Genomic DNA, 233,853 nt, shown 5'->3' with positions numbered 1-233,853 from the left:
AAATTCTCATGCATGTGTGTCATATACTGGCAGAAAAAAGAAATCAGGCAGATGAAATGAAATTACAGTGGCATATAACCAACAGAAAAGGAGGCTGATTAGAAGAGCCATTGCAGGGCATAATTTGTAGCCCTGAATTCTATATTGTTGCATGAACCATAATCAAACACTGGCTCTTTGTGATAGACCAGATAGGACTGTAGGCAGGTGGTTGACAATTTACTGTGTGGTTTTTAATTAATGTAGAAAGATTCAACCACAGCATTTCCACATCAGTGGTTGCACAATTTCTCATGAACTTGTTGAACCCGTCTTTATAATGTCTCAGGCAAACAAGCAATAAGATATGTTTTCACACGTACCACTTATGAAACTTCACCATTCTGGTCGACATGCACTGGCTGGGGGTGGGGTGATTATAGTCTAGTGCTGTGAGGAGGATCCTCAGGTAAAGAGCCTGGGTGTCATCCTAGACGGGACCTTATCCTTCGAGGCCCACATCAATAATGTTACCCGGTCTGCATACTTCCATCTACACAACATCAATTGTCTCCGATTGGCCTTACACCAACCTGCACTGCTATCATTGTAAACACCCTGATTAAAATCCTGTCTCGACTAATTCTCTCCTCCATGGTCTTCCTCGGAAATCTCTTCATAAACTCCAAGTGGTCCAGAATGCAGCCGCTCGTATCATCACCAGAACTCCCTCTATTGAACACATCACTCCGGCCCTGCAGCAACTTCTTTGGCTCCCTATCAAATCCCGCATTGATTTTAAGATTCTACTCCTCACTTTCAAGGTCCTTCACAACCTGGCACCATCATATCTCTCTGAACTTATTCATATCCACACACCTTCCCACACTCTCCGATCCTCTTCTACCATCCAGCTCTTTGCCCCATCTGCCAACCTAACTACCATGGGGTCAAGAGCTTTCAGCCGATCTGCCCCCACCCTTTGGAACTCTCTCCCACCAGACATTCGCTAGGGGTGGGTGGATCGATCCAAATATCGATAGTATTGATACCAAGGTGAGTATTGGTATCGGATCGATACTAGCGTGATGAGATTGATATTTTTGTTGTAGTTTCTTTTCTATAAGTTCAGCAAATCACTCGTATTTCTTCACAGAGTTTGTGTGAGCACAACATCTAGTCCTTATGTGCAGCGCTCCTCCACCTCTCTCACTCCGCTCACTCAGGTTCACTAGGCGTGACGTGAAGCTCAGCTGACTAAGACAGCTGCACACTTGGCTGAAGGGCTACTGCTGCGACAGGGGCATCCCCTATGTGGACAACTTCACCACCTTCCACAACAGAACCGATCCTTTCAGACACAATCATCGCCATCCAAATCACACAAGATCTCGTCCAGACCACTTGCCATAATACATGAGAACATGACTTGAAAGGACTCCAGAGCTGATGTTGACCTGTAGTGCAAAGACAAAAAAAAATGTACTTGCATGTTCTCAACATCCTTCAGGCACCGTCTGCTAAGAAAAATCTGAGTGCCTCCTGTGCTGCAGAACCAGATATCATGTAGTCTTTCTCGTGACTCGCCACAACCAGAGGTGGATGTTTACATCTGCCAAGGGCCCATCCACGGATGCCTGTGACATGGTGAAGCACTTATCATACCTACACATACCCACAAATAAATTGGCATTTTCAGTAGAACTAATAATGCTGTGTGATGAACATGCTCATCCACCATCCATAGCAGTAGCTAGCTTGGCTATCAATTCCTGTAGTAGAAGATATTTAAGTGGTAACATAGCTATGCTGAATTGATCTGGCATTGATTGCTTAGTAACATAAGCTGACGTTCTCACACAAGCTAGCCAATTTTCCAGACATATCACGAATGCTTCTTTAAATTGGTGTGAAACAACAAAAATTCATGATTCAATGAAAAAAATAATTTTGCAGACCAGATTGCATTCTATTTTTGGCTTCAGGTCCCCGGCCGGATGGAGGGTGAGGGGGGGCCGGAAGTGGTCGCAAGGGACGGCAGTTTGAGACCCCTGATTTCCAAGCATTTCAAGCACCACAGCTTTTGCATATTATATTTAGACAAAATGATTATTTGACCTCCATCACATTCAATTAGATGTTACTGTGCTGTTAACAATCTACATTATGTTCAAAATAGTAGTACTACAGAAAGGGGACAAATCCAATGAAAACAAAAAAATGTTCATGCTTCTATTTGTATGAATTGTCTGTCAGTAGACTTGGCATCCTATCCCAAATAAGAGTAGTAAAAAGCAAGTAGTAAAAACATCTCTTGGCTCAGCAGAAAGAGTGGCCCTTACGTGCAATGGTTGGACATCAAGAGCCACTGAGTCTTATGTTACAATCACATCGCACCACATCCATGAGGACTGGAAACTGATTTCTCATGTTTTGCAGACGAGGGCAATGCATGAGAGCCATACTGGCAGTAACAACACAAGCTGTTGAAATGTGCATTGGAGGAATGGGACATGAAAACCAATAGTCACTAACAACGCGTCAGACATGACCATCGCAGCGCAGCTAGCTGGTATGCTACATCTTAAATGTATAAAAAGCATAAATACTAGTGAATGATAGTCAAACATTTATATTACAAGTTTCATACATTTAATTCAATTGTCACTTATTGTATTGCTCTTAATATTTACTGATTCTCTAAAGCTAATGTTGATGCATTGCTGTTTTTCAGCAGAATGAGACTGGAGTGGAGACAGGAGAGACAGTTCCTTCGCGTTTAAAGGAGCCAGTTGAGTTAGGTCGGGCATCTGATCAGGATCCTCCTGGGCACCTCCCTTTGTAGGTTTTCCAGGCCCATCCAACTGGAAGGAGACCCCAGGGCAGACCCAGAACTCTCATCTTGTCATATTTACAATGTTCTGCTAGCAAGCCGTTTGTGACTGAGGGGATAGATGGACCATTACCACGAAACAGTTCTCATAACGTTAGGTCTCACGCTGAGAAGCCAGTTTGTGATTTCATCTAGAACTGACAAAGGCCTGTGGGGAGAGAGAAAACTATGATAACAACAAGAGAAGACGTGCTCTGTTGTAGTTAGCGCAGATAGTTAAGTTTGTCATTTTCTGTCTAGCCGCCTAACTGTAGCTCAAGGTGTGTTTTAGTTTCAGCCTATTCTCCCTTCACTTATTTGTACTGCTTGGAGATCCCTTCACGTTGATGAGTGGATCCGTGACTTTATCAACACTGTTTTTTCTTGTTGGGAGGCACATGCCCAGCCACATGCCTCCAGACACACCCGGTGATCTACACTCTGAGTATGCTCATTGTGCGCTAATTTGAATTTTTTGTGTGTTTTGTGAGCCATTCCTGTGAGCAAGGCCCAAAATAAAGGCATCCTGAGACATGTTTCAACATACTGTCCTATTTTTCTTACATCAGATTTCGTTGGGAATCCCGCCCACCCCATGCACCTGGGAATTCCAGAGGCGTAAGGGTGATCCCCTGGTTTACGGAATCAAAAACTTGATGAAACTTGAATAAGTGAGTGGGAGGAAAAAGGGCAAGAACGAACAAACTTGATATCTGATTAAATATGATATGCTATAACAGTGCAAGCTAGTGCATGTGGATTTGTGTGGAATACCCAGAAATTGTGCGACCATATCATATGTCTTGTGAAGTTGCACAGTAAATGTAAGCAGCACCCACGTGGAACATTTGTCTAGGGGGCAGTTTTGCCCCAGGTTGGCTCAGGTGGGAACTTCCACCCACGCATCGCGGGTGTTTTGGATTATTTTTGGAGAGATGGCCTCCAAACGGCAATATGAATCGGGAGCAACCAAAAGAAAGAAAAAGTCTAAACAAGAGGAGGCTTGTGCTTCACTTGAAGGTGGGTATGTTGTTGAAATAAAAAAGAAAACTTTGTGGCATAAACAGCCCAGCTGCTAGCATGCTAATCATTAGACAGAAGAGAAGATCATTCTGTCTAGATGTGGACTGGAGATGAAATTTTCCAGCGGCCCTGATTATCATTTATTGAATGTCTTGTTAACTGCATCTACATTCACCTCTGTTGAAAAAGGAGTGGTTAATTGACCAGTTGGTGGTCATGTTGGCTCAGGTTTATAGCCTATCAATCTATGCTATCAGTAGAAGTTTTGGGCTATTTTTATGGAGGTAAAATGTCGCCATCTCTAGGTGAATTTAATTCATAACAGTATAAGATTAGATAAAATAAGATAAATTAAGATAATCCTTTATTTGACCCACAATGGAGAAATTTAAAGCATTGCAGCAGCAAACAGCAGTGTGAATATAGAACCTAAGTACAAAATGTAAAAATCAAATCAAATCATAATGAATATTCTTATTAGTTGTAGTCGTATTTGCATTAATTGTATTTTAATCTTTGTGAGGCTAGTATTTACATTAATTCAAAATAAAATTCTGCTTAGGGCCCCAATTTGGCCAGGGGCGGCCCTGGTGGTTAATTGTTATGAATGGTTGTTTTAGGTAAGAACACTGTAAACATTACACCACAAAAGGTGAAATAGCTAAATCTGTGAATATATTATGTACATAGGATGTGGTGGACTTCGTGGATATTTATTGCACTTAAATTGCACTTATAAGGACTGAAACAGAGACTACCACGAAGAAATGTCTTGTATTGAATGTTTTATTGTGAAGATTGAATACAGTTGCAATCTGGATGATGAACTGAGCGCTGTGTGTCTTCATTGCTGCTGAACTTTTTCTGTATTTTACAACACATGGGTTTGTATTTTGTTGCTGTGGTACCAATCTTAGGACCTGTAACATTTGGTATCATTCACCATAGGGCAAGAGCAATGGCAATGCCTTTTGGTTTTGCTCTGATTCCAAATCTGAGGAAACACTTCCAGCTAATGTAAAAAAAAAAAATAAATGCATGTGCTAGCTCCCACACTGGTGAAGCAAACGAGTTACAGACCATTTCATTTAGCTGTTGATTCTTCATAACTTTATCATGGGTGGCTGATATGGTTTTGTGCTGTTAAATGCTGTCTGTCTGCCAGTTCATTAAAAGTATACGAGTACAAGCAGTGTCAGTAGGACTTTACTGTCTGAGACTGCTTGAATATTGGAATTTACACCTGTACAGTCAAAGATATCAGCTTAATTCAGAAGTGGGAGGGAGGGAAGTGAAAAAAACCCTAAATAAACTGTATATACAATAGCCAGTATATACCCTACACTAAATCTTCTTGCTGGAGATGATACACGAGCGTGGGTGGAGTAGGGCTGTCAGCTAGATTCAGTACACCTGTTCCGGCTGCCAGAGAATATAAGCTGGTGGCTGACAGCCCTTCACTCTCTCCCTTCCTTACAGCTGGCATCCACCTGTCTTTGTGTTTTAGTTGTCTCATTATTTGTTTTAACCTGTGTTTAATAAATCCCATGTTTTAGGTTAAAGGTCTTGTGTGTTCTCCCTGAGCCAGGTTGTAACAAATGGGGGCTCCTCTGAGATACGAACCTGTTTTGTAAAGGTTAAGTGTAGCATTAGTGTGGCAATGGTTAATTGTAGATTGGTAGGTTTGTAACCCCTGTAAACGCGTACAGAGTAAAGGGACACTGGTGTTTAGCATTGTGAATAAGATTTTGGGGAGTGTCCTGCAATGTTTTCTTATTATTATTATTGGTGTTCTGGTGGATGCTGTAAGGGAGCAACATGTCCTTAATTTAGTTTGCAAACCCACTTGTAAATTTAAGGTAAATACTGGTGCATGTCCTCCTTGAACCGACACCTTACCGTGGTGGAGGGGTTTGAGCACCTGAATGATCCTAGGAGCTATGTTGTCCGGGGCTTAATGCCCCTGGTAGGGTCTCCCAAGGCAAACAGGTCCTAGGTGACAGGTCAGACTAAGAGCGGTTCCAAAGCCCCCTATGACAGAAATAACATCAAGGACGTTTACGTCACCCAGAATGGCTCCAGGGTGGGGCCCCGGTTTCCTCGCAGGCGAGCGCCTGGTGGCCGGGTCACAGCCTGAAGGAGCGCCGTGGGTCCGCCCTCCAGTAGGCTCATCACCCAGAGGGGGGTCCAGAAGGGGCAGGTGCGGTGTGATTTGGGTGGCTGTCCTGGGCGGGTGCCCCGGCGACCCAATCCCCAGATGGTGACTCTAGCCATGGGGACATGGAATGTCACCTCGCTGGGGGGGAGAGAGCCTGAGCAAGTGCGGGAGGTTGAGCGCTACCAGCTAGAGATAGTTGGGCTCGCCTCCACGCACAGTCTGGGCTCTAGAACCAAACTCCTTGAGAGAGGCTGGACTCTCTTCTACTCTGGAGTTGCCTGCAGTGAGAGGTGGTGAGCTGGTGTGGGCTTGCTCATAGCTCCCTAGCTCAGCCGCCATGTGTTGGAGTTTTTCCTACTTGCCAAATGGCAGTGCAGAGTACCCGGCCTTCTTGGGGTCCTTCGGAGGGGTACTGGAGAGTGCTCCAACTGGGGACTCCGTCGCTCTACTGGGGGACTTCAGCGCTCACGTGGGCAGCGACAGTGTTACCTGGAGGGGTGTGATTGGGAGGAACGGCCTCCCCGATCTGAACCCGAGTGGTGTTCTGTTGTTGGACTTCTGTGCTAGTCACAGTTTGTCCATAACGAACACCATGTTCAAGCATAAGGTGGCACCAGGACACCCTAGGCCGGAGGTCAATGATCGACTTTGTGGTCGTGTCATCTTACCTCCGGCCGTATGTTTTGGACACTCGGGTGAAGAGAGGGGCTGAGCTGTCAACTGATCACCACCTGGTGGTGAGTTGGATCCGCTGGCAGGGGAGGAAGCTGGACAGACTTGGCAGACCCAAACGTATTGTGAGGGTCTGCTGGGAACGTCTGGTGGAACCCTCTGTCGGGGAGGTCTTCAACTCCCACCTCCGGGAGAGCTTTGACCAGATCCCGAGGGAGACTGGGACAATTGAGTCCGAATGGACCTTGTTCTCTGCTTCCATTGTTGTCGTGGCATTCTGTGGGAGGTGCTTTGGGAGTACGGGGTCGGGGGCCCTCTGCTAAGGGCTGTATGGTCCCTGTACGACCGGAGCAGGAGCCTGGTTCGCATTGCCGGCAGTAAGTCAGACCTGTTACCGGTGCATGTTGGATTCCGGCAGGGCTGCCCTTTGTCACCGGTTCTGTTCATTATTTTTATGGACAGAATTTCTAGGCGCAGTCATGGGCCGGAGGGGATCTGGTTCGGGAGCCACCGGATTTCATCCCTGCTTTTCGCAGACGATGTTGTCTTGTTGGTTCCTTCGAGCCAGGACCTCCAGCATGTCCTGGGGCGGTTTGCAGCTGAGTGTGAAGCAGCTGGGATGAGAATCAGCACCTCCAAGTCTGAGGCCATGGTTCTCGACCGGAAAAAGGTGGCTTGCTCTCCCTCCAGGTTGGGGGAGAGTTCCTGCCTCAAGTGGAGGAGTTCAAGTATCTTGGGGTCTTGGTCATGAGTGAGGGAAGGATGGAGCGTGAGATTGACAGGTGGATCGGTGCAGTGGCCGCAGCAATGCGGCGGTTGTATCGGTCTGTCGTGGTGAAGAGAGAGCTGAGCCGAAAGGCGAAGCTCTCGATTTACCGATCAGTCTACGTTCCTACCCTCACCTATGGTCATGAACTTTGGGTCGTGACCGTAAGAATAATATCCCGGATACAAGCGGCCAAAATGAGTTTCCTTCGCAGGGTGGCGGGGCGCTCCCTTAGAGATAGGGTGAGGAGCTCTGTCACACGGGAGGAGCTCGGAGTAGAGCCACTGCTCCTCCACATCGAGAGGAGCCAGCTGAGACCCCGAGGAAGACCCAGGACACGCTGGAGTGACTATGTCGCCCGGCTGGCCTGGGAAATGCCTTGGGATCCACCCGGAGGAGCTGGAGGAAGTGTCCGGGGAGAGGGAAGTCTGGGTGTCCCTGCTCAGACAGCTGCCCCCGCGACCTGGCCCCGGATAAGCAGAAGAAATTGGATGGATGGATGGTTGCCTTTTGGTGCTGGTGGAATCGGGCCTTAAGTACCCACCACGAGTATCTGTCCGAAAAACTAGGACTGAGAAAAGTCAGATAGTGAATGGAAATAGTTAGGAGCTGGTGAGCTTGGGCTGTTGTGGCAATTTTCTATTTCGCCATTGTACATGTCCAGTACATGCATTTGTGGTTAGTCTTGTGGGTTTGTGATAGGAAGAAAGTGGGCAGGGTAAGGAGCCAATTTTATAAGCCCAGCCCACCACATCACACAGGTGCCCTCCATCAAGTCAAGTCAAGTCAAGTCACAATTTATTTATAAAGCACATTTAAAACAACCTCAGTCGACCAAAGTGCTGTACAATTGCAAAAGCACAACAAAGTTTATCACAAACACTACAACAAACAATTAAAACAACACAAGGGATAGTAGTCAATTTAAAACAAATTTAGAATAAAAAGAGAGAATAAAAAGAAAGTAAAAAAGAGAGAGAGAGGGGAAAGAAAGAGAGAGAGCCAAGATTGCTTGCTTAGCTGGGAGTGAACGCCAAGGAGAAAAGATAAGTTTTTAGGAGTGTTTTAAAATGTTCAACAGACTGTGCAGCTCTAACATGGAGAGGTAGGCTGTTCCACAGCTTAGGAGCCGCGAGTGAGAAGGCTCTCTCTCCACGAGTTGAGAGTCTGGACCTGGGTACTGCCAGGAGCAGCTGGTTAGATGACCTAAGTGCCCTAGCAGTGGTGTGCAACTGTAAAAGCTCAGATAAATAAGGTGGTGCTAGACCATTTATACATTTAAAAGCAATTATTAAAATTTTAAACTGAATCCTAAAATTAATAGGCAGCCAGTGCAAAGATGCAAGGACAGGAGTAATGTGCTCGCGTTTTTTCTTTCCAGTCAGCAGGCGGGCAGCCGCATTTTGAACAACCTGCAAGCGGCGCAGTGCTTTCTGGTCAAGGCCAACAAACAAGGAATTACAATAATCTAAACGTGATGTAATAAAGGTGTGATTTAATCTCTCAAATGCATTTCTTGGGAGATAAACTTTTGCTTTTGCCAACAGCCTTAGTTGGAAGAAGCTTGTCTTGACTATGGAGGATATCTGCTTGTCAAACCTAAAGTCACTCTCTAAAATAACACCAAGGTTCCTTGAAAAAAGGATGACAGTAAAACTTAAGGGAGCCAATGGTGCTGTCACATCCATCAAGCAGATTTTGTTGACCAAATAAAATGATTTCAGTTTTGTTTTTGTGTAGAGACAGAAAATTAACTTCCATCCAAGTTTGGATATCTTTAAGGCAGTCTAGTAGAGCCTGAACAGAGGCTCGCCCAATTATCTTTAGGGGTAAATAGATTTGTACATCATCGGCAAAACAATGAAAAGAGATGTTGTACTTTCTAAATATGGATCCCAGAGGCAACATATATATCGAGAAAAGGAGGGGGCCCAAAACAGAACCTTGGGGCACTCCACAACTTAGAGGGGAAGTGGTCGAAAAATGCTGGCCAAGCTGGACAGAGAAGCTCCGGTCTGAGAGGTGGGACTGAAACCACTTCAAAACAGTGCCCCTAATGCCCACACAGGTGTTCAAACGTGACAGAGGAATTTTATGATCCACTGTATCAAAGGCAGCTGTCAGATCTAAAAGGACCAGGACAGCAGAGTTACCAGCTGTCAAAAGAAGGTCATTAAAATTTTTTAAAAGCGCTGTTTCTGTGCTGTGGCGTGACTTAAACCCAGACTGGAACTTCTCTGAGATATCATTTTGATCAATAAAAGACTGAAGCTGTTCATATACCACCTTCTCCAAGACCTTAGAAAGAAAAGGAAGCTTAGAGATGGGCCTAAAGTTTGATAAAACTCTGTGTTATGCATTTTGATGAGAGGGCTGGACCACAGCATGTTTTAAAGCAGCTGGAACACAGCCGGTCATCAAAGATAAATTCATCAGGTCCATAACACGGGGGCCAATGATATGGGAAAACCTCCTTAAAAAGGCGGGGTGGGATGCTGTCAAGAGGACAATAGGAAGGCCTGAGGTGCTGTACAATATCAGTTAAAGATGGGAGGGAGACTTGCTCAAAATTCTCAAAGACAGCAGGGCATATACAGTAGGAGGGACAGCAGGATCTGATGCAGACGGCAAAAGAGTAATATCAGAAATTTTATCAATAAAGAAATTCAAGAAATCTTCACACAGTTTGGATGAAGGAATAATAGAACTGTGATCACAGGGGTTCAAAAGATTATTCAAAGTACTAAAGAGAAACTGAGGCTTATGGTTGTTAGCTGACACAAGATTGGATAGAAACTGACTTTTAGCAAATTTGACAGCATTTTGATATTTGATCAGACACTCATTTAAGATTTCTAAGGAAACTTGTAGATGATCTTTCTTCCACTTTCTCTCGGCACGTCTGCATGTGCGCCTTAACGTGCGAGTGGTGTCATTAAGCCAAGGCTCTCCTACTCGCTTAGAGCGTTTGCACCTAAAGGGAGCCACTGACTCTAATATGTCAATACAGGGTTAATTGTGCGCACACGGAGCTCCTAACAACATTAGGCTGTTGTTGTTATCGGTAACGTTGTTGTTATCGGTAACGTTAGCATGCTACTTAGCTACTGTTGTCGTACCAAGTTGGTTGTAGTTATTACACCAAACACAACGTCAGCTTGAACGTTTTCATGTAGTGACTGTAAACGATGACTAACTTAATAAATCACTATGAACGTCTTGTCTTCTAAAGTTGCGGATTCCTTAGTTCATGCAGATAATCAACGTAATTGTTGAACAGTGTGATCGGGAGGTAACGTTAGCATGCTACTTAGCTACTGTTGTTGTACCAAGTTGGTTTTAGTTACTACGCCAAACACAACGTCAGCTTGCACGTTTTCATGTAGTGACTGTAAACGATGACTAACTTACTAAAACACTATGAACTTCTTGTCTTGAAAAGTTGCAGATTCCTTAGTTCATGCAGATAATCAACGTAATTGTTGAACAGTGTGATCGGGAGGTAACGTTAGCATGCTACTTAGCTACTGTTGTTGTACCGAGTTGGTTGTAGTTACTACGCCAAACACAACGTCAGCTTGCACGTTTTCATGTAGTGACTGTAAACGATGACTAACTTACTAAAACACTATGAACTTCTTGTCTTGAAAAGTTGCAGATTCCTTAGTTCATGCAGATAATCAACATAATTGTTGAACAGTGTGATCGGGAGGTAACGTTAGCATGCTACTTAGCTACTGTTGTTGTACCGAGTTGGTTGTAGTTACTACGCCAAACACAACATCAGCTTGCACGTTTTCATGTAGTGACTGTAAACAATGACTAACTTACTAAAACACTATGAACTTCTTGTCTTGAAAAGTTGCAGATTCCTTAGTTCATGCAGATAATCAACATAATTGTTGAACAGTGTGATCGGGAGGTAACGTTAGCATGCTACTTACTGTCGTCATACCAAGTTGGTTGTAGTTATTACGCCGAACACAACGTCAACTTGCGATTGTATTCAGTAACTCCCGAAAACATAGTTATATTGTCAGACGTTACTAAAAACATTCACGGCCAATCGTCGTGTTTTGGAAGTAACTTAGTCGGTGCAGTCACTATAACCAACTCGGTATGAGAATAATTCTAGCATGCTAATGTGCTGTGCAGCCTGTATGCTAACAAACTACCAACTGCTATCTCTGAATCTAGCTTGTTGTTGGCACTCGATTGAGGTTTCATGTTTTTGATGTTTCCAAACAAGGCTTCGTGATTCGCTGGCTCCGTTAACAAATTCACGTGTATTCATTTTCCCCAGGGATGCTCATACAGCGACAGTATTTACGACACTAGTAACAGATAATTGCGCTTCTCAACCAGCCGGGGGTAGTAATGAGTCCAAACTACCTAGTGCAGCACAAACTATTACTACAACAGCAGCCGCGGTAGCAGTAGTAACACTTTTCCCACTAAAGTAATAATCTCTAAGATCTCTTGTAAATAAATATCTGTTAAGTCACCATCTATCACCAAATGAGGTAACACAATGAAGATTGAGCCTATGGACCACTGATGAAAGCTGTAATACCAAAGATGTACACTGGGTGTCTGTGGCAACTTTCCCGGAAAATATTACAAGCTGCGCACAGTTGGTGACGCGTTTACCCAGCAGTGGTTGGTCGCCCAGAGAGAGTAGGTGGTTCGCATCATAATGACCGAAATAAGTTAGCCTAATGTTAGACAATGAATAAGTACTGGGGTTGGGCCGATGGGTGACAGCCACGGACTACTAATCCCTGACCATCGTAACATTGTGATTTAAAAGGCTGCCCACCAGAGAGCACAATCAAGAGGTGTAACCCTAACCCTCACAGTTACCATGCAGTATGTGTTGTTTGTGATGTGTGGGGAGAGGAAATGAAAAGAAGCATGTTGTATTCCAAATATATAAAAATCCACAGAGGGAGAGAATGTGCATACCGGTACAGATCTTTAACACCATGCGTACCATGTTTGCAGTCTTTTCAGTGTGATTAGTGTGATGTTGCAAGATGGCAAAAAAAGGAGTGTGATTTAGGGTGACATTTTATTTAGAGGTGTTTTTTTCACTAAATTGTGTGAGGATTACATCTATAGTTTAAAAAACCTTCACTATGATTAAACAGTGATGTGCGAGTTGTAAAAATAGTTTTTAATGTCTTCTGTAAATATGTTTGTCAGTGTGCATGATGATATATGATAATGATCCTTATTTAAATAAACAAATGAATACTTGATCTTTATGTACGTAAATAAAGAATATTTTCCTGTATTATTGGGGAGTAAGAAAACATTCAGGTGTAATCGGCACTTTAAAAGGGCGGTAGCTGTGCGTAATGGCTGTGCCACATGATACAATAGCTGCTTTGGTGTTGCTAGAGGACATTGCCAATGTACAATTTAGGTTAAAATGAGTTTTCAGGGACCACACTGATGTTCTGGCCCACGATGATGACCGCTCATCAAGCAGAGAGAGCATGGGGATCCCCTCTCTTGCACACTATCACTGTGAGCAGAGTTGCTTCTCTTGGCCTCTCACTTGAAATCAAATCACTTTTTTTTAACTCCTCCAAAGTCTGTGGCTCTGAACTCGCGGCGTTCACCGCTTCTGTCACTTTCTGACATTTCACTTGCTTCACTTTGTTGCTAAAGCCAGAACTGAGATACTCGTTTTCGTCTGTCAGTTTGATCAATCATTACTTCAACTTCACGGTCCGTAAAATTACACTTCCTGTTCTTCAGCTGCTTCTTTGCTCCTGACATTTCTCCTCAAAACCAAACTAAATTCTGGCCCTTTATATGCAAACCAGGTAATTGGGGGCATGTTTAGAGCCATTTATAGTGAATGGTGAATGGTTAGTCAGCTTGTGCTCGTGTGTAAAATTTCAGGACGATTGAGATGTGTGAGGAAAAGATGTGGGAACAGATGTACATGGGGTTTTATAAATCTCATGAAAAGACAGCATATGTTTCCTGTTTTGTGTGTACACAGATTTCTACACCTGAATATACATAGAGTTTTTTGACCCCTGGTTTTCTGTCGGAACGGTTAAAGATGAACTGGAGTCGGAGCGTATTGCTGCTCTTAAAGGTCTCACATCTTCAACCCACTGTAATGCTATCAATACTGCCATCATCTCCCCAGTATACACCGATAACCCATCACTGATTCTTTTGTAACATTTAATTTTGAATTCTGGAAATATAAATAACACGTTGAAATCTTTGAAGCGTCAAGCATACCATAGTAGTTATTTTCCATGTAATCCTTTATTAACTGTGGGTGTAATATAAATCCCCTGTAAGATCAACACTAGGTTCAGGAAGTATCCATGGCTGTATTATTGAGAGTGGTACCATTGGACTGATGTTTATTTCAGTTATTTCTAATTCTTTCGCTCTCTGCTCAATTGTCCGTCCAAAACTTTGAGTTTCTCTCCACTCCTTTTCCCATCAGGGCTTCATTGTATCTTGGGTTGCATGATCTTCATTATGTCCTCTCCAGTAACTTAAAGCTAGCTGTACTCTCCTTAGTTCCAGCGGCATTTCTCCCATTTCTACTTGTAAAGCTGATGTTGGAGTTCTAATGACACCTGCACATAATCTTAAAGCATTGAATATTGTCTGACTTTTTCAAAGTTGTGTTTGCTGCAGATGCAAAAGCTATACACCCATAATCTAATACCGATCTTATTAATCCTATGTAAATGGTTTTCAGTGCTATTCAGTCGGCCCTCCATTCACTTCCAACCAGGCATCTCATTACATTTAACACCTTCTTACATTTGTCAATTACTTTTTGAATATGCACTGCCCATGTTATACTCTCATCGAGCCACAAAATGTATATTGTTTTTCTCTCTCCAACTCTTGATTATATAATTTCAGTTTTAAGATACTGCCAATTCTTTTTTCCTTGTAAAGAACATTGGCTGTGTTTTGTCTAATGAAAATGTAAATCCCAACTTAAATGACCTATAGCCTCTTTCTTTACAATAAAGTCCAAATTCCCACCTCTTTTCCAGATTGCCCCATCGTCAGCAAAAAGAGAAAATCCCATCCCACTCTCCAAACTCTGAGAAACATCATTCATCATAATAGAAAATAACAAAGGACTCACTATACTGCCCAGAGGTGTTCCATTTTCGACAATATCATTTTCGGAATAAAACTTCCCTAATCTTACATTAATTGATCTTCCATGTAGAAAGTCCTCGATCTATCTATACATCGGGCCTTAGACCCCTAGTTTACTCAGTTGAATTAATAAACCCTCCTTCCACATCATATCATAGGCCTTCTCTATGTCAAAAAAGATGGCTACAACACTTTCCCTATTCATTTTTCATTTGTGTTTCTATTCCTCTCCTTGTTTCACGCCCTAGACACAGTGCAGGATCCGTAGTGTTTCTACCTCTTCTAAAGCCACTCAGCTTTGCTTTGTACATAGTATGTTAATTTTTTTATCAATTTAATATAGTATGAATCTAATTTATTATTCTCCCCATTATTTTACATAATTTATATTAGATGTTAGGGCAATAGGCCAAATTCCCTGGGTTTCTACAATCTTTTCCATGTGTTGGTACAACCACTGCCTCTTTCCATATCTGTGGTAATTTCCCCTTCTCCGAAACTTTCATCATATAACTCTAGTGAAAGTTTTTGATGATTCACTTAGCTGATTTATCACCATATAACAAATCTGATCTTTTCCTGGTAAAAACATCTTAGTTTTCCTGAGAGCACGACTCAGTTCTGCCTTATTGAACTGACCATTTCTTAGATCATCTGTGTCTTCATTTTGCTGTACTAGTTCCTCATTCTCAGTTATTTTAACTTACAGAAAGCGAAACATCTTTACTGACATTTTTAGAGCACTTTAAAAAAGTTACGTGTCAACATGTCTGCTTTTTCCTTATCTGTCACAGCCGTAGTTTCATTGCCAACTAAGACAAGATACCCATACTCTTTTAATCCCATTCATTCTTTTTATCATTCCCCATACTTTAGCATCTTCTTTCTCCCTTCCTATTGAACTACAACATCTCCTCCACTTGACCTTCTTTGAACTTTTAATTGTTCTCCTTACATTAGCTTGCAACCTTTTGTATTCAAAACGATTCTGGAAATGAGAAGTTCTTTCAATCCCTGTAAATGCTTTATTTCTAGACTTTATTGCATTCTCACATTCACATTCATCCACGATGGTACAATTTTCTTTTCATGCTTACCTCCTTTCCTTTGAATTGCTTTGCTGCCTGAAGGACAGTTTGACAAACAGAAAGATTTAATCCATCGACATCTTGATTGACATTGATGTTTTGCATTTCCTTATCACTTATCTGCCTAAATTTTTCCCCAGTCAGCACTTCAGAAAACTGTCTAATACACTTCTAAATTCACTCCTACTTCAGTTACTATTGGATAGTGGTCACTTCCTATTGTTGTTTCTCTTAGGACTACTAGACAGCGTGCGAATCACACTAGTTCAGAGAATGATGTGTAACACTACCTTACAGCTGGCATCCTCCTGTCTTTGTCTTTCGGTTGTCTTATTATTTGTGTGCACCTTGTCAAATAAATCACTGTTTCACTTTAAATCTCTTGCGTGTGCTCCCTCCTTGTCACAACCCTGAGCCAGTTTGTGACAAACAGGACAGTAAGATGACAAGCTCCGGAGACATTTTAGAAATAAAGTTAGTGAGCCAACTCAGAGCGAGTGCTTGTTTGGAGTGTGGTTGGTCCAAGAAATGGGCTTTGCTGAGCAGCTGCTGACTGTCTCACCACCTCTGATCTCATCATGGTGATCGACTCTTGGCAAACTCCACTTGTTTTCTTGCTGCGAACATGTCGAGTGTCTGACTGACAAAGAAAAAATGCACAGATGTGCCCATATGGGGAAAAGTGACTCTTAGCAACTGCATTTTATTATAGTTGGTGTGGCAACTCTATTTTGAATTTTTAATAAAATTCAAGAGCCATATACATAAAGGTATCATCAGCATACCGTCTACGGGCCATAAATGTTTCCAGAGGACACAAAGAAGTGCTAAACACAGCCTGGACACACTTGTTGCCATGTTTTGAGGATCATGAAGACAATCTTCCCCTTTTCAATGGGTGGTACCCCGATCTGAATTTAATGCAAGTCAAAGTCTGTAAATATAAATACATCTTTTTTCTTTTATAGCCAGACGTGAGAGTAAATCCACTTCCTCTTTGCAAAAAAAGTCACTTGCTATAATGTTTTAATGCCCTTGCAGCCGTTCCATCCTGAAATAAATAATAGGCTGATAGTAAAGCACGTAAAGTAAGTGTGTGTGTTTATTTGCGCATAACAATTTCCAATATTTGTGTCTAGTAAACACAATGCTGTCTACTCTTGCTGTGGCCATCAATGGGTGAGGGCACACATATACATCTTGCACACTTTTCATTGTACTTGTCGTCATCAGTCATGACCCACGACGAGTGTGTAGTGGTGTGTGTCTCTGCAGAGACCCTACACTTTGCCTGTATTTTCTTATATTCTTAGTATTTTGCTGTGTTCAAGATGTTAGTAGATGTTGGGTAGTGGGTGTGTAGCCCCAAGCCATGACAGCGGGCAGGCAGTGAGGTCAGGTTTTTGAAAGGTTCTCTCTTTGACCATATGAGATTGTTCTGTATGGTGTCCCTGAGGGTCGAAACACAACATTTAACAAAACACTAGAAAAAATCAGATTAAGGAAAAGGTGACGCAACACTTGTTTGTGATCGGACACAACCAAAGTCCCTGGCTCCAGAACAATTTAATTTCCTGCTTTTGTTATGTACTTCTTTCAGTCCTAATTCTATTAAGTGTGCTTTCAGTGTTTTACAGGATATTTTTTAAGAGACAGTTTCTGGTTTTTGAAGTGGGCTTGAATGTGAAATATATCCATAGTCAGGGTATTTTAACAGTTGCGGACAGTCGGCATACCCCAGTTTGAAAGGGCAGCAGACAATAACCCAGTGAGCAAAGAGTGGTCTAGATCACATCTTTTAGACGTCATTTAAGGACATCCAAGACGTCTAAAAGACGTTCTCTGGGGAGCCAGAATGAAAGTTTTTTATATGTCTTTTCTGGACGTTGTATAGACGTTTATATGATGTTTATCAACTAATTCTGGCTGTCAGTGGACATCCAGATCATAGCCAGTATGAACGTCTATTCTCAACTAATTCTGGTTGTCAGTGGATGTCTAGATTATGGCCTGACTATTGACATGGCCAAGCCATGATCTGGATGTCCACTGACAGCCAGAATTAGTCGATAAATGACATTGAGAAAAGACGTCCAGTCAGGCCATAATCTAGACATCCACTGACAGCCAGAATTAGTCGATAAACGATATATAAACGTCTATACAACGTCCAGAAAAGACGTATAAAAAACTTTCATTCTGGCTCCCCAGAGGACGTCTTTTAGACATCTTGGATGTCCATAAATGATGTCTAAAAGACGTGATCTAGACCACTCTTTGCTCACAGGGAAGTGTTGTCCCACCTTTTCCATGAAATTAGATGTTTTGTTTTGTGAAACGTTGAACTTTTTCAAATTTTGTATTTCCAAAAGAAATGTTGTTTTGGCCGATGAACGATGTTTATTTAGTTCAAAGTTTATCAACAATTTTCCTGAATCACTAAAGTAGCTGACTTTCAGTCTCCACTCTAACTCTCGTGTTTTAGATGGAGTATTGTATTAACACACGTTTCGAATGGACATAAACACCTTCTTCTATATCATACTGCGTTACATTAACTATGTTAACAGATGATCAGCCGATCCCAGAGCTGTTGAGAGAACTTATTTATAGAACTGCTCAGATATTTGATAAAATGCAGCGGCAAGGACACGTGACTGAACTATCTCCACGAGTTGACAGGAACTTACAAGAACAAACAATGATGTCAGAATACTTTGTGGTTGTTGAAACAGATAACACCAGTGTGCTAAAGGTGAAGAAAAAACAATGTTTTGATTCATTTCAGTTCATCTGTAACCATTTGACTCTCACCTTTGTTTGGGAGCATGTATGAGTGATGATGAAAAGTTCAAGGTCCACTTTACATTTACAAACAGAAATGTTGCGTGACATCGAAACTCATTTTTCTGGCATCCTCTCCTCTGTGCGTCATGCAAGATGTGAAAAGGCAAACTACGTCATGCCGGGTCCAAGATGTCTTCAACCATATCTCTGTGCCAAGTCACAGCAAGAATTTATGACTATGACAGTTTTTCCCGATTGTTTATACTGTAATTGAAAACCAGGCTTTTTAACTAAACACCCCAAACTATGACTCCATCTACACAAAGCAGGCACAATTCCCAGAACTATAAAATACCATTTCCCCAATTTTACATATGGTTGAAGTTCACACACGTTTTAGTTTTGTTGGAAAACTAGCCTACATTATCATCGTCTACATTAGGGCTGGGACTTACAGTAACTCATATGATACAATTCACAAATCGTTGCCCACGGTAATGACAGTATCGTGATACAGCATTTCTGATAATCGATACACTGCCAGACAATGAACAACCCACCAACTCTGTATGGTGTGAAGGTCTATGACCGAGACCCCCACATCTGTTCACCTCCTCCAGGCCATGGAGAAGGCTTGTTTAGGTTTCACGGTTGAGGTGATTTCATATCGTTTGTGATGTTGATGAGAATCTCAATGAACTCAGTGACCAGAGATGGGATGCTGAGGCTGAATAACTACACTACCAGTCAAAAGTTTGGACACACCTTCTTATTCAATGTTTTTTTTTTATTTGTATTATTTTCTACATTGTAGATCAATACTGAAGACATCCAAACTATGAAGGAACACATATGGAATTATGTAGTAAACAAAACAAAACCAAACAAACCAGAATATGTTTTATATTTTATATTGACCAGCATCTTTAGCTCTGCTTAGGAGGGCTGTGAGGTTCCTGTGAAGTTCTTGGTAGTACTAGAAATAGTTCAGCTGACAATGAGTTTCACTGATATATTTGTTGTAGTCCATGATCATTGCAGTGTGCTATGAAATTACCCGGATCTTCAGTGTTGTGTGGCACATAAAGCATGCACGGGAAAAAATGATTTAATCGTGCGGCTCTTCTAGACTTTCCAAATGTATCGAATTACGACAGTGAAACGAATCATTTTGCAGGGGCTGTGATGCTCAAAAATATGTATCCACTGTTTTACAGACGCTTCTTTCACAATTTTAGCTTAAAGGAAAGTCTTTATGAATCAAGTGATGATGTAATTACAGAGTGGCTGAGACAGAGACACTATTCACTCGATTACAAGTCACTGTAACATTTAAATGATTTTGAAGCTGTTATTTTTAGGTAAATACGTAATGTTGCTTCAAAAGAAAATTAAAAAGGGTAAGGGTTAGTCAGTGCTGTGTTTGTAGATATTCAAATGCCAGACAATCAAATTACTGTAACACACATGCATGTTTATTGCACATCAAACCAGTGGAGGATGTTAGAGGATGACAGGAAGATAACGACAGTAAGATGTCTGGTAATTTTAAAATTCCTCCCATCAGGCATGAAATAACACACTAAATTAAAAACATTGTAGCAACGGGAAACAGGTCATAATAAAAAAAAACTGCGATTAGCAATCCTGAATTCATTTACACACATGCACGCACACACACAGTAAATGAGTGTTTTATCTAATCAGAGCACACTAGTTTTTACAATCAGCACACTACAATAAGTGGGTCCTTCAGTCTATCAAAGGTTTCTGATTACATGAAGAGGATATTCAATAGTCTGACAATTTAGCCTTTAATCAAGTTCCAATAACGAGCTCCTTCAGGAGCTTACAATGGCCATCTCATGATCTAAATCAGTGAATGGAGTTAACAATTCATCAGTTGATGATAACTGTGAAATGTGTGGAAAGCTCCAGAAAAAGACAAACATTGTGCCTTGGGGTAAGATGATTCTGTTAAACTCTATAACCAAGGTACAGAAAGACTTAAACGCTGAAAAATCAAATAAGTTATAAACAAAACCAAGTGTCTAAAGCATTTCTAGCGGCCCTTACAGGCTGAAATGGTCATTACAGTGAAAATACAAATAGAGCAGAAACATTGGTGATTTTGCTGTTGTCACTGACTTATCTGCAACAAAGATAACATATAAATCAGCCCTGAGGCTGGTGGTGGAGGAAAGCATGAATGTGCTCTATAAATGTATTGATTTTCTGACTGATTTCACATTTTCTCATGTACCAAGGGATATTCTGGCATATTCTGCCTCTAAAGCAAAGAGCCACCATCTTGGAACAGTTGTGATCTCTGGCTAAATGACTGTATACTCTGTGTTCTATTATTAGCATGTTGGGAAGTGAAATCACACTGGGGGTTCCCTTTAAAAGCCTTTCGACATTACACACAGCTATGACACACACTTATTGCAATCCAGACAAGCACGTTACATCATCTGTTGTGAGCAACACATAATCAGAGTCACAAAAGACTCTCGGTTGTTGAGTAATGACTTTGACTGTGATGATGATTCTCCTGCCAGTCATCATCTGTCATCACAACAAGCTGTATCACTCTTTCCAACTAATTTAAACTCTCTATTGCCACACGTATTGCAAGAACATCACACACATGATGTGTCAAAAATTCCACCCTCTGTGGAAACAAATCATTCTAGCAACTTTAGGACGATAACACAGTTTGCCTGACTTCCCCCTACATAATGTAAGAGTTGGGAGGCTGTGTGTGGGAGTCCTTAATCGTTATGCAAACTGGACAGATCTGCAGAACTTTTCCCACAGAAAGTGTCATGTTGGAAGATCAGATTAAGTGATACACACTGACCATAATCTCCTCCACAAAGTTTCCACAGACTGCTCCTCACAGGTTCAAATCATTTCAAACTCTTTTGCCACATTTATTGCAAGGAAGTTACAGAGCGTAGCATGGTGGGGTTTAGGCTCCCGTCTGCACTGCATCCTCTTACGCAACACAAAGTCAGTTATCATTTTTCTGTGATTTTTTTCAGTGACTTTTTTCAGTGACCTGTTTTAGCATTGTTGCAACAGTTTTTAGGCCAACATCAGTTTGTAATCATCCTTATAAACAAGTTTGAGGTTAGAAATGTCTATTGTGTTTCTCCACACATAAATTACATGTTTGCCAAGTTCTAAATGGAAACATGATGACCAAGCATGGGTCACGCCAAAATGAAATCAGATGGCATCTACAGGGACACATTCTGTATACTGTAGTTATTTTATAATCTAACCGCTAACAGCAAACTGGTCAAATGCTGAGGTTACTAATGAATTTCCACATTCGAGAAAAAAAACAGAAACTTCCTGGTTTTCAGTCCAAGAGTGTAGAACATAAAAATCGAGATGTTTTATTCCATTTTAGTTTAAAGTCCTTCTCAGTATATAATATATGTATAGCGGAGTTTTAAGAACAAAGAATGAAATTGAAAACACAGTTTTTGCTGTCACAGCTGCAGACTGTGGAGTGTGGGGAGAGGAGGCAGAAAGCAGATAACGCATCACTGCGAGTCCTACATGATCCTACAAAGGATCATTCTGGTTTATTACATGTTGGGTCTTTTTTGTCGTTTTAGCAGTAATTGAACCACTTGAATGAGATCTGGAAACTTGGTGCTTTCACTAAAAAGAAGTCCAACACGTCAAGAAATATGAGCGGTCAAACAATCAGACGGGTTGTAATGAAAGTACAGCTCCCACCTCAGCAGCAAACACACTCACAGTAGTCTTTGTAATCTGTTTTCTTTTGTATAAGTGTTTTGTTCACCTCAGTCTGCTGTGCAGTGTTGCAGCCACAGGGCGTACTAGTTGCCACCATGATGTCACCCATAGGTTTGTGGACTACTGTTTTGAAGCCTTGGTTTTGGCATTATGGATGTCGCCATCTTATTTTTTGTATTTAGTGCTTTACTAGCTCTCTAGAAAGTGGTTTTGATAATCTGGCTGAATTGCTGGCCTCTTTACAACTGTCTAATTGTGTGACAGCTCCTGTTTCTTGCCTCATTGAACAATATCATAACTGATACAAACGGTGGCTAAAAACACAAAAACAACACCCAAGTCATAATACATTGGAGTCATCCTTTAATGGATATACACAAGGTCTTGGTCTTTGAATGCCTCGGGAACACTTTGTGCTAAAAACACCTGTAAGGTCGACAAGAAATCAGTTTTCATGCAAAAACACACAAACCGCACTGGTAACAAAAATGAGGGAGTGTAGCTTTAACTGTGGACTCATCACATTCTGAACACACATTACTGGAATGCAGCAAGAGGAAGTCAGTAAATAAACACAAAGGTTTACGACAACTTCCTCCCACAAATCATCTGTGTTATGGAAACTTTCCCAACAGGTTTGCATAAGTGTTTAAGATAGTCACAGATCAAACACACTAAGTGTACTAAATGCACACATGTGACAGTAGATGGACGTTTTTGCAAGTGTGTGTGTGTGTGTGTGTGTGTGTGTGTGTGTGTGTGTGTGTCCTATTGTTTAGTCCATTAGCTCAGCAGTTCAAGGTAGGTGACAGGGACTTTGCCTTTTTCGTTCCCCCGTTCTCCGACCAACCAATCAGGGTCCATTCCTGGTACGGTGTATACGGTAATGAGCTGGAGAAACAAAACAGTAAAGAAGGCCATTTACAGACAGTTTTTTTACAAATAATGTTTGTACCAAAATTAAGTTATAAAGGGGCACTATGTAGTGCTAACATAGTGCTATGTAATTTTAACATGTACAATATTAATGAGGTAATTACGGAGCCCCTAAAGGGACATGGGGAAAGAAAAAAAAGTTGACTTTTCTTGTGAGCATGAGAAACTTTCTCGTGTGTACAAGATCAGACTGACTGCTTCACGTGCCCAAATTATGCGCGACAATCAGTGGTATCCCTCAGCCTGGGATGTATTTTAAAAATGGAAGTTTGATAGGTGAACACTATTTATTTATTCATTGAAGTGTAGTTACAGTGAACTCCGCCTGCATCATGATTAGGACTCACAATGAGGATATGGAGTGTAACGATTCTGTGAGAGCTGTCACTGACTATATATACAGGCTTTCACAAATCATACAATCCATATTCGCAGGTGGTCAGGATGATCTAGATGAGCTGACTGGAGAGAGCAGAGTGTGTGTGCAGAGACTGCGCTGTCTCCAGTGCGTGGTGTGCACCTGACAGCACAGTCGTGTCCACTGCAGAGATGAAAAAAAACATTCAGTCATGAAAACAAAGATTGTTTGATTATTTAGTTTGTTTAGGCAGAAAAAAAATCAGCCAATGAAGATCTTTCTCCTCTCATTAACATTTCTTAATGAACTACAGAGTGCTCCTTTAAAATTAAAATAAAAAAATAAAAAATACTCCATACCAGAAAGTACACAATGCTTCTAAATGAAATCGAAACAGAAAGCATACATCCTGCTGTGACATTGTGTCATCTCCCTTCTGCTTTGTGTGTGTTTTGGAATTTTCCTGACCTCATGGTTTGATCTGCCTCCTTCCCCTCTCCCTCCTTATCTCCCTACACTTCCTATGAGCACCATCTGTACAGTCATCGCTAAGGTGAGATCCCATCAGGCCAACACGTAGAGTGGGATGCTTCCTGACCAACACGTGCAGTACTACTCCATGACAGGTTGAAACAGACTTTGTTCCCCTTTAAAGACCCTTCGCAGCCACAGCCCTATACAGGTGTTTCACATGACTTAAGCTCCTCTTAATAATTTAGAGTTTTATTCACTTTCTGTTCGCCAACTTCCTCCCTCACTCTCTGGCTTTCTCCTGGAAGTTAAAGCAACAGGTGGCCAACTGAAACTCATTGTTACCTTGAGGAAACCGTATTTATCTGGTTTGAACATGGTTGTAAAACATTTGGGACGATGTAAGTACACAACTCAACATAAAGAACAAAGGTGGAGTTGTTTTTAGCTATTTTAATGCAGGAAACTTGCTTATACCTTTAGAATGCTTCTTTTCTCCCATCTCTGACACTGAAGTTGCTGTAAGGGGGGGGGGGATTACTTCAGGGCCGCAATGGACAATATAAAGTGATTACAACTACCAAGTATCCTTCAACATACACATAGGCATTGGAGTATTGTTTGAAGACAGATTGGGATAATGTGAATCTATCCTTTAGTGAGTGCATGCTGGGAAACACTCCCTTCATACTGTAGAGAAAGCTGATGTAGGAAATGGGTGAAGGGTCGGCTGATCATATCCACATGGAAATGAAAGTTGAATTTTGTGGTTTGTTTTTATTTTAAGCCTCAAGGCAATGACTAGCAGAAGTGTTCACAGTGTATCCTGTATACCAAAGGTTTTTTTTATATCCAACTTACATGTTCCAGTCACACAGCTAAAAGTCTTATTGATTCCCGTTTAGGATTAAAAGGTCAAATGATGTTCCTTGTTTAACAGATATGAGTGTGTGGGATGACTCAGAATCTCCTATTGTACCTCATCGGCCAACAGGGAGAGCTCGCTGGCATCATGGCCGTCATAGTCATACAGGACCTTGGCCTTTCTAGTGCCTGTGACAGGGAGCTGAGTCTGCTCCATAGCCAGGGTGCTGGGCCTTTGGCTGGACGAGGAAACTGGGGCTCCAGGAGAAGGAGGTCCAGACAGGAAAGCGGAGGAAACGGGGTTGGGGCAGACAGCAGCAGAGGCGATGGGGGCGCTGACAGTATTAGCACATCTGTGTGAACATTGGGAGACAAATGAAGGATATGAGTGGTCAAAGAGGACCTCCGGCTTGTAATTCCTGAGGCTTTTAGAGATTTCCTGAAGGGAAGAAGAAAGAGTGATCACATCAAGACGTGTACTGATGCTTTGGTGCGGATGCTCCATGTCAAGATTTTCTGTCCTGATTTGGACACAGTCTTTGAGTCAGAACAGTTCCATGCGTGGGTACAGATTTGGAAGCTTGACTACAGTATGTTGTGTCTTAACACACAGTCGTCGTCCCCCCGAGGCCAATTTCTTTATTTTGGCTGTACACTGAAAACATTTGGGTTTGACATCGAAAGATGAATATGAGACAAGAGATCAGTATGTCAGCTTTCACTTCCAGGTATTTACATCTAGATCTGTTACACAACTTAGAAGAAAGCATCATTTGTTACGGACCACCACATTTTTAGGTGAGCAAAAGTATATAAGGATCATGAGCAGAACTGCTGATGTTCATTCCAAATGGTTGTACTGGCTATGAATGTCTACTCTCAGTTTCAGCTTTGAGTTTTGCCTTTGCAGACTGCATTTATAGTTAAAAAGGTGTAACCAACATGAAGACCAGAGAGGTGTCTATGGGAGAAAAGCAAGCAATTTTGAAGCTGAGAGAAGATGGAAAATCAATCAGAGCCATTGCCCAAACATTGGCCATAGCCAGTACAACCATTTAGAAAGGTCCTGAAGAAGAAATAAACCACTGGTGTACTCGGCAACAGATGTCGAACTGGTAGACGAAGGAAAACATCAGTGGTTCTGCTCATGATCCCAAACACACAATCTGTGAAACAAGGTGGAGGTAATGTCATGGCTTGGGCTTGCATGGCTTCTTCTGGGACGGGCTCATTAATCTTCATTGATGCTGTAACACATGATGGCAGCAGCAAAATAAACTCAGAAGTCTACAGAAACATTTTGTCTGCCGATTTAAAGAGAGATGGAACCAAACTGATCAGGAGATCCTTCATCATGCAGCAAGACAACAACCCAAAACACACTGCCAAAGTTCATCAGGGGAAAGAAGTGGAAGGTTTTAGACTGGACAAGCTGATCTCCAGACTTAAACCCTACTGAGCGTGTATTTTACCTGCTAAAGAGGAGACTGAAGGGAGAAACCCCCCGAAACAAACAACAACTGAAAGAGGCTGCAGTGAAAGCCTGGAGAAGCATCACAAAAGAAGAATGCAAAGGTTTGGTGACGTCAGTGGGTCGCAGGCTTGATGCAACCTTCTAAGTTGTGTAACAGATCTAGATGTAAATACCTGGAAGTGAAAGCTGACATACTGATCTCTTGTCTCATATTCATGTTTTGATGTCAAACCCAAATGTTTTCAGTGTACAGCAAAAATAAAGGAACTGGCCTCGCTGTTCCAATAGTTTTGGAGGGGACTGTATTTATAATTGTCTGGACTTGAATTGCTGTCTTTGTATTTTACCACTTTTATGTATGGAGTTACTTTTGTATTTTTTTGTCGTCTCTTTCAATAAAATCAGATGACTTTATTCTATTATTTTTTTCATATGGAAAACATAAGCTATGTCAATTTTTTCTTTAGCAACTCTGAATTATATATACCTCTGGATCATCATGAGGAGAACTTGAGATGGAAGGAACACACATATATACTGTACACACACACACACACACACACACACACACACAATGATACGAACCTTTTCCAAACATTTACTTATATACTTAGATACAATTCAGAGAGGGAAATCTTCAGATTCACTCCTGCTTTGTGTAGGCGTAAGTCCTGTGCAGGTGGACTGTGTGTGAATGTGTCAGCATCAGTGACCTGCTCTCCAGGTAACAGCAATAATGTCTTGAAATTACAAGCATGCAGAGCTTTTTTATTTCACTCCATTCTGGCCTCAGAAAGCACCTAGGGTTGTACATAAGTGGCCTGAACCTCATTTCCCAACAACCATCAAACTGAAGGAGTGCTTTCTATGAAGTGCTCTTCATGTTTTACCCACAGTAAATATTTACACCTGCACAGCTGCTCAAAGCCACTGGTGATAAAAAAGGCTAGTAGATTGATTGAATATTTAAATAATGTATGAGGTTTAAATAACTAACTATTGGTTCAATATTAAAGGGGAATTCTTGTATTTCTTGTTTTACATTTACATCTTACATTTACATTCTTGTTTTATAATACATATTTTAGTGTGTAAATGACTAAATGGTACATTTTTGGAATAGGTCCAGTAGATCGCCTCAGCTGGCAGCTGTGACACAGGCTTTTTAGATGACCAAATTAAACATGAAATAGCTTGTCTTTTATCGGTTTGTGCTGTCACAATGTCAGATTAAAAACTTCCTCGAGAAACCGGAAATGGTCCAAGGAAGAAAACAAAAGGCTGTTTAAACTCAGTTTAAGTTTAAACTCAGTGAAACCAGTGTTATGTAACACTGATGCTGGATCAAACACCACTTTAACTCACAGGGAGGAGCAGTGGTCAAACTACCATAAGTAATATTGGTTATGATCATCTTGAATTTAAGGCTTTTGTTTTTTGGGAAATGGCGCCCTTGCATTTTTCCTCAGCAGTCTGTGGATTCATCAGACACAGCAAGGAACCCTTTGGTTTATCTCAGAATACATTTGTGTTTGTGTAAGCATGGAATGGCGTAAGCTCATTGCGCACTTCCAGCTGTGTGAGTAGGAGAAAGTGTGTGCCAAAACAAACACTTGCAAGTCTGAACTCACAGTTCACTACATGCTGTGATCAACTCTGAGCTCATCATGTGAGGAAACCCTACCCCACATGGCGCCACGCTGACAAATACCATCTTAAAATGTAAACAAACAGATTAAGTTTCAAACGTTACTGATCCTTACACAAAGTCCCATTATACTTTGATCTGAGTGAATGATCCAACTGCCAGCAGCAGTCAGCCCTCACCTGTTGAGCTCCCTCTGAAGGTCCTGCATGTAGTGATGACACTGGGCATAGTATGTGGCCTGAGCCTCCGCAAAATCATGCAAACAACGGAGGTGGTTGAGCTGAGGGGAGAAAGGAAAGGAATAACTGAGTATGAAAGGAATCTTTAGCAGTACACAGCGTGTTTGTATTATAGTTGTCATTGTTTATTTTTGAATTACCCATGTGTTTAATGGTGGTCTGTGAGTACCAGGGAAGTTACTGCACAGGGCAGCCACCAAATTATTGTTTGATCATTTTATCCAAAGTTTTGATTTTTTTCAAAAGTTTTATTGTCTGAATACACACATTAACATGAATCCAACATATAATTAGTAAAGATAAATTCATAAAAAAAGGAACAGAAGGTCAATATCCAGACTCTAGTATTTTGGCATAAATGTAAATGTGTGTTTTATTATAAACAGGGACACGGTAGAAAGAAACTACACTATCACCAGGATCCAATCTAGATAATATACGATTGATAGGAACTACTTCTACTTCCGCCTGTCATAGTCATGTGAGAACTACGGCTCTGTAAATCTGTAAGGTGCCACTGATGGAGAGTTTTGATTGATGACGGCTCGTGTGTGGAGCTTTTAGATCTCTGAACAGTGACAACACTGCATGTAATGTATGTGAGGACTATAACACCATAAACCTTGTTAATCATCTGAGATTTAATCGCAGTGGAGAATATGAGGAGGCGGTCTGAAGTTGAGGGGAATGTTTTTTGACACTGGCAGGCATTATTCAGGTACAGAGAGAGAGAGAGTAGCTGTCACTGATTGTGGGAACTTGATTCCCATCTGTCTAGGCTTCAGTTGGTTTATGTTCAAATAGGAAATCTTCACAAAATTCAGTTTTATCAGGTTTTGTCAGAAGTGTCGGTATCTTAATTGTAATGATGATTCCATCCTGACTTTACTTGGATCAACATGAAAGGACGAGTATTCGTCAGCCGTGAATAATAAGTTCCCTGCAGAGTGGCTCCACTGGTTTACTGGAAACTGCACGGAGTAATGAAATGGTCTGGAAGGATTTTGTTGAGGTCATGAGGGCAGTGTTCCACCAATATTGACCAGACATGTTGTAATCAACTGGATTTGTAAAATTGTATTACCATATTGTAACACTATATATCTCTCCATATACATTAATAGAGAAATATATTTTCTTATAGCAGTTTCTTTAGTTAGATTTAGACCTGCTGGTTGGTTACAATTTCAAGAATTCTGAATACCGACTCCTTTATTTGCTTGTATTAGGTGGTTAATATCTAGTACAGAAACTAATACAGAAACTGGAATTTTTCAGAAGCTGAGAACAGCAGATATTTTGAGATAACAAAAGCTTGTTTTTTTGCGAAGACGTCTCAAAACACAAAATGGCCAATTTCTCATGATTACAAGATAAATGATCACAAATAAATGACTTCATATGGTTCATAGGAGTGAACCTTTACATACCCACCCTGCTCTGCGGGGTGGGTTGGGGAGTTCCAAAGAAAACTTCTGAATTTCATATGAGGGTGTTTGCATAAGTGAATGACTACACAGAACAGGTGTGACAGTAGTATTGTTACGTGGTCCTTGCTTCCACACAGACTTCTCGAGTGAGGATAAGAGTGTTCATTATGCCGTGCACGTAAAGCTGTGACCGATTTAATGATAGTGTAAGCAGTTGGAAATGTTTTAATCATCTACAGTCAGGTCAGAGTGATCAGAGTGGCCAACTTAAAGCAAAATGGGACCTTTGCCTGCCGGCATGGCACTGCTGATCTAATCAACATTATATGTAATGAGGGGAAACAACCCTTTGTTTGCCTTTAATAATGGATTAATGATCTCTTTATCACGAGAAGCTTGTTTTCTCAACACAACAAGATAAGCAGCCTGCTATCTAGAGATGACGCGAGTATTAAACTGTGATATCCACCAGAATTTTAAAAAGTAACTGCACCTTTTCTTGGCCTCCACACGTTGGAACTGGAATGTTTTGGTTTTTATATTTTTGTAGCATGTAATTCTCCGTGGGTGCTAAAAGCCCCATCAAAATGTAATCATGTTTCTGCACAAAACCTGTGGTTCTTCTGCCTTGCCTGATGACTAACAGGGTAAGCTAATGAACTACTGTTGCTGACTCTAGCAAGCCTGGAACATTGCTGGAGTTGCAATAGCTCTCCACACTTGGTTCTGTTTCCTCTGTCCTGTATTCTCCACCTGGTATTTTGTTCTAAGGATGGTACACTGTATCATTCAACAGAGCCTGACAGACAGTTAATGCTAGTTGAGTCCTGTCATGAGACTGTTTGCAAACTATTCATCTTGTGGTCAGGTTATACTCAGGGCAAAAGGAGGTTCTGTTCCCTCAAAATGACTCATGTTGCCCATTTCCTCTAGATCTCTACACTAGACAGGATGCTTTGGTGACTCTGACTAACAGTTTTACGCACAGCTGGCTCAGACCAGACACACGATTTACACTCACATGTGTGCTGCTGATGCCTTCCAGCAGCAGTCTGGTGACCTCCGCTTGTCGGTCAAACTCGGTCTGCGCGACACGAAGCTCATGCTCTGCCTGCAGGCGGAAATGAAAGGATAAGAAGGAAGTTTAGAGAGGGCTTTTACAAACAACGGTAATGCTTTTCATTAAGTATCGATACAAACACAGGTAAGCACACACACACTGTCCGGTAGTGAGGTACTTACTTTGTCCACTTCCTCACTCAGCAGCTGAGAGAAGCAGCATGAGAACAGAAAGAAGCAGTCATGAACCATTCTGAGCATGTTGACAGTATAAAGAGTTATAAATTCTGTCTGAGCTTTAATTCATCCAACCCAAAAATTATGAGGGGAACTATAAAGAAATTTAATTCAAGAAAATTCTGGATTTTCTTTAATTTTTTATGTTTTTATGACATTTTCTGCCATGAAACAAAACAGCTTCTTGACAAGGTCAGGGTCAGCCTGAGCTTAACACCTGATCAGAGGCCACTTGATGGCACAACTTAAAGTACTGGCTTAGCTGCAACACAGTGCATAGATGTCTTTGACATAACGTCAAAATCCTTGAATGTTTTAAGCTTAAATTCTTACATATTGTGACTGTAAGTTAATATAAAGCTGAAAAGCAATATTAAGTTTGAAACACCTGTAAACACACCCAACAGTGATGTCACGGTGCACTTAAACACCCTAGAGTACACCTCTACATCACTGCACAAAGTTAAACCTCTGATGGAGCCACTCATGTGTTACATGTGTTCCTCATGTGTTTCTCATGTGTTCCTCATGTGTTACTCATGTGTTCCTCGGGTGTTCCTCAGATGTTACTCGTGTGTTTCTTGGGTGTTACTCATGCGTTCCTCATGTGTTCATCACGTGTTCCTCATGTGTTCCTCGTGTGCTACTACTTAGCTGAATACTTGTTCCAATTCTGATTTAGATATGCTGTCCCACATCATACATCAACACACATTCATTTACGGTTTCTTTGTAGTTGGGCTGTTACTGAGACACTTCTGTTCATCATAACTGCATAATTATTATTTGTTGATGTGGCTTCGTCTGTCTTGTTTATTTTGAATTAATGTGTGCTTGACACCCGAGGTAAGCGATGCATTGAATGTTTAAACAGTGGTGAATATTTTAGCCGAGTTATTTCGTTGAAACTGTGTTATTGTGACTTCGAAGAGTGAAGAGTATTTTCCTGTAAACAGAACCTGATATGATTGATTTTGAGTTTACCAGAAACACTTCAGTGACATGCAGACTGCGTCTCACAGATGCTGCTGTTGATAACCAGCCTGAACTGAAGCTGACCTTTACTCTCCAGTCTGCAGATGCTGAAGCCTGATGAATCCTTATTATATTGCGCCCCCCTGTGTTCGTCATGTGTTATTATGAGAAAGCAACTTTCCTGTTAGACTTAACATACTTTAGAAGAATATTAGAGTATGCTTTAATTATATATGGAAAATAAAATAAACTCTTAACTTATTCACTTTATCTTAACAATTTTGAGTCACAGCGGCCTGAATAACAAAGAGCTAATGATACAGTCTGTCCTCATCACCCATTTCTCTTCATGCATCACTTGAAAATCTACATTCACCCGTCCTTTTCAAGTCCATTAATATTAAGTATGTCCACCAACTAACAACAACAAAACACCAATGAGGCCCTATCAGATAGGATAAGGGATGTATAAAAAGTCTCTACCACAAAACACACGCTGAATCACTGGACACGGACAGTTCCTACAGGTCTACCACCATACATAAACAGCCCAAAATGAGGAGGTTCTAATCCTATTTTACTGTTGCTGACAGATGTTCACATGCACAACCTTCCTCTGCTGTGACAAACTGGGATCATCCTCCACATCCCAGCTCTCCCAGCCACTCTGCAGCTGGTTCAGTTACAGAGCCAACACAAAGAAACACATAACAATGTTTTAACTCCACCGAGCTGTCCAGAGGGCTGATGTCATTGTTTAAAAAAAATCAGCAACACAGAAAACATATTTCATTGCAGTTCTATTCCTGATTCTGACTGGACATCTACATTTATTTTGGTATCACTTCATTTTACAGTTTCACAATTTCCGTGGTAAGAAATAAACACATTCATCATTACCCTAGAATACATTTTAAAATTACATAATCATCAAAAATATTCTGCTATTTTACAATAAGCAGATAAAAAATAGCTGCTGATTTCCAGGAAACTTCCAACTGGCTTTTGTTTAACCTTTGCTGATCATGTCGTTACATTTCCATCTAGTTTCTGTCTAACTTCCCCTCAGTGGGCCACACAACTTTTTTTACACAATTGTTCGACATAATTAATAAGTACTGACCTACTCAATAAGAAACTTTAAGTACATGTTAATAGTACAGGTTAATACTTCTGAAGTTTTACCCAAGCTAGATTTTTGACTTTGAGTTTTCTCTATTTCTGCTGAGGCTACAAGTCACAGAAAAAGAAAATCACATTTGTATGACTAATCCTTTCTGTGTTTTTAATGTTTAATTAAAGCTAATACAGTTAAATTAAGTTTAATTAAGCTTATACAGTATATTTAACAGGTTATCGATACCGCAGTAGGGACAGTGTAGGGACAGAATGCTCTACAATATGTTTCTACAGTATCTGTAATAAAAGTAGAGACTGATAAAAAAAATAAAAACAATTTTGACCATCAAAAGTGCCTAATATGACTAATAAAACACACACTGTACATTGTTCTGGTGGTTTTTCTGAATGCTGTCCTCAGATGAACTGTACGATTAGCATGAATCAGCATTATTCTACAGTGTTCCCCTGAGTCACATGTGTGGACAGAGCTTATGTGGTAACTGACTAAGTTTCTGTTTGACACAGCCATCATGTCCGACTTCATGTCCACTGTTGTGTTTCAAACCTCAGCAGATCCGACCCACAGCTAGCAACAGGTGCCTTTTCTGGTGTTGGCTCTGATGAAATGGTGTTGCTAACTATTAAATGCTTTGCTTTTGCTACACGTCTATGGACAGTTTGGTACATTAGGGCCACCATACCTCTCACATACTATATATCTAACGTATCATGATTTGTTCCAATGACCACTGCAACTAGAAAACTCAATTTAGTCTTTTCAGAGACTTGTCATAATTTTAGATGGTACAGGTTTGGAGCTATTGTGTTCCATTCATAATAGACAACATTTCTTATTGTTTGTTTGTTAAATGTTAAGTGTGAACATTCAGTGGATTCAAACGACAGGAACAAAATTCAGACATGCACAAGCTTGTGTATCATCTGCAAGCACCATGCTGTTATCACAGTCTGACAAGCTTATAAGAGGATAAGTTAAAGGCTTTCTCTCTCTTCTCTTATAGCCTAACTTTTATCAGACTGGAAAAAATAACTGAGCCTATGGCCATTCTGTATGGAAGCCCAGAAGGGTTAATTAATCACAAGTTAATTATTACAATATGTCAAGATTTATCGCCATTATGTGTTAATCCATCTTGTTTTCTTGAGAAAACGAGCTTTGTTAATTCAAGATAACGGGATAAAAGCGTTATCACGAGAAAACAAAAGGTTCATCCCTATTTTTATTTATATCTTATGTTTATTAGGTCAGCAGTGCCATACAAGCATATCTAAGAAACATTCGCCACCATGAGCAGGTGGTGAGCATCTTTCTGCTGATGATGTGTCATTTCTTTTTTCAAACGTTTCATGGTCTAGCTAGCACTGTATGTTGATTAGCATGTTAGCCTAGCTCTTGCTCAGTGACATATGTGCCCTGCATGTGTGCCATTTGTCGGACTTGGGACTCTTACCGCTGATGCACTGGCAGAAAGAACATAATTTCGAGGCCTTGTCTCCTGAAAATCAGGTGCAGCCTACAAACAAGAGCAGGGAGGAGGAAACACATGTTGGCACAGTCATGCAGTTACAATCATTAAGCAGAACAACACAAAACGTCAGCCAAAAGCAGAACAGCATAAAGAAAACAGATCAAAAGCAACAAAAATGCAGGTCGCTTAGAACAAAGCAGAAGGTACTGTAGGTAGTTGTTAGAGGTGGAATCCAAAGTAATCCATTACAACCTTTACTGACCTCAGAGGGGTGCTGACACTCTGTAAGACACATGCACCCATCACTGTGCATTATTTATTGACTGCTTTTAAAGCATTAGACAGATGGAGTCAAATTACATTCTGATGCTGATGGATTCAGTCCTTCTGTTGCCTCGGTATGTTACCATTAAACTGAGCTTTCATGAGCTTGTTTATGGTTTTCCTCAGCTCCACTGGATAGTACAGGTTCAATTATCAGGGTTACTCTAATATCTGTACTCCCATAAACAATGAGCACCTCTGTAGTTCAAGTTACTTATTAAAACATTGACTTATAAACAGTTGATGCTACATGAAGAGGCCCAGTGTACACGGCCTTGACGTTCATTCTTTAAAGGGGCACTACGGAGTTTTGGAGACATTTTAATATTTACAATATTAATGAGGTAATAATGCAAACTTTTTCCATAAGTGAATAAACAAGCTGTTCTCAGAGGAAAGTAAGGTCCCAGAACACTGTTTAAAGCTAGAAAGGTGGCAGGGTCCGCCACATATAAACAAAGTAAAACAGTATTAATTGTGTTGTCCTTTAAGGTCAGTTTGATTATTCAGTCATGAAAACAAAGAGAGTTTGCTTATTTAGTTTGTTTAGACAGAAAAAAAATCAGCCAATGAAGATCTTTCTCTGCTCATTAACATTTCTTCACCTAAACTACAGAGTGCTCCTTTAACAACACTGCTCCAGGTTCAGTTGTGTCACCAGACTGACAATTGGCCATTTAGCTTAATGGAAAAATTGCGTGATCATTCTGAGATACATTTTGCATGTGTCCAGTTTGGATTTAAAAATGGTTTCTGTACAGGGAGAAAGTGAACCACACTGACCGACTGATAAATGGCGGTTATGAGATCACGTTAACTGAGACGCTTCTACACTCTTATTCCATCACCGCAGCTCGTGCTATCATGGAGGTGTCTTTGCCCAGTTCACACATGCACTGCTGCCCTGACATTTTCTGGATGTCAACCTTTGAAGTTGTGTGTGTGTCCTAGAGATGTACAATATGATTTTTTTCCAGCTGATACCGATCACCATTAATTACTTGCTTCTTGTGTCTAATACTGAAAAGATAACAGAACATTTCAATTGTTTTTGCATTTTAAAAAGAAGTTCCTCACCTGTCGTTTATGCACAGCTGAGGGCAGAGATGGATGATTTAATACTCCATAGCTCTAATAAGATCTCTTGGGTTAATTAATCTCAGACCTTTTCCATCCTCTTGTCGAACATGAATTGCAAATGAATACCGTGTTGTCAACTGTCAGAAACATCCACACTGACCACATGTTTGGCTCTCTAGTCTACACTAGGTGGCTCCAAATAAACGCTAAAAAACATTTCCAATTCCTGATATATACTCTATGGTGAATCCATGTCTGTGTCATTTGTTCCTGACTTCACCCTCCCAGGTCGCTGATATCCGTCTGTGTAATGTCTGACTGAGCCCATGTGTGAACAGAGTTGCTCATTGTCAAGGGGATTCACAGTGAGTGAGTGGGCATGATGACACTGCAGAGTGGAGCTGCTTCATACTCTTCTCCTCGCCTGTGTAAAGCTTCTCACTCTCTCCTGGATAACGTGAATAAGTCCAAATATATGTAGTATTGATATCAACACTCATCATTACTGACGAGTCTCCTCCTCCTCCTGCATGCTATGCTTCTAGTAGGTGAGAACACATATGACAGATAATCTCATGTTGTTTGCTGCATGTGTTAAAAGGTAACTCCAGACAACGTCTACAGCTCATTTGTGAAAACAGTTCATATTAAAACATTTTTAACTCAACAACTCGGTATCTGCAGACAGCCTTAAAACCTCTGACAACTAATTCCATCATGTTCCTCTGAGTGATAAATGATTTCCACTGACAGATTGTTTTCTTTGAACTACTCTGACTGGTTTAAAGTGCTCCGTTGGAATAAGATTAATCATTATCTTGATTAAGGAACACTTAAATCAGAAACTGATGACAGCTGGTGGGTTGTTGACCCCCGGTCGGTTCGTCATCTCAGATCACACCCACACGTCCTGATGAGTGTCCAGCTCTGTCTCTGATGTTTGTTTAACCCCGCTGCTTCTTATTTCTGCCACCAATATTTAATGTCATAAAGAATTTCTAAAGATTTGATCCAAGTTTTCAGGAGCTTTGAGCCGCCTGTCGACTTCAGTAGGAAAAAAAACACTGGTAATGAGCTCATTACAGTCAGACAGACTGCTCTTTGACAGTCTGTACTTTTCCTCTCTGCTTTGGCAGTAGATCGGACTGACGTTTCTTCTTCTGTGGATAATCCATACCGATTCTTGACTACTGAAATATAAAAAATGCTCTATAGTCTTAGCCTTTTGATGTGATTATGCTTTGACATCTCTCTATCCTGGCTGTGTGAATACTTTGTATCAACTTATTGTTGTTGATCATTACATCATGTAGCTGCAGTGACCTAATCTCCCCGCAGACATTACTGTTTCATCTCATATCATATTAGGCGCTCCGCTCATGCTTCTCATCATGATGCTTATAATTAACAACTCTGGCTCTTTGACCAAACCATGCAAATCTGGAAAATCCAGAGACAACAAAGCCAGTTAATGAACAGGTTGATGACAGCGGTTATCCAGGACCACCAGTGTTCACTCAGAGACAGCCAGACTACGCTGACCTTGCCTCATGATAAAGGCCCCTGGTCTCAATCATGTTAAACATTTGTGACTTACTGATAATGTCATCATGAGCATCATAATACTTTAGACAGTGCATCACTAAGGCATTAAGAAGCTTATCTTACTGAGGTGGAGATACATGCAACAGGCACTGCAGGCAGAATCACTGATAATATGGCAGCCAGTGGCGCATCTGAAAAGCTTTTTGGAAATTTGAAGGGGTCATTTGTTCAGTGCAGACAAGCCATCTGAAGAAGCAACCAGCCTGATGCAAAACACGGACAAAATGACTGCTGAAGGTATTCTGAGGAAAGCCAGCCCTCATGAGCTGACATGAACATGTGTATGTTAGCTGCTTAGTCAAAGCTGTGCGCTACTTGCTATTCCACCCAACATGTGATATTGCTTTACTCTAGATTTACAGTTTTATAATGTATGGATGAGGCAGGGGACAGCTGGCACACAATGCAACACGCACTAACTGCATTGATACTTAACACAAAATGCCAAAGTGCCTCTCACTACATCTTTAAAGGTGTATTCATCCATTTTTGGCCACTATGGGGCAGAAAAACACACAGCCAACCTCACATACCTGGCTTTTAAAGGTGGGATGACTAACCTGTAAGCAAACAACTGTCTGTGTCCACATCCAGCAGATACAGAGCAATATTATCATTCCATCATCTTTGTGTTTCAGGCCTCTGGATGGGGGGATTATTGCAGGTTTAATAACGAGAACACAGAATAATTGGATGTTCCAAAATCAAAATGGCCTTAATTTTTACATGCATGTTGAAGAAACTGGCATCAACTTCAGAAACTGATTCAACTTGTACCAGAGAATCTTGGGAAACATGAACGTTGTCTGTACGACTGCTGTTAAAGCTGAAGTAAACATGTTATATTAAACATTGATTGAATGGACACATGTAATGTGAAAGCAGTCATGTGTTTTAGTATCTTTCAGCTTGTTGCTTTGGGTTTACTGCCCACAACTTTTTTCCATCCTCATTTCTAGCAGCAGCTGTCATTAGCTAAAATGCTCTGACACACCCACTGTCCTCTGCCAGCTCAGCACCACACAGCAGACAGACACAGTTAGTGACTGGTGGGTGAACATGGTGAAGCTTTTAGCAGCTAAAGAGTCAGACATTTTTCTCGGGAGTTGGTGGAGACCAAAATAGAGCTAAAAGAGGAGTGACTTACATCTTACATTACATCTATGAAATGTTGCTCCGTATCTGCTGGATATGATATGTAACTGTTTGCAGCAACTTTTAAAGTTCTGTTGTGTTCACAGATTTTGCCTCTGCCTCATAGTGACCAATAGAAACATTAAAAGCAAGTCTTATAGCGCCACTATAGCTAGCTATTCAGTGTTATCACCGTTGCCTGAAAAGTGGAGGAGATTCCCAACCTCTCTGCACAGTTCAGCCTCTGTCTGATAGTTACTGTGATTCAAATACTGTAACAGGAAGAAGACAGGAGGAAGAAGAAAAAGTACAACAGCACCAGCGAGAACAACAGTGACATTTCATCTCACCGCTGCTTTGGCCTCTGCCTGCTTGGCTTTCTTCAGGCGAGCTTTGCAGATGTCAAGATCCAGCCGCCGATTTTCCAGCAGTCGCCTCTCTTTCTGCAGAGGACAGGAGGGATCCAATCAGAAAACTGGAATCAGCTGCAGGGAACAAACCTTGCAGCACAGCTAACACAACGAGGCAACTAGCTCTATAGGAAGATATTTTAATAGAAAAACAGCACATAACCGGTTTTAGTGTCAATGAGTGTCCTGGCAACATACGTATACTCACTTGGGTGGTTTAAATACAAACACAATGGTTTAAAGCACCCAGGGCTGATAGTAGTGAGTAGTCAGTCTTACTGATATAGTCCTCCAGTCTCCTTCCAAGAAGTTACGCAGAGGAGTGAGGAAAGTGGTGGCTGAGGTGTGGAGGAGCTCACGCTCAGCTGATCCCAGTCTCTTCTGATACTCTCCCACTGTAATCAGGGTACTCCCTAGAAGTGGTAAGACACATGCACACTTTAATTACACACTATGTCAAGACTGATGATAATGTTATCTATCCGTTTAAGTTATTCTGCACAAGACATTGGAAAAAAAACAACACAAAGGGTGCTGTGATTGAAGAGAGAAGCGAGGTTCACTCCTGACTGCTAATGCTACCAGCACAGTGCACACTGGACAACTGGAAGCAGGCTATAGAAGCATTTAAACTTCATGCTGTGAATATATTTCATAGTGATGTTATTCTGAAAGCTGTGCAGAGCAGAGGACACAGCTGATGGCATATCACTGAAATGAGACTGAAAACAAGTGACAGAAAACAGGCAAAGACTGTGTGTGAGTCTAAGTACAGCTGAACATTTGGTGACAAAGCAGACAACATGCTCAACAGCTGCAACAATATCAGTTTGAGTCAGCACTCCACTGACCGTACGGCGTCCCTGGACCAAACTCATTGGCAGCTTCCAGCATGTACTGGCCCAGCAGCTCTGCGTTGGTCCCCCTGGAGGGAAGCTTCTTATCCAGCTTGTCATAGATGAACTCCTCTATTCGCGCACCTGGATGACAGGTGATACAGAGACTGTCGTGAAACTGAACACAAATGGTGAAAAACTTTGTTTGAGTCAGAGCTTCAGAAGCCTTCATCAAAAATGTTGTTTAAAAATGTCAGCTGTAAGAACTTTTGTATGTGCATGGACATGAAACAGGGATTGACTTAACTGTGATGTTTTGGAAAATAATGTAAAGCTTATGCTGACAATATACAATATACACAGACAAATTAAAAGCTCATAAAATCAGTTTGGTTAACACCAGCTAGGAGTATGAAATATGAGCTCTGAGCCCTGTTCATGTAAAAACAACCACACTGGCTCTGATGAAGCTTTGTAACATTAATGACCTGAGGAGAGTCTCCTCCACATGTCCTGACACATGTCGCTCCAGGCTGCAGAAATGTTAACGACTTTGTATTTCTGTGCACTGCCGTGTGTTTGCCTCGAAATTAAATCTCACTTTGACTGCCATACGTCTGAAATAGACTGACTTCTTAACTGTGATCTACAAAACGAGTGGGGAGACACGGTCAACACAGGTTTTCTACTCTTCAGGAAGAACTGAAGGTGAGGTGTTAAGTTTCTGTCAGCAGTATGCTGGCTAACGTTAGCCTCAAGGCCTACAATGTTAACTGTTGCGTGGCAGCAACAATAGCTGCTCCGCGACGCATTTCTCATTGGTTGTTAACCGATTTAGTCATCCAGATTATAAATCATAAATACACAATGTCAGAATATTATCAGGGCAGTCAGCGTAGGGGAGGGTGAGGCGAGGGGGAATGCATTGGTTACAATCTGTAACCTCATTGCTATATGCTGCTAAATCCTACACACTGCACCTTTAATGAGTATAAACAGTATTTTTGTATATGTATATAAAAAAAGAAGATGACTTTGTTGTGACGGAATTACAGCTATGGAAAAAAACATTATCTTGAATTGACCTTGTGAGTCATAACAGTACAGGTCATTAGCCCTCCGTGTTTCTAGTCACCTGATAGTTTGTGCTGCTGGTGCTCATCATACAATTGGAACACCAGCTTCCATTTGAGAATTTACCCATGAATGCAGCATCGGTCCCCTACAATCAAACAAGGGCCTACAGGTGTCGTCCTGCATGAAGCTCATTAGTAATTCAACACCTGTTTGTGTGTCCAGTTAGTGTGCAGCAGACTCTCTGCTCTCAGTACATATTCACTCTTGTTCTAGTTTAACTTGTGCTACAACACAATCATCTATTCACACTGTACAGTCAACAAAAAAGGTTGAGCCATACTATAGATCTGTATATGGTACACTGGATATCATCTGTACACATTAATGCTGACGAGGCTCAGCACAGTGACTTCACACAGACTTTATGAACATAGCACTCGGGGGAAATTACTCACCAGTGTGGTCAACTGGAGCATGGAGGGTTAAAAAATACACAGGTCAAGGGTTAGACATTACTGCCGAGAGTCTGCTGTTCTATCCATTCTAGGTCTATTATAGATTACAGCTGAGTCTCTGAATATTATACTCAAAGTTGTTCGGTGATAAATTGAGTGGCTTAGCTAAAAAAAAAAGCACAGTTTAAAAGTGAGATGTTAAAGGCAGCACAAGCTCATTTAAGCTGCTGTACAAGTGTCAAGAGTCAAAGAGAAAATTGATTTTCTTTCTTTTACAGCCAATTTAAATTAAATAAACTATTTTTACAATTCTATGTTCAGTAACACCTTACAGTGAGGGTACATTCATTAACATTAGTTAATGCGGTAACTGACTTACAGTTATGTAACGGTTAAAAAATGTGTCTTTTTACTAAAGTTGTTTGTGGATCAACCATATACTAATATTGTTAGAACCTTAATTAACACTTTCATGAATGTGAACAAGTGACATGTGTTAACAGTTTCTTGATGCTTTTTATTGCATCAATTAACTGGTAATTAACGCTAATCACTAAATCAACTTATTTTAATAGCATCTTTATAAACTTTTCAATAATGTATAAATGAATACCCTAGTTAACATGAACACTACAGTATTATAAATCATCACTATCCATCCATCCATCATCTGTAACCACTTATCCTGATACAGGGTCGTGGGGGGGCTGGAGCCGAGCCCAGCTGACACTGGGCGAGTGGAGTGGACAAGTCGCCAGTTCATCACAGGGCTGACATATACGAACAAATAACCAATCACGCTCACATTCACACCTTAGAGCAATTTAGAGTGACCGATTAACCTCACTCGCATGTCTTCGTACTGTGGGAGGAAGCCGGAGAACCCGGACAGAACCCACGCAGACACAGGAGAACATGCAGTCTCTGCACAGACAGGCCCTGCTACAGCCAGGTCTGGAACCCAGGACTTTCTTGCTTTGAGGCAACAGCGCTAAACATTATTATTAGTTATATTAATTAACATTAGTTCATGCTAATGAAATTACTGCACTAATGTTAATTAATGTACACTTATTGTACGGTGTTTTTTCCTCTTCTCTTACTTGGGTTGGGCTGCAGGAGCACCTCTGTTTGTCTTAAGATCTTTTCAGTCCAGTTCTTGGTTCCGTCAGCCCGAGTGATCAGGTTCTCCAAGTGAGCATCCAGCTCCGTCTTCTCAGCCTGGCCCAGCTTCTCCTCTGTGAACTGGGAGACACAGTGTGCATCACACTACAGTCACGGCTAAAAGAATAAAGAGATTGTAACTGTGGTGGAATGTATATGAGTTTGGTGGCGGGTATACGTCTGTGGTATTGATGTTGTTCTTGTTAAGTTGTTTGTGTAATTCTTGTGGCTGTATGGAATGTGAAAATAATTATCCTGGAAAGACAATAAAATCTATCTATCTAGTTATGCATAGTCCTGTGCTGATGTGTTGGGAACATTTTCAATGGGTGCCACATTCATCTATTGAAATATAGATTATATGGACTTTTGAACACAATACTAGAGTTACCCTTTAAGCATAATTCAGTTTAGAAGCTCTGTTTAGAAGTGCCTTAAATGGACTCGTCAAATATTAGCAGTTTAATCATCACATACCATTACCAATAACTACAGCACATTTAATACCTAATGTGTAAATACATGATGGTAAAAATAATGGACCACGTATGTTGATGCAATAAATATTAAAACAGGCCTGTTTTCAGGCTCGTCCCAATAAAGACCTGTTTATTCTGACTGACTGTGAGGTCCAATCTGAACTGTGCAATTCACTCTTGCTGCAAACTTTGTGTTTTATAACTGAGGCCAAAAACAGCATCTGTGGTTTGAGGCAGGGCTGTCTGTTCTATTTTCTTCACTTGTTGCCAGGTCTGACTGACAGAAAGCAGCAGCCAGCTGGACTTTGAACACACAGATGGATGAGGAATACATAATCACTGTCATTTAACAGCAGGCGAAAAAAAGAAAAAACATGGCTTACAACAGCTTTGTGGGTAAGATCAAGTCACATGTCACATCTCCTCAGTTCTTAAAAAAAAGCTTCACTGTGGGGTAATTACTTTGTGGGACTACCCTTTCAATACCTACGGCACTGTCCATGGGATGCTAGCACTCTGTAGGGCTTTAGGGACCGTCAGTACCATAGAATTTTATATCAATATGAATATGTAATGTGTGTTGAATTGTCTTTTCTATCAATGTGGTCATCTTCAAAACACTTTTGAGAGAATAATACAGAAACAATGGATGGCAGAGTCACAGCTGAAAGCTTAAAGGGGAACTATATATTTTTGGAGAAGATATTCAAGCTGAGAATTTTAATATTTACAATATTAATGAGGTAATTATACAAACTTATAAATGTATAAATTGCGTTGTCCTTTAAGGTCAGTTTGTTTATTCAGTCATGAAAACGAAGAGAGTTTGTTTATTTAAAAACTACAGAGTGCTCCTTTAAAACATGTTGTTGCTGCCTTCAAACCAGCCTCAAAGTCCAGAAATGTGACAAACTCTTAAAAGGTCCTCTATGTAAGAACTGGCCACCTCTCAAAATCATTCTCCAAACAAATATATCACCAGAGTAACCCCTAACTGTAGCTGCTGTGAGCTAGTTAGCTCAGTTAGCCATGTAGCAAGTGGTCCGGACTTGAAGTGTTACTATAAGACAGGATGGACCAGGGCTAGCTGGTTAGCATGCTAACTTCAGTGATATCTGAACGTCAACATCAAAACTCTTATTTCTTCACATTCTGTTGATAATTTAGTGAACTTCTGGATGTTTTAAACCAAAATTATCACACATTGTGCCTTTAAATACGCCATGTTCAGATTCATTGGAAAAGTATAACCATCAAAACTTTGATTACATTCAGGCAGGTAATCATACAGTTGTTTGGATAAGCACAACATCATGTGAAGTGATGGGTGTGCTACAGGTTACAGGTGCGACTGAGCACACCCAACAGTGATGTTTGGGTGTACGGACACCCTGGAGTACACTTCTGCATCACTGCAGCATGGTGAGAAATTAAAGAGAGATTTTCTGCTGCCTTTTTAAAGGCAACAGCGTAACAAATACAAAAGATGGTGGGAGGGGGTCAATAGAGGCCCACAGGTCTATGTCACCCCCAAGCCCCCAACAGGTTTATCTGACTCTTTTCAATCTACAATTGTACAGAGCAGGGCCGGCTCTCGGCATAGGCCATATAGGTGCAAGAGCGCCACATGCCTAAAACGCCACATGCTGGAGGGGAGGGGAGCTGCTAAGGATGTTTATGAATCATGTGAATGTCAAGCCTGTTAACTTATTTGGCTAACTGTTGCTGCTGCTGTTCAGTGTTCCTCCTCCTACATACAGTGTTTGACATTGTGCTGAAATCTGCTGACCGATATGGACAAATAATTACCCATATTGTTGGGTATGTGTAACTATTCAATTGTAGTGCAACCTCTTTAATTTCACTAATGCATAATCACAATTAGGTAATAATGTGTAACATTGAACCAGTGGGGCCAGTAGTAGTGTCCTAATCTCCCCTAGGGCACCAAAATGTCTAGAGCCGGCCCTGGTGCAGAGGAATATAAAATGTTTAATATGGTAAATATCAGTGGTTGCCCGTGTGTTATTGAGTGTATCCCATGAGCTCTCAGCTGTTGTTTTTGTCCCTCCGTTATGTCTCGTCTTCTTCCTCTCCAGTCAGTGGGTTCAACCTCCAGAAAAGCAATGATAACTTGTTGCATTCATGCATCCGTTCAATGAAACATTGCAGAATGTGGCCAGAACTGAAGCTACAGTAGCTAATACAGCTGTTAGTGAACACAACTCAATGAGTCGTTAGTTGTATTGTACATAAACTAACAATGAAAAGGTTTTTGCTTCTCATACCAATGAAACAGCAGTGGCTTCCCTGCCTGTCAGCGGTTGGCCCCGCCCCCTTTACAGATTTATTTCAGTTCCGACATAAAGGTGTGTTTCAGACCGGACCACTGCAGTGACACCTCAGGTATATAACACATTGCAGTATAATATAGTATAGTAGGCGTACTGCACCTATTTAATAGAGGCTGTCAGATATGTACCGTCTGTCAGTGGTAATGGCAATGTGTCTGTTAGCCCTTGCAAGACTCCCTTGTAAAATTGTATACTTCAAAGCTTTCTTGACAATCAGCACAAAACCCTGACGGATACAATATGGCTTAGGATCGTTAACTAGTCGATAGGACGTTTAGATCAATTCGGCATAAAAATAATCCACCAAGAGAATTTAATGTAAGAGGAAACATTCGGATTTCTACCCGACCGCCCTCACGTATTTTGAAAGGAAATGCCGGGCACTGAACCAAAGGAGTGCCAATGCAAGAAAAAAATGATAATTCATTCAAATGATCATGCAGCCGAGTTTCTTAATGAATCCTACTGATTCGCAAATCGACGTAGATTTAGCTCTTGTCGTCATGTACATTTCGGAATAGAAGAGGAATCGTAAAATTGTTACTTTTTTGAAGGGGGACTGGTAACGAGTTTTTTCCCCCCCCGATAGTACTGGAAGCTACTAGTGCACGTAGTGATGAGAAAGAGCCTCTGCCGCCTGTTCGCCCTGTTGATGACTTGATGGCAGCAGGAGGGAGTCTGCTGCTGTCACATGGGTGATACACTCGATCACAGCCATCAATAATGGATCGAGGCTTGATAGACCTTTATCGGCTTACACTCGGCTACGTTCATCAAAAAACACGACAAAATACACCCGCTTTCCTCTTTACAGTAACTTTAACCCCCATAATGTGCTGCACGAGTGTTGTATAGATCCAGCTCCATGGCCCACAGCCATCCTCCAGCCCTGCAGGACGCAGTTACAGTGTGACGGTAAATCAATCCACGTATTTCTGAATGCTGCTCGCCCTACTGCACGATGTCCAGCAAATGATGAGCGGCTCACCTGCACCGCCCGGGTGAAGAAGACCCCAGCATCAGAAGCCAGTTTTTTCACGTTGAAATCCATGGTGCCGCTGTGAGCTGAGCATACAGGCAGGGCTTGTTTGTTTCCCTGCAGAGGGAATCCTCCGATCAGCTGAGATGATGTAGCAGCAGCGCTGAGGCGTTAATCCGCTTCATGGACAATCGGAAATCTGCTCCCCGCCCTGCGTTTAAAGAGACCACAGCACCGGGCTGCAAGTCACGACTCCCCCCCTACACCCTGCAGCGTGTGCTGTTCCTTCACCCCGGAGTCTGGTCACACATTCAAGTTTACAATGATGAAAAGTGTGCACAGAGAGAGCTGTGGAGTATCCACAGTGGGCTAGGATATTAAAATACACCGTGTTTATTTAATCCATTCACCTCCACTGTCAGGCAATCTCAGTCCAAACCTGAACTAATGAAACCAGCTGTCTGCATTGCTAAAGGAAGGAGAGGCAATGGCACCGATGTATTCTGCTAATAGATAACCCAACACATGCATGGTGAGCGTTAAATATACAGGGAGCCTTTTAAAGGCAAATTGTTTAGATTAATGAATGTGCATATGATAAATATATAAATAAACATTTATTCAGATGTAACTAAGTACACTTACTCAAGTACTGTTAATAGTTAAGGTACTTACACATCCCTCGAGTATTTCCATTTTATGCAATTTTTCTTCTCCACATACCAGAGGCAGATATTACAGAAGCACAGAGGGACAAGTGAGACCTTTTTTTTTTCTGGTGCTCCATTTTATAAGTTCTAAATAAATAAATAAATAAATAAAACCTTTACAGAAGAGCAATAGAAAGCATCCTGACTGGAAACATCACAAACTGTCATGGTTCATCACGGCCCAGGACAGGAAGGCTCTACAGCGGCTGATTAAAACCACCAGAACATCACTGGTACCATCTACAGAGCATCAGTGACATCAGTGGAGTGAGCCGTCTGCACAGAGCCCAAAGATACTAAAAGACAAGACCCACCCAGCCACAGTCTGTTCACCCTGCTGCCATCTGACAACAGATACAGAAGTATCTGTTGCCAGACCACCAGACTACAGAGCATGTGTTCTATAACCCTGCTGTTGTAAAATGTAAATGTAAATGTAAATGTAAATGTACTTTATTTATACAGCCCTTTACGACAATCCTTACGGTGTACCAAAGTGCTTTACAACAAGTAATAAATAAAAATAAAAACAAATAAAAATGACTGTTACATTTAACTTTGAAGCTTGAACCTTCAATCCATTCCTCTACAGTGATAACCACGAATCTTCAAATGTGTTTATGATTAACTGATGGATGATGTGTTGAGAAAATTATCCTCCTTAAGCCAAATAAACTCTTTCAAAACCCTCTTGGATTAGCTGGAGAATGCATCATCACATGAACAGTTGACTCTGTCACAGGACAGCCACGCTGCAAATGATGAATGTAGAAGGAGTATTTGTGTGGTATGAGTACTTCTGAATACTTTTTCCACCCATGCATTTACTAAAGTTGTGGAATTGTTTGAAATTTGAGCATGGAAGTTCATTCTCGGCCTACAGTAACACGTATCTGAGCTTCAGTCACATTTCAGTCTTCATTCAGCCAAAAAATGTTGTTCTTAAAATAAAGGTTAAAAAATCTACTTCGTCCTCGAATTTTGATACCGAAAGAAGACAGAATGTAATCGTGAATCATATTCATGAAACCAGTTGAATTAATTTCATCATATTTCAAGGTACAAATGAAATGAACGTTTGTAAACTCCTTCATGTTACACAAATTCCAGAACATATATACAAATATATGGTGATGATAACATGGTGGACATCTTCATGTAGAGTTTAACACTTCAACACTAGTTAAACACTGTCCACTGTCAATTTTGGATGTGTGTGAGCACCAAGCATCAATGATGTAAACAGGTTCCACCTCTCCTCGTCCGGCTGTGGTCCTCCGCTCTGTCGGCTCAGAACACGATCATATTCATGAAACCAGTTGAATTAATTTCATCATATTTCAAGGTACAAATGAAATGAACGTTTGTAAACTCCTTCATGAGTGCGACAGCTTGATCTGGGAGGTTGTGGTGAAGCAGGTCTCTGTGGCCACAACAGTCTCTGATTTCATGTTGTTTTGCAGCCTTAGTCCCATTCTCATCATCCTGGAAGATTCTTTCATTTGTTTAAAGAAAATCAAAAAAGCTGAAAGTTACTTGAAAGATACAGATTTACAGTGTGTGCAGCAAGTTAAACCTTAAGTAGCATAGCTGGAAAATACACCGATCAGGCATAACATTATGACCACCTACCTAATAATGGTCATTGGCAGCTCCATAGTACGAAACGTGAAGTTAGCGGCACCAGCGACCATAGTGAAATGCATCCCAGGGGCCAGAGCGGGCGACATCGAATCAAATTTGAAACTGCTGGCTAAAGCTAAACGTAAATATAGTAAGATCATAATACATGTCGGCGGTAATGACTGCCGGCGACGCCAGTCGGAAGTCACTAAGATTAATGTTGAGTCGGTGTGTAACTACGCCAAAACAATGTCGGACTCCGTAGTTTTCTCTGGGCCCCTGCCAAACCTAACCAGTGATGACATGTTCAGCCGCATGTCATCATTCAACCGCTGGCTGTCGAGGTGGTGTCCAGCAAACGATGTGGGCTTTGTTGATAATTGGCGGACTTTCTGGGGAAAACCTGGTCTCATTAGGAGAGACGGCATCCATCCCACCTTGGACGGAGCGGCTCTCATCTCTAGAAATTTAACCCATTTCATTAGCCAACAACCAGCCTGACAACCCAGAGTTGAGACCAGGAGGCAGAGCTGCAGTCTTACACGCTTCTCTGAGCTTCCATTAGATCAATTGCACACCCAAAACTTCATTGAGACTGTGTCTGCCCCCCGACCACCTAAATTAATTAAATTAATCAAATCAAAAGTCCACAGAAGAGGAGTTGTGCATGAAAATCTAATAAAAATTAACAGCAACTCTGCAATCTCAAAACAAGACAAGAGAATTAAATGCGGACTCCTAAATATCAGATCCCTGTCATCGAAAGCTGTACTAGTAAATGACTTAATTTCAGATTGTAATATTGATTTATTCTGTCTTACTGAAACTTGGCTGCATCCTGAAGAATATGTCAGCCTGAATGAATCCACTCCACCCAGTCACATTAATACTCACATTCCTCGAGGCTCCGGCCGAGGAGGTGGTGTTGCAGCTATTTATGACTTAAGTCTGTCAATCATTCCTAAACCTAAATTAAATTATAACTCATTTGAAAGCCTTGTTCTGAGTCTTTCACATCCAACGTGGAAAACTTTACAGCCAGTTCTATTTGTTGTAGTGTATCGAGCACCTGGTCCTTACTCAGAATTTTTATCTGAATTCTCTGAGTTTTTATCAAGTCTAGTCCTCAAATCAGATAAAGTAATTATTGTAGGTGATTTTAATATTCATGTGGATGTCGTTAATGATAGCCTTAGTACTGCATTTATCTCATTATTAGAATCTATTGGCTTCTCTCAGTGTGTACATAAACCAACTCACTGTTTTGACCACACCCTTGACCTTGTTCTAGCTTATGGTATCGAGATTGAAAATCTAACAGTTTCTCCACAGAATCCTCTTTTATCAGACCATCACTTAATAACTTTTGAAGTTCTATTACTGGACTACACACCATTAGGCAAAAACTCCTTCACTAGATGTCTATCTGATAGTGCTGTAGCTAAATTTAAGGAAATTATACCGCTGGCACTAAACTCAATGCCATGTCTCAATATAATAGAGGACTCCTTCACTAACCTCAGTTCCTCACAAATCGATCATCTTGTTGATAGCACTGCAGGCTCATTGCGAACAACACTGGACTCTATTGCCCCCCTGAAAAGGAAACCTATAAAGCACAGGAGGTTAGCACCCTGGTATAACTCGGATACCCGCAAATTGAAGCAAACATCACGGAAATTTGAAAGGAAATGGCGTTCCACCAACTTGGAAGAATCCCGCTTAGCCTGGAAAGATAGCCTTAAAATATATAGGAAGGCCCTCCGCAATGCCAGAGCAAGCTATTACTCGTCATTAATAGAGGAGAACAAAAACAACACCAGGTTTCTTTTCAGCACTGTAGCCAGGCTGACAGAAAGTCACAGCTCTACTGAACCATGTATTCCTACAACGCTCAGTAGTAATGACTTCATGAGCTTCTTCAATGATAAAATTTTAACTATTAGAGACAAAATCCATCATCGCTTGCCCTCAACTGGCACTATTGTATCTTTAAACACAGGAACCTCAGAAACAGTTGTAAATTCTGACTTATATTTAGACTGCTTCTCTCCCATTGACCTCCACCAACTAACTTCGATGGTTTCTTCATCTAGACCAACAACTTGTCTCCTAGACCCCATCCCAACTAGGTTGTTGAAAGAAACTTTACCTTTAATTAGCACATCTTTACTAGAAATGATCAACCTGTCTCTATTAACAGGATACGTACCACAATCCTTTAAACTAGCTGTAATTAGACCGCTCCTTAAAAAGCCTAATCTTGATCCAGAAACTTTAGCCAACTATAGACCTATATCCAACCTCCCTTTCCTCTCCAAGATCCTTGAGAAAGCAGTCGCCAACCAGCTATGTGACTTTCTTCATAAAAATAGTTTATATGAGGATTTTCAATCAGGTTTTAGAGCACATCATAGCACAGAGACGGCACTGGTGAAAGTTACAAATGACCTCCTAATCGCCTCTGACAAAGGACTTGTCTCTGTCCTGGTCTTACTAGATCTTAGTGCTGCATTTGATACCATTGATCATCACATTCTACTACAGAGACTGGAACACTTAATTGGCATTAAAGGACCCGCATTAAACTGGTTTAAGTCCTATTTATCGGATCGATTTCAGTTTGTACATGTTAATGATGAGTCATCCCTGTATACCAAGGTTAGTCATGGTGTTCCTCAAGGCTCCGTGCTTGGACCCATACTATTCACCTTATATATGCTCCCTCTAGGAAATATAATTCGGAAACACTCCATAAACTTTCATTGTTATGCAGATGATACACAGTTATACCTATCAATAAAGCCAAATGAAACTAATCAGCTTACTAAACTCCATGCATGTCTCAAGGACATCAAGACCTGGATGACCTGCAATTTTCTGCTGTTAAACTCAGATAAAACCGAAGTTATAGTACTTGGTCCTAAACACCTTAGAGATGCATTATCTAATGATATAGCGAGTTTGGATGGCATTAACTTGGCCTCCAGCACCACCGTCAGGAATCTGGGAGTTATCTTTGATCAAGATATGTCCTTCAACTCCCACATAAAACAAATTTCAAGGTCTGCATTTTTTCATCTACGTAACATTGCAAAAATCAGGCCCATCCTGTCTCAAAAAGACGCAGAAAAGCTAGTCCATGCATTTGTTACTTCCAGACTGGACTATTGTAATTCTCTATTATCAGGCTGCCCTAACAAGTCTCTAAAGAGTCTCCAGCTGGTCCAGAATGCTGCAGCACGTGTACTGACAGGAACTAAGAAAAGAGATCATATTACTCCTGTACTGGCCTCTCTGCACTGGCTCCCTGTAAAATCAAGAATAGAGTTTAAAATCCTTCTCCTCACTTACAAAGCTGTTAATGGTCAGGCACCATCATATCTCCAGGAGCTCATATTACCCTATCACCCAACTAGAGCATTACGCTCCCAGAACGCAGGATTACTTGTAGTTCCTAAAGTCTCCAAAAGTAGAATGGGAGCCAGAGCCTTCAGTTATCAAGCTCCTCTTCTGTGGAACCATCTTCCTGTTTTGGTCCGGGAGGCGGACACCCTCTCTACCTTTAAGAGTAGACTTAAGACCTTCCTCTTCGATAGAGCTTATAGTTAGGGCTGGTCCAGGACAGGCCCAGGCCTGTCCTGGACCAGCTCTTAGTTATGCTGCTATAGGCCTAGTCCGGGGGACAATGACACACTGAGCTTCTCTCTCCTCCCCTCTCCTCTCCTCTCCATCTGTATACATTATGCCTGTATACATGCCCCATCTCTGCATGTCACTGACTTGCTTCTTCCCCGGAGTCCTTGTGCTTTCTAGTCCTACAGGCTCCCTTGGATCCTGGCCGCGCCCGGGTCGTGGATCGTGGATGCGCCCACTGCTATGGCCCTGCCTGATCGTGGATGCGCCCACTGCTATGGCCCTGCCTGATCGTGGATGCGCCTACTGCTATGGCCCTGCCTGATCGTGGATGCACCTACTGCCATGACCCTGCCTGACACCCACCACTACTGTCGCTAATATTAGTCACATCTCTGTTACATACGTTCCACTACTATTATCGTACTGCATTGCTACATACCATCCTTGCCATTGATCATTACTACTGTTATCACTAGTAATCACATTTCCATGTGCATTTCATCATTATTGCTGTAATACATCTTTGTGTACTTTCACTCCTGTCAACCATCGCTTATAATTGAATACATTGTGATCTCGTTGATCTGCTCTGTACATGCGACATCTATTGCACGTCTGTCCGTCCTGGGAGAGGGATCCCTCCTCTGTGGCTCTCCCTGAGGTTTCTTCCGCATTTTTTCCCTGTTAAAAGGGCCTTTTTTGGGGCAAGTTTTTCCCTCACTCGAATCGAGGGTCGAAGGACAGAGGGTGTCGTCTCTGTACAGATTGTAAAGCCCTCTGAGGCAAACTGTGATTTGTGAATTTGGGCTATACAAATAAAATTTGATTTGATTTGATTTGATTAATATTGTGAAGGTTCCCCTTGTGCAGCCAAAACAGCTCTGACCTGTCAAAACATGGACTTAAGACCTCTGAGGGTGTCCTGTGGTGTCTGGCACCAGGGCGTTTTATAGTGGATCCTCTGGGTCCTGTATGTTGGGGGGTGGGGCCTCCATGGATCAGACCTGCTCCAGCACGTCTTACAGATGCTCGATCAGATTGGGATCTGGGAAATTTGGAGGCCCGGTCAACACCTTGGGCCCTTTATTGTGTCCCTCGAGCTGTTCCTGTGCAGTGTGTCAGGGCACATTGTCCTGCTGGGGGGCCACTGCCATCGGGTAGTGTTGTTGTGATGAGGGGGTGTACTTGGTCCACAACAGTGTTTGGATGGGTGGTGCGTGTCAAGTGGCATTCACATAATTGCCAGCACCCAAGGTTTGCCAGCAGAACATCGCATCGTGATGAGATGATCAATGTTATTCACATCACCTGTCAGTGGTTTTAATGTTGTGGCTGATCGGTGTATATGTAGTGTAGTAAAAAGTACATCTCCCACTGAAATGAAAGTACATGTATTAAGGTACTTTTCACCACTGATTGTGGCCCATATTAACTTTAAGTTTGAGAGTTATAACACATAAAATACAGGCCAAAGTTAACTTCAACTGTATCAGATCTCAATTGTTATCCTGCTCTCACAAGGAAAATGGGCACAGAGGAGACGCTACTACAGGTGGTTTTCTGTGGGTGTGACTCACGCTCCGATACAGATGCTGGTCTTCTGCGTTTGTTGTGCACGAGTGTTGGTGTAGAGTTGGACAGTCTGAGGCAGCACCCAGGGGAAACATGATTTATCAAAGTTCATCACTAACAGTGCATGTAAACGTGAGAGGGACGTGTCCTGCCCTGTGCTTAGTAAAAATGTCCCCCTTGTGAGTTCCAGGCTCACCACTGGTTCATTATTCCGATAATTAACTACTTCATTAATCACATTTTAATTACCTTAAGTAAAGAGAAAAAACAACACAAGATTCAATTTTTAAACCACTCCATCTTTATTGCTTATTCATATCTTTACACTAATGGCCTGGTACTATTTAAGTCAGGAAAAACTCCATAATGTTTGGATCAAATATTCTTCACTCCATTTTGGATTACACTTATCATCAGCAGTTACAAAAGAAATCAATGACAGAGTGTCGACAGACTTTAGAAACATTGTGAAATTAGTAGATGAAATCTGAAACAGTTTGTGACACAGCAGTTCTCCTGAAGCAGTATTTAACTTTAAAATTTTTTTTTTTAGTTTTCAGCACATACAACTTTATAAATAACAATCAAACCCTGACAGTAGCTACTTGCCGTCACTGACACCCAGCTGTAGACATTATTTCTTCCGGGAAAGCATAAATGGAAACATTCAGTGACTTCTAATGAGATGATGGAGATGTAAGATGTCCAACTGATCACCTGTCTTCTCCAGAGAGAAGCTCACACCTCTGCTAGGATCTTTAATCAAACACTGTAATTCTTAACTCAAAAGTCACAAGTGATTTTGTTCTGATCACGTGTGAAAGCACATCCTCTTCAGATGCACACGCTGGAATTCCAGACAGAAACATCAAGTCAGTCTCTAATAAAGCTTTGCATCTCACACCACTGCCTACTTGAACATTAACTTGCACCATGACTGTGAAGTAGCGATAGAGACAGAGCTGGACCAATCAGATTCCCATAAATCACACAAAGAAAAACTGTACATGAGAACCAGAAAATCAAGTCAGTGGGTGAACCCAACACAACTGATATGGAATAGCTTAAAACACTCGTGAGCATAGTCCTTAACTGGGTAGGAGTCTGTGTACAGAGGCTGATACTGGGAACCAGCTGGAGCTACACACTGTGGTGCCAGTGTGCTACTTATTACTAACCAGTGTGCAACATGTCTGACCTGGTTCAACCAGCATGTTTTACACCTGGAGGAGAAAACATTTTGAATGTTGTTGTGCAATATGACTGGCGATGTATTGTTCCTTCACTGGCATCAAAACTAAGGTCCTGGTAGTCCATGGTTTAAAAATTTCATGAATAACATTCATGTAAATTACATCTTTTTCACTCACATCCCCCATCCTAATCCTGTTCTGAGCATCAGCACTGCAGGCAAAGTGAGTCTTTAAACCTGCTCAAACTGCTCATCCAAACACATTCAGATCATCTGGTAAAAAGAAACTCAATTAAAATGGCAACAATCCAATGTTGTAAGAATTAAGCAAAGCTGGAAACTCACTCCAGAGCACTGACCTAAATGTGCTCAAGTGCTGATTGACAGAAAAATAACTAGCAACTAGGGCTTAGCAATATCAAAAAAAATAAAAATCATGTTGTCAGATATTGTAACATGAGTCAAGATTTTAGCGCTAAGTTTTGCATTTCATTTTCACTGAAAAACAATATAAAAATGAGGTGCTTTTTGCTGGAATATAAGATATGATTTGTAGGCCAGGGCATCTGAGTAGCACATCAATGCTTCATTTATAATTGTATGTTGTGACACATTTTATCTTTATCAAAAACTTGCACTTCGGTCACTGCACTCGGTCATATTGCGATAATATTTTGATTATTTTACTATTTTACACATTAAAGTGTGTTTACAGGTGTTGGGGAGTACTACTGCATAAGTGAAAAAGTAGTATAAAGTATTTTGTCTGATGAATCTGAATCTGGATAACTGCCTCCAGTGATGTCACTCAGTTGCTAAGTTGCATTTTGGGTAGTGTAGGCACCCGGTTTTGAAAAGGAAGAAGAATGTGTGGAATAAGACAGGTGATATCTCTGTTCTGCTGTATCAATGTTAATAATTTGTTTTTAAACTGTCCATGATGAGTCCAACAGTGTTAGAGGAGTGTAATGTTAGACCAGTGGACTGCTTTTAAAAACCTAAAAGTTTAAAGCTGTAAACACACTTTAATGTTTAAAATTGGTGGCGTTGCCCTTTAATCTTTTCTGAGTTTAATTTGTAAATTGAAAATCTTTGGGATTTGGAAAAACAAACAAAAGAGTTTAATTAATGACCACTGTTAATCTATTCACTGGTGCATAAACTGTCCTCTGAGTGTCAAAGAAAGGCAACGCTAATCTCAACATACAGTCACTGTCCCAGACCTAGAAACATGTCACCCATGTCTGTATTAATCAAACTAAAATACAGTTTATAATTAAAGTGTTAAAACAAGGTAAGAAAAGCAGTAAAATGTGGTGAATTTGCCACGCCTCGCTGGTATGGAACTCAATATACACGACAGGAAATCTACTCTGTAAACTAAAAGGAGTGGCTCGCAATTCAGACAGCTACTGATGACGTGGATTTTTTTAGTTCTGAATGTAAGACAGTGCCTTCAATAGCTCAGCAGACACTCTCAAGTGATTTACTGTGACTGCTGTTTGAAGAACATCCAATACTGATCCCAGTGCCACGTTGTGAGAAATGCCAGTGAGGAAACCAGTTAGTGAGAGTCATCATAAAGGCACCCTGTAGAGTTTTTAGCCACTAGTAGCACTGTGGAGCACTGTCTTGATTAGCCCAATGTGTGTGTTGTATCTTGAGCTCACTTAAAAGAACCCACATGCAAGAAAACATGGGCAGAGCTGTATACATTAGTGGCTTTATGCCATTCCACTTCTCCACAATTGGTGGCAAGAAAGCAATATGTCAGCAATGGCAGAGAAGAAGACCGTGAGCTAGCAAACATTTGTAGCTTGCAAAGTCTAAAAGAAAAAATAATAAATAAAAAACTGTTTTTAAAATAATTGTGGGTTCGTAATTTCAACAAGTTTGTTAGGCCTCTTGCATACACACGTTTTTTTGTGACAAACATCATGCTAACATCAATCTGTTTGCTCACAAGAAAACTTCACAGGGCACCTTTACGGTCACAACAGCAAATTGAGGGAATAAAGTCAGGCTTTGATTTGGGTTGTGAAAAAGAAGCATCCTGCTTCCTTCCTGAACAGATCACCCCAGTTTCAACTTTAGACAAAAAACATCAATCCACTATTTTCCTTTCTCCCATCAGTTATTGCTTCATCTGCTGTTTAATGTTAGTATAGTACCGTGGGACAACTCATACTAGAAGAGGAGTTTAAGTGAAGCAGTTACTTAGCAGCATGTTGACCAACCAGTAAAAGTAATGGCCCATCAGGTGTTGTTGAAGGATAATCGTTTCCTTTGGCCTCGTCTTGCTGATCATCTGGCATCATACCTGACCACTGGAAGCACCGTTGAGCTTGAGGGCAAAACACTGGAGACAGCTTTAGAATTGCAGATGCTGCCTGAACTGTTAAATGTCCATAGTATTTATAAATGTCCAACTACTTTCTCACAACAACAGTGTGACATCCTGTCCTCAAGTGATGACACTTGAGCCAGCCATGGGTTGGGTCTGAAGACTCTAAGTTAGAAAATTTAAATATCTGTAGGCGTGGAGTTAATTGAGAGTCCAGCTATGTTACAGGACTGAATCGGTCGAGTCATTTATTTAACATTGTGCCCATGTGTGATCGGTGAACAAGTCATTCCCAAACCAACCTGACGTGCCAGACAGCTTGTTACACAGAACTGTTGGGGAAGTCGCTTTTAGACTGTATGGAAAAGGACAGGCACTTCCAGAAATTCTTAGCGGGTGACTGGGCGAATCATCCGTCTATCACCGGCTATCACTGGCTAACTTCAGTCAATCAGATCTACGGCAGGAGAGCGCTGCCACCAGGGGAGACCGCTGGTGAATCAAACTCTTGCTAAAGTCACTGGAGAGAAGATGAAAACACATTTTCCATCGAGAAAAGCCTTCAGTGTTGTTCTTTACTTTTTTCTTTCAGTGAAATAAACTCTTCAGTTCTGATGTAACTGATGCTATAGCAGCTATGCTAACCTCTGGAGGAGCCACAATTATTGTTTTCAAACGACCAGTCGCCTATCTCAATGGTCATCACACCTAAACCCTGTAGCTGCCAGTAGTTCCTCATTGGATGCTAATTGGTTGAACCACTGTGATTTGGCCACTAAAAGCCTGGCAAGATTGATTTCTGAGATTAAATGATCATGTGATCTCACAACTCCATCTGCCTTGCATGGGAATCCAAAACCACATGCACTACACTGCTGCTTTAACAGCCTCCACTGTTCTGGTTTCAGACTTTCCACCAGATGTTGGAACCTGTCTGCAGGGATTTGCTCCCATCAGCCTCTAGAGCATCAGTGAGGTCCAACAGTGATGATGGGCCAGAAGGTCTGGCTCAGAGTCAACAAACCACTTGATCCCAAAAGTGTTGGATGTGTTTGAGGTCAAGGCTCTATGCAGGTTCTCTGCACCAACTGGGAAAACAATTTCTTGTTGCAGTTGCTTTTGTGCCTGCAGTTTCCACATACTTTTGGCCATATGGTGTATTTGCTTCGAGTGATTTGACCTCCCTCATTGTTGAAAGTCACGACTACTTCCAGTAAGATAAAACTACAGAATCAGGATAACATGCCAGATAATATTAGAGCGAGGCGAGGATGAACTACATCTAAAAGAGTCCAGGATTGCCAGACTACATTTGAATGATTGGGTATTCAGTATATAGTTTCTTAGCACTGACCACCTGTCAGTCCAACCTAAACAAATTTAAATACAGAGTAAAGTCATGAGTGTTTACAGTTATATTATAAAACATACACACAGTAAAAGGATGAGACAAACAGAGAATATTTACATATATAACAAAGAAGTCCATCATTGTGCCACAAGATCTGGGAAGACTTCCCTCCTGTCAACATCAGTGTGACGCTTCTCTGCAGCCTACAAACATAATGGCTAATATTCACTGTACATGTCAACAGCTCAGTGGCCTCCACAAGCATGAGCGACTGTGAGAGAGCAGTGTGAGCGCTGCGACCTCTGATGGCGCTGCACATCAGCCTTTTGTTCAATGCTACACAGTTAACGGTAGTGAGCTGGGGAGGACCCGTTTCCTTCCACTGAGAATCACTCCGACTGCTTTGTTCTGCCCGTAAGTCTTTGACACACACACACACACACACACACACACGCACGCACACACTCACACACACACACACACACACACACGTGCGCGCACACTGAGAGATAACAGTCACCCACCCCCACCAACCCCTCCCAACAGAAGAGATGCTTATGTGCAGCAAAGGTAAGCACCCTCACAACAAAACACCATGCACCACATCTTAAGTCCTATGTGTCATATATTAAGGTTTTGTCCAAACTGCTGTGAAGAGGGTCAGAGACACATTTCTGATCTACAAAATAAGAAGAATGAGAAGAAGAAGAAAAATGCACACGATTGACCCTTGTGGTGATGACAGTAGGAGGGGCCTTAGGTTGGTTTGATTGATGTTTGCTGAGAATCATGGCTCCTGTGGTGTCAACCTCTTTGTCCATAATTTACCTCCTGTCCATGATTTGTTTCCATCGGGTCTTCTTTGAAGTTTTCACACTGCTCCATTACTTTGCTGAAAAGGAAAAGATGGTACAAGTTAGCTAAAGGTTAAAACTGTCTAAGAGCTTTTTAGATGGTAAATTCTATTCCCTTACTGACATAAGCTGTCAAATAATGCAATGTTGGGGTACAAATGCCATTCTTGGGCTGCTGGGAGCTCCTGAGAAGATGGATCTTGGTCCACATGTTGTAAGAAACAAATGAGCATCACTCATTAGCTTACATAAAGTTTGTTTTTTAATAAGCTATTTCAAAGTGAATACATCCAATTCATCTAAAATGCACCTAACATTGGATGCACATCCCACAACAAAATTAATCGCAGCCTCTGTAATTTGATAATCACGTTGTTTCAAATTTGCAATTTAGATTTAAAATCAATAAATCACTCACCCTAACAGACATTCATCATCAACAGTGTTTTATAGTGAAGGTAGCCTGCCTCACATTGAATAAAGAGGAAATGATTACATTTCATGAATTTAGGCTTTAAAGACAAATGGATTCAAGGAAAGCAAGCAGTGGTGCTACATCACAGAGCAAAGGTATGTATGTGAGGAGTGAGGAGATTTTTGAAACCGTCATTGATCATTGATAATTACAGGGCATTCAGAAAGTATTCAGACCCCTTCACTTTTTCACATTTTGTTATGTTGCAGCCTTATGCTGAAATCGTTTAAATGTTTTTTTTCCTGATCATTCTACACTCAATACACCATAATGACAAAGAGGAAACTTTTGCAAATGTATTAAAAAGGATAAACTGAAATATCACATTCATCAGTATTCAGACACTTTACTCAGTACTTAGTTGAAGCACCTTTGGCAGCAATTACAGCATTGAGTCTTCTTGGCTATAATGCGACAAGCTTCGCACACCTGGATTTGGGGATTTGCTGCCGTTTTTCCTCTACAGATCCTCTCCAGCTCTGTCAGGTTGGATGGGGACTGTCGGTGAACGGCCATTTTCAGGTCTCTCCAGAGATGTTCGATTAGTTTCAAGTCAGGGTTCTGTCTGGGTCACTCAAGGACATTCACAGAGTTGTCCCTAAGGCACTCCAGCGTTGTCTTGGCTGTGTGCTTAGGGTCACTGTCCTGTTGGAAGGTGAACCTTCGGCGGAGTCTGAGGTACTGAGTGCTCTGGAGCAGGTTTTCATTAAGGATATCTCTGTACTTTGCTCTGTTCAGCTTTCCTTCAATCCTGACCAGTCGCCAAGTCCCTGCCACTGAAAAACACCCCAAAGCATGATGCTGCCACCACCATGCTTAAGCGTTGGGATGGTATTGGGCAGGTGATGAACAGTGCCTGGTTTCCTCCAGACATGACACTTAGAATGGAGGCCAAACAGTTCAATCTTGGTTTCATCAGATCAGAGAATCTAGTTTCTAGTCCTTTAGGTGCTTTTTTGCAAACTCAAAGCTTCTATTGTAGCCTTCCTCAGTTCTGTGCCTCGACATAATCCTGTCTCTGAGCTCTGCAGGCAGTTCCTTCGACCTCATGGCTTGGTTTTTGCTCTGATATACATTTTCAGCTCTGAGACCTTCTACAGACAGGTGTGTGCCTTTCCAAATCATGTCCAATCAATTGAATTTGGTGGAGGTGGACACCTGAGTTAAATTTCAAGTGTCATAGCAAAGGGTCTGAATGCTTATGTCACTGTAATATTTTAGTTTTTCCTTTTGAATACATTTGCAAAAATGTCTAAAGTTTTGTTTTTCCCTTTTTTCATTATGGTGTATTGAGTGTAGACTGATGAGGGGAAGAAATTATTTTAAACGATTTCAGCATAAGGCTGCAACATAAAAAAATGTGAAAAGAGTGAAGGAGTCTGCACTGCATCTTAGATATGTGAGGATAGCAGCAGGTGATTCATTGATCCGTCACAATGCACGTTCACGTCGCAGTAATTAATCACAGCAGCATGCTGCAGTGTCTCAATAAAGTAGGGGTGCAAAGATTTAGCTTTGGGTATGGGAACACCCCCACCTGTCTGCCGGCTCACTTTTTTCTCCAGTCATATACCTGCATGAATCTATCACAGCATTCTAACACTCAGCACCTCCATGTTTAACACTGCTGGGTATAATTACTTTGAATTTTGTCTTCAAAACCAGCAGCTGTATTGTGAATCTGACAGTGTCACCAAAAACATTGTTGCTGATGTAAAAAGGTAGTGGGATGTTGTTGTTGAGAGGACCAGTCAGCACAAGTAACACTAGTGTTAGCAGCTAATGCTACTTCTAATTGCCCCTCCAATTGCACCAAATTCAGAGAGCTGACACTGACCCTGGATCTGAGGTAAACAATCATCAGTTCATCCTCCTCAGGGACTGGACAAAATGTAATCCAGAGTATCCAGTCCTACTATCTCCTCTGTAATATTACAGTACAAGATGGCTCTTATTCATCCCGTTTATAAACATGCGTCATCATTGATGACATACAAGCTCCAGATAGAGTTTCGACAGTAATCGGTTACTCCTTGGTGACGCCACAGAAAATAAAGAAAGACAGCAGGCTCAGTAGTGCAGCATGACCTCCTGTCAGAATGGGATTTCCTTCCCTGGGTCCATGTAGTGCTGATTATGTAGGATGATCAAACCACCAAAACCAACAATCAATGAGTCACCTGTCAGCCCATGTAACTTCATGATTAAGGGCCCTATCTTACGCCCTGCGCACAACAGACCAAACTCAAAGACAAGAATGCCTCGTTTTCTTCCTCTGCATGGACTCAAGAACTGAAGTAAAGGTATGCCTTTCTATTTATTTAGACTACTGCACTAAAAAGTGATGACTGCAACAGAATGATTTGAACCAAATACTTTCATTAGTTCTCTTTACTCAGTGCAACAGAAAGTAAAGCTAGCCTCTCTGGCTGCTGCTCAGCCTGTGACTGAATCATCAGCTGTAGAATGTATTTGGCAAACAGAACCTTCTGACAGGCTACAGAGCAACAATGAGTACAACATGTACATTAAGTACACACAGCTCATATACAGAACTTTCAGTCTCACCTGGCCATGTCCTTGGTCTCTGGGTGTGAGCTGTCCAGCTTCAGGACCTTCTCTAGAAGACTGATTCCTCCTTCCTTTATCAGCAGGGGGCAATACTTGCTTGCTGCAGAGCCAGAATGAATAGAAAGAGAGTAGCTGAGAATTATCCCTGTGCAGTATTGCATACAGCACAATTTATGCTTATCAGCAGTAAAGAATGGTGGGATGTGTACTTGAATGAAAGAACAAGCAGCCTGGTGACAAGTGAAAAAGAAAAGGTAACGCTGGAACACGGTAAAAAGGGAAGTCATATTTTAAACATAAGAAAATCATTTGAAAAGTATATTTAGTCAGTACAGGAACATGTACCCGTATCATTCTGGTCTATTAGCTGAAATATGTGATATAAGCTTGCTGTAAGTGACGTCACTACATTGTCGCAGCAGATACTCACGGTAAACTGACACCAGGTTAAAGAGAGCCCATGTGGCCCAGTGCTGACTGACAGGGGAGATGCTCTGAGGCAGCAACCGCAGGATGGGCTCGAATGACCTGAGAGACCAAACTCAATTTAACAATTCAGGAAGGAGGAACACTAGAGACAGCTGGGCTGTTCAACTACAACACAGCTTCAACTCACTGTATACTCATGTTATTACACAGTTCTGCATCTAGCAGGGTCACATACATATCTACATACTTTGACACTTTTATAATCATAATAATGACACAATGCACATTTTACTTTCAGGCGTCCCACAGTATTCATACTAACACTAACAGCTAATACAGTGCATCAGGAATGAGTCCTACAACCAGGAAATACATTTTTATCTTTGTTATTTATTCATTATTATTATCATTTTAATTTTTACATTTTAAAGTTCCCTTGTCTTGGAAGTCAATGGGTGCTCAGGTGGATGCCTAAAAAAGGTATGTGGCTAACACAAGTTAAACATTCTTGTTTTGTTCAATGACATACAATTTGTCACATGTCAATAATAAAGTTATGTGTGTTAAAAACAGTGGTTGCTAACAAGTGTCTAAATGAGACTACAGAGGTTGTTGGGGACATTAAATGTCATCACAGTGAACACAGAGACTCATCTACTCACTAGTCCATCTTTACAGGCCGACTCTAGTTACAAACTATTCTAACTCTGACTTTACAACTGGTACATTGATCAGTTTATAATAAAGTGTGTATAGTATAATGTAGTAGGAAGCTTAGTGATCAATGATCAATAATTTGATGTGATGTTGAATTAATTCACAGCAAAAGGTAAAATTAACATTTCAACCTGTTCAGTATTACGCATCACGACATGTGACCAGTTGCTACATTAAGTGGCAGCTGCTTATCATAATGTGCACAATCTGAACGATTCTGCCTGGTATCGAGTATTTTTATGTGTTACTCAATACAATCCATCTTAGACATTTTTACACGAACATTTGATAATAATAAATATAATATGTATTACACATGTATATTAAATCAATAAAAAAAGATTATTAAGACATTAATAAACAGATAAATCACCTGTAGTTGATGTTGCGGCGTGAGCTGACGTCCCAGCTCTGGATGGCATCCCACATCTTGTCCATCACTGTGTCTCTTCTCGGGTCTTCCATCGACCAAACCTCAGGCCCGTCAAACATGATGTGTGAAAGTACACCACACGCGTTGTACGACACCTCGATCCCATCCGCCTTACTGTCCAGCAGGTTACTGTTGAATCATCCAACAGTGAGGGGGAACAGATGAAGACAACAATTATCTGATGAGAGGTCTCTATGAAATATGGACCCTCACACAAAACAGACAACTATAACATCTCTGACTATGAACACTATGTTCAGATAAAAAGGTACTACTCTAAAATGGCTGTTCTGTTTGCATAATGCAACAGTAAACCCTAAATTCCACCAGATCTGTGTTCAGTTCGTCTCCACCACGTCAGCAGAGCTGATGGGTTTTACTCTAGTCTATGTGTGCACTTCCACTGGCTCCGCTGCGTTGCGTATCTGCTCCGTTGCAGCTCCGGCAGTCCGGACCCTTCTGTAGCAGATACACAAGGCTTCTATTTCTGCCGTATGCCGGAGCAGGGCACAGCAATTCAGCCGAAGTCACACACCAAAACAACAACATAACATCCGGTAATGGTTCATAATAAAACACTTGGTGTTGACGTTTTTTAAAAAAGAGACAAATCCAAGCACTTCCTCTAGTCCTTCGGTTGGGAACACTAACCTTTTGTCTGTTTGTTGTTGTGTTTATTACACATACCATACGTATAACTGCGGTCGCACGTGATTCTGTAGTTATCGCTGGAATTGATTGTCAAGATGGCACCATGCGAGTGGCAGCCTGTTACAGCAGCTCTCGCTCACCTTTGAGCTTTTTCTTCTTTTTATATTTCTTTCTGTACTTTTTAACCATTTTTAATCACTACTGTTCATATTGTAAATATTATGTATATAATATATATATGAGTCTATTCTATTCTTATCATTTTATTGTATTGTTTATTTTTTAATTTTATTATTGTTTATTGTAATATTCGGCTGCTGTGACAAAGAAATTTCCCCATTTGCGGGACAAATAAAGGAATTCTGATTCTGATTCTGATTCTGATTCTGATTCTGGAACTCCTCTGTCTTGCAACTCCAGCTATCCGGCAGTGCTGTGCCGTGCTGCACTCAAAACGCAGCTGGCAGTGGGGCCGTTCCGAAACATACATGCAACCAGTGTATTTTCCGGGTAACTTTCCTTTTATATGTAATCTTCATTAGGAGTTTAATAACTACATCTGACTGTGTCCAAGTACATGGCAAATCAAATGAAAAGCAGAAAGTAAATAACATGATCATACATGAGCTGTATGTCAAACAGCAGGTGATGTGAATATCCACTAGTATTTTAAGATATTTTGTATTATAATACAGTACGTTTTAGTCTCCACTGGTGTCAGCAGTTCTCTTACCTGAACACAGTGATGAACTGCGGGGTGAGCAGCTGTGGCCTCAGTGCTTTGACCTCAGCTACATTTCCCAAAAGTCCCAACATGTTGCGGTGAAGCTCCTGCTTGTCTGGAAATTCCTGGAGTAAGATCACACAATAAGAAGAGAGGTGTAAGTAAAAGAATCAAGAATCAATGTATGTCTGGACCTTGAAAAAGTGTGTGAGTGTGGACTCACCTGTAGACACTCCAGAAACAGACTCATGCCCCGACAGTTTAGGAACATCTGGCAGTTGTCAGGCGTCTCATCAGTGATGTTCCACAGAGCGCTCCAGGAAAACTCCATCACCTGGTCACACTGAGGGGAAACACAAGACTTACATTTGATTCAAACGGTATTTGATGGTTATTTGACTTTTTTCTTTTTAAGATATTATACTGGGAAATCTTTGTGTTTATTTGAGTCAGCATAGACAGAAACAGGAGGAGAGAGAGAAAGAGAGGCAAATGAAATGCAACAAAGGTCTACTGTCCAAGAGATGAACCGTTGACATATGTATGTGCCTTAACCATTAGACTCTTTGTTTTACATTTGAAAAATAAACTTCATAATGAGCTACCATCCGCTCAGCTCTCTACCAAACAATGTGTTCCCCAGGTAATAACCGAGTCAGGTTTCTGTCAAAAGCAATAAAATTTCACGTTCAAAAGATCCAGGAGTAAAACGGAGACTCACCATTCTGTCCTGAAGCTTCTTCTGAATTAAATTCAACATCGTCTGTAAATGATAAAAAAGGAAAATAAACTTAACATAATCAGCTGACAGCAGATCTCACAACCCCAGCAGCACTACAAAAAAACAACAGTGGTTGGTGTTGGTGTGATACTACAGGTAACAACTACAGGCTGAGAGATTTTCCAAATATACAGGTCACTACTTAACAGCAAGCAAAAAACATCTAAGAAGATAAGATCATACAAGTGGTGCACGGGATATAAGTGTGTGGACGTTTTGATCTTTTACAATCACAGGGTAAAAGTCGATACAGAGTCCAGTTTGAAGGCTTGCACATCTGTTTACACTGAAGAAACCAACCCAGTGCATCGTAAGATTGTGTTTACTGCATGGCTGCAAAAGAAGAGCCAGCAAAGACATTTTTGTACCACTGCAGAGGTCACTGAAATGTTGAGAAAGCTTGCCTAGTAGTAAAATTCCAGTAAAATGATGTAAAACGTTAACTGATGTCAATCATAATGAACACCAATTGAAACCTTATCAGTGAGGTGGGGCAGCAGGTTATTCTGTAGGCATCCTTACAGACAGCCTATTATCACACCACATCATTTATGTGAGGTCTCTCTGTATAAGCAAAGTCTGTCACAGTCCTCCATTTTATTTCTACACATTTCTCCTTCAAACACACAGCATGTGGCTGATGGTGGTGAATCAATTAGTCCATTAGTAATGGGTTGCTGCCAGGGTCTAATCTTGGTTCATTACTGCTAACATTATACCTAAATAACGTATCCATCCTGATCAGTAATTCAACATCATTTTCTATGAGGGTAATATCCTTCTACATGCCCCGAGTTCTACCCACTCATCTCACCCACTTTCACTGTTATTACATTTTATTGAGGCCTCTGTGTGTCGTGGGCCCACCTACATGAAACACCAGTTATTGAGAGGGTGTCCACCTGATGACCCAGTAGACTCATCTGTACTCACAAATAAATTCACAACAAAGCTATGTTCAGTTCTTTCGCAAGACAGCTAAAAGACATAATTCATGAGAAGTTTCTCACACCAGAGGGGCTGCTAACTGGCTACTGATTAGACTAGTAAAACCAGATTAACAATGATGGCAGCTGGACAATTGAGTGGGACATAGCATTCACATGAATCCAGCCAGTGCTGAGTCAATCCGCTGACTATCTGCTCTGCTTGGTTAAGTGTCGGAGTTTAAGGCAGCTTACAGATCCATTAGGTCATGGCTGGAGAATGGTGCCGCCTGTCAGAGGGCTCAGTGGGTTTTATGACTACACAGCCTGATACACTGCAGGGCCTACTGATAGGTCAAACATCATCTAACAGCAACACTGAGCTTCCATATAAATACTCACCAACTTCTGGCACATTTTACTGTGTATTGATAATTCCATGATTATATAGTTATTACCAATTTCACTTTGCTCTTATGAACTCTATTTGTTGCTCGATTTTAAGTTATCTGGTTTTATTCTGTATTTGTTATTCTTGTATTTGGATGTTTCTTGTTCTCGAGTCTTTCTGGAAAGAGAGATCTTGATATCAATGACACTAACCTATCAGATGAAACTGAACAAAGGACTTTAGTTTGCATACTGATCCTATTGCAGAATGTCTAGGAACTAGTACAAAATGAAGCCCGGGTAGCTTATTCATATTTTTTTTTACAATTCTGTCCTTAAAGAGGAAGTTTCTGTACTCTTTGGGTATATGTATGAACTCCAATTAACTTTCCCAACACAGAGACACAACTGAAATAACTACAATACTGTCATCACACCGTGGTGCATGTTCTCCCCGTGTATACATGAGTGTCCTCTGGGTGCTCTGGCTTCCTGCCATCCTAAAAATAAGCTTGCTGGATATTAGAAATACTCCTGCCACTGGCTTTGACTAAGTAACAGGAGAGAACTGCAGTGGATCCCTGGGCTCTGCACTGTCTGCACAGTCCACTGCCCTTGAAAAGCTAAGATGGCTCAAATGAGTTTCCCACTCAGATTGTGGGGCGGCAGTAGCTCAGTCGGTAGAGACTTGGCTTGGGCACCGGAGGGTGCCCGGTTCAAGTCCAGCTACAGACCACAATATGGAAGTGGACTGGTAGCTGAAGAGGTTCCTGGGTTACGGCGAGGTGCCCCTGTGCGAGGCACCAATACCCCCATGTGCTCCCCGGGCGCCTGACATGGCAGCCCACTACTCCTAGTTTGTGTGTGCACTTACAATTTGTAGCTGGGTATGGGACAAATTTCAGGTGTGGTTGCATGTAAATAACTGACAAAATAAATATCTCTAAAGTCTACCTAATGAACTTTTTACTGACCAAAAATCTAATTTCATGCCGATGGTAAGGAGAGTATGTGTATTTGATAACTGTTGTTTATGGACACTAGGAAATAAAAAAATGCAAAGCTCATTGACCTTGACAAATCCCATCTTTCCCACAGCTTCCTTGTGATGGTTGTCCACCTGACAAACCAAAGCGTTGCAGAGGTGCACAGCAATTCTCTGGATGGACTCATCCTGCCTGGCTGGCTCCAGGATTTTCAGCAGCAGCTGGTTGACCCGACTGTACTGGAACTCCAGCTCCTCTGGAATACTGAAGTTACACAGAGTCAAGCAGCAGTTCCTCTGGACCTGGTGTGAGAAAGAGAGGAGGACACACCAGGGTTTACAACTCAAAACTGAAAACTCCACAACGAGTCTAAACAGAAATATAATGTAGATCAAATAGGCCTAAAAGCTGAACTGAACTTTAATTAGGCAGCAACATAAGGGTTATGATTCAATTTCCTTTGGTTTTGTTTTGAAAAAGTATACTTTGTGGAACACTTTTTCCTGATCAACAAAACAATTACTACTTAAGTGTAAAACAAAAACTGGACGAATTGGCCTAACTTTTCTGTATACAGGTGCTGGTCAACGAATTAGAATAATTTGAAATAGTGCAATCATTAAATTCTTTGAATGCATTTTTTGTGCAGAAAGCAAATCAGGTGTTCACCGCACCTGTCCTACTCGTTAGACTAATCACAGAACTCGTTACCTGTAAAAAATTTGCTCAGCTGAGCTTTCCAAAAGGCCCATTTAGGCCATTTAACTGTGACACTGTTGTTTTATTGAATTAGAATAATGGAGAAACCGTTTCATTGAATTAGAATAATTTTTATTATAATTACAATCATCACTTCCTCAGTATTTTGTGGCTGCCCCCTTGGCTTGTATGACTGCCTGAAGTCTCCGCGGCATCGATTTGACCAGCTTGTCGCAAGTTTCCGCACTCACAGCTTCCCAGGCAGTGGCGATGTTCTGCTTCAGTTGGTCCAGCGTAGTAGGCTTTCTGTCGCGAATTTTCCGCTTGACGATGGCCCAAAGGTTTTCAATGACATTGAGGTCAGGCGAGTTGGCCGGCCATGCCAAAACTTCAAGCTGTTTTTTAGTGAACCAATCTTTGGTCGACTTTGCCGCATGAGCCGGTGCAAGATCCTGTTGAAATATGAAGTCTTCTTCGCCGAACTGTTCCTCAACAGTCGGAATCAGGAACGTTTCCAGAACATCTTGATATACGGCAGCATTGACAGTCTTCTTGAGGAAGCAGAGTCTCCCTACACCTCGAGCGGACATGCATCCCCAGACCATAACGCTCTGGGGAAACTTGACGGATCTTTTCATGCACTCGTGGTTGTAGGTTTCGCCACCACGACGCCAGACACGAGGACCTTGGTCACCGAAGGAGATGCAGAAGCGTGATTCGTCACTGAAGACCACTTTCTGCCAGTCTTCAGCAGTCCACTCGACGTGTTCTTTGGCCCACTTCAGCCGTTTCTCCATTTGTTTCTTGTTCAGCATCGGTTTTACTGCTGGAACGCGAGATTTGAAGCCGAGTTCGCGCAGACGACGGTAAGTGGTTGATCTGGAGACGTCAGCGCCGGTCTGCTTGTTCCACAAGTCGGTGAGCTCGGAAGTGGACTTGAACCGGTTGCTGACTGCGATCTTTCTCAGCTGCTTGTTGTCGCGAGCAGAAGTTTTTCGGACGCCGGAACAGTTGGTGCGCTTGCTGCAGTTTTTCTTGAGAGCTTTGCAGACGGAAGACTGGCTGATGCCGAGCTGCTCAGCAATTTTAGTTTGGGTCAAGCCTTGTTGGCGAAGGGCTTGAATTTGAGCCACTATTCCGGTTGAGAGGTCGCGCTGCTTACCCATGATTGATTTTACAACTTAGAAATTCTACTCAACCCTGACTTTATACTGCACAGTGAACACTCTTCACAGAAAACAAAAATTCGAGCATTTATTCTAATTCAATGAAACGGTTTCTCCATTATTCTAATTCAATAAAACAACAGTGTCACAGTTAAATGGCCTAAATGGGCCTTTTGGAAAGCTCAGCTGAGCAAATTTTTTACAGGTAACGAGTTCTGTGATTAGTCTAACGAGTAGGACAGGTGCGGTGAACACCTGATTTGCTTTCTGCACAAAAAATGCATTCAAAGAATTTAATGATTGCACTATTTCAAATTATTCTAATTCGTTGACCAGCACCTGTATAAGGAGTGGAGTACTCAGTCTATATCAGCTGTGCCTATATGGACACTGAAGTTGGTCCTAGAGTGGAAACAACACTGAACTTTTTTCAATACCTGATTTTGAAGAATATTAACATGTTTTTCTACAAACCCATTTTTTTCACTGAATAAAAAGAAGCCACTCTTAAATGTTAGATGTTGTATCAAGTGGCCATAGAGGAATTTTTCCTTCACAAAACAGTGTCTGTCAAAATGAAGATTTATATCAGAAAATCTCTGATCAAAGATTAAGAGTACGGAATTGTGAGCATAATATTATGAAAATACAAGTATTTTACTTCCACAAATAAACTTTGAGTTGAGTCTAGTTTATTAGAGATGGTGATGGTGTGGTGACCACAGTGTAGACTTACAGTGACCTCCTGGTACTGCTCCATTCCATTTAGTACCACTTGAATCACCTCTCTGCGCAACCGCACACTCTGGTCACTGCGGTACTCTGTGTTAGTCAGGTAGTACAGAGCAGCGCTGCCCGTCACCTGTATACTCTTATCATATTTATGGCACTTCAACGCTGCTATGACAAGCTGAAAGGACAAAACATTTGTGGTGTGATACCTGACACAGGCGTAACATACAAAGAAAAATAATGACAAGTTACTGGTGTCACCACCTTCAAAGAACAAGTCCATTTAAAGTCATCATACTTGCAAAGCTCGGAGCAGTTGGCTGCAGTGCTGTATCCTGGCAATGTCAAACAGCTGATTGATGGCTCTGTGGGCCAGCTCAGGGCGAAACTCGGTGTAAGCCTCGATGGCATTCAGGACCTGGTCCTCATTCTTGGATCCAGTCACCTGAAAAAGGCCGGCAACACAGATTTAACCCACAAAACACAACCTGCCTGTTAATAAGCATCAATTCTGTATTTGATCCACAGATCGGTTGGTTTTATGCCTTGAAAACTGTCATTTACATTAATTTCATTCTTATTTTAAGCTTGACTTTATCGTGGTTGGTTTTGGCAGGTTAGGGTTAGGCAAGTTCAAATAATATTCACCAAAAATAAAGATTACACCATTTGGGGGTTTCAACAATAAACAACAAAACTCTTTTCGAGCGATTTTCAATTTAGTTTACTTTATGTCAGTCATTATCCAACTTATAAAAATGCGAATACACTGGTAGATAGAACAAACAAACAAACAAACAAATAAACAAAACAGGACTGAAAAGGAGCAGGCTGAAGCCTTACCTTATTACACCTACCCTTTTAACATTAATATATTTTGTCAGCTGCATTTAAATTATACAGAGCAATAAAAGAAAATTACAGCAACTAAGAATATACACATTTTTAAATACAAAAACCCAAAACTCATTTTTGTACACTCTGGTGTTCATACTTCTGTTTTATATTTGTTAATCATCTTGTGTTTAAATAATTTTTTAATCTATCGTGTGTATTACACTCATTCATTTCCGTTTTTAAATCATTCCACACTCCATATACTGAGACACATCTTTGTTTTACATTAGTTCTGGTCTTTTTTTATGAATATACAGTTCCCTCTCAATTCATATTGATATTTTCTTATTTGGAACAACCTCTGGATACATTCTGGCAACATGGAAAACAGTGATGCTATTTTGAGATCACAACTTCACTGAATTTGAGTGCCTGTGAATGTATGAATAATTTGTTGGTTGGTTGGCGATAATCAGGTCTGTTTATGATTCTGATTGCTCTCTTTTGAAGCAAGGCAATCTGATTTGTGATTGTTTTATATGTTTTCCCTAAACCTCCACACAGTATGTAATGTATGGAAGTATGAATGTGCGATACAATATGAGTACTGAATTTAGGTTAAAAATGTATTTTGTTTTGTTCAATATTGCGATGGACTTTGATATTTTGGTTTTAATATGATTAACATGTGGTTTCCAGCAGTTTGTGATCTATGACAATTCCCAAAAATGTGTTCTCATGTACTCTTTCTATTTCAATATTAGCTATCATTATTTGTACTTGATTATTGTTTTTTCTATGTCCAAATATAATATATTTAGTTTTATTTATATTTAATGACAACTTGTTAATATTGATATCCAATTCTGTTTTCACTGTATCCAGTTGCTCTAGGTTTTTGCCTGAACAAAACAGATTTGTGTCATCAGCAAACAAAACAAAATTTAATTTGGACACTTTACAAATGTCATTAATGTATAATATAAACAATTTTGGACCCATCACTGACCCCTGTGGGACACCAAATGTAACCCTCGACAAGTCAGACTTGTTATGGTTTAATTCCACATATTGATATCTGTTGTCAAGGTAATTACTGAGCCATTTGTATGCTACCCCTCTAATCCCATATCTCTCCAGTTTAATCATCAATAATAGTCAGGGCTCTTTATGTCTCCTAACTGTCAGCAATAACTCGCCTGGATATGGACAGATTATGTCGCTTTAGTTGTGAGGCCCATAACAACTATTTTCAGCCAAAAACTGTATGTGTATCCATCCCTTTAGACAACCAGTACCTTATATGCAGGGATGTGCGTCACATTGCAAAGGGTGGTGTCATATAAGCCCAGAAACTGCAGGGGCCTCTTCAGCTCCTGGAAAGGATAGATGCTGCTCTTGCACGGCTCAATGCTGAAACAGAGAGCTTGTTCATAAGTTCAAATGAAAATGTAAAAGCAATTTCCCAAAACTCTGAATAAGACATTATTGTGTATCCAGTGGACACTATGGAGTCGGTTACCCACCTTGGCCGACCCATAGCCTCTTCAAAGTGTGGAACTGTGCAGTTGTCCAGCATAATGTGACCCGAGATGTCCAGTGACACCAGATTGACCAGGCGCTGTACGATGGCCGTCAGGATCTTCCTTGTCATCTTAAACTTGGAGGTTCGCCTGCTCTCCCGCGAGATGTCGAGATGTCTGAAGAATGCATAGTAGTGTTGTCAGTGACACATTCTGGATGATTAGTGGCCATACACAGGAAACAACAAAACTACTGGGACATTAAAATAAATGGGAATTCAGTTTTGGCTGTTACAAATGTTATAATACTGACGGGAGAATATTTTATATGACGGACTTGAACAAATTCAAACCTACACCTCACTCCACTGTGTATATAGAAAAAAAATTAAAGTGGTGGGTGAATAGATTTTACAGATGTTCTAATAAAATCCATCTATATTTTATCCATTGGTCAGTCACTAATGGATAACTGAACAACCTGAAAGCTGCTGTAAGCGTTGTTGTCATTTTAGCTAACTTCCTTTCTGTTTTGCAGGTAGTAATCCGCTCCCTCTCTCTGCGCATTCATGAGCAGGTAGGACAGCCTCTTTATGGAGTTCTCTTTGCTGGTCAGGTGATGTACAGTGGGTTTATCAGAACTTTTTACTGAAAACAGATTCTTGTTGCATTCTAAAACAACACTATCAGAGCGGTGAGAGTGAACCACAAGAGTAAAGTTGTGGCTGGACGGAAAAACAATAAGCTGAAACTCATTAAAACCCTGTAACGATGAGGGGAGCTGCAGAGTTGGATGATGATTTTCTATAGCGTCATCACTACTAACGCACTGTCACATCGTTTTCACATTGTCATTTGATACATCATTCAACAATACAACCTTTAATATTGTGACTGTTCACATTCTGATGTAGTACAATATGTTTGGAGCATGGTAATGCTGTACCTAATGTGCTTCATCTTATGCTCTACCCTGTGCAAAATATGAATGTTTGCACACTTAGTGCATAGTGTGAAAGACATGTTAAGGCGATAGTATATTCCAACTGAAGTGCATACAGGATTGGTTCAACAGCATATGTAGCCCCTACATTACTTAACTCTTTGTTTAGTGTCACTGGTTGTATCTAAGGCCTTTTTGATGAGAGGTGGACATTTTCCTCTGATATCACGCTAAAGGTGGAAAGCTCCTATGTCGTTCTGTTCCAGGTTGCCAGTCACATAAAAGTCTGACAAGTCATTAACATTTCATCGCTGCCTGACTGATCAACATCAGGCCACATTTTCAAGAACACAAAATATTTGATATGCTGTTAGCTTCTGTTCGACAGCAGCTCACGTTAGCATTTTGTAGCTAACATTACTGTTTGATCTGTTACATGATACAGTAAGAAAGAGGAAAAATAGCTAAAATATCAACCCACATTTTAGACACATTTATTAAAATGGTTGAGTGCTATAATTAGCTAATGGGTTATCAAATATGTTGTTTTACTTTGAAATCAAATCAGGAAGCAGTAAAATGATAATGATTCGTCATTTTATCTAGGTTTATATGTAAGGGTGCTCAGATCAGGATATTTGGGGCCGATCATTGATCGCTGGAAGCAGTATCGGCCGATACGGATTGACGATCAAAAGGACGTTTATTTACTTTATTGTCATCTAAAGTTGTTAGTTATTAGTGGTATGGTTCATTTCAGTGGCATTAAAATGTTGAGGAAATAATAATTATATTTAATGTTGATGAAGGTTCTCAGTCATCCAGGTCATGGGGTAATTGTAAGCGCTGTATCGTAGGCAACTGGACATGTCTCAGTTTCTTGAGGATGTTTCATCATTTCAAGATGATCAAGAGGCTTCTTCAGTTTTAACTAACTGGAGGGGAGTTGCAGGCTTTTCCCTTTGTGTGGGAGTGTCCTTACAGAGTTGTTAAGGACATGTGTGAGCTCTGAGTTTCAGAGTCCTTCATGTGGGTTGTTAGGGCTAGGTGAGCCCAGGTGTGAATGGTTGTTAAGCTGTCTGGGGAGAGAACTCAGTACAGCATAGATGGGTGATAAGTAATGTCTTAGGCCACCTCCTCTGTTCAAAGGCGGTCGTTCCAGTTTGACAGATGGATTCCTTTACTCCTCTTTCAAACCATCTGTCTTCTGTTTGGTAAATGGACTTGCATTTCTATAGCTACAGTCTACTGACTGCTCAAAGCACCTAACAACACTTGTTAAATTCACCCATTCACACACACACATTCATACTGCAATTTGGGGTTCAGTATCAGTATCAAGGATACTTCAACAGGGATTTGAACCAGCGACCTTCCGATTACTGGACCCTCTCTACCTGAGCTACAGCCGCCCATCTTTACATTGTTGTCCTTAAAGAAATGATTTTTCTCCTTCAGATGTAAGTGGACAGCAGAGTCTTGACCTGAGGAGTTGGCCCTCCTGTGTTGTGCCATTCGTTTATGGAGAGGTTGTGTTGTCTCCCCAATGTACAAATCTGTGCAGTACTGGCTGCACTGAACAGTATAAACTACATTACTCTGTTTATGCCTGGGTGTTTTGTCCTTAGGACCGACAAGCTTCTCCCTCAGCGTGTTGGTAGGTTTGATGTAAACCAGTTAGTCAGAACTGAAGAAGCCTCTTGGATGAGAAGTGAAACGTCTTCAAGAAACTGAAACAAGTCTAGTTGCCTACAATACAGCACTTTAAATTATATTTCATGTTTTTAAATATAAAAAAGTAAACAGGACACAGAATTTAGTAACAAAGAATTTGGGAATAATTCTGTATCTCAGTCTCAGTAGTGATGTATTTGTGACCTGAAGCCAGCACTTCACCACCTGGTCACTATTTGTACCTGGTTACATTCATCTCTGACACAAGATTGATATAGTGTACACTTATGTGAAGTGTCTGTAACTCCAAACTCAAAGTCAACTGTACTCAGCTGATTTAGTCTACTTCAGCAATTTATTTAGTGTAAACATGTTGTGGTGTCACATTAAACTGCAGTTCACTGTTTAACACGTCATGTTCTTGTGAACAGAAACTCTCAGTCCCGCTGTTTGCCTCTGCTGTAATCTGTTAGCTCTGGTTGCTGTTAGCTCAGGTTGCTGTTAGCTCAGTCTGCTGTTATCTCAGGTTGCTGTTAGCTCAGTCAGCTGTTAGCTCTGGTTGCTGTTAGCTCAGGTTACTGTTAGCTCAGTCTGCTGTTATCTCAGTCAGCTGTTAGCTCTGGTTGCTGTTAGCTCAGACAGCTGTTATCTCTGGTTGCTGTTAGCTCAGTCTGCTGTTATCTCAGGTTGCTGTTAGCTCAGTCAGCTGTTAGCTCTGGTTGCTGTTAGCTCAGGTTACTGTTAGCTCAGTCTGCTGTTATCTCAGTCAGCTGTTAGCTCTGGTTGCTGTTAGCTCAGACAGCTGTTAGCTCTGGTTGCTGTTAGCTCAGTCTGCTGTTAGTTCAGTCTGCTGTTATCTCAGGTTGCTGTTAGCTCAGTCAGCTGTTAGCTCTGGTCACTGTTAGCTCAGTCAGCTGTTAGCTCTGGTCGCTGTTAGCTCGATCAGCTGTTAGCCCTGGTCGCTGTTAGCTCAGTCAGCTGTTAGCTCTGGTTGCAAACAAACAGTGTTGCTTCCTCCTCCCACGCAGGACAGCAGACAATCCCAAATGAGAAATTGAACGGACTACTTCTGACTCCAAAGGATCCCGTCTTCTCCTGCTGTTACCGTCGCTATCTCTCTGCATAGCGCTGTGTCAGTGCTAGTTATAATCACTGGCTGGCCTCTCAACGTCAGACCTAACGTTACGAGAAGTGTTCCGCGGTACCGGTCCATCTACCCCCTCAGTCACAAACGGCTTGCTGGCAGGACCTTGCTAATATATCGCGCTGGTAAAACCAAGAGGGCACTGAACATCCATACTGATATCGGCAGGAGGAAAGTTAGTTGGCTGTTAGCAGCCAGTAAGCAGCAGAGTCCTGTGGTTATGTGGCTGTGACATTTTCGCAGCGCATAGAGAGACTGAGTCCACCGATGAAACTTTTTACAACGTATATCGGCCGATAACGATCAATGCCCGATCAATCAGAGCACCCTTATTTACATGAAAAGCAACTTGGAACAAAGCAGCAAAACATTATCCTATCCTGAGCACGACATCAGAGGAAAATGGCCACAGTGTGATTGGTTGATGACTACTAAAATGCCCAACATGACATACAATTTTCAATGGGAACTTTTTTCTTTTAGGTAAAAACTGCAAAAAGTTGGTCCATTAGTAAATAAAGGCTAAATGTATCTGACTGCTGAGCAGCTAAAAAGGGCTACAGAGTCTCAGTAAGGCCTACTGGATGAGTCCATAAACATGTTCAATTGTACAACTTCAGTCCAGCGGATAATCAGATTAAAATTTGAATAAATAAATTGAAGCCACAAAGAAAAAAGAAAAACAAATGCTGTTTTCTTCCACAAGCAACACATCAGTTAAATCTGTGTTTCATTTGATCACTTATACTGTATATGAAGCAGGCAGGACTGCAACACCAGGGTGTGTTAAGAGCTTAATGACAACTTAAGAGATAATTGCCCCCTCCCACCTTACCTGAGATGAACGATCTCCACCACTGTACTGACCAACTCCTCCGACAGGTCCACATTGTAGAGAACAAGAGATGCCAGTCTGTCTTTCCATTGTGTGAGAAAAGCTGTTCCCAGCAACTGTACATTAGATAGATCTAGTGAGGTGAGTGACATCAGGGGTTTGAGCAGGGTCTCAGCATCCACCTCATCAGGCAGGCCCCCTAAGTTGAGCAACCTGAGGCGGTTGAACCCCTGGAAGTTAAAGTCTGTCTCTATTGCTTGCCTAGAAGCAGGGCTTTCCTCCTCATCATCCTCGGTGTCTTCATTGCAGGCGAGCGGGGCGCCACCCTTCCGGTAGAAGATGTGGTTGCAGCCGAAGAGACAAAGAGACACCAAGGTCTCACGGAAGCAGGTCAGTGTTTTCAAACTGCGGGATGACAGACTGTTGCAGTAGGTGAGGTGAAGCTCAATCAGGTCCTGGCAGACACACAAAGCAAGTCATTATTGTACACCAGTGAAGTGTTTTTAAATTGTGACCATATGTACCCAAGTATGCTTCAATCATGAAAGGCTGGGTTATACTTTATAGAAATGCTGTTCACAATCAACTAAGACTCAGACATAAGTGAACTTACAGTACATAACCCTCCTGTCTACCACACAAAGATACAGATAATTCTGCCGTATGCTGCCAAGAGATCATCTACACTTATTCACAATAGCTGTGAAACAAATGTAATGTAATGGTCAGAAGAGTTGCTATTAATTTGTGGATGGAGCTGGTCTGTTGAAATGACATTACACATTCTGTCATTCCAGCTTCAGCAGACTAACTGCGTTTAAATTCACAGATTAAGGTGTCACAAGCTTTCTGCATTCTTTAGGTGACAAAACGTACCAGCGCACTTTGATGTCAAAATGCATGCAGCTTGGCAGGTCTGTTATAATGAAGGCTATATGAAGGTTTTGTGTTCAACATTTAGAAAGTAGAAAGTTTTTCATGTAGCGCCCCATCCAGGCAAAACCTTGTTGAACTGGCATTGTTGAGCTCAATGGACTACTATCTGCTGTCAGTGCCTTCCGGTTCACAGCCTCAGATGACTGACAGGTAACTGGGCCACAAGGTTCTTCAACCTCTTCTCTCTCGGCTTTTCAGAACCACCGTTACATTTTTTCTTTTTGTTTGTCCCAAATGTATACGTCTTAAATTCACCCACCTAACAGTGACAGGATAGGGGCGGGGCATTTACAGTCTGAATGGACTGCAGCAACAGTAACAGGTTGAGAGAGAGAGGCTGAAAGATGTAATACGCATCTGCAGTGGCCCGGCAGTCACACAGAACTGAGGATTTTCTCTTTGAGCAGGGGTTATGGATATTTAATTAAAACTATATGTTGTGTTTCACTGGCCCCCGTTGACAAATGGCCCACCAGGAACATTTCCACTATGCATGGTCTCTCTAGATTCCAACTGACTGCAATCCCTGCAATATCATTTCTGTCAAGGGCTGTTTAGTTTAGCAAACCGTAAACTCCTGAGTAAATCCCACGCATCATAACAAGAAACAGCTTACACTGTGTTCCTTCATGTACAGACAAAGAAAGGTTTGAAAAAGTGATCGTGGTCAATGAAGGAAATGCATGCTGACAATATTGTGTAATGTGTTATATTCAATGGCTTAATACTGCTTAATTAAGGTGAACTTAAACTGTCCTTTATAATCATTCACTGTTTTCTAAAACCGTGCACACACACTGGGGCAGGGCGGTGTATCCACTTTTTAAGATATACTGATAGATTTTCATATGAGGTATAGTTTGAGACGGTACTGTTTATGTGGATATAATGTGATGTTCTGCTACATAACCCCTTTTCTTCCATCTGCATCACTCTCTTCTCACACTCTCCATGCAGCTGCGCCTCACTCACTCTCAAGGTCTCCTGCAACACTGAACGAGACACAGCACTCCTACTGTATTTTAATCATTCTGTTAATTAGTCTACACTGTCCACTCTACAGTGTGACACGTGCTACAGAAAGTCTGTCTGTACCATGAATACAATTACAGCAGTAGCAAATGTGCAATACAGCGCTGTGCTGCATGTGTGAGACAGACACACTTGTTTGTGTGAGGTAAGTGTTTGTGTGCTCGTTTGAGTGTCAGGTGAATCATAGTATATTGCTGTTCTACTTGGCAGATGAGACGGTGCCCGGATGCAGCGCAAAGAAGCAGCACAGTGACAATACAGACATGTCATACACAAGACATACGTAAGACGGACAAAGCCTCTCTCTCTCTGTCTCTGTCTCTGTCCACCCTTTGTGCATAAATTATAATAATAACTAGGCAAAGATATTTAAAACAATGTCTATTTTTTCAGCACTATGTTCATTTGAAGTCATGGAAAATATATTTGTATCTCCCCCAACACAGAATTTGAACTCATCTCAAACTACAAAGGACTTTTATACTCAATTTTGTGGCCTGTGCTGCAGAACTTTGATCCTTCTTAGCACTGGTGCTATGTGCAGCCCAACTATTTATTTCATACCATTCTTCATTTCCATGTTTTTGCAAATGGAAAATAGTGGAGATCACAGTCTGTTTTATTAAGAGATAAATATTGTGTATTACCATTCAGCCTGAAAATACTGAGATATGACTTTTGGTCACACACAAACACTAAGGTAGATCAAAGCTGGACCAAAAACTAACATTTACAATTGACAGTGTGAGAAATAACTTTAAGGCTCTCTTTGGTTTTCATTTTCAATTACAAGGTTGAGATGATAGCTTGTGTTATGTTGCTTCATACAACCTGTTAAGTAGTCTTCTACTATTGGGTCTATGTGTCTTTAATTAAGTTGTTAAGGAGAATTTTATTATAACCTGATGGGAATTATAGCCAAAACTATGTAAATAAGACTGAGGGTTGAAACAGCAATAATAGTTCCTCGAGTTTTGGTTTAAAAAGTAAATGACTACAAGTACTTTTAATATTTAAGTATTGTAGATGCTATGTTATACAAAGGTGAACTGGAAAAGGAACCTGTTAAGACGTCATCAGCTTATCCTGACAAACTGGTCTTTGACTAACTTGCAGCAACCCACCTGTTTTCTAATGGCCTCCAGATGTCTGTCACGTACGAAGTCTTCTCTCAGCTGTACCCTGGTAAGTCTGGTGCTTCGAGGGTCTGAGAATAGTTGGAAGAAGCTCTCCTCCTCTGTTTCAAAGTTACTGTCTGTGTGGACCAACTCCATATATCTGTTCACAAAACAAAAAATAACAATAATAATAAACCCAACATTGAAATGAAAGCCCCCATCAGGCAGGGTCTCTGTAATATTGTAACAAACACAGGGCATTTTTACGGACTGAAATTTCAGACATTTGATCAACATCAACTGTTGTATGTTGTAACGTACGTGTTGACCAGCTTGTCGCAGATTTCGCTGGGAAGGAAGATGTCGGAGCGCAGGCAGAGCTTGTTCCTCAACCCCTGGTAGCACATGGTCTTTCTGAGGTTCCTCAGGCAGAACACCGTTGCCAGAGTCATGAGGCTGTCAGGGTTGTCTCCTGCTTTGGCTGCCATGTTTGCCTCTTCTTCTCCGGCTCAGATCAAAGACAGGGCAGTGCAGGGGACCTTGGAGGGGTGAAGTGGACAAAGTCAATTTGAGGACTGATTGGAAACGATGATCAAATAAACAAATGTGAATAAAAATGGACCACATATGAAGTCACTGTAATTAACAATAGGTTAATATCTGCGTCATTATTGTACTCTTATTCATTAATTGTTCTAAACATTAACGTTTCAGGTTAATGTGCCTTCTTTGTGTGTATTATGTTCTGTGCAGTGCCCATTAACAGTAACAGCAATGACAGTAATGACAATCAATCCTAAATAAAGTCATACATGAGACACATTAACTTACAGTCAATGTATCTTCAACAAACTCTTACTGTATTTTCTGTGTCTACTAATTTAACTGTTAAGTCAGGCACCTTACTGTCAAATTACCCTACAGCCAAAATAAACTGAGACCTTTGCATTCTTGGCCAAGGCGTTATGACTGTGGCTGGCAACTGTTAGCAACTAATGTTGGCTAGTTTGCAACAACTTATTTAAACATTAACTTACTGACAAAGTTATCTGATTTACACTGAGATGAATGACTGCTGAAAAGCAGAGGCTAGTAACCTAGCGTACACTGTCTTTCGGTTAGTACTACAGGTTTGCCAGTTAACCACACATAGCAATGAATTGTGAGGGAGAAACAGCAGACTGTTACTAAGACGGCTAGCTAGCTCGCTAGCTACTATGCAGAATAATTCACTTTAACAACACTAACGGTAAATAGCTACTGACAAACTGACAAAAACTGTTAACCTACTTACCCACAACAACCCAAAATACCAAAGAGCAACACTTGTTATATTAAGTTAAGCCTTAACTTGCCGATACGGTGTCACCAGTGCAATACAGCATCTAAATTAGCTTGTGGCTAACGATGACTTTCCCAGCTATGATGCTAGCTAACTTAGCCAGTAGGGCTAGCGCTAGCTAAGAGCTGTGTGGAAAGGCAGGCTACAAACAGTGGTCGGCGGTGTTTGAGTGCATGGCTCATCAGCTCTACCTTAGCTTTCGCCAGGGCTATATGTCTCGATGAGGGCGAGAAATTGAGTTATTATCACCAGTCTTCACTCATCTGATTTTCGTTTTCGTCCGATGTCAACAAACAGGCTCCTCCTCCACCTACTTGTACTACTCCTCCTCCTGCTGCTGCTTTTTTCATCTCTTCCTCCTGGTCTTCCTCTTCCTCTTCTTCTACTTCCATCACCCGACCTTCCACTTCCTATTTATGGACGCCTCTGGTACATTCATGTTATTCTGCTTTCTCTAATGGCCAACAATACATTATACTCTGTTTTATTAACCTAATACATCATCATCATTATCATTATTATTAGTAGTGGTATTCATATAGTTATTAGTATAGTATTAGTATTATTAGTAGTAGTGGGAGTGGTAGTAGTAGCAGTAGCAGTAGCAGTAGGAGTAGTAGTAGTAGTAGCAGCAGCAGCAGCAGCAGTAGTAATAGTAGTAGTAGTAGTGGTAGTAGTGGCAGTAGTAGCAGTAGTAGTAGTAGCAGTAGTGCTAGTAGTAGCAGTAGTAGTAGTAGTAGTAGTGCTAGTAGTGCTAGTAGTAGTAGTAGTAGTGGCAGTAGTAGTAGTGCTAGTAGTAGTAGTGCTAGTAGTAGTAGTATTAGTAGTAGCAGTAGTAGTATGCTAGTAGTAATGGTAGTAGTAGTAGTAGTAGCAGTAGTAGTGCTAGTCGTAGTAGTAGTAGGCTAGTAGTAGTAGTAGTAGTAGTAGTAGTGCTAGTCGTAGTAGTAATAGCAGTAGTAGTGCTAGTCGTAGTAGTGGTAGCAGTAGTAGTAGTGCTAGTAGTAATGGTAGTAGTAGCAGTAGTAGTGCTAGTCGTAGTAGTAGTAGTAGAAGTAGTGCTAGTAGTAGTAGCAGTAGTAGTAGTAGTAGTAGTGCTAGTAGTAATGGTAGTAGTAGCAGTAGTAGTTCTAGTAGTAGTAGTAGTAGTAGTAGTAGTGCTAGTAGTAGTAGCAGTAGTCCTAGTAGGAAAAATAGCCTACTGCATAATTCACCTGGAAAGAAAAACATACTATAAATAGGTGCATTTTTTTCTTCAAACCCATTCATACAGAAAGGTTAGTTCCTTTATAATATTTCTCTTTAACCAAACTTAAAGCATATATTTGATTTTTTTAATCTACATTTTTAGGAGCTACAACAACCTTTCATTTGTGTTTATTCTGGTGCCCCCTGTGGACAAAAGCAGTATGAGCACGACTGCATGGTGTCAAAAGATCTTGATCTGGCCAGCTTGTGCAATCATTTTGTAAGTGAGTGAAAGAAAGATGCCACATATTTGTAATACCACCTTTCTGATGCTTTCTACAGAAGCAGATGAGCTTGCAGTTTTTTTTAACATACTTATCTCAAGATCACAAGTTAAATAATAAGATAATCACAGTTTACTGTGAGAAAACAAAAGGTTATTTCCTCTATTATAATTTTTATTAGATCAGCAGCATGCAAAGATAGCATCTTGACAACTGTAACAATTGATTTAAGATGTCAGATTAAGGAGAATCCATTTTTGATCAACTGTACTTTAATCATACTTATTTATATGCATATTTTATTATATCATTCAAACACCCACCGGTGTGTGTATTTTTTTTTCTCTATGCCAATGAGAATTATTTTGGTTGTACTGTACTGGACAGAATCACATCTGCTTTAAGTTGACCTCTGTGTGTGAGCCTATCCCTTACAATAATTAGCCTTTTGTTTTGTTGAGATGACGAGATAAATTAAACCATTATCATGAGAAAACAAGCTCTGTTATCTGGAGTTGACCAAATAATTAACTTGTGATCTGAAGATAATGTTATGGACAACTTAAAAACAAATGATGAAAATTGATAGAGCAGAACTACAGATATCACTGGAGGCAGTTTATCAGATAACATGCAGCTTCCTCTGGAGCCACAAAAGACTTTATACTATTTTTTTTTACATATACAGTACTCCCCAACACCTGTACACACAGTTTAGTGTGTAAACTGGTCGAGTTACCCTTTAATGTTTCTTGATGGGAAGTCCACCACAACAAAAAGACAGAAAAACGACCACTGAACACACAAAGCGATAAGAAACATGCAATAATTAAAGGAGCACTCTGTAGTTTTGTTGAATAAATGTTAATGAGCAGAGACAGATCTTCATTGGCTGATTTTTTTTTTCTGCCTAAAAAAACTAAATAATCAAACTTTCTTTGACTGAATAAACTGAAGAAACAAACTGACTTTAAAGGACAACACTATTTATACTGTTTTACTTTGTTTATATGTGGCGGACCCTGCCACCTTTCTAGCTTCAAACAGTGTTCTGGGACCTTATTTTCCTCTGAGAGCAGCTTGTTTATTCACTAATGGAAATAATGCATATTTCTGAGTTTGTATCATTACCTCATTAATTTTGTAAATATTAAAATTTTGAGTTTCTCCAAAAATACATACAGTCCCTTTAAGTGTATATCTGACAGGGCAAAAGCCCTGTGGAATGCACAACTAAATTAAGGACAATCAACAAATGTGCACAGCCTCAGTGCTCACATTCAGGTGGTTCCCTCTGGCTCTTCTTCACTCTGTACCTTCATCACACAGTACTGACTTACAGAAGCTACTGATTTAAATACCCGAAGCTTTTGCCCTCTAGTGGCTGTCAGAGGGTATGTCACTTTCTACAGTAAACACAAAGCACTAACAATAATCCACTAAACACAACAAACACGACATGACATGTAAAACACCTACAACACACTCTTTAGTTGTTTGTAAGTAGTCTATAGCTGCATTTTTATTATAAGTATGTCTGCATCTACAAGTTTAATATTACTGCTCCTTTATGTATCCGTGTGTGTTGAGGAAAACCCCTGAGACGACAGAGACGTGATACACATGACAGGCTGGCCCTCGGGAACACATGAGGGACTCAGTGTTTTGGGAACGACCCTCTGACACTTGACTGTGGATCCAAGCAGCGGCGCGTGTGCCCACAGTGTGGAGGTGAAGGCGGAAGTGACAGCAGGACTTCCCTCTGGACAATAATTCTTTCTTTTTTTGCAAACAGAGGAATACGCCGCCGCCTGCCCAGACATGTCTACTGCGTACAGAAACAGGTGAGACACTTGTAAATCTTTGTTCTCACATGGGATGCAGAACACACGGACCGCGAAGAAGTGCTGGTACATCAGCTATTGTAGCAGCTAGCATCCCCCCGCAAAACTGGTGTTAACTTCAGTGGTAAGCTAGCAGCAACAGCAGCTCGGCTAACCAAACAAAAGCTAAGTTTAGCTTTAAGGCAAGAGTTGCAAGCACATACAGTTCGTACATGCTAATATGATTTTGCTCATTTTAAAACATCACATTTAATGTCATATACGGCTGGCCTCCGGGGCGTTTTGTAAGTTAATTACACAGCAACTTCACCGTTGTTAGTAGCTACGGTAGCTAACTGTTAGCACATCAGCTGACACATCATACTTCCTTAAGCACGAACTGGCTAACAAACAGCTACCACCCAGCTAGCTGTGTTTGCTGACAGTGTGTTTCTGACAGTGCAAAGGGTGAAAACAAATGTGACTAATTTCCAGTTAAACTGTCGTCTGACGTTCGATTAGCTAATGACAGATTAGCCGGACAATGGTCCTTAGAAAATGCACTGGACTCCGTTTGGAAAGACAGTTAATCAAATTTTCTGTGTAATTCACTGAGCATTTTCTGTGCTGAAATTTGTTATTTTAACTCATAGTGTGAATCTCCATTAGTAATGACTTGCAATGACTCCCAACACTACTTGACTATACGTTTTATCGCTTTTATTTTTAAAAGTGTTTTTTTTTTTTTATCCTATAGTATTTTCCACCTCTGCTCATTATTTACAGCATCGATGGTCATTATAAAATAATATAGTGAGGCATAGGTGTTTCTCAACCCTCATCTGTTTAGGATGGATTTACTTTTTAAATGGGAATTGAATGTACACATGTTGCAGGTCTGTAGCAGATGTGCAGGGCCTCATCTCACAGACTGGGTTTAGGTCGGGCTGGGTGCGATGGCCTTACAATAGTACCTGAAATATAAAGATAGAATATATTCCTGATATTTTGAAATCTCTTCTAAAACACTTCATTAATGTTAGGACTGGGAGACTAAATCAAATTTCACAATATTTGTGACCAAATACCTCGATATTGATATTGTGACAGTATTGTTGGGTAAGAACTGGTACTTTGACTAAATATGAACAACATGAGCTTTGATGTTTGGTCAGATAAGTGTGAGAACAACGGTCAATACAGGGCTGAGTTTAGATTTACAATATAGTTGCAGCAGTGGCTCGACGTTCTATCATCTGATCCCAAAAAAGTGCATTTTCCTAAAATGTCAAACTATTCCTTTAAATTTAACCTAATTAAAGATTAGGACTTTATGCCAGAGAAAGCATCTTTTCATATAGACTGTGTGTGTCAACAGTAATGACAAATGTTTATTGTTCATAATGTAGAAGAGATATTTTATAATTCAGAAATGAAATCAGTTCTGACCTCATCTTGTTTCTTATTTCAGGATACAGGAATTCAAAGTATCCTTAAGTGAGGAAAACATAAACTTGAAGACACTGAGGGAGCTGTGCTTCAATGGTAATTTTCACACCTAAATATTTTTTGTGCTGATAACGTTGGTGTAGATATTTTATTGTTCTGCCTTTGACCTTTACTTTTTTCAACTCAGGAATCCCCTTTGAAGGAGGCATACGAGCACTCTGCTGGAAAGTAAGTTTCCCTGCCTCTGTTGTTGTTGGAATCAACATCTGTGTATGACACATTGGGCCTCATGCAAGAACGGTTTTGTTTTCATATCCTCTCTTAGTTTTTCCCTTGAGGATTGCTCATGTGAGTGTTCCAAGAGGGATTCAGCAGTCAGACTTGTTGAAAATGGCTTGTTTCCACTTGATGAACGCCACAAGTACATGAAGTAGTGTGCGATTATTAAACTTATTATGTAAGTAACACCCCCAAACTGCTAAACAAAGGCTACGTGTTCAAGTGGGCAAGTTTCATTCATAAAAAATTAAACAATAGGGAAAAAAGAAAAAACCTGCAGGGCTTCAGAAGACAGCAGATCAAACATGACCACATTAGCAGTGTCAGAAAAAAAACATGAAACATTCCTACTGTTGTGAATGCTGTGTCATCACAGAGCTGCACTATGACAGATGTTAGGACAGAATGGTTTGACAAAAAGTAAGATGCCAAGGGTCTGTACCAAAATAAACATGTTTGATCACATGTGGAGAACAGGATTTGTACGTCAGGACATCTCTGCAGCTCAACAGTACTTCGTTTTAACACTATTTTGTTACTCATTTGACCTTCATCTGAAAATTGCAGCTTATTCAATTTGGATATTGCAGTAGGCCAAAGTACAATTTCGATAATATTTTGATTAATTGGTTAAAGGAACACTCGATGAGAAGAGAAAGATCTTCATTGGCTGATTTTTTTTCTGCCTAAACAAACTAAATAAACAAACTCTCTTTGTTTTCATGAGTGAATAAACTGAATAAACAAACTGACCTTAAAGGACAACACAATTAATACTGTTAAACTTTTACAGCTTGTTTATTCACTTATGGAGGAAGTTTGTATTATTACCTCATTAATATTGTAAATATCATAAGCCTGACTTTGAATTTCTTCCCTAAAACTACATACAGTAGTGCCCCTTTAATGATTAATGTGAAATGTTTCTATCTGTTTGTATGATTGGTTCTTACATGAGTCTGAATATGTGCCAGACAGGCTGAAATCATACCTAATGAGTTCAGATGCAGACACGGCCCTTTACAAACCTTTCATCCACCCATACACACACAAACACACACTACAAACCTCATGGTGATGGAGCCACATGCGAGGCACAGCCCGTTGAGAACTCTGTGTCTCACTTGCAGATGTTGACAGGAGGAGCCAGCAATCAGTCTGTGGCCCACCTGATATGAATTCATATTTCTGAAAACTCCTCAACAGGAACAAACAGGAAATTGATCTCTGAAGATTTCTGTAGAGACAATAACAATTTTCCACCATTTTTGGTACCATGTACAAATTCTGTCTCTTACACTTCATTGAGCTTTGTATGAAACATGAACTTCAAAGCCAAGCTCCAGGGTTTTATGGCTGCACCACGACATCAAATAGAAACCTTCAGTAAGTTAAAGTTACTGTATGTGGGTTGGAACAGCAGTTTGCATGAGTTGGTAATGATGGGCTTGGTTGTGGCTCCAGCAGGGTTGAAGATGATTATGGAAAGTTTTAGACATGTAAATTATACATGGAAATGTACATGAAAACTGTCATTTGCATCTTTTCTTTACAAGTGTCTCTTTGGTAAAATCAAAGGAATAACAGTAGAAAGAAGGTCTGGGTTATAAATAAAATGTGACATGTAAAATGTTCTATTAGACTGTGATGTGGGACAGATCAGACAATATAGCCTTGCTATATTAATGTTGTCTATACTAATGTTGTGATCTGTGTTCCTGACTCATGGGATTGTTTGACCCTTTTTTCAGATCCTTCTCAATTACCTACCTCTCGATCAGACATTATGGGAGTCTTTCCTCAAAAAGCAGAGGTAAGGAGAACATGATGAGACCCGATCCAACAGCTTGTCAGGTTGAAGACTTGAACCACGTTGCTTACTTTTACGTGTTGGTACGACATCAGCTGCTACCCATCAATAAGAGAAGCTGATCACATTAGCTAATGTTGTTAGCTGACTAAAAAAAGAAAAAACCTCGATCACTTGACCTGTGACTGAACAGGCCTGAGGCTGTTTATTATGGTGCTCTCTCATAGTGAAGCTAGCTGGGAAGAAACCACCTCCACTATTGTATCCTCCATTGTCCTTGTTTATGTCACAGCCTACAGGGATTCTGATTTGTCTTTCCTGAGAAAAGACACTATGACAGGACAGTGTAGTGAATAGTTTATGTATGGTTTGCTGCAAATAACAATTATTTCCATTATCATTTGTTCAATGGACAGAAAATTGTGAAAAATGCCCATTAGAAGTTAAAATCATGTGAATCAGAGAAGCTCTAGAATCAACTAATTGTTTCAGGCCTACTAATAAATGTTTCAGATGAGTGTATATTAATCTACACGTAGCCTTGATATGAACATAAGAACTCAAGGTGTATTTTAAGTTTTCACTTCTTTCCTCCACTTTGTCCCATGTGTCTTATAGGGAGGTGTACTCCCAGTTCCTAAAAGAAATGATCATCCAGCCTGGTATCGCTAAAGCCAACTTGGGCCTTTCCAGAGAAGATGTGACGATGGAGGACCATGTGAGTCCAGTGTCCTTTGTCCTTTGTTCTTTTCTCACAGCAGTGTTTAAGTGAGACGAGGCCAGATTCAGAGAAGCTAAATGTTACATGAAGTGGTTTGTACCTAGCAGCCGTGGTGGCTGTTGTCAGTCTCTGCAGAGGGAAGTGAAAGGAACAGCCTGTACATTTAAGAGTATGCTCATTAGAAACGTCTTAATGAGGCAGACTGGTGATTACATGAGATTCTAGTTGATTTTCAATAATAACAAACATTCAGGTCTAACAGACACAAACAGGAAGAGTAGATTGTGAGACCAGTCACTTGAGTCCAAACAAACATATTTTTTTGTGTGACTTGGCCGGGCTAACTGTGTAATGTTCTCTTTGGGTAAACCTGACCTACTGGCAACTGTACCAGCTGGATGTGTGTGTAACTGCTTTGCAGATCTATATTACGTTCAGGTTTATACATTTTGTCCTCAATTGGACAACAAAAGCAGTTTTTTTTTTTTGTTTAATGTTTGACTGTTAAAACATTAAATAATTTATACTGTGCAGTTCTACCATTAGGTTTAGTTTAGGCAGCAGCAAAAATAGCTAATATATATACTGTATATTTTTTTACTTTATTAAAAACACAGTAATATTAAAATAGGCCACTAGTTTTATACAGTATTACTAAAACACAAGCCCAACCTAAATCACTCAGATAATCATTAAAATAACAATGAATTTATCCAACATAAATATCAAAAATGTGTCTCATTAATATTACAATATTTTATTCAATCATGTAATCATGTAAACATAATTTGTGAAATGTCTGATCAGAAAAATATGGACCTCAAGTCAAAAAGGACTGCTGTGACACATACATTCATTTAATCACTGTCATAGACTGGGAGGTGGTGGAGCGATCACAGAAGCCCTTTCACTGAACTGGAGAATCAGTATTTTTGCTAAAGCACTTGACTTAAAACTTAGTATTAAGCAGTGAAGATAGTAACTGGCAAATATATGTTTGCATCAGTGTGTGGCTGGGAAAAAAATAACAGTAACAGTCTGCAATGAAGGTTTCATACATGGAAAAAGCATTTCTGGCTCTTTGCTCACAGGTGTAACAAATCACTTCTAACTGGAGCAGTGATGTCATTTGTTTTTATTTTATTAAATTTTTTTCAGCCTCTAAATCCAAACCCAGACAGCAGGTGGAATAACTACTTCAAAGATAATGAAATTCTGCTACAAATTGACAAGGATGTAAGGTATGAACTGTTAACAACTATTCTAGATCTGTTTGTTTCCTCTTGATAGAATGTGAATATAAAAAGGTCCACAGCCTGTCATTGTGTATACAGTATAGAAGAAGAAATACAATTCTTCTTTTAAAGGGATCAGAAGAGCAAAAATACCCAAACATATAAGAACAGCTTATTTGAAGCAATTGACACGTGAGGTAAGTATGACAGGAGTGTTTCCCTTTTTATTTTTTTGCAGGCGGCTGTACCCAGACATGGCGTTTTTCCAGCGACCCACAGAATATCCATGCCAACTTATCTTGGACCCTCAAAACGATTATGAGACGCTGCGTCGACGAGTCGAACAAACTACCCTGAAAGCACAAACTGTAAACCGCAACCGCAGTGGAGTCACCAATGTAAGTGACTATTGATGTGTGTCTGTGTGTGGTCAGTACAGTTTGGGTTATGTTGATGTGGTTTTCAGTGGCATTAGTGACCTGCAAAACACAAGAGTCTGTGCAAGCTATTAGCTTAATGTTAGCATACTAATATGCCTAAATGAGCTAGCGAATATAGTAAACGCTATACCTTCTGTGTGTGCTGCATGTAATCGATACCCTGTGGTGAACTGACTCTGTTCTCCCAGGTCAGCTCACCTGGAAAGGCATTGAACCTGTATCCGTCTAACGAATATGAGGTGCTGCCCAGTGGGAGTGAAGCACACTGGGAGGTGGTGGAGCGGATCCTCTTTATCTATGCCAAACTCAACCCTGGGATTGCCTACGTACAGGGCATGAATGAGATTGTTGGACCAATATATTACACCTTTGCCACGGACCCCAACAGCGAGTGGAAAGGTCGGTAACATTTGAACTGAAAATGGGAACGTATTCCACAAACAGGAAATAAATGCATTGTTTTCTGCTTTGTTGTTCAGAGCATGCTGAAGCAGATACATTCTTCTGTTTCACCAACCTGATGTCAGAGAACAGAGACAACTTCATCAAGAGCCTGGATGACTCTCAGTGCGGCATCACCTACAAGATGGAGAGTGTGTACTCCATGCTCAAAGACAAAGACCTGGAGCTCTATCTCAAGCTGGTAAGGTCGAGGGCTCCTTCCCACTTCCACTTCCCACTCTCAGTTAAATAAAGCTATAGGGATGTTTGATCAGACAGGTTGCAATATGGGAGGCACAACGGTTTGCCTGTTGTTGAAGCCTATACAGTGTATTGTTGGTAGGCAACTGCTGGATCAACTGGCAGATCCGTCCACTTTTTTTGGCACCCACACCCCATGTTGTTATTTGTGACAACAAATGTCCACTTGTTCCCGCTACATTGCATCAACTCTTAAGAGAGACTGTGAACAGAACATCTTCCTGTGATGTCAGGAAGATGTGATGTCTTCAGTTTGCTTGTCTGCTTGTCTGACAACAATCCAGAACCCCAAATCTACATTTAACTGTGGTACAAGACAAATAAAAGCAGCAAGTCCTCACATCTGAGAAACTGGAACCAGAGAATGTTTTTTGTTTGAAAACAAGTGTCGTGAAAGTTGCTGATTTATTTTCTGTCAATTGATTTATTGTTTCAGCCGTAACATAAATCCCCATATTTTTTGGCACACTAAAATTAGGTGTGAATGATATGCCAAAAAAATCATATTGTAATTATTTCAACGGATGCTGTGATATGAGTCATGGCTTTAATTTTTATTGTGTTTTTTTTTTTACATTTTTAAATAAATATATATAAATATAAAAATGGTTGTGAATGATGTGATTTTCACTGGGGTCTATACCAAACAAGCATGTTCCCTTCTGTCTGGGGAATATTATTTGTTGACCAGGGCATCTCTGTAGCACTACAATGCTACATTTATTAGGTATTTGTTAACACATTTTATCTTCATCAAAAAATTGCAGTTCTGATAATCTGACATTGCACTATGCCACATTGCAATTTGGATTATATTTTGATTATTTGTTCGGCCCTCATTGAGATTAATAATGTATAATGCTACTCTGATACAACTAATCCTCAATTGATACTGATTTAGTCCTGACTCATACAGTAAAATAATTTTTTTGTGTTTGTAATTAGTGGAGAGGAGAGAGACACATTCTGAGGATGACATTTTGTCAAGTCAAACAACACTAGTCCATAATCATTTCCTCTTTTCTTCTGTCCTCACAGGAAGAGCAGAACATCAAACCACAGTATTTCACATTCCGCTGGCTCACCTTGTTGTTATCTCAGGAGTTCCTCCTGCCAGACGTCATCCGGATCTGGGACAGCCTGTTTTCTGACCAGGACCGATTCCACTTCCTCATCCTGGTCTGCTGCGCCATGCTCATGTGAGCTTTACAGATTGTGCTCCCTGTTGTCCTACAGCATTGGTACCTCTGGCTCTTCTTGTGAGTCATGGTTTCTGTTGTCTTCTTCTGTTCACAGACTCATCCGAGATAACTTACTGGCAGGAGACTTCACAGTGAATATGAGATTACTGCAGGTAAGTCTGTCTGTAATACACAGGAAAACATAACCTCCAAGTGTCATGTGTAGACTTACAGTACAGCTGATGTCCCTTTCAGGATTACCCCATCTCAGATGTCCACACCATCCTGACCAGGGCCAAAGAGCTGCAGGATAACTCCTAACCTGTTCCCTCTTGTCCCCCTGCCCTCAGCTCGGATGTGGTAGGTGGGAGTTTAAACATAAAAAACATTGTCATGTCAAACATGTATCATGGAAGGACTTCGTCAGTGAAGAGCCTGGACGGATGTGTTGGGAAAAGTCCGCACTCTGCTTTTTAACTCTATGTCTGATGTTTGGTCAGTGGGGACTGCCGTGGTGAAACCTTTGGGGACAAGCTGAAACTTTTCCTTCCTGGACGTGAGGAGGAGATGCCATCTGTTTCTTGATGCATTGTGGGAAAAGGCTCCTCTCACAACCATCTCTCCCATGGAGACTCAGATAATGTTTGCACTGAACATCTGAGGGAACGGAGCCACCTTAGTCTGACACTACCGATCTTAGTTTGTCATGAAAACGTACCTGAAATGTTTTACAATGGAGCCAAAAATTAAACAGAAATCCCACTGCGACCATGTATGTAGTCAGACTGAGCAAATGTTTAACTGGGTTGAGCAATAGTGCATGTTTATTCTTTGGGCTTTTTTTATTTAATTTTTAGAAGTTGAACATTTTTAATGTAAGAAACATGTATGCCTTATCGGTTTAATGACGTGAAACAGGAGACAGTATTCCTAGTGATATTTTCTGCCTGGGTAAAATCAATATGAAGTGATGGGCCTTGCCTAATGAATATTGTATCAGTTGTCGCAGTCGAAATGTAGATGAAAGTCATATGACTTTGACACAACAAAATACTGAAAGAAGAGCAAGGACCATCAGAGTGAGTTGTTGCTTTTCACACTGAACATACCGAGCTTTTTTTTTTTCAACCTGTGTTTACACGTGTCTCTATAGTAGTTTCCAGGGCTGCAACAAATTATCATTTACATTATCAGTTAATCTCTATAAAATGTCTGAAAACAGTGATAGATGTCTGTGCAACTATCTCAGAGTCCAAGGTGATGTCTTTTAATGTCTTCTTTTGTCAGTCCAAACCCCCAAAATATTCACTTTAATATAAATCAGGAAAATATATCTCCATAACTAACAGGCTGAAAACAGCATTTTCACATGAAAAATTACTTTACAAAATGTTCATTTGATTAACAAAGTCATTGGCGATTCTGTCAATCTACTATCAATTGGTCAGCTGATCATTGTTCTCTCAATCACTCATTGTGATTGGCACAGCAGCATCATCTATTCATAGTCCCTTGGATGCTTTGAGCGAAGCTAAGACTTGTGCCCAAATAAAATATTCTTTAATTGACAAAACTTTGATCTCAATTGAAATTATGTGATAGAGTTTAACTAAAAAAGATTGTCTGATTAGACTTTTTTCGATATTCAGTGTTAAGGACACATTTTGGTCGGTAACAAAAACATTTTTTAATGGATATCCCACAGCTAGTGATTCTTCCATTATGCTGGAGAAGAAAAGAAACACAAAAATGTTGCCACTACAAAGTTTCCACGCTGTCAAGGGCCAAAATGCAAGTTATGCCACATGACGGCAGCCTGTTGTGTATGAAGACTAAAACATATTGCTGAGGAAAAAAATGTCTGTTTCGGGTTCCTGGGCTCAGCTTTTGTTATGGTCAGCTCTCTTCTTGCTTATTTTCCAGTTCAGAGAAGGAAGTAAGTGTTAAAAAGTCTCTTAACATGATGCTTAGCATTAAAAAAAACCTCTTCCTGCTCTTTACTCTGTTCCCTTTTATCTGTTAGCTTAAACACCAAAAGCTCATGAGCTGAGTGACAAGCGAGCTGAAGTAGTTTGAGTTTGAAACCCTTGGTGTAGATTAACCTGATAATGTCCAGTGTGAACATCAGCACGGCTTCAAAGAAGGGGGCGATTCCCATCTTTTATTATCTGATCTTGTGTTGTGCACATCCTGTATGATCTGCGGCAGATGTGTTACGGCTTGATTCAATCTAGACTATTATTTTAACGTAAATGTGTAACTGCAGGCCTAAATCTACTACTGCCAAAACATCCAGTCACAAGCTTGTAACATGTTAATCAGTGGGGAAACAGGAAAAGAAGGAAAGCGTAAAAGCCTAAAATATGTTGATGATGCTTATTGAATTGTTTAATGCATACTCCTATGAAGGCACCATTGGTATTGAAATGCTTCCGGGGTTAATATGAAACACAGAAGCTGAAAAGGTCATTGTAACTCACTCAGTGTCATCTCATCTTGTACAGCATTTTTTCAAGTATGGCTATAAAACATGCCCAAAACAGTAACATACACCACTTGCAGGGCTAATGAAGCATTTCTGTAATGTATGTTTTCCATAATTCTATTGACACTCCTTATAAATTGGATGGGGCATTAAATACTTCTGATTTTCCCTGTCTGATTTTTCTGCTACGGAAGATCAGGTCTAATCTTACTTGATCATCTGAGTTAAAATATACACTATTGAAATGTAGTCTTTAACATTGTTTTGAGTTTGTTTTTTTGTTTTGTGTGTGTGTGTGTGCGTGTGTGTGTGTGTGTGTGTGTGTAAGCTCTGTTTACTTTAACAAACAGTAAGTAACGATACAGTGCTCTTTAAAATGTGTTAAGCTACTCAGAGAACACATTTATTTGTGGTGTCTTTGTGTCAGAAGTTCTCTTTTATCAGAGCTGAAGGGGATGTTCTTCTAAATTGTGTCAAGCTACAATGTTTTGTCAGCATCTCCCAACAGATCAGCAATGGCATCTTTTTCTTTTGCCAAAACTAGCCATCTTTTGCTCTTCCCGTCAAATACTGGATGGTATTTGAGTCATTTTTCTGAGATGTGTCAAAATGAATCATTGTTCCTACTAAAGATGCAAATCCTCAACAACTTCTCACAAATTTACAGTATAGTTTGATTTAGAGCTGCATGATACGACAAAAATACATTTGACAGATATTGCAAGTGCGATATGACTCTCAAATAGTGGGATTGATCATTTTTGCACACAATTTTCATTTTTACTGGAAAAAAGCCTGATTAAAATCATGAGGATGTGACATTTCATCTGGAGAACAATATTTGTGGGCCAGAACATCTCTGCAGCGCTGCAGTACTTTTACACTTAATGCTGTTTAGTCACACAGTTGACCTTTATCAAAATAACCACACCACACTTACTTGATATCACTTGGGAAAAAGCAGTTCTAAACAATAATATCTTTAATTGTACTTTAGATTGATATCTATGTCAAACTGATCATAAATGTCCAGAATATTTATTTAGTTTGAAAGAGCAAGAAACAACATGCATTGTCAGACCAAAACAAAAAGACATTTTGCATTTGAAGGTATTTTGTCATCATGTGCAAAAGAGGAACTGTTACTAATTGATGGCATCCACATGCTCCTTTTTTTTATGTGTATTTATTTCTATCCTGATTGTGTGCGTGCGTGTGTGTGTTGAGGTGGGGGGGCGGGGTGATGTACACTATACAATGTCAGTTAATTGCATGTTTCCAATTTTGTAAGCACATTTTTGTAACGTCTCCAGTGTTAAGACTTGTATATATGTTTTTACATGTTTGCAGGTGTGCATTAAAAATGAATGATGGTATCCAACATTGTTCTTTGTGAAGTGCAGTTTGATGACAAACTGAGACTTTACTGACTTGGAAAATTATCTTTTAAATCAACAAACATCATATATGTGATTCATGACACAATTCAAACAGAATCAATAAACGATTTGTCCCATGAGCTTGAGAGATTGCCCTCCTGTCACACTTTTAAAGTTACAGATTTAAAATCATATTTGACTTCCACTGAAAATTTAGATCTGAAAAAAATAGAAATTGGCAAAAACGACTTTAACAAAGTTAGGGACCCTAAAGTTGATATAACGCGACCTTCAGGGGCTCGGAAAGCCATTGATACAATGGAAGCAGAGTTAGGGTTAGTAGATGTATGGAGATTTTTTCTCCCATTAGACAGGGAATATACCTTTTACTCCCACCCACATACGTCCTATTCCAGGATAGATTGTTTTCTTATCTCCAAATCGCTCATCTCTATTACTGAACAAACATCTATAGGTAACATCCTAATATCAGACCATGCGTCAGTGGGGTTGGCACTACGTTTCGGCCAATTACCAAGACTTTGGCCCACTAGGTGGAGATTTAATACATCTTTACTTCGAGATGAACACTGCCTGGAATTTATTAAAAACCAGATACTGGATTATTGGCTGAATAACGAGGGCTCAGTGTCAAACCCAGCTGTAGAGTGGGATGCATTTAAGGCAGTTATTAGAGGTCAACTTATTCAACACTGTTCATATCTGAAAAAGAGGTCTGTTCAACGTCTTCAGGAACTGGAGGTGGAAATAAAAAATCTGGAAAATATACATTCTTCCCAATCTGACCACCCCACCCTTCTTAAACAATCTAAAAGTAGAATTTAACTCCATATTACAGAAGAAAGTTGAATATGCATTATTCAGAACTAAACACAAATATTATGAACAGGGGGAAAGAACGGGGAGATTTCTGGCGCAGAGGGCAAAGCAGCAGTATACCCTATCAATGATACCAGCTATACAGGACAATAGAGGCGACCTGAAGACAGATGAGACAGACATTAATGCTATTTTTAATACATTTTATGAAGACCTTTATAAATCAGACAACCCTGGTTATCACGATATAAGATCCTTTTTATCTAGTGTAAGATGTCCAACCCTGTCAGATGAGGAACGGTGTGAAATTGGAGCGGACATTACATTGGAGGAGGTTAAAAGGGCCATTGGGGACTTACAGAGTGCGAAAATCTACGGGGGAGGATGGCCTCCCAGCTGAACTTTACAAAGCCTTTTCAGACTTACTCGCCCCAAGATTACTTACAGTCTTTAAGGATGCGCTAGAGAGAGGATCTCTTCCAGACAGTATGCAAACTGCTATAATCACATTGATTCATAAAAAAGGCAGGGACCCACAACAATGTGGTAGCTACCGACCCGTTTCATTGATTAATGTTGACGCCAAGCTACTTTCTAAGATTTTGGCGTCTAGACTGGAGGCTTTCTTACCAAAACGTATTCACCCAGACCATGTGGGTTTCATTAAAAATAGGACATCATCTGACAATCTCCGCAGGTTGCTTCATCTCATGTGGCAAGCTGGAAACGAGGCTGACATAACTGTTGCTTTCTCACTTGATGCTGAGAAAGCTTTCGACAGGGTGGAGTGGACGTACCTTTTCCAAACATTAGAAAACTTTGGCCTTGGTCCCTCTTTTATAAAATGGGTCAAATTATTATATCACAGTCCTAAGGCATCTGTGGTAACAAATGGCAGGAAATCCCCCCCTTTTCAGCTTCATAGAGGGACAAGGCAGGGCTGCCCTTTATCTCCCTTAATCTTTGCACTGGTACTTGAACCATTAGCAAATGCTATTAGGCAAAATGACAACATAGTAGGCATTAAGGCTGGTGGTGAAGAACATAAACTGCTCCTATACGCGGATGATATTTTGCTAATATCTAGAAGCCCTGCGACATCGGTGCCTCACATTCTAACCTTGATTGACTCTTTTTCAGGCGTATCAGGATACAAAATTAACTGGTCAAAGTCTGAGGCAATGCCCTTATCAAGACTTTGCCCACCTAGTGTAAGCAGGGTTGGCAATTTACATGGCAGCCATCTGGTTTGACATATCTGGGTATCAAGCTCACTCCACGGCTGGACAATATTATGACAAACAATCTACTCCCATTAATTCAGAAAATAGAGTCTATTTTACAAAATTGGACCAAACTGGGGTTGTCCCTTTTGGGGAAAATTAATATTTTAAAGATGGTAATAGTCCCTAAAATTCAATATCTAAGTTATATGCTACCATTAAGCTTACCGCGCAATACATTGTTGAAATATAATGACGCTGTATACAACTTTTTATGGGCTGGTAAAAATACGTATATAAATCGGACAAAACTTTATGCGGCCATAGAGGACTGGGGCCTGGGCCTCCCCCATATAGACTGGTATCATTACGCTTTTTGTCTGAAACAGTTATCAAAACTATATATGACAGCTGAACAAGCTCCGATGTGGGTCTCTATAGAGAAAGACCTTACATACCCTCTCCCTGTCCGGGCTTTTATTACTCAAACCAATGGTGTTGTCCCTTATAATAATCATAGGGCAATCTCCATGGTGGGCATTTAGACCACATCCCTTCGGTATTACACCCAATAGGCAGAGCATTGGTCCCTGTACCAACGAATAAGACATGGGCAATCTCACATAAGATCATGGGCTCGAATCCCACTTTGTTTTTTGTTTTTTTTTAAAAAAACATTCTACTGGGTTGGATGGGTGAAATTGGGAATTGTTTATATTGGGGACTTATTTGACGGAGACCAACTTGTGTCTTTTGAACAATTAAGAAACAAGTATACACTCCCAAATAAGGAATTTTGGAAGTACTTGCAGTTGCGGAGTTGTATCTTGGCGCGCCTCAGACAATTACCACTTATATCCAGAACTGAGATGCAGGGCAGGCTGGAAAAGGATGGACACTCCAAAAGGAAAACATCATGTTTTTACAACTTGTTAAGGGGATCTCAACCACCCAAATTTGAAGGCCTTAAGAGATGCTGGGAGAGGGACATAGGGGAAGAGATAACTGATGAAACATGGGGGGATATTATTGGATCATGGTTTAAAGTGTCAAGGGAAATGCAGACACGTTTGATTAATTATAAAATTATTAATAGAATTTACTGGACCCCAAGTAAAATGGCAAGGCTAGGACTCAGAAGCTCTGACTTGTGTTGGAGATGTGATACTATTTGTGGCACTCTCTTACACATGTTGTATTCATGCCCCATGATAGATCTCTTATGGTCTAAGATCATCTCCTTCATCAATTCAGTGATGACTTATTCGTTGGTACAGGGACCAATGCTCTGCCTATTGGGTGTAATACTGAAGGGATGTGGTCTAAATGCCCACCAGATCTCATGGTGCAGAATAGCACTTATCACTGGGTGCAGGATAGTGTTGCGACACTGGAAAACTAAAGGAGACATATCAGTGAAGGAATGGTTCGACGAAATGGCCAAAATTTCCTCCTATGAAAGACTGTGTTATAAGCTGATAGATAGGCAAGATATATACATGAAAATATGGGGCCCCTATGTTACGGTAACCTGAGATGCTGAAGAGTTGCACCCTTTACAATAATATTGTTTTGTTCTGTTTTTTTTGTTATATGATATGTATAATTTGAGGTATTATTAAGTTTACATAATACGATGTACCATTTGGTACATATGATGTATATCGGAAAGAATACATACTGTATATAATGCTCGGTCTCTGTTTTTCCCTTTGTCCTTGTTCTCTGTCCTTGTACTGTGTTACGTGTAGTTTTCTGTGTTAATTTGATGGATGGCACATTTTATTGGCCGTGTGTTTTCCTTTTGAAAAAACAATAAAAACAAAATGATATAAAAAAAAGAAGAAATTGGCAAAAACAATTAGACTACTTGGACATTTCAAATCTACCCCAAATTTTGAATTGTGTTTGATGTGTTTTGTTTGTTGAACTTGTATAAGTTGTTTGTATCTGAAGAAAAGAAAAAAGCTCACGAGGGAAAACCACAGGGGGCGTGGCCTCGGCTCAGCACAGGTTCCGCCCACCGTCATGTGAGCCAATCGGAAGACGTGTTAGTCCAGAGTCCCTGCAACGGACCATCCGGGTACTCTGTCAGAAAAACAACAAAGTGCTTCTTAACTTCATGAAGACATACGCTCATTTACACGGTACGCTCATTTAGACTTTTCTAGACAAGTACTGAGTCAAAGAGGCTGTGTGTGTTCCGAAGTGTCCGAAGTAGCATATAAACTCTGAGGCAAACGGACGTTAGCAAACAGTGCTGTGTTTAAACTAGCTAACTGTCAGTAACAGGGTGGTCGAGTCATCAGGGCAGAAGTGCTACCGAGGCACTTTTTATATGGTGAGTGGGACTGCATCTTTACCTCAGGGATGAGTCATTATATAATAATGTTTAGGCTACAGTCTCCTGATTCTTGTGATAAGCTGTTCTGGACTCATGAGTGAAACACTGCTGGTTTCCTCTAGAATAATAATAATATTATTATTAATGGAATAAAGTATGAAAAAAGGGGGGAAAGTGAAAACAATAGTAATAAAATGTGTAATACTTGTAATAACAGTATTCATTCGCAGGTATGGCCTGTGGAGATTTATAAGTACAAGACATAGAGATACTAACAGAACAGTGAATTCAGTACATTATTCAGTTATAATGTAGCAGTGCACTCTTTGGGTTTACCCAGAATTTAACTGGTTTATGAAACCACACAGGCTCGCTTGACCATTCAGGAGAGACGAAGAAGGCTCAGCAACACAGATGTCTTACGTTGAGATATTTTATACAAACTTGATCAAGGAGGAACAACTTAACAGTGCATCCGTCTGCACAGAGCAATATCATGTTAATCCTAACAAGTCCTCCCAAATGCTCAAATTATATCTACAGCTTCAGGCAGCATCCCTCCCATACATGGTTATCTGTTTAACAACATAGCAAGGGGGGTGAGTGCAGAGTTCTCACCTCTAGCCAGAGGAGTAGGATGTAATTAGGTCACAGATACTATGTCAGCTAACATAGATAGGTCGAAGGCCTCCTTACGAGTTTTACGCAAACAGTCAGCTTTGCCTTGGCTTTGGCTCATCAGACACCTGTTCTGTAGACATATCTACAGTAGCTTTAAATGACCAGGTTGCAGAGACCATGAGATATGCTCCTCATAGAGCAGTCTTCACTATCCTTATCCAGACTTTAATGTCTTTTTTCTCCCACAGTTCCGTCAGGGAAAGCCATCACCCAGGACCACCTCTGACAGAAGAGGCAGAGAACACACACACAAACCCAAGCCATCCTGAGTGCAATATTTTATTTTTTTCCTGAGGTTAAATAAAATCTGGAGGTAAGTATGATAAAAGACAAAGATAAATTTAGGGGCGCCTCACCTTTCCAGCCACAGGTAATACCTTTATTAGCATCAATAGGGGCAGTCTAATATAGAGAGTATTGCTTCTCTTATTGACTCTTTTGTTGCCCCAGTTGATGATGTCAAAGTTTTTCACAGCGTCCTAACTTCTCTGGACTCGGGGTAATACCCAAAACAGTGCATGAACTGGACAGAGAGTACTTGCACCAATTAATTAAAGGCACCATTAGTAACATGCATATAAAACACTATATTGTTATACAACAATAAGTGACAGAGGAGAACAGTCAAATTCAGTTTGTTCATAAAAATAAAAATTAATTATAAAGTTATTATTGTTATTATTATTTCTGCATATTCTAACATTTGAATGGGAGCAGCTGTAACGTAAACACTAACTGATTCTGATTCTGAAAAGCGCTGACATGATCAATATAATCTGAATCATAAACCCTTCTTTTATCCATAAAGAAAAACATACTGAAGCTGTATGTGCATTTTATTATGAAATGAGAAAATACTAGTGCACGAATGGATGAGTGAGAAAATCAGTGAAATGTAAATGATTAATACTGTGTCTTAAGTGAGCCAGTAACTAAGCCTATTTCATAATAAGTAAGTAGTTCCTCTGGTGAGCTGTTCCAAAGTTCAAGTTCAAGTTTTATCTTCCTTGGGACAGTGAACGACCTGTCACTAGATCTATCCCTCTCAGTGTAGAAACATAGCAGCAGAGACTGGGGCCAAGCCACAGTTTGTTTCATTGACGAGGAAATTGCTCTCCAGAGTGGTAAGCATTGTGCATGCTCTGTGGTAGTATAGCAGATAGAGTAGTACACTCAGTCTGTGCTGATTTAGCAGGTTCGATAGCTGTCATACAGGAGGTCATGTACTAAAGTAAAGTGAAACGTAAACAATGTCAATTGCTCATTTGCTGATTTGAATTGTGACTCTATCTTGCGGCTTATTACCGTCTGATGAGGTCTCTAAAGAAATGCAGTTGGGCCCCTGCTGACAGCAGTGGAGGAAGTACTCACATCCTTTATTTTGTACCAATACTGCAAAGTAAAAACACTTCCATCAGAACTGAGGGCACAGATGTATTATAGGCATGATTTTATTAAAGGAGCTATTTGTAATTTCCAGCCACATGCTTCAACCAAATAGGGGGCAGTATTTCCCTTTCTCAAGGTTTAGTTCAAACCCTTTTTGCCATTTATCTTATGTATTTCATTTGTTTCTTTGCAAATTCATTATTGCAAGTTGTTAAAATTGTAAAGAGGGAATTAATTACTGCTTTGTATATATTTATTTACCCATATATTCAACATTGCTCAGTTGCAGTCTTGTGTTACACAATAAGTGCTAAGTAAAACTTTTGGAGGTATACATTGATACTAAACTCTGAGAAAAGCTCATTCTGTTGGTGTAACAAACAGGTCTGTGTAAGCAGGCATACTACACAACCACTGTAACCTACATTTGAGTAAAGCTGGCACAAAAGCCTTTCCAGCAGGTTGAAATGTTTCAGATCAGTTATTGTCAACACAAACAGCCTTTCATGTTCTCACATTTATTACAAAGTTTACAAAATGTACAAAAATATCAGTGCAATTGTGGACGATAAAATGCCACTCCTTTTTTAGAGGAAGAGGAATTTGCTGTGGTGTCTGGTGCATAAAAAATGTAGGGTTAATTACTGCAACAGTCAGGACCATAAATGATGAGCAGTGATGTGATCAGGCTCAGATATATACAGTGTGAACAGTGATTTAATAGAAATTTCAACAGGAATTGTTTCAAGAAAATCCATTACAAGATGATTTTGGGTGAGGTGGCATGGAATGGCCCATATATAAAATAAAAAATATATAAATAAAAGATGTAGATGTAAGAGTTGATACTGGCTGAGAGACAATAGGTATACCAAAATATATGTCACTGATAGGACACAGATTGTGGAGCCTGTGTGTGTATTAGACTCTCATCTCCATTCACAGGACTCTCCAATGCAGTACTGCAGTACTCGGGGCGGGGTCCGTGGATGGGACTTCCGGGATGTGTTGTTTTCAGGTTTTGCTCCAGACGGGGGGATGTTCATGCCCGAGAGTGTGCCCACGCTGAGCCCAGACACCCTGAGGGGCTGGAGGGGGCTGTCCTACACCGAACTGGTGGTGGAAGTCGCCTCGCTGTTCATCCCCACTCAGCTGATCCCCAGAAAGGACCTGGAGGGTGAGCTGGTCAAATATTCACTGTTAGCATAACATCTCATTTGATGTCAAGGTATGATACATTTCCTCTCCATAGAGATACATGTAAAGGAAAAAAATGTACACTGTATAACCTGCATTCAAAACGGGTCTGCAAAAATGTAAAGTGCACAGCTGACTAAAGACACAGTAAGAGTCCCTTAACATTCAAAGTTAGCTCACTGAAGATAAGAGGCAGAGAATTTACACATTTCAAAGACTTTAAACAAGAAACAAGTCATCAAATTAAACAAAATCTTTTTTTATGGAAACCTATTCCAGTACACCAGAGCTGTGGAAATGATTTCTTCTCATCCCTCCCTTGTCTCGTCCCAGTCCTGGTAGGTGAAGCCCTGTCTGGTTTCTCAGTGCCGGAGGTGGTGAGAATCGCCCGGCTGAAGGATGGCCTGTCAGTCCTGGAGCTCTTCCATGGACAGACCTTGGCCTTTAAGGACCTGGCCATGACCTGCACTGTGCGCTTCCTCAACTACTTCCTGCAAAAAGAGAATCACAGAGCTACTGTTGTTGTAGGTGAGAATTAAAACCTGTAATGTCCTCTGATTTAACTAAGGAACAATTTTTTCAAAGCTCGTTTCATATGGTCTACAACAGGAAGAGGTAAATGTTAATGGAAATATCTATAAATATATTTGTCTTTTGTTTTGTTCTGGCTCCTCTGACGATGACAGTTGGAGTCTGACTGTAGCCTCGGCTAAAGGCTTTAAACATGCACTGATCCAGTCCAGACATGTAACCAAATCAACCTACAACAGTAGAATCCTGTTCAGCTTTCATGTTTGTGGCAGGGGGTGTAAGTTCAGGTCTTACAGACCAATACAAGCCCTGGAGTCAAACACCTTTTCTTACATCATCATGTGCTGCTTGGTAGGAAACATGCTGAAAGCACATATTTATGACAGCTTAACAAGAATCAAATCAACTGTGTTGTTCATTTTGTCTGTACTGAAGTGTTTAACCAAAAAGTTACTCCAGGGTCAAAAGTATGTGGACAGATCCCTTCACATACTGAAGTGTACTTTTGGTCGGGGACTGTTTTTCCTTTCTTTTCGTTCCAGTGAAGGGAGATCTTCGTGCTACAGCATACAGTGGTTTTTTGACAATGATGTTCCTCTAACTTTGTGTCAACAGTTTGTGTTTGGCCCTTTGCTTTGCAACTAGAGCTGCAACTAACAATTATTTTCATTGTCATTTAATCTGATGATTATTTTATTAATCACTTAATCTTTTAGTTTACGAAATGTCAAAAAAGTAAACACGATTTCCCAGAGCCCAAAGTGACACCTTCACATTGCTCCTTTTGTCCAAGTTCAAACAGTCCAACAGTTCAAAACCCAAAGAGTATTTGTGATAAACAACAAAGACATCATAATATTATCAGAAAGATTTTGTTTAAAAAATTAAAATAGTTGGTGATTCATTTCTTTTTCGATTGATTAGTTAAGTAATTTTTGCAGCTCTAGTTGTTAGCAAACTGAAAAGAGGAGGAAGAGAAAGAGATTCAGGTTTTTTTCTGTTCTTGTTCCTGTGTTTCACTGAACACAGAGGTTTCTACTTAAATGACCAAACAGCATTTTAATGAGATATAATGGTGTAGATAGCCCTCTGCTTCTAGGAATGGTCTTAAGTTTTTTACAAACATTTACCACAGCAGTACTGACGAGTATAATGTTATAAACTTGGAATTATTTAGTATGAAAAGGAAAGTTGATGTTCAGTCAGCAGCTAGAGCCCTTGTATGATTCATGCTAGTGGGTGAAATTAAGAAGTAAACTTGGATTCAGCTGCTTCTGCGAGGCCGACGTCCTGAAACACAGATGAAACCTCAAATCAAGCAGAGATGGTTCTGATAAGCATCAGTGTTGGATCCTGAAAACGAAACATCAGGAAAGTGGTATTTCAGCCGGAGGACATTACTTATTTGTAGGTAAAGATCCTTCACTGTGATACTGACAGTCCACATTGAGATTATCATGGCATTTACAAGCACATTCACACTCCCAAGAGGAAGTAAGAAGCACAAAGATGGAACAAAGTATCAGAGATGACAAATATGAGGGTCTGAGTCAGCCCGCTTGTGGTTTTCTTACCAGGTACATCAGGAGACACAGGCGGCTCGGCCATCCAGAGTGCGAAGGGTCTCAGTGGGCTGGAGGTGATGGTGGTTTACCCTCGTGGACGCATCACTCCAGTCCAAGAGAAGCACATGATCACCTGCCTGGAGGATAATGTCCATGTGTTCGCAGGTGAGTCTGAGGCCAAAGGACTAATGGCTGTTCTTTGACCAAAAAGCCAAAATTGTATTCTCGTCACAGTTATCACGGTCAGACTGAGTGTGTTTTTGCCTCTGAAGCCGACGGCAGCTCTGACGACATCGACCAGCCACTGCGTCGGCTGTTTGCCGACCAGGAGCTGGTCAAGACTTACAGCCTCATGAGCCTCAACTCGGTCAACTGGTCCAGAGTCATGATCCAGCTGGCCCACTTCATCTACGCTTACCTGGAGCTCAGTGGTATGGAGCAGGCTGAGGCTGACGGAGAGCTGCCAGAGCTGGAGGTGGTGGTGCCCACCGGAGGGGCGGGGAACATTGCAGGTGAGCTGATTACTGCTGTTCATCTAGGGCAGGAGGGGGCAGGGTATACGGTATATTTGAGGCTATTTGTCTCTGCATTTTCATTCATGCATAAATTAGTTTTTCAGCTTTATCTGTAAAGGTCAAAATTTTGACAAATTCCTACCACAAGTTACAAAAGCTCAAATGAAAGTCTTGCCTGACCAATGGTCCAAAACCTCTGAGGGCTTTTAGTCGACAGAAAAGCAAACACATCTTCACATTAAACTTGCAATAGGTGGTGATTTTATTTGCTCAAGATTATTGGTATTGGAATTATCTGATACCAGTTATCCATTATCAGTGAGTTTATTAAATCCAATAATGATTAATAACATTTTAGACCACTAATGTATCTTTAACACATGATAAGAATCAGTAAAAGGTGGTTATCAGTGCTCTCTGCTGTAGTTGAATGGAGACAGTGTTTCTAAATGACCTCTGACATAGTTTTACTGCATTTTCTTGTCAGCTAACACATATACTTATACGATACATCGATGATAAGCTCAAATCGGCTGATAACATCAGAGCAACCAAATAATAATGTTTCAGTATTCATTTCTGCATGTTTTCCATGTAGTAGAAGTTTAAACAACCAAGGCCTTCAGTTTGATCACTGATCTGAGCGATTCAGTGCAGTCGATAATCATTCTGGGGATCGTTTCCTTCATATGTTTTGAAGCTATGAAAATGTGATTCTCATGAGAACGTTTGGTCTCTGTCCCCTCACTCTCTCACTGTGTCTCAGCTGGCTACGTTGTAAAGCAGATGGGATTGCCCCTGAAGCTGGTTGCCATGGTGAATTCGAATGACATAGTGCACCGAGCGGTAACCACTGGTGACTTTTCCATGGCAGCTGATGTCACACAGACTTTGGCCCCTGCCATAGACATCCAGGTAAGACAGTTACACAGTATGTAGTTACAGGTGTTCATATCAATGAGCCGGAAGATGACTTTTGAATTAATACTCAGAACTGTTCATGTAGTACAGTTGGAAATATCAGGGGGGTGCTAATATTGAGAAATACTCTCTGAGAGTGTGATGAGACGATGGATATCAAACCTACATCTGTGTTTTAAATACAGAGCTGGAGTCAGGACATGTAAACTGTAAAACCCACAGTCGTTGTATTTTGTACAATGACAAATAAAGTCTCTATCTATCTCTATCTCTATCTATCTATACATTTAACTATTCTTCACAAATGGTTTAAAGCTTAAAGCTTCGGAGCCTGCACAAAAATCCTGACATGTGCCTCCTAGCAACACTTTGGAGCTGGTCAGCTCGTACACGTGGGGACTGCAAGAACTGTGACTGATCAGACTGGACTGCTCGTGTTTTCTCCCATAAATGTCTTATGCCAGTAGAGATTATTGATAGTGAAGACAATATTATAGAACTTGAAGAAAGTAATCTTACCCTTTTCAGTAACACTTCTCCAGTCATCTCCAGTGCACATTCAAAACCATTATAGTAAATGTAAGAACATGCATGGGAGTAGTCTCCTGTTCAGCAATGAGACAAGGCAGGCACTGAGTAACTGGATGTAACTCAAGTTCTATAAGAATGTGCGTAGCCCATCGTCACTCTGTATCACAAAGTAAGTAAAAGAACGTGAACACAATAGCACAGTGTCCCAAGCTTCCATCTGGTGTTGCAGTTGTGATATCAACAGGTAAAATCTGATGCTCAATCAAAACCTCCACTGTACTTAGTTACTGCATATACAGTGAGGATGGACTTGACAGTGAAGTAGGAGACGTGTTGTGTTCAACAGTTAAACTGCTTTACTGCCACTCTGCTTGATTGTTGGCCTGTAGGACCCGTACAACATGGAGCGAGTGTTCTGGTTGCTGCTGGGCAGAGACGGAGCTTCAGTGAAGAACATGATGGAGGAGTTTCAACAATCACATAGACACTCTCTGCCTGAAAACCACCGCAGACTGGTAACAGTCATTCAACATTTACTGTATACATCCAGGCATGCCTATCCTCTACATGTCTACTAAGAGCACACCCTCCATCTAACACCCTGATATGTTTGTGATCCATCCCTCTTCCTTAATTCTAGTTGTCACAAGTTTTATTGACTGGAACAGTGACGGATGAAGGGATCCTGGAGACCATGAGGAGGTGCTGGGACGAAAACCAGTATGTGCTGTGTCCACACACAGCGGTGGCTGTATGGCATCACTACCACTGTCCTCACAGCCCCACACTCAACAGGTCAGACATTCTGTATTCATCTATTAAACTACATACACACAAGACATTTCTCACTTCACTGCAAGACATGAACCAGCAGGACTCTGAGGTCATGTAGCCTGAAGGAGGAAGTAAATCTGATGACCTCTCTTTACTTAAATGGTCTTTACTTGACTTTTGACAGTTTTCTAATTAATTACTGAAACTCTTATTGCAGGTGTTACATTGCAACCGCATCTCCAGCCAAGTTTCAGGCAGCAGTAGAGAAGGCCGGCCTGACCTTTGACCTACCTGGGGCAGTGCTGGAGTTAGACAAGTTGGCCACCCGTTACGAGAACCTGGAGCGAAGCTTGAGCTGGTGCAAGGACTGGGAGGACAGACTGAGAGAGAAAATCCAGTCTGTGAGTTCAGTCAGGAAAAACAGAGGGACGTACTACATCTGATTATGTAGGTGTTATTGTACTGTAAATTGAGGTTTTACTTCAGAAACCCTGATTGGACATTAAACTGTATGTGGGTGAGGTCAGGTGACTGTGGCAGCCTGTCCTTGATCCATGCACCTCCTTATCTGAATGTAGTAAATGATGTTGATGGGAAAGGTCTCCTGTCGCCTCTTTGATGGACTTTGGTCTGAACTGTAATACAACTTGTCTTTGTATTTGTTCAGTGATGTCATACACCACAAACCAATTTTAACGATTTGCAATGTCTTCCTGCCAAAACACTAATGTCCTTGTATGTGAAAGAATAAATTCCAGTAGTTTTCTACGAGTTTAACTGTCTCAAAATATCAAGAAGTTCTAAAATTGAAAAGGAGTTTACTTGTTTGGGCTCAGCACCATTTCAGAAGTTTCTGATACTGACTGATATTTACCCTTCAGGAGTTCAGCTGATGTTCTTGCCTGCACGCTGTATGAACAATGAGCGTAACAGAACAAAGAGGTTCATTCCTACATCAGTAGACACCCGAAGCCATCATGGAGAAGCTAAATAAGAGAAAAGGGAGGTTTTAGGTGTTTGTATTCATCATGTATTTTATATTTATTGTCTTATCCTTAAACTCAGTAGATGGACCTGTATGCAGTGCTATTCATTCACTTTAATTTGTCAAGAGCAGGACAGGTTAAACATAGAGGGACTTAATATGAAGTACCATTTGTGGACAATCTTACAGCAATACAGTGCAATAGATCCCTTTCACATTATGACTTGTCACAGCAGGAAGAGCACAGGTGTTATTATTCACAGTAATGATGGTTCAGTTCCGTCTCAGTAAACCATGACAATGACACATGTACCACACCACGGCCCTGAAATGAAATGATGCTATTATTCAGATCCCTCTATTAAGTAATATGCACAATAACACCCTGTAGACATACTCCTTCACACAACATGTAACTTGGAATTATTAGCAAAATGTACATTAAGTATCAAAAGCAAAATTATACAGCAGGATGGCCTCTGTTAGTTCGTTATATACTGTTGGGTATTTGCATTAACAATTGTTTGGTCAAATATTGAAAATTTTACTCTGAAGTAGTGGAGCAGATAAATGGACAAACTGTACTAAAGCACAATTCTGCCATTATTAATGCTTACTGTTGTTTGTCTGGTATAACATATCAAAATGTCTGCCATGTATGAAGTCTGTGTGTAGATGATTATGTAAATGATAGTGCAAATAATGCAATGATAATCTAAATAAAGCAAGTCCATGTAATGTGACGAAGGGATGTCAACAAAAGTATCGTCCCGCTGACTTGAAGGTTGATTGCAGGACTTACACAGTTGTGTTGTGTGTTAATTATTGACTACCGTCATCTGCAGTCAAACTACCAGCAGAACTTGACAGTTGATGCTCTGCTCAGAACTTCACTTTACCTCAATATTGTACTGAGACATTTAAAGTCTCAGGCCCTTCATTTAACCTGTGTGGTAACAGGTTTCTGCCTTGGGGTGGCGCTACAGCTCACAGAAGGCTCCTGTATTATTATTATTACTCCATATCTATGTCGCACTGGTTGGACTGGCTTGATGAACTTGGTGCCAGTGGTACCACGTCCAAGATGTATGTAACTGATAAAGGGTTAACAGTATTAAACTGAGGATCATTACAAAGCATTACTTAGATTGTAATAGAATAATTAAAGTTAAGCTGTTGTTAGGATATTTTTAGGTATTTTGTCCTCGTACAAACAAGTGTCTGAGGTGCACAAAAAGTGAATAAATAATTATAATGCAAAGATGTAATAAAAGCTGTAATACATTTTATATAGAGAGAGCGCCTTGGCCGGTGCTCGTTGGGTTAACATCTGTCCAGATCTCAAACCAAATTCTGTGTTTTCCGAGGAGCCCTGAATGTAGCACGCGGTTTGACAGCTAGACAGCGAAACATGGCGGCTGCTAGCTAAAGCAACCAGTCACCACCTTCGTCTTTTATTGTCATTGTCAGCGCACAGGAATCAGCCAGAGTCGGTGAAGATTCGCGGAAGGTGACTGTGAACGACCGTCGTCCACCTTTGATGCCTTTGCTGTTTTTATTCCGTCGTTGTCCGGTATGTGAAGGCGCTTTGTGAGCCACAGTAGACGGCAGACAACAGCGGAGGGAGGGCGGACCGTCGGTGCCTGGCTTCTTCACCTGTCCGCCGATATGTTTCACAGGTAAGAGATCAGTCAGTTCCACCTTCTGACATGTTGCTGCTGTACGTGCTCACTTCTCCGTTTCAGTGTTGTTGTTATTACGCCTTTGTACTCCAGCTGACACGTTGTTCGTAGCAGAATACAGAGAGTACAAAGACATGAGGCATAAGAGAGCAGCCAGTTGTCCTGATGAGCTGAGCTGAGAGGCCAGTGGTCACATCAGCCCGGACGGTCCACCACATTACAGAGTGTATATTCAGGCCCATACATTCATTTGATAAAATCATAATCATTTGACACACTGCTTTTAACAAAGAAGCCAACCAGCTTGAATAAATTGTGTAGTAAATGATCTATTATAGTGTTAATAAGAAAGAGTTGCTGGTGATATAAAAGCACTGGGTCCACAGCATCCTTTGTGTTGTCTGAAGTGACCTGTACACAAACCGGAGTTATGCCTCCACCCATGGGTGATTCATATTAGATAATCCTCTTGACTTCATACTCCTATCTCCAGACAGAGCAGGGACACAAAATACTCGCACTGTTATTATTGAAATGTTCATTATAAGATTGACAAAGGTGCTACAGTACTGTCATAGAGTTAGCCTTACTGTTAATGCTATGTCCCAGGGAAACAGTGGCTTCATCTGTTAAAGAAGTTGACTGATGGGGCTTTTTTCAGGGCCGATACTGATTATTAGAAATCAAGGAGACTGAGAACCTGTATTTTGGACGGATACTCATTTGTTGTAAAAATTTAACTCTTTGTGTCAAAATTTCAAACAACTAGTTGTGGAATAAACCTAAGTGCAATTTTCAGGTACTTTACTTGAGAATTTCTATTTCCTGCTACTTCACACTTCCTCTCCACTGCATTTATTTGAAACATTTAGTTATTAGTTACTTTGCAGATTCAGATTATTCAGTGTTTACAGGCTGTTAATTGTGACGTGTTACCGATCAGATAGTGTTGTGGGCGGGACATTGTGTGAGAGGATGCTGCATCAGAGCCAAAGGAGCACATTTTTAACCCAAAGGCAAATATATATCTACATAATACCAGAGTTAGATTTTTTCCTAGTGATTTCTTCTCTGCTGTCAGCTGGTTTTCTTCCTCCTCTATGATAGGAGATAGATGGAACAAATAATTGGTAAATAATTGATAGATTAATGGACAATGGAAGTTATAGCCCTAAATGACCATTGCTCTACTTCTTGTGTGTTTCCTGCTGGATAGTTGCTCAGACAGGATATACTTCTACTACAGTGTGTACACTCGTATAAGGGATCAGCCTGCAGAGCTGTCTGGGAACCTGCTGCTGTTAACCCACCCTGCTATTTAATATGTCTTTTGTTATGAGTGTGATCTGTTGAATACTCTATTCACAATGTCTGTGTAACTTAATACATCATACGATGGATCAGATGTTTTGATACTAGTGCCAGTACTGGTGCCAAATGATACCCACGTTTTGTCACAGATACTAAAGTGATGCTTTGTCATAGCTTGCTTTGAGAAATATAAACATTAAACATAAAAACCTTTTTTATATGAGAACTATTAGGTATCAGATTTCAGATTATGTCATTTAGACTACGGATCCGACCAGATAGTGAACAGATAGTTTTTGATTTCAGTGGTCTAGGGTAGGGAGTAGACACATCTAGTCTTACAAAACAGTGTTTCGCTCTGAAACCCAGCCATATATAATACCTTTACTATGATTTCACACATCACAAAATGCCTGACTTTTTCTACCCAAAAAAATTCCCAAAAGCTGACACAAAGGTTTCTCTATTGAATGTTCAGGAAATACACCCGCTCAATTAAAATGACAACGTCTGTGCCCATATTTCACACCCGTAGTTGTTGGACGACCAATGAAGGAGAAGCTTGGAATTGTGTTTTAAGTGTGTTTCTCTGTGTCTGTCAGATTGTCTGTCTTCCCCCAACATGAATAAATCAGCACACCAGTAAGGTGCGTGCTGTCCCCCCTTTCTGCAGGATCATGTCCGTCGCAGCTGCCGACACACACTCAGTGGCATCTGGGTGGAGAAAGCATTCCACAGTTAAATGCCAAACATGCTACAGGTTCCTGTGAGTGTGGGGGAAGGAGAACATGGTCGTAGAGACAGGAGCCACTGCGGACTGAGATAATATTTTCTTTGCTTTTTCTTCTTCTCAGCTGTTGCCTTATGACTTGTTGTTGACTTTCGCTGGCTCTCACTCTACTGTCAGCTGACTGTACTGTCAGCTCAGGGTCAGGCTGATTGGCACTGCAGGCAACTCATAACTTCAAAATCACTCCCAGCAGGAGTCCTGCTCAAAGAATTTTGTCACAAAGTGTTTCTGATCACTGCTGGACTAACGTCACCTCTCCTGACACCTTCCGCTGCCTCATGTAACCATCAATCATTATTGTTGTTGCCTCTCTGCAGGTAATCTCAGGCCTTTCTGTGAACCAGGCCCTCACTCCTTCCTCATCCCCACCCCCTGCTGATGATGTCATCGTCACCAGCAAAGCACTCCTCCACCTCCCTCTCCCCTGGGTCCCGGGTGCCACCCTCGACGGCCCATGACTCCCTGTCCTCCCTCATGTCTGGAGATTTGGATGATGATGGAGATGGGGGAAGAGAAGGAGGGGAGGAGGAAGGGATGGGAGACCTAGAAGTGAACCCGTATGATAATTTGCCCTTCTCTTCGCGCTACTACTCCCTGCTGGAAGACAGGCAGAAGTTGCCCGTGTGGAGGCTCAAGCAGAGTCTACTGGAGCAGCTGGAGAGCCACAACATGGTGCTGCTCAGTGCACCCAGTGGAGCTGGAAAGAGCACCCAGGTAACCAGGAACCAATAGGGCCAGCGGCAAAATAACATGTAGTGTAATCACCTGGATTTATTCAGGTCAAACGCTCATCATTCACCAATAGTGCTCTTAAATGGACAGTGTTTGTTTCAACTATAGTAGCTTTAGGTTAATACATGAGAAAGAAAACAGTTATATTTAACCATGTTTTAAATACTATAAAATACTTTGCGTAACACTTACATTTATTGAGTAGAATTTGTTTTTACAAAATCCCTTTTCATGTTACACAATAAGCATCAGTCACCTTCAACACAAACAGCTACAGATACTGTATACAGAAACTCTGCAGTGCAAAATTAACAAAAATAGTCGCCAGTAGCCTAACTGTTCTGTGTATCGATAAATCCATGACGCTGTCTGTGGCGCAGAAGTAACAGAGAGGTTCTTTCAGTTTTCTTTTGGATCCCTAATGTTCTCTGAATTATATAATATATGTCTTAACACTCAATTCTATACTATATTGCAGCCTATAATCTATAGAGTAGTGTCACCTTCATGATCAAAGTGAAAACGTAATGTAGTAGTAGTAGTGCAATGTGTAGCTGGAAGAGCAGTCATAGAGACCCGCTGCCACTATAGTATTTGAGGTGCAGTGTGACGTGCAGTATGTGCAGATGGCAGCAGCCAAGTGTGGAAGATGTTTCCACGCCACAGAAACCAGACATATAAACAGATGAGGATTAACCAGGTTATTGTAAGACAATAATAATGGGTTTATGTGTTGATCTGTTTGTATAGGTTTGGGTGTTTTGCCTTTACTTGACCGCACACAGCAGAGAGGTGATGAGTTATGAGGAGAGAGAGAGTGGGGGGACATACTACCCTGTCCTTTTGTGATTAATTGGTCAGTTAGCCCAGCTCAGTCACCCTTACACACATACATGAATGAATGAATAAATCAATCAATATTTGTTTGTATTTTAAATTGTTTTAATTAAAAACCAAGCTGATGGTTTGAGAGTTATGCTGCTAACAGTTTGTGTGCAGCCTTTCCCTGTGATGGCCTGGTTATCATTCCACCTGCTCCTCAGCTCCACTCCCCTCAGGCTAATGAATGACAGCAGAGTTACACTGTTCTGCTGTAACCTGAACACTCATTTAATCAAGAAACACTCTGAGCTCCCCTTTCCAGCACCTTCTTCTCTACATGCACACTTAATGCTCCTGCCAAGTGTCGCTAAAGAAATCAAAGAAAAACAAACACTTCTCACACTTTCTCCTTTTGTGTTTGTGCTGGATATTTATCATTGTGGTGACACGGACTTATTCCCGCTGTTGTTAGGGCACTGTCACTTTGACCTTTACACTTGTTACTGTTGCTGCATGTAATATCTCACTTTTGCTGCCCTCACTCTCACTCAGAGTTGAAGAAGAACAACTGGTATCTTGCTCAAAATGAAACTCACATGTAATATTTTATAACAACTCTGAAGCCACAGAGATCAGAGACCTTTATGCAGATCTGAATATTATGCAGAATGAGTTCTTTATTCTTAAATTAAATCCACAGTTGCTTCCTCAAAGTGATGGCATCTTCCCTGAAGTCTGTAGTGTTTGTCTGACAGTTCAGCCTGTATCTTTCACTGTCCTCATCATTAGACCTAATGCAGGCTTTGAGATAATATATATTCAAGGTCCATTGTAGGGCGGTGTTTATTTTTTCCATCTACTCATCCATGGATGACAGTTTAGTTGCTTGCCCACAGAGAACTTAATTTATTACCATAAGTCATATGACATTGCCCACAATGCAACTGAGCGACATCACTGGAGGCAATTTTTTAGATTACATGCAGCTTCCTCTGGAGCCGCAAAAGGCTTTATACTACTTTTTTCACATATGTAGTAGTACTCCCCAACACCTGTAAACACAGTTTAATGTTGGAAATTGGTGGAGTTACTCTTCAAGATTGGTGAGAGGCACTTGGACAGTGGATGGAAGTAACAAGCCCTACTGACCAGTACTTTGTGTCTGTGGCTTGAGAAACAGGATGAGAGAGGGCTAAAGCAGCGCCCCAGTGATTGTGGATTCTTGACCTGTCCACATTCTCCTGGTGTGAGCTGTTGAACTACTCTGAACTTCCACTTCGAGTTGCCAATGAAAACTAAAAACTGTAAGAAGTAAGAAATGTCTAGGGTGGAAAGTGCTTCACCTACATGTTCTAGTAATTTACAACTATGTATAATCTCTCATGTCCCCAGTATTCTATTACTTTTTCCTCCTCTTGCTGACCTCTGTCTTCCTTCTCTTCTTCCTCTGTTGTCCCTGCAGGTGCCACAGTGGTGTGTGGAGTATGCTTTGTCCTATGAGTTCTCTCAGGGCCTGGTGTGTTGCTCACAGCCCTACTCAGTGGCAGCAGTTAGTCTAGCCCTTCGTGTGGCTGATGAGATGGACCTCAGCCTGGGTATGGAGGTGGGCTACAGGGTGTCTCATGATGACAGCTGTACAACCGACACCCTGCTCAGGTTAGGATACATGGACGACAGACACTGGATAATACCATCCTATTCATTTCCTCCTTAACTGACTTTCATTTTCAGTTGTTTTTAATTATGACAGCTACCAACAACAACATCTAAATCTGTTTCCCCTTTAATCATTCTCAGGAGAGGTCACTGAGATATAGTAATGTGATAAATTGCTTTGAACTCTTTAATGGGTGAGTTCAGTGTCAAAATAATTTTGTTCCATTTCTTATTTCCTCTGCGCAGTAAAACCAATAATATCTACAGTATTAATTCACTGTCAGAAGGTTTTTCCATTAAAGTCAAATAAACAACATTTTATTAATACACCGTTGTCTTTATGGACCCGACCAATGTGTGAAACTCAATAAAAAATGTACAAATAACATTCACAGCTCGCATTTTTTTAAAGATGATTAAGTCATACAAGCAATATTGTAGAAGGTACCTAGTCAAAGTATAGATATTGTGTCAAGTAGTACTTTGATTAAAGTGAAAGTCATCCACACAAATAGTGCTTGAGCGAGTCTTAAAGTATCTCACATTAAATGTCCTTAAAGTAGCAACAAACACCTTTCCCCCCTATTGTTTCCAAGTTATATTGTTGTTGGTGCCACTGTCGCAAAGGCAAGTGGAAAGTTTTCCTCAGAGTCACAAATAACAACAACACAGGACAAACCGTGACTTTATTCAATCATTTAGTCTGTAATAGAAATGGATCACCAGTTAACCTTCCTTTTCCCGGGTGACCGTGCACCTGGTGGCAGACAAAACTATATAGTGATAATGAAGTTTAAAGGCAACCAATGAAAATGTTGCTGGTTCCATTATTCTATATCCATCACATTGTGTCATCAACATTTACTTTATAATGAGACGTTCGCCTATTATCAGATTCCAAATTCTCTATTTTTCTGACGATCGTGATCAGGGTTTTTTTGTATTTTTTTTAATCTGATTGATCTGATAAAAGAAATTAAATTAAAGAAGTGGTGCTTTGGATCTAATGCAGCAACAAAGTATAAACTGGTTGAGTACAAGTACAATAAATTATAAATAGATATCACTGCTCAAAAATGTGCTCTCCAAAACTGAGGAGAAATTAATGAAATGAGTCTGAATGAAAATGAACTCTTTGTTCTCTGGTGTGTGCAGGTTGCTGTCCAAGGTGGCAAGTGGCCAAGTGTTATAGCAATGTAGTCATCAACAATTGATCTCTGTGTCCTTTCCTGCACTTGAATGATTATGTAAATATATATATATCCATAGTAGTCGTAGCTTTAAGCCAAAAGTCTTAAGTCATTTTGCAAGCCACTTCATCTCTTAATTATGAGTCAAAGCACATTATGACTCTGCTGATTTTTGTGGAGTTTGGATGCTGGCTCTTTCCTCATCTCTTCTTTCTTTTTCCTCTCCCCAGGTTTGTCAGTGACACTCTCCTGCTGGAGGAAATGATGTCTGACCCTCTGCTGCATCAGTATGGTGTTGTGGTGTTGGATGAGCTCCAGGAGCGTACCGTGCCCACCGACGTGATGCTGGGACTGCTGTGTGACGTCTGCCGGCAGAGGCCAGATAACTTCCGAGTGGTTCTCCTCGCACACCCGACGCTGGCACCTCGCCTGTCCGCCTTCCTGGGACCATCAGTCCCTCACCTCTCTCTGGGCAGCCTGCTCTCGGACCCCCCTACCAGAGACCAGGAAGATGGACACGAGGTGGAGGAGGACAGGAAGCCTCTTGCGATAAACAAGGTGGAGACGTTGTACCGGGAGCTTTCATCTGGGAAGGAACCGGTGGCTGCTGCCTCTCACATGGTGCTGGATCTGCACAGAAGAGGAGAGGAAGGAGACGTTATGGTGTTCTTGGCCAGTGCACAGGTACAAGTTTTATTCTTTATACAAAGTACATTTATTTTAATCTTTAAAACACAAGGATTTGAAAAAAAAACCAAACTATGTTAGAGTCCTTTGTCCTACTTTATATACCTCATGATACTATTCTGGGAGGAGAGGAAACACGACCCTCAGAATGCTTTTTAAACTTCCAAAGTATTGTGAAAAAAAAGTGTATATTCAACAGTGATAGCTGAATGGGTGGCTAGAGCTTGCAGGCCACATTCATACATACACACATATATATACATTGCATGCATATGCCCATCTGTTAATAGTTAAAAATAACAGTAAATGTATATATCTATATACCTTATGAGTCCTATTGGCAGAGTTCACCATGGGGCCCTATTAATAAGACCAAACTGCCATTTTAATCTGATAACTGTTGCAGCAGTCATCCAGCGTTTTATATTTCAAGGCTGTATTATTGTTACTGCTGTCTCACTATTTGCCAAAATAAAAAATAAAGTTAGTAGTGCTGGACTCATTTAAAGTTACAACAATTATTTAAAAAAACAGAAGTTGAGCAACAGTAATAGATTAAACTTTTTGTGGTAGGAAACGTGTCATTTTCAGAGTGAAACTGTCTTTTGTATTTTTAAGAAAAGAAAAACTGGTGAAACCAACATTCACCCTGTGGTGTGCTGTAGAGTTTCACCACCTTTTGTCTTGTAGAGTGAAACAAGGACGGCTCAACCTGAGAGGCCTCTGGTGCATTGCAGGTGTCTGGTGTCCTGCTTCACACACACAAACAGCACATAGAGAACACAGCATATCGGCCATGTGTTCTCTGGCCATGTGTTAATTCATCTGTACATATTGACCTGCAGTATTTCATGCACATTTTCCTCCCTCTGTGTCAACATTACCACACCTCCTGGCCTCCATTGGGGCAGAGCCTAGCGTGTGCGCCTGTGTTAGCTGAAGCTACATTTGGAAGCCAAAGTCCTCTGTGATGACACTGATCTGTTCTGGTTAATCCTCAGTGAAGCGCGTGACCACACTCACACACACACTCACACACACACACACACACACACACACACACACACACAGTGTACTAACAGGACAAATAAAAGAGAAACACCTTTCAGGCCTCAGGTATGTGAGGAGTCTGAGAGTGGATGTAAACTGAGTCTACATTCTCTCTCTTCCTTGACTGTGTAGGAGACAGAGGAGTGTGTGGCACTGCTAGAGAAGGAGTGTATAGCTCTGAGTCCTCAGCTTGGTCCTCTCAGGATCCTCCCTCTCCATGCTGGATTGGGTGGGCAGACGCAGCGGGTCTACGAATCCAATCCCGAAGCTTCTACACTGAGGGAGAGCAACAGCTCTGAGGGTGTGGACAGCTCGGCGCTGGGAGCCGGAGGCGCTGGGGTCAAAAGGAGGGTGATCATCACGGATAACCTCGCTGAGGCTTCCTTTTCCCTGCCGGCTATTCGCTATGTCATAGACACAGGCCGTCAACTCAGAACTGTAAGTTTGTGTTCACACATTTCATGATTCAGTTATAGATTGTTTAAGGTCCAGTGTGTAGGATTTAGTGGAATCTAGCAGTGAGGTTGCAGAATGGAACCAGCGAAATACCCCTCGCCTCAGCCTGCCCTACAGTGGCTGTAAAAACACAACAAGCAGAAAGCTACCTGTGGAAGAAGACACACTACCTCTGTTTATATGGTTCATTCTAAGGGGCAGCTGTGGCTGAGCAGGTAGAGCAGTCGTCCACCAATCGGAGGGTCAGTGGTTTGCTTCACGGCCCCTGCAGTCTACATGTCGACATGCCCTTAGGCATAATATTGAGCCCCAAATTGTATGTGTATGCATATGTGTATGAATGGCAGCGTTTCCCCTACTTATAAATAGCAGCGGCGGTGCACCGCTGTTAAAATCTGCCTGCTGCTGCTGAGGAGGGGGAAAGAGGAGTGTGTATAGAGGGCCAGGTTTTATCTCTGATGTTTTGCACCATGGACACTTCAATTACAAATAACTAAATGCTACAAATAAACGATGAATTTAACGCATACCGGATTATTTTAGCCCAACAACATTGGGCAAATGTGAACACTTAGAATAATGTTGCTTCACGCGAGCATCACACAGTGACGTTACAGCAAACACAGTCATTTGTTTGGAAAATGTGAATGAACACTACTCTGTGAAATAAACAACATTTGGTTGTTCCATGTTGATATTAAGACTTTTTTATATCAATCCAACTGTTTTCTTCATCCTAGCTCAGGCCTTACTGTGCGTGAGGGACACAACCACTGTCAGTCAAAGACGATCGACAGATTCCCTCAGAGATATTAACGATTATTTAGATGGATTCATAAAAGATGACCACGAATTTAAGTTATTTTATCACTAAACAGTACAATACAGTATATCACTGTTAACACAACTAGCAGTGTTTGCAGTATTAATGTAGCTTTTCTCATCTGGCAGAATGTTGGAGTGTTTGAGCTACACCACTACATTAGGTGTCCTCTCCAAGTTGCTCTTGAGAAAATGTCGTGTAGTTGTCCCCTGCAAAGGTGATATTTGATTTTTGCCTGTGCAGATTAAAATTTTCAGGTGACTTTGAAAGACTCATCACCTACCGGATGGCGCACTTTGCAAACATACAAAAAAATAAAAATGTGTGCTTGTGACACCTCCGCTGCCACACTGAAATGGTTATCGCTCCTGATGAGCAGACGCCTTACACAGTAGCCTGTCATCAAGTGCGTGAATGTGTGTGTGAATGGGTGAATGCTGACTTGTGTTGTAAAGTGCTTTGAGTGGTTGTTAATGAAAACATATTTAGGAATATTATATTCTATTTCTGCCCCTAAAGCCTTCACACTGGACCTTAAAATCATGAGAACAAAACTAACATGTTCAGGCTATCATGTAAAATCCTGACATTCCCATTTGTGACATTTTTTCTGACAATGATATTCTGCCACAGGTTTACAACCCACAAATAAGAGCAAACTCACAGGTCCTGAGGTCAATCAGCAAACACCAGGCTGACATGCGTTCTCAAAGGGTGAACAGCCATCTTCCAGGTAGGTCAAAGGTCTTTACCAGCTGCAGTAGTGCAGTGCAGACATTTCCTGTCTGAGAGTTGACAAGTCTGACTTTGGTGACTCCTAGTGCTCGGATCAAAAGAGACACTGTGGCAGACAGCATGCCCAATAACTACATCACATTTTGGTTCGGCACACATTTTGTGTACACTCAGCTTTACAAAAGCATCTAAGAACAATCCACATTATTACATTTCCATTAAAGGCATTTTACAGTTCAGCTACTGTATTCAGTTGTTAATTGCTTTACTTATGAATGACATTTTGAAACAAAATGGTAATTGGCAGTTTAACAACTGCAGTCATCTACTGTATCATGACCCTTTCCTACATGTGCTCTCCTTGTTCTCTTTAGGGCTGTGTCTCCGTCTTTACCCCCAGTCTCTGTATGAGGAGGGGATGGGGGAGGCCCATTGCCCCGGGGTGGTGGAGGAAAACCTCAGCCACTTGGTGCTGCTGCTCAAGAGGCTCGATATTGCTGACATGGGACAGTGCAAGTTCCTGGACAGACCAGGTACCTTTATGAACTACTATGAATAACACTGAGGATGTAAGGACTGTGATGCAGCACAGAGTCATTCTGAAGCATATACTGTTTAACTTTTTGTTGTACTGTATTGTACTGTAATTAACAAAAATGTAATGAACCCTGTAGTTTATTTTGACTCAGTTCCACACACACTGTCCTGCTGCCACAACTGCTCACTCTAACATCAAATATGGATTAATCCGCTGCTGAAAATAGTCCTCAACAAATGCACTATTTCCTCTGTTTGAGTAGGAAACGGCTACTAATCAGTTTACATTTAGTTAGTTTAAGTTTACTGTGTTTCACCATCATCATGTCACAGTTTTTAATCTTGTGAAGCCACAAATAGTTACATTACATCATCGCTATGCATCTTACAAACAGCTGTATATAAACCATGATTCACAGATGAGCACTACTGCAGTTTGCATCTCAGTGCCTTGCAGTTGGTGTTATATCAGCCCTTCGAATTTCTTTCTCCTCCCTCTCACCTCCATATTTATTTGTCCTCCCCAGCCCCCGAGGCTCTAATGCAGGCCCTGGAGGACCTGGACTACCTGGCAGCACTGGATGATGATGGGAACCTGTCAGAGGTGGGCATCATAATGTCGGAGCTGCCACTGGAGCCGTCGCTGGCCAAAGCTCTGATCGCTGCCTGCGAGTACGACTGTGTGGATGAGCTGCTCACCATAGCTGCAATGCTCACAGGTAACTCAACACAGTCAATCATTTTACTGTGAACAAGAAAATGCATAATGTGTTCATATAACATATTTTCATCTTTCCTTATGTCATGTGAGTGAACCTTTGTTCTGATCTTTGTCTTGTGTCAGCTCCTTCCTGCTTTGTGACAGCAGAGGCCGGCAGAGAGGAGGCTGCTGTCACACACTGGAGACCTCTAATGCACACAGAGGGAGACCACATGACGCTCATTAATATTTATAACGCCTTCATGGAGCGTACGTACACTTCAGCCTCCATTACATAACTCCATTAGAAGGTTACAGGGTTCCCACCGATCATCTCGAAGTTATTTCTTTAATCCTCACTGGACACTTCACATCAGATGCTCTTGCAGATGGTTCATCAACAAGCATGACTGTTTTCTAATATTAGCATAAGCAAAAACAGTGGTTTGGATTTGGATATGGAACGTAATAGAAAATGAAGCATAATGACATCAGTGGGAACTCTGCAGTAATGTCTTATTATGGTCTTGTGAACACATAATGTATACATAAATTATTGATGGGTCTGTGTGTGGTAATTGCAGATAATCAGGATGAGGCGTGGTGCACGACAAACTTCCTCAGTCACGCGGCCTTACGATTGGCTGTGGTGATCAGGGCGGAACTGCTGGAGGTTATGCAGCGAATAGAGCTTCCTGTTTCTCCTCCTGCCTTTGGATGCCAAGACAACTGCACGAACATCAAGCGTGCTCTCATCTCAGGCTTCTTCCTCAAAGTAAACAGCCTGTTCTCTGTTCTGTGTGATAACAATGTCATCAGTTTGTTATTTCTTCTACATATGCCATTATATTTATACTATATTATATTTGTTTCAATCTTCAACGATCATCTAACAATGATTTGGTCACTGGGGGCAACGGCCAATGTTTCCAGTGTAACCAGTGGGAGTCAAGACTTCCTCTTCGTCGTGCTAATCATTGTTTGAAAGAAGCAAAAGTGGAGTTGAAGTTGAGCGATGACTCATCTCTATAAACAGATAACTGCATATGAATGCAGTACATTTTTAAAAGCTAATAAACGCTTAATTGATGTAGCCAATGGATTCTGAGAATCCATTGGCTATATCAATTCATTTACATGATAAATATGCCATCATGTGTCTTTTAATAGGAAAAGTGGAACCTATTATTATAAAACTAGTGCACTGGCTTAACCTGACCTTGCAAAGTGTTGATCACTGTTTTACTAAAGTCTTTTGCTTCAACACATCTTTCTTTCACATGTTACAGTCCTTCACACCTCCTCGCATATTGTCTTACTCATTTGTTGTTGTTGTTCCTCTTAAGGTGGCTCATGATGTGGATGGCTCAGGCAACTATCTCCTGCTAACTCACCGTCATGTGGCTCACCTGCACCCCTTCTCCTCCTACCTGTGCCGCCAGCCGTGCCGAGACCCCCCCAGCTGGGTCCTCTACCACGAATTCACCATCTCCCGCGATAACTGCATCCGCATCGCTTCTGAAGTCCACCCACAGATGTGAGTCCTGCTGTGAGATTTATTACAGATGCTTTTAGATGTGCAACTTACTGTCCATTGGATTTTACACAGCACCTTTTTTTCGACGATTTCTTTGCTCAAACACACAGATGACCAGCAGCAGTCTTGTCATTAGTTTTGGTCACATTTTAATTGTTAGTTTTAATTTTGAGGCTACAGCTATTGTAATATTTGTTGTGTACAGTTACCATGGTTACAGCCATCTTCTTGTCCGTCACAGGGTCAGTGGAAAAGCCACTGTTATCACACACAGTGTCCACTGACGCTCCTTAGTGAATCCAGGGATCATTCTGGGTGATTGGATAGAGACAGCATTAGGATTGACACAGCTACCTGTACACTGTGGAGCAGCTTATCATTCAGAAACTGTCATCACCAAAATGTTCACAAAAATACTGTTGTCTTTGTTCCATGGTGATATTTCTTTACTGAATATCTAGAGAAAGATTGATATAGTTGACTGTCACCATTTATTGTTCAGGTTTTTTTGTATGTAGTTTATTCTTATTTTAATTCGGAAAACAGGTTGTCAATAAATATTTTTCATCAAAGTTTTCATTGACAAACTTATCAGTCAAACTACTTGGTTTGCGAAGACAACAAACATCAGGCGTGCTCTCATGAACTTACGAGTCAAACTACCTGGTGGTTGTTGAGGGAGAGGTCTTGGAACTGTAGAGAAGCAGGCAAGAGTGTTTTTGAACTTTGGACAGAACCAGGCTGGCTGTTTCCACCTGCTTCCAGTCTTTATGCTGAACTAGGCTAATCGCCCCCGCGCTCCAGGAGTAGTAGTTTTTTTTCCAAAACTATTCCTGTAATGAATCCTGCTGCCTCTGACAACCACCTCCGGGACTTCAAGTTTTTCTTTTTCTACATAAACACCAATATAAAGCTGATATAATGTAAACCCATTCTCTGCTGCAGGCTTGTGGAGCTGGCTCCTCAGTACTACCTGGGAAACCTGCCATCAAGTGACGGCAAAGAGCTGCTGATGGAACTGAGGCAGAATCTGGAGCCCCATCCGTACGAACAGGACGGAGTGTCGGACGAGCACAGCAGGACTCACAGAGACACTGAGGGGATGGAAGAGACTCACAATCAGTCCAGCACTGAGCTCTGTGTTATCCAATGAGAAGAAGAAGCAACGGATCATCTCAGGAGAAGACACTAAACACACAGCTGTCACTTTATTGCTTGATCTGAAATTCTGAGTTGGTCTGTGAAATCTCATCTGAGGTTTTCCGATGTGTGATTCCAAATGGACCTTTGCCCGATAATGCTAATGTACAGTAATGTTAACAGATGTTATATGCAGTGGCTTTGAAAAATATTCAAACCTCTTAATTTCATTTTCTCCCTGTTGTGCTATGTATTGACTTAATTTAAAATTTTATTTAGAATATTTTCTTTATTTAATGAGGGATTTCTGTGTTTCTGTTTCAGTAACTCTAAATACATGTGTTATGATATATTATGTGTACAATATTGGCACAATGCCACATCCATTTTAAATTGTAGCACATCAAAAATAGGAAAAAGTGACATGGATAGAATACTTGATCAAAGTGTCAAGTTTTTGCTTCGATTTCTAAAAGCAATAAGCACTACTTCAGCGAGCAGAGACTGTTATTGGATGACCTTTGACCTCTATGCAGATGCCCATGAACAGATGGCTTCTCAGGGCTCACTGTGATCTATGCAGCGATGCACAGCTTCTATTTTCAACTTTTTGATACTGTTTGTATGATGTGTAGGTTTCCTGCTTTCTGCCTTCTTCTCTCCAACTTTGTATCAATAATGGAAAAATCTGTATAAAGCGTATTCTTATTGTCCTATTTAATAGGATATGTCTGTCAATACAGTACTTCAATATTTCAAATAAAAGTGTGATTTTCAATGTCTGAAATATCTCAGCTGAGTGACTATTTTACTCTACAGCTGCCTCAGGTAGCTCCTTTAAAGCTTCCCTGCAATGTCTCACCTTCACTGTCTGTAAAAGCAATAGCTTTCTCTTGTATTCAAAACAATATGTAAATGTATTCCTGGTTTTGTCGAAGCCAAACTTAGTCATCAGGTGTATGGTATGTTCAGAATATCGTTAGAGTTAAAGCACAGGGATGATAATGATTTCTCTGGGGAAAGTTTCCTTCAAACCAGTGCATGTTAGTGTGGACTTTGCTCTTCTGGTTAAAGTTTTCTGTACAAAAACATGTTTGTGTGCTTTCAAGCTGAACCATAGTCTTGTCGGAGCACTATGCTGATCATTGTGTTGTAAGGAGCAACAATTCCTACAAAACAGTGAGTGGAGACATTTTGAACTGCAAGGTCACAGGCAAGTAGTGCTGCACATGATGAGTGAACTTTAAGTCCTTCCCCGTTTCAAAAAGCTCTTTTTCCAGGCTAATTTGACCCATGCCAGAAACTAATAATTCCAATTCTGGTGTGCAGAAAAAGTGAATGAATAAGTTTGCACAGGACTTTCATTCAGGAGACAGCTGTTATCTAAAGTTACTAGCATAGTGAAGTTATGGTATGTATGTGACTTACTTAGATGATGTTACATTTAAATTTGAAGTAACAGTAGTAACATAGTTATTATTACAAAAACAACAATGTTTTCCTAAACCTTACCAAGTGGTTTTAGTGCCTAAACCTAAAGTAGTATTAGTGCCTTTACCTAACCAAGTAGTTTCAGTGTCTAAACCTAACTGCATAGTTTTAGTTACTAAACCTGACCAAGTAGTTTAAGTGCTTAAACCTAACCAAGGGCAAACCTAACCAACCACCTGTTGTGGTTTGGTGTCTTTAGCTGAAAGCAAATGCTCCACTGTGTTCACCAACCAGTCACTGAATGTGTATTTGCCTCTGAGGAGGTATTTAACAGTGGGTTCAACAGAACGTTTCAGTTAAAAAACAGCTTCATGCTGCTGCTGCTGCACACAAGAGCGCTAAAAACCAAAACAATTTGCTTAAAAGTGCTCTGCAGTGCTGAGGGGCACTGCACTGTCATTTACTAACTGTCTCTCTGTTCATCACTATGAACAATGCTTTTAACTTTACACATTGTTCTTGCCATAGTTAATATGAAAATTATGGTTGCAGCTTCAAGCTTCTATCAGCTGCTGTAGGTGATATAATTCCCTGTTTGGTCTGCTGCGGCCACAACTCTTCACAGAATACGGTGTGATTTTAGTTTCACATGTGTCTGTCTTTTCAGACTCAGCATGTAAAAAAGATATAAAAACACAGGAAATGTTTCTTCTTCAAACTTGTAATCCTGGCAGTGTGGAGAAAGCTTTGAACTGAACCTATTGTACATTTTTATGCACAGAAATACAATTCACAGACAATAACACTGATTATTTTACTTAATAAATAACAGAATAATAATAATTGGATGGAGGAGAGGGGTGAATGGACTCATCAACTCAGTATTTTTAAACTCCTAGCTCAAGCCCTGGTTGTCAGGAGTGCTTATTATTTGTGTATAAGTAAGTGATAACAATACATGTTATATCTCCACTTTTATTATAGATACTGTACATACAGATACATGCAACAGTGTATCGTGAGACATACTGGATATTCAGAGACTCAGCACAGGGACTGGGTGCAGTGCTTTAGAGGAAATACATTATAACAGCACAAAAAGTAAGGAAATTTGTGTTTGGTCGATTATTTCTTTGTTGCAACAATGCTGCTTGGCAATAAATCCTATACCATTGGAAGGCCTGTTTATTTCCCTTTTAAATGGTGCCACATTTGTAAGGAACATGCATTTTTTTGGTCGAGCAGCAGAGCTGAGTATGTGGGTTACGCTTGTGAAAAATTTGCCAAATTTTCTCCGCCAAACAGCTTATTCCGCTATTGCCTTTGTTTGGTGTTGTTTGGTGGATTGGATGATTGATGTCTGAAGAAACAAGGCATATTGGCATTTTAACAATTTATTAATTTAACAAACAGGAGCCTCAGCAGCGTGTGGAAGAACCATACACAGCCACAACAGCCCGGCACCTCCTCCTGGTACTGGTCACCAGCCTGGTCTGGTTCTTCAGATGTCAATCATCCAATCCACTAAACAACACCAAACAAGAGTCAATAGCAGAGTAAGCTGTTTGGCAGAGAAGATCTGGCTAATTTTTCATGGGTGCAACCCACATACTCAGCTCTGCTGCTCATCCCACAAATGCATGTTCCTTACTAATGTGGCACCATTGAAAAGGGAAATAATCAGACTTAAAGTATACGATTCATTGCCAAGAAGCATTGTTACAACAAAACAATAATCTACCAAACACACATTTCCTCACTTTCTGTGCTATGTTTATGTACATGTCAGTGCAGTTAGACATGTCAGAGCATCAGCTTCATCGTCATCGTCTTCAGTGGTGAAGGTGATTGATGCAGTGAAGAGGCCTGTGATCTTTTTATTTCTTCAGAGCAGCCTCCCTCATGGCGTGGTACTCATCCTTATTCTGCTTAAACATCTTCAGCTCCATCTCAGTCTGCCTGCGCATGGACTGAGATTATAAAAAAGAGAGTATTGTGCTTACAGTGGTAAGTTAGACCATATTCCATTTTTTCTTTTCAGCAAACATCGAAGTAAACTCGTATTTAACATACCTCCAGGTCTTTGGTGATGGCGTGGTTGGGTCCATGGGTGACCATGAGGATGCGGTAGGCCTGGCAGATCAAGGCATGCCCAGCCTCTATCTGCCCTGCATGCCAGTGGGTGACACCTGCCCGCATTATGGCCATGCCCAGCTGGGCGTTGTTGTGGTGGTACAACTTCCTGTTCAGAGGGAGGTGAGAGTCACAGAGGAAAGTGGCCTATAAAGCATCACTGTTGGCCAGGTAATGACAAAGTGTTCCTTTTTATTTGATGATTTGATTGATTGTGTGAAGTTGTGAATGAATTACGAGCGTCCATGTTTTTCTATCTCCAACAGATAAATGGTAAATGGTTTTGTGATAATACCAGGGTTGTCACAGTAATGGAAAAGAAATTTCCGCTAATGACGGCATTTTGGAAAAAGTCTGGTCTGTTAACATAAACTCCCCTTGAAGACTACTGATCAGGGTCTGGAATTGTTGGTCCATTTCACAGTGTTCACTCTGTCGACACTCACATGTATCCCTCCACCATCCTGCGGGCGTGTTCTGCAGCCTCAGAGAAGTGATGCAGGTATGAAAGCACCTCACCGGCAATGCTGAGCACACGAAGCTTATACAGGTGAGTGTCAGCCAAGACGTTCTCCTGCTTCTCCAGACACTCACGACATAACTTCACCACCTGTAGAATGATTGATAAAATGTGGGGGAAAGACTCAATGGACACATGGAGGTGAAGCATAGACAGTGAAAGATAATAAGAGAGAAGGAAGGGGAAAAAAGCAGAGAGCAGTGTTGTGTACCTCTGGATATTCCTTCTCAACCCGGGACTTTTCAATCTTCTCCAGACGCTCTTTACTGAAGGCTGTCACCTCTTTTACCTTGTCAGCAGATGGCTGTGAGGGAGACACAATGACAGAACAGCTAACAGGGATATGCTGTATTATTATAATGAATCAGAGAAATGAAAGAGATTCTTTATTTTGTGTGGCTGTTATAAACCCATCTTAAATCAGTAGAAACTTCCCTGTGTCCCCTCACTCACTTTGCTCTCTGCAGTAGCCATCATCAGGTCATCCTTAATGTGCTGGCTACAGTGTTCGCAGGTGCACTCAAAGTGGAAACGCTCCTTCAGTGTCTTCTGGCGGTCAGCAGACACGTTGAGGAAGTCCACGTAGCTGACAGTCAGCTCTGCGCCCTCCGGGATTATCCCCATAGCTCGCAGCTCGATCCTGAGACAGAGGAGGACAGGATCAGGTCGGGTTTTTGGGACCTGATAATACATGTTTTATGCCACCCCTCTTCACTATCTGGATGCAGCAAATCCCAATACTGTGTCTGTGCATGTCAGCTTGTACCATTAAAGTCAGTTGAAACCAAGTACGTGATCCCTGTGATGATTTTGAAAAAAAAAGGTTTAGATGCTCTCCTATTATTTGAAAAGAAGATCCTGTCACATAAAACAGGGAAATAAGTGGAGGTTTCTTCTGGGTCTGGAAAGTGAAGCCAATATAGAAGTGCCTTAAACCTGCATTCTTTCTACAGGGGAGCAGGGGGCGACTCTACTGGTTGCAAGAAGTCAGATTGTATTGAAGTCTACCAAATACACCAAGTAGGCCGCTTTATGCTCCAACACGGTGACTAGCACAGAGGCCCAGTCACAAAGCACTGCTCAGGTTCAGATCAAGCGGGCCATTCCTCCCAGTCCCCCACTTCCAGGTCTCTCCATCGTTTCCAAATGTGAGTCCCCCAGAAGAACCATCCCTCCCCAGATGGAACCCCTTCCAGTGACATCACGGTGGTTACGTTCACTTCTATTACACAGTCTACTGCTGTGCAGAAAACCTTGTCAGATCCCACTGAATAAGGTAAAAAGTCTCTGTCACCATATTTAAAATGAGCCTGTTTTTCTAAGTTGCTGAAAACGTTTTTCGGCTGCTGGGATGTCATTAATTTAACATAAACTACAGTGTGTGTGTTCATAGTAATGAAAGAACATGTCCACCAGTGTAACAGTGTGGCTCACTGATGTGATGAATGAGTGGAAAACAAACTACTTTGTCACAAAAACATTCATGAAGTTTGGTTCAATAATTAATTAATTATATTTATATTTATTATTTTTGTTCCATGTGACCACAGAGATTTCCTCCAGAAGGTTTTCCTTTGTCCATGTGATCAGCAGCAAACTTCAGTGTAGCTTTAAGGTGCTGCGTCTGGATCAAGGGCTTCTTTCTAACACGGCAGCCTCTCAGCTCATGTTGATGTAAAACACACTGGACTGCTGACTCTGACACCTGTCTTCCAGCAGCTTCTAATTCATTGCAGACTTGCTTTTTGGTGGTTTTTGGTTGACTCTCGACCATCCTGACCAGTTTTCTCTCAGCAGCAGGTGACAGATTGTGTTTTCTTCCTGATCGTGGCAGTGCACTTTACACTTACAGACAGTTATTTGTACAGTTGATTATGCAACCTCTAACTGCCTTAAAATGGCTCCGAGTGATTTTCCTGACTTGTGCAAATCAGTAATGAGCTCTTTCAGATCAATGCTGCGTTCAATGGGCCCAGAAAAGTCAGCAGCTGTTATCAATCAGAATCACTCAGAAGAAGTTAAGATGCTACAAAGAACATTTGATTCACACAACTTTCTATAATCACCAAAACTGATCGTTCAAGTTACTGTATGTATATTATTGATCCAGCAGACTTGGTCTCATTTTCAGAAGACCTATAATGAATTAATTACTGAACCAAACTTCATGAATGTTTTTGTGACAAAGTAGTTTGTGTTCCACTCGTTCATCACAGAAAACTGAGAGCTGTAGAAATCACTGGAACTGAAGACTGCCATGATAAACATGTTCTTTACAAGTGGATGGAAATGACCATGACTGTACATTATATCAGCAGACATATCTTGTACTGCCATGTTTTTACATACTAAGTATGATTACCAAATATTCACTTACTTATATGGATTATTAAATTGTGAAAATGAGCTTTTTCGACTTTCCTGCAGAGTTAGATGAGAGTGCTGATAAACCTCTGTTTGATAAGTGTGAAGCTGGAGTCAGCAGCTGGCTGACTTTGCTCGGTAAAAAGACTTCAAACAGGAGAAACAACCACATCCCCCAACCAGCACCTCTCATTGACACATTATAACTTGTTTAATTTGTACAAAAACTTATGTGATGGACTAGTAACTCAAGTGTCCAGTTGCAACCTTCATGTGATGACAAGATTCCAGGAAGTCACTGCCCCCGGTCAACAGTAGTTTTGTGTCTCTAAAACCACACTTTAAAAAAATAATGATCATAATAACAATTTCCCTTTTGGTACTTTAGTTTTTGTTGCAGATTAAACAAATAAAGATGTAACACATCACTTACAGAACTTTCGAGGTGCTTTGTGCTAAGCTAAGCTAACCTTCTGCTTTCTCTTCCTTAATATTGAGCATAGAAACCTGAGTGGCATGAATCCTCTCAGCTCACTCTGGGTTAGAAAGTGTGCTTTCCAAAATGTCAGATTACGCTCTTAATTCATACACTAACTCACACTGACATTTTATTCAGCTGGAACATATTTCATTACACTATATCATTATACATGTTTATTCAATCCATGACTTTGTGTTATATTTAGGTGAGGGTTAGGATTGGTCTGTGTGTGTCTGTGTAGCCAATTTACAGTGACATCATACGACAGAGGCTGAGGGGTGAACACCTGTGATACATACCTCCTCTGAGAGTGGAGAGCGGAACTCACAGCTGATTGGCTGTAAAAGAAAGGAACAATCATTGTCAGTTCATTTCAACATTAATATATGTGTCACATTGGCCTTCTGTTCCAAAGTTTCCTCCACACATGAATTAAGACAGACTTAAAGATTCTATAAAGTGTGTCTGACCCTGTTTTGGAGTAATAAAGTTAAATTACCATATTAATTCTTAAAATGGCACCTGTACCTTGTGCCTCATCAAAGCTCAATAATATGTTTTTCACTTCACATGTGTAACTGCCGGACACAAGATGTCTCCTCCTTCACTGTGAAGTCTATTCTCAGTGTTTGTGACCTGGAGGCTTCGAGTCTTCACATCACTGTTTGCTGAACACTGGACCAGGACTGACTTCCAAACTATTTGTGATGTCAAAAATCATGTTTGTAGCTCCACCTCTCAAAATCAGATTTTAATGAGTTCAGAGAAAATTCACACTTGAGCAACGAATGTGAGAATAGCCTTTTAGTGTCAAACTCTGCACACACGTCATTCTACACAGAGAATCTCAAACATTCAACTGGAGAAACACGATTAAATACGTATTTTTGACTGGAGAGAGACTTTAAAATAAAGCGTTAAGTTCCACAAAATCAGTCAAAATTTAGTTTTATGATTGTACTTCATGTTATGTTTTCACAGTCTATATTCCTAAATACAGTAATGTTCAGTAACTGACACAACACCTTGAGCCAGGCAGCGTTGTTCCAGCACAGCAGCACTGGTGGTTTCTGGGTCTTTGGGCATTTAACAAAACTGCCAGTTCAAAGAATGTCAGATGTCAGTGTAAAATAAACAGAGATCATCAGCTATTTCCAACTGCAGTTAACATTGATAAACATGGATTTTTAGACATCTATGCCATTTCTGCATCCCATAATCCAGTTTCTCCAGCCACAGCCAGCTGTGCTGAAGGAGGATAATGGAGAAACATCCTCCTGAGCTGTTGTCAGCCGCGTGTCCAGCTGGTCATCAATGCAAGGTTTTTTTAAAGAAATTAAACAGCAAGCTCTGTCTCATTTTGACAAACTAGCGTTTTCTAGCATTAGTTGCAGGCATTGCATTGTTTACTACACTGCTAACGTCAGTCTCCCATGATGCTCGCTGGGGATGCAGGTCAATGCCTATTGGTTGGCAGGCTGTGTATGATGGTGAATTTAGTTTTTTGATGAAAATAATTTTGAATTTATTTAAAATGAACATATATTATGATAAGAGCCCAAGTTTAGAACAAAACGATTTGGTAAGGCTATGGGTGGGTGTGTCAGCTGCTTCTGTGGGTGGCACAGACACACCCTGGCACATACGCGACTACACCAATGCTTCGGATACCTACTTGCCATGGTTGAGGATGACAGTGCAGTTGGGCCAACAGTTATGGTTGACCAGACACAGGTTGGGGAATAGACCCACACCAACGGCCTGCAGGCCTCTCTGGTCACTCAGGGTGAATCCATTACACTTGATCTGCACAGACAGACAGACAGACAGGCAGACAGACAAGCAGAGGGGTGAGGGAGAGAAGGCGTGAGTATAGGATATTTAAAGCACCATGGTTTATTTCTGAGGATGTCTGTCATCTTCTAGTTTGCAGGCTTAATGTGCAGTTTACAGATATAATGATAATGCATAATGAGACATTCCTTCTTACAATGCCAAAGAGGCGTGAGATGTATTCAACTGGGTGTTGCTTTCTTCCATGCGACCAGTATCCCTGGAACTTGTGCACGTCGCTCTTAAGCTTCTTGAGGTCTTCTTCAGGCAGGTCGGCCACGTGGTCCTCCAGCTGGTCCACTGACACCAGCTGACTGTCGGACGCGATGCCCGTGTCCTTGTGTATACGCCACAGCACTCGAGCAGCCAGACTGGGCAGGAGAGAGAGAGATCACTGTCAAATTAAAACCAGATACAACATTAGTCACCTCTGAACCCTACACTTACCACACAGACACAGTCATTTGTTGTCAATCAAAATCTGTGTACATCCTCTGATAATAGATCTTGTTGGATGATTTATTGATTCAATTAAGACTCCTACTGTGTCTTATTCCCATCAAGCTTCCAAGACAATAAGCCTGATATGATGATGAACAGAAGTACAGTAGTAGGATAAATGCCTAATAAATACCTTCAAAATGATCATATCAAATCATCACAGACCATCATTTTTATCCAGAACCTCACATTAATATGTTCACCACAGAGCGGCTGGTTGTGAGGTCTGGATACAGTTTCATACCACTTTCCTTTGATTGATCTCTTGCAGCTTCCTCTCAGGTCAATGCAGGGTGTTCCTTACCGAACATTCTCGCCGGGTGCCTTGCCGAGCTTCTTGATGGCTCCACACTCCTGCTTGTGTTCGTCCCAGCATGCGGTCTGGCAGGTGCGGTCACAGTAGTGAGCAAACTTACACTGGGCACAGCGGTGCAGATTGGCCTGGTGCCGGAAACAGCTGTGGCACACCTGAGTGGCCAAACTGAGAGGGAAGCACACACAAAACAGGGGAACATCACTGCTGCACCGCAAACATGTTTTATTGACATCTTAAAAACTGCAGGCCGAGATTTTAAAGACAGGCAACTAAAGTGAATGAAGAGGTAAAAGACCTACAGTCAGTTCAGCTTGCTCTGACCAGAACACGCACCTCTGCTGTGCATCCAACCTTTTGGATTTCACAGTTTGACAGAAAAACATCAGTGTGCTTGTGATTAGTAATCAAAACCCAAACAGTATTTACTACAGATTGATGCTACTTTGGCTGGTTTGGTTTAGCAGGAAGGTCTTATAATGCAATGCAGTGCAATAAAACACTGATTACAGCCTTAAAAATGACCTGAGAGACACAAAACTTTAGTCCTCAACTGTGTGAAAATAAGAGATTATAAAAATATTTTTGTCAGTGATGTTTGCATCTCATCCAAAATAATGAAGGTCTGAAGGTTTCATTGTTGAAGTTGTTTAAGTTGTTTCTCTTTTAGATATATTTTATTGTTTCCTCCACCAAGGAGATCATGTTTTTACCTGTGTCTGTCTGTTGGTTGGTTGGTTTGTCAGCAGGATTAGACAAAAACAGATGAGGTCTCAGCCCAGAATAGATGAGTCTGGATAAAAGGACTGTGAGATATAAGGCCCTGCTTTTGACATTTTCGTTAATTTCTCAGGGAATAATTCATTTCATTTCTTGATGAAAAACATCAGGTGTATTTAGGAGGCTGGTATCTGTGAGTGAGTACAAAAGGGGACTATTGGGCCTTGGCAGAGGTATGCACTCTACTGAGTGCCATTCTAGTTTGAAAATGTAGAAGTTGCACTTCCTTCGATGACACAATAATAAACTTCTTCACTCATTCATTCAATCAATCATGTCATGAAATATTGTTAAAGATAAAGAATGCAGAAATAAAACCCATACACATGCGTATATGTTGTATGTATTGTACATTTTATCACAGCAAAGCTGAATGTTTTGTTAAACAGTGAAGAAAAGTAAATCCATATTTGTAAACATGACTACATTTTTCTCTCCTCGTTTCTCAGCTGTTTGGATGCTCAGCGCAGTGTGTGTGAACACACAGCTGACAGCAGCATGTGTCTGTGTGTGTAAACGGTTTCTTCAGCAGAGACCATCTGCCTGTCCAACAGGACACTGAGCAGTTCACAAAAATGCTTTTGATGCTTGTTTGAATGCAGTGAAGCTCTGTGCAGCTTTTCTCTCTCTTTCTCTCGCTCTCTGTCTCACACACACACACACACACACACACACACACACACACACACACGCACGCACACACACACACACACACACTCAGCTCTGTTCTGGCTGTAGTTTTGGACAGCTCCCGTCTTACATTAGGCAGATCGTCTCAGTGCATGCCTGCTATGTTGGAAAGCCTCAGTGAGCCAACATCCTGCAGCTACTAGCTCTTATAAGGCTCAAACACTGTGCTACCAGATCTGAATCTGGCATTCAAGCACATAGACAAACCAGGCAGCACTCAGCTTTAATATCCACACATACAGAATACTGTATTTCTGTGAATAGTTAAAAATTGCAGAAAACGCAGCAACATTACACTGCGTGATTACTGGGTCACAGATAGCCTTTTGAAGACATTTAAACCTGTAGGGGTCATTCCTTTCATGTAAAAACTTATATCAAAATTCAAGAGACCCTGCAAAACACTAGCGCTGTTCTTTGAAGTCAACACAGTACAAATATCCATTATCTAAAACCACTTATCCTTTTCAGGGTCACGGGGGGGCTGGAGCAGATCCCAGCTGACATTGGGCGACGGCGGGGTACACCATTGGGGTACACCCTGGATAAGTCACCAGTTCATCACAGGGCTGACATGTAGAGACAAACAACAACATTCACGCTCACATTCACACTTATGGACAATTTAGAGAAACCGATTAACCTAACTTTTTTGCATTTCTTTGGATTACGGGAGGAAGCCGGAGTACCCGAAGAGAACCCACACAGACACGGGGAGAACGTGCAGACTCTGCACAGAAAGGCCCTGCCCCAGCCAGGTCTGGAACCCAGGCAACAGTGCTAACCACTGCGCCACTATGCCGCCTCAGTAAAACCACTAAAGGTAATATTACAGCGAATGAAGTATGAAATTCTTCTTTCGGGTAAAACATTATATATTGTTATTAATCTGATTACTCTGAACATCTTCAACAGTTATTTAAATTAATGCAAGTTGCCAAGTTTCTTTAGGATCTCTAGGATGTTCGGGACAAATTGCAATCCAGTCCAGTGAAAGCTAAGTGACTGGTGAGGTTTAGACAATACACATACAAAGAATCACAAAATGATGAAATTTTGCTCAGAGGGCCAAACTTCAAAAATTCATAGCTAAAAAAGTACAGCTATAGGATTTTGCAAGGTGCCATGACTTTAATACACGTTTTAACATGAATCTTTTTGAGAAATCCGTGACGTGAACTGGAAAAGGTCTGGATTCTGGGTGAGTTGGCATGGAATGACCCATAGGACAGAAGTCTAGGTGAGAGGTTACACATGAGAAAAACACAATGAGCCGCTGCTAGTCCTCACTCAGACCACTGTTGGTTTATAAACCACTGAATGGTTTAGGGGTAAACACACATTTGTAATCTGCTGCCACATAATGAAGTGTCCAGACCTCTCAGGTCTGCCAACTGTCCCCATATCCAGAGCAAACTGCCACTAAACTGGCTTTTTTGTGCTGTTGAAAGGTGATATAGGAATTACATTATAGCAGTTGTGACAACATAATATTTGTAGCATGAAGATCATAAACAATGTCTAAAAATAAAGTGTATGACCAATGTCCTAAAGCACTCACAGACTCAATAGACATGATTTTACTGCATGTAGAGATACACAAATATTATTTCTCTGTTCACACCACCACTGAGATTTCCACCCCTCTGGTTCAGACCCCATGTAAGCTCACTGGACTCTAACACTGATTAATACAATAGATTAATTTGAAAGGTGTCATAATCCTTTTGGTAGAGCCGTCTTTACTCCTGCAAACTGAATCCAAAGGTACGTCATGCTCAAGTTCACATAACACTCTGACAGCTTTCTCATTGCTGCCGTCATGAGAAATTGGGCACCTAGAAATGAGGTCACAGCCAGAGAAGGTTGAGGAAGCCTGACCTACTGTCCACAACACACCTGCAGTGTGTCAGCCAACTCTGCAAAGACATGCTGAGTGACAAAAGATCAGTCCTCTCACCCGTGCAGCTAAAAAATACAACCAGGAGGCCCATACCTGTCGAAGACCACAGCAGCGAAACTGGGCTCAGCGAAGACCACTTCCCCGGTGTTGAGCTCTCTGGTGGCCCTCAGGCCGCGACCTTTCTTCCCTGCATCAAACAGCTCAGCACTCTCCATGTTCCCCACAGTCATTGTGCTGGCCAAACAAAACACAGGAGACAGAGACGAAGGAGAGAGTGGCTGAGGGTGGGACGGGCCGAGGGATAAGGGACTAAACAAGTGGCAGGGAGTGGACACCTCTCATCAAATTCTCACTCAGGAGCACTCACCCCCTCTCTCCTTAGCCCGACCCCTGCTGCAGCCAAAAATAAATTCGCCCCCTCTAGGGGTTGTACCACCTCCCCAGTGTGGGAAGGGGCAGGGGGGAGATTAGAGGGGCTGGGGAGAGCAGGGGAGGCAGTGAAGGTAGAGGTAGTCAATGGGTGCCGTGGTGGGTGCAGTCCCCTTCTTTGGGTTGGTCCCTCCTGTGGTATTTTGGTCCGGGGCAGCTGTGGCCGTCTGTCAGAGGCACATGACAGGAAACGGAGCTGCTCAGATTTAGTGGCAGCCTTTCTGCTGGATGTTTTTTTTATATACAGTACAGACCAAAAGTTTGGACACACCTTCTCATTCAATGAGTTTCCTTTCTTTTCATGACTATTGACATTGTAGATTCACACTGAAGGCATCAAAACTATGAATTAACACATGTGGAAATATGTACTTAACAAAAAAGTGTAAAACAACTGAAAATACGCCTTATATTCTAGTTTCTTCAAAGTAGCCACCTTTTGCTCTGATTACTGCTTTGCACACACTCTGCATTCTCTTGATGAGCTTCAAGAGGTAGTCACCTGAAATGGTTTTCACTTCACAGGTGTGCCCTGTCAGGTTTAATAAGTGGGATTTCTTGCCTTATAAATGGGGTTGGGACCATCAGTTGTGTTGTGCAGAAGTCAGGTGGATACACAGCTGATAGTCCTACTTAATAGACTGTTAGAATTTGTATTATGGCAAGAAAAAAGCAGCTAAGTAAAGAAAAACCAGTGGCCATCATTACTTTAAGAAATGAAGGTCAGTCAGTCTGAAAAATTGGGAAAACTTTGAAAGTGTCCCCAAGTGCAGTCGCAAAAACCATCAAGCGCTACAAAGAAACTGGCTCACATGAGGACCGCCCCAGGAAAGGAAGACCAAGAGTCACCTCTGCTGCGGAGGATAAGTTCATCCGAGTCACCAGCCTCAGAAATCGCAGGTTAACAGCAGCTCAGATTAGAGACCAGGCCAATGCCACACAGAGTTCTAGCAGCAGACACATCTCTAGAACAACTGTTAAGAGGAGACTGTGTGAATCAGGCCTTCATGGTAGAATAGCTGCTAGGAAACCACTGCTAAGGACAGGCAACAAGCAGAAGAGACTTGTTTGGGCTAAAGAACACAAGGAATGGACATTAGACCAGTGGAAATCTGTGTTTTGGTCTGATGAGTCCAAATTTGAGATCTTTGGTTCCAACCACCTTGTCTTTGTGCGACGCAGAAAAGGTGAACGGATGGACTCTACATGCCTGGTTCCCACCGTGAAGCATGGAGGAGGAGGTGTGATGGTGTGGGGGTGCTTTGCTGGTGACACTGTTGGGGATTTATTCAAAATTGAAGGCATACTGAACCAGCATGGCTACCACAGCATCTTGCAGCGGCATGCTATTCCATCCGGTTTGCGTTTAGTTGGACCATCATTTATTTTTCAACAGGACAATGACCCCAAACACACCTCCAGGCTGTGTAAGGGCTATTTGACCAAGAAGGAGAGTGATGGGGTGCTGCGCCAGATGACCTGGCCTCCACAGTCACCGGACCTGAACCCAATCGAGATGGTTTGGGGTGAGCTGGACCACAGAGTGACGGCAAAAGGGCCAACAAGTGCTATGCATCTCTGGGAACTCCTTCAAGACTGTTGGAAGACCATTTCAGGTGACTACCTCTTGAAGCTCATCAAGAGAATGCCAAGAGTGTGCGAAGCAGTAATCAAAGCAAAAGGTGGCTACTTTGAAGAACCTAGAATATAAGACATATTTTCAGTTGTTTCACACTTTTTTGTTAAGTATATAATTCCACATGTGTTAATTCATAGTTTTGATGCCTTCAGTGTGAATCTACAATTTTCATAGTCATGAAAATAAAGAAAACTCTTTGAATGAGAAGGTGTGTCCAAACTTTTGGTCTGTACTGTATACATAATCAAACTACTCATAGCCTGTCACTTTCCCCCAGCCAGTAGGCCTTAAAGGATAACTACCGTTTTTTACAACCTGGACCTTATTTCCAGCTAAATATATGGTCATTTACTCACCCAGATAACTTTGGTGTCATTCGGCGTCGTTCGGACGAAATTAGATCCAGTGTAGCGCCGATATATCCATATAATGCGAGTAACGGGGCATCGACACACAGCCTCTATATAACGCATTATCTACCACGAAACTAGTTCATTTCACCAATATTTTGTTACGATACGCTAGTGCTATTCCCCTCTGAGTCCGGGCTCGTCTGTTGTCAACATCCGGGGTCTGTAGGTTGCCCTACTACCTCTGACCTGGAAGATGTCGTCTCTGAGCTGCGCGCGCACCCGCGACAGCCCAGCTTGTTTACCTGTAGCTGCTACTGCTAGTTTGACCCCGGATGTTGATAACGGACGAGCCCGGACTCAGAGGGGAATAGCATTAGCATATCGTAACAAAATATTGGTGAAATGAACTAGTTTCGTGGCAGATAATGCGTTATATAGAGGCTGTGTGTCGCTGCCCCGTCACTCACATTATATGGATATATCGGCGCTACGCTGGATCTAATTTCGTCCGAACGACTTCAAATGACACCAAAGTTATCTGGGTGAGTAAATGACCATATATTTTGCTAGAAATAAGGTCCAGGTTGTAAAAAACGGTAGTTATCCTTTAAAAGCAATCTTTAACTTATTATTTTGCTGACAGACACAGCCAGGCCCCTGAAAAGGTCCAGTGAAGGGGTCCTCCCCAGATCTGTTTCACTCATATTACTGTTGCACATGCACACAGTCTTTACTATTATCCACATCATCCTCTTTCACACAGGTTGTGGTGGCTCCTTCACTGATGCTGCGTCTTGGCAAGTAACGTTCAGCCAGGCTGGAGGAAACATTCTGAGCTGACTAAAGAATGTTGGTCCTGACATTATTATTTGGTTATTATTTTGGTATTATTATTAAGTTTACCAAAATTAGCCAACATTTAGTTTGATGCTGAATACAAAAAATACCTCATAATATTTTCAGGAGGTGTTCTCACTATCAAACATTTTATTTTGTTGTTTTAGTAAGCAGGTAAGTATTTTGGTTTAACTGGACAATATGTCATTTTTGCCACTAGGGGTATCTCACTCAGTGTTGTGTGGGCAGCGCTGGCAGGGTGAGGGCAATAGCTGCTGCAGCATCTCAGAGCCGGCCAGGTCTGGAGGAGAGTCTGGTGCAGAGCCGGACCCTCTGGAGGAATAAACACCCGGAGTCACATCAGATTCTGCTCTGATCTGGAGCCGCTCACTGACGAGAGGAGAGCTCAGAGATGACTTTTTAACTTTTGGGATTAAAAAGTGGATTTATCTTCACTCCTGTTTATCAATCTGACTGCAGCAGTGATCCGCAGAGGTGACCTCCATTGTCGGGTGTTTATGTTCTGTAATGTTGACTGCTGACTGGAGCTGGAGGGGAAATGTACTTAACTTCATGAAGGTAACGTCACAGAGAGGAGAGGGGGAAAAGAAGAGAGAACCAGAGTCTGCTGAGTGCTGACTTCACTCAGAGGTTGACCTCATTTCTAACACACATACACACACACCCTCACTGTGTGCCATTGCTCGCTAATTTACGGCTAATGTGCAGTAATCTCAGAGCGAATATATACTTGCATGAGTAGCACAAATAAACACATAATCCCGCAGTCAACTCATTACACTGGTACTGAACACACCATTAAACAACCACTGCTGATGGAAATCTGAGTACGTGACTCAGGCACAAATGTTCACAAGGTAAAAAGTTTAATTCAAATCATGTTTCATGTCATTCTCAAACTAACTTCCTCACTCTCTGACTCTCTCCTGGAGGTTAATCGCAACAGGAGATGTCTCTGGTTTGTACATTGTAGGAAACATTTGGGATGAACACAACTCAACAACAAATAGAACAAAGGTAGAGTAGTTTTTACACATTTTAATTCATCAATCTTACATATTATATCTTTAAAAGAAACGTTTATTAAGATGAACATGATTACTGCTGGTCCCCTTGCAGGGCCCCAGGAAACTTGCCGCCCTTTATCCACTCATTGGCGGCCCTGTGTGGGGCAGCAGGACAATCTGTCAACGCAACACTGACATATTACCATCATATAATGTTGATATGAACAGCTGTCTATATGCAGAACACATGGCCCAACATCTGCATTTCAAGTCCACTATCTTGCTCTTTAGCAGCTAAACACATCACTATGTTCAGCTCACTGTGCCTGCTGTTTAATGCTTTCCATCTATGAACACCCTCAGGTCAAATTTTACAATTTTAGCTCGTGCTACGAAGTACAGTATATACTGTATAGTTTTAAAGGTGCACAAATGGGGATTTTTGACATTAAAGAAAAAAAATAGAAAGAGTTAATTTTTCTCTAAATTGGTAACTTTGTATAATCACTCTTATATGTACTATGATCTTTCTGTATGTAGGAATGTCTTCAGTCAATGGCATGTACTAAAAGGCAAACAAAAAAACAAAAATTACCTCAGTAATGCATTTCTGTAATACACTATATCATGTTCACAGTTCTGATTTGCTTAAACAGCCTAAGATTATATTTGCACGTACAAAATATAAATTTCTCATCAACATTTTTACAGAAATAACAAGTCATTCATAGAGGAATGTATGAAAAATAATTTTGTGTGAAAAAGAAAAAGAGGAACATATTTTCCCTCACACATTAAAATGCCTATGTTCAGCATTACAGAAGCATTCATTACTATTTGAGTCCAAGTATTCAGAAAAGACAGCATCTCATTAACATACTGTAACAGATATCACAAATAAGGCACCTTAAAACTAACACTTCAGACTCCACTGTAGTTAGGATTTATCAGACAGATAGAAGGAACATCAAGAACATCATTATTAAAATATCAATATCAACTGATGATGTAAAACATACAGTAAATGATTTAGGGGGGATAGTTTTGACAATACAAGCACTCCATGAAATAAATGTGAGGGAAGATATGACTAACGACACAGATACTGTAGGTTTTCCTCTGATCACAGCACTCACAGATCTCAGGTCCATTAACACCAAAAGTAGCTTGGTGATATGACTCTTTGTGAAATAGGTCAGGGCAGTAAAAAGGGTATAAAGCTTTCAATCAAAAATCAAGGCACACACATAAATAATCTGGCTCACTGCTAACCGGCTATGAGTGCCTATGCTGTGTCTACAGGTCATAGAAGTCGACGTGAGCTCCTGATGTGTAGGTGTCTTCCAGCAGCAGCTTCATCAGCTTGGCACAGGATGCCTCACAGCTGAGCAGCTGGCTCTGAGCAAACATGTCTGTGAAAGACTTCCTGAGACTGAGATCAGCTGTTGTGGATCTGGCCACTGTCTGCATAGCTGTGTCGAGAGGGCCTGGTTCAGTACAGAGGACACAGACATGAATGAGGTTAAAGAGTCCAAACAAGACAAAGAGATCACGGTTGGAATGGACAGAATGCACACATTTGTCTGCTTAGTACAGAGGAGCTGTGGAGTGTTTATTACTGGTTATTGTCTGCTTGAGGTGTACATTTAATTCTTTTTTTTTCTTTAATTGGTGATTAAGTTCACAAAACAAAGCAGTGCACACAGAACAACAACAGATAAAACAACTTTAAACAACAACGAGGAAGACAAGGCGGTCAACACTGGGCAGAAAAAGCAGATAATAACAAACATTAAACATTATGTGGTAAGTGTCCAGAGGGAGTGATTATAGAGGTTAGGCAGGGTATACAGTATGTGAATTAAGTGTGTTTAAGTATGTTTGGAAATGTGTGTGAGAGCCAGTGGCATTTATTAGTGTGTGCAGTCAGGAGAATGGCTTCTGAGTGGTGGAGAGAGTGAAGGAGAAAAGAAGAAAGAACAAAAATAGTATAAAAAATAGTATATAAATATAAATGCTAGCTATATACATACATACACTGCTCGAGTCCTACAAGGACCAGAAAAGTAGATCACATCACTCCAGTTCTCAGATCTTTACACTGGCTTCCTGTCTGTCAAAGAACAGATTTCAGAATCCTGCTGTTCTCTTTTAAATCAAGACTGAAGACCTTTCTGTTTGACACTGCCTTTTCCTGAAGCGATTGTAAGGCTGTGAACTGCACTGTGACTTCTATTCTTCAGTCTTGTCTCTTTTAAACCCATTCTATTTTAGCTTATTTTCCTATTTCTTAACTTGTTTTAATGTTTTGTTTCTCGATGACTTCCTACTTGTTTTTAATGTCTTTTAATGTAATTTTCATGCCCATGTAAAGCACTTTGTGTTACCTTGTGTCTGAATTGTGCTATGCAAATAAACTTGCCTTGCCTATCAATATATATTATACAATTATATATTACAGTTATAATTTTAATGTCAGTGGAGGTATAAAGAGAGAGGAAAAAAGAAAAGAAAAATAGAGGAAAAGGAAGAAAAAACAATATGAATAATATTCATCATCACTAAGATGATGATAACAATCACTCCAGAATAACGATAATGATGGTGTATGTGTATGTGTAATGGCTGATATGGAACACCTTCATTTCTTTCTTTTCACTCTCAGTGTCAGACTGACAGTTTAGACTTGAATGCAACAAGCACAAACGGACACTTCCTCACCTGGAGCGTAGCTGACCACCCGCAGGTCCGGCTCCTCCTCTGCCAGGACTTTGAACATCATGTCTCGGGCAGCCTTGCCGGTGCAGTACAGCACCCAGGAGCGGAACGGCTGCAGGGCACACAGCGAGCTGATGTTGACCACAGTCCGCCTTAAACCTGGACGCTGAGGGAAAGCCTTCAGGATGCTGGCAGTGAGGCACAGTGAGGCGCTGACATTGAAAGACAAGTAGGAGTCCACCTCAGCCATGTTGGTGAAGCTTTGGGTGTAGCGGGACACATCACCCAAGGAGGCTGGGGTGAGAAGGAAGGAGGTGTTATAGTGTGTCTCCATCCTCACACATACTGAATGTCACAATCAACTGGTGTTACACAAATGATAATTGAAGAGGGTTAAAAGAGAGCTTGAACGATGAGACGGGTACCTGTGCACATAAGCAGGTCAAATCTGAATGTTACCGCAGAGCAGGGTGCCCAAACTGAAGCTTAATGCCATGGGCTGAAGAAAGCTTTCCTGTATTGTTAACATGCTAAATGATACACAGACATTTAGAGTCTTCTCTCTGATGGTCTCTGGTTTGCTGATGAAGGTCATATAGAGGCATCAGCATTACATTGAGTTTTTCATAACCAGACAAAAGTTCCTAGCAGTATGTTTAAAGAGCATTTTACCTCTCAAAAATAAAACAGCATGACCAGCAATTTATATTTACATTGTATTATTGTTATTATTATTATTATTATTATTATTATCATTATTGTGATTATTATTATCATCATTATTATTATTATCAGCTAGGAACATCCGGCGGGCCCAATCATTGGTCAGAGCATTAAAGTGTAGTTTCATCCAAATGAAAGAAAAACTACAGGTTTTTCTCACTTACCTCTCTTTTAATATCCATCAGCACAAGTGATTTGTTGTATTAGTCCGGGTTTAGAGCTACTGATCCCTCTAGATTTCTACAGAAACCTCAGAGGTGGATGGGACTTACACATTTTGAAAATGACAATTATCTTTCCAGAGTCAGTTTCCATGTGACTCTTGATAACCAATAGTTCGAATTGAAACTCTTTTCTAATGAAGAAATTGTCTGTATGAACTTTAAACCTGCCTGGATCAGTGATGCTGAGCCCTGCTGGTAGTCTACAGTACCGGGCTCTACAGGTGTCTTCTTACCGGCGTTGTTGAACAGTATGATGTGGTCCATGTCTTCAGTGAAGGCCTCTTCAGATGCTCTAACAACACTCTCCAGTCCTTCCACTTCACCCAGGTCTGCCACCACACACTCGACCACCAGGCCCGCTCTGCCTGCCTCCGACTCGGCCAGCTCCACCTTCAGAGCCCGCAGATCGTCAGCGGAGCGGGCCGCCAGGACGAGCACCGAGCCCGGCTTCACCAGCCGAGACATCTCCCTCGCTACAGTCCGGCCAAAGCCTCTGGAGGCCCCGGTGATGATACAGAGCGTCCGGCCCAGGTCTGTACGCGTCTGGTCAGTGGAGGACATGGTGGAGGCACCGGACAGTGTCAGTGTGAGCTCAGGGACCAGGAGACTGAACCAGCTGTTCAACCAGTGGCTGTCGTACACTCTCCTCCTCCTCCTCCTCCTTCTTCTTCTTCTTCTTCTTCATAGATTAACAAGCGGTGTGAATCCATATGTTGTCTTGTCGCCATCTCTCGGTTGCACACTCAATTACACGCTGTGGCAATGAAATAGTTTTGAATTCAGAAATGAATGTATGGTAGAGAACATATCAGGGTGAGAGGAGGGGAGGTGTGGGGGTTTGTTAGTATTACAACAGGTCAGGAAGTCATATGAGGGGCAGATGTCTTTGCCTCAAGTGTTAACAGGAAGGTAGATAGGATCACATTTCCTGTCCAATTACTGTAATCATCACAGGGTCACTGTCCTGGGAAAGGCATGAGCAACACAAACATCATGGGGTCATTGTTTATGGAAGGAGTGATTAACAACTGTCATAAAGTATGTAACCAATGTTCTGTTATATTTAAGTCAGAGACATTTGGAAGACAACACTGTGGGTCTTCTCTCCATGCTGCCTGTATTACAGAGATCTGATTCATCACACTGAGTCTACAATTCTTCAGAGAATTAGCAACGTTCTATCTCAACAAGGAGAATGTCCCTTACAACGCATCACCCGTAAAACACACAAGCTTTTCTTCTGATGTACTGTGGCCTATCTGTCTGTCTGTCTGCCTGCCTGCATGTCTGTCTCTCTGCCTGTCTGTCTGTCCGCCTCTCTGTCTGTCTGTCTGTCTGTCTACTTTTATCAGCCTCTGTGTTCCCAACTGTAATTTTGACCCCTTTGGTGGAAGTGTTCTCGGGCCCGCCTATGCAAACATCTGAAGACATTTTCAAATTGGGTCAGACTATTTTGGCTGAAGGCTGACTTTTTCTTATCATACTATAGATAGAATAGAATAAGCAATAAAAATGTAGTTTCTTTATGGTATCTCAGAAACTACAAGGAGGACAATCAAGTATTTGATATCTATGAACTCATAAGTCAAATATCAAAGATAAGAACACGCATGCAGTGTAAAGAAATATAGACATTTATTCACACAATGACATCATTTTTAATCCTGACCATTGACAAAAGTGTGTTTTTTAAATAGATCTAAAAAAAATTGTACCGTTAGATAATTGCCCAAATTATGTCTCACTTCAAGACCAATTGCCATTTTTCCTCATCACACCAAATATAGTTTGGGTGCACAATTGGGTTAAATTCCAGATGCCCTCTAGACATGTTCTGTAACAAGTAAAAACAGATTGCTTTGAATATTAGTGTCTGTCTGATGTGTTTTTTCCATAAAAATAGTCCAATAACCCAGTTAAAAATCATAAAATAACATCTCCTCCACCTTACTCACTGATACATTGTCATGACCCTGGTCATATGTGTTGCTGCTAATCTTCACCTCAGTGTTTGTGTGTGTGTGTGTGTGTGTGTGTGTGTGTGTGTGTGTGTGTGTGTGTGTGTGTGAGAGAGAGAGAGAGAGAGTGTGCATGTACGTGTGTGTGCGTGTGTGTGTGCATGTACTATTGGTGTGTTTGAACTGAGGTGGGGTCTCCTGATGGGTCACCACGAGGTGCTTGCTCCCTCTGGATTGGACTGGAGAGATGACAACAGCTTTCTTAAACCCCAGCTAATGACCCTCCTCCTCCTTTCTCTTCCCCTCCTAAGGGCACACTCACACTTGGCCCAGTTGCTCTGTACCGTGCTGAAACATGATTGTCCCTTCTCATCAGTTCCCTGCTCCCCTCCTTATTTGTTAGGAGATTAGGGAAGTTATATGTCAATTATTTACATTTTTGTACTTTGCTAAGAACATCTAGGGCTGATGAGCACATCTGTTTGTTTTTCTTTCATACAATATGAACAGTGTAATTCTACACAGTGTGGGCAGTGCATTTTTATTTACAAATAATAAATATGGGTCATAAAAATTGTCCAGTTAGTTCAAACCAAAGTGAGAATGAGAACGGGATATGTGTAGAGTTTGAGTGCACATGTGAGGTCTACTGGGAGCAGTGCTGGTTGTACAGTCTAACAGCAGCAGGAAGGAAGGACCTGCGATATCTCTCCTTCACACACTTGGGGTGTATCAGTCTATCGCTTAGGGAGCTGCCCAGTGCGGTGATAGTGATCTGCAGGGGGTTGGACTCCTTCACCAGCAGCGATGACAGCTTATCCATCATCCTGCTCTCTCCCACCACTTGCACTGGGTCAAGAGGGCATCTCAAGATAGAGCTGGCCTTCTTGATAAGTTTATCAAGTCATCCTCAAGACTCTGATGGGGAGTCTATTGTCAAGGTTTTCCAATCCATCCATGAGGAGGATCAAGCCCTGGCCACAAGAACAGAACAGCCACTAACTAACTTCACTGGAAACACTTTGCACTGATGCTGCTTTTAATTATTGATGCTGCGTTTACACATTTATTGTCTTTCTGTTCTATATATGTGTCTATTAGTCTTTCCCTTACATTCTGTTTACTGTTACATGTCTTTTATTTTATTTACATTTACTGTAGAGTGAATGCCAAATATGGTTTTGTTGTACCTACGTAGGTATAATAACAAAAAAGAAATCTTGAGTCAAGCCTGCTCAACGTCCCTGCCGATGTCCTGCTAGCTCAGTGACCCTGCTGCCGTCCTACCGGTTCCGACTTCAGGGGGTCCCAGGTCCAACTAGTTGTGTTAATCGCCACTCAATACTTTCTGACTTCCTTACTCTGTGGCTCTCAATCTGAAGTCTGGTTTGTGATGGAGATATACAGCTTGAAAAGCAAATCATATATATATGGTTTCATTTTTCAAATTAATTCCTCAAGTAGCTTCTTACCGTAGTTTTTTATCAAACGTTCTCAATCTGCTTCATGACACTATTGCCCCTGTATTTTATTTTATTTATTTAACCTTTATTTAAATCTTGAGGGGATCATTGAGGGTAAGCCCTCATTTACAATGATGTCGAGAGCACAGGGGAACAAAGAGACAAACAACAACAAAAACAAACATTGTTGAAAACAGTTACATTCAAAAGCAGAGTAGCTGAAAATCATATTTTTAAATCATATTTTTAAATTGGTCCATGGAAACGATTGTGTTGAGTTTGAGTGTCTGTTGTAAAGTATTCCAGGACGATGCAGCAGAGTAACTGAAAGCATTTTTACCAAATTCAGTGTTAATCTGGGGAACGTTGAGCATAAAGTAATCACTTGAACGTGTTGAAAAGTTACTATGAGACCTATTTAATAAAATGCTGATGTATGATGGCGTGTTGCCTTTCAAGACTTTATAGATGAAAGTGAACCAGTGCATGTCTCGTCTCGTGGACAAAGGTGCCCATCCAACCTTTTCATATAAAGTGCAATGATGGGTGGAGTAGCTGTAACCAGTAATACATCTAAGTGCAGAGTGATACACTGAGTCCAGTGGTTTTAGAGTGGAGACAGAGGCATGTCTATAGATGATGTCACCTTAATGTAGAACTGATAAAAAGAATGCTTGGATGAGTTGTTTCCTGCAGGGCAAGGGGAAATTGGTTTCTGATCCAACCAGATGCCTAGATATTTGTACTCTGTAACTCTGTCAATATTGTGTCCTGATAGCGTGGTGATATGTAAACCATCATCTTTGAGGTTTCTTGCTCTTATCTGCATTAAGGACTAATTTCAGGTTGAGAAGGGGCCATTGTAAAGTGTCAAAGGCTTGCTGAGTGTGGGGTGTTGGAAGTGCAGTACAGAACTGTGTCATCTGCGTAGAGATGGGCGTTACAATCTGTTATGTAGGATGTAATGTTATTGATATAAATGGTGATCAGGACAGGACCCAGTATTGAGCCTTGTGGAACCCCCTTTGTTAATGACAAAAAAGCAGATTGATAGTTTTTGAGAGTTATAAACTGCTGTCGATGAGATAGATAATTGTGAAACCATGTTTGGGAACTGGAATTGAATCCGATATCTTTCAGTCTTTGTAAAAGCAGATCATGGTCAACGGTGTCAAATGCTTTGGTTAGGTCGATAAATAGGGCTGCACAGTATTTACCCTTATCCATAGCACATATGATGTCATTTGTGACTGATGTAACTACAGTAGTAGTGCTATGTTTGGTTCGGAAGCCGCTCTGGTGTGGACTCAGCACATCATTAAGTGAAAGGAATGATTTGAGCTGATTATTGGCTAGAGATTCTAGGACCTTTGCAAGACAGGGTAATTTGGAAATTGGTTAATAGTTATTAGGATTTGATTTATCACCATTCTTATGAAGAGGAGCTATATGTGCACTTTTCCAGACTATGGGTATGACTCCAGAGGAAATTGAGAGATTAAACAGATATGTAAGAAATAGGGATCTATTTTATCCTCAATAGCTGATTTCCTGCGGTCAATGTTCTGAAGAGCGTCTATAACAGTGGAGGAGGTGAACGGCTGCAGTGGAAAACAGAGAGGAATGGATTGAGGACAAGTGATTTCGTGGGTGGCTGTTATGAGCAAGACCAGGATATACCATATCAAACTGGTTTCCAGCAGCATCAAAGTGTGCATTGAACGCATCACAAATTTCTGACGGTTTATCAATTTGGTGGTCATTAAGTGTGATGGAGGGAGGGAAAGATCCACAGGACTTGTTTTTATTTACATTAGCTGCTTTCCAAAATTTAGATGGATTTGTAAGGGAGCTAGAAATCAGTTCGATGTGGTAATTGGCTTTTGCCTTTCTTAATGCAGTAGTGCATGTATTTCTAAGTTGTCTAAATGTTGACCAATGAGCTGCTTCATCAGTAAACCTTGCTTGAGCCCAGGCTTTGTCTCCTGTCTTCAGCATAAATACTAAGTCAGTGGAGAACCAGGGGCTTGATCTGTTTTTGACCCTAAGCTTTTTAAAGGGTGGGTGTTTATCAATGGTTGACAGAAAGGATTTTGTAAAGTAGTCCAGAGGCAGGTCCAGGTGTGATATTTAACATGTGTGATGTATATTACTTGTAGCAAGGTCACAGAGAAAAGCCTTCTCAATCAATTGTTTGAGATTCCTTTTGATAATGATTTTAGAGTGAGATTTTTTATTTTAGCGTTTCTGACACAGGCTAAAGGACAGTGGTCACTGATACTGAGACTGAAAACACCAGAAGCAGTTATTTTTTCACTCCTGTTCAACCATTTGATTTTTCACATGGAGCGATGATCTGTCAGAAAGGGACACTGGTCTTCACAGTGTGTGCACTCTGCACTCGTGTTTCATCTGATACACTATGATGTACAGCTATTTTACTGGACAGTTATGTTATTTTTTAAATAAAGAAAGTGATAGGGACAAACACAAATATGCATACTGTATGAGAACAATTTAGAAAATACAGTTTATTTAACCGACTGAAACAACCCCTGACTTTTCAACAAAAGAGAGACAGGCCAGAGAGGTTTTTTCTGTTTATTTCTCTGAAGATATAATAAACAAGAACTAAGACAACTGTTCTCACAAAAAGTTGTTGAATTTCAGTCAAGACTTGGAAATCTGTTTTCCAAAATGAAGTCAGAGGCTTTAGCATGTACAAATAACCGAACGTATTCACTTGTCTCATGTCTACAGTGAATTAATAATGTTGGTAAAAAAAAATCAGCAAGTTACACATAGTCAACATGTGAATGTGCACACACACATACACATGCAATTATAGGTGTGTGAGAAATAAGCTGTACCACTGAATCATAAAATGTCTGTAATCACCTGTAATAACCACAATACTAACCAACTAATGTTGGGACAATGTAGATAGAATTGGAATTTAATTCGAGTTGATCATGTCCTAGTGACAAAATGGTAAAAGTCTGAATGTATAATTTGTTCATATGATATCTTCAAAAGCAATCACTTAACTCATGACGCCATGACTGTATGGGACTGATTGTACCCTGCAGCCTTTCTGGCCCTGCTAACTGGTCTTAGATGCTCTGTGGTTTATTTAAAAAACACCACTTTAGTTTTTAAATCCTTCATCCAGCATGTATAAAAATCTACTTTCACCTCAACATCTACACGAGGTTAATATGAAGTTAAAATATTCAATATAGTAGTGAACATACACAGCAGAAACTACCAGTCCTATTTGAAGATGAAAGTATTAAAGGATGTCTTCTTGGTAATTTTAGAAGAAATAGGAATGTAAGAAATTCACCTCTGGGACATGACAATAGGGAATGTTAACAAATCCAAAGTGTGAAATAATGAGAGTTAAACTATAGTTGACAACAACATCTCGCAATTAGGTCCCTACTCCCCAAAACAGAACCAGATGCAAGTGTTTGTATGTGTTAACAGATGTGGCAGATGTTCAAAGTTTTTAACTACATGTTTGATTCACTGTGAGCACGTTTGTCATTTTCAAAATCACTATCCTGGGAGATGAGCTTGTAAGGTTTCTTCCTCTCCTTCTCCTCCAGCACCGAGTTTCCCATCTCCACGTCTTTGCTGCGAAGCTCATGTCGAGACAGAAACTCCACAATGCCGGCTCCAATCGAATCCCCTAAAACATTGGTTGTGGTACGCAGGCGGTCCCTACAACCCAAAGAAAATCAGAGAATTGAAGGGCAAATGAGTGGGACAACACGTAGGGTACAGGTAACTCCAGCTATTTTTTAGGGTAACGTTATCTTTGACGTTATTTTTTAATTTGCATGTAACTGAAATGAAATAAAATACTCACAAGTCACAAAACTGAACAATTTTGTGACTTGTGACTCTAGTGATCTGCTATTGCGAGCCGAAGCGGGTTGTTCTGTGTTGGTATTATTAGATTTAAGTGCTGCCTTTGAAACCTGACCAATAGACTTAGGCAGTGGGTTGGTATTGCAGGATCGGCTCTGGATTGGTTTTCCTCATACCTGTCAGACAGGAGTTTTTTGGTGACAGTTGACAGTTAAGCCTCATGTACTGAGTCTCTGTTCTGTGGGGTTCCCCAAGGTTCTTCCCTGGGCCCAATGCTCTTGTCCCTGTATTTGCTTCTTCTTGGGTAGATAATAATTAATTTTAAAGACATCTCATACTATTGTTATGCAGATGATATTCAATTATACATTTCTTTTAAACCTCAAAATGTTTCAACTGTTCTGCTAAATTGCATAATCTGTACAAAGGATTAGATGGCTGATAATCATTTACAGTTCAACACTGACAAGACTGAAAGTCCTATTTCTGCCCCTAATGACTTTGTTCCAAAGGTAAATGAATGTCTTCGTCCTTTATCCTCTTCCTCTATGGGTCAGACTATGACTCTAGACCAGCATGTTAACAGTTTGGTTCATTCTTGCTTTGATCAGCTGAGAAACATTGCCAAACTCAGACCCATTGTTCCAAGACCTCAGTTGAAAATGATCATTCATGCATTTATTTCTGCGCGACTTGATTACTGCAACTCACTTTTTACCTGTCTAAGCAAAACACCCATAAACCTTTTAAAGTTGTACAAGATGCTGCTGCCAAATCTTTGGCCAAGTCCACTAAAAGATCTCATGTATCACCAATCCTTATGTCTTTACAATGGTTGCCCATACAATTCAGAATTCATTTCAAGATCCTGGTAACCACATTTAGAGCCCTGCATGGTGAGGCACCAACCTACGTTCAAGAGCTCCTAATGCCCTGTAACACAAGTAGGACTCTGAGGTCCACTGGCCAGGGTTTGTTAACTGTTCCTTGCATCAGGCTAAAGACAAAAGGAGACTGACTGTACTTTTGAAGTAGTAGCTCATACCCTCTGGAACTCTATTCCATTGAACTTACGTAATGTGGACACAGTTGACATATTTAAAAAACAGTTAAAGACTCATTTGTTTAAACTTGCTTTTAAGCTAACTTAAAATTGTGTGCTATTTTATATTCTATGTTTTGCCCCCAGCTTGCCGGCTGGCTGGCTGTTTTTGTTTTTGTTTTTCTGTCATTTTGTTGTGAAGTACTTAGTGATTTTCTGCTCTTGAAAGATGCTATATAAAGAAACATTGGGGTTTAGCACTAAGTTCCTGGGGGTGAACATCTCGGATCTCATGACCTCTTCTGGACCACAGACACTATAGCACTCAATAAGAAGGCACAACAACACGTCTTTCCTACAGAGGCTGAAGAAAGCACCTCCAACAATCATGTCCACCTTCTACAGAGGAACCATCGAGAGCATCCTGTCAAGCTGCATCATGGTTTGGTTGGAGTTGAAGTGGTGAGAATGGCAGAGAGGATCATGGGCATTTTTTCTGTTATAGTTTTTCTGTTGCACTAGTAGTTAGGATAAGGAGAAGCGATATTTCACACCTCTGTATGTTTTTAACATATTGTGGAAGTGACAATAAAGTTGACCTAAGACAAGGCAAACTGCACCCTGACACAGCTGTTCTTATTCTCCAGGTGTGTGAAGACTGAGTGGAGGGCAGTAGATATGGCATCTTCTATTGATCTTTTGGTTCAGAAAGCATACTGGTGAGGGTCCAGACTGGCAGGGATGTTGTCTTTGATGTGCTGGAGAACCAGTTTCTCAAAGTACTTCACCAGGATTGGGGTGAGAGCTACAGGGCGGTAGTTATTAAGACTAGAAACAGCAGACCTTTTAGGAACAAGAACGATGATGGCTGTCTTGAGGCAGGAGGGAACAGCCTCCCGTTAGAGTGAGATGTTAAAAATGTCAGTTATAACATCAGCTAGCTGATCGGCACATGTTTTTAGTACACAGCCAGGTATATTATCTGGACCAGCAGCCTTATCTATAATCAGTTTAGCAGGATTTCTCTCACATCGGCTGTGGTTACTGACAGTGGCCGGTCCTCTGGAGGCGGAGTAGACTTCACAGCTGAGTCTTTGAGCATAAAATTATTTATGCTTCTTTGTCACTTGACTGAAAGGCAGCTTTTTTGGCTCTGGATAGAGCCCTCATCTCTCCATTCATCCGTCCTTCTGGTTGAGGAATGATGTTATTGTCTTTTTTTAATCCTGAGGTGGACTATGTCTGAAAAGTAGCGTGACTTGAACATGCTAGTCTCGAGCGAAGTTTCTATGGTAACTTAGGCTAGACATATTTAAACCTCCATTATCAAACATCATTTTTTGAAAAATAAGTCACAATCACTAGCCTGGTTTTACAGCCTCAGCTTTCAAACATACAGGTCTTTATTCATTCGCCGCTGTACTTTGTTCTGTTCAGTGTAAGAAAGGCTTGTCTTCATGAAGGAAGGCTGACAGACTCATATTTGGTCCATCCTAGTTAAAGGAGAGAAGGGTTTTTTTCCTATTACCCCAGTTAGCTGAGTAATTTCTGGGAAGGGTATTCTAATTGAAATGATTAATTTGGGAAACCTAATTATGTTTCTATGTTAAAACTCATTGCAAAAAATATTCAATACAAAAGGGAAGATGTAGAACAAGACTCCAGGGAGACAGGAGAAGTGTGTCACTAGGTGGTAGTAGCTACAGAGCTGCTTCTGACTGTTAAGCTGACATAGATGATTGATGTAGGGATGTAAGTTACATTGACAGCACTTCACAGAGCGATGTGTCAAACATAGCTGTGTTTGAATAGATCATTTACGGGATTATTGTCCACATGTTCATGATACAAATAGCTACTCACAGGAACCAATCAACTGCAATGATAAGAGTGATGTCATCAGTGGGAAGTCCTACAGAGGTCAGCACAATCACCATGGTGACCAAGCCTGCCTGTGGGATGCCAGCAGCTCCAATACTGGCTGCAGTGGCTGTAATACTGTAGAGAAACACACAGGCATACACAGATGAGAGATTGTATTTATTGATATCAGAATAAGTCTCTGTTGTCATCCTCTTTTGTTATTTTTTACCTGATGGTAATGATTTGACCAAAGTTCATCTCCATATTGTTGACCTGGGCGATGAAGATGGCTGCCAGTGCCTCATACAGAGCTGTTCCATCCATGTTGATGGTGGCACCGACAGGCAACACGAAACGAGTGATTCGCTTGTCAATTTTGTTGTTTTCCTCCAGACATTTAAAGGTGACAGGCAGAGTGGCTGAACTGGAACGTGCAAGAATTAAAACATTTTGACGGAACATTGATACATTACTGTGGAGATTATGAATGACTTTGTATAATTCTGTATAAAGATTCATAGTCTGACTTTTTACTTGGTTCCCTTTTTTCTGAGCTATGTGATTGCATCTAGTTCAAATGCACTTCACTGTATCAGGACGTGCTCATATCACCATTCATAATGCCATGTTCTGTGCAGTTCTTCTACTGTCAGTTTAGTAATACTGCAGCAGCCAACTATCTGTGACAGTTATCATCATATGTGTAATTTATGCCGGAATTCAAATGAGATAAAAGAATTAATTGTCTCTCGCAACAAACCACATATGCATATTTTATGCATATTATATATTTTTCTGAAATAAGGTCCCATGTGTGCTCTGTGCACTTCCTTCATCAGCAGTAAGTTTTATAAAGTTGCCCAAAAACACACCTTGTGTTTTGGATTTTTCACCTGCAGTTCCATTTTCACAACAGCAGGCAACGATCTGAACCAACGTGGTACCGAACCAGGTGGAAGTTCAGTTTTTACCAGTCTTTCACAAAACAATGGCCTACATTAAACAGGAGAGGCTGCACCACAATCAGTCTGAATTTCCAGTTTGGACATGGTGTTGATACTGTAAAAAGTCTTTCTAGAGAGCAGGTACTGGTATAGGTATAGGTATAAAGTAGGTATAAGTATAGGTTTACAGGTATAGATTGGCAGATTGACCACTAGTTAATCCAAAAGTAGCAGATGAAAAAATAAATATAAGAACTGCGAAAATGGGTCACCAATTTAGCACCCCTTAATACACCTGAGTGGCCTGCCCAAGTAAGTCTGTGTGGCGAAACAATATATCATGTGTATGTGAGAGAAAGAGAGCGTGCTGTGCAGCTCCAAAAACTGAAAATCAATGTCGGGCGGCCAATGTTGATATTGTAGCTTGCTGCCACAAAGAATCAAATGTATGGGAAACCCTGTACTCAATATCCAGTCAAGCCCAGAATGTTTTCCAATCAGTTCCATGGTGGAGATTGTTTTGAATGCTGAGGTGAAATCAGCAAACAGCATTCTGATGTATGTTTAAAATATCAGTAATAACAGTAAGTCGATCAGCTAGTTGATGGTCATTTTTTTTTGTACAGGGCTAGGGATGTTATCAGGCCCAGGAGCTTCACTAAAATCCCTTCATACTTTCACACATTTGATGCAGCCCAACAATTCTAACACCAAAACGTTGTGGATGGCCTGTTTGACAATTAGGCGCTTAGTTTGAAGCATATTGATGCTTTCAGCAACCACATTTTTATCTGTTGACTGACCTAGGCTTGCTGTTTCCACCTGCTTTATGTCTTTATGCTACAAACAAGAGTAGACATCTAACTTTGAGTTTGGCTGCAGACAAGTGTAACTCCCAAAATTCAGGACTGTTTGTTTCAGCAATAAGTGTTATTCATTTGTTGAATTGTGATATAGTTGGACATGACTTACCTTGAGGAGGTCCCCAGAGCTGTCACCAGAGCTTGCAGGAGCCCAGCAATGAAGATAAAGGGGTTTTGCCGAGTGATAGCAAAATAAAGAGTGGGCAGAATAAGAATGGCATGGATCATCAAGCCAATGATAACTGTGATGACATACATGCCCAGCTGACCACCCATCTGTGTCAGATCATCCATCTCCACAATCTTTCCTGCAATCAGGAACAGAATACCAATAGGAGCATACCTGACAGAAGAAGAGGAACAGTGAGTTATTGAAGACACATGTGATGGTAACATTTGTTCAACAAGAAGCTCCTCCCACTGAAAATGAACTCTTACCACATGATGATGGCAACCAGGCGCATGATAGCTTCATTGAGGCTGTCAAAGAAGTCTCTTAGGAGCTGGCCCTGCTCCTTCATGTTGCCAATTATTAGACCAAAGCACATGGAGAAGACCACCAGCCCGAGAGCATTGACCCCGTTCACCTGACCCGGCACTGGGATCGCTTCCTCACGGGTGATTTCCATGATCTCCTGGGTGGCATTGGTTGAGTTGAAGAGGGTGTCATTCACCGTCACTGTCACATGGACCACTCGCTTTCCATATTTGGTTTTGAACTGGAGAATGAAAGAATTAGAGGATCAAGGTGATGCCACCAGAGTTTGACAGCTGAAACAGACGCTAAATTACTGTTTTGTGTCCTCCTGGCTCATCCTTACTAGTGGGGTATAAGTTTTCTCTTCCTTTAAAATCTCCCACTCAACATTTTTTCTCATGGCACATGAGAGAAACTCAGAGCTCTCACGTGTCCTTAACGACTCTGTAAGGACACTCCCACACAGAGTTTAAAAGCATGCAACTCCCCTCCAGTTAGTTAGAACTGAAGCCTCTTGGATGAGAGGTGAAACATCTTCAAGGGGGGTGGTTGGTTGAGCATCTTAACCTCAGTGTCTGAGTTCATGTGTGTCAGGAGGGGAGAGAGAGCAAAAAGGATAAGGGGAAGGAGACAAACAGAGTTTTGGAGCAAACACATTGACTTTCGGTTCAAGTGAAGTTCAAGCTGAAATGTTTTCGAGCTGTCAGGCTTTAAGATGGCTGGGGCCTTCATGAATCAGTTACAGTCAGTGTGTGGCCAAAATGGGAACACTGCAGGGGTTCAGAGCTGCTTGCCACAAAATTACCTGTTTTGAGAGTTCATGAATACAAAGCACTGTCATTTTAATATGTGTTGATTGTAAAGCTCACCTGTTGTGTGCAGGCTTGGACCAGGTTTGGTGGAAACATGTTTCTGAAATGAGAAATCACGCAGTGGTTAAGAGAGGAGGCTGTGCAGTTACAGCCAGACTTTGGTAACATTATTGTTCTGGTATGCAGGCTACCTGATCAGATCTAAGAAGGCATCAGCAGGACTGACTTGCTCTATCTTCTGTTGCTTTCCAAACTCTTCTTTGGATCCTTTTCCTGGGTGGATGATGAGGACGATTATGATACCAATGAAAACTGCGATAAAGGTCGTGGTCATGTAGTAAATCACAGCTCTCATGCCCATCTTTCCCGAAGCTTTGCTGTCCAAAGCTGCCATTCCTAATGGACACAGGATGGGAATATAGTCAGTATCAAAGTATCAAAACATGTTCTTTAGAAAGAAAAAAAGCTCTGTCAGCACCAAGTCGTGTGGCAAAGTTACATGTTGTAGTGTGTACGGCGGTTCTTTGCCGCCACATATTCCATAAATATCTTATATATCTGAACATGTTGAATGGATTGTGCCAAACTTTTAAGGTGCAATATATAAGATTTCTAATTAAAAGCATTCAAAAATTAACAAAATTGTCTACAGAATGTAGAAAATAACAGTTTTGATGTTATGACGTCTACTTATTGTGTTGCAGAGATTTCTACTATTGTCAGCATGCTAATGAGCTAGCCCCATCCCCAAAGCTCCTGTGCTAGCGGTGTAAACACCAACACTTCCCTGGTTCTCCGATATTCCAATCTTGACCACTAGTTGCATGGCTAACTGAGCTAACTAGCTAACAGAACCTACAGTAAGCAGCAGTTAGCTTGTGATATGCTGCCCCCTATTTGTTTTGAGTATGAATTATACATATTGGCACTCTTCTTCTCTTCTCTGGCATATTCCCAGACACACCAATGTGAAATCAAAGCACTAGTGTCTGTTTCAGCCAAAAAGATGCACACTACACATTGCAAAGACCACAGCTAATGGCCAACTAGCTTGTATCTGCACCTGTGTGAGAGGAAACACCTCTCACCACTCGTCATTCAAAAGGTGAAACCAGAAGACTCAGCACACATATAAAAACCTCTGTCATGATAAAAATGGCGATTTTTGTCACCACCTTACTAATACGTATAACCACCAAACCAAATGCAAATGACACTAGTGAACAGGTGGAGGCAAGGACGTTACATTAAATCTGGAAACAGCACTGGAGGTGGAGCTGTGTTGATTCCTATGAAAACAGCTCAGTGGTGAATGAAGCCAAAACAGCTCGACTTCCCAGGTATGAAAATACTTTTGTGGGGCCCGTAGAGCGTGCGCACTAGAGACTTCCACCAACCAAGCCGGCTAACTTTGGTTTAGTGCCTGGCTAACTTGAATGCAGATAAAATAATGTAATCACAGGACTCTTCTAGACTTTCCAAATTTTATTGGGCCAAATGTATCCAACTTTTTTACAGACACCTCTTTCACAATGTGAGCTTATAGGAAAAAGTCTTTTTGAGCCGCAGTGCATCATGTGACGATGTAACTACACGGTTTGGTCAGTACAAAAACGGGCTTCAAAGCCTGATGCCCTTCCTGGGGGCTTGGGTGGAGGAGAAACATAAGAGGAAACTGCACTAAATGGGTGAAATCATGGATACTACTGTGACAGGCTCATGAGGCATTCCCTTTCTTTTTCTGTTTCTTTTCTCATGCACTGAGTTGCTGAGCTCTCACCGAAGATTGCTGATTCTACATGCTCAGTTGGCCAAAAAGGCGCTAACAACGGTGCTGATCACACCACAATAACCAGGGCCACAGATGCACAGGCCCGTCTTTTAGTGTGTTGTTTTACTTCTATATCATGTAAAGTGTCTTGGAGCATCTTGAAAAGCGCTATATAATTGAAATGTATTATTATTATGATGATTTGATGTTTTCTTACATGGGTATGAAAGATGAAAAAATCTTTTTAAAAACAGTCAAATTTAAAGAACAAGCAGCTTCTCGTTCACAACTACACAACCAAAAATCTATAGCGTCTGTTCAACAAACCTCGTGGTTTTTCTCTACGGTTGAACATGATCAGAATTTACAGTAAAATTTGTCTCTTTGAGGGCTAATTTAGACATTTGTATAGCCTCAGTAATATTTCAGCTTTTGAGAAAGATCAATGAAATACTTTTCCTAAATTAGAAACTGAAAAACGTTTCACTTTCTTGTGCACAGTGTTTTCCTAAGTCTCCGTGGCAGAGGGCACTGCCTTGAAAAATTGAAGGTCCACTGCTGTTTGAATAGAATAGAATAGAATCTAATCGAGCCAGTGCACAGGCCACAAGGATGAAGCATCCTCTGTAATTGATCTGAACCGAATCTTTCCTATAACTGAACCAGCTGGAGTCTCTCTTGAGTGAGCTGGAGGTGAGGCTGGCCTCCTCATTACTGGGCTGTAAAGATGACCTCCCTGTGAACCACTTCTACCAAGCTGTCCCTCTATCCCGGCACTAAACGAGATCAATCTTTTGTATGTTATTAGACCAATCTGACACACTGTGGATCTTTTCACAATTTGAAAAACACAAAGGTTTGTGTCTACAAAATGTCGCCAGTTACCACGGCTCCAGTTTGTGCATCTCATGTACAGTATAACCACTGCAGTTTAGTAAAATAGAAAGCCTCAGATTTTCCAAAAAACAATTACCCAGTGAGAAAGTCCACCCGAATGAAAAATAATTCTGTCTGTGAAAAAGATTTCTAACCAATGTCCCAAGTTCCACCACTTTTTATGACAATGATATACTGTATCTCCCAGCCCAATGTGTACAACAAAAACATATTTAAAAAAAAACTGTGTCAGTTAAATTGGGATATGATGATGTCACTTTCTGATATTTTACATTTTCTTTTACAAAAGGTGCAAGGACATATTGAATGTCATTTCCTGCAACCTGGTTTGGGATATACAGTCACAACTTTATATTAGTCCAAGAAGCTAATATTATGTGAACAGCCGAACAAAAAGATGTAATAAATAAATCCAAATTCTGTGTGAGTGTATGGCTGAAACCAGATCACATCTGTCAGAGCTGCCTTGTCAGATTTATTTTGACTGCTTAGTCACCATTTCATATCCAGTGCATGTAAACAGCAGATATGAGGTGGTGCTTGCTGATGAAGAAAAGACATGAACCACCAACTGACCAAAAAGTGGTTATAAACACAATATCCATCACGTTCATATCACCTGAATAGAAGAATCTGACTGAAGAGAAACTGAAGCATAACTCTGAGAATACAGAAGACAAGTCCTCTCTCCATTGACAGATCAGTAAAATGTTTGTGATAATGTGAGAATGTGTCGTACCTGTTATGAGACTGGAGACGAGTAAGGGCAGAACCAGCATCTGAAGCATCCTCATCAACAGCTCTCCAGGGAAAGAGAAGTACTTCACTTCTCGATAGGTCATCTTATACGGGCGGAGCGTGAATCCCAGAACGATACCTGCAGAGAGAATGGCAGTGTGGGCCTGTGTGTTCAATGTTTGTGTGTTTACATCGCATTGACAAGACTCTGACTGCAGAGGCATACACACCTACAACAACTGCCCCGACTGTAAATAGCACAAAGGCATTCTTCTTGAGGAAAGCCTGGATGTCCTCTTTGGAGATCTCCTCCACTTTCCTCTTTGCCTTCATGGTACGTATGTGAATGCCTTCCCTGAGTCGCTGCATCCTGCTGCAGTAAACCCAAATATGTTGATTAGTGCAAATAGATTGTGTGTAGACTTACCATCACGCCTGAGGGAGAAAAATCCAGACAAATGTGTAAACTGTGCAATCTAAAGTTTGTTTAACAATCTCTCCAGTACACAGTGTTACCACACAGAGATATTCTTTGCAGTTAGACTTCATGTTTTTCCTGTGGAGCCCTCTGTGTTGGCACCACCGCTGTGTAGTGGACTGACCTCATTCAAATGACGTGGGCTGAGTTCAACTTGTGCAACTATTTTGGTGGGTAATTTTTTAAAATGCATTTCCTGCCTCTGGAGCAGTGTGTCAGAGCGCTGTGCTTGACAGAACTGGACACCACGCTGAAACAACACAAAGGAAAGCCTAGAAAAGTTGTTATGACCAAAATGCAAAGCTTGGTTGTCATGAAATGGTTCAACAATGGAAAATGTCATTTATATAATCATGAGCGCCAAAGCCATGAATCTATCATTTACCCCTGGATACAGCAGCGATACTCAGCCTTGCGTACAGTTTTGCCCAGCGGCCACTCCCAGTGCTGCAGCGAAGAGATTCCCCTGCAACCACAAAGTATTTTCCCACAGAGCACCATTATAAACGAGACGTCTGTCAGACTGTTGACAGGACACCTCCACCTGCGAACAAGCTCAATTATGACTCTTTCTGTTATGAGTTTTTCATCCGTGGAGGTTCTATATTTGTAAAACATTCCTCAAGGAAAGAGATTAAAAATCTGTGATGTCATCACAATGTAGAAAAATGAGAAATATTCAGTGGGCCTCATAACCAGGGGTAAACCTGGAAGATAGAAAACTTTAGCATATGTACCAGGAGAGCAGTACTCATTGGACTGAATAGGTGCCATCTTTAGGTCAGGTATCTAGTTCACTTTTACCAAAAGCCCACTACCAAGGATTCATTTGAGAAAATGCATTTAACCTTATAATCACCAGTAAAGTTTTTGCTGTGGAAACATTTTTTCTTTTGTCTGATTAAAGCCAAACTGCTTCTTTATAACAGAGGGCCATTCTTCCACTTCCTACTTCTAGTTGTACCGGTGGCTATACAAGTCCTGTGTACTGTACTGTGGAAAGAGTGACTTCCAGCCTCCGTTAATCCAACAATATGAAATTTGTACATGTTAGCGTGATGCCGGACTAAATGTCACCCACACGTGACATTAATCAAGTGTGCCATTTAAGCTAATAATACAGGTGTTGGTATTAGGTAACTAAAAACACGCTCTGACTGTGTGTGCGTGCAGTGTGTATGTATGACATCTGAGTCTCGGACTGAACTCCAAACAGGTCACTAACTAACTTTTGGTCTGGTCCCTGTGCATAGAAAGGACAGATGTAGTTCACATTCAGCTCCTCAAGGATGTTTCCAAAGATACTGGCAATGAGTGGATACATTTCACTGATGTCCTTTGAGTGATCATGAATGGACAAAGATGAGGCAGCTGTCCACCTAAGTTCAAAGCAGCTCGAAGTTAGTTCAGCAGGAACTGCTTTGGGGAAACACAAAGTGAATTTCGTACAGACTGCTTAAACTTTAAATTAACTTCAGACGAACTTTCAAGTGTATTTTTGCTCAGGATAAAGACTGCGGATGTGTCCCCCTTTCTCTTACACTGAAGTCACAGTGGAAATGGATCTCTTCACAACCAGTATGAACAGAGTCCAATAAGTCTTTAAAGGCACAAATGGGCATATATGTACTATTTTAAGTATTTATATTATCAAGTTGAAAAAAATCAAAACCCATACATATACATGCGAGTGGCTAATATTTCAAGCTAAAATTCATGTGCCAACAATCTTTTCAAGCAAAAAAATACAAAAGCATAAAGATATTGTTTGACATTTAATCTTGAGTAGAATGTTGTACGACATTAAAGGACCACAAAGAAGATGGCATTATAAATTCACCAAAGGTCTAGACCACAAAATATAAGAGTATAAAGCATTCACTCAGCTATTTAAAGGGTCAATTCAGCCAAATAACAACATGTCGTCTCACTTACCTTTAGTGGTTTCTAGTCATGCTAAGAGTTTGGGTTTCATTTGCCCAGATTTTTAAATATTTGTTTCAGAGATATTTTTTCAATGTTGTGAGCACTACCAATGATATTCCATTCACCTCCACTGTATTGGGGTGGAGGCAGATGTCTCAAAAATGGACTAATGACAGCAAAACTACCTGTGCGTTTCATTTTTTCTTTTTTTGATCAAGTGAGCTGATCCTTTAATATCAATGTTTTCACCTTCTTTCATGTTCTGAGACCAAGAGTCCACCAAAAAAAATCAAACACCCGCTGCAAGTGAAGCAACCTGTAACCCTGGGTATTTTAGAGCAGAACATAAAGAGAGGTTGGTTGGTTGTCACATACCTGTTTGGACCGACGGTTGATCTTCTTCAGTGGTGCAGTTCGTCCTGGAAGCAGCAGCGGGGCAGGGTGAGAAGTGCTGGGGTTCTACTGGAGCGTACTGGGAGTCAGGAGGACAGAGTGACTGGGAGATGGAGCTCTAATGTGAAACACTCTGAGTGTGTGGGAAAGAGTGCTCTCCTGCAACTGCTGTAACTGGAAAACTTAGGAGGAGACATCCAGGGAGGGAGCGAGGGAGGGAGGGAGACGAGGAGGACGAATTAGAAAATGGTGCTCCCATAATAACACTGTTAGCCCTGTGACACAGTTTCAGGTAAAGCCCAGATGTATGAAAAACTTTGTTGAGAGTTGTTATGAAAATCATCATAGAATTACTTCTTGGGGAAGGATAGTTTGATATCAGTTAGATATTCTCCTCACCTCTCATCTCATCCACGCTTCTTGTCCTCCTCTCTTCCCTTCCTCTGTCCTCTTTGTGTTTTAAAGACTTTTCTTGTTTTAATGGAGTCTGTACATTGTAGAGACGTCTAAGGAATCATTTCTGGCATCAGACAATAACCAGGTTCAGCTGATACGCATCATCTCACTCGGGACGTGTTATAGTTCAGGGTAATTCCGCAGAGTAAATGACACACCACAATTAGCAGAAAAAAGTGGAGCTTGTGCAGTAATAAGTGACCTCACTGTATGGAAAAATATTCCCTGGTGAAGTTCAATATAATTAGTGAAGAATACCCCTAAAATCAGGTCACATAGCCTTTTACAAACACTATTCCCTGGTCACTGTCACACTAATGAATGAAACATTTCTGTAGATGTATGTAATGTGCTCGTGTCGGTACTTTGAATTCAGTGAATTTTAGAATTCATTACTTATAGTTTTGAATCCTTCAGTTTAGCTTTCAGTCTGCCTATTTTTACCTGAAATATGTTCTAATTAACGAGGATATCAGAGAACATACTGAAGGTGAAGATGACTGTTGGAAGAAGTATTACGTACAAGTAGAACTATCTCAATGCAGAAATACTCAAGTTCTCCATTCAAAACTATCCTTACAGCTGCACCTATTAACAATTTATATTGCAGTGAATCAAATAAATATGTGTAATGTTAAATGAGTCGCTCATAGTGACAAACCCACAAAGAATTATCAGGGCTATGAAGGGCTTTAGCCTCTTTCACCTCCTTGTTTTGGTGTTCGGTCAGTCTTATTATCAGTTTAGGCAAGCAAACAAATAAATGCAAAAAGAATTAAAGTATATAGTAAATAGTTTTGGAGAAGAAATTCAAACTCAGAATTTTAATATTTACAATATTAATGAGGTAATAATACAAACTTTTTCCAACAGTGAATAAACAAGCTGCTCTCAGAAAATAAGGTCCCAGAATACTGTTTGAAGCTAGAAAGGTGGCAGGGTCTGCCACATATAAACAAAGTACAACAGTATAAATTGTGTTGTCCTTTAAGGCCAGTTTGTTTATTCAGTCATGAAAAAGAAAGACCGTTTGATTATTTAGTTTGTTGAGGCAGAAAAAAAACAATGAAGATCCTCTCATTAATATTTCTTCACTTAAACTACAGAGTGCTCCTTTAAACTACAGACAGCTCATTTAAACTACAGGCAGCTCATTTAAATTACAGACAGCTCCTTTACGTGTTTCCCAAGCCGAATTGTATTCTGGATGTGTGCTGAGGGCTTTGGAACAGCTTTAAGACCTTCATGTTGGTAAATGAAACTTAAAGAAGATGTTGGCCTGATTGAACAGTTTCCTAAAAGAACATTTTAGGTGTCTGACGCATTTTCAAACATGTTTGGGGTCATTTATTAACCACTGCTGGGATGAACAGTACTTTCTGGTAGTAATGATTTCTCCAGACTTTCACGTGGCACTGAACGCATCAGGAACACGAGCCAAAACAAAAAGTCCCCGCTGGAACTGACAGCCACGTAGCCAATCAGATTAAACCCAACTCGACGTAGAAACGAGACGTACAACCGGAATACGTGCCATGTTGCCCGGACGTGCAGTGTCGCTGCCTGCTGCTCTGTTGTATTGGTCATTGTTAACCTGCCGTGTGTGACCTGCTGTGACACCTGTCGGACCTGCGGACGGTGACGGAGCTGTGGTGTGTTACTGGTCAGAGCAACAGTTGGAGTTTGTGACATTCAGGAGCACACGCCAGCGGTTTGTGAGCAAGCTGCTAGCTACTTTTAGCCTTTACAACTCAGCTGGTAACCGTACTCTGGATTTAAACCTTACCAAATACGGTTAGCAGGACAGCTAGCTAACAGTGAAATAGCGAGCTAAACTAACTGTTGCTCTCGCTGTTTTGAAGACACGCTGGACGTGGAAAGTTAAACCTCTAAGTTATAAACGGGTCACCTCACGGCTAGCTCGGAAAGGGCTCAGTGGACCTGGACCTGGTGACCTTCCCTGACAGCTGGGTGTGTGTCTGACTTCCTAACTCCCAGACTTCTGTGAATGGACAGTAGCTACACCTGGCCAGAGGACTGACACATGAACCGGTATGTGAGCCAGTAACAGCAGTACCGAGCAGGGCCCTATTCAACACTTAATGAACTAACCGGACATGTGATTGAGTCAATGGTTGTGTGTTCACTTGTAAGAATGCCTCGCCGTTCACTGGTTAACTTGGTGTGCTTCGGGAATCGAGCTGTCAGCCTGCTGTATGGACACTCCCTTCGACCTCTCCACACTTCAACATGCAACAACTCGTCGCAGCCAAAGGCCGGATTCAAACCGGAGAAGGTAGCAGTGGTCACAAAGACCACTCGATATGAGTTTGAACAGCAGCGTTATCGGTATGCAGGGCTCTCTGAGGAGGACCTCAAACAGCTGGTAAGGACTGCCCTCAGGTATGCCTGTGACATCCCAAGCCAAACCAACATGTGATCTCATTTTCTTGAGTTTGACTGTGTCTGTGTTTTGCAGCTCGCCATGAAGGGCTCCAGCTACAGCGGCCTGCTGGAAAGACACAACATCCACACTAACAATGTGGAACATATTGTGAAGAGTCTGCGGTAAGATGACTTGTCACTGGAAGAACACACACAGCCACATTCCTGCGGCCAAATATCTGTTTGCACCTGGGGCAGTACATGTAAAAGACTGTTTTATATTTGTGTGTGTGCAGGAGAGAAGGCATCGATGTACGAGTGGTAAAGAGAGGAGAATATAATGAAGAAGTAGTGCGATGGGCAGATGCCATTATCTCTGCTGGAGGTAAGAGTTTAGATCATTTGGTTTCACTGTTCTCTGTACTCCCGCTGCTGTGACGGTAAAGAACCAACCACAATGTTTGTTTGTGTCAACTTCCAGGTACTTCTAGTAGAGAAAAGAGTTTACCCATATTAGCAGTTCGTCTGAGATGTTACTTTTGTGTAAATATTAAAGATGCTAGCAAAACAACACAGTACATGTGATGAGAACAGCAGAAACATCAGGTAGATGTATACAGATAAATTCTTTAACTGTTGATGTTACAGCTGAAAATGATGTCAGAAATAAACAAATTAGCCAATGTCACATATCTCCGCAATGCAAATCAACCACTAGATGTCCACCTGGAAGCGACTGTTGCTGTTAGCACAATGTGATGGTGATCTGGTCACACATTTCATAAATTCCAGGACAGTTGGCTTTTATGGTCATTTTATCTACTATTTGTTTGAATAAATGAACTTTGAATAAAATAATCCTCCTTGAACACCAACTTTTGTGTCCAGGTATGTTACGCAGAATGGGCAGGACTTTAACTTATTCAACACAGGGCAAAAAGTCACCTGAACAAAGGCTTCAGATACACAATACAAGTTCTCTAACTGCAGTTTGTTTTGTTAGGTGATGGGACAATGCTACTTGTTGCCAGTAAGGTTTTAAGCAAGGACAAACCAGTTGTTGGAGTAAACACAGACCCTGAGAGGTAAACCACTGAACAGCACTTTTTGGGAAGAGCTTGGATTGTTAAATGTGTAAAGAACAATTAGAGCTAACACTAACTCTTAGGACGTTAGTCCAAATTGTCGTGCTGTTGCTATTTAACAGACCTCTTATATTCAGCAGAGTTCTTTTCGTTTCTCTCTTTTAAAACAAAGGTCAGAAGGTCATCTGTGCCTGCCTGTGCGGTATACTCATGCCTTCCCAGAGGCACTGGAGAAACTCTGTCGTGGTGAGTTCAGGTGTGTATTGGCCCACAAACAATCTGAGTGCTGTCGTGCTGCAACTTCTCTCTGATAAACATGCAGTCTAGACCGTTGTTATATGTGTTTGTTGAGTTGTGTCTTACATTCTCCCGAATGTTTCCAACGATCTTCAAACCAGAGAAATCCGAAAGTTTACTCAAAATAAAACAGTGTGTCTCAGTTGGTTGCCTGTCGCTATAACTTCCTGGAGAGATTTAGAGAGTGAGGAAGGAAGTCAGAGAACAAGACTAAACATAATATGTATAAAAATTTAAAACATTACTTGGTCCCTAGTTTTTCATCAGCGATGATGGATGTTTAATGGTGCATCTACCACCAATAAAGCAAGTCTTTATTTGCCCCAAACAGCCAGATCACTGTGCGTTAGCTGTAAGATAGCTCCCAACGGCATGCACTGAGCGTCAACCTCTGACTGAACTCAGCGCTCAGCAGAGACTCTGGTTCTCTCTCTTCTCTTTCCCGTCTCCTCTCTGTAACGTTATGTTCATGAAGTAAAGTACATTTCCCCTCCAGCTCCGGTCAGCATACAACATTACAGAACATAAACACCTGACACTGGAGGTCACCTCCACGGATCACTGCTGCAGTCAGATTGATAAACACCATCTGGACGGCTCCAGATCAGAGCAGAATCTGTTGTGACTTCGGGTGTTTATTCCTCCAGAAGGTCTAGATCTGCACCGACTCTCTCTCTCTCTCTTTGGGTCTAAAAAACATTTAGGTTAACACCTAAATACTTTGTGTTGTTTAGATGGGAACTGTGCTTTCAACATCATTTTATTAAGTGTATGTGAACATGAGCAGGTCGTTATTGTTTGAACCTAACCACATTTCAACCGAATCTATTCTCAACACAGACTTGCTGTTTTGTGTTGTGTTGCTAATGCTTTTTATAATGAACATCTTTAAACATCTTAAATTGTGCCAGTTTCAAAAATCTTTCAAAACAAAGCAAATACAGGGTAATCAGTAATATGATATACTCATGAGTTCATTTATAAGTCACCACAAGTCCAGTGAAGCAAAGACTGTCAAGCAATTGTAAACAGTTTTATAGCAAATAAGGCATTTGAATCAGATTACTGAGTCACCTGAATCTACGAACAGCAGTTTATTAAATAAACTATTTTCGTTCAATGGCATGCTTACTGTTTGATTCAGTCGCTGCGCTCCCACCAACCATGTGTCCAGCTGCAACAGGCAGCTGTATGAAGGCCGTGCTTTGCCATATGTTAGACATAACAACCATATTGGGTGCCAACAGGTCAGGGCTGTGTGTCTATCAGCTCGTTATGGAGTTCTTCTTCCCCCTTGTGGCCAAAAACTGACTTATGCAGCTTTAGGGTTACGCCTGGTAGAAAATGTCTGGTCAATTGAAAATGCAGCTAAGCTAAACAGATGTCTTATTAAGTGCCAGATGGTGCTTAGAGCAGCATTTGTTTAACACTTAGTGACGTTTAAATGAAGTGATAAAATGATGAATTGTGAACCTTTCAGCTTCCACTGTAGTATGATATTTAATAGATGGTCCTCTGGTTTAGTTGATGCCTGATGATGCTGTGTACAGCAGATCATGTCCCCTCACCTCTCCTGTGTTGTGTTCAGGTGGCTGTGGCGTCAGAGGATCCGTCTGCACTTAGAGGGCACAGGTATCAATCCCACCCCTGTTGACCTGCACGAGCAGCAGCTGAGCCTGGAGCAGCACAACCAAGCTCACCGTATCACCACCATGGACATCCAGCGGAGTACGACTGCATCACCCTCCATGTGTACCTGTCCCAGTCCTCCTGTCCTTCTGTCCGTCTGTGTCCTCCTGTCTGACTCACTTGATTTTGCACAAGATGAAATATGTAGATTAGGGTTAGACTGACGATGATGGGTAGATTGTCACCTCTAATTAGGAGCTTGGTGATCATGTAAGATATTGTTCTTGTTCTCCCACGCCTTTTCTCAGGGACAGGAACACTAAATGAAAGTTTCTCCAAGCCCAGTCTCCTTCCCATCAGAAGTCTCAATGAAATCTTCATCGGAGAATCTCTGTCCTCCAGGTACCGCCGCCATCTGAACTGATACATGTTACTCCATCTTAACATGATGGACCTGTGTCTGTGCACATGTTGTAACCCTCATTGATCCCCAGCCCCTTCACCACCACCGTGCTTGTCTCTCTGTCTCATTGGAGAATCTCTGTCCACCACAGGGTGAAGTTAAAATCCTTCAAACCCCATGTTAACCTCTCCCTTCATAGGGCTTCTTACTACGAGATCTCTGTGGATGATGGCCCGTGGGAAAAACAGAAGAGTTCAGGACTCGGCATTTGCACAGGAACAGGATCCAAAGCCTGGTAAATTTAACACTGTTCTTTCAGCTTGACAATCGCTGTGTCATTGCCTAATCCTCGTCCACTGTGTATTTAGGGTTCAAATTTGTGTCATTTTCTCCAAATTTTTTATTTCAACAGAAGGGAACAATCCTTTTGTTCTGATTACTGACAACATAGCATTGATATTTCTGAACAAGCCTTATCTGCCATTAGACAAGTAATCATTTTTATAATCAGATGTCAGACATATCTAACATCTACACATCGAGTGTTGTGGGCTATGGGTATACATGGGTCTAAATTTCCATTGGGATCAATAAAGTATCTATCCATCTATCCCTATCTGCCTGATAGATTTTCCCCTGATTTCCCCTGAAGCCCTGTTTTCCTCTCTGGCCTGACATGTATGGGCTGCTGTATGTGTCAGTGCTGACTCACTAGTACATAGTGATAGGATATCCTCTGTGTTAAATGTCCCATATGGTAGAAAGAAAGATTTCCATGTTGTTTTTCATTCTCCAATACCATGCTTTGGCTATTGATATTAAGGTCAGGATTTGATTCAGTTTTCGATTTTAAATATTTTTTCTGCACTTTTGGCTATGCTATTGTTAGAGTCAGGCATAAAAGTCTGAGTGTGTTAAATTGTGGCACAGACAGACAGCAGAGGAGAGAAGCAGAGATAAATCTACGGAGATAAACGACACCAAAACACAACAGAGACACTCAGCAGAGTTTGTTGTTAACTGACTTTCAGTACAGACTGTCAGTGTGGAGGAGAGTCTTGCGAGATTTACTCGCCTAAACAACTGAAGTAGCTGGGGACATGTTTTAAAATGGAAAAAGCAACCAAAAAAACATAAAATGGCTCCATACAGCTCGTCTGCTGTAATCAAAGTCTGCAGAAGCCCTGAGATCACAAACTGATCTGAAAAGATGTTATTTACACCCTTTTTTAAGTTAAAATTTGAATGACTGAATTTTCATTTTTGGGTGAACTGTTCCTTTAAAGCGACAGGCACTAAAAGGGGCCATACAGACGGGGTGAATAGAGGGGCTGCAGCATAGGATAGTATAAGAAAATGTGTATGTAAACTTATTCTAATAGACACCCCAAACAAAAGCGTGACGTTTGAAATGAGCAGAATGGCTTTAACTCCTGTAGTAATCCACCCGTCTGCTCTCTGATGGTTTTCCCTCTTGGTGTCCGCAGGTCATACAACATCAACAAACTTGCTGAACAAGCTGTAGAGGAGGTTCTAAAAATTGGTACGTGTGTGTGCAGGTTTTGACACTAAAATCTAAAGTAAAGCAGGTTTGTCTCCAGATCACCTGACTTCATTGACAAACAATGCGTCTTTCTTCAGGAATGTCCCAATCAGGTCTTGATATCCCACTTAATCAGGGCTTCATTCAGAAAGGTGAGTAGGTACTCCTCCTGTATTTGCTGTTGTACATTTTCAGACTAGTGTGTTTTATATGATGACTGTGTCTGTGTTCAGTTACTGATGAATACAACGAGTCTCTGGTGTTCAGTCCGGACGACAAACGTTTGCTGTACAGCATCAGGGAGCCCATCGTCAACAGAGTGTTCTCTAGCAGTCGGCAGAGAGGCTTCGCCAGCAAGTCAGTGAATGTTCCTCAGTCTCAGAACAGAAGCCGAATAAGAGTTCACACTGTGAACAAGCTGTAATGATGCACCTGTTTGAATGTTTCCATGTCTCTGCTGCTTCAGGGTGTGTGTCCGCTCACGGTGTTGGGATGCCTGCATGGTGGTCGACGGTGGGACTTCATTCGAATTCAACGACGGTGCCATCGCTACAATCAGCATGAGTGATGAGGATCAGCTCCGCACAGTCCTCCTTGAACACTGAGATGAGTCCAGAGCACGCCACACTGAACTGGTTTCTCTCCAGAGTTCAAAAGGATGTGGTCAAAGGGAAGAACCAGTTTTTAGCTTTTAGTCTCCACAAGTGTTGAATATTTTTATACCTGTGGAAAAAAGGTATCATTGTTACTATTATTTTATTAAATGTGTGCATTGTGGATTTTCCAGAATTATTTTGAAATCAGACATTTTTTCCTTTTGCTTTTTTAATCTTCATCCCACCATCCACAGGTTATAACTAGTTAGACTCTGCTGGGTTGTAATGACTATAATCCACTTTGTAGATACTGTGTTAAACGATGTTTAAGTATAACATTATTCACCATCTTTCACTGCATTAAAACAAAGGTGAGTCAGTCGGCAGAGGAGGAGATGACAGATCAGGTGTAAGGAGGGCTTATGCTAATAGAAAATGAATAGTAATCTGTTCCTGATTAGATGTTGGTCCTTATAAAACTGATACCTAGCCTTGATGATGATGCAAATGGACAGAAGATTGTGATGTGCTTTCACACCCTAGTAGCCATTGGTTAATGACTTTAAAGGATAAGAATGAAGTTATTCTGTTCTTTTTTTAACAAATTCCAATTAGTCCAACTTACTTTTTGACTTCAATCAGTCCATTGTTTCCCTTTTTTAAAAAAGGAAACATTGAATTTGTTGGGGACTATTTTAAGTGGCAGAGTAATCCACAGTTGCTGTTCTTATGAGTTCTTGTAGCAGCAGGTCAGTGTATGTGGGACTGAGTCAACAGAAACTGCAGTGTGTGTGTTCATGGTAATGAAGGAACATATAAGCCAGTGTATGATGTGTTTTAGTAGTGTTTTGGACAACAGTGTAGCTCTGTGGCACATCTCATGAGCTCTGCAGACAACAAGAAACACATCAAGTATCAGCAGACTTCTCTTTTTCAAATGATATGTGCTCAAAGTATATAAAGTGTATTTGGTGAACTGAAAGCACAGTGGCTGTTTGTTGACTAAAGATATTTTTGGAGCATAGCATATATTTTTTCTAGCTGTTTGAGCCACTCTGGCCCTAATTATTAAGTTTGAGAGTAAAAAATAAAGTGCACTAAAAACAGAACTCCATGCTTAAAGGGTATGTTGCGGCATGTTTTAGGTCAAAAGTCTGTCTTGTACCTCTCTCAGGGTGGGACAATGAGCTGTAGAAGTGCCTGAGGCAGACCACCTGATATTTCCACAACAAAAACTGAACAGTTAAAACTGTATCTGATATAAAGTGACTCAAACATACGATTTCAGACCAGCAGAGCCACTCGACACTGAATGGTCGAACAATGCTGTTGTGTGATGCTGAAATTAGAGTCGCACTGTAGTCGTCATGATTTTAAATCTGAAATCTTGTAGACACTTGTCTTCCCACTTGATTAGACAAACATTGTTGGCGCACCTTGTAACACCTCCCTGCCCTGGACTGTGAGCCAAGAAGTGTTGTGTTTGTAGTTGAGCTTACAAAATGATCAGGACATTGTAACTTGCAGCGTGCCAAAGACCGGGTTTTCTCATGACAGTATTGTGTCAGTATGTTAGGAAGTGTTTTGTTTTTGAATCAGATAAAGACATGAAAGAAAAAGCTTGTGTGTGCTTATTTTGAGTCATTACTGTCTCTTTGTCACCTACACAAACCGCACATTTATTACTAATGTACTGTCAACTCCACTGTCTTACTACAAAGACCAACAGGGTACCTGGCGACAATAAATTGCCAGTATGTGTGAATGTGAATGGTTGTCTGTCTTAACGTGTCAGCCTCGTGATGAATTGGAGATCTGTCGCGGTGTACCCCAACTGTCGCCCAATGTCAGACGGGAGCGCCCCGTGACCCACCATAGATAATGGATGTGTGTGAGTGGGCAGCAGTGTGGCACAGCTGTTAGCACTGCCGTCTTACAGCGAGGAGGTCCTTGGCCTGATTCCCGGTTGGGGCAGGGCCGATTTGTGTAGAGTTTGCATGTTCTCTCTGGTATCTCTCACCAAAAAGGGTACTGCGCAGCAGACAGTCCTTATACATAGGCTTGGTTAAATGCAGACTACAAAGGTTGACCTTTGGGGTCAGTTCACCCAAAATACCAACCTAGATGGCTCCAGTATCTAGTCATTTAGTTCTGGTTTTGCTCAGGTGTGAGACGTCTCTTGCACACTTTCTTTGACGGAAAGTAGTTCCAATGTTTGTAGTCAGATTTAATATCCAGAGTACTTAATTCCACACTGATCCTGAAAACATGTTAGGCTGCTATTACATCTTTGAAATGAAATTCCATTCACCTTCATTGTATGTATACAACGGTGTAATAGAGTGAATGGGTAAACCCTTTGCACAGAGGACATTTTAACAAAAAAAGGTATAAATAATGAAAGTCATGGTGGCTGCTTCAGTTTCAGGGTGGTGGTGTGTTAATGCTGACTCGCTGGGACGACAGTCTTTGTTGATGTTACAGCGACTTGATTAAATTGGACTTTACATAAATCCCATGCTTTGGTTACTTAAATTCATGTACTATGACAGCTTGTTACAATCCACAAGTTCTGTTTTTTTTTTAATAGTAATTGTATTGAGATGACTGTTGATCATGTTGCTTTCTGTGCTGGGAGATATTCACCATTTAAAAGAAAAATATATTTTGATTATTTTTGAATGGATGCGCAGCCATCATGCCTTTTGTGATATCAAAACTCGTTCTTTTCCCTATCTTTCTTTTTCTATTTCTTGGTTCTGTTGTAATGTATGATTTAATGCAGCCATGGAAAGTAAAACTAAGTCAATTAACTTATCTGTACTGTTGGAGGTACTCTACATTCATTTGACAGATAAAGGTACTAGTTACTTTACAAATAAAGATTTTTCACTACTTACAAAATAAAGCAAACTGTTGAAGATGAAACCAGTGGATCCCAAACATTTATCCTCCCCTACAAAAAAAACAGTCTAGTTGGGGCCTGTTGTCAAGTGTCCCATGTCTGTGAGCTGTTCCACTCCGAAACATTTCTCCTCTAAACTTCTCCTCTTCTCTTTTTTCCTCTCCTAATAATAATCTGACAACCCCTCAGATTAATCTGGTGACCCTTTGGAGGGGCCCGCCCCGATGTTTATACAGTATACATGTGTACAGTAGCTGTAGCTTTAACAGTAAAATGCTGCTTACACACTGAAGCATCAGTCTAATAATGTCACTTGTTATATCAGTAACAGAGACCATTCTACTGCAGATCCACTGCTGACACCTGCTATAAAGTGAGCTGATAATACTTCCCAACCTTTGTTTACACAGTTGTGTTGGTGCACATTGGTGACATGAAGGAAAAACCAACAAGCCGCTGTTCTGGCAGCACGGCTCTGGCACTCTATTGGAAGGATGTACATTTTTCCAAAAGATTTCCCTTCACTTGGTGTTTTGATGATGGTGGTGGAGCACTGCCCAACACCATGGCCCAAAATCTCCCATGTATGTTCAGCTGGGTTGATATCTGGTCACTGTGAGGACCAAAGCATATGATTCATTCCATTTTCATACTCAAACCATTCAGTGAGCACTAATGCATGAGCATCGGTCATAAAATGTGCTGTTGATCAGTTTTCAGTCCTACTGATGTCTTTCCCACAGATCTAAATGCGTCTCACCTCAGTCACTGTTACTATTGAAACACTTGTCCATCTAGATACAAAAAATCTGAATCAGCTGGGTCTGCTCAGGATAATTATACAACGTGCCATTTTTCGAGCAGATTCTGAACGCACCTCTCATCTCAGGTTGACTTAAATTAAAACCCATGAAAACAAACAGACAGTTTGTGTATTCAGTGGTTTACTTTGCAGACTCAGATGAACAGTTTACAAGTTAAAAGTCATGTTCAGTTACAGTTCAGTCTGTATGACTTTTAATTGAAATGGTAAATAAAGCACCAAACACACAGCACACGAACACTGACATAATGAGCTCATAGTAAAAACAGCTGTACATTAATGATAAACCGCTCCAGCAGCACACAGTGACACTGGAGACTGCAGACAGTGCAGCTGGTTTACACATCATTTTACATTAAAACCACTTCGCTGATTCAAAACAACTCATCATTACAGCTGAGAACAGCACAATTCTGACATCAGTATTATTAAAATGTCTGAGGGATCAATTGCCCTACATATTTACAGACATCCTACATCAATCCAGCCTTTTAAAAAAAGCAGGTTTCCCTTACAAAATATTTTAAATTAGCACATTATTTGAACCAAACACAGATTCAGAAATCTACTAAAACTTTGTGTTAACACATTCCAACAAGAACTGGATTCGACATCCAAATGTGACTCTCCTAAATAAAAGTCTTACACTTCTCTACGAGCTTGCATGTACAGTACTTAAAGGCTTGGTCCGGTAAGTGACCTTCAGTAATGTTAATGCCAGCCAACACTAAAAGCGTCTTCTGTAGCAGCACCAAACATTGAAACATGGCTCCATCACGAATACAATGGGCCGACTTCCTGGAAGTGTTAGAATACTGCAGGATCAAATACTCAGCAACAGAAGCTAAACTCAGCTTAGGAACCTGGTTACAGTTTGAACCTCAGCCGACACTTCGTGTTCCACATGGTGCGGTCGCTGAGGCAGCCGGTGAGCCTGCTGGTGGGCGTGGGCCGGGCGATGCTGGAGAAGGGCCTGGAGTTGATGGAGACGTGAGGCATCTCCTTCTTCAGAGAGGGCAGGTGGCTGTTCTGTATGATGCCAAACACATCCAGCAGGCCCAGCAGGGGGAACATCTTACCCAGGTCACTGCAATGATAACACCCCTTCAGTTTTTGACTTCTAAACTCAGTCACTCAGAAGTGAACAGCAGCAGGGGAACTTACGTGAGAGCAGCGAGGTGGATGTGGTAGCAGCGACTCAGGGACAGATGCCGCAGGTGCTTCAGTTGTTTGAGGACAGGGAAGCTGTCGGCCATCAGCAGAGTGCTGTCACTGTAACACAGAGTAATCTCAATGAATGCTGAACGACAGTCATGGAGAAATTTAAAACATGCAATGTTGTTTCTGTTGCTGGTGGTCTCTCACTCAAAACAAAACATGTTTAGCTATTTATTCCTCTATGCACTCAAGTGCACTCGAGTCACATCAGATTCTGCTCTGATCCGGAGCTGTTTACCAACAGGAGAGCTCAGAGATGACTTTTTAACTTTTGGGATTAAAAAGTGGATTTATCGTCACTCCTGTTTATCAATCTGACTGCAGCAGTGATCCATGGAGGTGACCTCCATTGTCGGGTGTTTATGTTCTGTAATGTTGACTGCTGACTGGCGCTGGAGGGGAAATGTACTTAACTTCATGAACGAGCGCCGACTTCAGTCAGAGCTTCACCTCAATTCAAACATACACACTCTGTGTGCTGTTGCTCGCTAGCTTATGGCTAATGTACAGTAAAGTAATGTGGCCGTTTGAGGTGAGAAAAACACTAACGTGAATAAAAACAAAAGATCCTGCGTTCAAACTTGCACAAGTAATGCTCTATGTTTAACCATTGTTGAGTTGTGTCCTTTTATCAGCCTAAATGTTTCTAACAAAAAGGTCTAATGCATAAATCCTCTGACCAGTTTGTGGCTGCTGAACAATCAGAAAACACAACGTCTCACATGGCACACCTTGTAAAGTTGTTAAAGGTGTTTGCAGACAGGTGCCTATTTACACATCCAGCAGACAGAGCAACATCAGCATTACCACATGCTGATCATGATACAGCATTCAAGTTGACAAATGTAGACATTGCTTTGTCAATGTTTACCATCAGAGCCTGTTTCAAACAGTTCATGAGGAATACAATCTTACCTTAAATCTAGAGTTTGAATATTTGGGCATCTCGTCACCAGCACCTTCACATCTGTAAAAACACACAGTACAGTCATTTCAGAGTAAGACTGACAGCATGTCACAACTCAAGAAACTTCATAAAGAGAGCAAAAATATCAGATTGCTATCAATAAAAAAAAAAAAAAAAAGCCTTGAGGCCCTAACATTTTTTTTTTTTAATTTAAAGTAAACTGCTGAGCGTTGTACTTTCAATGCATCGTGCGTCAAAAGCTTAGTAATTAAAGCTCTTCAATGGGCCATGATAAGATTGTTTTTTTTACCCGATGTTCCTGTTATGGTAAATGTGGGTGGTTTAGATAATACTGTACATATGAATTATACTTAGTGTCCATTGTGAATAATGTATTTCTTGTATTTTTGTAGTCTCACGAGCTGTCAGGTGGGCTGGCTCCACAGGTACTTGTAAAGGTGCATCTCTGCACTTATTTCATGTCTGAAGAAGGGCCTGAGCCCAAAGTCACACATGGAGGTAATATATGTTCATGGGAGCGTCATCCATTTCCATTTTTGTATTTCTACCTTTTCTTCTGTGCAGCATCCAGTGTTTAACATGTTCAGATGTGCATGCTTTGTGAAACCGTTCCATTAATCAGAAGTCAAGTTTGCAGGGCCTTTGACACAACATACGCTGTACAGGCGTGTGACAGATTATCTGTTTGTTGTGGAGGACTTTGTTTTAAATTGACATGTTTGTCTAATAGAAGACCAATGTTTGGAGAGCCTTAGTCATCCCTAGAATGAAGAACACTTTGACTCATTGTGTTTAATGTTCCACATTATCAGGCCTAATTATTGACAATTTCCATTCTCGGAACAACAACAATTATTTAATTTTATTGCTTATTGGCCACTCATGCATCCCCAAACACTCAAAACCCTGCCTGCTCTGGGTCCCTGTCTGCAGAGTCATCTGCAATGAATTCTGGGTTCTAAAGCAGTTTATTTTTATGCTGCAACAGGAAACTATGACCTCCTGCAGTAACACATGAAAATGTGGGACTGCGCCTGTTGATGTGGACAAAGACTTTGGTGGAACAGAGGCACACAAACAGGTCAGCGAGTGTACAGACTATTTTGAGGAAAACAATCTAGTGTAGCATCAACTGAAGTACACAGTGAGAACTATTTGCATTTGAAGAAACAGGAAACAACCTGCTCTGAAATAAAAACAATATGAATGAATATATGAGGCACGCTGAATAATGGCTGATCCGGCACCAACATCCCTCACTTACCATCTAGCGTGAGGTCCTCTCTGTACCCGCTGAGGTTGAGGTGAGTAACACCGGAGCTCACATTATGAACAACACTCTTCACATGATTATTGTTGAAGTCACACCATGATATGTTCAGCTGGTCTATACTGCACAGGGAAAAAAACAAAACCCACACAGCGTTAGTCACTGACAGAGGTGAAGGACGAGCTGTTGTCATTTTTTCAACAGCGGGATTTGAAGCGGTGAAATGGACAGAAGAGCTGACCTGGAGCAGGACTGGAGCATGTCAGACAGAACTGGAGCAGAGAAGCCAGAGCAGCCACTCAGGTTGAGCTGCAGCAGGTTTGGGTTCTTGGACAGAGCGCTGAGGCAGAAATAACATCGGTCAAATATCATCCAACTGGACAGACACACACGCTTTGACAGCTTTAGAGTAGTAACGAGTTACATTTACTCTGTTACATAGACTTGAGTAACTTTTTGAGTAGTTTTAACGCAGAATACTCTTCACTCTTACTTGAGTAGATTTCGGGAGAAAATCTTTTACTTCATCACATTTGGAAACATTTATCACCCCTTTTTTTATAGCACTGCTTCTGTTTGTTAGTTTATGCGTTCACTCTGTTAAGAGGCAGGTGGTCAGCTGGTCCCAGGTCTGCTGGTGCTCCGTCATCTGACCACAGCCATGCCTGACCACAGTCAGTAGAACATCAGAAAACCTGTTGCAGTGTGTCTGTTGTGGTAATACGTTTGATTATAGATACACACAGTATATCATGCTTCATAACTACTGCTACTGTTCTGCTGTCTGCCCTCAAGCTAACGGAGTGTGAGCGCCTGGTGCCGTGCATTTGACTAGTCATGCTTATTGATGTAACCTGATGAAAAGAGACAGAAAAGTAGAGACAAAATGATGAACACCAATGTGGACATGGCTAATATAATGAACCACAGGTGGTCTTCTTCAGGTCTCAGTGAAGAAGTGAGCACATGATGAAACATCACAGGCACAACATTACCTCCTAATTCACCTGAGTAAGTCATTGAAGCGAGCGTCTGTACTGGAATAACTGAACTTTAAAGGACACCAACATGTGGACTCTTTATATTTACATTTTGACAGAACAGACAGTCTGTTATACACAAGATCTGCTGATTTATTACAAAATCATAATATAAAATAGGAGTAATAGTGTATGATAATGTAATATTTTGCGATCATACTCGAGAGATACAGACTGAATATTGTCCTGGTGTACATGTGGCTGATTAATCAGGAGATGATTTGTTATTGTGTTGTCTTACTCACCACTAAAGTAACGTTTTAAGTGCTTTTGTATCGTTGCTAAATAGTTATTCTGATTCTCACTTCTTTTACTTCTACTTGAGTAACTGTTTGACAAGTTACGGTACTTTTACTTGAGCACAGTTTTAGGTTACTCTACCCAGCTCTGTCTATACTTTGATAATTGATTCATCATTAAAATCATTTTCCAAGAGAAAATGCAAAACTTAAGCCGTTTCCAGCTTCCACAATGTGAGGAGATGCTGCTTTTCTGTTTTATGTCATATAAATTAATATAATTAATTAATAAATCGCTGTCATTCTAGAAAAGTAAGTGAGGTATGAGCAACATCACAAAGGATTCCTAGGGGGTTGAATGAGTGACACGTTTGAAACGTACCTGATGATGGTGTCTGAGAGCTGCAGGCCCTCCAGGCTCAGACTCTCCAGCAGCCTGCAGCGACAGATGATGCTCTCCAGGGCCGAGGTGGGGATGATGGAGCTGGACAGATCCAGCTGAACGATCTGCAGTGGGCTGAACAACGGACAACATGTTTTTGTTTTTTCACAATCACTTCTGATTTGTTAGTTCATTTTCTTCTTTCAATAGATGGCTGAGACATGTCTATTTCAGAGGGAAGAAAGTAACCTGAGACAGCAGCAAAGTTTAGATCTGCGACAGCCTCACTGAGGTTACGGTGCCAAACTTTTAACAGCATCAATACATAAATAACATACTGAGTCGGTGTGTAGTGTTCGTTCATGCATTAAAAGTCCTGTTAATCATTACATTACACGCATCTGGCAGACATTTATGTATAAATTGACACCTTTACAAATATATAAAGTGGCAACTACAACAGATGGACATTAGCACTTCAATATTTCCTTATTTGACCATTAGGGCTCTCACTTTTTATCCAAAATTCAAACAGTCATTCAAATGTTTAAGGAAAAGTTAATATTCAAATTGTAATGACCCATTTGAATTCAAACCTCACAGTCTATATGTGCAACAGACTGTCTGAACTAGTTACCTTGTGTTTCATGTTTTAAAAAAAAAAGGGATCAGCCATTTACTGAAACGGAGGAAATGGTGCATTGGTTGGGGACTATTTTCCTCTGTGAATTAATAGCCCTCCAGCTGCTGGACTCACCCTGTGTCAGTGAAATGCAGTTCTTCCACGAAGGAGCGAGGGCAGCGCAGCCTGTTGACTCCGGTCTTCAGCACCTGCTGCAGAGCTGGATCCATGTGGGTCAACCCCTCCAGATCCACACTGCGCCACAGAGACTCGTCGAACCTGGAACAGACACACAGGCAGACGCAACGTCTCAGACAGTCTGCAGTACACAGCCAGCCCTGAGTGAACCCTCTTTGATCCGGTCACATTGTTAAGTATCAATATGTGCATTCTCAATGTGTCGAGCAGACTGCTCGTTGGAAGCTGTAAGGAAGTGTAGTGGTTGGAGACTCACGCTAAGCGATGCCAGCGCTTGCAGACTGTGGACATCCTGAGGAGGTCCTGCAGAGGGAGGTAGAAGAGGACCCTGAGAAGCAGCTCGTCGGGCAGGTGGTCCCATGAAATGCCTGCTGAGGGAAATGATGATGGAAAAGAGCAGAATATGGCAGTTATCATATGTACACACACACACACACACACACACACACACACTACAGTGCGGCTGCTCACAGGGGGTCAGAAAACTGTTTCCTACCTGATGTAGACTCTTTTTTCCTCCTCGACCTCCTGGCCAGGACAAACTGGTTGCCATCGTTCTCTTTCCCCTTGCTGATGAGCCGCTGGTGCTTGTGGGTCGGTGACCACTGCTGGATGAGCTCTGTTGGGGTGCATTCAGTGTCCAGGCCCTCACTCAGACAGCCTTTTGACTTGCGTTTGTTGGTCCTCTTGGACTGCGACAGCATGGAGCCCTGAAGACTCAGGCAGGGCATTTCTTGCAGTGGCATGCTGGTGGAAAAACAAACTGATCAAACACTTTCATATCAAAATGTTGGCGAGGTGAGCCGACACTTAACCCTGTCCTTTAGCAGCAGCGTCTCAGAGAAAGATGCGTTAGCTACCTAGCTTCCTCCAGGGAACAACCTCGATCTGCCCGCCATATTGATGCAGCCACCAGCGGTGTGACCGCCAATTCTGACTCCAACAGAACAAACAAATACTCTGTCCCCTCTGTTTCTGGAGATATGTGTGTGGGTGTGTGTCTGGCTTTTTATTCTCACATTCAGTTTATACTTTGCAGTTCATTAATCCATGAACGAGGCGCAGACATGAGGCCTGGCTGCGGTGGAAAGCGCGGTATCGACGAGACGAGCTTCAGTTTGAAGTAAACCGGCTCACAGCAGCGACTCACACTCAGACCTGATGGAGATTAAGTCTCCACATCTGCAGTTTGATTCAAAGTGAGTCTGAGAGAAACAGGAGCCATTTCTCGACCGAGAACACAACAGATGTGAGTCTCTCCAGCCAGCGTTGGCTCATTTTCACACGGACGGCACGTTGAACATTAACTTGCTCGTGTAGCTACGTGACGTGAATACAGTATAACAGATGAGTGACAGTACCTGAGTGTGTCCAACTCCTCCGGTTCTGTTCAAATGTGTATGATATGAAGTGAGCTGTACCGAGACCACCGGGCCGACTGCTCTCTGCTACAGACTCTTTAAACTCAGCGCCAGCAGCACGGCGCCCTGTATTCATCACGTCCCTGACGTCTCTTCACCGTACGTCCTACGTCATACGTTCCACTGGCTGGTGACGTTCAGGTATTGCTCGTTTTTCCGCCTTTTCATTGTTGCTGAGAGAAGCGCCTGCATTTTTTGTTTTTCAGAAATAATAGATGAACATGAGAAGAAATGTCCTCTTATCAGGAGACACGAAACATTTGCTCATGAGCTCAAAGGCACAATATTTAATGAGGGGATAAAGAGGACAACGTTCATAATCAAGAGAACAACAACTTTTGTGAAAGGCCGCTGAATGGTCGAATGGTGCTCCAGCTCTCTGCTCTCTGTGTATGTGGAGGGTTACCAGGGCCAGAGCACTATTCATTAGACATTTAATAATGCTTTAATAAACATTACATTTAAAAATGAAATGCCTATATAAATGAATCAATAATGAATCATGTAATTTGATGCTTTATTCTCACATGAATAAATAATCAGATATCAAATATATAAATGTTTGTATGTATGTCTATACCCATTTATATACATATTTATAAACATTCTATTTGTATTTATTTATTCCTATCTTAATTCATCTATTTAGTTATTCATTTATTCACACATTTATTCAGCTATATACACCGATCAGGCATAATATTATGACCGCCTGCCTAATATTGTGAAGGTTCCCCTTGTACAGCCAAAACAGCTCTGACCTGTCAAGACATGGACTTAGACCTGTGAAGACATGGACTTAGACCTGTGAGGGTGTCCTGTGGTTTTAATGTTGTGGCTGCTTGGTGTATATATAGTTAGTTATTTTTATATACAGTACTCATGCCTGCGTTAACCTGCCCCTGATTACATATATAAATAAATAAATATGTAAATAAATACATTTCATATTTATATTTATGTGATCTAATTTTGTGGTTTATTTTAGTTATGGTGGTAATTGAGCAGTACATTTTATATTTATTTTTATTTTTAATTCAAGAAGAATTTAGCCACGCAATTTTAAATTTATTAAGCATTACATTATTTATTTAAGCATTCTATCATGTAATTATGTGTATTCATTATCTAAGCATGTAATTATACAAGTATTTATATTTTTTGTTTTAAAACCCTCTTAAATACTGTATGTCTTGCATCACTTCTCCTCTTGCTCTAGTTCTAGTGTCACAGAGAGTCTGAACTGTTGCAGCATCACACTGAAGCTGCATCAGTGTGATGCTGCTCATAACTCTGCTTGTAAATAAATCGGATGGACTGATTAGCTAGCTAGCTAGAATAGATAAGATTTGTAGACATATTAAGATCATGCATGGTTTTTGCTGGATTTTACATATTATGGATTTAAGTAGTTTCTAATGTCTCCTTCCTTTCTCCTCTTGGACATGGCATTGCCTAAACTGGCACATGTTGAAGACCATTTAAAAATGTGTTTTCTTCATCTGAGTCCTTATGTCCCCACCACTCTTCAACACAAACTGATGCTCTTGATCAACCAACCCACAAACAAGTGGACACTAATCACTGAAGACAGACAACAAACCCATTTCAGTGAATGCCTAGAGACATGGTCCAAAAACCTAGTATCACACAGGCCTCAAGTATACAGACAGAAATTATTTTTCTTAATTTCTTTCACTTAACTTCTGAATCTTCAAACCTTCTGGCTCTTTCCAGGTTTATGTGAAAATTTTAGAGATCTTCAGTGTGGCCTTTGGACCCCGATGTCATTTATTTTGACTCAATCCCACTGACACCATCCTGCTGCCCCAAGCACTCAGAGGAGCTCCAATTGTGTTTTAATCCACTGCTGAAAATAGTCCCCAGCCCCAGCACAATTAACCTTTTTTTTTAAATGTACATTTTCAACAGGACTGGGCTGAGTGCCACAGACAGGAAACACATCTAATGAAGTTTTTAGATTCTCAGAAAAAAATCAAAACAGTTGTGGACATAATTTGTCATTTTTTTATTGACTCATAATTCAGATGTGAGCAGATTTCATCTTCTTTACTTACAATAAGTGATGAGTTCCATTTAAGTGCGTTTTTCGTCTTGATGGGCCCACACGCAAGTGAAATCACTTTAGTTTCTGTCAGACTGAAACTGAATTTGAAACACACTTGAAGATGCACAGTGAATGGATGTGGCTGAACCACCTGTGAAACTATTTTACATACAATAACTATTGTATGTATTACAGTCAGATAATGCAAATTTAAATTAAGGATAATTTAAATATTGTCACAATTTCAGAGTGACACAGAATTTGATTGACAGTTACATAGCTGAAGCTAGTTAGGACGATAACACAAGTGTTAAAATATTTGCACATCTAGATGGCACAAAGATGAATAAGCGCTGTGTGAAGCACTTTGTCAAATCCTGACAAAATGTAAGTAGAAACTGTGCAAAATGGCTTTCATTTAAAAACACTGTGAAAGGTAATAGTCAGGTTTTCCAAACAGATAAATAAAAAACAGAAAACTCATAACATCATGTAGTCCACGAAGCACCTTCTGGTGCCCGTTAATCTGCAGTTTTTGTACAAATGTTTGTATGATAATGTAAAAACCATCCAAGCCCTCTGGTACATCCATGTGGCCTCACTGAGTGCTGAAGCACACATAGTTCCAGTTGAGCCAACTCAATGCACATTGTGGTGTACATGAATGTAGCCTCTCTACTTCATCATGTAAACATATTTGGCTTCAAGTTAAGACTAAAGACACGAGCTCCACATGTTTGTGTGGTCGTCTGTAAGGCTCTGGGTGAAGCTGGGGCTGCTGTGAGGCCCTGAGCTTGGTCAAAACTAGCAGTTTCCGACCATCAGCCACTACAGTGAAGCTACGAAGACAAAATCAACACCTGGGTGCAGCTAATCCCATTCAGGTAAACACCTAAAGACATTGTCCAAAAAGATAGTTTCTCAAATGCCTCAACTAGACAGACAGAAATCATTGTCCCTCCACAAAAGGTAAATGTGTGTATAAGCAGAGCTCAGACCCATTATATAAACTGCTTTGAAATTCACTCAACTAAATTTCACATGGTCCGTTTACTTGGAGGAAGCTGGGTCGAGGTGTTTCAGTGCTCCACCCACCAGGTGGAGGCTTCCAGTGATGAGGACGTGGATCTCAGCTGCATCACAGAGGGGAGCAGCTTTGGCCATGATGCTGGGTTTAACTGGTAAGACAGTCTTGGCTGGGTCTGCCACCACTGAGTCCCTGCCCTGAGTGATCCAGCGGAGGGCGCTGAGGATGCAGGGGAAGACCAGGGTGTCAGCTTTCTTTTCAGGCACCAGGGGCAGGCTGTCCTCGATGAGCAGCTGAGGGCCTTCCATGTCCCCCAGGCTGTTGTGGAGACGCCAGCTCCTCTCATTGTCCAAGCAGCGAGTCAACATGTTCTCCACCGAAACATTGAAGTTCTGCTGGTCTGAGAGGAATGGAATGAAAGAACCACTGATTAAGTTCAAAGTTGTTCTGGGTTTGTTTTTGTTTTTTTACAGTATCTTCTTGCTCTTAGAAAAAAAGCCAAAATATGTGTTTCCCAAAATATTCCACTATTCCTTTAAATGAACCACTGGCTGTCTACAGGTAGGACATCTGAAACCTACAGAATGTTTTGAACATTAGTAGTCATGAAAAGTCCACATGATTTGGAGTTCATGGGCTAAATACAGCTGGTATGGTCTTTTATTCATTTTAGGTAGAGTTAAATGTTCACTACTAACACACAAAAGCAAAAGGTTCATTGATCTCACCTGCATTACAAGAAGCGATGGCTTCAGTTATGTTTGGGCAGAACACAGCAAAGTCAAACTGACATGGCTGAAAAAGAAACACAAGTGAAAAAGAAATAAGTGTCTGATCAGACTGGGAGAGAAGATGTTGCCAGAGATAAACAAAAAGATTTCCTGGTACTAATTTCCAGAACGGGTTAAACAGGGCATATGCATGCATATGGTTTTATTCTCACTTCTATGGTGGCCTATATAATCACAACACAAGCAAATTTAGAAAAAAATAACAACACATGCTTAGTATTTAGAAAAACACGCTGCAAAGTGAGAAACGTAACCAAACACAGAAACGTTGCACAGATGAGAAGAGGAACTGCTTCCTAAGGATGCTGAGGGACTACTGGCTGCATTTCTGCATTTAGTTATCTTTTGTGTGTTTGCAGCATGTTTCTGTATTCGGTTGTGTTTTCTAAAGATTTTTACAAAGTCTATGCATGTGTGTCAAATTGATGATGTTTTCCTAATTTGCTGATGTTTTTTTTTTATTTACAGTGCGTTGAGCTCTCAGGGCCACCATATATTTCTCCTCATGCATACATTCATGTTTAGCGTTGAATCTGCAGAGTCTTTTGTCTTAAGCACCACTTTTCCAGCCTTACTGGTTTAGCGGCCCATGGAGACCCACAGATGTGCTGTAAATTATCTCACGTAATGCAACGTAACCAATCAAATCAGTGCATTCGGACAAGCAGGGCGACTCCAGTGAGTGAAAATATACAGCGGTGTGTCGGAGGAAATGCGAGTCCGAGAAGAGGTATTTCACATGTCGTAAACCTCACGCTATGATCATCAAAACTTCTAAAATCAAAGAATGCTTTAAAGGGTCAATTTAGGAGTAAAGGAGTTATTGGCTGTGGGTGGAGAATAAGACATTCACTGTCAACATTCACTCATCAACTTCCCTCTACTCAAAGTGAGGTGTAAGATCAGCTCTTAACTGATCATATCCTCAATCCAATTTATGTGGGCAGCATGAGCCAATCACATCTGCCCCATTCTTCATTCATAAAACAAAATCCTTACATTTGAGACTTATTCTGCAAACCTGAAGTCTAACCCTTCTGTTCTAAATGTTTATTTTATTTGTATGAAATGGGGGTACTATGTAGTTTTGGAGAAGAAAGTCAGAATTGTAATATTTACAATATTAATGAGGTAATGATACAAACGTTTTCCAACAGTGAATAATCAAGCTGTTATCAGAGGAAAATAAGGTCCCAGAACACTGTTTGAAGCTAGAAAGGTGGCAGGGTCCGCCATATATAAACAAAGTAAAACAGTATAAACTGTGTTGTCCTTTAAGGTCAGTTTGTTTATTCAGTCATGAAAACAAAGAGTTTGATTATTTAGTTTGTTTAGGCAGAAAAAAAGAAAAAGACAAAAAAAAAATCAGCCAATGAAGATCTTTCTCTGCTCATTAACATTTCTTCACCTAAACTACAGAGTGCTCCTTTAACATGAATACTATAATTAATAATTGAATGTATTTCTAAAATATTAATGTTTACTGTAAATAGGGATGAAAAAATAGTTAATTGGCTGAAATGTAAAAGAAGAAAATTAAGCTTTAGTTTCTACATTTCGTCTGCAAGGACATCCATATAAACACTACAACACCCATGACAACATAAAGCAAAGACGATGGCCTCATTCTGTGTTGTGGAAGGCAGCTGTACTCACCACCAGTAGTTTAAGCATGGCTGCTGAGTCTCTCTCTCCTGTTGCATTGAACAGCAACACTCTGGCCACAGGTCCGCTACAACATAGACATGACAAGGTTTTACATCAGTATTGTTCAGCTGTTTGAACAGTGTTTTAGTTAAAGCAATGACCAGCAGGTATTAAGGCTCTGGTGTCAGAAACGACTACAACCTATTCCATTTCAGTTGCTTCACTTGGTACAACACATACAGTATGGGATATCACTGCCCTGTGGGGCCTGACTCAATACTAGAGGTGTGAAAAAATCTCGATTATAAGATGCATCGCCAGCGGCCTCAGCTGGACAATAAAGTTACTTCGCAACATTGCTCCTGTGCTTTGAATTGTGGGCGGACATTAGGCTAACGTTACTAAGTTACGTAGGAGGTATGTCGGAGGGTATGTCAGTATTTTTTTTAACGGATATCTAGGACATGTCCAGTTTGTGCTTCCCAGCAAGGTCATAAAATCTGATGAGACCCACGCCTAGCGTGACTTCTGCCTCACAAAAATCGCTTATCATGTTAGCCATTTTCACCTGAAGCTAACGTCTGCAGCCATAAATAATAACTGTTACAGCAAGCCCAGCTAATCAGCCAAGATCTGAAGAGGCGCTGTCAACTCTGCTGTCCAACTCTGAGAAGTGTGTGCAGCAGAGCCAATAAATGCCTCATCTGAAAGCTGCCATGTTAAAACAATATTATTGTAGGTAACAACAAACGTTGAAGGGCACAGCAGATGGATAAATGCTTTGTTTTGTAATGTTTATGTATTGAAAAGATGCAGCTTTTAATTTGTAGACTGCTGTAGTCTGATTATTGGAAGGACTTTCTGAATACAAGGGGAATTTGAATGATGAAAAAGTAGCCATGTGCAGTAATATAGATCAGTGAGGATGCCATACAATGAGATGCATCGAGAATCGTTTTGCATTCGAATCGTTGACAGTGGAATCTTAATCGTGATCGAATCGAATTGCGAGGCCAGGCCTTGGAGAGGTTTCCATTGCCACTGCCTACGTGAGCGTTGAGGTCCCCCAGAAGAACTACAGAGTCCCCAGAAGGAATCCCTTCCAGGGCGCTACCCAGGGACTCCAAGAAGGCCGGGTATTCCAAGCAGCCGTTGCAGAAGCAAAAACAACAGTCAGATTGACTGGCAGCTGCACAGAGGGAACCCTCTTGTTCTCCGGGGAGAACTCTAACACAGCAGTGCTCAGGGGTTTCTAAGTATCCACACACCTGCCCGGCACCTCTCACTCCAGGAAAGGAGAGAGTCCAGACCATCGGTCGATTAATCGGCTATCAGCTTTTTCCTTCTCCCAACTATCGTCATTATATCGGCCTTTAAAGATTCACTATTGGTCGACCGTTAAAAGAATCAGAAACTTGTGTGATGATCTGCAGAGAGGGTTTCTCTGCCACCTGCAGCCTGTATGCATGTGTGTGTGTACTTAGTTCTGAGTAACTAATATGTAAAAACACATTCACAAACAGCAGTGACACTATTTCTAATACATTACCCAGGGTTTCCCCCAGTGTATTATAAGCCTGGCGGGCCGCCAGGTCTTACTTGCCCCCCCGCCAGGCTAAGCATCATTTATTTATTTATTTTAAATCAGTCTTGCGCCCCATCAACACGTGATCAGGTGTCTTTTTCATCACCTGACAATGTCACAACTTCGTCGCGCATAACAGGACATGTCACGGACATCATACTCATCAGACCGCTGCTTCACCAGCTGACCGAGAGAAACGCACCAGGTCGACGTCGACCTCGTAGCTGTTAACGTGAGCCGAGCCGCGGCTCTAGAGGCTCAGTCAGCTGCTGCAGCGGCTAGTAGCTGTTAGCTGTTAGCACGTCGTCCCCTGCAGCGTCAGAGCTCCGGACTTCTGTGAGCCGAGCTGCTTTCACCAGATGTGAAAATGACCCAGCGTTTCATTTTTCAGCTCGTACGGTTCGCGCTTACACACGTTTGTTTTCTCTGGTCCAAACAGTAGATTACAGAGTATCTTTGGTAGATCCGTGATTGTCACGTTTCCATGACGACTGACCGGAAAACGACGCGTGGTCATGGTTACGTCACTCCAGATTGTAAAAATCTCTGAGGAAAAAATACAAATCTCTGGAGACACCAGGCAGTTGTGTTTTAGTTTTTAGTGCAGACAGTTGATATTATTTATCTAAATAGTATTTTTATTATTTATTTATTTTTGTGGTTGGTTGAACAGCATTTCAAGAGTGCAATCTGTAAGACCTGGTGTTACATAAATGTCTTATAATAACACATGATAATGATAATATTTTCAAATTTCCAGTCAACTTTTAACATTGATCTTAAAGCCTTATGGAATCACTCCTAAGTTCTACTACTCCATTAATGAATCTGTTACCTATAGGGCCCTGCCATCAGTCAATGGTCAGGGTCAGGCCCCTGACACAAAATAACACGCTTGGGCACCGTGGGGCCGCTGGTGGGCCACCCTACCACCGGGCTTAACAAGTTTTCTGGGGGAACCCTGATTACCGGTGTGTTTTCTTGCGGCGATGTAAATAGAACATATGCCAAAAAGACCACTACAGATTGTGAGCCAGGTGCGGAGCTCTGCACAGGGGGAGGCAGAAGGCAGAAGGCAGGAGGCAGGCAGCATTTTGATGCACTCACAATTACGGTCAGTAAAAGCCCACTTAAAGCACTGATCACAGGTGCACCACGCACACAATTGGGGGATGACAAGCTGGTGGGAAGAGACAAAATGTTCTGCACCAGCAGCTCATCCCGCTGTTGTGTTTTGTGTTTTAATGCTGTTGAAATTTACACTATATGTGGCTATTTAAAAACATGTGTCCAGTGGTTGTTTTTTTATGGCTGGAATGCTGAAACATTCATCATCTTATTAGCAGTGAATAGGACTCATCACTTATAAACAGTGTTACATCAAGTTGTCTGATGGATGCAGATACAGAAACCCACACTGTGAGTGTCATGTGATCAGGGAGAGATGTTCACCTTGCATTCCTCTCGTGCTGGGCTGCGGTCTCTCTGAACCAGTGTAAACAGGCCTGCATACTGCGCATGGTGTGAGCTCCATCTAAGAAGTAGGTGACTGCTCCGTGCTTCAGAGTCTGAGTCCTGCCAGGCCACTCTGTGTCTGCCAGCCCTGACACCACACAGATACACAACATATTGGATGATATAGTATTTAGCCCGGGAACTGTTAAATGTTTGACTTCCATCAATTCTGATTCACAAATATCAAGACTACCAGTTAAATCACTACTCTCTAATTCATTCATTTGTTGAAAAAAAATAGCACATGATATTTCTGGATAATTGAGTGTTTGTCAGCTATGTGTTGGCTGCTACCTTTTAAGATAGAGGTACTACCAGCCAGATTTTGCTTTCTCAGCTGCCGATGTTGCAGAAACAATTATATAAATATATACAGTATAAACACATATATAAGTTATATAATGTGCCTTATTGACTGACACTGTTTAGTCCGAACTCTTAATTTAACTGCCACAAGTCAGCATGTTGAATTAGCAAAGATATACAAAAAGCAGTAAAGTAATGACCATTGTCCTGATTTTGATCTGATCAAAAGTGATTGTTCTTCAGTACTCACCTTTCAACATGATGGGGCTGGGCTTGAAGCCAGTAGCCTGAAGTCGACCTGTGTTCTCAACACTGGTGGAGGAAAAGCTTTTATCTGTTGAGAGAGGACATGATGAACCCAGTCTGAAATCATTTACAGGAATACATTATTTCTGCCTGCTTTTGCCCATTTAGAAATAGGTGAAAGTTTTGTTTTTCTCAGACATTATGTTTGTGGGAGGAGCCGAAATGCTGGCTAGTCGACTCTGGCCGCAAATGTTCTTGGGTCATTGTTGCCAGTCGTTAAAGAAATTAAAGGAATGAATTTGTTCATGGAGAGCCCAGTGTCTGGAGGGGTCATACAAGGTACGTGTATGTAAACATTTGTGGGGCAGTTCACTGTGTATCCTGCATGCTGTAAATCTAATGTTGCATGTGATTGACTGTTGTGAGGGAGACATGTGTTTTTGTTTAGTGAGCCACTGCCTTCATGGTCTTTTTTCTTTGTTACTATGATTGGTTAAGTGGTTAATTGCCCACCCCACGTTGGTGTATGCTGGAACACTGAACAGTATATAGCTTGTGAGCTCCTCCTGCACTACGATGCTGTGCTTGTTTGTCACATTAAGCTCATATGGATGTCATCAGACAGTGTGTGTGTGTGTGTGTGTGTGTGTGTGTGTGACCTTTAATATACTGCAAGGTCTCAACCAACTTCTTTCCTTGTGCTTGAATATGTTTTTTACTCAACAAAATTACGTTTTTGCATATTAAAGATCGGTATTTGTAATATAATGCCGCTTCCTGGTCATATATGCCTCAACAGTGAAGCAATCTCTTTCAATCTTGGATACATGACGTCCTTCCTGCCATTGACATACAGTTCAAATGTTGGTTCACATCCTGTCCCACCTGGTAGACATCTTCTCTGCAGCCAAGTGTGACTCAGCTGGAGGGCCAGTGAGGCGTTGGAGCGCTGGTGCTGTCCTGCCAGGCCCAGGCGCAAAGGTCCACCATCTTCCTGGTAGTCCTCCAGCTCTGGAGACACCCACAGAGGACACTACAACAACAGGTCACACTGTATTACATCAAACTGAAGAGCTGGAGGCAGGATTTCAACAACCAAGTTTATTTCAAATCTGACATTTCGCTGAACAATCTTAGACAGAAACACTATAAGTCTGAATGGTCACTTACCCCCATCTCTTTGGCTCTGTCCCTGAGCACAGACATCGCATGTTCTGGCTGTTTCACTGTGAAGGCAGGAACCCCTGGCTGAAAGCACATGTACATGATGAACAGCCAGTGAGATGACAGAGCAGTGGAGAAGAAATACAAAAATACTGAACAATGATGAGTAGCTTTATTTTAAAGGGGCTTTAATATCCCTACACTAAGTTTAAACTCAAGTGTTTTGCTCTGCTGTAAGCTATTAGCTCTGTTAGCTTTAGCTCCCTTAGCCAAACACAATCCAGTACTCTGATAACAGCTAATAGCTAACTAGCTTGCCTCCTGCTGATTTTAGTACAGATTTGCAGTGCCCTCTTGCTCTAAACAGTGCAATATATTTTCCAGTCCTCCCAGTGAGTCGTTTCTGGCTTAGGGATAGATAGACCGGCGCTGGGGGAGTATTTGAGAATTTTTCTTGGGTCTTGCGCTGAAAAGCCAGCAAGTGACTGTAAATGGCCCTGACACAGCGCTATGGTGAGAAAGATAACAGCATGACAAGACCAGCTCGGTGTAGTCAGCATGTCCAGTAGCAGTCACTTAAATGTGTCATTTATTAGGCAACAGTCTGTTTGTCCAAAGCACATTTTCTGTCGTCCCCAACTGGGGGACAATAGGAGACTATTAGTCTCAAGCCCTGCAGCACGCTATGTTTCAGTGCATTCTTGTGATTAGTTATGTTGTATTTGCAGTGCATTTCCAATGCATGTGTCATCAAATTGAGGAAGATATTTTCTTAATTTGCTCATGTTTTGTCCGTCTACATATTCTTAGGTTGGCCACTGTAGTTCACACATACAGAGCGTTGTTTACAGCTGATCTGCCTTTGATCTGCAGCTTTTAGTTGCCGAACCCCAACAACTGTCTGAGTGCAAGATCAGGACTAAAATCTAACAGAGTTAAGTTACCCTTTATTAATCCTCTCTGCATGTAACCACAAAAAACAACAGCAACAACAAAAACCCTAGTAAGTGGCCCCGTAACTTTTTTTGGTCTTATTACTGACATATTAATATTTAGTCCAGTTACTATGCCACATTATTGATGTGTACAGCCAACACACCTTGAAGATGCCTCCTTTTTGCCATGCTATCTTTTCAATGGTGTCTCCAAGAATCTGAGTGTGGTCTATACCCAGAGAGGAGATCCCACACACCCACGGCTTCCTGTTAATACAGAACCACATCAAATTGTAAACAAGTAACTCCAACCATACACCTCAATGTGTGTCTGGCAATAAGTGAGCAAGCCTGCTGCATGTGTACAAAGATGTACAGTAACCTGGTTTAAATGCATTGCATGAGAGTTACTTATTATTTAAAAGGCATAAATCAGGAGCTCTCTCAGCTCTCTGATAAAGTTAGATAATGTTGATCTGCTATTGTGATACTACAGTTGCGCTTTATTGTCATAAAAGATATTACAGCTGTTTGTCTGTGTATCAAAGTGATAGTCATGCACAACCAAAGATAATGCTCTTTCTCTAAGACAACCCTGATTCAGAAAGGTTGGGACACTCAATGTTGTCAGCAATCTGTTTTTATTTACAGTTTACAACGCATCCCAACTTTTTTGGAATCAGGGCTGTATGGAACATATTGGATATGGTACATACTGGAACAGATATCAAGTCTGAACCAAACCAGTGATCATGAATGTAAAAATAATCCAATAATAGTTCTACTTCATTATTTCCAGTCGGAGACAGGTGTGTCAGTCACAGACAAAGCAGCTTTATAAATGGAGATTCTTACCTTATAATGTTGGTGCAGTCATATGCTCCACCAATTCCAACTTCAATTACTGCTAGATCCACCTGGACAAAGAGCAGGGTTGTTTAGGTTGGAATTAGTCATGTCAGTCATTTCAGTTTCTGTTTTCTCTTGGGCCCGAGGATCATGATATCAGGCGATCAACCTTTTCCATGACTTTTCATGCGAAGTATCACACGCCATCATTAATGAATGGTAAATGTATAGTTAACTAAACTCTAGTTAATAGTTATTTGACAGTTAAAAAACAATGAGATGCTTTATATACCATTTATTATCATTAGCAACTGTTTATTGTAAAGTTGCAACTGATGTTTATAATAAATGGATAATATATACTGTGTAATTCATCTATAAGCAACCCTGTCCCTGGCTCGCTGCCTAGATGCTAGCATGGCAGCTAGTTGCTGCACTGGCCTGCTAGCCTACCTTCTCCTGAAGAAACACATGGAAGGCCAAGATGGTGAGGAAACGGAAGTATGCCGGCATTGTCCCCCCATGGGCATCCTGAAGAGTCCAAAGAGAAGGAAAAAAAAAAGGCTGCATCACCTCGTCTGCAAAGTGTCTGTGCAATAATATACACCAGTTAATGCAAAGGCTGCATGATGGTTAGTTTTTGACATTTTAAGTCATAATCTCAGTCAGTACTCTCACTACATGTAAACACTCAAGCTGTATCAATAATCAAACATCTCCAAAAGAATGACTATGTTACTCTGTGTCTGATGGATGGAAACTGTGATAATACAGTCACAAAATAAACTTTATAATTTGATAAGTGTTGCCACTGCCACTACATGTTCCAAAAATCCTGAAAACAGATTTCTGAATGAACCCTCCTTAGATTGTATCTGCTCAGATGTCCTGTTTAAATCAATTGATTTATGAAGAATCTTTGACTGTGTCTAATGCTGTTTTCCCATCACATCTGCCTGGCTGATGTGATGATGATGATGCGGTTGGTGGAAAAACGGCATAAGCAGCATTACTTTTCTATGCCAAAGAGAGATTGCTTTTTAAAAAGAACACCCCTCAATGTGTCCAAAACATTCACACTGCAAACTGAATACCGGTAATGTGATCTAACTGTGCTGTCACATGAGGGTCATGCTCATCCTGACATGATGGGTCTCATTTTCTATTAGACTCATTACAACCTGTGACACTGATAATACACAGCGGAGGCTGAAGTTCAGGCTGGGAAGCAAACAGGATTCACATCAGCTCACAGAAATCACTGCTTATAATGCCAACTGTTACTTTAGATGAACAAAGGTTAATCCATTGAATTATTTCATTGAGTCAAGTGAATGAGTAGCCATGGTCACCTAAAACCAACAGCTCCATTTAAAAGTGAAAAGGGCTGTGCTGTAAAAATAAACATATCATGACCTACCTTTGTTTCATCCAGCCGCCCATAAACCTGCCAGAAGTATTTAGTGAAGAGCTCTTTTCCAATGGGCTGTCCATTGATTCGAATCCTCTCCCTGACTTGGACCAAATGTGGGGAACTGTAACCAAGACGGAAACATCAATAGAAAAACATTTCTAACTTTTCCTATATTACATGTAATAGATCAATTTATGGTACTATACTTGGATTAATGCAATATACCTGTATCAAACCATCAATGATGTTTTATCTCAAAACTAATGTAACAATATTTATGAGATTTTAAATGAATATCATGAACCAGTCTATATATCAACGACCTTCCATCTGATTGTCCTGAAGTTAAAACCTTAATGTACGCAGACAATACTGGTTTATCTGTACATTTAATGCTTGGATACTTTAAACAGTAAGATATCAGGCTTCCGTAACATATCTGCCACAAGTGTTTGATAAAGCGATCACAAAAAAATGCAAAAAAATGTGTGTATGACTGCTGATATATCAGTGTCGGAATGTTTTAACTCCATAATTTCAGTATTGGCATCAGCCCCAAAAAACGAGTATCGTCAGGCTCCATTTAGCATCACCTCCTGAGCAGTCCAAATATTTCGCTACTGGAATAGTGGTGGACATCAGTAGAAACAAAACCAGAACCACAAACAATAGATGCACTCAAATCCTGATGGCATGAACTGGCGTTGTGCCAGTTGGCTTTGGCTTCCACTCTCTTTCAATTAAGCGGTTGTGAGGCTGGTTGGATGTACCGCCAAATTCTTTGAAACCACACTGGAGACAGTTTATGGTCGTGAAGTGAACATTCCGTTCACGGGCAACAGCTCTGGTGTTCATTTCTGCAGTCAGCATGCCGACTGCACACTCCCTCAAAACTCATCCCATCCTTGATATTGTGTTAAGTGATAAAGCTGACTTTTTATTGTGACCAGTCCAAAGCACACCTGTGTAATCATTATACTGTTTAATGAGTATCTTGATATGCCACACCCATCAGGTGGATTGAATATCTTGGCAAAGTGCTCAATAACAGCGAAAAGTGTAGCCAATTCTGTGGTCTGTCCACTGACCATCATAACACTAGTCACCCCTGCAAGGGGCACTGAAGGTAGCGGTGCACACCAGTAAGTGAGCGACCAGTGGCGTGGTCCGTGTAGTCCGGAGTAGGTCCGTGAAGTGGTCTTTATGGTCCTAATCCACACTCTCCCATCTCTGACCGTAAAAAAATGTCAGGAATCATGATCCTTTAATAAATATAGCCTACATTATTATCAAGATGTCAGCTCACAATCATTTGTTTAATAAATGTATCGAATATGCCTGTCGCACCAGGTATCCCTTTTTCTGTGTGGTTCAGACCAGTTAGTGAGCTGTCTGTGTGGTCCAGACCAGTTAGTGAGCTGTCTGTGTGGTCCAGACCAGTTAGTGTGCTGGACACACAGACCACTCATTAACTGGTCCACTCATTAACTGGTCCAGTTAGATCACTTACTTCAGTAAAAGTACTAATACCACACTGTGAAAATACTGCATTACATGTCCTGCATTCAAAAACTTAATCAAGTAAAAGTATGCAAGTATAATCAGTCAAAAGTACTTAAAGCATCCAAGGTTAAAGTACTCATTATCACGTCAAATGCTCCCTGTCCGTGTGTTATTATGTTTTTGGATTAATATTACTGCTGCATTATTCAATTCAATTCAATTCAATTCAAAGGTTTAATTGTCACATGCAATTATACAAGTACAGCAGCAGTGAAATTAGATTGCAACCACTCCGTTGACTGTAAAAAAGAATAGTGCAACCAGAAAATAACATTTAAATAAGAAAATAAAACTGAAAAAGACAATAAAATAACAGACTTAAATTTAATAGAAAAAAAAAAACACACACACACACACACACACACACACACTATAAACAAGAAATAGATATAAATAAGAGACATAGACAAAAGTATTTACAGAAAATGAAGATGACTGTGTGCAAAGTAGCAGAGTGTGTATGCATGTGTGTGATATATGGTGTGTGCTGAGTGTGTTGCCTAAGCCTAAGCCCAGTAGCCTACTTTATATAGGCTACTGTTGGATAGTTCAATCTACAGTAATGTATCATCTAAAGGTCACCATATTTGTATCGTGTCTGTTTTGTGAGAACCACCTATCTCTAAAAAAATACACTTTCCATGGTCCACACGGACCACCCCACAGCTGGTCTAGACCCCAAAGAAGAGTAGGTCTTGACTACATGGACCACACCATCAAAAACTCACTTTCTGGTCTGCACCACTAACTTTAGCAGCCATGTTCAGTGGACAGATCAGTGATTGGCTACAAACCAAGCTGCAAATTTATGCTCAAAATCTGAGAAAAAGATAATCACTTTGTGTGAATAAAAGATGTTAAACTTTTACTTAAGCTTGTGAAAAATGGGAGAAAAGCCAAAAGTGTTGGATTTAAATTTTAAGTGTAAAAAGTGTATATATTACTCATACACTGCAATCTTACCTGTAAAATCCTGTGCGAAAGCCATAACCTCTCAAAATTTGCTCAGTGAATGCACATGTAGAGCCCTGAAAGATAAACACAAACACTCAGAGGACTCATACAGCTGTCGCAATCGTATGTGACACTTGAAAACATGTTTGCATGACCTTTGTCAAAGCTTACATAATGGGAGTTCAGAGGTCCATATGAAAAGGAACACACAAAGGGTTAGCCAGACCTTTATATGTATCTATACTACCCCTTTTCCACTGGTCAAAAATCCCACTTAAACCCGCTAAGATCGGGCTTTTGTGTGCAATGGGAATGTGCAAACTCTGCATTTACACCTGGGTTTTTATCACCTCGGCTCGGCTCTGATCTGGACATAAGACCCAGGTGAACATGCATTACGCATTATCACCATCCGATTGTGACGCATAAATAAGGAAGGAATTTGGGATACAGTCTATTCAAGGACATTTTATTACTGCACGCAGTGAGGAGGTGGAGCCCTGTTCATTCCTGTGAAAGCTGCTCAGTGGTGTTTAGAAGCCAAAAACGCTCGACTTCCTGCATGTGAAGATACCTGAATCGCTGACTGAGCCGGCTAACTTCCAATACTTCTTGAATGGAGATAAATTAATTCAATTGTGTGGCTCTTCTAGACTTTACAAATGTTATTGGACTGAACGGCTCAAATTATGATCGTGAAACGAGTCATTTCGCGGGTGTTGTGATGCTCTGATGAATTTATCCACCGTTTTACAGACTCTTGTCTACAACTGTTTCCGGCACATTCGTGATGTGAACCATAACATCAGTGATGTACAACTCAGATACAAAAAAAAAACAAAAAAACAGACAGGCTGTCTTGCCTGTGGGAAGTGTGAATGGGGTCAATAGGCACTTTTTAGTCGGTTGATCCGCATTTAAAAAACCTGTGTAGACGCACTCATTTTGGTGGTAAAGCGGTATAAGTCAAACTCCTCAGTGCTTTATGTGAATGCATCGATATATGACTTCCATCTTCAAAGAATTACTGACTGGGCCTCACACACATGCAGCTTGTGTGTCTAGTTAGCTCACCTTGCCCTTTGTTCCCGTCACATGAATGATATTGAGATGGTCTAGATTCTCCACCTTTGACACACACACACACACACACACACACACACACACAGTGGATAAGATTAGAATAAATATTATTAGTCAATCGCATTAGACAACAATATTAATATTAAAACCTGCCCGTCTACTTTGTGACCTGCTGAGACTCACTGTGAGGCCGGCTCGTTCCAGGAAGCTTCTCATGGCCTGGAGCTGCAGCTGAGGGTGACTCCGCTCTCGTCGTACCTGCTCCAGAGCACTGGCATTGGTCTGCAGTGTGTTCAGAGTGCAAATGGCATCCTGCAGCAAAAAAGCAACGAGTGAAATGTTTACAACCACAGCAAGCTCCAAAAAACAACCGCCCATTATCTACACAGAACAGGCCAGAAGCTTAGACTGCATGCACACATGACCACAAAGCTACCTTATCCATTTTATATGCACACGTCCAGTGAGATGAACAAGTTAAATAGAGTCAGGGACTCAAGACTCTCATGTCCGACAGTAGCTTGTACTTAAGTCCAGCTCTTATCCATCAGTTGATGAGATAACTACCCTAGCTTGGTCAGCTAACAGCAGATCTCATCATGTAAAGGAAAAGTTTCCTTGAACTGGATCCTGAGTGGGTGTTGGACTATTGGTCGAACAAAACAAACAACGTGAAGATTACCTGGGAATTTACAGAGGGCATCTTCCACTACTTTCTCACATTATAATAAAATATAAAACCATAATGAAAATGATCATTAGTTGCAGCCCTAGTATTAGTTCCATCTGCACTTGTGTGTCAAGTATCTCATTACAAGATAAATCTGGTAATATTCTTATTTTTTCTTACTATCAACAGATGAATGTATCCTACTGATGAGTATTCTGTGTGTGTCACATCCAAATACATCACGTTCCTTTGTGTCACAGAGCTTTGAGAGCAACACTGTTGGCTGGCTTCATGTACCTTCATTACCATGAAAACACACACACACACACACACACACACACACACACACACACACACACACTAGTGTATTTTGACTCAGTCCCACATATAATGTCATGACATGACATCCATTATTAAATATTTTATATGTTATGGACCAAACCGTTCATCGAGGAAATAACTGCTGGATCAATGGATAACGAAGACTGTCGGCTTTACTAGCAGGCAGAGAAACGCCTTCAATAATGGCTGGATCAAATGGAAAAATACAACTGTAATGGACATGTTTACTAAAAACCCATTAGCCCTGAAGAGCAACAGCATTGTAGCATTTATACTTAATACTGTACACACTGCCAGCTGTATCATGTTCATCTACAACAAATGCCAGTGTCTTTCTTGACAGTTCAGTGAGATTTAAGATTAAGTAACAGTGAGAGTTGTATTACACTGAAACGAATCACAACCCCCGGAATAAACAGACTGTCCAGCTGCCGAGTCAAACTATCAGATATGGTATCAGACAGGTTTACACCACGTGTTAGAGCACAGGCTGCACTTAGACGTCGATCGGTCAGAGTTGCAGTCACAGACAGACTGTGAGCTCTGTCCTCAGCGGGACTAACACTCAGCAGCCAACAGCGAGTCGGCTAGTCGACGACGGCAGCAGTTCATGTAGTTTCGCATGGTCCTGTCAGCCATGTTTCTATCAACTCACAACTGTGCAGTCACTCGGAGTTGGGACAAACTTATCAAACTAGCACAGGTGGCTAGCTAGCTCGCTAGCAGCCGGTGCGAAGACGTGTAGGAAAAGACTGTAATACCGCGTACCTGGTACTCCATGCCTGGTATCTGGGGAGCCGTCTTGGTGCTGTAGTGTCTGAATGAAAGGCCCGCCAAACTGCACGCCCAGTCCTTCTGTCGGAGCCGCGCGGCAAACGCGGAGCTCCTCTGCAACACGCGCGACATGCACCCCATCGTGAGGCGTCGTGTTGTCACAGGAAGGTGCATCCAAATATGGGAGGTTCCTTTCACATGCGTAATGACGTCACGCCACGCCCCTTCTAAAGGTTTCAAAACAATCGCAATCTATTTTAGTGATGATTAATAATATTTCTCAGTCACATTTGCATGTATTAACTTTTTATTGTATTTATTTTTATTCTTATTTTATTTAAAAGGAGACCATGCAGTTTAACATAGTTCCAATAGAGTGTAACTGATATGCTGCACAGAGAGTTTATAGCTGAGACTAATTTTCAACTCTTGTCCTTCATTGGGCTTTTACATGCACAGCATGATTAAAACATACAGCTATCAATGTTCAGTATCATACAACCACAACACAATAAAATACACATACATCAACACACACCACACTACATTAATATACTTATACCCTACAAGTACAATAAGCTTAAAATGGGTACTTTGGTTTTTCTTTCAGCCAGCACTTCAAAGATTTTATATCTGGAATTAGCTTGATTTCAGTTGGTAAAGTAATTTGATTAGGCCTTTGATGTCACAGTATACTTGATATTTATTCCTCCTTTTTTGTCAAATCCATATGGGCTGGACATCTGTATATGCGTGACACACAACTAACTAACCAGCTAACTGTGTTATTTTTTATAATGCCTGAATATTAAATATTAAATATTATATAAAACATATTCCAAATTGAATGAAGCTCATGCTATTTTACATTGCTAAAATTAACAAAGAAAATAAGAAACGAAACTGTCAGGTCATTATAAAGGGAAGTTTAATGTACTTGTGATGCCATGTTTGCCCTACATGTATGTTAAAGCCACAGCCACTGTACTATTCACAACATATAAACTAGACTATATACTCACAACTTCCTGGAGGTTAAACAAAAAAAGAAATCATGATAATTGGTAGGTGGTTTCATCTAAAGTCAAGAGAAAGTCTGCTGGGAAAACATGAACGATACACGCCTCCGGGCCGCCAGGTGTCGCTCTCAGTTTATTACAGTATTCTTGTTCCATATTGATACCATCATATACTGCTCTTATAATTACAAAAATCGATCAAACTTCCACGTAAACAAAGATACATGAGAGCAAAAAAATATTTTAAGCGTCATTACATCCTGTGCCATCAATGGGATGTTGTGTATTTTCAGAACACCGATGAATTAATGAAACTATTCCTCACGCTGAGAGACTCCAAGCCCGAGTTGTACATGAATGCATCGCAGTGACGTCACAGGGTCGCGCAGGCGCAGACAGAGACTCGGACCGGACCAGACGGGACAAGATGCAGCGAGAGAAAACTAGCAACGCCGGCGCGGCTGAAAAGTAAGAAAATAGCCATTTACAGTTTTATTTATAGGACATTTGTATTGTCATCAATGTAAATAAATTCGGACATGTTCCATATATATCGTATTTTAACGTAAATGACCATATAATAAATGAAATGTCTCTTCAGGCCCGACCGGGAGGCCGCCATAATGTCGAAATACTACGATGGAGTTGAATTTCCTTTCTGTGACGAGTTCTCCAAATATGAAAAAATGGCAAAAATAGGACAAGGGACCTTTGGGTGAGTAAACCAGTAACATTTTGTCGTGCGAGTGTATCTGGGAATTCCATTTGTGTGTTATTTGTGGCTAACATTAGCAGTGCTAGCTAACTTAAGTCACACACAACATGTTGACGTTGACGGTACAAGACAAGAAGTAAAGATGGTCAACCGGTCAGGGGGCGATTCATGACCACATATCGTGTTGGGAGATTTGGGGAGCGTTCTCTTAAAGACGTACGTTAGCTGTTAGCTGTTAGCACTAAATCTAGATTTAGAAAGATCTATGTGGAAATGAGCATTATATTCTATGCTGATCTAGAAATTATATACCAATGTATTTATATTCACAAACATACTTTCTTTGTGAGTGATGAAAATCAAGTGGTCAGCTAATTGTAAGTGTTTATTTTTCTCGTGTCTTCAAATTCTCCTCACAGTGAGGTGTTCAAGGCAAAGCACAGACAGACCGGGAAGAAGGTCGCACTGAAGAAAGTTTTGATGGAAAATGAGAAAGAAGGGGTAAGAGGCCATCATTCTACTGTAAAAGTTTATCTTATGTTTTGATTTGTTGATTGTCCATACGATTGTGACACTTGTGTTGTACTGTGAGTACTTGTCAATGTGTACTGAACATGTTGTTTTTTGTTTTTATTTTACATTGACATAACAAGGAACGTCTTGCTATTGTAAAATTATTTCACTGCTGGAAAGATGGCTCTTGCATGAAACAAGGCTGCCTGTGCAGCAGAAAGACACAAATATGTTTGAAATTGGTGCTACATGACAAGATACAAAGGGCTGGGGGTATTTTCCCCTCTCCTTTGCATTTCCAGAATGCACTACGCATCACCCGACCAATAAACCGTCCTGCTGATCGGTGACATACTGCCAGTCGGGCAGTGCTTGTTTTTGGCTATCAATCCGTTTTGAAACAGGAAACAGTAAGGTGGCTAGCTTTGAAAGAACTGCGGGGATCGAGACAAGCGTGCTATTGGTTTAATAAGCACCTTCAAGCAGGTAGTCCAGTTGTGATGGAAATGCAAAACCCTGGACGCGCTGAGTCAGACTGAGTAGAGCCAGGCCCGCAGATGTAATGGCAAAAAAGGCTCTAATGTGTGTGAAGTTTGAGGTTTGTCCAAATTGCACAAACTGCTTATTGGCCCCTAACTGCTGTAATGTGGCCTCATTTACTTCTCCAATCTCGTAAGTTTAACGCTGCCAGCAAAAGTCTAACTACCTGACTGGTTAGACAGTGAAAAGCCTGTTTTTAAACTCCAGGCATTCACTTTTTGAATTGTAACTGAATTATTAGCTTTTGAATACAACCTGTGCTCATTTCCCCTTTTTGACCAAGGTGGTTTAAGTGATGGTTCAGGGCCAGTGCCTACTCTGGAACCAGTTCCTTGCGTTTCGACAGCCAAAGAACTGACTCCCAGCCAGGATAACTGGCTCCAGAGTGGCACCAACATTTTGCTGGTCTAGAACCAAGAACCACTTACACCAAATGCTGTCGGGTTATCTTGATCACAAACTAACACTACTTGTGAATTTCCTTTTCTAGAAACCAGAGCTAGTGCTGCATGTTCTGACTTATCCACAGTGGAATAAACCAAATCATTTTTGTATTTTCACTAACTGAAGCAACAGTGGGTCTGAGGAACAGTCATGTTTGGATGTCAGTGTAGGCATGCAAAGATGATGATCTATGGTGGCTCTCATGCCCGTGGAAAAGCAATCCAGCTCTTAGAAGGTTCACAGGTTGAACCAACTTCGAACCAGCAATAGCACCAGCCCAGAACCAGCACTTGGTTCACTTTGGTTGAAAGAGGGTAATGTTGCTGCTTGTCTTTGCTCTGTTGTGACTGCATAAGTCTAAGTATTTATATAGCTTCCTTTGGCTGCTTTGTTTCAGTTCCCAATCACAGCCCTGAGAGAGATCAAGATCCTGCAGCTGCTTAAACATGAGAATGTGGTCAATCTAATTGAGATTTGCAGAACCAAAGGTCAGTATCACATGTCCCCAGTCTATAACTTTGTTCTAAACGTCAATTTGTGTCTTCATGTAGGTTTGTGTGTTTTGTTTTTTTTCTAGGTCACTCTTTTGCCCTAAAGATGTAGATGGTTTCATTCTTTTTTTCCCCTCTCATTGTTCTTGAAGCTACTCAGTTCAACAGATACAAAGGCAGCATCTACCTGGTGTTTGACTTCTGTGAGCATGACCTGGCTGGCCTGCTGAGCAATGCCAATGTAAAGTTCACCCTGGCAGAGATCAAGAAGGTCATGCAGATGCTGCTCAATGGATTGTACTACATCCACAGAAACAAGGTATGAACAACCACTGGTTCTTCTGACCTCCAGGGCCTTTGACAGACTTGTGATCTAAAAACAGAAATATATGTAAAATGCTCTCTATGCAAAGAGCTGAGTAAAATGATTTCTGGTGAAGAAAGCTCACACTGAACTGACACAATGAGCCAATGCTGCTGGTGGTGGTGCAGAATAACACAGTCAGCATTACGTTTTTTTTGTCGAAGATGTGGGAGAATGTATCCCTATACACACTGATACTGTATCAGCTACTTAACAACATGTTGGCATCCTAAATAAATAAATCCAGTTTTCTTGTAAGTTAAAGCCTATATCTGGGAACTTATAAACAACATAGGATGATTATTAGGGCTGTCAATATAACGTGTTAATTTCAAATAATTAATTTTAGGGGAAAAAACGCAGAAAAAAAAACCACACAGATTAATTGCACTTTCTGATGCCCCTTGACCAGCAGCTTTGTAAAACATGATGGAGGCAGAAGACTAAACCCCACTCCAGCCAGAGTTTCTAACTGTTAACATTCTTTCTCAAACCAAGAATGAGATGTGGTAAATTCTTGAATTGATGCCATACCTTGGCGTAGCCTGATATATACCTCTTCAGAAATCTAACTACACGTTCACCGCAGCAGCCTTAAGGTAGATGAATGGAAAATGAAGAATGTTGACCATGTCACAGTTAAAACCAAGAAATACCAGCTGATTTCTTATTTATTAATGTCCCTGTTACAAAGGCTTGTGGTCTAATGTTGCCCTCTCTTGGCTCAGATTCTTCACAGAGACATGAAAGCAGCCAATGTGCTCATCACTAGAGACGGTGTCCTGAAGCTGGCTGACTTTGGTTTGGCTCGAGCCTTCAGCCTGGCTAAAAACAGCCAGGGAAACCGCTACACCAACCGTGTGGTCACACTCTGGTACAGACCTCCAGAGCTGCTGCTGGGTAAGAGACGACTATCTCAACTTAAACTCAATGCACAAAGGCAGAAAAATGCCCGTGCGCTTCTTTGTCCTACAGTTGATTTTTGACTTTGTGGCACTAATGATGCTGAGTTTACAAAGTGCTTCACAAATGACTAAATCAAACAGGACAAAATCAATATACATATATTTGAACACAATTTAAATTTCTCTCTGCAAATCTATCAGTGAGATGGATAAGCAGGCAACTCTGCTGCAGATTAGTTTAAAGGTATTTAATATTGTTTATTTTATTGGTAGGTGAGCGAGACTACGGCCCCCCCATTGACCTGTGGGGAGGAGGCTGCATCATGGCAGAGATGTGGACCAGGAGTCCCATAATGCAAGGCAACACTGAGCAGCACCAGCTCACTCTCATCAGCCAGCTCTGTGGCTCCATCACTGCTGAGGTAAGATGACATCATGATGGGAACACAACTGCAGGTGCATTACTTGGAGTCATACCTGTTGTCTTTGTCGACTAAATCCTGACTCATTTTGTCTTTCCATCAGGTGTGGCCTGGCGTGGATAAAAAGTACGAGCTTTATCAGAAAATGGAGCTGCCCAAAGGCCAGAAAAGGAAAGTAAAAGATCGTCTGAAAGCCTACGTCAAAGACCCTTACGCCCTGGATCTGATAGATAAACTCCTGGTCCTGGACCCGGCACAGCGCATTGACAGCGACGACGCGCTCAACCACGACTTCTTCTGGTCCGACCCGATGCCGTCAGACCTGAAGAACATGCTCTCCACCCACAACACATCCATGTTTGAATATCTGGCCCCGCCCAGGCGGAGAGGACACATGCCGCAGCAACAGCCCAACCAGAACAGAAACCCAGCTACCACCAGTCAGACAGAGTTCGACCGAGTGTTCTAGTGGTTGAAGACATTAATGGACGAGTAGTTTGCCTGGTGGGACTTTGTGTTTAACAACAAATGACAACTGAATTTCCCAGCCGCCTCATTTAGAGGAGAACTACACATTCCTTTTCTGGTTGAGGTTTGGTGGACATCACCTGGAGATCTGTACAGTTTTTTGTCTGATCATCAGTGTGTGTCAGTGAGTGAACAGCAGAGGATGCAGGTTATTTTGAGTTGACCAGGAACAGGACTGTTAAGGTTGCTATGTTCCAACTCTGTGCTCTTTTTTATATATATATATATATATATATATATATATATATATATATATATATGAAGAGACATCATCAGCTCATAGTTTGGGTTCGTTCTTGTGGCATCTTGGCTGAACAAGGCCTCAGTTAGTTTTGAGAGTTGTGAGTCTGGCATTTTAGTTGTTTGCATTTTCATTCTGGTTTTATAATTTTTTTTTACAAAAATAGCTGTGTCTTGCTATGCAGGCTGTGCAGTATTTTCAAGTTTTTTTTATTTATAATAAAGTGAGAAACTTTTATTTAAAGTCGATGAAATGAAAAATGCCTTGTCAGATCACATCCCCGGTCATATTGTGCACCTGTTTAACAATATAAGCTATAAAAAACAAAAACAAATTCTGTTTTTTGTGTTCTCATACAGCAATATTACAATGTTAGGGTGATATAAGACTATATATGGTCTTAGGTTTTGTATATTGTTTCATCATGATATGACATAAGTGGAATAAAGGCTGCTTAATTTTCTGAACTTATCAATATCGAGGTATTTGGACATAAATATTGTGATACAGCACAAAATACCCTAGTTTTTATGAAGTGATATGTGTGGTTACATATGTTTGAACCAACCATTTTCAACCAACAATATCATGACATCAGGCAATCTTTACTTTTAGCAGCACAGAGCTAAGATTCAATGTGTCACAATACAGAAGCTACTCTCGAGGTGCCATTTCATCTGGACTTCAAACCATTTTAAGGACATTGCCTATATTGACATAACCAAAATAAAGTGGTTATTTTCCCAGAACTTAAATGACTGTGTGATCATGGTATTGCACTATATGCACTCAAACACTGAATATATTGCTCCTTTTGTGAGCTGGTGTTATGTATTTTTGTTTCAAAGAGACATGAGGTTCAAGAGCAGCATGTTCTGTCTGGTAAAATTACAAAGACAAGCAAGCAGGGCAACTCATTCCAGCTTGTTTCAGTATTGATGTGAGGAAAAGTTTTATCTTGGAAGATTTCTATTTTGACACTAAATGATACCAGGGATGGAGAAATACTAAATACTACAAGATAGTTTACAGAAAACAAGTTTGACCTGGATGTGTAGAAGGCACATTGTTACATTGAAGTACCCTCTTAATGTTTTTTCTGGGTTTCCTGTCAGCTTGCCCTGAAATGTTGAAATACCTAATATTATGGGGCTCCAAAGTGTCCTTAAAGTATAACCATAAATAAACTGTACAGATTTTGTTAGAATTGTGGGTAATGTAGGCACCAGGTTTTGAAAGGAAAGAAGAATGTGGGGAATGAAAAAAAAGTGATATATGTTCAGCTGTATTGATTTTCATCAGCTGTTTTTAAACAAAGGGGGCGATGCAGACCACTCGACTGCTTTTCAAAACCTGGTGCCTACATTACCCACAGTGCAACTTAGCCACTGAGTGACATCACTGGAGGTAGTCTGTCAGATTACATGCAGCTTCCTCTGGAGCCACAAAAGATTTTAAACGGCTCGTACATATGCAATAGTACTCCCAAACACCTGTAAACACACTTTAATGTGTAAACTGGCGGAGTTACCCTTTAAGCAGGACACTTGAGAAAAATGAGGCCAGTAGGAGTCAGCATCTCCCAACCCTGTGATTATTGGACAACCAGCCCTGAGCCTTAAAATGTTAATGAGTGTTCAACACTCTCAAACCTCATGAATCTTTCTCTGTGTGAACTACATATCCAGTGTTTCAACACCACCGTAGATTCAACATGAAGAGGACTGGAACACATTGATGAACGGCCTCCAGTAGGTGGCAGCATCACATTATCAGTAAACAGCAGATATACAGATTTTGTGTACTTGTCACTGAAGCCTTGAAAGTCTATATTATTCTATCAGTAATGAAACTTTACACTCATGTCTTTCTCCTTTATTTCCCGCTAGAAAGGCAACTGTTGTTTTAATTAATTAACATTTTCAGGTTCCTCTGCATGGTCCATAGATAAACTACATTCCTTTCTGTAGGTTACAACTGTAACCTTATTTGAATGTTCTATAAACCTACCAGCCACCTGTGTTTCATGAACAGCCACCTGTTTGTGGCTTGCCGAAGTTTGTTTTTGAGTGTAGAACAGGCTCATTGTTTCACTTGTGGGGGAAAACTTCCCACTACAGCTGCGGGTCAGTAGGTGTTTTCAGGAATGGTCGTCAGCTTGGCGCACCACAATAAGGCAAGACCTCAGACTAGAGAACTTACTTTGACGAGTGACACAACAGTGAAATTTAAGCTTTATCTGAGTATAGTATCTGACGGCTTTTGAACAGTTATTGGTTTTAAAAGAAAAGAAATATCAAGGCTGAAGATCAACCAGAGCAGCACACACGGGACAGTCTTGAACGAGGCTACATGTGCCTACTTATGTGCACTGGATTCAGACAACAAGGGGACTCGCTTGTGAAAGAAATAGTCAAAGTGCTCCACACTCCACAGGGTATATTTAACCTCTATTATATTGTATGTTGATACTAAATTCATAAAAAATACACTTACAAAGGGTAAATAATCTTTTCAGAAAAAAGTCATTATGGCTTGCATGAAAATTCACAATACACAATTCATACACATTTAATAAACACTTCATTTCTCCTAAATTATGACATTTGATGATTATTATTCTATAAATCTACTGAAGGAATTTTCACTTTTATCTAAATATTTCAATAAGTAAGACTCAATGTATTTATGATTTGATCATTTAGTCAATATAATCCTGTCACATTTCCCACATGATGAGTACAATGTAAGTATGTGCACATGTATATCCTGTACAGTACACATATGGTGTTCATTTGATTTTACTACTGATAATGTCAGGTGCTAGAAAAGTTCAATAACTTTGGACAAAAGTGAGTGAAGTGAATTTATTTTTCTTTTAGCTTTGGCTTGATCTCCACCAATAAAGAATGTCTCTTTAGCTGTTAAGTGCTCCACTGCTTTCACCAACTAGTCGCTAACTTGAGAGTTGTGTGTGGTGAAACCAAAATAATGAGCTGAAAGATGCCAAAGTGCTGAGGAACTGCAGTCAGCTGATAAATCACAAGCAACAGGCCACAGCCACAGGAGGTACGCAGAGCAATCCCCGAAATGTTTTTTGAAAATCAAATGAGTGAATATAAAAAACATACAGCATACAATACTGAAACATATCTAATAAGAAAACGTGAATAAAGTGAAATGTAACTAAGTTTTGACTTTGCTGTAATATTTTTGTTCCAGCCTGCTGCATAGTCATGTTCATGCACATCACACATGCATCCATGATTAGTTAAGAGCTCGACTCAAACTGTGATGGTGAGACAGTACGCAGAGGTCAAATGTAAGGTTCATAAAAGACGAGAAACGTGGCTTCAAACAGGAACGACCAGGAAGAGGAGGTCGAGGCAGGAGCAGAATATTTCAAGCAGCCCTGTTTAAACTGAAGTTGACGACAGTGAACCGAGCAGTGCTCGTGGCTACTGAAGCAGCTGATTGATCCATTTTGATTATAGAAATGTTTTGATTATAGCCACTTCACTTGGATGTTTTCCTCTGCAAGTGAAAGAGTAAGTAATGCATTTAATTCCATGTGTGCTTCATCAGTCTCAGAATATGTACTCGTACAGCGACAAGTTTTGGTGTGTGGTGTGTTATGCTTAATTCATTTTACATAATTATATAAATTGTTTTGAAATCATGCGTTTCACTGTAATGCTCTATGTCATGAAAAAAAAAAAGTTCAAAGAGTGACACAATTTACTCTGGGTTGACTGCATGAATGTTAATTTAACAAACACCACTGAAAAGGTGTTGTAGTTTTTTCATTTTTAATATGATTTTTCATAAATAACTCAAATAAGTTGTCTGTTCTTGATATCTGCAGTTAGCTTTTTTCAAAGAAACCTTTTCAGAAAATGTTGCAAATGGCTTCCGAGCAGAAGTGTAGAGCCTTTTATTCTGTGTACTATACATACAGTGGACAAAATATAAATTATATGGTTAGAAAAAATCATTTGGAGAAGGTTTTTATGAATATGTATATATATTTTGCATGTGCATGTATTTGAATGAATCACCTCAGGCTCGTCAGTCTAACAACAGTCTGTGTCTGGTGTCAAACTGGAGCTTTACTCACATGATGGATTGCTCTTTTAGTTCCAGAGCTCCTCCGCTGTCACTTCTACTGAGGAGGAGAGGGTGTGTGTGTGTGTGTGTGTGTGTGTGTGTGTGTGTGTGTGGAGAGTGACGAGGAAGGGCTGCTGTGTGTTGACAACGATGACAACAACAACTAACATAAATTAGAAAGCGCTCCATTGGACAGATGGGCCTCCGCCTGCACCCGCCTGCATGCAAATGGACTCCCAACTCTTCTCCATAGAAACAGCTCTGTTGATTGTCTGTGCGGATGAGAGGCCGGGATGCAAAATGACGCTCCAAACTGTGCCAGGTTTGGGCCACAGTAGGGCACGCTGTGAACTGGCTCCAAAGGGCCTATTATGGTCTTCTCTCTGACTGATGTGATGACACTCGGCTTCAGGCTTTGTTTGGGGCAAATGCCATGTCAGATTAGGATAAATGTCATTTCAGATTCTCAGAGGGTTTCTCTCCTGAGAGCCAGGAAACATTGCTGCTATATTTGGTATGGCTCTGCTCTGTGGATATAATTTAATCTGAACAGCCTGATACATACTATGCATTCCTGAAGTCTGTGGTGATATCTTCAGAGGACTGAGAAGAAAAGTACCATCTATCATCTACGTGGATGAAACCTTTCATCTGTTTCCTCTTTCCCAAAACCATCTCCGAGGCAGCGAGTGACCTCAGGCCACATCCAGCGATGTCTGTGCTACTGTTGCTGACTATTTACCATTATTGCTCTTTTGTGTGAGCTCTTTTTACACAGATGAGCCGGAGACATACTGGAGAGACCTATAGATGGCATGTCTTGGCTCTAGGGCCTGTTGGTGCAGACTGAAATAGCCACTGTTGGATGGATTACCATATGTTTTTTTCAAAATTCATGATCCCCAGAGGATGAACCCTAATGTCTTTGGACTTTTCATCACGTACCACCATCACATCGTAATTTCAATTTTCCAAAACTTAACTGTGACAAATGATCTCCATCAACATCATATGTTCTGTGCTAATTAGCAAATGTTAGCATGTTGGCATGTTAACCTGAGATGGTGATCATTGCCTACATTATACCTGCTAAACATCAGCATGTTAGCATTGTGAGCATGTTAGCATGGTGACGTATGTATTATGCACAAAGCACCTCATGGCTGTACACTTTGTGTTATTGAAGGACACTTCATCAGATCCAGAGGCGGCTCAGCAGGAAAAGGTTTGATTGAAGGGCTGAAGTTCATTTCTAGAAGGTAAGATGTGATTGTGTTTGTACGTTCAGCCACAGCTCATCTGATCAGAACCAGAGATCTGCGATGTGGCCAGCTAAAGCCTGACGATCATGACAAATTGATGAGTTCTACCAAATCATATGACAGCATATCTTTGGGACGCTAATAGACCCTTATCACAGCAGACATTTTGACTTGAAAAACCCAGGTGTGTCCAATAACATTAACGATGGCTCCATTCTATTTAGTGTCCCAGCAAGCCGTGTCAGTGAGTGAGCATGCACAATACCAGAGCCATGAAAACCAGCTCACCTAAATGGAATGCAGCCATCACTAATGTTATAAAATCCACCTGTTCTTTTCCTGCTTAGACAGGTCCAAACTGATGTGGTGTTGCCCTACATGTACCTGTCGACCGTCCTGCTGATGAGTTATATACAGCATGGATAGTCTGAGTCTCAGTTTAGACCCCATTCATAAATCACACACATTAAACAGTAAGTTGGTTTCATTCATGATCATGACATCTCAGTCATCATCATGTGGGTGGAGTTTGCTCAGTTGTACTGAAGCAACTGTAGCATGGTAGTTTGGTCATGTGATAACACATGCTCCACTTCCTCAAACATTCAGCACCTTAACATCTCTGCTGCTGCACCCTTAAGACCCACAATAATCTCTGTGGTGCGGTGTAAGACGTCATTATGACATCACAGCTGTGGGGAATGACAAGGGTCCTGGACAGGAGACTCAGCCTTGTGTCCACTCAGCTGTTGTGTTGTTTTTGACCCATTCAGTCGTTTAAGTGTGAGGATTTGTTGGATGTTTAAGTGTGGACCAAAGTGCTGGACTGACACCACCATATATAGAGCTACACAGCTAGCATTGCTAAAGAAGGACCGGACTTCACCAAAATATGTGAACATTATTGTAAAAGTGTGATTCACATTTCCTCCAGCAAATGTCTGAGTTACGGTGCCATTATCTGAGGAGTCTGAAGTATCAAAGTATTTATATTAATTATCAGTTAATTATCAATCAGTGTGTATTGTGTGCCTTCCTCAGATGCTGATTTCACAGTTATTGCAGGTGTTGTGAGCACAGGAGCTGACAGTGACACTTTCCTCACTTATCACCTTGTATTTTTCTCAAAAGTTTACTTTCAGGAGACCGGGAGGACGAGCCAATCAGGTGAGGCACAATCATTCTCTTCTACTCTTTCCATCACTTTCTTCTTCCTCTTTCTTTTCTCATTTTCCCCCTTCACCACTGTTCCATTCCTAGCCAGCGGCGGCTGTATGTGGCTGATGGCATCCGCCGTGCAGGGCAGCACACATGAAAGGGGTCCTGTCACTCACTTGAGGCGACCATATGTGTGCCTGCATGAGCTCTGTGCCAGCGGCGGGCTGCCTCTGCCAGAAGACATTAGGGAAGCAGCAGGGTGTCATTAAGGCGGCACGATGATTGATTAACCGTAAATCGTGAGCATGAGACCTACCAGTCCCAGCTTCTACCTCTCCCTCCACACACACACACACACACACACACACACACACACACACACACACCTTCCCACCTACACACACAAAGTCAGAGAGAGAGAGCAGTGGGCTGAGGTGGAGATGGAGACAGAGGGAGCCCCCTGCAGATGCGAGGGTGTAATTGCATTAGCTGCCCAGTAGGGAGAGGATGAGCTTGGGTTGCTCTGAAATGAACACAGTCAGGGGCCACATCGAGCCATTAGTAGCACTCCAGCCCTCTGCTTCTCTCCTCAGGCGGATTTCATATGCAGCTTTTCTGCAGCAGCTCACAGAGCTGTGGGGAGTTAATGGCAGCTCCCGGTAGCTTATCCTGTGTCACTGGAAGTCTTTTTCTGTGGAGGACAACAAGATTTTACACCAGACGTTGATCAGTGTCTTTATCTCTATGAGGAGAACTAAACAAACACTGCAAGACATGAAATTCAAGAGCATCATCAGTGATGTTTTAGTGCTTCACTCAGGTGTATGGAACAAAAAAGTGTCATAATTCACAAGTTTGGGTGGAAAAAGTTCTCAAACAAAGTTAGCCAGCAACTCTTTTCCAGTTGGGAACATTTGTGAAAGGGTAAAATCAAATGCAACAAAGAGCTGTGGAAACAGACTACATCAGGATGCACCTGAAGCATCGTCCACTGAAGCTTCAGCTGAAGAGATGAAAACATCAGATCAGTGAGGACGCTGTAACCTTCCTCACATTAATACATGAAACTAATGCCAGAATGTCTTCGTGTTTGACTGGAGCTCTATTAATTACTCATGTTGCCCTCTTCTCCTCAGCGGTTCGATGGCATCTGACTGGTCGGCAACACTCAGACAGAATCAGACGATCCTCCCATTCATTTGAATGAGGGTGGTGTGTTAATGCTGCTGTGGTGCAGACCGCAGGGGCTGCTGGACAAAAACACAGCCAGCTGTGGTGACAAAGCTGAATCAGATTCAACTTGTGGAGGAAGGCACCCCGATGTCACATTGCAGTGGCCAATCATGTAAGCTCACTCCATTTGGCCTTTGTACACCAGTTTTAAACACTAATTACGATCTGTTGATGCAGATAATCACTGGGAGGAACAGCACACTAAATTACAAATCAACTATGGTGAAAGCATGACCACAGATCAGAGGGCGGGTCAGTGTCATGGTGCTAGCAGCGTGGCTAAATGCTACAGGGGAACACAGGGGACATTTCTCTGTGTTACGTAACGTTTCATTTTAAGATTACTGCCATTAAAAAGTAGAGAAAAGTAACCAAAAATGACGGTAAAAGCCCTTTGCGACTCGTTGCACATGTGGGTTTTTCAGTATTAGACACAGCCGTTTACATGAAAACAATACATCAGGGCTCTTATAGCCTGTATATGATGTTTAAACATGCAACTAATGAACCTGTAAACTATGAGTGCTGACATAGAAACCATAAAAGTGCAAATACCATGAAAATGCACAGGCTTTTTTTTTTTCAAAACACATTCACACATATAAATGATTAAACATACTTTTTTTTTTTTTAAATTCCAGTAACGGATTACTTTTATGAAAAACTAACTACATAACGGATTACTTGAATTGCAGTACTAACGGGTTACGTTACTCGTTACAGCAAAAAAGTAATCCGAGTACTCTAACGGATTACTTTGTAACAAGTTACCCCCAACACTGCTCACCTTAATGATGTGCTTCACATCCTGTTTGCTAACTATTATTTTTAATCTTTGGAAATGGACCAGCAGTCATGAGCAGGACCAGCATGCCAGCAGCAGAGCGACACAGCAGCTTCTCCTTGTTGTCTGATGGAGGCTGGCACACACCTGGTTTGGTTTGAATGAGGCTGTAGTCTCACATGGCCACACCGATCTTCACAGTGCTGTGTGGCGCAGGAGAAACGTCTGGCTGCACCTGTCATCATTCTGGCACAGGGGGAAAACACTCTGACTTGTTTGCATTTCTTTAACAGTCCAACCTATAAGAAAGTTGATTTTTGAGTCTCATTCCCAACCCTAACTCTATGGGACTGTAGGTCGATTGTTGGTTTGTTTCTGTTGTGAGGCTGGATCTGACCCAGACTTGGGCCAGTTCTGGTTTATTGGGTCTATTCTTGGCTGACACGGCATGATACGGCACGCTTGTGGCTCAGATCTGGCAAAGAGGAGTGGACTGCCCAAGTGAACCCTGTCAACCCTGTCCCGGTAAATGCTGCTAGCTTGTTGAGGTTTGTACTGTGAGAAATCAGGTTAGTGCTACGCTAACTAGCCATTTTCAGCGTGTTGGTTGCTAGCTTGTAGGCTGTTAAGTCTCGACAGGGATTTTGTAGGAAGAGGGGAATTCCAACTGAAACAGACCCCACCCCCCCACTGAGTGACAGCTGATGAGTCTAACATAGCCCAACGCATGCTAAGTAGATCAGCACCATATGTTTTAATTTTTATTTATTATTTTATTTTGTATTTATATAGCCCAAAATCACATTCACACCACCTCAGTGGGCTTTACAGTCTGTCCTCAGACCCTCGATTCATCACAATCATCCATCATCCTCTTTGGCTTCATCCTGTCACCAGTTGGCCGTCACATCCACCTTCCACTGAATGCTGTAAGAAATGCAACACAAAATGTTAAAGACAAATCCAGAGTCACTGACAGAAAACAGATAAAATGACAGTTTGCATAAAACATGTGAAAGTCTCGTAGCAGCATGTGTGTAAATTTACCAGCCTCTAATGTGTCTGCCTTTCATTTTTCCCTTCACACCCCTCTGTGTCCTGGAGTCCTGTGGAGCCACAGAGAGATGAGTGATGAAATCAGCAGAGAGGGAGTCAGCGACGGGACCGCTCGGCTAATGTTTTGTTTGGTATTAACATGCACAAGGCACTTAAACTCCCACTGATTTGGATGAAAAAACATTTGGAATAGGCCTCATCAATCAAAGGGCACACACACAGGAGCTGTCAAAGTCCTGGGGTGCTCGCTGTGTTGGTGTGTGTTACATCGCTCAAAGGAATTGGTTTTGTAAAGGAGAAACTGTCTCTCTCCACCACAACTTTAATGATCCATTTTATTCTCTTCTGTCATGTTTGAGACCAGACGAGGGTCATGAGCACATGTGGTGCACCTAGGCGGCCCTGGACTCCTGGTTTCTGAACTACATGACCCCACCTGCCCTTCACTCTCTCCACTTTCTCATAATGGGTGTGAGAGAGGGACACACTTCATTATGTTGCTGTATTGGAGAACAAACTGCAAATAAATCTTTGTTTTATAAGCTCACTGGTTAGAAAAAGTGAATGATGGTGAGGAGGTCCGACCTGCCTCAGGCCTCCAGAATACGATCCTATGTTCACACCTGTGCATGTCATTGGTGGAAGAAGTACTCAGATCCTTTACTTAAGTCAACAGTAAGAAAAAGAAAAAAAAATACTAAGTCCTCTTTAGTGTACAGAAGTATTATCAACAAAATATACTTCATAAGTATCAACTGTAAAAGCAATCTCTCTTTCTAAGCTTTGCTTGCTTTGTCTGAACTAGTAGTGGAGTAGAGGAGGAATGCAAAATGGAAAATACTCCTCAAAATGTTACTGAAGTCCAGTACTTCAATAGATGTATGTGTCGTTCTGTCGCCTTCATCTCACTGCCTCTAGAATGAGCCTCTTGTCGTGGGTGAACGCAGCCATGTCACCAGATGAGTCTCCGAGTAGGAAGTGAGAAAGAAATACATTTTGCTCCACACAGCTACATTTTGTTTTCTCCAATCTCTGCAAGTATTGTATGATTTGAACTCCTCACACATGTGATATATATACATGTGAAGTATGTATTTTATACTTAAATTATACTTTTAGCATAAAGTGTGTTAAAAGTTTATATAGTGCATTTTTTTGGTACAGAGAGTGACTATGTAGCATACTATGACGTGACTGTGCTGAGTGTATTCAAGGTAAATTATTGTAAAGCAAACTCATAGAAAATAATAGAACTTCATTTGTAAATATATTGATTTTTGGTTGATGTTTTTTTTAAATTGAAATTAGAATACGTAAAGAACAAGAAACAACAAGAATAAAAGTTAAAAAACAAATAAAAAATAAATAGAAAATACAGAAAAAAAAATGATTTACAGACAATGAAAAAGAAGTATAAACGTATTTAATCCAGCCATTCTCCGTAAGTCACTGAATGACAATTAACCATCTTCCTTAACGGTCTAAACCTTTACTCCAATTCATTTTCCTAATCTTGTATATATTTAGTATTGATTAGCTTTTATCTTTGTCATACAGAAATATAAATTCATTACTGATATACTATCCTTATCAAAACATATATAATTTTATCAATCATATTTATCTTAATCATATTGACCAGTCTTTTTGTATATGAGTATATTAATATATGTAATATGATATGCAATATATATAACCACACACACACACATACAATATATACAATATCTGATTATGCGTATAAAATACAATAAATGTAAAAATATGATGATTATACCTTATTTTTATATACATAGAATAGAAGAAATATAAGAAAAAAAAATAAGAATACGTTTTAAGTAACCAAATGAATAAATAAACAGTAAATAAACAGTAACCCATGTAAACAGCTGGTGATTGTCAGACCCCTTGTCTTTATACCATATTTTGAGCTACTTTATGTTTGGACATGGATTTAGCTCCACATTAAAACTGTTCCATAGTTTCACTCCACAGATTTATTGTCTGTTTGTATTATGTATGTGTACTGTGCTTTTTGGTTAATGTATTATTCTGTTTTGAAAGGAAGGAACTGTTTGAAAAAAAGCCAAAAAAAGAAATCTTGAGGGAATAAAAATACAACAAAATGCCCAATGGATTTCATACATCACTAGTGTTGTGAAATAAATAAATGCATTATGATCATGACATTGGGTATTCTCCTGACTATAATTGTACCATCAACATCATAATAATCACTGCATCCCTGGTCACACGTACCAAACTGAGATCACAAAGAAAAACACCATCAGGGTTGTTGTGGTTCTTGTTTTTTGTCAGTAAAATGACATTTATGTATAAAATCTGAACCAGAAATGAAAGATGAATGCATTTCAAGTCCCTGAATGTAGATATTTAAGGCTTCAAAGGCATGCCTCATACACAGGTAATGTGTGTAGTGAAATAAAAGGTGGTAATGATGCCTCGCTTTTCTCACCAGTGTGTGTGCGTGGATCAGATTCTCAGTGGTGGTCCAGCCGGTCACTGCTGTATCCTCCTGTGACTCATTCCACTGGGGACTTCTCATGTCTATCAATACTGAGTAAGATTGGACTGAAACACCCAAACTGAACCCATTTTTGAATGTTGCTGGAAGGATTTTGCAGAATTGGCCTTTTAGAAATCAGTTTTTAAGACCAAATGTGAGACAGCAGCCAGCATCATGTTGAAACTGTGAGCCCCAGTGAGGAGAGTCAGACATGCTGGACTGACATTTCTGAGCAGAAACGTCACTGATTCAGACTCTACCAGGTAAGTCATTACCAGACCTCTTCTTATTGGAGAACTGAGAAGAAAAATGACTTATCCAAGTACTGATACTTTGGGGGTAAATTTAAAAGGATAGTTACCGGGTATAGGTACACAGGCCAGCAGCGCAATACCTCTACAGTATGTATTTCCAATATGTCTATTCACAAGGTGGAAAACCAAACAAGACACAATAAAGATGAGTGAATAACTGCACCTGGACAGTGCCGTGGCCACACTCACAATGCTGGTGATTCAGCAGCCTCTGAGGATATCTGGTATATGTCACTCATATATAAAACCTTTGTGACTTTCCAGGTGATCTCAGTGTGAACAGACTGACAGACAGACTGACTCCTTGGTGTTGCACCAGCAGAGAGCAGCATGGAGTAACCGGGACAGAGACAGTGTGTCAGTGTTAATGTTAATGACAGTTAAAAGCTGTAGGGCCTATAGAGCCTCTGCCCATACATCATATGATGGGTTAGCAGACTGACACAGCAGGCACGGCCCTCTCTGCCCCAGCCTGAGATCTGCATGAGCTGATCACTTGTGTGGCTCCTGACTGTGGTCCCAGTCCCTTCATACTGAGTGTCTGTGATACCAAGTCTACATAGTACAGCTGCACGAGCTGGCTACTGATATATTAAGTTGAACTGAAATTTGAATTCTTGTAATTTTTTGTCCACATGGATCAAGATATAGAACAGCAGATGACTAGACTGTCAGAGTTTACACCTGTAGTCCTGTAAGCTCAGCACTCCGTACATCCTTTTTTCTTGTATTACAGACAAAGAAGCTATGGTAAACAGGTGAATCACTGAAATAATTTTCTTGCGTATCACCTTGGTCAGCACCATGAGCAGCTGGTGAAGAGGCCAGGTCATATTCATTTGGGGAAAAATTATCTGGTGTATCTTTGGGCTTCAACCATGGGGTGTAGGAAACTGGCCTGTGACCTGGCTACAGGAATGGGGACCCAACACCTGCTAAGTGAAGCCGAAGCCAGTTGCTGGGAAGACTGGCTCCAGCATTCATGAAGGACAAATCCATGCCTCTCTTTTCACACCTCACAGGACACCAGCTCTGCCAGGCCCGAAAAAAATATAGGTGAGTTCCTTCAAATCAATGAAAACAGGTCTGAGAAGCTGAACAACATACTGTATGTCCCTGCACACCGTGGAACATAGATGAGACAGGAGTCCAAGATGTCCAGAAACCCCAGCAACACAAGGTGCCTGACAAAGTGGGAGGATGACAGGTGCATGCAGAGGATTTCATGTAACCGCTGTGTGCATGACGAACGCAGCAAAGCAAACTGTGAAAGAGAATGATCCTCACATTCTCACACTTGATGGCCTCCAATCACATAAAACCTTGGAGGTTGTTAATCTGGAATAATTTATGATTTCCCTACTGCTCCACACTCTTCAGAGTGGTTGTCTGATGGATGACAAAAAACCTCCCACCACGCTGCTCAAGAGCCCAGAAGACAACCAGAGTGCTGGCATCTTTCAGAGGCTCCATGTTTCACATGCAGGGAACCACTTTCATCACGTTGTACACTGTATGATTGTATGTGATAAAAAATATTCTTCTTCTTCTTCTTCTTCTGAACAGTGTCGTCTGTCACCACTGACCCTTCAGTGTCAACTGGCTCTCACCGCAGTCAAAGTTACAGCGAACAAGGCCCAGAGACAGGAAGCAGAGCTCAAAGCCTCACCTCAGCTGACAGGAGAGCTGCAGGTCGCTGGGGACGACGTCCCTTTACATAATTTTAACAAAGTCTGTTTAATTATCCTTTAAATGTGTTTACTTAAGCAAACTTCATAGATTGTTGATATTCAGATTAAAACATTAAAATAGACGTCTCACCACAGTTACTCCAGGGTCTAAGCAACTGAAAACACTGTCCCCCAGATTAAAATTAAGTTTTTCTTTCAATTTGTACGTGTTTGACAGCAGAGATATAAAAACTATTAAATTGTCTGCTTTGACAAAAAGTGACCTAATGTTTCCTTTATCTTCTTTTGGGTTCATGTTTGTGGAGTCAGTGTCAGGCTGCGTGTCCGTGTCATCTCGTCCTGAAATCAGACTTTTCTGTCTGTCCTCGGCATGGACACCCACATCCAACAAACACATTATCTGTAAAGTTCAAGACTCAACCCCAAATCTGTCAAAGCCTTCACAAATAGATACTTTTGGACTTTTTCAATTGGACACATGCGATTATTGAGCTCATGAAGTTCACAGAGGTCTTGGATTTTGGTCATAGTGCTTCTATATTGCAGCTTCTTCCCTGCTTTGTTGAAAAGTGTTATAGCTCTTAGATACTCCTTGTCATCTCTTCTTTTATATGACTCCCCAAGCCACGGGTCCCCAGAAGGCCGGCCTGACTGAATATCAAAAAGAGCAATTTGACTGGGCCTTTGAAATGCTGAGCTGTAATGTCAGTCCTGGGCCCTTTCAGATAGAAAGGAGAGGGAAATGTCATTGCAGATTTCTATCAGCCAAGTCATAAAGAGTGCCCTCTCGGTGGCCAGCTGGGCCTGCCAACAGGACAACTGCCCTTTTATTGGCCATGTTTTCAGAGCTTTAGCCAGGATTTGGAGATGCTTTTTAACATTCAACATGCACACGTTTCCCCCACAGGGAAAAGACTCCAGGCCACCAAAACAGAAACTTTTGTTTCCATAATAACATTTACTGGCTTGAAGGGTAAACTTCTTATCTTTGGTTTATGTCCATCACTGCGGAGTATGGACCGATATAACATACAGCTGTCATCTGAAATGTTTGTCTCTCTATTGCAGTCACAAATAGTTAGTGAACCTTTACACTTGACTTGTATGACTGTATAATAATATATGACAAATGCTATTTCATAGCATATTTTTAGACCTTTTAATCATTAGTTTTTTTGGCAACATGGATATTATTTGACAGCCATCATCTCATTTAAAACCAAATTCTGTAACTGTGTGTGGACGTCCTGTCTGGTTGATACGGTGGATCTCAGCCACATCTCTGCGTACAGCGTGAGCACTCAGAAGTAAATGACAAGACAAGTAGTTTTTTTAAATGACTGATTTTCCTTTATGACAGTTACTACGATACAAATTCAGGCGGAAGCATATGAGGTGCAGCTTGGTGACAGGATATGAAATGTGGATAATAGTGTCATGAAATTAGACATGGTACCAACATATCAAAAAGAACAAAAAACAAAAAAGGTTTTATAGAATACTTATACTTATACATATCAATACGCTGCACGTAATATTTTTGTGTGGAGCAAATCGTCAGTGTTTTCATCATAGAAGCATCCTACAGTCATTCCAGATGATGTGAGGGCAGTTGTGAGCACATTTGAGCACACAACCATCATGACAAACTGTTAAAAGTCTGAGAAGAAGCTCCTGACAGTGTATGTCCGGGGAATGTGGGCAGTCTAATAAAGCATGTGTTAGACATAATAATGGCACAGTGCGGTGGAAGTCAGGATTGTTTGTTTTGATGGGTTTACAATGTGTGTATGTGCACGCTTTTACTGAAAAGAGAAATTATAGTATTTCAGGTTAGTTTTCTCACATCGTCATGGTAACTGTGTCGCAGCAGCTACTTTACGATTTCATGCCAGCAGAGTAGCTTTGAATTAAATTTGATTTTGTGCAGACAAGCTGAAGGAAAAGTGAGTTTATGAAGCATACTCCTTTGAGTGTGTGTGAGTGTGTGAGTGTGTGTGTGTGTGTCGGTGTGTGATGTGTGGCCTCCTCAGAGAAGTCAGGTAGCCATATGGCAACAGGCCAGCGTTTTCTTCAGAATGCTTTCATGGCTTTCTTCTTCCACAGCCTCGAGTGTGGACTATGTGTGTGCATGTATTTGAAAGTGGATTAAATGAGTTTATTTTTAGTAAGTCAAACCACTTTCACTCTTTATAATATACTCTATTCACACAGGATCTGTCACGATAGTGTCAAACTAAACAATCAATGACATTTGCTCGACTGTTTTTTTGTATTGTTCCAACAATAACACTGTAAGACCCTGTTTCACAGTCAATGCAGTGTTCTGATTGGATGAGAAGTGGAGGTATTTCAAGCTGCCCACATACGTACAACAAAGGTGACACTGCTGCAGCCACCAGGACAAGAGACTGAGTCTTGTTTACGTCATTTTGTCTTTGTCCTTTATTCCTCATTCACTCCTCTGTGATGGTCCACTTGTCTCTGATGAACAACAACCCGGCTCTGTCCCGCCCAGCAGACTGCAGCTTCATGCAGCTGTGTGCTGTGGCGGGGGATTTGGATTATTTTGACATCTTGAAAGGATTTATTGTAAGATAAGATAAACTCCAGTGTTTACACATCCTTTACTGTAGAGGAAAAAACTGAACTTTCAAACAAGTTTCACACTATTGCATTAGAATCTCTTAAAGAGTTTTAAGACATAAAAATACTCAGCTGGTGTCTGTTATGGTTTGAAAATCTATCTCTGAATGTATGTGTGCTGAATGTTCAATACTGGATCACAGTTGGCTTCTAAACTAGTTGTGATATCACAAAATCCTGTTGGTATGTCTTAAACTGACTTCAGAGAGATGGATCAATATGAAAACGGATTTCAAGAAAATTAGTTTCTTTACAGTTTGTCCTTTTGAATTATTTGAAAGATGAAGATAAAAAAAAAACGATTGTGGTTTTAACACATTACAAAACAGACAAAACATGGGGTGTCTCGAATTTGAGAAAATGAATAAAATACAGGCAAGTTATAAAGAGAAACATTTTCAATAAAAGAAGGCCGTTTCAGGGAAATATACATTTTCCACATTTTCCAAATTTCCTCAAATTTGTATTCCTGAAGCCTCATTGAAAAGGTCATTCTTTCCATTACAAACATTTCATAAACAATACTGTGCTGGTTAGGGTCAGGGCATCTGGCTGGAGCCATTTCCTTGGAATTGCTTTTCTAGCAGCAATACTTAGGATTTAATATTTGTAGACGTTGAACATAAAAGACCAAAGAGGACTTCATCCCATTTAAATATAATTTTCTTCCCAAATATAGTAACTAATCCTGTATAAATCTTATGCCAAAAAGCATTTACTTTTGGGCAGGCCCAAAACAAGTGGTAGTGGTTGGCTTCCTGGGAGCCACATTTCTTCCAGCAGCTGGAACTGCCTGAGTGATGAGATTTCTGAGCAGGTGTAATAAAAGTCTACAAAGACTCTTCCAGCCGAACACCCTCCCTGTAATTGAGCTCGATATCCTCCACTGAAATTCACAATATTCCTTTCAAACTTGTTCTGAAATACAACTGTTAGTTTCCCTCCCCCATTGGTGTTTTAAATAGGTGCAGCTTGTTAACTTAATCTCCTGAGGAGCCCTGTGTAGTCTTGAAATTACTTTGAGCCCTGAATCTGTGTTAAAGGCACTAATAAGAACCTTCAATAAGTCATTTTCAAATGCCCTCTGACTCTGTAACATAAAGCTGTTTATATGGTGACGTACCTGCAGAAATCTAAAAAAGCCACTATTCCTTAATCCATGTGGTCTTTTCAGTGCCTGAAAGTCACTCTGAGTGTCCCCCCATTAAAAAAGGTACAATATGAGGAGAGGCCTCAATGAGCCCATCCCTTATAATTTACAATCCAGTTAGTTTGTGGTAAAATCAAGGTCATGGGAGCTCCAATCCAGAATCTTAATCTCTTCAAACAGACCACTTTTGTTAGTAACATTTAGACATGTTTTCAGAGATAAATTAATCCATGTATTTCCATTAAATTCGCCTTGTAATCACAATTGCACCAACAATACAAAATCATCAGTTGGGCTGATATATAGTAGTCCTTCAGGCAGGAAGTGCAAGTCCTCCCTTGTTTTTTGTCAATTGAAGAGTTTGAAATCTTATCCTTGGTTTTTCCCTTGCCAGATGTATCTACATAATAATTTATCCCATTCGTTCAATTGTTTATCTGTTATTTTAATTGGAACACTCTGAAACAAATATAACACCCTAGGCAAGATATTCATTTTTACCGACTCAATTCGTGACTCAAAACCTAATACTGGGATTAAATTCCACCTCCTTATGTCTTCCTTTATTTTTTGGCTTAACAAGTTTGAAATGTAAATCATACAAGTTGGTCAGCTCTTTTTTTTGCATTAGCCCCTTCATGATTGCTGTGTCATGCGTTAGCTTCTGCTGGTCTGCTGTGTCTAAATAGGTTGCCTGGGCTGCATGCATTACACTAAATATCATCTAATCATGTTATAAAGACAAGTGCAAATAAGCAATTTTAAAAAAGTCCTTTTGAGTCCTCTTTCTCAAGTCTACTACAGTCGTGTTTGCTGACACCAGGGTTACAAATCCTGCCAGATTTAGAACCGGTCCGAACTCTCACCACTCAAATACATGGGCTTAATCGTTCTCAGTGGCCTCAAAGTTGAAAGCTGCACAAACCCACCAACAGAGCCAACACAGGGCCCATTTAAGCCTCATAATAAACACTTAAAATGTAATGTCAGTGGTGAAAGGGGGATTTGGTAAGTCTTGGTATTCAGAGTCAGTTAAGCCTAGAAAAGCAGCACGTTGAGACATTCTCGTAAAATGTGATCACTGTGGACACAGTTGACTTGTTAAGCCTTCTAAATTTAGACACTGAAGTGCACTCCAGGCGAGATGAACATTAGAAGAATAAACTTTATTGGATTCCTGTAAAGCCACAATAGGGAATTCAGGTATGAGTAACAGGACAAATAAAAGAACAGCCAGTCAGCAATGCTTCTGAGATATCTTAAGTTCTCTGAGTCAACGGATGTGAATGTGAAATGCTTATTTAACTTTTTGTGGATAGCCTCAATCCAACAAATGCAGACAAGTCAGAAGTTTAAATTTGATATTATTATCATCATCATTAGCAAACAATATGGACAGGCCAAAACAATGTGTTGATCCATCTTATAATATTTTCTGATTGCCTCTTACTATTACTCTTGTCTGTGGCATCACACTGGTTCTTAAAACAGATTATAACCTTTCCTTACACAGATGATCACTGTAGTTTTTAAAAATTATTCTGACAGGAGGAAACAGTGCTTTTTTGGGAGGGTATTTTCAGAATCGCCCCGTCTGAGTTGTCATCCACAGAGAGTACAAAAGGTCATTTTGACAGCAGCCTCTCCCCTCCACAAGTCTCAAGCAATTGCTATTTACAGTGGCTGCTCTATCAACACCAAGGACTGGACATAGGACATAACTTTTACATCAATCAATCAATCAATCAATCAATCAATCAATCCATCAATGGATCAGTCAATCTTTATTTGTTTAGGATCAATTCACAACAAAAGTCATTTCATCTAGACCATACTCCTTGATTAATTTTGCATGACATGATTACATGACCTCTGAGAGTGTTTTTTATTTGGCACTCACAGCTGTTGTAAGGACTGCTGACCAGGTTGTTTCAGATGATAGCATTGTTAGCCATGTGAAGCACCCCAGCCCGGTAGGGAGGAACATTCCAGCTGTGGGTGAAAAAATCCCATCCATCTGTTCGCCTGACAACAAGAACGGGAAGCTGTGCTGCTATGACATGCAACCTTACTGCTAGGATGGGCTATGGTCATTGGCTGCTCCCTACCATGCTTCAACTGTGGATGAGTGGCTATGGTGGCTGGGGCAACAAAGAACAATAATTTTTTGTTAATATTGTCTTCGCCTGGATAGCCATATACCATTTCTGGAGTGTTGTATTTTCCATTAATATGGGCTCCTTCATCATAGTGAATGTGTGCACAGCTCACCCAGTTCTCAGAGAACATGCAGATGGAAACAGGAGAGCACCATGCTGGCGCTATGTCCATCGCACGGCTCTGTAGCAAGTGCATCAGCTCAGAGCGGGGAATGTCCAGTAGATTCTACAGACATTGTAAGAGAGCACACCCTAGTGGCAGCAGCAGCAGCAGGAATACACCCCCATTGCTTCAGGCTCAGAGGCCATTCAAGAGAAGACCGCAGAGCATTGTTAGAAGTCAACTCTTCGGCTGATCATTCTTGCTGTTTTCCTCAGTATTCTCAGCATGCTCACAGAGCACCATGAGCAGCCAAAGGAGTTGACACATCTGTTACAGATCAGTAACATCATGTTTTTTGTGATGCTGGCTGTTATGCTGCTGAGTCTCAGTTGGGCATTTCGGGACCGAAACAACATCTTTGACTTTGTCATTGCTATCATCAGTTTGTGGGAGCAGATTGTCAGTTGTGCGTGTGCTCCTGCGTCTGACCATAGTCAGCTGTACTCTGCAAGCTACTGTTTGTCATTTTGATTTTTAGTGTACTAGGTGTGCCGCTGTTTGGTGACAAAATCACTGACCGAAAAAAATTGATAACTTTCTCTGGTCCGTGATCACTGTGTTCCAGATTTTGACTCCTGATGACTGGGATCTGTTGCTATAAGAGAGACGCCATGGCTGCTACCTCCCCATGGCCTGCTCTCTACTTTGTTGGGCTCAGTATGTTTGGAAAACATACTTGTGGGCATTGTGAATAGGCATTCCTCAAGTTACGATCCAGCTCCACTCCAACCAAGTTGACCCCTTCACAGACATCAACACGGAAAATTGCCTCCTTAAAACCCAACCAAGACTGCTTGCTCCCACGCAGTGGGCCCTGCAGTAGATCTTTGAACTTAAACCAAAAAGTTCTCCGCTGGTGCAAAGAGCATGAAGACATTCTAGGTGTTGTCTCCATAGAGATACATGTCCAGGTGATTCTGCTCTTCAGTTTTGTCACCATTGCTATGGAAAAGCCTGGAAATGGCCATACAAGCATGGAGTGATGGATCCTGAATATGTCCCATTAAGTATTCTCTGCTGTCATCCAGGCAAAGATGCTTTTAAGGTCCTAGCTCTTGGTTTGCTGTTTGGGAAGGAGAGCTTTTGCCAGTCATCCTAGAATGTCGTGGGTGGTTTGTTGGTGACTGTCTGTAGACCAACTGTTTCTCTGGCAAGTTCAGGCAACAATTGCGTGTTGGCCATTCTCAAAGTTTTACGCCTGCTATGCACACTTTTCCCACTGAAGGTGATCAAGCAAGGCCCAAAACTGAAACTGGCTGTGGAGGCTCTGATTTCATCAGTTAAACCCATTGGGGACATTTTTTCTAAGGCATCACCAACAAACAGCCTGCTTTTAACCACAGCAAAGGGATGCTCCTTTTCGTCATCCCTTTCATGATTATGAGCTTTGCTCTCATCGACATGTTTATTGGTGTAATGGTGGCGACCTTCGCCCCGTGTCAGCAGGGCGCTGTATGTTGGCTGCCCACTGCTCCCTCATGAACTGTTAAATGC

General features: G+C 41.0%; 12 protein-coding genes across 24 annotated transcripts; 5 read left to right on the top strand and 7 right to left on the bottom strand.

Moving 5' to 3' along the window:
• Window positions 1–22,623: 22,623 nt before the first annotated feature.
• On the bottom strand, window positions 22,624–46,700 carry sh3glb2b (SH3-domain GRB2-like endophilin B2b). Of its 5 annotated transcripts, XM_084382760.1 has the most exons (12): window positions 46,493–46,700; window positions 42,611–42,752; window positions 41,508–41,519; window positions 39,991–40,119; window positions 39,419–39,552; window positions 39,080–39,172; window positions 34,569–34,631; window positions 30,946–30,969; window positions 30,725–30,814; window positions 28,214–28,314; window positions 25,028–25,265; window positions 22,624–23,174 (listed from the first exon to the last, which is right to left on the bottom strand). In XM_084382760.1, exons 1-12 carry the CDS (start codon window positions 46,553–46,555, stop codon window positions 23,067–23,069), a joined length of 1,197 nt encoding a protein of 398 aa, XP_084238886.1. In that variant the 5' UTR covers window positions 46,556–46,700; the 3' UTR covers window positions 22,624–23,066. The 5 variants fall into 5 exon arrangements, with proteins under 5 accessions (XP_084238886.1, XP_084238887.1, XP_084238889.1 ...); XM_084382761.1 differs by lacking the exon at window positions 30,946–30,969; XM_084382763.1 differs by lacking the exon at window positions 41,508–41,519.
• A 7,605-nt stretch (window positions 46,701–54,305) lies between these two features.
• zer1 (zyg-11 related, cell cycle regulator) lies at window positions 54,306–83,242 on the bottom strand. 4 transcript variants are annotated; one of them, XM_084383754.1, is made up of 16 exons: window positions 83,147–83,242; window positions 81,812–82,029; window positions 81,497–81,650; window positions 78,405–78,859; window positions 73,812–73,985; window positions 73,584–73,698; window positions 71,747–71,893; window positions 71,453–71,626; window positions 68,938–69,153; window positions 66,490–66,531; window positions 65,992–66,111; window positions 65,778–65,893; window positions 64,334–64,522; window positions 63,245–63,342; window positions 62,812–62,914; window positions 54,306–59,806 (listed from the first exon to the last, which is right to left on the bottom strand). In XM_084383754.1, the coding sequence occupies exons 2-16, from the start codon at window positions 81,976–81,978 to the stop codon at window positions 59,719–59,721; spliced, it is 2,358 nt and encodes a 785-aa protein (XP_084239880.1). In that variant the 5' UTR covers window positions 81,979–82,029; window positions 83,147–83,242; the 3' UTR covers window positions 54,306–59,718. The 4 variants fall into 4 exon arrangements, with proteins under 4 accessions (XP_084239880.1, XP_084239878.1, XP_084239881.1 ...); XM_084383752.1 differs by lacking the exon at window positions 83,147–83,242 and adding an exon at window positions 83,024–83,136; XM_084383755.1 differs by lacking the exon at window positions 83,147–83,242 and adding an exon at window positions 83,082–83,109.
• Window positions 83,243–85,909: 2,667 nt separating this feature from the next.
• On the top strand, window positions 85,910–97,953 carry tbc1d13 (TBC1 domain family, member 13). 2 transcript variants are annotated; one of them, XM_084383324.1, is made up of 13 exons: window positions 85,910–86,148; window positions 87,599–87,672; window positions 87,764–87,804; window positions 89,607–89,668; window positions 90,284–90,383; window positions 91,545–91,627; window positions 91,860–92,019; window positions 92,250–92,460; window positions 92,541–92,704; window positions 93,802–93,962; window positions 94,060–94,117; window positions 94,200–94,304; window positions 94,445–97,953. In XM_084383324.1, the coding sequence occupies exons 1-12, from the start codon at window positions 86,126–86,128 to the stop codon at window positions 94,263–94,265; spliced, it is 1,203 nt and encodes a 400-aa protein (XP_084239450.1). In that variant the 5' UTR covers window positions 85,910–86,125; the 3' UTR covers window positions 94,266–94,304; window positions 94,445–97,953. The 2 variants fall into 2 exon arrangements, with proteins under 2 accessions (XP_084239450.1, XP_084239449.1); XM_084383323.1 differs by having other exon boundaries at window positions 94,200–97,953.
• Window positions 97,954–101,957: 4,004 nt separating this feature from the next.
• Window positions 101,958–111,087, top strand: thnsl2 (threonine synthase-like 2). 2 transcript variants are annotated; one of them, XM_084384128.1, is made up of 9 exons: window positions 101,958–102,212; window positions 105,231–105,462; window positions 105,816–106,010; window positions 107,591–107,743; window positions 107,851–108,090; window positions 108,860–109,008; window positions 109,935–110,060; window positions 110,186–110,340; window positions 110,537–111,087. In XM_084384128.1, the coding sequence occupies exons 1-9, from the start codon at window positions 102,210–102,212 to the stop codon at window positions 110,760–110,762; spliced, it is 1,479 nt and encodes a 492-aa protein (XP_084240254.1). In that variant the 5' UTR covers window positions 101,958–102,209; the 3' UTR covers window positions 110,763–111,087. The 2 variants fall into 2 exon arrangements, with proteins under 2 accessions (XP_084240254.1, XP_084240255.1); XM_084384129.1 differs by lacking the exon at window positions 101,958–102,212 and adding an exon at window positions 103,093–103,209.
• A 1,607-nt stretch (window positions 111,088–112,694) lies between these two features.
• dqx1 (DEAQ box RNA-dependent ATPase 1) lies at window positions 112,695–127,934 on the top strand. Its single transcript, XM_084382804.1, has 12 exons — window positions 112,695–112,983; window positions 115,405–115,801; window positions 118,104–118,297; window positions 119,718–120,171; window positions 121,357–121,662; window positions 123,137–123,236; window positions 123,613–123,771; window positions 124,303–124,494; window positions 124,620–124,745; window positions 125,060–125,250; window positions 125,822–126,012; window positions 126,958–127,934. Exons 2-12 carry the CDS (start codon window positions 115,466–115,468, stop codon window positions 127,163–127,165), a joined length of 2,457 nt encoding a protein of 818 aa, XP_084238930.1. The 5' UTR covers window positions 112,695–112,983; window positions 115,405–115,465; the 3' UTR covers window positions 127,166–127,934.
• Window positions 127,935–129,540: 1,606 nt separating this feature from the next.
• Window positions 129,541–140,472, bottom strand: smyd1a (SET and MYND domain containing 1a). Its single transcript, XM_084384127.1, has 10 exons — window positions 140,195–140,472; window positions 136,720–136,896; window positions 136,072–136,285; window positions 135,757–135,887; window positions 134,381–134,419; window positions 131,690–131,876; window positions 131,448–131,540; window positions 131,163–131,326; window positions 130,657–130,825; window positions 129,541–130,553 (listed from the first exon to the last, which is right to left on the bottom strand). Exons 1-10 carry the CDS (start codon window positions 140,329–140,331, stop codon window positions 130,461–130,463), a joined length of 1,404 nt encoding a protein of 467 aa, XP_084240253.1. The 5' UTR covers window positions 140,332–140,472; the 3' UTR covers window positions 129,541–130,460.
• A 4,651-nt stretch (window positions 140,473–145,123) lies between these two features.
• On the bottom strand, window positions 145,124–148,704 carry spra (sepiapterin reductase a). The gene is made up of 3 exons (XM_084383117.1): window positions 148,286–148,704; window positions 147,109–147,399; window positions 145,124–145,874 (listed from the first exon to the last, which is right to left on the bottom strand). The coding sequence occupies exons 1-3, from the start codon at window positions 148,611–148,613 to the stop codon at window positions 145,684–145,686; spliced, it is 810 nt and encodes a 269-aa protein (XP_084239243.1). The 5' UTR covers window positions 148,614–148,704; the 3' UTR covers window positions 145,124–145,683.
• Window positions 148,705–154,060: 5,356 nt separating this feature from the next.
• LOC311275161 (excitatory amino acid transporter 1-like) lies at window positions 154,061–167,770 on the bottom strand. The gene is made up of 10 exons (XM_084383461.1): window positions 167,537–167,770; window positions 164,988–165,130; window positions 164,759–164,896; window positions 161,543–161,747; window positions 161,409–161,451; window positions 160,500–160,780; window positions 160,171–160,404; window positions 158,484–158,678; window positions 158,255–158,389; window positions 154,061–155,199 (listed from the first exon to the last, which is right to left on the bottom strand). The coding sequence occupies exons 2-10, from the start codon at window positions 165,124–165,126 to the stop codon at window positions 154,989–154,991; spliced, it is 1,581 nt and encodes a 526-aa protein (XP_084239587.1). The 5' UTR covers window positions 165,127–165,130; window positions 167,537–167,770; the 3' UTR covers window positions 154,061–154,988.
• A 1,759-nt stretch (window positions 167,771–169,529) lies between these two features.
• On the top strand, window positions 169,530–176,152 carry nadk2 (NAD kinase 2, mitochondrial). 3 transcript variants are annotated; one of them, XM_084383268.1, is made up of 13 exons: window positions 169,530–170,062; window positions 170,165–170,396; window positions 170,490–170,578; window positions 170,692–170,780; window positions 171,399–171,480; window positions 171,653–171,736; window positions 173,366–173,505; window positions 173,715–173,808; window positions 173,961–174,104; window positions 175,297–175,352; window positions 175,451–175,504; window positions 175,586–175,709; window positions 175,819–176,152. In XM_084383268.1, exons 1-13 carry the CDS (start codon window positions 170,055–170,057, stop codon window positions 175,955–175,957), a joined length of 1,335 nt encoding a protein of 444 aa, XP_084239394.1. In that variant the 5' UTR covers window positions 169,530–170,054; the 3' UTR covers window positions 175,958–176,152. The 3 variants fall into 3 exon arrangements, with proteins under 3 accessions (XP_084239394.1, XP_084239395.1, XP_084239393.1); XM_084383269.1 differs by having other exon boundaries at window positions 169,530–170,396; window positions 174,009–174,104; XM_084383267.1 differs by having other exon boundaries at window positions 169,530–170,396.
• A 3,628-nt stretch (window positions 176,153–179,780) lies between these two features.
• skp2 (S-phase kinase-associated protein 2, E3 ubiquitin protein ligase) lies at window positions 179,781–187,061 on the bottom strand. Of its 2 annotated transcripts, none has more exons than XM_084383147.1 (10): window positions 186,935–187,061; window positions 186,070–186,320; window positions 185,830–185,944; window positions 185,511–185,654; window positions 184,754–184,888; window positions 183,334–183,432; window positions 183,087–183,214; window positions 181,810–181,861; window positions 180,841–180,948; window positions 179,781–180,763 (listed from the first exon to the last, which is right to left on the bottom strand). In XM_084383147.1, the coding sequence occupies exons 2-10, from the start codon at window positions 186,317–186,319 to the stop codon at window positions 180,544–180,546; spliced, it is 1,251 nt and encodes a 416-aa protein (XP_084239273.1). In that variant the 5' UTR covers window position 186,320; window positions 186,935–187,061; the 3' UTR covers window positions 179,781–180,543. The 2 variants fall into 2 exon arrangements, with proteins under 2 accessions (XP_084239273.1, XP_084239274.1); XM_084383148.1 differs by having other exon boundaries at window positions 185,830–185,941.
• Window positions 187,062–189,005: 1,944 nt separating this feature from the next.
• On the bottom strand, window positions 189,006–206,079 carry fpgs (folylpolyglutamate synthase). Its single transcript, XM_084383455.1, has 15 exons — window positions 205,922–206,079; window positions 204,325–204,453; window positions 204,133–204,186; window positions 203,068–203,132; window positions 200,548–200,662; window positions 199,581–199,658; window positions 199,134–199,195; window positions 198,443–198,545; window positions 197,350–197,427; window positions 197,065–197,212; window positions 196,184–196,267; window positions 195,565–195,715; window positions 192,537–192,612; window positions 190,818–190,884; window positions 189,006–190,489 (listed from the first exon to the last, which is right to left on the bottom strand). The coding sequence occupies exons 1-15, from the start codon at window positions 206,066–206,068 to the stop codon at window positions 190,113–190,115; spliced, it is 1,734 nt and encodes a 577-aa protein (XP_084239581.1). The 5' UTR covers window positions 206,069–206,079; the 3' UTR covers window positions 189,006–190,112.
• Window positions 206,080–207,338: 1,259 nt separating this feature from the next.
• On the top strand, window positions 207,339–212,076 carry cdk9 (cyclin-dependent kinase 9 (CDC2-related kinase)). Its single transcript, XM_084382669.1, has 8 exons — window positions 207,339–207,414; window positions 207,548–207,661; window positions 208,081–208,162; window positions 209,556–209,646; window positions 209,802–209,968; window positions 210,742–210,913; window positions 211,192–211,340; window positions 211,444–212,076. Exons 1-8 carry the CDS (start codon window positions 207,374–207,376, stop codon window positions 211,807–211,809), a joined length of 1,182 nt encoding a protein of 393 aa, XP_084238795.1. The 5' UTR covers window positions 207,339–207,373; the 3' UTR covers window positions 211,810–212,076.
• Window positions 212,077–233,853: the final 21,777 nt, after the last annotated feature.

Source organism: Pagrus pagrus (genome assembly GCF_965226575.1).
Source record: "Pagrus pagrus genome assembly, chromosome: 19".
Classification (NCBI taxonomy): Eukaryota; Metazoa; Chordata; class Actinopteri; order Spariformes; family Sparidae; genus Pagrus; species Pagrus pagrus.
This window is presented reverse-complemented; position numbering and strand designations above follow the sequence as displayed.

Bases quoted from the DNA above. Each gene is read 5' to 3' on its own strand.
- thnsl2 (XM_084384128.1), top strand. The intron at 106,011-107,590 runs GTGAGAATTAAA...TTTTCTTACCAG, and splicing joins CAGAGCTACTGTTGTTGTAG to GTACATCAGGAGACACAGGC. The intron at 108,091-108,859 runs GTGAGCTGATTA...ACTGTGTCTCAG, and splicing joins AGGGGCGGGGAACATTGCAG to CTGGCTACGTTGTAAAGCAG.
- spra (XM_084383117.1), bottom strand. From the start codon at position 148,613: ATGTCCTCCACTGACCAGACGCGTACAGACCTGGGCCGGACGCTCTGT. The intron at 147,400-148,285 runs GTAAGAAGACAC...TTCTCACCCCAG, and splicing joins CATACTGTTCAACAACGCCG to CCTCCTTGGGTGATGTGTCC. The intron at 145,875-147,108 runs GTGAGGAAGTGT...GTACTGAACCAG, and splicing joins GGTGGTCAGCTACGCTCCAG to GCCCTCTCGACACAGCTATG.
- nadk2 (XM_084383267.1), top strand. From the start codon at position 170,142: ATGGTTGTGTGTTCACTTGTAAGAATGCCTCGCCGTTCACTGGTTAAC. The intron at 173,506-173,714 runs GTACGACTGCAT...GCCTTTTCTCAG, and splicing joins CACCATGGACATCCAGCGGA to GGACAGGAACACTAAATGAA. The intron at 173,809-173,960 runs GTACCGCCGCCA...TGTCCACCACAG, and splicing joins GGAGAATCTCTGTCCTCCAG to GGTGAAGTTAAAATCCTTCA.
- smyd1a (XM_084384127.1), bottom strand. From the start codon at position 140,331: ATGACTGTGGGGAACATGGAGAGTGCTGAGCTGTTTGATGCAGGGAAG. The intron at 134,420-135,756 runs GTAGGTATCCGA...TTTCTTTTACAG, and splicing joins GTCATCCTCAACCATGGCAA to CCAATCAGCTGTGAGTTCCG. The intron at 131,877-134,380 runs GTATGTATCACA...CCTCTGTCTCAG, and splicing joins GCTCTCCACTCTCAGAGGAG to GATCGAGCTGCGAGCTATGG.
- LOC311275161 (XM_084383461.1), bottom strand. From the start codon at position 165,126: ATGCAGCGACTCAGGGAAGGCATTCACATACGTACCATGAAGGCAAAG. The intron at 158,390-158,483 runs GTAAAAAATAAC...GTTTCTCTACAG, and splicing joins GGTCAAATCATTACCATCAG to TATTACAGCCACTGCAGCCA. The intron at 155,200-158,254 runs GTGAGTAGCTAT...TTTGGGTTGTAG, and splicing joins ATTGCAGTTGATTGGTTCCT to GGACCGCCTGCGTACCACAA.
- sh3glb2b (XM_084382760.1), bottom strand. From the start codon at position 46,555: ATGGATTTCAACGTGAAAAAACTGGCTTCTGATGCTGGGGTCTTCTTC. The intron at 42,753-46,492 runs GTGAGCCGCTCA...TGTGTCTCCCAG, and splicing joins TCTTCACCCGGGCGGTGCAG to TTCACAGAGGAGAAGCTGGG. The intron at 34,632-39,079 runs GTGAGATGAAAT...TCTTGTTTGTAG, and splicing joins AGGCAGAGGCCAAAGCAGCG to GCTGCACCTGATTTTCAGGA.
- dqx1 (XM_084382804.1), top strand. From the start codon at position 115,466: ATGATGTCATCGTCACCAGCAAAGCACTCCTCCACCTCCCTCTCCCCT. The intron at 124,495-124,619 runs GTAACTCAACAC...GTCTTGTGTCAG, and splicing joins CATAGCTGCAATGCTCACAG to CTCCTTCCTGCTTTGTGACA. The intron at 125,251-125,821 runs GTAAACAGCCTG...GTTCCTCTTAAG, and splicing joins TCTCAGGCTTCTTCCTCAAA to GTGGCTCATGATGTGGATGG.
- zer1 (XM_084383754.1), bottom strand. From the start codon at position 81,978: ATGGCAGCCAAAGCAGGAGACAACCCTGACAGCCTCATGACTCTGGCA. The intron at 78,860-81,496 runs GTGGGTTGCTGC...TGTGTCTGCCAG, and splicing joins TGGAGGCCATTAGAAAACAG to GACCTGATTGAGCTTCACCT. The intron at 69,154-71,452 runs GTAAGTCTACAC...TTCTCACACCAG, and splicing joins AGCAGTACCAGGAGGTCACT to GTCCAGAGGAACTGCTGCTT.
- cdk9 (XM_084382669.1), top strand. From the start codon at position 207,374: ATGCAGCGAGAGAAAACTAGCAACGCCGGCGCGGCTGAAAA. The intron at 209,647-209,801 runs GTCAGTATCACA...TTGTTCTTGAAG, and splicing joins TGAGATTTGCAGAACCAAAG to CTACTCAGTTCAACAGATAC. The intron at 210,914-211,191 runs GTAAGAGACGAC...TTTTATTGGTAG, and splicing joins ACCTCCAGAGCTGCTGCTGG to GTGAGCGAGACTACGGCCCC.
- skp2 (XM_084383147.1), bottom strand. From the start codon at position 186,319: ATGCCACTGCAAGAAATGCCCTGCCTGAGTCTTCAGGGCTCCATGCTG. The intron at 183,215-183,333 runs GTCAGCTCTTCT...TTCCCTGTGCAG, and splicing joins ATGCTCCAGTCCTGCTCCAG to TATAGACCAGCTGAACATAT. The intron at 181,862-183,086 runs GTAAGTGAGGGA...GTGTTTTTACAG, and splicing joins AGAGGACCTCACGCTAGATG to ATGTGAAGGTGCTGGTGACG.
- fpgs (XM_084383455.1), bottom strand. From the start codon at position 206,068: ATGGGGTGCATGTCGCGCGTGTTGCAGAGGAGCTCCGCGTTTGCCGCG. The intron at 204,187-204,324 runs GTGAGTCTCAGC...TGTGTGTCAAAG, and splicing joins TGGAACGAGCCGGCCTCACA to GTGGAGAATCTAGACCATCT. The intron at 198,546-199,133 runs GTAAGAATCTCC...CTGTATTAACAG, and splicing joins GACTGCACCAACATTATAAG to GAAGCCGTGGGTGTGTGGGA.
- tbc1d13 (XM_084383324.1), top strand. From the start codon at position 86,126: ATGTCTACTGCGTACAGAAACAG. The intron at 87,673-87,763 runs GTAATTTTCACA...TTTTCAACTCAG, and splicing joins GAGGGAGCTGTGCTTCAATG to GAATCCCCTTTGAAGGAGGC. The intron at 93,963-94,059 runs GTGAGCTTTACA...TTCTGTTCACAG, and splicing joins GTCTGCTGCGCCATGCTCAT to ACTCATCCGAGATAACTTAC.